This window comes from Drosophila bipectinata, chromosome 4 (genome assembly GCF_030179905.1).
Source record: "Drosophila bipectinata strain 14024-0381.07 chromosome 4, DbipHiC1v2, whole genome shotgun sequence".
Classification (NCBI taxonomy): domain Eukaryota; kingdom Metazoa; phylum Arthropoda; class Insecta; order Diptera; family Drosophilidae; genus Drosophila; species Drosophila bipectinata.
In genome coordinates this window covers 6,272,670-6,561,027 of record NC_091740.1, presented here as the reverse complement: position 1 = coordinate 6,561,027, position 288,358 = coordinate 6,272,670, and the positions used below count along the sequence as shown (strand labels likewise).

Here is a 288,358-nt window from a genome sequence, read left to right as displayed (position 1 = left end):
GGCTTGAATCACCCTGCCCTGGAGAAGCGTTTCTATCCATCATTGCTTGCATCCATTTTTGTTGCTGTTCCATAATGTCTCTTGTAAATGCTTGCTGTTGAGTAAGTATCGATTGGATCAAATCCTCATCCGCCGGCATCTTGATGAAAATCAACGACTACTCGACACGATTTACTCGATTTTACTGTTTTTATCTTTCGACTAAAAACTTCACTTTTTTCCTCGTCGCCAATATGTTGTGTTCTTGTTGAGTTATATTTCAGACTGCTTTATTGTATGTGAAGCTTACAGAGTTACCAGATTCTAAAAGTATTATATAGGTATAGGTATATTATATAGGAGTACAAAACATATGGAAGATTGACAATATATAACAATTTGTATTAATTTTTTTTTAATAATGAGTCCACATTCCCTTGTACTTTTCCAGCTCTTCTATGGGATTGGGCATACTTTGGGTATACCGATGTACCATTTCCGGTGGAACAGCATTCCATATGTCCTGTGTCCGTTCCCACAACTCCTTTACTCCACTTGGAGGGACTGAATATTTCGACAGCTCTGATTTCACAGGACTTCACATGTTTTTTATTGGAGTCACGTCGGGAAAAACAAAAAAAAAAAATTATGTAACATTTTTTCTTTCTTTTTATGTCTTCAAATAAATGTATGTAAAATTACAGCCCTGAAAAATAATTTATGTTAATTTGCCAGCCCATTGAAAATCGTCAAAATTTTAAATCGATAATGGAGGGGGGTCCCCTTAAATGAGTCGAATTAATGTCCCGTCAGTTGATAAAGGACAACGCCAATTAAAAAAATGAACAAGGATTTAGGTTAACGTCTTTATTCGATTGATCTCTGCTTAAGACTAATTTCTTGTTACATAAATCTTACTTGTGCTGCCCTTTGTTTACAAAAGTTTGGTGTGGAGCGCCAGTTCCAGGTGTGGATTGGTTTTTATGTTTCAGCGTGGGATCGCATACGCTGCATATTCTTATCTTATTATGATATTAATTCAGCTTGGGGTCGCATACGCTGCATATTCTTATATCTTGGTAAATAACTGAATATGTGAATATGTGACTTCCCTCTCCTTGAAAAGGGTTGCATGGGCTGGCATATCAGGGTGCAATGCAGAATATCATTATATAACCAATTTATTTCAATACAAAACAAGAAAGGAAAGCAAACTTAGGACGGAGCCGAAATTGATATTCTCTTGCATCTCTTGCAGTTGAAACGGCATATATATCTCAAACTTCGGCAGATAGTTGGCCAAACCTTATGGGAATATTATACTACTATATTATAAAAAACAAGAAGGGAAAGCTAACTTCGGGTGGAGCCGCAGTTAAAACCGCATATATATCGCAAACATCAACCATAGTTGGCCGATCCTCATGAGAATATGATAATATAACCCAATTTATTATAATAAAAATTTAAAACAAGTCCCCAACTTCAATCTTTAAAATACCAAAATTGGTATTTCTACCAAAAACCATTTCCGACCGTTCAATTATATGGCAGCTATAAGGTATAATCGGCGGATCGTTATGAAATTTGGTAGGTCGGATTATCTGACCAAAAATAGAATATGTATAAAGTTCCAGATTTCTATCTTCAAAAACACGAAAGTTGGGTCATTTCCGATCGTTCAGTTATATGGCAGCTATAGGATATAGTCGGCCGATCCCGGTCGTTCCGGTCGGTCCCGGAGGTGATCCTGATCAAGAACACATATACTTTATAGGATCAGAGATGTCTCCTTCACTGCGTTGCACACTTTTGACAGAAATCATAATATTCTCTGCATGGGTATAATAAGAATAATAACTATAGTTATTATATTATAGTTCGTTATTTTATTATAGCTCGGGCAGAGAAATTTCCTATGCCCCCGAGATAGGGCCGTGCCGACCTCTGCTTTAGAGGGTGTTGGTATAAAATTACAAATAGGGTTGTTAGGTGTCGATAGTCTCTGCAAGTGATGGCTAGAGAAGGCATGACGGGGCTAAAGATGGCACATCGGGGAGAATTCAGAATTTGAAAACGTGGAATACAAAATGTAAGAGTGCAGATCGGTGTAAAGAGGAAATGAGGGAAGGCCGGTGATGATCCCTTCTTGATTATAAATTTTATTCTCGCCTTCAAAATATGATTGTTGATCTGAATAGTCTATCTGATATCCATTATGGTCAGAATAAGGAATTATTCTAATGGTGTTAATGATTTTGTGGTTAATAGGGATATGTGAAATAAGTAGGAGTACGTTATTTTTGTGGTCAATCCAAGTTGATGTTTTAATTAAAAGTATATTTTGGCTGTTCGCAGTTTCACTTCAAACCTCTTTGAGGTTTGTCTTTTTGAGCTCCACTAGCACAAATACCCAAAAACACCAACAATAAACCTCAGCAAAAAAAAAATGCAAATAAGTGTATTAAACAGAATTCGGAAAAACAAAAACAAAAAAAATAACACACGTGTTCAAGTGCCGGGCGCCAGCCCAATAAAAACCAACAACAATGGATAAACCACCTGACATAGGTAATACATCCATATACCACAAACATCTAGGCGAACCAAAATATATAGTCATAAACAGAACTGAAAATAAGTCTCTCGAACATGTTTCACCCTTCATTATTAAAAAAAGCCATAGATTTTGCATGCGGAGGATAAGTGGAGTCATACAAAAATACTCGAGCGGGTTGTTTGCTGGTTAAAACTAAGAACACCTTACAGGCAAACAAGTTACTTAGACTGAAAAACATTACAGACATAGAAGTAAAAGCTACCGAACACAAAACTCTAAACTCCTTTAGGGGCGTCATATACTGTAATCAATTACGAAACATAGACGAAACAGAAATACTCAACGAATTAAAAACACAAAAAGTTACTGAAGTTCGTAAAAGTAACTTTGAAGCAATGATATGCAGTCTACAACAAAGCCTTACGGAGTTCATGTCGTTTATGCGTACAACTATGCAAGATCTAATGCGAAACCAAAATCTATTAATACAAATGCTGGTTTCACAACAATCCAAATAATGACTTCCCTACGAATATCTACATGGAACGCTAACGGCGTTTCGCAGCATAAACTCGAGTTAGCGCAATTCCTACTAGACAATCAAATCGACGTAATGGTGCTTTCAGAAACACATCTTACGAACAGATACAATTTCCAACTACGAGGATATTCATTCTATGGAACAAATCATCCAGACGGTAAAGCACACGGCGGGACTGGAATCTTAATCAGAAGCCGTATCAAGCACCATTATCATACGAAATTTGCAAAAAACTACCTACAGGCCACATCAATAAATATACACCTAAATACTGGCAAGCAATTAACTCTAGCTGCCGTATACTGCCCCCCACGCTTCACCATAGCCGAAGATGAGTTTATGCAGTTTTTCAACTCACTCGGAGACCACTTCATAGCAGCAGGAGACTACAATGCCAAGCACACACACTGGGGATCTCGTCTTGTGACCCCAAAAGGAAAGCAGCTCTATAATGCAATTATCAAAGCTAAGAACAAGCTAGACTATGCTTCTTCTGGCACACCAACATACTGGCCGGCAGACCGAAAGAAACTTCCCGATTTAATTGACTTTGCGATTACCAAAAACATTCCTAAAAATCTGATATGCGCCGAATGCCTTTCGGATCTTTCATCTGATCACTCGCCTGTCCTTTTACTCTACTCCAACACCCAGGAACATGGGATCAATCATCAAATCTGACCTCGCATAAAACCAATTGGGTTAAGTACAGGAAGTACATCAGCTCACACATTGAGCTGAGTCCTCACCTCAGCGACGAAGCCAACGTAGACAGTTTTGTTAATTCGCTGGAGTCTGTACTCGTCTCTGCAGCTCGAGTTTCAACACCTCAAATTATAAACACACAACGCAATCAAAAGAAGACAAATCTACAAATCGTCCTCGAAAAGCGACGCTTACGTCGAGAATGGCAATGTCACAGATCGCCATCTGCTAAGCAACGCTTCAAACATGCCTCACGTCAACTTGATCAAGCTCTACAGCAAGAAGAAACGTATGTCCACCACCGCTACATAGAGCAATTGTCAACTAACAGTACGAAACACTCACTATGGAGAGCTCACCCAACTCTGAGCTCACCGAAAGAAACCGTGATGCCTATTAGAAATTCCACAGGCGGGTGGGCGCGCAGCGACGCAGACAGAGCCAGTACGTTTGCCAAACACCTTAAAAATGTCTTCCAACCAAATCCTGCCACCAATGCGTTTACTTTGCCGACTCTATTAGATGATCCCCAGCCTCAACATGAGCCGATTGAGTTTCGCCCAAACGAAATCGTTAACATCATCAAACGACAACTGAATCCGAAAAAATCCCCGGGCTGCGACCTCATAACTCCCAAAATGATCATTGAGCTCCCATACTGTGCCGTTTGCACTCTCACCCAGCTATTTAATGCCATCGCAAAACTTGGCCACTTTCCAGTGAGATGGAAAAAGTCAATTATAATAATGATAGCAAAGCCGGGAAAAGACCACACTATCCCCACGTCGTATAGACCTATAAGCCTACTCTCTTGCCTATCTAAACTCTTTGAAAAATGCCTAATGACTCGGATAAACACATACCTGAGAATCCAGGAAGGAATCCCGTCACACCAATTTGGGTTTCGTGAAAAGCATGGAACAATTGAGCAGGTCAACCGGATAACATCCGAAATTCGGAACGCGTTCGAAAAACGAGAGTACTGTACTGCCATATTTTTAGATGTCTCTCAAGCATTCGATAGAGTCTGGCTGGAAGGTCTAATGTTCAAGATCAAGACAATGCTCCCCTACAGCACCCACAAGATTTTGGAGGCTTACCTTCACGACAGAAAATTTGTCGTGAGGTGCAATACCGCTATATCCGATGAGTACAATGTTGGAGCTGGAGTTCCTCAAGGCAGCGTGCTAGGGCCAATATTATATGTCCTCTACACAGCAGATATCCCGACAAGCACACGTCTAACAACATCCACGTTTGCCGATGACACAGCTATTCTTAGCCGCTCAAAATGCCCGATTCAAGCAACTGCGCAGCTAGCTCATCATATGGTCGATGTCGAAAAATGGCTGTCAGACTGGCGAATTAAAGTGAACGAACTAAAATGCAAGCATGTTACGTTCACTCTGAACAGGCAAAACTGCCCGCCGATACCACTAAACAACACTCTACTCCCACAAGCAAACGAAGTAACATACCTAGGAGTACATCTCGACAGAAGACTCACATGGCGCCGGCACATTGAAGCCAAAAGAACACACCTAAAGCTAAAAGCCAGCGGTCTTCATTGGCTTATCAACGCTCGGTCACCTCTTAGACTTGAACATAAAGTCCTGCTGTACAACTCGGTACTAAAACCTATATGGATGTACGGCTCCCAGTTATGGGGGAACGCCAGCAATAGCAACATTGACATAATTCAAAGAGTTCAGTCGAAGATCTTGAGAACAATCACCGGGGCACCGTGGTACGTTCGCAACGAAAACATACACCGCGACTTAAACATTCGACCAGTCAAAGAAGCGATCGCAGAACAGAAGGTAAAGTACTTAACCAAGCTATCGGTGCACCCTAACCACCTGGCGAGAGGTCTAACAAGGTTGAGCAACCAATCACGCCTTCGTCGCAATGACTTACCCACCCAGCGACCGACCTGAGGGACGCGCAACCAGAATGCAGTCTTAGTATACTGTTAGTTAAATTTTAATGTTAAGATTCGTCAACTTATTGTTAGTCTCAAAATTAAGAGTAGATTCAATAAATAAAAGCAAAGCTATAATAATAAAAAAAAAAAAAAAAAGTTCGTAAAATTCTAAAAAAATAAATCCAATCATTGGTAGAAACTGGGTTAATTATAATAACTTTCCAAACCCATACACTCCCAGAATCCCTAAACGTTGGATACGAAAAAGTTCATCTACGCCCATATATTCCACGTCCACTAAGATGCCAAAAATGCCTAAGATTTGGACACCCGACACCAATCTGCAAAAGCCCCACAGAGCTTTGCAAGAACTGCTCCGAGACAACCCACACAGAAGAAAACGAGTCATGCAACAACGAAAAAAACTGCATTAACTGCAAAAACCTATTCGATGCAGATTCAAAACATAGCCCACTAGACCGCAGTTGCCCCTCATTTATAAAACAAAAAGAACTAATAACAATTAAAACTATACAAAAAGTCGACCACAAAACATCACTAGAAATTAACTACTCTCGTCACAACCAACAGCTCAGCACCAGCTTTGCATCTATTGTATCCAAACCGCACACCGACAAAACAATAACAAACAAAATAACAAGAAAGGAAAGCTAACTTCGGGCGGAGCCGAAGTGTATATACCCTTGCAGTTAAAACCGAATATATATCGTAAACATCGGATATAGTTGGCCGCTCCCTATGGGAATAGAAATATATAATCCAATTTAATACAATACAAAATCTAAAAAAAGTCCCAAACTTCTATCTTCGAAAATACGAAAGTTGGGTCATTTCCGATCGTTCAGTTGTATGGCAGCTATATGATATAGTCGGCCGATCCTAATGAAATTTGGTGGTTGGATCAACTGCCCAAAAATAAAATCTGTATTAAGTTTCAGCTTTTTATCTTCAAAAACACGAAAGTTGGGTCATTTCCGATCGTTCAGTTATATGGCAGCTATAAGATATAGTCGGCCGATCCTTATGAAATTTGGCATGTCGTAATAATTTGCCAAAAATTTGATCTCGTGTCAAATTTGAACTCTCTAACTCTAAAAACACCAAAGATATACCAGTTCCGATCAATCAGTTATATGGCAGCTATAGGATATAGTCGGCCGATCCGGGCCGTTCCGACTTATACACTGCGTGCAAAGGAAAGAAGGGTGTGTGCAAAGTTTCAAGACGATAGCTTCAAAACTGAGAGACTAGTTCGCGTAGAAACGGACAGACAGACGGACAGACAGCCGGACAGACGGTCATGCTCATATCAACTCAGGAGGGAATCCTGATCAAGAATATATATACTTTATAGGGTCGGAGATGTCTCCTTCACTGCGTTGCACACTTTTGGACAAAATTATAATACCCTCTGCAAGGGTATAACAACACCCACACCCCAATACACAAACCAAAATAAAGACACGCCGACATCACAGAAACAACATCAAAGAAAACAAGAAAGGAAAGCTAACTTCGGGCGGAGCCCAAGTGTATATAACCTTGCAGTTAAAACCGGATATATATCGCAAACATCCGATATAGTTGGCCGCTCCTTATGGGAATATGAATATATAATCCAACTTATTACAATACAAAATCTAAAAAAAAGTCCCAAGCTTCCATCTTCAAACATACCAAAGTTGGTATTTCTACCAAAAACCATTTCCGATCGTTCAGCTATATGGCAGCTATAAGATATAGTCGGCCGATCGTTATGAAATTCGGTAAGTCGGATAAACTGACCAAAAATATAATCTGTACCAAGTTCCAGCTTTCTATCTTCAAAAACACGAAAGTTGGGTCATTTCCGATCGTTCAGATATATGGCAGCTATAGGATATAGTCGGCCAATACTTACGAAATTACGGCATGTCGTATTATTTTGCCAAAAATAGCGCTCATGTGAAATTTGAACTCTCTAACTCTAAAAACACCGAAGTTATACCATATCCGATCAATCAGTTATATGGCAGCTATAGGATATAGTCGGCCGATCCGACTTATATACTGCGTGCAAAAGAAAGAAGGGTGTGTGCAAATATTCAAGTCGATAGCTTTAAAACTGAGAGACTAGTTCGCGTAGAAACAGACAGACGGACAGACAGACAGACGGACAGACGGACATGCTCATATCAACTCAGGAGGTGATCCTGATCAAGAATATATATACTTTATAGGGTCGGAGATGTCTTCTTCACTGCGTTGCACACTTTTGACCAAAATTATAATACCCTCTGCAAGGGTATAACAAACATATCATGACCTCCCTAATGACCATCACACACCTACTCCAATTGCAAACATCACAACACCACTAACTTCACCCGCTCATCAAAATACTGAAATCTCCAACATGGATATCGACCTCCCCAGCACTTCAAGCACCACCAGCACCATGCGAAAGGACCCAAGACCTAAAACTACGAATTTTTCAAAAGGACAAAAGACACTAGCGACCAACCTAAGACATACCAAAACAAACCAACCAAAACGTAAAAAAAAACAAACACATTAATAACATAAGGAATTCTGAAAGCACTTAACACTTGTAGCATCAGTTATAAAAAAACAGAGTACCCATAGTAACCAACTAACTACCAACCAACTACGAAATTTGGTAGGTTAGATCAACTGACCAAAAATATAATCTGTACCAAGTTCCAGCTTTCTATCTTCAAAAACACGAAAGTTGGGTCATTTCCGATCGTTCAGTTATATGGCAGCTATAGGATATAGTCGGCCGATACTTACGGAATTTGGCTTGTCGTATTATTTTGCCAAAGATAGTGCTCATCTGAACTATCTAACTCTAAAAACACAGAAGTTATAGTATATAGTCGGCTGATTCCGGTCGTTCCGACTTATATACTGCGTGCAAAGTAAAGAAGGGTGTGTGCAAAGTTTCCAGTCGAAAGCTTTAAAACTGAGAGACTAGTTTGCGTAGAAACAGACAGACGGACAGGCGGACATGCTCATATCAACTCAGGAGGTGATCCTGATCAAGAATATATATACTTTATAGGGTCGGAGATGTCTCCTTCACTGCGTTGCACACTTTTGACCAAAATTATAATACCCTCTGCAAGGGTATAAAAATTCACTAATACCATTCCCATACCCATAAATTACACCCTTATTTCAAAAAACACCTCATCTTCCCACGGTGGCGTAGGTCTCCTAGCCCACAGGTCACTACAAGCCCGAGAGACAATCCTTAGAGACGATTTCGATGCAGTATGCATAGAACTGAGCTCCAAACTTAAATTCAGAATTATCTCAGCATACATAGCTCCTAAAAAATCTTTCTCACTGCAAAACCTTCAGGCCGTATTAGACACCTCACATATACCCACATTGATCACTGGCGACTTTAACGGTTGGCACAAAAACTGGGGCTCAAATCAAAACAACGCAAGAGGAAAAACATTAGATAAATTCATAACTCAATCAAACTACATACCACTAAACGACATGTCACCTACTCACTTTAGCACACACAACACACTAACAAACGTCGACCTAACCTTCAGCAGCCGAATTCTTCAAATCGACAGCTTTGGCACACCGAAGATAATCTTTTTGGCAGCATCACTTCCCCATAATAACCAACCTTTTCACCTCCAACACAACGAGCCTCCAAGTCACTTCACGCAAACCATCTTTTTTAACCGACAATGCAAACTGGCCAAAAATTCTGCAAGCTCACTGAAGTATACTCCACACAGAGAAAACCAAGCACAAACATAAACAAGGAAGCCACAACAATTCACACAATCATCATCTCCAGCGCTCATAAGGCTATACCCCAGACACACCCTACAAAAAAGCCCCAAAATGTACCATGGTGGAATAGCAAACTTAGCCAATTGAGAGACGACAAAATGAAGAAATGGAACGAATTAAAAAGACACATATCTACAGAAAACATTCTAAAGTACAAAAAAGCTAACGGCCTATTTAGACTAATATTAAAACAAGAAAAAACAAGAAAGGAAAGCTAACTTCGGGCGGAGCCGAAGTTTATATACCCTTGCAGTTAAAACCGGATATATATCGCAAACATCGGATATAGTTGGCCGATCCTTATGGAAATAGGAAAATATAATCCAATTTATTACAATACAAAATCTAAAAAAAGTCCCAAACTTCTATCTTCAAAAATACGAAAGTTGATATTTCTACCAAATACCATTTCCGATCGTTCAGTTATATGGCAGCTATGGGATATAGTCGGCCGATCCTAATGAAATTTGGTAGGTTGGGTCAACTGACCAAAAATAGAATCTGTATTAAATTCCAGCTTTCTATCTTCAAAAACACGAAAGTTGGGTCATTTCCGATCGTTCAGTTATATGGCAGCTATAGGATATAGTCGTCCGATCCTTATGAAATTTGGCATGTCGTAATGTTTTGCTAAAAATAGCTCTCGTGTCAAATTTGAACTCTCTAACTCTAAAAACACCAAAGTTATACCATTTCCGATCAATCAGTTATATGGCAGCTATAGGATATAGTCGACCGATCCCGGCCGTTCCGACTTATATACTGCGTGCAAAGGAAAGAAGGGTGTGTGCAAAGTTTCAAGTCGATAGCTTTAAAACTGAGAGACTAGTTCGCGTAGAAACAGACAGACAGACAGACGGACAGACGGACAGACGGACATGCTCATATCAACTCAGGAGGTGATCCTGATCAAGAATATATATACTTTATAGGGTCGGAGATGTCTCCTTCACTGCGTTGCACACTTTTGGACAAAATTATAATACCCTCTGCAAGGGTATAAAAACGAAATATAAACAATTTTACTACACAAATCTCACGCGAAACACCGCCAAAAACAATCTGGAGTAACATCCGACGCTTTTGCGGACTCAACCCACAAAAACACATACACTGCATATTTAACCCAACCACAAATCAAAACACCACCCACAAATTAGAAATCGCAGACTTATTTTGCAAACATTTTTCAGAAATTTCATCCGACTTAAACTTCAAAACATCATTTATAAACCATAAACAAACTTCAATCAGCAACTCACACAACCTATCGTACACTTCCTGCAAACTACACTTTTCTTCCCCCAAAGAAAAATAAGGCTGGCAGCCCGCCGGCAAGAAGCGAAGAATGCCTGACGGAGCTGGGCACGGAAAAAAAAGAGGCATATTTCCGCAATGCAAAGGAACCTGATAACCAGACTGAAGGACATCCACTCTATTCTGGTCGGAAGTGTTCCAGAGGAGCATGCGCGACCGGTCATCACGCCCAAGCCAGTGTGCCCCAGATGCGAGAGAGCCGGCATCGATACCGTGGAGAAGGAGCAGCAGACCCTTCCGACGGAGGTCTGGACCCAGGACCAGGCTGTGCAGACCGGCAGCATCCCTAACAGCACGGGCCCCAAGAGTGCACACCGGGACTCGGGGGCCAAAGTAGCAACGGCCAACACGACGGCTAGGCCCAAGCCAGCTGTTGCAAACCCGGCTACCGACAAAGGAAGCGACGGCGAAGCAAGCAGGAGAAGGTCTGAGTGGACGAAGGCCAAGCCTAGAAATCCCGAGAGGAGACGAGCCAGACCCGACGCCATAGTGATCCAAGCAGCAGGCATGACGTACAGTCAGATCCAAAGCATGGTAACTCGCAGGGAGGACGGGAAGCTAGACGCTCTTGGCCCTTGCGTCAAGAGAGTGAGGAAGACAGCCAAGGGCGGGCTGCTACTGGAATTGGCCAGGAAGGCCCTTAAAGGTTCCACACAGACCCTTAAAGGTTGCATCGAGGAGGTCCTAGGGAGCAAGGAAGAGGTGCGGGCGTACTCGGAGGAGACCAAGGAGTCACTCGTCGAGCTACGAAGACTCGACGCACTAGCTACTTCGGAGGACATCATCGGGGCTATCGCGCAGCAGGCAGCGGTGGACCAAGGCGCCTTGAAAGTCAAGAAGCTGAGAAGCAGTTATGGCGAGACGCAGACCGCTATCGTGGCTTTCCCCGCGAGCCTTGCCAAGGCCATCATTGCTGTGGGCAAGGTGAAGGTTGGGTGGTCAGTATGCCATATGAGGGAAAAGGAGGTCGTGGCTCGCTGCTACAGGTGTCTTGGGATGGGGCACATCGCAAGCGCTTGCAAGAGCTCGAAGGACAGGAGCGGCTGTGGCTTCCGCTGCGGAGACACGGACCACAGGGCGGTCACCTGCAAAAAGGACCCTTGATGCTTCGAAGGATGTGAGGCATCAGACTGGAAGCAGAAGTTGCCCCATGTCAGCGAAAGGAGGTGGACCTAGGACGACAGGATGTTAGTGCTTCAGCTGAACCTGAACCACTGTAGGGCGGCCCAAGATGTGCTTTCGCAGACTGCGAGGGAGACGAAGGCGGACATAGCGCTCCTATGCGAGCCCCATAGGACTGGCTCAGACAACCGCTGGACAGTCGACCTATCGGGGAAGACTGCCATCTGGAGCTGCGGCGCAACCGGCGCGACAATGCACTCTGTGTACAGAGCGGAGGGATTTGTAAGGGCTCGGATAGGTGGGGCATGGCTTTACAGCTGCTACATGGCACCAAGCCTAACCATCAATGAGTTTGAGCGCATGATGGACTGCCTAGGAAATGATATCAGAGGCCGTTCTGACGTCCTTGTAGCAGGGGACTTCAACGCATGGGCGCAGGACTGGGGCTGCCCGAGGACGAATGCGAGAGGAAGAGTGGTCAGAGAAACCTTTGCCACACTCGATCTCGTCCTGCTGAACGAAGGAAACCAGCACACCTTCAGCAGAGCCGGAGCAGGTTCCATCATAGACCTGACGTTCGCAAGCCCCTCGCTAGCGACTGGCGCTAACTGGAGGATAAGAGGCAGCTTTACGGCCAGCGACCACGAAGCAATATTTTTGCTCAATTGGTAACCCTCAAGAACGACCGAGGGATCCGAAACCAGGAGGCTACAGAGTCGGTACGCTTCAGGCGAGGAACTTCACCGAGGCAGCGCGCAACATCGGCAACGTCTTACCAAGCGGAGCCAACGAAATGGCTGATACCCTGGCTGCTAAGCTAGAGGCAGCGTGCACGGCGCGCATGCAGCGGAGAAGCCGCTACCGTAGGAACCACGCTCCCGTTTACTGGTGGAGCGACGAGATTGGCTCCATCCGAGCTGAGTGCATGAGAGCAAGGAGGCTTATGCAGCGCGCGAGAGGCACCGACGCCTTTGAGGAGCGGCACCTAGCCTTCAAGGACCGACGCCAAGCATTGAAGGTGGCCATCCGACACAGCAAAAGGAAATGCTTCCTGGAACTATGCGACTCGGCGGAGGAAAATCCATGGGGCAACGCGTACCGGATAGTGGTGAATAGGCTGCGCGCAGGAAACCAGTCCCCCACGGACCCGCAGCCGGGCAGCTTTGCGGAACTCTACAATAAATGTATCCGCGAAGGCACTTTTCCCACCCGGTGGAAGGTACAGAAGCTCCTGCTGCTCCTCAAACCAGGGAAACCAAGAGAGGAGAGGACCATAGCAGAGGTGGTCGGCATTGCTCGCAACGCAATAACGGGAACCAGGTGGAAAGGTGGCTCCAAGCAATACTGCCTGATAGTCACCCTGGACATCAGGAACGCCTTCAATACGGCGGACTGGGGCAAAACACTGGCAGCCCTAAGGGGGTTCAACGTTCCCAGTGCCATAATGAACGTCGTCAGTAGCTACTTTAGCTGCAGAGTGCTACTGGTCGACACGGACATGGGCACGGAGTCCTACGACGTTACGGCGGGTGTGCCGCAAGGATCGGTCCTAGGATCGCTGCTGTGGAACGCCATGTATGACGGAATCCTGAGGCTGCAGCTCCCAGCGGAATGCGACATCGTCGGCTTCGCAGACGACGTAGCGTTGGTGATAGTGACCAAGCACAGGGAGGAAGCGGAGAGAACGGCGAACAAGGCAATCGAGACAATGGAGATGTGGCTCCAAAATGCCGGTCTAAGCCTAGCCCCGCAAAAGACCGAAGCGGTGCTGGTCAGCAGCCGCAAGGTGCTGGAAACGGCGACAATCCGGGTTGGTGGAATGGCCATAACCTCCCAGTGGGCCATAAAATACCTGGGCGTGATGACCGACGCCCGGCTCTCCTTCCCGGCGAGCACCTTGATTATATCCAGGGCAAGGCTGCAGCCACTACCAGGAGCCTTGCCAGGATCCTTCTAAACACCAGAGTCCCCAAGCAGAACAGGAGAAGGCTCCTCGTTAGCGTTGCCTCGGCGCAAATTTTGTATGCAGCGCCCATCTGGGCTGAGGCGATGAATATGCCCAGCTACAGGAGAGGGGTAGATGCAGTTTACAGGCTGGGTGCTATAAGAGTCGCGACCGGCTTCAGGACAGTCTCCGACGACGCCATTCTGGTCATTGCGGGGATGGTCCCGCTGAAGGAGCGCGCTCGAGAGCTCAAGGAGCTTAAGGAAACCCGTGCTCGCAATGAGGGTGCCGGCGGCACCCCCAATACAGCTGCAAGGGAGGACGCCAAGGAGAGGTCGCTCACAGCCTGGCAGGATTGCTGGGACGCGTCGACGAAGGGACGATGGACACACACCCTCATTCCTAGCCTTAGAAGGTGGGTGCTGCGAAGCCACGAGCAGGTCGACTTCTACCTGACCCAGGTCTTGAGTGGACATGGCTGCTTCCGGCAATACCTGAAGCGTTTTGGCATAACATATTTATGTTAAGTATGTTAATTGTTGTCGAGATTAATAAAGCAAAGTATACAAAAAAAAAAAAAAAAACACTCCCTGTAAAAGAGCAAAAGAAATAGAAAAGCCCATAACTTCAATAGAATTTTCAGCAGCTTTAAACACACTAAAAGGAAATACACCAGGACTGGACAGAATTAACTACGCTATGATCAAAAACATAGATATTACTACAAAAAATACTACAAGCCTACAAAACACAATCCTCAACAACTATATCCCACAAACCTACAAAAATAGCCTAATAGTACCAATTTTAAAACCAAACTGAGACAAAACCAACCTAAACTCATAAAGTATTGTCCAGTCTAACTTACCTCATGCCTTTCAAAAATTCTGGACAAAATTATTGCCAAACGACTGTGGTGGTTTGTATTAAACGACAAACTCATCCAAAACAGCTAAACTGGTTTCCGAAAAGATAAGTCAGCTATGGACAGTCTACTGCCCGTAGACAATCTATTAGCAAGAGCTATCTCAAGAAGAAACCATACTTCCATCATATCCCTAGATTTCGCAAAAGCCTTCGACAGAATTGGAATCCACTCCATACTCAACCAACTTGCCATTTGGAAAACAGGACCAAAAATAACCAACTACATAAAAAATTATATGACAAATAGAAAAATAATAGTACGTATCAACTATGACCTTTCTTCCTTTCAATCCATCCAAAACGGCATACCTCAAGGCTCTCCACTTTCCGTGATCCTCTTTTTTATAGCATACATCTAACTCGCAGCAAAACTCACCCTTCATCGCAATATTAGTCTAAGCGCATATGCAGATGACTTTAACTTGATTGTAAAACTAAAAAACTGAAAAAACATAAACACAAACCTCAACCCCATTATTACTATCATACTAGATTGGACCGATTAATCAAACGCCCAGCTTTCAACCACAAAATGCAAACACTTGCACGTTTGCAGAAAACACAACTGCAACTGCACCCTATCCACTGGTAACATACAAATACAAAACGTAACATCACTTAAAATGCTCGGCGTACATTTCAATAACAAATACAGGTGGAAAACACACACAGAACAACTCTCACACAACCTCAAACAATCAATAAACATAAAAAAATGCCTCTCACGCCCAAAATTCAACTGCAACACATCCACACTTCTAAACGTCACAAAAGCAACTATCACCGCAAAAGCTGACTACGGTCTCCCAATCTACGGATATTGCCCACAAACAAACCTACGGAAGGTAAAAGCAACAATAAACTCCGCTTTCAGAACTGCTCTTGGCGCAATTCAAACTACACCTATTAACAACATCTTGTACGAAGCACGCGCAGACTCTAGAAGACAGACGTGACCTCCTAACAACAAAAATAATCAAATCCTTGATGAATGCCAAAAACTCCCCATTAATAAAAATCCTTAAATCATACCGACCCCCAAAGCGATCACAATACAAATCAAAAATAGACCGCATTATAGAAAAATCCGAAGCACATAATCTCCCACTTAAGCTGACTAGTCAACACTCACAGACCACACCACCCTGGAACACTGATATTTTAAAAATTGTCACAACATTAAGCACGTACAACAAAAAAACACAACACCACAAACTTTTCGGACACTATCACAAATTCAACTACATTTATACAGATGGATCTCGAAACAGAAGTCATAAAATTAGTCCTTTTGCCACGTTACTCCTCAGTATTCTCCGCCGAGCTTCTAGCAATAATAGAGGGAATCTAACTGCTAAAAAATAGAAGAGGAAAATTTTGCATATGCTCCGACTCCCTCTCTGCAATCGATGCAATAAAAAATCCGAACAACAGCAAACACCACAACTCACACGCACGAAACCTGCTCCAAAAATTCGAATCTAAATTCAAACTAATTTGGATACCCGGCCACGTAGGTATACCAGGTAACGAACTGGCGGACACCCTAGCCAAAAACGCAACCACGCTACCACTTCTAACGGTTGAAAATCTAAACACAAAAGACATACAAAAATATATAAAAAATACTCACAAAAAAAAAAAACTATCAAACATAACGAAGACATCAACTTGGTACCAATCAATTAACCAACTCCAACTCAACAGCTACCACATCACCAAAAACAACCACCCAGCCATCTCACGTCTTGGCCAAATAAAAATAAGAAGACTCAGACTTGGACACACCAAATTAACCCACACACACTACATCGATCCAAACCACAACAACGCTTGCCCTTTCTGCAACGATACTGTAACAATAACACACTTACTTTCCCCCTGCAACGCGCTTAACATCCAAAGACAACAAATGTTTCAAAACACCAACCCACTGGAAGCACTTTCAAACCCCACGTCGATCATATAAATAAATACTTATAAGAAATCCTAAAAATATTATGTACAACTCGAGCTGAAGGCCCAAGTTGCCATTGCTCAACATTATTGCTAGCCCATAAATTTAATCTGTTAGCCCCTTATAAATAAATAAATAAATATTTTGGCTGTTAATGCTTTCTAGCTTGTCATAATTCAGTAACTTTGGGTTAAAAAATCCAAGACGTGAAAGTTGCATGCCCATTTCTATGTCTTCAATGTACTCAATAAATTGCATGAGTTCATAGACATGTTTGTCAATGCTATTGCGGATATTGTTGTAAGTATTTTAGATACTACGCTTTTGCGTAGTAAGTAAGAGTCTTCAGGTTTTCATTTACAAACTTAATGACATAATTCAATTTATGAAGTTGGATTGAATTTTCTGCAATTTATTATATTATCTGCTATTTTTATACACTTTCAGAGGGTATTATAATTATGGTCTAAAGTGTGCAACGCAGTGAAGGAGACTTCTCCAACCATATAAAGAATATATATTCTTGATCAGGATCACCTCCTGAGTTGATATGTCTGTCCGACGGTCCGTCTGTCTGTCCGTATGTCTGTCTGTTTCTACGCAAACTAGTCTCTCAGTTTTAAAGCTATCGACTTAAAACTTTGTACACACCAATCTTTTTTTTGCACGCAGTATATAAGTCAGAACACCCGACATCAACCAACTATATCCTATAGCTGCCATATAACTCCTAATGCTATAGCTGCGGTGTTTTTAGAGTTGGAGAGTTCGCATTTTGTACGAATCCTATTTTTGACAAAATAAAAGGACGTACCAAATTTCATAGGGACCGGCCGCCTACATCCTATAGCTGCCATATAACTGAACAATCGGAAATGACCCAACTTTCATGCTTTTAAAGATAGAAAGTTGTAACTTCGTACAGATTCTATCTTTAATCAGTTGATCTGACCTACCAAATTTCTTAACGATCGACCGACTATATCTCATACGGGCAGATACGCACCGCAAGCAAATGCTTCCGAGTCGGTACTTGCGGTCATTAGAGTAAATATTGGCGAGGATCATGCCCGATAGGATGAACGATTACCAGAGGTGCAGGCGGCACTGAGGGCAGCGTCATATTGCTCGACATGGGTGTCCCCATATTTCGCAATGTTCGGGCAACATATGTTTTCGAACGGTGGAGATTACCAGCTGGCCCGAAAGCTAAAAGCGTTGAACGAGTCGGAGGTTCAGCAGCTACGAAGGTCGGAGAAACAACAAGTCCAGCGTTCCGGGATAAAGGAACGAATTCATCGCGGAGGAGGCGCGGAGGTACAACTTAAAAACCAGGGAAGTCAAGTACTTAACACGTTCTACCCGGCGCATTTTTCCTTGTTTGTATACATCGTGTGCACGAGAAACGAAATTGTTCGTTTAACGGTTTTTCTATTGCACATTAGGTTTCGATTATTATTTGGGCAATATATACCAACTAAACGTCATAAATTTGGCATAAAGCTTTATAAGCTATGTCTTACAGAAGGATATACTAATAAATTAAACATTTATTGTGGGAAAGGGCAGAAACCCAAAATACAGTCGCAAAAAAAAAAAATCCAAGACGTGAAAGTTGCATGCCCATTTCTATGTCTTCAATGTACTCAATAAATTGCATGAGTCCATAGACATGTTTGTCAATGCTATTGCGGTTATTGTAGTAAGTATTTTAGATACTACGCTTTTGCGTAGTAAGTAAGAGTCTTCAGGTTTTCATTTACAAACTTAATGACATAATTCAATTTATGAAGTTTGATTGAATTTTCTGCAATTTATTATATTATCTGCTATTTTTATACACTTTCAGAGGGTATTATAATTATGGTCAAAAGTGTGCAACGCAGTGAAGGAGACTTCTCCAACCATATAAAGAATACATATTCTTGATCAGGATCACCTCCTGAGTTGATATGTCCGTCCGACGGTCCGTCAGTCTGTCCGTATGTCTGTCTGTTTCTACGCAAACTAGTCTCTCAGTTTTAAAGCTATCGACTTAAAACTTTGCACACACCAATCTTTTTTTTGCACGCAGTATATAAGTCAGAACACCCGAGATCAACCAACTATATCCTATAGCTGCCATATAACTCCTAATGCTATAGCTGCGGTGTTTTTAGAGTTGGAGAGTTCGCATTTTGTACGAATCCTATTTTTGACAAAATAAAAGGACGTACCAAATTTCATAGGGACCGGCCGCCTACATCCTATAGCTGCTATATAACTGAACAATCGGAAATGACCCAACTTTCATGCTTTTAAAGATAGAAAGTTGTAACTTCGTACAGATTCTATCTTTAATCAGTTGATCTGACCTACCAAATTTCTTAACGATCGACCGACTATATCTCATATGGGCAGATACGCACCGCAAGCAAATGCTTCCGAGTCGGTACTTGCGGTCATTAGAGTAAATATTGGCGAGGATCATGCCCGATAGGATGAACGATTACCAGAGGTGCAGGCGGCACTGAGGGCAGCGTCATATTGCTCGACATGGGTGTCCCCATATTTCGCAATGTTCGGGCAACATATGTTTTCGAACGGTGGAGATTACCAGCTGGCCCGAAAGCTAAAAGCGTTGAACGAGTCGGAGATTCAGCAGCTACGAAGGTCGGAGAAACAACAAGTCCAGCGTTCCGGGATAAAGGAACGAATTCATCAGGCCTACGAAGAGGAGGCGCGGAGGTACAACTTAATAACCATGGAAGTCAAGTACTTAACACGTTCTACCCGGCGCATTTTTTCCTTGTTTGTATACATCGTGTGCACGAGAAACGGAATTGTTCGTTTAACGGTTTTTCTATTGCACATTAGGTTTCGATTATTATTTGGGCAATATATACCAACTAAACGTCATAAATTTGGCATAAAGCTTTATAAGCTATGTCTTACAGAAGGATATACTAATAAATTAAACATTTATTGTGGGAAAGGGCAGAAACCCAAAATACAGTCGCAAAAAAAAAATCCATGACGTGAAAGTTGCATGCCCATTTCTATGTCTTCAATGTACTCAATAAATTGCATGAGTTCATAGACATGTTTGTCAATGCTATTGCGGTTATTGTAGTAAGTATTTTAGATACTACGCTTTTGCGTAGTAAGTAAGAGTCTTCAGGTTTTCATTTACAAACTTAATGACATAATTCAATTTGAAGTTCAATGAAGTTGGATTGAATTTTCTGCAATTTATTATATTATCTGCTATTTTTATACACTTGCAGAGGGTATTATAATTATGGTCAAAAGTGTGCAACGCAGTGAAGGAGACTTCTCCAACCATATAAAGAATATATATTCTTGATCAGGATCACCTCCTGAGTTGATATGTCTGTCCGACGGTCCGTCTGTCTGTCCGTATGTCTGTCTGTTTCTACGCAAACTAGTCTCTCAGTTTTAAAGCTATCGACTTAAAACTTTGCACACACCAATCTTTTTTTTGCACGCAGTATATAAGTCAGAACACCCGAGATCGGCCAACTATATCCTATAGCTGCCATATAACTCCTAATGCTATAGCTGCGGTGTTTTTAGAGTTGGAGAGTTCGCATTTTGTACGAATCCTATTTTTGACAAAATAAAAGGACGTACCAAATTTCATAGGGACCGGCCGCCTACATCCTATAGCTGCCATATAACTGAACAATCGGAAATGACCCAACTTTCATGCTTTTAAAGATAGAAAGTTGTAACTTCGTACAGATTCTATCTTTAATCAGTTGATCTGACCACTAACCATACAGCATATAGACAACCCATTTCATACAACGAAAATGGACGCGAAAATTTCTTGCGACAGGCCCCAGCAGGCCCCAGAGCGGATTTCTTACGCTCTCTTACGCTCATCGTTCGTTCATCTTACGCTCATTCTCGCATTAAATGTTTTCTGTTTCTCAGTCTCTAAACGGAGCGCAATGAAGAAGGTTGGCCTGCGCTTCGGTTGATCTTCGTATGTATGCGTGTCACACATTCACATACATGGGTGTATGTGTGCGTGCGATTTCGTTTCGAAGCCAGCGCACAAAATTTGGATTTTTCTTACTTTTAAGGCTTGCTACCCTAACAAAATTCGGGTATTCGTATTTGATGAAATGACGAAAGAAATTATATTATTTTTTTTATTATTTCAGCATACGTTTTTAATTTATTTAGGAATAAGATTAAGTGTTAGTAGTAAAATGTTTTCTGTATATATATTTTTACGAATCATTAAAAATCAATATACTGAGAAAGTGTCAGAGTATATTTCAGTCGGAGTCACTTAAAACGCCTCTTGCAGAACAACAAAAACTTAAAAGCAACGGCGTTTTTAGTGAAAAAAATAATATAATTTCTTTCGTCATTTCATCAAATACGAATACCCGAATTTTGTTAGGGTAGCAAGCCTGAAAAGTAAGAAAAATCCAAATTTTGTGCGCTGGCTTCGAAACGAAATCGCACGCACACATACACCCATGTATGTGAATGTGTGACACGCATACATACGAAGATCAACCGAAGCGCAGGCCAACCTTCTTCATCGCGCTCCGTTTAGAGACTGAGAAACAGAAAACATTTAATGCGAGAATGAGCGTAAGATGAACGAACGATGAGCGTAAGAGAGCGTAAGAAATCCGCTCTGGGGCCTGCTGGGGCCTGTCGCAAGAAATTTTCGCGTCCATTTTCGTTGCATGAAATGGGTTGTCTATATGCTGTATGGTTAGTGATCTGACCTACCAAATTTCTTAACGATCGACCGACTATATCTCATACGGGCAGATACGCACCGCAAGCAAATGCTTCCGAGTCGGTACTTGCGGTCATTAGAGTAAATATTGGCGAGGATCATGCCCGATAGGATGAACGATTACCAGAGGTGCAGGCGGCACTGAGGGCAGCGTCATATTGCTCGACATGGGTGTCCCCATATTTCGCAATGTTCGGGCAACATATGTTTTCGAACGGTGGAGATTACCAGCTGGCCCGAAAGCTAAAAGCGTTGAACGAGTCGGAGATTCAGCAGCTACGAAGGTCGGAGAAACAACAAGTCCAGCGTTCCGGGATAAAGGAACGAATTCATCAGGCCTACGAAGAGGAGGCGCGGAGGTACAACTTAAAAACCATGGAAGTCAAGTACTTAACACGTTCTACCCGGCGCATTTTTTCCTTGTTTGTATACGTCGTGTGCACGAGAAACGAAATTGTTCGTTTAACGGTTTTTCTATTGCACATTAGGTTTCGATTATTATTTCGGCAATATATACCAACTAAACGTCATAAATTTGGCATAAAGCTTTATAAGCTATGTCTTACAGAAGGATATACTTATAAATTAAACATTTATTGTGGAAAAGGGCAGAAACCCAAAATACAGTCGCAAAAAAAAATCCAAGACGTGAAAGTTGCATGCCCATTTCTATGTCTTCAATATACTCAATAAATTGCATGAGTTCATAGACATGTTTGTCAATGCTATTGCGGTTATTGTAGTAAGTATTTTAGATACTACGCTTTTACGTAGTAAGTAAGAGTCTTCAGGTTTTCATTTACAAACTTAATGACAAAATTCAATTTGAAGTTCAATGAAGTTGGATTGAATTTTCTGCAATTTATTATATTATCTGCTATTTTTATACACTTGCAGAGGGTATTATAATTATGGTCAAAAGTGTGCAACGCAGTGAAGGAGACTTCTCCAACCATATAAAGAATATATATTCTTGATCAGGATCACCTCCTGAGTTGATATGTCCGTCCGACGGTCCGTCAGTCTGTCCGTATGTCTGTCTGTTTCTACGCAAACTAGTCTCTCAGTTTTAAAGCTATCGACTTAAAACTTTGCACACACCAATCTTTTTTTTGCACGCAGTATATAAGTCAGAACACCCGAGATCAACCAACTATATCCTATAGCTGCCATATAACTCCTAATGCTATAGCTGCGGTGTTTTTAGAGTTGGAGAGTTCGCATTTTGTACGAATCCTATTTTTGACAAAATAAAAGGACGTACCAAATTTCATAGGGACCGGCCGCCTACATCCTATAGCTGCTATATAACTGAACAATCGGAAATGACCCAACTTTCATGCTTTTAAAGATAGAAAGTTGTAACTTCGTACAGATTCTATCTTTAATCAGTTGATCTGACCTACCAAATTTCTTAACGATCGACCGACTATGTCTCATATGGGCAGATACGCACCGCAAGCAAATGCTTCCGAGTCGGTACTTGCGGTCATTAGAGTAAATATTGGCGAGGATCATGCCCGATAGGATGAACGATTACCAGAGGTGCAGGCGGCACTGAGGGCAGCGTCATATTGCTCGACATGGGTGTCCCCATATTTCGCAATGTTCGGGCAACATATGTTTTCGAACGGTGGAGATTACCAGCTGGCCCGAAAGCTAAAAGCGTTGAACGAGTCGGAGATTCAGCAGCTACGAAGGTCGGAGAAACAACAAGTCCAGCGTTCCGGGATAAAGGAACGAATTCATCAGGCCTACGAAGAGGAGGCGCGGAGGTACAACTTAAAAACCATGGAAGTCAAGTACTTAACACGTTCTACCCGGCGCATTTTTCCTTGTTTGTATACATCGTGTGCACGAGAAACGAAATTGTTCGTTTAACGGTTTTTCTATTGCACATTAGGTTTCGATTATTATTTGGGCAATATATACCAACTAAACGTCATAAATTTGGCATAAAGCTTTATAAGCTATGTCTTACAGAAGGATATACTAATAAATTAAACATTTATTGTGGGAAAGGGCAGAAACCCAAAATACAGTCGCAAAAAAAAAAAATCCAAGACGTGAAAGTTGCATGCCCATTTCTATGTCTTCAATGTACTCAATAAATTGCATGAGTCCATAGACATGTTTGTCAATGCTATTGCGGTTATTGTAGTAAGTATTTTAGATACTACGCCTTTGCGTAGTAAGTAAGAGTCTTCAGGTTTTCATTTACAAACTTAATGATATAATTCAATTTATGAAGTTGGATTGAATTTTCTGCAATTTATTATATTATCTGCTATTTTTATACACTTTCAGAGGGTATTATAATTATGGTCAAAAGTGTGCAACGCAGTGAAGGAGACTTCTCCAACCATATAAAGAATACATATTCTTGATCAGGATCACCTCCTGAGTTGATATGTCTGTCCGACGGTCCGTCAGTCTGTCCGTATGTCTGTCTGTTTCTACGCAAACTAGTCTCTCAGTTTTAAAGCTATCGACTTAAAACTTTGCACACACCAATCTTTTTTTTGCACGCAGTATATAAGTCAGAACACCCGAGATCAACCAACTATATCCTATAGCTGCCATATAACTCCTAATGCTATAGCTGCGGTGTTTTTAGAGTTGGAGAGTTCGCATTTTGTACGAATCCTATTTTTGACAAAATAAAAGGACTTACCAAATTTCATAGGGACCGGCCGCCTACATCCTATAGCTGCCATATAACTGAACAATCGGAAATGACCCAATTTTCTTGCTTTTAAAGATAGAAAGTTGTAACTTCGTACAGATTCTATCTTTAATCAGTTGATCTGACCTACCAAATTTCTTAACGATCGACCGACTATATCTCATACGGGCAGATACGCACCGCAAGCAAATGCTTCCGAGTCGGTACTTGCGGTCATTAGAGTAAATATTGGCGAGGATCATGCCCGATAGGATGAACGATTACCAGAGGTGCAGGCGGCACTGAGGGCAGCGTCATATTGCTCGACATGGGTGTCCCCATATTTCGCAATGTTCGGGCAACATATGTTTTCGAACGGTGGAGATTACCAGCTGGCCCGAAAGCTAAAAGCGTTGAACGAGTCGGAGATTCAGCAGCTACGAAGGTCGGAGAAACAACAAGTCCAGCGTTCCGGGATAAAGGAACGAATTCATCAGGCCTACGAAGAGGAGGCGCGGAGGTACAACTTAAAAACCATGGAAGTCAAGTACTTAACACGTTCTACCCGGCGCATTTTTCCTTGTTTGTATACATCGTGTGCACGAGAAACGAAATTGTTCGTTTAACGGTTTTTCTATTGCACATTAGGTTTCGATTATTATTTGGGCAATATATACCAACTAAACGTCATAAATTTGGCATAAAGCTTTATAAGCTATGTCTTACAGAAGGATATACTAATAAATTAAACATTTATTGTGGGAAAGGCAGAAACCCAAAATACAGTCGCAAAAAAAAAAAATCCAAGACGTGAAAGTTGCATGCCCATTTCTATGTCTTCAATGTACTCAATAAATTGCATGAGTTCATAGACATGTTTGTCAATGCTATTGCGGTTATTGTAGTAAGTTTTTTAGATACTACGCTTTTGCGTAGTAAGTAAGAGTCTTCAGGTTTTCATTTACAAACTTAATGATATAATTCAATTTATGAAGTTGGATTGAATTTTCTGCAATTTATTATATTATCTGCTATTTTTATACACTTTCAGAGGGTATTATAATTATGGTCAAAAGTGTGCAACGCAGTGAAGGAGACTTCTCTAACCATATAAAGAATACATATTCTTGATCAGGATCACCTCCTGAGTTGATATGTCCGTCCGACGGTCCGTCAGTCTGTCCGTATGTCTGTCTGTTTCTACGCAAACTAGTCTCTCAGTTTTAAAGCTATCGACTTAAAACTTTGCACACACCAATCTTTTTTTTGCACGCAGTATATAAGTCAGAACACCCGAGATCAACCAACTATATCCTATAGCTGCCATATAACTCCTAATGCTATAGCTGCGGTGTTTTTAGAGTTGGAGAGTTCGCATTTTGTACGAATCCTATTTTTGACAAAATAAAAGGACGTACCAAATTTCATAGGGACCGGCCGCCTACATCCTATAGCTGCCATATAACTGAACAATCGGAAATGACCCAACTTTCATGCTTTTAAAGATAGAAAGTTGTAACTTCGTACAGATTCTATCTTTAATCAGTTGATCTGACCTACCAAATTTCTTAACGATCGACCGACTAGATCTCAAATGGGCAAGCAAATGCTTCCGAGTCGGTACTTGCGGTCATTTGAGTAAATATTGGCGAGGATCATGCCCGATAGGATGAACGATTACCAGAGGTGCAGGCGGCACTGAGGGCAGCGTCATATTGCTCGACATGGGTGTCCCCATATTTCGCAATGTTCGGGCAACATATGTTTTCGAACGGTGGAGATTACCAGCTGGCCCGAAAGCTAAAAGCGTTGAACGAGTCGGAGATTCAGCAGCTACGAAGGTCGGAGAAACAACAAGTCCAGCGTTCCGGGATAAAGGAACGAATTCATCAGGCCTACGAAGAGAAGGCGCGGAGGTACAACTTAAAAACCATGGAAGTCAAGTACTTAACACGTTCTACCCGGCGCATTTTTTCCTTGTTTGTATACATCGTGTGCACGAGAAACGAAATTATTCGTTTAACGGTTTTTCTATTGCACATTAGGTTTCGATTATTATTTTGGCAATATATACCAATTAAACGTCATAAATTTGGCATAAAGCTTTATAAGCTATGTCTTACAGAAGGATATATTTATAAATTAAACATTTATTGTGGAAAAGGGCAGAAACCCAAAATACAGTCGCAAAAAAAAAAAATCCAAGACGTGAAAGTTGCATGCCCATTTCTATGTCTTCAATGTACTCAATAAATTGCATGAGTTCATAGACATGTTTGTCAATGCTATTGCGGTTATTGTAGTAAGTTTTTTAGATACTACGTAAGTTTAGATACTACTACGTTTAGATACTAGTAAGTAAGAGTCTTCAGGTTTTCATTTACAAACTTAATGACATAATTCAATTTATGAAGTTGGATTGAATTTTCTGCAATTTATTATATTATCTGCTATTTTTATACACTTGCAGAGGGTATTATAATTATGGTCAAAAGTGTGCAACGCAGTGAAGGAGACTTCTCCAACCATATAAAGAATATATATTCTTGATCAGGATCACCTCCTGAGTTGATATGTCTGTCCGACGGTCCGTCTGTCTGTCCGTATGTCTGTCTGTTTCTACGCAAACTAGTCTCTCAGTTTTAAAGCTATCGACTTAAAACTTTGCACACACCAATCTTTTTTATGCACGCAGTATATAAGTCAGAACACCCGAGATCGGCCAATTATATCCTATAGCTGCCATATAACTCCTAATGCTATAGCTGCGGTGTTTTTAGAGTTGGAGAGTTCGCATTTTGTACGAATCCTATTTTTGACAAAATTAAAGGACGTACCAAATTTCATAGGGACCGGCCGCCTACATCCTATAGCTGCCATATAACTGAACAATCGGAAATGACCCAACTTTCATGCTTTTAAAGATAGAAAGTTGTAACTTCGTACAGTTTCTATCTTTAATCAGTTGATCTGACCTACCAAATTTCTTAACGATCGACCGACTATATCTCATATGGGCAGATACGCACCGCAAGCAAATGCTTCCGAGTCGGTACTTGCGGTCATTAGAGTAAATATTGGCGAGGATCATGCCCGATAGGATGAACGATTACCAGAGGTGCAGGCGGCACTGAGGGCAGCGTCATATTGCTCGACATGGGTGTCCCCATATTTCGCAATGTTCGGGCAACATATGTTTTCGAACGGTGGAGATTACCAGCTGGCCCGAAAGCTAAAAGCGTTGAACGAGTCGGAGATTCAGCAGCTACGAAGGTCGGAGAAACAACAAGTCCAGCGTTCCGGGATAAAGGAACGAATTCATCAGGCCTACGAAGAGGAGGCGCGGAGGTACAACTTAATAACCATGGAAGTCAAGTACTTAACACGTTCTACCCGGCGCATTTTTTCCTTGTTTGTATACATCGTGTGCACGAGAAACGGAATTGTTCGTTTAACGGTTTTTCTATTGCACATTAGGTTTCGATTATTATTTGGGCAATATATACCAACTAAACGTCATAAATTTGGCATAAAGCTTTATAAGCTATGTCTTACAGAAGGATATACTTATAAATTAAACATTTATTGTGGGAAAGGCAGAAACCCAAAATACAGTCGCAAAAAAAAAAAATCCAAGACGTGAAAGTTGCATGCCCATTTCTATGTCTTCAATGTACTCAATAAATTGCATGAGTTCATAGACATGTTTGTCAATGCTATTGCGGTTATTGTAGTAAGTTTTTTTAGATACTACGCTTTTGCGTAGTAAGTAAGAGTCTTCAGGTTTTCATTTACAAACTTAATGATATAATTCAATTTATGAAGTTGGATTGAATTTTCTGCAATTTATTATATTATCTGCTATTTTTATACACTTTCAGAGGGTATTATAATTATGGTCAAAAGTGTGCAACGCAGTGAAGGAGACTTCTCCAACCATATAAAGAATACATATTCTTGATCAGGATCACCTCCTGAGTTGATATGTCCGTCCGACGGTCCGTCAGTCTGTCCGTATGTCTGTCTGTTTCTACGCAAACTAGTCTCTCAGTTGTAAAGCTATAAACTTAAAACTTTGCACACACCAATCTTTTTTTTGCACGCAGTATATAAGTCAGAACACCCGAGATTGGCCAATTATATCCTATAGCTGCCATATAACTCCTAATGCTATAGCTGCGGTGTTTTTAGAGTTGGAGAGTTCGCATTTTGTACGAATCCTATTTTTGACAAAATTAAAGGACGTACCAAATTTCATAGGGACCGGCCGCCTACATCCTATAGCTGCCATATAACTGAACAATCGGAAATGACCCAACTTTCATGCTTTTAAAGATAGAAAGTTGTAACTTCGTACAGATTCTATCTTTAATCAGTTGATCTGACCTACCAAATTTCTTAACGATCGACCGACTAGATCTCAAATGGGCAAGCAAATGCTTCCGAGTCGGTACTTGCGGTCATTTGAGTAAATATTGGCGAGGATCATGCCCGATAGGATGAACGATTACCAGAGGTGCAGGCGGCACTGAGGGCAGCGTCATATTGCTCGACATGGGTGTCCCCATATTTCGCAATGTTCGGGCAACATATGTTTTCGAACGGTGGAGATTACCAGCTGGCCCGAAAGCTAAAAGCGTTGAACGAGTCGGAGATTCAGCAGCTACGAAGGTCGGAGAAACAACAAGTCCAGCGTTCCGGGATAAAGGAACGAATTCATCAGGCCTACGAAGAGAAGGCGCGGAGGTACAACTTAAAAACCATGGAAGTCAAGTACTTAACACGTTCTACCCGGCGCATTTTTTCCTTGTTTGTATACATCGTGTGCACGAGAAACGAAATTATTCGTTTAACGGTTTTTCTATTGCACATTAGGTTTCGATTATTATTTTGGCAATATATACCAATTAAACGTCATAAATTTGGCATAAAGCTTTATAAGCTATGTCTTACAGAAGGATATACTTATAAATTAAACATTTATTGTGGAAAAGGGCAGAAACCCAAAATACAGTCGCAAAAAAAAAAAATCCAAGACGTGAAAGTTGCATGCCCATTTCTATGTCTTCAATGTACTCAATAAATTGCATGAGTTCATAGACATGTTTGTCAATGCTATTGCGGTTATTGTAGTAAGTTTTTTAGATACTACGCTTTTGCGTAGTAAGTAAGAGTCTTCAGGTTTTCATTTACAAACTTAATGACATAATTCAATTTATGAAGTTGGATTGAATTTTCTGCAATTTATTATATTATCTGCTATTTTTATACACTTGCAGAGGGTATTATAATTATGGTCAAAAGTGTGCAACGCAGTGAAGGAGACTTCTCCAACCATATAAAGAATATATATTCTTGATCAGGATCACCTCCTGAGTTGATATGTCTGTCCGACGGTCCGTCTGTCTGTCCGTATGTCTGTCTGTTTCTACGCAAACTAGTCTCTCAGTTTTAAAGCTATCGACTTAAAACTTTGCACACACCAATCTTTTTTATGCACGCAGTATATAAGTCAGAACACCCGAGATTGGCCAATTATATCCTATAGCTGCCATATAACTCCTAATGCTATAGCTGCGGTGTTTTTAGAGTTGGAGAGTTCGCATTTTGTACGAATCCTATTTTTGACAAAATTAAAGGACGTACCAAATTTCATAGGGACCGGCCGCCTACATCCTATAGCTGCCATATAACTGAACAATCGGAAATGACCCAACTTTCATGCTTTTAAAGATAGAAAGTTGTAACTTCGTACAGATTCTATCTTTAATCAGTTGATCTGACCTACCAAATTTCTTAACGATCGACCGACTATATCTCATACGGGCAGATACGCACCGCAAGCAAATGCTTCCGAGTCGGTACTTGCGGTCATTAGAGTAAATATTGGCGAGGATCATGCCCGATAGGATGAACGATTACCAGAGGTGCAGGCGGCACTGAGGGCAGCGTCATATTGCTCGACATGGGTGTCCCCATATTTCGCAATGTTCGGGCAACATATGTTTTCGAACGGTGGAGATTACCAGCTGGCCCGAAAGCTAAAAGCGTTGAACGAATCGGAGATTCAGCAGCTACGAAAGTCGGAGAAACAACAAGTCCAGCGTTCCGGGATAAAGGAACAAATTCATCAGGCCTACGAAGAGGAGGCGCGGAGGTACAACTTAAAAACCAGGGAAGTCAAGTACCTAACACGTTCTACCCCGCGCATTTTTTCCTTGTTTGTATACATCGTGTGCACGAGAAACGAAATTGTTCGTTTAACGGTTTTTCTATTGCACATTAGGTTTCTATTATTATTTCGGCAATATATACCAACTAAACGTCATAAATTTGGCATAAAGCTTTATAAGCTATGTCTTACAGAAGGATATACTTATAAATTAAACATTAATTGTGGAAAAGGGCAGAAACCCAAAATACAGTCGCAAAAAAAAAAATCCAAGACGTGAAAGTTGCATGCCCATTTCTATGTCTTCAATGTACTCAATAAATTGCATGAGTTCATAGACATGTTTGTCAATGCTATTGCGGTTATTGTAGTAAGTATTTTAGATACTACGCCTTTGCGTAGTAAGTAAGAGTCTTCAGGTTTTCATTTACAAACTTAATGACATAATTCAATTTGAAGTTCAATGAAGTTGGATTGAATTTTCTGCAATTTATTATATTATCTGCTATTTTTATACACTTGCAGAGGGTATTATAATTATGGTCAAAAGTGTGCAACGCAGTGAAGGAGACTTCTCCAACCATATAAAGAATATATATTCTTGATCAGGATCACCTCCTGAGTTGATATGTCTGTCCGACGGTCCGTCTGTCTGTCCGTATGTCTGTCTGTTTCTACGCAAACTAGTCTCTCAGTTTTAAAGCTATCGACTTAAAACTTTGCACACACCAATCTTTTTTTTGCACGCAGTATATAAGTCAGAACACCCGAGATCGGCCAACTATATCCTTTAGCTGCCATATAACTCCTAATGCTATAGCTGCGGTGTTTTTAGAGTTGGAGAGTTCGCATTTTGTACGAATCCTATTTTTGACAAAATAAAAGGACGTACCAAATTTCATAGGGACCGGCCGCCTACATCCTATAGCTGCCATATAACTGAACAATCGGAAATGACCCAACTTTCATCCTTTAAAAGATAGAAAGTTGTAACTTCGTACAGATTCTATCTTTAATCAGTTGATCTGACCTACCAAATTTCTTAACGATCGACCGACTATATCTCATACGGGCAGATACGCACCGCAAGCAAATGCTTCCGAGTCGGTACTTGCGGTCATTAGAGTAAATATTGGCGAGGATCATACCCGATAGGATGACCGATTACCAGAGGTGCAGGCGGCACTGAGGGCAGCGTCATATTGCTCGACATGGGTGTCCCCATATTTCGCAATGTTCGGGCAACATATGTTTTCGAACGGTGGAGATTACCAGCTGGCCCGAAAGCTAAAAGCGTTGAACGAGTCGGAGATTCAGCAGCTACGAAGGTCGGAGAAACAACAAGTCCAGCGTTCCGGGATAAAGGAACGAATTCATCAGGCCTACGAAGAGGAGGCGCGGAGGTACAACTTAAAAACCATGGAAGTCAAGTACTTAACACGTTCTACCCGGCGCATTTTTTCCTTGTTTGTATACATCGTGTGCACGAGAAACGAAATTGTTCGTTTAACGGATTTTCTATTGCACATTAGGTTTCGATTATTATTTCGGCAATATATACCAACTAAACGTCATAAATTTGGCATAAAGCTTTATAAGCTATGTCTTACAGAAGGATATACTTATAAATTAAACATTAATTGTGGAAAAGGGCAGAAACCCAAAATACAGTCGCAAAAAAAAAAATCCAAGACGTGAAAGTTGCATGCCCATTTCTATGTCTTCAATATACTCAATAAATTGCATGAGTTCATAGACATGTTTGTTAATGCTATTGCGGTTATTGTAGTAAGTATTTTAGATACTACGCTTTTACGTAGTAAGTAAGAGTCTTAAGGTTTTCATTTACAAACTTAATGACAAAATTCAATTTGAAGTTCAATGAAGTTGGATTGAATTTTCTGCAATTTATTATATTATCTGCTATTTTTATACACTTGCAGAGGGTATTATAATTATGGTCAAAAGTGTGCAACGCAGTGAAGGAGACTTCTCCAACCATATAAAGAATATATATTCTTGATCAGGATCACCTCCTGAGTTGATATGTCTGTCCGACGGTCCGTCTGTCTGTCCGTATGTCTGTCTGTTTCTACGCAAACTAGTCTCTCAGTTTTAAAGCTATCGACTTAAAACTTTGCACACACCAATCTTTTTTTTGCACGCAGTATATAAGTCAGAACACCCGAGATCGGCCAACTATATCCTATAGCTGCCATATAACTCCTAATGCTATAGCTGCGGTGTTTTTAGAGTTGGAGAGTTCGCATTTTGTACGAATTCTATTTTTGACAAAATAAAAGGACGTACCAAATTTCATAGGGACCGGCCGCCTACATCCTATAGCTGCCATATAACTGAACAATTGGAAATGACCCAACTTTCATGCTTTTAAAGATAGAAAGTTGTAACTTCGTACAGTTTCTATCTTTAATCAGTTGATCTGACCTACCAAATTTCTTAACGATCGACCGACTATATCTCATACGGGCAGATACGCACCGCAAGCAAATGCTTCCGAGTCGGTACTTGCGGTCATTAGAGTAAATATTGGCGAGGATCATGCCCGATAGGATGAACGATTACCAGAGGTGCAGGCGGCACTGAGGGCAGCGTCATATTGCTCGACATGGGTGTCCCCATATTTCGCAATGTTCGGGCAACATATGTTTTCGAACGGTGGAGATTACCAGCTGGCCCGAAAGCTAAAAGCGTTGAACGAGTCGGAGATTCAGCAGCTACGAAGGTCGGAGAAACAACAAGTCCAGCGTTCCGGGATAAAGGAACGAATTCATCAGGCCTACGAAGAGGAGGCGCGGAGGTACAACTTAAAAACCAGGGAAGTCAAGTACTTAACACGTTCTACCCCCCGCATTTTTTCCTTGTTTGTATACATCGTGTGCACGAGAAACGAAATTGTTCGTTTAACGGTTTTTCTATTGCACATTAGGTTTCGATTATTATTTGGGCAATATATACCAACTAAACGTCATAAATTTGGCATAAAGCTTTATAAGCTATGTCTTACAGAAGGATATACTTATAAATTAAACATTAATTGTGGAAAAGGGCAGAAACCCAAAATACAGTCGCAAAAAAAAAATCCATGACGTGAAAGTTGCATGCCCATTTCTATGTCTTCAATATACTCAATAAATTGCATGAGTTCATAGACACGTTTGTCAATGCTATTGCGGTTATTGTAGTAAGTATTTTAGATACTACGCTTTTGCGTAGTAAGTAAGAGTCTTCAGGTTTTCATTTACAAACTTAATGACAAAATTCAATTTGAAGTTCAATGAAGTTGGATTGAATTTTCTGCAATTTATTATATTATCTGCTATTTTTATACACTTGCATAGGGTATTATAATTATGGTCAAAAGTGTGCAACACAGTGAAGGAGACTTCTCCAACCATATAAAGAATATATATTCTTGATCTGGATCACCTCCTGAGTTGATATGTCTGTCCGACGGTCCGTCTGTCTGTCCGTATGTCTGTCTGTTTCTACGCAAACTAGTCTCTCAGTTTTAAAGCTATCGACTTAAAACTTTGTACACACCAATCTTTTTTTTGCACGCAGTATATAAGCCAGAACACCCGAGATCAACCAACTATATCCTATAGCTGCCATATAACTCCTAATGCTATAGCTGCGGTGTTTTTAGAGTTGGAGAGTTCGCATTTTGTACGAATTCTATTTTTGACAAAATAAAAGGACGTACCAAATTTCATAGGGACCGGCCGCCTACATCCTATAGCTGACATATAACTGAACAATCGGAAATGACCCAACTTTCATGCTTTTAAAGATAGAAAGTTGTAACTTCGTACAGATTCTATCTTTAATCAGTTGATCTGACCTACCAAATTTCTTAACGATCGACCGACTATATCTCATACGGGCAGATACGCACCGCAAGCAAATGCTTCCGAGTCGGTACTTGCGGTCATTAGAGTAAATATTGGCGAGGATCATGCTCGATAGGATGAACGATTACCAGAGGTGCAGGCGGCACTGAGGGCAGCGTCATATTGCTCGACATGGGTGTCCCCATATTTCGCAATGTTCGGGCAACATATGTTTTCGAACGGTGGAGATTACCAGCTGGCCCGAAAGCTAAAAGCGTTGAACGAGTCGGAGATTCAGCAGCTACGAAGGTCGGAGAAACAACAAGTCCAGCGTTCCGGGATAAAGGAACGAATTCATCAGGCCTACGAAGAGGAGACGCAGAGGTACAACTTAAAAACCAGCGAAGTCAAGTACTTAACACGTTCTACCCGGCGCATTTTTTCCTTGTTTGTATACATCGTGTGCACGAGAAACGAAATTGTTCGTTTAACGGTTTTTCTATTGCACATTAGGTTTCGATTATTATTTCGGCAATATATACCAACTAAACGTCATAAATTTGGCATAAAGCTTTATAAGCTATGTCTTACAGAAGGATATACTTATAAATTAAACATTTATTGTGGAAAAGGGCAGAAACCCAAAATACAGTCGCAAAAAAAAAATCCAAGACGTGAAAGTTGCATGCCCATTTCTATGTCTTTAATGTACTCAATAAATTGCATGAGTTCATAGACATGTTTGTCAATGCTATTGCGGTTATTGTAGTAAGTATTTTAGATACTACGCTTTTGCGTAGTAAGTAAGAGTCTTCAGGTTTTCATTTACAAACTTAATGACATAATTCAATTTATGAAGTTGGATTGAATTTTCTGCAATTTATTATATTATCTGCTATTTTTATACACTTGCAGAGGGTATTATAATTATGGTCAAAAGTGTGCAACGCAGTGAAGGAGACTTCTCCAACCATATAAAGAATATATATTCTTGATCAGGATCACCTCCTGAGTTGATATGTCTGTCCGACGGTCCGTCTGTCTGTCCGTATGTCTGTCTGTTTCTACGCAAACTAGTCTCTCAGTTTTAAAGCTATCGACTTAAAACTTTGCACACACCAATCTTTTTTTTGCACGCAGTATATAAGTCAGAACACCCGAGATCAACCAACTATATCCTATAGCTGCCATATAACTCCTAATGCTATAGCTGCGGTGTTTTTAGAGTTGGAGAGTTCGCATTTTGTACGAATTCTATTTTTGACAAAATATTTCATAGGGACCGGCCGCCAACATCCTATAGCTGCCATATAACTGAACAATCGGAAATGACCCAACTTTCATGCTTTTAAAGATAGAAAGTTGTAACTTCGTACAGATTCTATCTATAATCAGTTGATCTGACCTACCAAATTTCTTAACGATCGACCGACTATATCTCATACGGGCAGATACGCACCGCAAGCAAATGCTTCCGAGTCGGTACTTGCGGTCATTAGAGTAAATATTGGCGAGGATCATGCCCGATAGGATGAACGATTACCAGAGGTGCAGGCGGCACTGAGGGCAGCGTCATATTGCTCGACATGGGTGTCCCCATATTTCGCAATGTTCGGGCAACATATGTTTTCGAACGGTGGAGATTACCAGCTGGCCCGAAAGCTAAAAGCGTTGAACGAGTCGGAGATTCAGCAGCTACGAAGGTCGGAGAAACAACAAGTCCAGCGTTCCGGGATAAAGGAACGAATTCATCAGGCCTACGAAGAGGAGACGCAGAGGTACAACTTAAAAACCAGGGAAGTCAAGTACTTAACACGTTCTACCCGGCGCATTTTTTCCTTGTTTGTATACATCGTGTGCACGAGAAACGAAATTGTTCGTTTAACGGTTTTTCTATTGCACATTAGGTTTCGATTATTATTTCGGCAATATATACCAACTAAACGTCATAAATTTGGCATAAAGCTTTATAAGCTATGTCTTACAGAAGGATATACTTATAAATTAAACATTTATTGTGGAAAAGGGCAGAAACCCAAAATACAGTCGCAAAAAAAAAAATCCAAGACGTGAAAGTTGCATGCCCATTTCTATGTCTTCAATGTACTCAATAAATTGCATGAGTTCATAGACATGTTGGTCAATGCTATTGCGGTTATTGTAGTAAGTATTTTAGATACTACGCTTTTGCGTAGTAAGTAAGAGTCTTCAGGTTTTCATTTACAAACTTAATGACATGATTCAATTTATGAAGTTGGATTGAATTTTCTGCAATTTATTATATTATTTGCTGTTTTTATACACTTGCAGAGGGTATTATAATTATGGTCAAAAGTGTGCAACGCAGTGAAGGAGACTTCTCCAACCATATAAAGAATATATATTCTTGATCAGGATCACCTCCTGAGTTGATATGTCTGTCCGACGGTCCGTCTGTCTGTCCGTATGTCTGTCTGTTTCTACGCAAACTAGTCTCTCAGTTTTAAAGCTATCGACTTAAAATTTGTACACACCAATCTTATTTTTGCACGCAGTATATAAGACAGAACACCCGAGATCAACCAACTATATCCTATAGCTGCCATATAACTCCTAATGCTATAGCTGCGGTGTTTTTAGAGTTGGAGAGTTCGCATTTTGTACGAATTCTATTTTTGACAAAATAAAAGGACGTACAAAACTTCATAGGGACCGGCCGCCTACATCCTATAGCTGCCATATAACTGAACAATCGGAAATGACCCAACTTTCATGCTTTTAAAGATAGAAAGTTGTAACTTCGTACAGATTCTATCTATAATCAGCTGATCTGACCTACCAAATTTCTTAACGATCGACCGACTATATCTCATACGGGCAGATACGCACCGCAAGCAAATGCTTCCGAGTCGGTACTTGCGGTCATTAGAGTAAATATTGGCGAGGATCATGCCCGATAGGATGAAAGATTACCAGAGGTGCAGGCGGCACTGAGGGCAGCGTCATATTGCTCGACATGGGTGTCCCCATATTTCGCAATGTTCGGGCAACATATGTTTTCGAACGGTGGAGATTACCAGCTGGCCCGAAAGCTAAAAGCGTTGAACGAGTCGGAGATTCAGCAGCTACGAAGGTCGGAGAAACAACAAGTCCAGCGTTCCGGGATAAAGGAACGAATTCATCAGGCCTACGAAGAGGAGACGCAGAGGTACAACTTAAAAACCAGGGAAGTCAAGTACTTAACACGTTCTACCCGGCGCATTTTTTCCTTGTTTGTATACATCGTGTGCACGAGAAACGAAATTGTTCGTTTAACGGTTTTTCTATTGCACATTAGGTTTCGATTATTATTTCGGCAATATATACCAACTAAACGTCATAAATTTGGCATAAAGCTTTATAAGCTATGTCTTACAGAAGGATATACTTATAAATTAAACATTTATTGTGGAAAAGGGCAGAAACCCAAAATACAGTCGCAAAAAAAAAAAATCCAAGACGTGAAAGTTGCATGCCCATTTCTATGTCTTCAATGTACTCAATAAATTGCATGAGTTCATAGACATGTTTGTCAATGCTATTGCGGTTATTGTAGTAAGTATTTTAGATACTACGCTTTTGCGTAGTAAGTAAGAGTCTTCAGGTTTTCATTTACAAACTTAATGACATAATTCAATTTATGAAGTTGGATTGAATTTTCTGCAATTTATTATATTATCCGCTGTTTTTATACACTTGCAGAGGGTATTATAATTATGGTCAAAAGTGTGCAACACAATGAAGGAGACTTCTCCAACCATATAAAGAATACATATTCTTGATCAGGATCACCTCCTGAGTTGATATGTCTGTCGGACGGTCCGTCTGTCTGTCCGTATGTCTGTCTGTTTCTACGCAAACTAGTCTCTCAGTTTTAAAGCTATCGACTTAAAACTTTGTACACACCAATCTTTTTTTTGCACGCAGTATATAAGTCAGAACACCCGAGATCAACCAACTATATCCTATAGCTGCCATATAACTCCTAATGCTATAGCTGCGGTGTTTTTAGAGTTGGAGAGTTCGCATTTTGTACGAATCCTATTTTTGACAAAATAAAAGGACGTACCAAATTTCATAGGGTCCAGCCGCCTACATCCTATAGCTGCCATATAACTGAACAATCGGAAATGACCCAACTTTCATGCTTTTAAAGATAGAAAGTTGTAACTTCGTACAGATTCTATCTTTAATCAGTTGATCTGACCTACCAAATTTCTTAACGATCGACCGACTATATCTCATACGGGCAGATACGCACCGCAAGCAAATGCTTCCGAGTCGGTACTTGCGGTCATTAGAGTAAATATTGGCGAGGATCATGCCCGATAGGATGAACGATTACCAGAGGTGCAGGCGGCACTGAGGGCAGCGTCATATTGCTCGACATGGGTGTCCCCATATTTCGCAATGTTCGGGCAACATTTGTTTTCGAACGGTGGAGATTACCAGCTGGCCCGAAAGCTAAAAGCGTTGAACGAGTCGGAGATTCAGCAGCTACGAAGGTCGGAGAAACAACAAGTCCAGCGTTCCCGGATAAAGGAACGAATTCATCAGGCCTACGAAGAGGAGGCGCGGAGGTAAAACTTAAAACCAGGGAAGTCAAGTACTTAACACGTTCTACCCGGCGCATTTTTCCTTGTTTGTATACATCGTGTGCACGAGAAACGAAATTGTTCGTTTAACGGTTTTTCTATTGCACATTAGGTTTCGATTATTATTTCGGCAATATATACCAACTAAACGTCATAAATTTGGCATAAAGCTTTATAAGCTATGTCTTACAGAAGGACATACTTATAAATTAAACATTTATTGTGGAAAAGGGCAGAAACCCAAAATACAGTCGCAAAAAAAAAAATCCAAGATGTGAAAGTTGCATGCCCATTTCTATGTCTTCAATGTACTCAATAAATTGCATGAGTTCATAGACATGTTTGTCAATGCTATTGCGGTTATTGTAGTAAGTATTTTAGATACTACGCTTTTGCGTAGTAAGTAAGAGTCTTCAGGTTTTCATTTACAAACTTAATGACATAATTCAATTTATGAAGTTGTATTGAATTTTCTGCAATTTATTATATTATCTGCTGTTTTTATACACTTGCAGAGGGTATTATAGTTATGGTCAAAAGTGTGCAACGCAGTGAAGGAGACTTCTCCAACCATATAAAGAATATATATTCTTGATCAGGATCACCTCCTGAGTTGATATGTCTGTCCGACGGTCCGTCTGTCTGTCTGTTTCTACGCAAACTAGTCTCTCAGTTTTAAAGCTATCGACTTAAAACTTTGTACACACCAATCTTTTTTTTGCACGCAGTATATAAGTCAGAACACCCGAGATCAACCAACTATATCCTATAGCTGCCATATGCTGCCTAATGCTATAGCTGCGGTGTTTTTAGAGTTGGAGAGTTCGCATTTTGTACGAATCCTATTTTTGACAAAATAAAAGGACGTACCAAATTTCATAGGGACCGGCCGCCTACATCCTATAGCTGCCATATAACTGAACAATCGGAAATGACCCAACTTTCATGTTTTTAAAAATAGAACGTTGTAACTTCGTACAGTTTCTATCTTTAATCAGTTGATCTGACCTACCAAATTTCTTAACGATCGACCGACTATATCTCATACGGGCAGATACGCACAGTAAGCAAATGCTTCCGAGTCGGTACTTGCGGTCATTAGAGTAAATATTGGTGAGGATCATGCCCGATAGGATGAACGATTACCAGAGGTGCAGGCGGCACTGAGGGCAGCGTCATATTGCTCGACATGGGTGTCCCCATATTTCGCAATGTTCGGGCAACATATGTTTTCGAACGGTGGAGATTACCAGCTGGCCCGAAAGCTAAAAGCCTTGAACGAGTCGAAGATTCAGCAGCTACGAAGGTCGGAGAAACAACAAGTCCAGCGTTCCAGGATAAAGGAACGAATTCATCTGGCCTACGAAGAGGAGCCGCGGAGGTACAACTTAAAAACCAGGGAAGTCAAGTACTTAACACGTTCTACCCGGCGCATTTTTTCCTTGTTTGTATACATTGTGTGCACGAGAAACGAAATTGTTCGTTTAACGGTTTTTCTATTGCACATTAGGTTTCGATTATTATTTCGGCAATATATACCAACTAAACGTCATAAATTTGGCATTTGGAAGGATATACTTATAAATTAAACATTTATTGTGGAAAAGGGCAGAAACCCAACAGTCGCAAAAAAAAAATCCAAGACGTGAAAGTTGCATGCCCATTTCTATGTCTTCAATGTACTCAAAAAATTGCATGAGTTCATAGACATGTTTGTCAATGCTATTGCGGTTATTGTAGTAAGTATTTTAGATACTACGCTATTGCGTAGTAAGTAAGAGTCTTCAGGTTTTCATTTACAAACTTAATGACATAATTCAATTTATGAAGTTGGATTAAATTTTCTGCAATTTATTATATTATCCGCTGTTTTTATACACTTGCAGAGGGTATTATAGTTATGGTCAAAAGTGTGCAACACAATGAAGGAGACTTCTACAACCATATAAAGAATATATATTCTTGATCAGGATCACCTCCTGAGTTGATATGTCTGTCCGACGGTCCGTCTGTCTGTCCGTATGTCTGTCTGTTTCTACGCAAACTAGTCTCTCAGTTTTAAAGCTATCGACTTAAAACTTTGTACACACCAATCTTTTTTTTGCACGCAGTATATAAGTCAGAACACCCGAGATCAACCAACTATATCCTATAGCTGCCATATAACTCCTAATGCTATAGCTGCGGTGTTTTTAGAGTTGGAGAGTTCGCATTTTGTACGAATCCTATTTTTGACAAAATAAAAGGACGTACCAAATTTCATAGGGTCCGGCCGCCTACATCCTATAGATGCCATATAACTGAACAATCGGAAATGACCCAACTTTCATGCTTTTAAAGATAGAAAGTTGTAACTTCGTACAGATTCTATCTTTAATCAGTTGATCTGACCTACCAAATTTCTTAACGATCTACTATATCTCATACGGGCAGATACGCACCGCAAGCAAATGCTTCCGAGTCGGTACTTGCGGTCATTAGAGTAAATATTGGCGAGGATCATGCCCGATAGGATGAACGATTACCAGAGGTGCAGGCGGCACTGAGGGCAGCGTCATATTGCTCGACATGGGTGTCCCCATATTTCGCAATGTTCGGGCAACATATGTTTTCGAACGGTGGAGATTACCAGCTGGCCCGAAAGCTAAAAGCGTTGAACGAGTCGGAGATTCAGCAGCTACGAAGGTCGGAGAAACAACAAGTCCAGCGTTCCCGGATAAAGGAACGAATTCATCAGGCCTACGAAGAGGAGGCGCGGAGGTACAACTTAAAACCAGGGAAGTCAAGTACTTAACACGTTCTACCCGGCGCATTTTTTCCTTGTTTGTATACATCGTGAGCATGAGAAATGAAATTGTTCGTTTAACGGTTTTTCTATTGCACATTAGGTTTCGATTATTATTTCGGCAATATATACCAACTAAACGTCATAAATTTGGCATAAAGCTTTATAAGCTATGTCTAACAGAAGGACATACTTATAAATTAAACATTTATTGTGGAAAAGGGCAGAAACCCAAAATACAGTCGCAAAAAAAAAAATCCAAGATGTGAAAGTTGCATGCCCATTTCTATGTCTTCAATGTACTCAATAAATTGCATGAGTTCATAGACATGTTTGTCAATGCTATTGCGGTTATTGTAGTAAGTATTTTAGATACTACGCTTTTGCGTAGTAAGTAAGAGTCTTCAGGTTTTCATTTACAAACTTAATGACATAATTCAATTTATGAAGTTGTATTGAATTTTCTGCAATTTATTATATTATCTGCTGTTTTTATACACTTGCAGAGGGTATTATAGTTATGGTCAAAAGTGTGCAACGCAGTGAAGGAGACTTCTCCAACCATATAAAGAATATATATTCTTGATCAGGATCACCTCCTGAGTTGATATGTCTGTCCGACGGTCCGTCTGTCTGTCCGTATGTCTGTCTGTTTCTACGCAAACTAGTCTCTCAGTTTTAAAGCTATCGACTTAAAACTTTGTACACACCAATCTTTTTTTTGCACGCAGTATATAAGTCAGAACACCCGAGATCAACCAACTATATCCTATAGCTGCCATATGCTGCCTAATGCTATAGCTGCGGTGTTTTTAGAGTTGGAGAGTTCGCATTTTGTACGAATCCTATTTTTGACAAAATAAAAGGACGTACCAAATTTCATAGGGACCGGCCGCCTACATCCTATAGCTGCCATATAACTGAACAATCGGAAATGACCCAACTTTCATGCTTTTAAAAATAGAAAGTTGTAACTTCGTACAGTTTCTATCTTTAATCAGTTGATCTGACCTACCAAATTTCTTAACGATCGACCGACTATATCTCATACGGGCAGATACGCACCGCAAGCAAATGCTTCCGAGTCGGTACTTGCGGTCATTAGAGTAAATATTGGCGAGGATCATGCCCGATAGGATGAACGATTACCAGAGGTGCAGGCGGCACTGAGGGCAGCGTCATATTGCTCGACATGGGTGTCCCCATATTTCGCAATGTTCGGGCAACATATGTTTTCGAACGGTGGAGATTACCAGCTGGCCCGAAAGCTAAAAGCCTTGAACGAGTCGAAGATTCAGCAGCTACGAAGGTCGGAGAAACAACAAGTCCAGCGTTCCAGGATAAAGGAACGAATTCATCTGGCCTACGAAGAGGAGGCGCGGAGGTACAACTTAAAAACCAGGGAAGTCAAGTACTTAACACGTTCTACCCGGCGCATTTTTTCCTTGTTTGTATGCATCGTGTGCACGAGAAACGAAATTGTTCGTTTAACGGTTTTTCTATTGCACATTAGGTTTCGATTATTATTTCGGCAATATATACCAACTAAACGTCATAAATTTGGCATTTGGAAGGATATACTTATAAATTAAACATTTATTGTGGAAAAGGGCAGAAACCCAACAGTCGCAAAAAAAAATCCAAGACGTGAAAGTTGCATGCCCATTTCTATGTCTTCAATGTACTCAATAAATTGCATGAGTTCATAGACATGTTTGTCAATGCTATTGCGGTTATTGTAGTAAGTATTTTAGATACTACGCTATTGCGTAGTAAGTAAGAGTCTTCAGGTTTTCATTTACAAACTTAATGACATAATTCAATTTATGAAGTTGGATTAAATTTTCTGCAATTTATTATATTATCCGCTGTTTTTATACACTTGCAGAGGGTATTATAATTATGGTCAAAAGTGTGCAACACAATGAAGGAGACTTCTACAACCATATAAAGAATATATATTCTTGATCAGGATCACCTCCTGAGTTGATATGTCTGTCCGACGGTCCGTCTGTCTGTCCGTATGTCTGTCTGTTTCTACGCAAACTAGTCTCTCAGTTTTAAAGCTATCGACTTAAAACTTTGTACACACCAATCTTTTTTTTGCACGCAGTATATAAGTCAGAACACCCGAGATCAACCAACTATATCCTATAGCTGCCATATAACTCCTAATGCTATAGCTGCGGTGTTTTTAGAGTTGGAGAGTTCGCATTTTGTACGAATCCTATTTTTGACAAAATAAAAGGACGTACCAAATTTCATAGGGACCGGCCGCCTACATCCTATAGCTGCCATATAACTGAACAATCGGAAATGACCCAACTTTCATGCTTTTAAAGATAGAAAATTGTAACTTCGTACAGATTCTATCTTTAATCAGTTGATCTGACCTACCAAATTTCTTAACGATCGACCGACTATATCTCATACGGGCAGATACGCACCGCAAGCAAATGCTTCCGAGTCGGTACTTGCGGTCATTAGAGTAAATATTGGCGAGGATCATGCCCGATAGGATGAACGATTACCAGAGGTGCAGGCGGCACTGAGGGCAGCGTCATATTGCTCGACATGGGTGTCCCCATATTTCGCAATGTTCGGGCAACATATGTTTTCGAACGGTGGAGATTACCAGCTGGCCCGAAAGCTAAAAGCGTTGAACGAGTCGGAGATTCAGCAGCTACGAAGGTCGGAGAAACAACAAGTCCAGCGTTCCGGGACAAAGGAACGAATTCGCGCGGAGGTACAACTTAAAAACCAGGGAAGTCAAGTACTTAACACGTTTGTGTTTGTATACATCGTGTGCACGAGAAACGAAATTGTTCGTTTAACGGTTTTTCTATTGCACATTAGGTTTCGATTATTATTTCGGCAATATATACCAACTAAACGTCATAAATTTGGCATAAAGCTTCATAAGCTATGTCTTACAGAAGGATATACTTATAAATTAAACATTTATTGTGGAAAAGGGCAGAAACCCAAAATACAGTCGCAAAAAAAAAATCCAAGCCGTGAAAGTTGCATGCCCATTTCTATGTCTTCAATGTACTCAATAAATTGCATGAGTTCATAGACATGTTTGTCAATGCTATTGCGGTTATTGTAGTAAGTATTTTAGATACTACGCTTTTGCGTAGTAAGTAAGAGTCTTCAGGTTTTCATTTACAAACTTAATGACATAATTCAATTTATGAAGTTGGATTGAATTTTCTGCAATTTATTATATTATCTGCTATTTTTATACACTTGCAGAGGGCATTATAGTTATGGTCAAAAGTGTGCAACACAGTGAAGGAGACTTCTCCAACCATATAAAGAATATATATTCTTGATCAGGATCACCTCCTGAGTTGATATGTCTGTCCGACGGTCCGTCTGTCTGTCCGTATGTCTGTCTGTTTCTACGCAAACTAGTCTCTCAGTTTTAAAGCTATCGACTTAAAACTTTGTACACACCAATCTTTTTTTTGCACGCAGTATATAAGTCAGAACACCCGAGATCAACCAACTATATCCTATAGCTGCCATATAACTCCTAATGCTATAGCTGCGGTGTTTTTAGAGTTGGAGAGTTCGCATTTTGTACGAATCCTATTTTTGACAAAATAAAAAAACGTACCAAATTTCATAGGGACCGGCCGCCTACATCCTATAGCTGCCATATAACTGAACAATCGGAAATGACCCAACTTTCATGCTTTTAAAGATAGAAAATTGTAACTTCGTACAGATTCTATCTTTAATCAGTTGATCTGACCTACCAAATTTCTTAACGATCGACCGACTATATCTCATACGGGCAGATACGCACCGCAAGCAAATGCTTCCGAGTCGGTACTTGCGGTCATTAGAGTAAATATTGGCGAGGATCATGCCCGATAGGATGAACGATTACCAGAGGTGCAGGCGGCACTGACGGCAGCGTCATATTGCTCGACATGGGTGTCCTCATATTTCGCAATGTTCGGGCAACATATGTTTTCGAACGGTGGAGATTACCAGCTGGCCCGAAAGCTAAAAGCGTTGAACGAGTCGGAGATTCAGCAGCTACGAAGGTCGGAGAAACAACAAGTCCAGCGTTCCGGGACAAAGGAACGAATTCGCGCGGAGGTACAACTTAAAATCCAGGGAAGTCAAGTACTTAACACGTTCTACCCGGCGCATTTTTTCCTTGTTTGTATGCATCGTGTGCACGAGAAACTAAATTGTTCTCTTAACGGTTTTTCTATTGCACATTAGGTTTCGATTATTATTTCGGCAATATATACCAACTAAACGTCATAAATTTGGCATTTGGAAGGATATACTTATAAATTAAACATTTATTGTGGAAAAGGGCAGAAACCCAACAGTCGCAAAAAAAAATCCAAGACGTGAAAGTTGCATGCCCATTTCTATGTCTTCAATGTACTCAATAAATTGCATGAGTTCATAGACATGTTTGTCAATGCTATTGCGGTTATTGTAGTAAGTATTTTAGATACTACGCTTTTGCGTAGTAAGTAAGAGTCTTCAGGTTTTCATTTACAAACTTAATGACATAATTCAATTTATGAAGTTGTATTGAATTTTCTGCAATTTATTATATTATCTGCTGTTTTTATACACTTGCAGAGGGTATTATAATTATGGTCAAAAGTGTGCAACGCAGTGAAGGAGACTTCTCCAACCATATAAAGAATATATATTCTTGATCAGGATCACCTCCTGAGTTGATATGTCTGTCCGACGGTCCGTCTGTCTGTCTGTTTCTACGCAAACTAGTCTCTCAGTTTTAAAGCTATCGACTTAAAACTTTGTACACACCAATCTTTTTTTTGCACGCAGTATATAAGTCAGAACACCCGAGATCAACCAACTATATCCTATAGCTGCCATATGCTGCCTAATGCTATAGCTGCGGTGTTTTTAGAGTTGGAGAGTTCGCATTTTGTACGAATCCTATTTTTGACAAAATAAAAGGACGTACCAAATTTCATAGGGACCGGCCGCCTACATCCTATAGCTGCCATATAACTGAACAATCGGAAATGACCCAACTTTCATGCTTTTAAAGATAGAAAATTGTAACTTCGTACAGATTCTATCTTTAATCAGTTGATCTGACCTACCAAATTTCTTAACGATCGACCGACTATATCTCATACGGGCAGATACGCACCGCAAGCAAATGCTTCCGAGTCGGTACTTGCGGTCATTAGAGTAAATATTGGCGAGGATCATGCCCGATAGGATGAACGATTACCAGAGGTGCAGGCGGCACTGAGGGCAGCGTCATATTGCTCGACATGGGTGTCCCCATATTTCGCAATGTTCGGGCAACATATGTTTTCGAACGGTGGAGATTACCAGCTGGCCCGAAAGCTAAAAGCGTTGAACGAGTCGGAGATTCAGCAGCTACGAAGGTCGGAGAAACAACAAGTCCAGCGTTCCGGGACAAAGGAACGAATTCGCGCGGAGGTACAACTTAAAAACCAGGGAAGTCAAGTACTTAACACGTTTGTGTTTGTATACATCGTGTGCACGAGAAACGAAATTGTTCGTTTAACGGTTTTTCTATTGCACATTAGGTTTCGATTATTATTTCGGCAATATATACCAACTAAACGTCATAAATTTGGCATAAAGCTTCATAAGCTATGTCTTACAGAAGGATATACTTATAAATTAAACATTTATTGTGGAAAAGGGCAGAAACCCAAAATACAGTCGCAAAAAAAAAATCCAAGCCGTGAAAGTTGCATGCCCATTTCTATGTCTTCAATGTACTCAATAAATTGCATGAGTTCATAGACATGTTTGTCAATGCTATTGCGGTTATTGTAGTAAGTATTTTAGATACTACGCTTTTGCGTAGTAAGTAAGAGTCTTCAGGTTTTCATTTACAAACTTAATGACATAATTCAATTTATGAAGTTGGATTGAATTTTCTGCAATTTATTATATTATCTGCTATTTTTATACACTTGCAGAGGGCATTATAGTTATGGTCAAAAGTGTGCAACACAGTGAAGGAGACTTCTCCAACCATATAAAGAATATATATTCTTGATCAGGATCACCTCCTGAGTTGATATGTCTGTCCGACGGTCCGTCTGTCTGTCCGTATGTCTGTCTGTTTCTACGCAAACTAGTCTCTCAGTTTTAAAGCTATCGACTTAAAACTTTGTACACACCAATCTTTTTTTTGCACGCAGTATATAAGTCAGAACACCCGAGATTAATTAACTATATCCTATAGCTGCCATATAACTCCTAATGCTATAGCTGCGGTGTTTTTAGAGTTGGAGAGTTCGCATTTTGTACGAATTCTATTTTTGACAAAATAAAAGGACGTACCAAATTTCATAGGGACCGGCCGCCTACATCCTATAGCTGCCATATAACTGAACAATCGGAAATGACCCAACTTTCATGCTTTTAAAGATAGAAAGTTGTAACTTCGTACAGTTTCTATCTTTAATCAGTTGATCTGACCTACCAAATTTCTTAACGATCGACCGACTATATCTCATACGGGCAGATACGCACCGCAAGCAAATGCTTCCGAGTCGGTACTTGCGGTCATTAGAGTAAATATTGGCGAGGATCATGCCCGATAGGATGAACGATTACCAGAGGTGCAGGCGGCACTGAGGGCAGCGTCATATTGCTCGACATGGGTGTCCCCATATTTCGCAATGTTCGGGCAACATATGTTTTCGAACGGTGGAGATTACCAGCTGGCCCGAAAGCTAAAAGCGTTGAACGAGTCGGAGATTCAGCAGCTACGAAGGTCGGAGAAACAACAAGTCCAGCGTTCCAGGATAAAGGAACGAATTCATCTGGCCTACGAAGAGGAGGCGCGGAGGTACAACTTAAAAACCAGGGAAGTCAAGTACTTAACACGTTCTACCCGGCGCATTTTTTCCTTGTTTGTATACATCGTGTGCACGAGAAACGAAATTGTTCGTTTAACGGTTTTTGTATTGCACATTAGGTTTCGATTATTATTTCGGCAATATATACCAACTAAACGTCATAAATTTGGCATTTGGAAGGATATACTTATAAATTAAACATTTGTTGTGGAAAAGGGCAGAAACCCAACAGTCGCAAAAAAAAAATCCAAGACGTGAAAGTTGCATGCCCATTTCTATGTCTTCAATGTACTCAATAAATTGCATGAGTTCATAGACATGTTTGTCAATGCTATTGCGGTTATTGTAGTAAGTATTTTAGATACTACGCTATTGCGTAGTAAGTAAGAGTCTTCAGGTTTTCATTTACAAACTTAATGACATAATTCAATTTATGAAGTTGGATTGAATTTTCTGCAATTTATTATATTATCCGCTGTTTTTATACACTTGCAGAGGGTATTATAATTATGGTCAAAAGTGTGCAACACAATGAAGGAGACTTCTCCAACCATATAAAGAATATATATTCTTGATCAGGATCACCTCCTGAGTTGATATGTCTGTCCGACGGTCCGTCTGTCTGTCCGTATGTCTGTCTGTTTCTACGCAAACTAGTCTCTCAGTTTTAAAGCTATCGACTTAAAACTTTGTACACACCAAACTTTTTTTTGCACGCAGTATATAAGTCAGAACACCCGAGATCAACCAACTATATCCTATAGCTGCCATATAACTCCTAATGCTATAGCTGCGGTGTTTTTAGAGTTGGAGAGTTCGCATTTTGTACGAATTCTATTTTTGACAAAATAAAAGGACGTACCAAATTTCATAGGGACCGGCCGCCTACATCCTATAGCTGCCATATAACTGAACAATCGGAAATGACCCAACTTTCATGCTTTTAAAGATAGAAAGTTGTAACTTCGTACAGTTTCTATCTTTAATCAGTTGATCTGACCTACCAAATTTCTTAACGATCGACCGACTATATCTCATACGGGCAGATACGCACCGCAAGCAAATGCTTCCGAGTCGGTACTTGCGGTCATTAGAGTAAATATTGGCGAGGATCATGCCCGATAGGATGAACGATTACCAGAGGTGCAGGCGGCACTGAGGGCAGCGTCATATTGCTCGACATGGGTGTCCCCATATTTCGCAATGTTCGGGCAACATATGTTTTCGAACGGTGGAGATTACCAGCTGGCCCGAAAGCTAAAAGCGTTGAACGAGTCGGAGATTCAGCAGCTACGAAGGTCGGAGAAACAACAAGTCCAGCGTTCCAGGATAAAGGAACGAATTCATCTGGCCTACGAAGAGGAGGCGCGGAGGTACAACTTAAAAACCAGGGAAGTCAAGTACTTAACACGTTCTACCCGGCGCATTTTTTCCTTGTTTGTATACATCGTGTGCACGAGAAACGAAATTGTTCGTTTAACGGTTTTTCTATTGCACATTAGGTTTCGATTATTATTTCGGCAATATATACCAACTAAACGTCATAAATTTGGCATTTGGAAGGATATACTTATAAATTAAACATTTATTGTGGAAAAGGGCAGAAACCCAACAGTCGCAAAAAAAAAATCCAAGACGTGAAAGTTGCATGCCCATTTCTATGTCTTCAATGTACTCAATAAATTGCATGAGTTCATAGACATGTTTGTCAATGCTATTGCGGTTATTGTAGTAAGTATTTTAGATACTACGCTATTGCGTAGTAAGTAAGAGTCTTCAGGTTTTCATTTACAAACTTAATGACATAATTCAATTTATGAAGTTGGATTGAATTTTCTGCAATTTATTATATTATCCGCTGTTTTTATACACTTGCAGAGGGTATTATAATTATGGTCAAAAGTGTGCAACACAATGAAGGAGACTTCTCCAACCATATAAAGAATATATATTCTTGATCAGGATCACCTCCTGAGTTGATATGTCTGTCCGACGGTCCGTCTGTCTGTCCGTATGTCTGTCTGTTTCTACGCAAACTAGTCTCTCAGTTTTAAAGCTATCGACTTAAAACTTTGTACACACCAATCTTTTTTTTGCACGCAGTATATAAGTCAGAACACCCGAGATCAACCAACTATATCCTATAGCTGCCATATAACTCCTAATGCTATAGCTGCGGTGTTTTTAGAGTTGGAGAGTTCGCATTTTGTACGAATTCTATTTTTGACAAAATAAAAGGACGTACCAAATTTCATAGGGACCGGCCGCCTACATCCTATAGCTGCCATATAACTGAACAATCGGAAATGACCCAACTTTCATGCTTTTAAAGATAGAAAGTTGTAACTTCGTACAGTTTCTATCTTTAATCAGTTGATCTGACCTACCAAATTTCTTAACGATCGACCGACTATATCTCATACGGGCAGATACGCACCGCAAGCAAATGCTTCCGAGTCGGTACTTGCGGTCATTAGAGTAAATATTGGCGAGGATCATGCCCGATAGGATGAACGATTACCAGAGGTGCAGGCGGCACTGAGGGCAGCGTCATATTGCTCGACATGGGTGTCCCCATATTTCGCAATGTTCGGGCAACATATGTTTTCGAACGGTGGAGATTACCAGCTGGCCCGAAAGCTAAAAGCGTTGAACGAGTCGGAGATTCAGCAGCTACGAAGGTCGGAGAAACAACAAGTCCAGCGTTCCAGGATAAAGGAACGAATTCATCTGGCCTACGAAGAGGAGGCGCGGAGGTACAACTTAAAAACCATGGAAGTCAAGTACTTAACACGTTCTACCCGGCGCATTTTTTCCTTGTTTGTATACATCGTGTGCACGAGAAACGAAATTGTTCGTTTAACGGTTTTTCTATTGCACATTAGGTTTCGATTATTATTTCGGCAATATATACCAACTAAACGTCATAAATTTGGCATTTGGAAGGATATACTTATAAATTAAACATTTATTGTGGAAAAGGGCAGAAACCCAACAGTCGCAAAAAAAAAATCCAAGACGTGAAAGTTGCATGCCCATTTCTATGTCTTCAATGTACTCAATAAATTGCATGAGTTCATAGACATGTTTGTCAATGCTATTGCGGTTATTGTAGTAAGTATTTTAGATACTACGCTATTGCGTAGTAAGTAAGAGTCTTCAGGTTTTCATTTACAAACTTAATGACATAATTCAATTTATGAAGTTGGATTGAATTTTCTGCAATTTATTATATTATCTGCTATTTTTATACACTTGCAGAGGGTATTATAATTATGGTAAAAAGTGTGCAACACAGTGAAGGAGACTTCTCCAACCATTTAAAGAATATATATTCTTGATCAGGATCACCTCCTGAGTTGATATGTCTGTCCGACGGTCCGTCTGTCTGTCCGTATGTCTGTCTGTTTCTACGCAAACTAGTCTCTCAGTTTTAAAGCTATCGACTTAAAACTTTGTACACACCAATCTTTTTTTTGCACGCAGTATATAAGTCAGAACACCCGAGATCAACCAACTATACCCTATAGCTGCCATATAACTCCTAATGCTATAGCTGCGGTGTTTTTAGAGTTGGAGAGTTCGCATTTTGTACGAATCCTATTTTTGACAAAATAAAAGGACGTACCAAATTTCATAGGGACCGGCTGCCTACATCCTATAGCTGCCATATAACTGAACAATCGGAAATGACCCAACTTTCATGCTTTTAAAGATAGAAAATTGTAACTTCGTACAGATTCTATCTTTAATCAGTTGATCTGACCTACCAAATTTCTTAACGATCGACCGACTATATCTCATACGGGCAGATACGCACCTCAAGCAAATGCTTCCGAGTCGGTACTTGCGGTCATTAGAGTAAATATTGGCGAGGATCATGCCCGATAGGATGAACGATTACCAGAGGTGCAGGCGGCACTGAGGGCAGCGTCATATTGCTCGACATGGGTGTCCCCATATTTCGCAATGTTCGGGCAACATAGGTTTTCGAACGGTGGAGATTACCAGCTGGCCCGAAAGCTAAAAGCGTTGAACGAGTCGGAGATTCAGCAGCTACGAAGGTCGGAGAAACAACAAGTCCAGCGTTCCGGGATAAAGGAACGAATTCATCAGGCCTACGAAGAGGAGGCGCGGAGGTACAACTTAAAAACCAGGAAAGTCAAGTACTTAACACGTTCTACCCGGCGCATTTTTTTCTTGTTTGTACAAGTTAACTGAAGTTAACCATGCAGCGGCAATGTCCGATTATTTAAGAGCTCGCTCTGGCCAAACTGCTGACATAGCGTCTGGCCGGAAGCCCATGCATAGCGGCAAGCACTGCACAATTGCGTGGCCGCTATGAAATACTTTTTGTTAGCTTTAAGTTTCAGTTTGTGTCAGAGTCTCATACAATAAAGAGCACCATAAAACCAATCTCCGGCACTGCCATTAACTTGTAAATTCATTTGTTGAATTGGTCACCGCGCCTTAAGGGCCGTGACAACGGGGCAAGTGCTCCCATCCTAACTCCCGTCACAGAACGGATCTTCCCTCGGCAACCGCCAGGGATCTCAACCACTACCTACAAGGAGTAGCAACACCCCCCGGCAGCCGCCAGGGGTAACTATCTTACAAATATCTCCGGCGTCTGCAGCATCACCGACTGCAGCGAGGGAAAACCAGCAACATCATATATCAAACATTATTACACAAACCAATATATATTATTTGGCGCCCATCGTAAAAGAACCATGTAAGTGAGCACTTTTATTTACACAGTTTTTCTAAGTCTGCATGAATTTTTCTTTGTGTATTAAAAAATAAAAAAAAAGAAAGAAAGAAAGACAAAAATAGTAAAATATTGTGCCTTACGCTAATAAAAAACTGCAGCCCCATAAAATTAAAAAAAAAAAAAAATTTAAATAATCTTTATTACTTGGCTGACGGTTTAGCATTAACATTTTTTACCTATTATAAAATATTTAAACCATTTCATTTTGTGAACCAATTATTGTCCCAATATTGTTTGCATTTCTGTTTTTGTGAATAAATAAATGAATATTTCTATATAACACAAAAAGTGCGGAATAAAAATTCGTAACCAAAACCAAAAAATCGATGGCAGAAAATTTTAAATTTCAATCGGAAATAATTTATATAATCGCGTGAATTTAATTCAGCTTTTATATGTCTTTTTTGTAACACAAGAATTCTTGGTATTAGCCGCGCAGTTTTGGTTATTTATTTTTCTTTTGCGTTTTGTTTCCCCACTCCATTTTCAAGAACACGATACGGCCGCACATGCAGTGTGTGGGAATTTGTTGTTTTTTTAATAATAAGCGGAGGCTCAGTCCCCGCGCACCCCTCACCTTGTCTCTGCTTGGCAAGGCAACAGCGCAGTTCGACGAGCTCGCACACATAACTGAAGCGGCGGCTCAGCCCCCGCGAAACCCCCACAAGCCCAAATGTCTCTATAGACATGCAATTCGAGCATGCATTAATTCTTTTGGGTGATATTATGGGTACAGCTCCATGAGCAGCCCTTTTCACCTCTAAAGGAGTATGAGACAATTCCCCACCGACTCTGAGTCCGAGGCCGCAAATATGGCATTCAGCATGGAACAAATGACGGCCACTATACAGGCGGCCGTTAACCATGCCTTTCGGGAAGCCAATACTGAAAGCCAGCGTAGACAAAATGAGCTACGTCTAGCTATACAAAAACTGGCCGAACGGGTCGACGCAACACAAATCGCTCCCGCCCAAGCGGAAGCTCCCCAAATTAAAGCCTATAAACCTATAGAAATTAGGGACGACGTCAAATGTGACGAGCCCCTAGATGCCGTCAACTGCCTGCCCGAATTTACGGGAGCACAGGACGCATACGTCTCCTGGAGACAAGCGGCAGTAGCCGCATACTATATTTTCAGGAATTATGTAAATAGCTCGCGCCATTATCAGGCAGTTATTATTATTAGGAATAAAATAAGGGGCCCTGCCGATGCCGTACTGTCTTCGTTTGGCACTGTACTAAATTTCGACGCGATTATAAATCGACTCGACTTTACGTACAGTGATAAGCGTCAGATTCACGTTATCGAGCAAGAAATGGGTACTCTCAGGCAGGGAAATCTAACCCTCCTGCAATACTACGACGAGGTCGAGAAAAAACTCACCTTGCTCACCAACAAAGCTACCATGTCGTACGAAGCCTCGGCGGCAAAAGTTTTGTGTGACAAATTCCGGGATGACGCACTCCGAGTATTTATCTCGGGGCTTAAGCGCAGCCTCACGGATGTCCTTTTCTCGGCAAAGCCGAAAGATATGCCTTCAGCTCTCGCTTTGGCACAAGAAGTGGAATCTAACCACGAGAGGTACTCCTTCGCGGCTTCATTTGCTAAAAGCCAGGAGGACAAAGACAAAAATCCGTACTGCGCCAAACAACGCAAGGCGCAGATACACTCTGCTCCACGCAGTGCAAATACCCATGAACCCATGGACATCGACCCATGGCGGTCCAAGTTTCTTAATCCATCTCAGGGCCCGTCATACCAAAACAGGGAGCCAACCGTGTCCGATCGATCGGGCCTACACAACAAGCAGAAAGTTAACCACGTCGCGCAGAGCGCAGGCGGAACCGGGGAGAAATATACAGCCGCAGCTTCAAGCACGGCTCAGGAAATTGACGACGACGTCATTCAAGATTATGATTCGGACGTCATTAATTTTTTAAGGGAATATCCCTGTTACACGTCGGCCAACGACAAGAGGCCAGCAGACGGGGTTCAAACGGAATCGAATGACCCGCAATACGCGATACAGAATACGATTAAACACGCCCAGAATAAGTTCCGCGACAGGAGAAATGGTTCCCGGCAAAACAGGGTTTTCGAAGTTGGCGAAAAGATCCTAGTGTAGTCTAGCAGGCGACTGAGCAACAAACTGTCACCTTTGAAGCGGACATGGGGACCACAGTCCTCATTAAGGGGAGGGTGGTCTACAAAGACAACCTTAGGTAGGCCGAGCGTGACTCAACTATCGCCCGGCTAATAATTTTTCATCTTTTTTTATTGTCTTTTTCCTAGCCACTTGGCATAAGCTTTAGCTTCCATTATTATTTTAATCATGCTTTAATGGTGGGCTACCCAGTTTCAATTGAATTCACAACACATCCAAATCACAGGTTTTCAACCATAACCCTGATTTTCCTTTTGGCCGCAACATCGGCACGCGTCTTTGACTATTCCAAAGCCAAATACATTCCCATCATTGATGGTCAAATCCTGATATGGGAGGAATTTGCCTTTGTAAAGCACTCAGCAAATCTCTCGGAATATAGGCGCGTCATCGAAGAAACTAATGGGATGACCGTCATGTTCCCGCAATCCCACATGCAGAAACTCCTGGTTGTTGACGTCGCCCACCTACGCGACATGCTCGACTCTTTGAGCGTCCATCATAGGGTAGCAAGAAGTTTAGACTTCTTAGAGACTGCGCTAAAGGTGGTGGCAGGAACACCGGACGCAGAAGATTTTGAAAAAATTAAATTTAATGAATTCCAATTAGCAAATGCAAACAATAGGCAGATTAATATTAACAACAAAGTACAAATTCAAATCAATAAAATTTCCGCTACCGTCAACCAACTTCTGAGGTCAGCAAAAAAGTCCCAAATTGATACTGGGCACCTATTCGAGATGCTTTTAACTCGAAATAGGATGATAGCAATGGAGCTACAGGGTTTGATGCTAGCAGTGGCACTTGCCAAAGTTAATATTGTTAGCCCCAGCATCCTAGATCATGCAGACCTGGAAGGTGTGTGGATGGAAGAGCCCACCGAGACCGCGATTAGGGATGTTTTGTCCGTATCGTCCGTTAAGATCTTACAGTCCGATAACATATTACATTTTATTATTAAGTTTCCGAAGATAAAGTCGGCCTGCAGCAAAATTACCGTTTTCCCAGTGTCACATCACGACACCATGCTCAGGCTGGAAGATAACCTCATTGCCGAATGCAACAGTGAGATCCACACCGTGGAAAAGTGCTCCCCGACATCAGGAGCTACATTTTGCCGATTGGCTCGTAGAAGATCATGCGCCCAAGAGCTTCACGCTGGAGGCACGGCGCATTGCGAGGTCCAGCAAAGCGATTTACACCCCATCACTTATGTTGATGAAGGAATAGTAATTGTGAATGATCGCTCGGCTCACGTGTGTGTGGACAATGGCACCTGTGCCCATATAAAAGGCACATATCTCATCACGTTTGAAAAGAGTGCCATGGTCAACGAAACCCCATTGGTCAATCATGACACAGCCCAGAAGAGGGCTCCAGGAGTGGCCAGCTCACCTTCCCTGAACATCACCATGGAACGTGACGTTCTTAGCCTTCCATACCTTCACCGACTGAGTGAACGTAATCTGGAGCACATCAAAGAGTTCGGGAAGGAGATTAACCACCAGCGACTACATCAGTTGGTGTTCATAGCGGGAGCAATATGCTGCGCTTTAATTTGCATCGGCTTGACCTATCGGCGAGTCACTCAGGCCCGAAAAACCGCGGTCCAGCTGAAGGAGGTGATTGCCCAAATAGGGTCGGCCGAGGGCGGCCTCATTCTTGAGAGGGGAGTAGTTTACTGAAGTTAACCAAGCAGCGGCAATGTCCGATTATTTAAGAGCTCGCTCTGGCCAAACTGCTGACATAGCGTCTGGCCGGAAGCCCATGCATAGCGGCAAGCACTGCACAATTGCGTGGCCGCTATGAAATACTTTTTGTTAGCTTTAAGTTTCAGTTTGTGTCAGAGTCTCATACAATAAAGAGCACCATAAAACCAATCTCCGGCACTGCCATTAACATGTAAATTCATTTGTTGAATTGGTCACCGCGCCTCAAGGGCCGTGACAACGGGGCAAGTGCTCCCATCCTAACTCCCGTCACAGAACGGATCTTCCCTCGGCAACCGCCAGGGATCTCAACCACTACCTACAAGGAGTAGCAACACCCCCCGGCAGCCGCCAGGGGTAACTATCTTACAAATATCTCCGGCGTCTGCAGCATCACCGACTGCAGCGAGGGATAACCAGCAACATCATATATCAAACATTATTACACAAACCAATATATATTATTTGGCGCCCATCGTAAAAGAACCATGTAAGTGAGCACTTTTATTTACACAGTTTTTCTAAGTCTGCATGAATTTTTCTTTGTGTATTAAAAAATAAAAAAAAAGAAAGAAAGAAAGACAAAAATAGTAAAATATTGTGCCTTACGCTAATAAAAAACTGCAGCCCCATAAAATTAAAAAAAAAAAAAAATTTAAATAATCTTTATTACTTGGCTGACGGTTTAGCATTAACATTTTTTACCTATTATAAAATATTTAAACCATTTCATTTTGTGAACCAATTATTGTCCCAATATTGTTTGCATTTCTGTTTTTGTGAATAAATAAATGAATATTTCTATATAACACAAAAAGTGCGGAATAAAAATTCGTAACCAAAACCAAAAAATGGATGGCAGAAAATTTTAAATTTCAATCGGAAATAATTTTTATAATCGCGTGAATTTAATTCAGCTTTTATATGTTTTTTTTGTTACACAAGAATTCTTGGTATTAGCCGCGCAGTTTTGGTTATTTATTTTTCTTTTGCGTTTTGTTTCCCCACTCCATTTTCAAGAACACGATACGGCCGCACATGCAGTGTGTGGGAATTTGTTGTTTTTTTAATAATAAGCGGAGGCTCAGTCCCCGCGCACCCCTCACCTTGTCTCTGCTTGGCAAGGCAACAGCGCAGTTCGACGAGCTCGCACACATAACTGAAGCGGCGGCTCAGCCCCCGCGAAACCCCCACAAGCCCAAATGTCTCTATAGACATGCAATTCGAGCATGCATTAATTCTTTTGGGCGATATTATGGGTACAGCTCCACATGAGCAGCCCTTTTCACCTCTAAAGGAGTATGAGACAATTCCCCAGCGACTCTGAGTCCGAGGCCGCAAATATGGCATTCAGCATGGAACAAATGACGGCCACTATACAGGCGGCCGTTAACCATGCCTTTCGGGAAGCCAATACTAAAAGCCAGCGTAGACAAAATGAGCTACGTCTAGCTATACAAAAACTGGCCGAACGGGTCGACGCAACACAAATCGCTCCCGCCCAAGCGGAAGCTCCCCAAATTAAAGCCTATAAACCTATAGAAATTAGGGACGACGTCAAATGTGACGAGCCCCTAGATGCCGTCAACTGCCTGCCCGAATTTACGGGAGCACAGGACGCATACGTCTCCTGGAGACAAGCGGCAGTAGCCGCATACTATATTTTCAGGAATTATGTAAATAGCTCGCGCCATTATCAGGCAGTTATTATTATTAGGAATAAAATAAGGGGCCCTGCCGATGCCGTACTGTCTTCGTTTGGCACTGTACTAAATTTCGACGCGATTATAAATCGACTCGACTTTACGTACAGTGATAAGCGTCAGATTCACGTTATCGAGCAAGAAATGGGTACTCTCAGGCAGGGAAATCTAACCCTCCTGCAATACTACGACGAGGTCGAGAAAAAACTCACCTTGCTCACCAACAAAGCTACCATGTCGTACGAAGCCTCGGCGGCAAAAGTTTTGTGTGACAAATTCCGGGATGACGCACTCCGAGTATTTATCTCGGGGCTTAAGCGCAGCCTCACGGATGTCCTTTTCTCGGCAAAGCCGAAAGATATGCCTTCAGCTCTCGCTTTGGCACAAGAAGTGGAATCTAACCACGAGAGGTACTCCTTCGCGGCTTCATTTGCTAAAAGCCAGGAGGACAAAGACAAAAATCCGTACTGCGCCAAACAACGCAAGGCGCAGATACACTCTGCTCCACGCAGTGCAAATACCCATGAACCCATGGACATCGACCCATGGCGGTCCAAGATTCTTAATCCATCTCAGGCCCCGTCATACCAAAACAGGGAGCCAACCGTGTCCGATCGATCGGGCCTACACAACAAGCAGAAAGTTAACCACGTCGCGCAGAGCGCAGGCGGAACCGGGGAGAAATATACAGCCGCAGCTTCAAGCACGGCTCAGGAAATTGACGACGACGTCATTCAAGATTATGATTCGGACGTCATTAATTTTTTAAGGGAATATCCCTGTTACACGTCGGCCAACGACAAGAGGCCAGCAGACGGGGTTCAAACGGAATCGAATGACCCGCAATACGCGATACAGAATACGATTAAACACGCCCAGAATAAGTTCCGCGACAGGAGAAATGCTTCCCGGCAAAACAGGGTTTTCGAAGTTGGCGAAAAGATCCTAGTGTAGTCTAGCAGGCGACTGAGCAACAAACTGTCACCTTTGAAGCGGACATGGGGACCACAGTCCTCATTAAGGGGAGGGTGGTCCACAAAGACAACCTTAGGTAGGCCGAGCGTGACTCAACTATCGCCCGGCTAATAATTTTTCATCTTTTTTTATTGTCTTTTTCCTAGCCACTTGGCATAAGCTTTAGCTTCCATTATTATTTTAATCATGCTTTAATGGTGGGCTACCCAGTTTCAATTGAATTCACAACACATCCAAATCACAGGTTTTCAACCATAACCCTGATTTTCCTTTTGGCCGCAACATCGGCACGCGTCTTTGACTATTCCAAAGCCAAATACATTCCCATCATTGATGGTCAAATCCTGATATGGGAGGAATTTGCCTTTGTAAAGCACTCAGCAAATCTCTCGGAATATAGGCGCGTCATCGAAGAAACTAATGGGATGACCGTCATGTTCCCGCAATCCCACATGCAGAAACTCCTGGTTGTTGACGTCGCCCACCTACGCGACATGCTCGACTCTTTGAGCGTCCATCATAGGGTAGCAAGAAGTTTAGACTTCTTAGGGACTGCACTAAAGGTGGTAGCAGGAACACCGGACGCAGAAGATTTTGAAAAAATTAAATTTAATGAATTCCAATTAGCAAATGCAAACAATAGGCAGATTAATATTAACAACAAAGTACAAATTCAAATCAATAAAATTTCCGCTACCGTCAACCAACTTCTGAGGTCAGCAAAAAAGTCCCAAATTGATACTGGGCACCTATTCGAGATGCTTTTAACTCGAAATAGGATGATAGCAATGGAGCTACAGGGTTTGATGCTAGCAGTGGCACTTGCCAAAGTTAATATTGTTAGCCCCAGCATCCTAGATCATGCAGACCTGGAAGGTGTGTGGATGGAAGAGCCCACCGAGACCGCGATTAGGGATGTTTTGTCCGTATCGTCCGTTAAGATCTTACAGTCCGATAACATATTACATTTTATTATTAAGTTTCCGAAGATAAAGTCGGCCTGCAGCAAAATTACCGTTTTCCCAGTGTCACATCACGACACCATGCTCAGGCTGGAAGATAACGTCATTGCCGAATGCAACAGTGAGATCCACACCGTGGAAAAGTGCTCCCCGACATCAGGAGCTACATTTTGCCGATTGGCTCGTAGAAGATCATGCGCCCAAGAGCTTCACGCTGGAGGCACGGCGCATTGCGAGGTCCAGCAAAGCGATTTACACCCCATCTCTTATGTTGATGAAGGAATAGTAATTGTGAATGATCGCTCGGCTCACGTGTGTGTGGACAATGGCACCTGTGCCCATATAAAAGGCACATATCTCATCACGTTTGAAAAGAGTGCCATGGTCAACGAAACCCGATTGGTCAATCATGACACAGCCCAGAAGAGGGCTCCAGGAGTGGCCAGCTCACCTTCCCTGAACATCACCATGGAACGTGACGTTCTTAGCCTTCCATACCTTCACCGACTGAGTGAACGTAATCTGGAGCACATCAAAGAGTTCGGGAAGGAGATTAACCACCAGCGACTACATCAGTTGGTGTTCATAGCGGGAGCAATATGCTGCGCTTTAATTTGCATCGGCTTGACCTATCGGCGAGTCACTCAGGCCCGAAAAACCGCGGTCCAGCTGAAGGAGGTGATTGCCCAAATAGGGTCGGCCGAGGGCGGCCTCATTCTTGAGGGGGGAGTAGTTTACTGAAGTTAACCAAGCAGCGGCAATGTCCGATTATTTAAGAGCTCGCTCTGGCCAAACTGCTGACATAGCGTCTGGCCGGAAGCCCATGCATAGCGGCAAGCACTGCACAATTGCGTGGCCGCTATGAAATACTTTTTGTTAGCTTTAAGTTTCAGTTTGTGTCAGAGTCTCATACAATAAAGAGCACCATAAAACCAATCTCCGGCACTGCCATTAACATGTAAATTCATTTGTTGAATTGGTCACCGCGCCTCAAGGGCCGTGACAACGGGGCAAGTGCTCCCATCCTAACTCCCGTCACAGAACGGATCTTCCCTCGGCAACCGCCAGGGATCTCAACCACTACCTACAAGGAGTAGCAACACCCCCCGGCAGCCGCCAGGGGTAACTATCTTACAAATATCTCCGGCGTCTGCAGCATCACCGACTGCAGCGAGGGATAACCAGCAACATCATATATCAAACATTATTACACAAACCAATATATATTATTTGGCGCCCATCGTAAAAGAACCATGTAAGTGAGCACTTTTATTTACACAGTTTTTCTAAGTCTGCATGAATTTTTCTTTGTGTATTAAAAAATAAAAAAAAAAGAAAGAAAGAAAGACAAAAATAGTAAAATATTGTGCCTTACGCTAATAAAAAACTGCAGCCCCATAAAATTAAAAAAAAAAAAAAAATTTAAATAATCTTTATTACTTGGCTGACGGTTTAGCATTAACATTTTTTACCTATTATAAAATATTTAAACCATTTCATTTTGTGAACCAATTATTGTCCCAATATTGTTTGCATTTCTGTTTTTGTGAATAAATAAATGAATATTTCTATATAACACAAAAAGTGCGGAATAAAAATTCGTAACCAAAACCAAAAAATGGATGGCAGAAAATTTTAAATTTCAATCGGAAATAATTTATATAATCGCGTGAATTTAATTCAGCTTTTATATGTCTTTTTTGTTACACAAGAATTCTTGGTATTAGCCGCGCAGTTTTGGTTATTTATTTTTCTTTTGCGTTTTGTTTCCCCACTCCATTTTCAAGAACACGATACGGCCGCACATGCAGCGTGTGGGAATTTGTTGTTTTTTTAATAATAAGCGGAGGCTCAGTCCCCGCGCACCCCTCACCTTGTCTCTGCTTGGCAAGGCAACAGCGCAGTTCGACGAGCTCGCACACATAACTGAAGCGGCGGCTCAGCCCCCGCGAAACGCCCACAAGCCCAAATGTCTCTATAGACATGCAATTCGAGCATGCATTAATTCTTTTGGGCGATATTATGGGTACAGCTCCACATGAGCAGCCCTTTTCACCTCTAAAGGAGTATGAGACAATTCCCCAGCGACTCTGAGTCCGAGGCCGCAAATATGGCATTCAGCATGGAACAAATGACGGCCACTATACAGGCGGCCGTTAACCATGCCTTTCGGGAAGCCAATACTAAAAGCCAGCGTAGACAAAATGAGCTACGTCTAGCTATACAAAAACTGGCCGAACGGGTCGACGCAACACAAATCGCTCCCGCCCAAGCGGAAGCTCCCCAAATTAAAGCCTATAAACCTATAGAAATTAGGGACGACGTCAAATGTGACGAGCCCCTAGATGCCGTCAACTGCCTGCCCGAATTTACGGGAGCACAGGACGCATACGTCTCCTGGAGACAAGCGGCAGTAGCCGCATACTATATTTTCAGGAATTATGTAAATAGCTCGCGCCATTATCAGGCAGTTATTATTATTAGGAATAAAATAAGGGGCCCTGCCGATGCCGTACTGTCTTCGTTTGGCACTGTACTAAATTTCGACGCGATTATAAATCGACTCGACTTTACGTACAGTGATAAGCGTCAGATTCACGTTATCGAGCAAGAAATGGGTACTCTCAGGCAGGGAAATCTAACCCTCCTGCAATACTACGACGAGGTCGAGAAAAAACTCACCTTGCTCACCAACAAAGCTACCATGTCGTACGAAGCCTCGGCGGCAAAAGTTTTGTGTGACAAATTCCGGGATGACGCACTCCGAGCATTTATCTCGGGGCTTAAGCGCAGCCTCACGGATGTCCTTTTCTCGGCAAAGCCGAAAGATATGCCTTCAGCTCTCGCTTTGGCACAAGAAGTGGAATCTAACCACGAGAGGTACTCCTTCGCGGCTTCATTTGCTAAAAGCCAGGAGGACAAAGACAAAAATCCGTACTGCGCCAAACAACGCAAGGCGCAGATACACTCTGCTCCACGCAGTGCAAATACCCATGAACCCATGGACATCGACCCATGGCGGTCCAAGTTTCTTAATCCATCTCAGGCCCCGTCATACCAAAACAGGGAGCCAACCGTGTCCGATCGATCGGGCCTACACAACAAGCAGAAAGTTAACCACGTCGCGCAGAGCGCAGGCGGAACCGGGGAGAAATATACAGCCGCAGCTTCAAGCACGGCTCAGGAAATTGACGACGACGTCATTCAAGATTATGATTCGGACGTCATTAATTTTTTAAGGGAATATCCCTGTTACACGTCGGCCAACGACAAGAGGCCAGCAGACGGGGTTCAAACGGAATCGAATGACCCGCAATACGCGATACAGAATACGATTAAACACGCCCAGAATAAGTTCCCAGAAGTTGGCGAAAAGATCCTAGTGTAGTCTAGCAGGCGACTGAGCAACAAACTGTCACCTTTGAAGCGGACATGGGGACCACAGTCCTCATTAAGGGGAGGGTGGTCCACAAAGACAACCTTAGGTAGGCCGAGCGTGACTCAACTATCGCCCGGCTAATAATTTTTCATCTTTTTTTATTGTCTTTTTCCTAGCCACTTGGCATAAGCTTTAGCTTCCATTATTATTTTAATCATGCTTTAATGGTGGGCTACCCAGTTTCAATTGAATTCACAACACATCCAAATCACAGGTTTTCAACCATAACCCTGATTTTCCTTTTGGCCGCAACATCGGCACGCGTCTTTGACTATTCCAAAGCCAAATACATTCCCATCATTGATGGTCAAATCCTGATATGGGAGGAATTTGCCTTTGTAAAGCACTCAGCAAATCTCTCGGAATATAGGCGCGTCATCGAAGAAACTAATGGGATGACCGTCATGTTCCCGCAATCCCACATGCAGAAACTCCTGGTTGTTGACGTCGCCCACCTACGCGACATGCTCGACTCTTTGAGCGTCCATCATAGGGTAGCAAGAAGTTTAGACTTCTTAGGGACTGCACTAAAGGTGGTAGCAGGAACACCGGACGCAGAAGATTTTGAAAAAATTAAATTTAATGAATTCCAATTAGCAAATGCAAACAATAGGCAGATTAATATTAACAACAAAGTACAAATTCAAATCAATAAAATTTCCGCTACCGTCAACCAACTTCTGAGGTCAGCAAAAAAGTCCCAAATTGATACTGGGCACCTATTCGAGATGCTTTTAACTCGAAATAGGATGATAGCAATGGAGCTACAGGGTTTGATGCTAGCAGTGGCACTTGCCAAAGTTAATATTGTTAGCCCCAGCATCCTAGATCATGCAGACCTGGAAGGTGTGTGGATGGAAGAGCCCACCGAGACCGCGATTAGGGATGTTTTGTCCGTATCGTCCGTTAAGATCTTACAGTCCGATAACATATTACATTTTATTATTAAGTTTCCGAAGATAAAGTCGGCCTGCAGCAAAATTACCGTTTTCCCAGTGTCACATCACGACACCATGCTCAGGCTGGAAGATAACGTCATTGCCGAATGCAACAGTGAGATCCACACCGTGGAAAAGTGCTCCCCGACATCAGGAGCTACATTTTGCCGATTGGCTCGTAGAAGATCATGCGCCCAAGAGCTTCACGCTGGAGGCACGGCGCATTGCGAGGTCCAGCAAAGCGATTTACACCTCATCACTTATGTTGATGAAGGAATAGTAATTGTGAATGATCGCTCGGCTCACGTGTGTGTGGACAATGGCACCTGTGCCCATATAAAAGGCACATATCTCATCACGTTTGAAAAGAGTGCCATGGTCAACGAAACCCGATTGGTCAATCATGACACAGCCCAGAAGAGGGCTCCAGGAGTGGCCAGCTCACCTTCCCTGAACATCACCATGGAACGTGACGTTCTTAGCCTTCCATACCTTCACCGACTGAGTGAACGTAATCTGGAGCACATCAAAGAGTTCGGGAAGGAGATTAACCACCAGCGACTACATCAGTTGGTGTTCATAGCGGGAGCAATATGCTGCGCTATAATTTGCATCGGCTTGACCTATCGGCGAGTCACTCAGGCCCGAAAAACCGCGGCCCAGCTGAAGGAGATGATTGCCCAAATAGGGTCGGCCGAGGGCGGCCTCATTCTTGAGGGGGGAGTAGTTAACTGAAGTTAACCAAGCAGCGGCAATGTCCGATTATTTAAGAGCTCGCTCTGGCCAAACTGCTGACATAGCGTCTGGCCGGAAGCCCATGCATAGCGGCAAGCACTGCACATTTGCGTGGCCGCTATGAAATACTTTTTGTTAGCTTTAAGTTTCAGTTTGTGTCAGAGTCTCATACAATAAAGAGCACCATAAAACCAATCTCCGGCACTGCCGTTAACTTGTAAATTCATTTGTTGAATTGGTCACCGCGCCTCAAGGGCCGTGACAACGGGGCAAGTGCTCCCATCCTAACTCCCGTCACAGAACGGATCTTCCCACGGCAACCGCCAGGGATCTCAACCACTACCTACAAGGAGTAGCAACACCCCCCGGCAGCCGCCAGGGGTAACTATCTCACCGACTGCAGCGAGGGATAACCAGCAACATCATATATCAAACATTATTACACAAACCAATATATATTATTGGGCGCCCATCGTAAAAGAACCATGTAAGTGAGCACTTTTATTTACACAGTTTTTCTAAGTCTGCATGAATTTTTCTTTGTGTATTAAAAAATAAAAAAAAAGAAAGAAAGAAAGACAAAAATAGTAAAATATTGTGCCTTACGCTAATAAAAAACTGCAGCCCCATAAAATTAAAAAAAAAAAAAAATTTAAATAATCTTTATTACTTGGCTGACGGTTTAGCATTAACATTTTTTACCTATTATAAAATATTTAAACCATTTCATTTTGTGAACCAATTATTGTCCCAATATTGTTTGCATTTCTGTTTTTGTGAATAAATAAATGAATATTTCTATATAACACAAAAAGTGCGGAATAAAAATTCGTAACCAAAACCAAAAAATCGATGGCAGAAAATTTTAAATTTCAATCGGAAATAATTTATATAATCGCGTGAATTTAATTCAGCTTTTATATGTCTTTTTTGTAACACAAGAATTCTTGGTATTAGCCGCGCAGTTTTGGTTATTTATTTTTCTTTTGCGTTTTGTTTCCCCACTCCATTTTCAAGAACACGATACGGCCGCACATGCAGTGTGTGGGAATTTGTTGTTTTTTTAATAATAAGCGGAGGCTCAGTCCCCGCGCACCCCTCACCTTGTCTCTGCTTGGCAAGGCAACAGCGCAGTTCGACGAGCTCGCACACATAACTGAAGCGGCGGCTCAGCCCCCGCGAAACCCCCACAAGCCCAAATGTCTCTATAGACATGCAATTCGAGCATGCATTAATTCTTTTGGGTGATATTATGGGTACAGCTCCATGAGCAGCCCTTTTCACCTCTAAAGGAGTATGAGACAATTCCCCACCGACTCTGAGTCCGAGGCCGCAAATATGGCATTCAGCATGGAACAAATGACGGCCACTATACAGGCGGCCGTTAACCATGCCTTTCGGGAAGCCAATACTGAAAGCCAGCGTAGACAAAATGAGCTACGTCTAGCTATACAAAAACTGGCCGAACGGGTCGACGCAACACAAATCGCTCCCGCCCAAGCGGAAGCTCCCCAAATTAAAGCCTATAAACCTATAGAAATTAGGGACGACGTCAAATGTGACGAGCCCCTAGATGCCGTCAACTGCCTGCCCGAATTTACGGGAGCACAGGACGCATACGTCTCCTGGAGACAAGCGGCAGTAGCCGCATACTATATTTTCAGGAATTATGTAAATAGCTCGCGCCATTATCAGGCAGTTATTATTATTAGGAATAAAATAAGGGGCCCTGCCGATGCCGTACTGTCTTCGTTTGGCACTGTACTAAATTTCGACGCGATTATAAATCGACTCGACTTTACGTACAGTGATAAGCGTCAGATTCACGTTATCGAGCAAGAAATGGGTACTCTCAGGCAGGGAAATCTAACCCTCCTGCAATACTACGACGAGGTCGAGAAAAAACTCACCTTGCTCACCAACAAAGCTACCATGTCGTACGAAGCCTCGGCGGCAAAAGTTTTGTGTGACAAATTCCGGGATGACGCACTCCGAGTATTTATCTCGGGGCTTAAGCGCAGCCTCACGGATGTCCTTTTCTCGGCAAAGCCGAAAGATATGCCTTCAGCTCTCGCTTTGGCACAAGAAGTGGAATCTAACCACGAGAGGTACTCCTTCGCGGCTTCATTTGCTAAAAGCCAGGAGGACAAAGACAAAAATCCGTACTGCGCCAAACAACGCAAGGCGCAGATACACTCTGCTCCACGCAGTGCAAATACCCATGAACCCATGGACATCGACCCATGGCGGTCCAAGATTCTTAATCCATCTCAGGCCCCGTCATACCAAAACAGGGAGCCAACCGTGTCCGATCGATCGGGCCTACACAACAAGCAGAAAGTTAACCACGTCGCGCAGAGCGCAGGCGGAACCGGGGAGAAATATACAGCCGCAGCTTCAAGCACGGCTCAGGAAATTGACGACGACGTCATTCAAGATTATGATTCGGACGTCATTAATTTTTTAAGGGAATATCCCTGTTACACGTCGGCCAACGACAAGAGGCCAGCAGACGGGGTTCAAACGGAATCGAATGACCCGCAATACGCGATACAGAATACGATTAAACACGCCCAGAATAAGTTCCGCGACAGGAGAAATGCTTCCCGGCAAAACAGGGTTTTCGAAGTTGGCGAAAAGATCCTAGTGTAGTCTAGCAGGCGACTGAGCAACAAACTGTCACCTTTGAAGCGGACATGGGGACCACAGTCCTCATTAAGGGGAGGGTGGTCCACAAAGACAACCTTAGGTAGGCCGAGCGTGACTCAACTATCGCCCGGCTAATAATTTTTCATCTTTTTTTATTGTCTTTTTCCTAGCCACTTGGCATAAGCTTTTGCTTCCATTATTATTTTAATCATGCTTTAATGGTGGGCTACCCAGTTTCAATTGAATTCACAACACATCCAAATCACAGGTTTTCAACCATAACTCTGATTTTCCTTTTGGCCGCAACATCGGCACGCGTCTTTGACTATTCCAAAGCCAAATACATCCCCATCATTGATGGTCAAATCCTGATATGGGAGGAATTTTCCTTTGTAAAGCACTCAGCAAATCTCTCGGAATATAGGCGTGTCATCGAAGAAACTAATGGGATGACCGTCATGTTCCCGCAATCCCACATGCAGAAACTCCTGGTTGTTGACGTCGCCCACCTACGCGACATGCTCGACTCTTTGAGCGTCCATCATAGGGTAGCAAGAAGTTTAGACTTCTTAGGGACTGCACTAAAGGTGGTGGCAGGAACACCGGACGCAGAAGATTTTGAAAAAATTAAATTTAATGAATTCCAATTAGCAAATGCAAACAATAGGCAGATTAATATTAACAACAAAGTACAAATTCAAATCAATAAAATTTCCGCTACCGTCAACCAACTTCTGAGGTCAGCAAAAAAGTCCCAAATTGATACTGGGCACCTATTCGAGATGCTTTTAACTCGAAATAGGATGATAGCAATGGAGCTACAGGGTTTGATGCTAGCAGTGGCACTTGCCAAAGTTAATATTGTTAGCCCCAGCATCCTAGATCATGCAGACCTGGAAGGTGTGTGGATGGAAGAGCCCACCGAGACCGCGATTAGGGATGTTTTGTCCGTATCGTCCGTTAAGATCTTACAGTCCGATAACATATTACATTTTATTATTAAGTTTCCGAAGATAAAGTCGGCCTGCAGCAAAATTACCGTTTTCCCAGTGTCACATCACGACACCATGCTCAGGCTGGAAGATAACGTCATTGCCGAATGCAACAGTGAGATCCACACCGTGGAAAAGTGCTCCCCGACATCAGGAGCTACATTTTGCCGATTGGCTTGTAGAAGATCATGCGCCCAAGAGCTTCACGCTGGAGGCACGGCGCATTGCGAGGTCCAGCAAAGCGATTTACACCCCATCACTTATGTTGATGAAGGAATAGTAATTGTGAATGATCGCTCGGCTCACGTGTGTGTGGACAATGGCACCTGTGCCCATATAAAAGGCACATATCTCATCACGTTTGAAAAGAGTGCCATGGTCAACGAAACCCGATTGGTCAATCATGACACAGCCCAGAAGAGGGCTCCAGGAGTGGCCAGCTCACCTTCCCTGAACATCACCATGGAACGTGACGTTCTTAGCCTTCCATACCTTCACCGACTGAGTGAACGTAATCTGGAGCACATCAAAGAGTTCGGGAAGGAGATTAACCACCAGCGACTACATCAGTTGGTGTTCATAGCGGGAGCAATATGCTGCGCTTTAATTTGCATCGGCTTGACCTATCGGCGAGTCACTCAGGCCCGAAAAACCGCGGCCCAGCTGAAGGAGGTGATTGCCCAAATAGGGTCGGCCGAGGGCGGCCTCATTCTTGAGGGGGGAGTAGTTAACTGAAGTTAACCAAGCAGCGGCAATGTCCGATTATTTAAGAGCTCGCTCTGGCCAAACTGCTGACATAGCGTCTGGCCCGAAGCCCATGCATAACGGCAAGCACTGCACATTTGCGTGGCCGCTATGAAATACTTTTTGTTAGCTTTAAGTTTCAGTTTGTGTCAGAGTCTCATACAATAAAGAGCACCATAAAACCAATCTCCGGCACTGCCGTTAACTTGTAAATTCATTTGTTGAATTGGTCACCGCGCCTCAAGGGCCGTGACAACGAGGCAAGTGCTCCCATCCTAACTCCCGTCACAGAACGGATCTTCCCTCGGCAACCGCCAGGGATCTCAACCACTACCTACAAGGAGTAGCAACAACCCCCGGCAGCCGACAGGGGTAACTATCTTACAAATATCTCCGGCGTCTGCAGCATCACCGACTGCAGCGAGGGATAACCAGCAACATCATATATCAAACATTATTACACAAACCAATATGTGTGCACGAGAAACGAAATTGTTCGTTTAACGGTTTTTCTATTGCACATTAGGTTTCGATTATTATTTCGGCAATATATACCAACTAAACGTCATAAATTTGGCATTTGGAAGGATATACTTATAAATTAAACATTTATTGTGGAAAAGGGCAGAAACCCAAAGTACAGTCGCAAAAAAAAAAATCCAAGACGTGAAAGTTGCATGCCCATTTCTATGTCTTCAATGTACTCAATAAATTGCATGAGTTCATAGACATGTTTGTCAATGCTATTGCGGTTATTGTAGTAAGTTTTTAAGATTCTACGCTTTTGCGTAGTAAGTAAGAGTCTTCAGGTTTTCATTTACAAACTTAATGACATAATTCAATTTATGAAGTTGGATTGAATTTTCTGCAATTTATTATATTATCTGCTATTTTTATACACTTGCAGAGGGTATTATAATTATGGTCAAAAGTGTGCAACACAGCGAAGGAGACTTCTCCAACCATATAAAGAATATATATTCTTGATCAGGATCACCTCCTGAGTTGATATGTCTTTCCGACGGTCCGTCTGTCTGTCCGTATGTCTGTCTGTTTCTACGCAAACTAGTCTCTCAGTTTTTAAGCTATCGACTTAAAACTTTGCACACACCAATCTTTTTTTTTGCACGCAGTATATAAGTCAGAACACCCGAGATCGGCCAACTATATCCTATAGCTGCCATATAACTCCTAATGCTATAGCTGCGGTGTTTTTAGAGTTGGAGAGTTCGCATTTTGTACGAATCCTATTTTTGACAAAATAAAAGGACGTACCAAATTTCATAGGGACCGGCCGCCTACATCCTATAGCTGCCATATAACTGAACAATCGGAAATGACCCAACTTTCATGCTTTTAAAGATAGAAAGTTGTAACTTCGTACAGTTTCTATCTTTAATCAGTTGATCTGACCTACCAAATTTCTTAACGATCGACCGACTATATCTCATACGGGCAGATACGCACCGCAAGCAAATGCTTCCGAGTCGGTACTTGCGGTCATTAGAGTAAATATTGGCGAGGATCATGCCCGATAGGATGAACGATTACCAGAGGTGCAGGCGGCACTGAGGGCAGCGTCATATTGCTCGACATGGGTGTCCCCATATTTCGCAATGTTCGGGCAACATATGTTTTCGAACGGTGGAGATTACCAGCTGGCGCGAAAGCTAAAAGCGTTGAACGAGTCGGAGATTCAGCAGCTACGAAGGTCGGAGAAACAACAAGTCCAGCGTTCCAGGATAAAGGAACGAATTCATCTGGCCTACGAAGAGGAGGCGCGGAGGTACAACTTAAAAACCAGGGAAGTCAAGTACTTAACACGTTCTACCCGGCGCATTTTTTCCTTGTTTGTATACATCGTGTGCACGAGAAACGAAATTGTTCGTTTAACGGTTTTTCTATTGCACATTAGGTTTCGATTATTATTTCGGCAATATATACCAACTAAACGTCATAAATTTGGCATAAAGCTTTATAAGCTATGTCTTACAGAAGGATATACTTATAAATTAAACATTTATTGTGGAAAAGGACAGAAACCCAAAGTACAGTCGCAAAAAAAAAAATCCAAGACGTGAAAGTTGCATGCCCATTTCTATGTCTTCAATGTACTCAATAAATTGCATGAGTTCATAGACATGTTTGTCAATGCTATTGCGGTTATTGTAGTAAGTATTTTAGATACTACGCTTTTGCGTACTAAGTAAGAGTCTTCAGGTTTTCATTTACAAACTTAATGACATAATTCAATTTATGAAGTTGGATTGAATTTTCTGCAATTTATTATATTATCTGCTGTTTTATACACTTGCAGATGGTATTATAATTATGGTCAAAAGTGTGCAACACAGTGAAGGAGACTTCTCCAACCATATAAAGAATATATATTCTTGATCAGGATCACCTCCTGAGTTGATATGTCTGTCCGACGGTCCGTCTGTCTGTCCGTATGTCTGTCTGTTTCTACGCAAACTAGTCTCTCAGTTTTAAAGCTATCGACTAAAAACTTTGCACACACCAATCTTTTTTTTGCACGCAGTATATAAGTCAGAACACCCGAGATCAACCAACTATATCCTATAGCTGCCATATAACTCCTAATGCTATAGCTGCGGTGTTTTTAGAGTTGGAGAGTTCGCATTTTGTACGAATCCTATTTTTGACAAAATAAAAGGACGTACCAAATTTCATAGGGACCGGCTGCCTACATCCTATAGCTGCCATATAACTGAACAATCGGAAATGACCCAACTTTCATGCTTTTAAAGATAGAAAGTTGTAACTTCGTACAGTTTCTATCTTTAATCAGTTGATCTGACCTACCAAATTTCTTAACGATCGACCGACTATATCTCATACGGGCAGATACGCACCGCAAGCAAATGCTTCCGAGTCGCAACTTGCGGTCATTAGAGTAAATATTGGCGAGGATCATGCCCGATAGGATGAACGATTACCAGAGGTGCAGGCGGCACTGAGGGCAGCGTCATATTGCTCGACATGGGTGTCCCCATATTTCGCAATGTTCGGGCAACATATGTTTTCGAACGGTGGAGATTACCAGCTGGCCCGAAAGCTAAAAGCGTTGAACGAGTCGGAGATTCAGCAGCTACGAAGGTCGGAGAAACAACAAGTCCAGCGTTCCGGGATAAAGGAACGAATTCGCGTGGAGGTACAACTTAAAAACCAGGGAAGTCAAGTACTTAACACGTTCTACCCGGCGCATTTTTTCCTTGTTTGTATACATCGTGTGCACGAGAAACGAAATTGTTCGTTTAACGGTTTTTCTATTGCACATTAGGTTTCGATTATTATTTCGGCAATATATACCAACTAAACGTCATAAATTTGGCATAAAGCTTTATAAGCTATGTCTTACAGAAGGATATACTTATAAATTAAACATTTATTGTGGAAAAGGGCAGAAACCCAAAGTACAGTCGCAAAAAAAAAAAATCCAAGACGTGAAAGTTGCATGCCCATTTCTATGTCTTCAATGTACTCAATAAATTGCATGAGTTCATAGACATGTTTGTCAATGCTATTGCGGTTATTGTAGTAAGTATTTTAGATACTACGCTTTTGCGTAGTAAGTAAGAGTCTTCAGGTTTTCATTTACAAACTTAATGACATAATTAAATTTATGAAGTTGGATTGAATTTTCTGCAATTTATTATATTATCTGCTATTTTTATACACTTGCAGAGGGTATTATAATTATGGTCAAAAGTGTGCAACACAGTGAAGGAGACTTCTCCAACCATATAAAGAATATATATTCTTGATCAGGATCACCTCCTGAGTTGAGATGTCTGTCCGACGGTCCGTCTGTCTGTCCGTATGTCTGTCTGTTTCTACGCAAACTAGTCTCTCAGTTTTAAAGCTATCGACTTAAAACTTTGCACACACCAATCTTTTTTTTGCACGCAGTATATAAGTCAGAACACCCGAGATCGGCCAACTATATCCTATAGCTGCCATATAACTCCTAATGCTATAGCTGCGGTGTTTTTAGAGTTGGAGAGTTCGCATTTTGTACGAATCCTATTTTTGACAAAATAAAAGGACGTACCAAATTTCATAGGGACCGGCCGCCTACATCCTATAGCTGCCATATAACTGAACAATCGGAAATGACCCAACTTTCATGCTTTTAAAGATAGAAAGTTGTAACTTCGTACAGTTTCTATCTTTAATCAGTTGATCTGACCTACCAAATTTCTTAACGATCGACCGACTATATCTCATACGGGCAGATACGCACCGCAAGCAAATGCTTCCGAGTCGGTACTTGCGGTCATTAGAGTAAATATTGGCGAGGATCATGCCCGATAGGATGAACGATTACCAGAGGTGCAGGCGGCACTGAGGGCAGCGTCATATTGCTCGACATGGGTGTCCCCATATTTCGCAATGTTCGGGCAACATATGTTTTCGAACGGTGGAGATTACCAGCTGGCCCGAAAGCTAAAAGCGTTGGACGAGTCGGAGATTCAGCAGCTACGAAGGTCGGAGAAACAACAAGTCCAGCGTTCCGGGGTAAAGGAACGAATTCGCGCGGAGGTACAACTTAAAAACCAGGGAAGTCAAGTACTTAACACGTTCTACCCGGCGCATTTTTTCCTTGTTTGTATACATCGTGTGCACGAGAAACGAAATTGTTCGTTTAACGGTTTTTCTGTTGCACATTAGGTTTCGATTATTACGAAATTCGGCAATATATACCAACTAAACGTCATAAATTTGGCATAAAGCTTTATAAGCTATGTCTTACAGAAGGATATACTTATAAATTAAACATTTATTGTGGAAAAGGGCAGAAACCCAAAATACAGTCGCAAACAAAAAAATCCAAGACGTGAAAGTTGCATGCCCATCTCTATGTCTTCAATGTACTCAATAAATTGCATGAGTTCATAGACATGTTTGTCAATGCTATTGCGGTTATTGTAGTAAGTATTTTAGATACTACGCTTTTGCGTAGTAAGTAAGAGTCTTCAGGTTTTCATTTACAAACTTAATAACATAATTCAATTTATGAAGTTGGATTGAATTTTCTTCAATTTATTATATTATCTGCTATTTTTATACACTTGCAGAGGGTATTATAATTATGGTCAAAAGTGTGCAACACAGTGAAGGAGACTTCTCCAACCATATAAAGAATATATATTCTTGATCAGGATCACCTCCTGAGTTGATATGTCTGTCCGACGGTCCGTCTGTCTGTCCGTATGTCTGTCTGTTTCTACGCAAACTAGTCTCTCAGTTTTAAAGCTATCGACTTAAAACTTTGCACATTTCCAATCTTTTTTTTGCACGCAGTATATAAGTCAGAACACCCGAGATCGGCCAACTATATCCTATAGCTGCCATATAACTCCTAATGCTATAGTTGCGGTGTTTTTAGAGTTGGAGAGTTCGCATTTTGTACGAATCCTATTTTTGACAAAATAAAAGGACGTACCAAATTTCATAGGGACCGGCCGCCTACATCCTATAGCTGCCATATAACTGAACAATCGGAAATGACCCAACTTTCATGCTTTTAAAGATAGAAAGTTGTAACTTCGTACAGATTCTATCTTTAATCAGTTGATCTGACCTACCAAATTTCTTAACGATCGACCGACTATATCTCATACGGGCAGATACGCACCGCAAGCAAATGCTTCCGAGTCGGTACTTGCGGTCATTAGAGTAAATATTGGCGAGGATCATGCCCGATAGGATGAACGATTACCAGAGGTGCAGGAGGCACTGAGGGCAGCGTCATATTGCTCGACATGGGTGTCCCCATATTTCGCAATGTTCGGGCAACATATGTTTTCGAACGGTGGAGATTACCTGGTGGCCCGAAAGCTAAAAGCGTTGAACGAGTCGGAGATTCAGCAGCTCCGGAGGTCGGAGAAACAACAAGTCCAGCGTTCCGGGATAAAGGAACGAATTCATCAGGCCTACGAAGAGGAGGCGCGGAGGTACAACTTAAAAACCAGGGAAGTCAAGTACGTGTTAAGCGTTCTACCCGGCGCATTTTTTCCTTGTTTGTATACATCGTGTGCACTAGAAACGAAATTGTTCGTTTAACGGTTTTTCTATTGCACATTAGTTTTCGTAATAGTGGGATAACTGCAGAATGTGAGTTATTGCGCGAATTTTGAAGCACGTGTGCGGTTGATTGAATTGTGATGTGTAAAATAATTTAATATATAGAAAACTACGCTACACTATTTTTGGAAATTTATTCTATTACAAAATTTCTTATTATTTTCCGTTATTTTTATTTACTATCGGAATTAGTTCATAGTTCATAGTTCAGACTATGACTTTATAAGAAGAAGAAAAATTCGTGGAATATATTCATCATCGGAGTCTGAAAATGAGGATTCAGAATATCAGTCGTGTTATAACAATCGTGAGGATTCTAATTGGAGTCGTGTTATAACAGAATCTTCGCTCTTTGAAGAATATAATGAAGAACACATTGTACTTCGAGAAATAGATTATGAAAATCCGTTTTCAATCTATAAATTGTGATGATATAATTGACCTTATGGTATTAGAAACAAACAAATTTTATGAACACAGTGTGGTTCAAGCGCTATCATCAGATTCTCCTAGAAAACACAAACCGGAATGGATACCAGTAACTCAAGATGAAATGTGTTCTTAGGTATATTGTTGATAATGGTATATTAGGTATATTGTTGATACCCGAAATGCGTTTATATTGGTCAAATGATCCCATGTACTCCAATGATCGTATAAAAAGTGCTATGCAACGAGATCGGTTTTTTGACATTCTGCAATATTGGCATTTTTGTGATAATGGGGAAGTAGATTCCGGTGACCGATTATCCAAAATCAGCACACTATTACGAATGATAAACATAAATTTTCAACAAGTTGTGGAACCTGACAAAGAGCTTACAATAGACGAAAGTATGATTCCTTGGCGTAGTCGATTATTATTTCGGCAATATATACCAACTAAACGTCATAAATTTGGCATAAAGCTTTATAAGCTATGTCTTACAGAAGGATATACTTATAAATTAAACATTTATTGTGGAAAAGGGCAGAAACCCAAAATACAGTCGCATCCACACAGTGTGGTCATGGATCTTATGGATGGCCTTTTACATGAAGGAAGAATTTTGTACGCTGACAATTTTTCTACTAGTGTACGCTTAGTAAAAGAGCTCTGGCAAAATAAAACCTTTTTTTGTGGGACGCTCCGAGCAAATAGATTTTTTTTGCCACATATTGCGAAAATTAAATAAAAAAAGGCGATATAATAAGTGCACAAAAAGAAGAGATAAAATGTATGAAATGGACAGATAGGAGGCCAGTAATGATGTTGACAACTACAAGAACCATAAGTGCACTCTAATTGCTGTCACTACTAGAGGACACAAAACAGTAAAAAATCCTGATTATATTATAAGCTACAATAAAGCCAAAAAAAGTGACGATCTTTCTGACCAAATGTCATCTTATTACAGTAGCCTCAGAAAAACTCTTAAATGGTACAAAAAGATAATTATTGAATTAATCTGTGGCACAATGTTAGTAAATGCATGGTGCATCTATACTAAATTTGGTGCCCGTAAAACTTTGTGTATGCTGAAATTCCGCAAAAATGTAATTGACGCTCTTTTGAAAGTACAAAAGCCGGCAAAACCATTCGCACATATTTTGAAGCAATATGATGGACCTCAAAGACTGACAAGAAAAAGATGTAAGAACTGTTATCGGTTAATAGCTGAGAAGGAAGGAAGGCAAAATGCCATTAATAAGACTAAAAGAGTCAACACATATTGCGCAAGCTGCAATGATAAACCAAAGCTTTGTATCCCATGTTTTGAAAAAGTACATAAATGAGTTATTCTGATTATCATTCTTATTTTCATTTATTATTATTATTTTGATTTTAGACACTAAGATTGAAGAATTATTATTTTTACTTTTGAAAATAACTGAATAACTAAATTTTGTTTTGCTTCAGAAAGAACTGCAAAAATTAATTTTGTTTATGTTGAAAACGCCTACAATAAATATAAATTTATAATTTCCAATCTATTTTGTTTTATTTCCTTCCAGAATGGTTTTTCTAGTATGTATCTTTCTAGTAAAGTTTTTGAATACACGCCGCCTGATTAACGAATTGCGGGGCTAGAGATGGCACATCGGGGAGAATTCAATGGACCCGAGAAAGAAGAAGACAGAACGAACCGGGCGGGATCCAACCGCTGTGATTGCAAGGAAAACAGCGATCAAGGACACAAAAAAAAGAAAGAGAACGGCAACAGGAGGAGGAAACGTGGGAAAAATCTAATTCAAAATTCTAAATAATTTTCTACGGAGCTCTAACGTTAGTACGAAGAAAAAATTAAATCGGAAGCATAAAATTATAAAGATTCATTGATCTTCAGTATATTTCGAAGAAACAAGAATTGAAGCTCATCATCCAACTGGAGCCACCCGAAGGCAAAAATTTTTGCACGAAAGGAAATTGGTCACCCTTCCTGGGTGGCCCCCATGTTTTTTTTTGAGAATTGGTTTAAGAATTTGAAAAGTACCTGAAGTCCTGTCCTTGTCGTAATTTATATTATATATTTATTTATTTAAATTATTTATTTGTTTTTTATTTTTTGTTGTAATAAATCAGTTATCTGTATTCGGCCCAAGGTTAGATGTTAGGTTAATCCATGTTTAATATTTAAGAGTGGTATCGAACTGAAAAGATAAAAGATTCAAAAATGAAACAATAAATATAAAATTAAATTATCAATCGAAATGAAATGTTAGTGGCAAAATACAAAAGGGGGGGGAAAGAAAGCGTGGAAGACAAAATGTGAGAGTGCAGATCGGTGTAAAGAGGAAATGAGGGAAGGCTGGTGATGATCCCAAGGATCCAGTATTTGGACCAAGGAAGGGAAGCCTTCATTGGGCCCAATACTGTAGTGTTCTCTCGTCAGCTGTGTTTTTGGAATCTATTTTTTTATTTTTTTTTTTTTTTTTAATAAATGGAATTAGTGTATAGGTAATTATTTATTTTTTTGTGAGACTGCCTTTTGGTTTTTTCTGGGTGTTCCCATCCCTGGAGATGTTGTTAACGTTAACGATGTTTCTTAAATTTTTTAAACATTGATGGTTCTTGGGCCACTGTCGATTGTTTTTATTGTATCTATGCATTGAGGGCAACGTTTAAGTAAAATTGGTTAATTTTATTTTTAACTTTATTTTATTAAATTTTTTATTACATATAGTGAAATTTACATGGTATCACTTGTAATTTACATGACATGATAATAATCAATGTAATGTTATGTTTTCGTATAACCAAAAATATTTCTTTTTTTTTAGGCTCATACAAACGACACAACAGCCTTAGCAATGCTGTCTAAAAAAGTCTTATGCGTGCCAGCATCTTCCTGCTGGCACCTATGCCTCAGCAAAGCTGGACAGATTATATCTGACAGAAGATGCGCCTTAAAATCAAAAATTGTTGATCAATTAATGTTTTTAAATAAGAATCTCAATCTCTAAATAAAAATCTCTTATCTCATATAAAAAACCTTAATTTTTATATGCCATATAACTGAACAATCGGAAATGACCTAGCAAATTTCATAACGATCGACGATAACGATATCTCATAGCTGCCAAATAACTAAGGATGTCGGAAATATATCAAAATTTCAATGTATCGATATATAGTTTTTCTTAAAAAAATATTATCATCGTGATATTTTTTGGGCAGAAGTAATGTCCGTCAAATTAGCGTCGCTCAGTTAGCGTCGAAGTGGAACGGTGGAATTAGAACACAGCAACGAATATTATAGTTTTTCAATTATTTCCGTATTCAGCCACAAAATTTTATGAAATAAACACTAGAATTGTTAAGAATTGAATAAACTATTGTTTTTTCTTACTTTGAGCGGGTTCTACACTCTTTAAGTAGCTTAAAAATGGGTTTGAAAAATTGCCCCTTCACTGTATTGAGCATTATCTCAGAAATAAGAGGATGCGCCAATAAGCGCAATACACCGGCTTACAGCCCATTCTTTTGAGATTATGCCCTGAAAATTTCATTAAAATCGCTCCCTACGTTTTGGAGCAAATCGACTAAAAGCGGACCAACCCGGCTAACAGCTTTCCCGTGGTATACCGTGCATAATGGCGCATCCTCTTTAAAAAAAAGGTAAACAATAATAATGGCGGCTGGGGTGTTGGGCAGCGTCAAAACTCGGGAAAATGATTATGGCCAGTATTGGCGAATCAGGGTCAGAAAACTTCGGGACTTGATTCCTCAAAATCTGTGGGAGCGATTTTAATGGGCCAGTGTTGGTGAATCAGGGTCTGAAATTTTCGGGACTTGATTTCTTTAAATCTGTGGGAGCGATTTAAATAAAAATAGTCTGATAATGTTCTGTATAAAATAAGCTTTTCAACGGTATACCGTGCATAATGGCGCCTCCTCTGTGAAGGACTTAATAAGTCTAACAGAGGCCATATAGTATTTTTAAACTAGTTCAATGAACTTTTTCTGGACTGGTTCCGGTTCACTAGTTGGCGCTCCTCTTATTAGTTCAAATTATATGGGAAACTGTAATTCGATTTTCTCAAAATCTGTGGGAGCGATTTGTATGATTTTTGGTCCATACATTCTTGAAAAAGTCCTACATCGACTCCACTACCGTGCATATTGGCGCATCCTCTTGGAGCTTCACAATTTTAAAAATTTTTTGGAGTCATTTTTGTATGGGCTGTTAGCCGGGTTGGTCCGCTTTTAGTCGATTTGCTCCAAAACGTAGGGAGCGATTTTAATGAAATTTTCAGGGCATAATCTCAAAAGAATGGGCTGTAAGCCGGTGTATTGCGCTTATTGGCGCATCCTCTTATTTCTGAGATAATGCTCAATACAGTGAAGGGGCAATTTTTCAAACCCATTTTTAAGCTACTTAAAGAGTGTAGAACCCGCTCAAAGTAAGAAAAAACAATAGTTTATTCAATTCTTAACAATTCTAGTGTTTATTTCATAAAATTTTGTGGCTGAATACGGAAATAATTGAAAAACAAAATATTCGTTGCTGTGTTCTAATTCCACCGTTCCACTTCGACGCTAACTGAGCGACGCTAATTTGACGGACATGCAAAAGTAGTCGATATTGATATTTTTGAGTTGATATTTCTGATATTTTGTTTGATCACTCTTAAGCCAGAAAGTAGGGTTGTTGGTTTTTGAAAAAATATCGTATTGATGATATTTGCTGTGAAAAAAATATCAATCGATAATATTAAGAAATATCACCAAAAAAATCGATATATAGAGTATTTTTGATATTTTTTATGGTCAGCTAAAATTGAAAAAAGGTTATTTGTGAATTTAAAAAAAGGTTTTAATATGTGTTTTCATCCGCCATGAACTGCAAATAAGAGCTATTTGTTATTTAAAAAGTGAATTTAAAAACAAGAAATATTTATACCCACTCTCAAGCAACTTTTATTTGCGTTTATTGAAATAAAAAATAACAAAATTATTAAGGACATTGTATTCAAATTTATTTATAAAAAAACTTAATATAAAAAAAAAAGTTTTTTAAAACTTTATTAATTTATGGATTATGTACTAAATAATGCTAATTACCTAATTCACTTATTTAAAAACTCTTTCGGTTATATGCTGGTCTGTCATTCGACTACGGGAGTCACAGACAATACATTTAATGGCAGAAGCCAACCGTTCAGATGGAACCGAACTTCCAGGCGTGATAAGATAACTTAATGCCAATATCTGGCTTAAGAGTGACCAAACATAAAATATCAGAAATACCAACTCAAAAATATTATTATCGACTATTTTTTCCCAAAAAATATTCCGATAATATTTTTTTTAAGAGAAAATATATCGATATATTGATATTTTGATATATTTCCGACATCCCTAGAGAGCAGAGAACTGCAAAAATCACTACTTTCTTGATTTAATCATATGCGAACTTTTTCAATCAACTCAACTCACTGAACGAAACACAGTGATGAGTAAAAATCAACTCATTTTACCGTACGCATCATTCCAATCATCTTGTGTCCTCGGTTCAAAATTTCTCACTCAATTCAACTCACTGAACAAAAAACAGTGATGAGTGAAAATCAACTCATTTTGCCGTACGCATCATTCCGATCCAAAAAATGAGCAGGTGTATACGAAAGCATCAATGGGATCAACTTGAGTTGAGTGTGGATGACTAAAGCGACAAGACGACACAATGTGAGCGTTACGACTGCATGTACAATAACAATTTCTATGCCAGCTTCTTGTAGTTTAGCTTGTAGTTTGTAGCTTGTCCTTTTTTTTGTTTTTTTTTTTGGTCACATTCTTTGTTTTGCTTCATATTACATTTTAGTACTTCATAATTAGTTGCATTTTGTTACTTGATGGATATGGAGGGTATCATTGAAAAAATTCGCGCAAATGAATACCAATTGGCTGCCCGACATAAGGGAAGAAGTAATATTTGGAACATATTAACAGAAATTGTTAAGGAGGATGGCGTTGTTCTGGATGGTTTTTTATATTGCCGGTCTTGTCATAATCTTGTGAAATTCTCACCGAAACAGACTTCAAATTTAAGCCGACACAAATGCTGCAAGTTGCTTAAAGAGTCAAAATTGTTGACTACAGCGAAACCAGAGGACAAAAAAGATGCTATTGACGCATGTGTGGAATGGGTGACACAGGACTGCCGACCCTTTTCATCAATTAATGGCAATGGATTTAGGAACATGGCAAAGTTTCTAGTCAATATTGGTGGAAGGTATAAGGAAGGAGTTGATCTTGATGACCTGCTGCCTGATGCAACGACGGTGTCTCGAGCTACGCAAAAGTTGGCGGATGAGAAAAAAAACATGATTAAAGATGAGATATCCGAAGTTGCTAATAGTGGTGGAGCAACAGCCACAGTTGACTTGTGGACGGACAGTTACGTTCATCGCAACTTTCTTGGTGTCACCTTTCACTACCAAAAAGATTTAAAATTGGTAGATCTCATCTTAGGTGTTAAGTCAATGGACTTCGAGCGTTCAACTAGCACAAATGTTTTAAACAAGTTGAACACTTTGTTTGCTGAATTCGGCATATATAATTTGGACCAAATGAAGTTCGTTACCGATCGAGGCTCAAATATCGTCAAAGCTTTGCAGAATAATATTAGGTTAAACTTCAGCAGCCATTTGCTTGCCAACGTTTTGGAGAATTCGTTTAAGGAATCTAAAGAAGTTGATGAATTAGTAGAAATGTGCAAAAAAATTGTCAAATATTTTAAGAAAGCTAATTTACAACATCATCTACAAACATCTGTAAAAAATCAATGCCCAACAAGATGGAATTCGAATTTTACAATGTTTAAGTCTATTGTGGACAATTGGTTCAACATTAATGAAATTCTAATAGAAAAACAAGAAAGTCAGCGATTGTTGCTTATAAACATATCAACCCTAAAACAATTGGTAGACTTATGCAGCGATTTCGAAATAATTTTTAAGAAGCTTCAATTCTGCAGTTCTCCATCCCTGTGTTTTGTGATACCTTCAATTGAAAAAATGAGGCATATTTGCGCACCACAAGAGGAAGATGTACCGGCACTGGTAACATTAAAAGAAAAGATATGTAACAACGTTAATGAAATTTGGATTCCAAATATTTGTGTGTGGCATAAAGCTGCTTGTTTTTTGTTTCCACCTGCGTTACGAATGCAGCCTAACGATCAAGACGCTATACGAAAATTTTGCATTTCACAAATTAAGAACTTGGACGTTCCATCAACTAGTTCTGCTCAAATTAGCCCAAGCACACCAAACGGCGATTTCTCAGAATTTTCATTTGAAAGCTCAACTTTTTCAACAAGTACCCAAGCAGACAAGGATCAGAATGTTTCTTTTTTTTTCCCCAACCTAATTAAAAAGTCCACTCTGAATAGCTTCAAAACACCTGAAGATGAGCTGGAAAGCTTTTGTGAAGAAATAGTTGATATAGGAGATGACTTTGATGTTTTAAAATGGTGGAAGGATAAAGATCAGACATATCCCAGACTCTCAAAATTCGCACTTAAAGTCCACTCAATGCCGGCAAGTAGTGCTGCTACAGAGCGCGGATTTTCTTTGGCTGGAAACGTCATTACTGAAAAGAGGAACCGTCTTTGCCCAAAATCTGTCGACAGCATAATATTTTTAAACTCGTATTATAAAGCATTTGACCATTGATTCTGTTTTTTGATCCTTTAATATAATTTCTTAATAAATTTAAAATCAAAATTAAAACATGAAAATAAACGCTTTGTTGTAAAATCATTTTCATTGAGTTGCATTTCACCTTCTTTTTCACACATTTCATCTGTGCAAAAAAAGTTCAGTTTGCGTGAATGAGTAAAATCATATTTCCATGAGTAAAATCATTCGAGTTGATTTTTGTGAGTTGAGTGCTATTCTTGTTCAAAAAAATGATTGTTGAACCGAATGAATAGCGCCCGAAATCATTATGCTGAACACGAGCCGAACAATTTGGAGTGACACCAAAAATCGCTCGCACCTGAGTGGATTTAAAATCTATAACCAAAATGTGAGCGCATGCAAGATTGATTGGCTGATCCGAACAGTGCGATTATTCGGCTGTTGAGCGCGTATGAATTTTTTTCATTCACCCGAATCCGTTCTCTGCTAGAGAGTAGATATAAATATTAATTGTTTTTCCAATTCACTTTTTAAATAAGAAATAGTCTATTGTTTCACAAAATAACTCTTATAGTGCAAGTTCATGCCGTATAAAATCCAATATGTAAATAGTTTTTAACATTAAAATAAAAGAATATCAAAAATAATCAATACATCGATTTTTTTCGTAATAATTCTTAATATTATCGATTGATATTTTTCTCAGAAAATATCATCAATACGATATTTTTTCAAAATACAAAATAGTAAATAGATTCAAATGAAAATAGTCGTATAATATTCTGTATAAAATAAGCTTTTCAACGGTATACCGTGCAATGTGGTGCATCCTCTGTGAAGGCCTAACAGACGCCATATAGTATTTTAAAACTAATTCAATAAACTTATTTGTGGGCTGGTACCGGTTCACTAGTTGGCGCTCCTTTTATCAGTCAAAATGTATAGGGAACTGTAAGTTGATTTACTCAAAATCTGTGGGAGCAATTTGTATGAGTGTGCTCGTACATATTTCAAAAGGTCCCATGTACATCGATTTCACTACCGTGCATATAGGCGCAACCTCTGAGAGCTTCACAATTTAAAAAACAATTTTTTGGGGTAAATTTTTGTATGGGCTGTTAACCGGGCTCAAAACAGTATGGGACAATTTTTTAAACCCATTTTTAAAGCTACTTAAAGAGTGTAGAACCCTCTCAAAGTAAGAAAAAACAATAGTTGAATCAATTCTTAAGGGGGGACATCTGAGTAAAATTTAAAAAAAAATCGAATTTTTTTTTTTTAGATTTGAATCTTTTACTATAAAACCTTATTTCCTAATATTTGATTGGTTTTTTCATTTGGCCAAAAAAATATTAGAAAAACCTCTTATATTCCCCCATGTACTCAGTAGTCCCCTTTAACAATTCTAGTGTTTATTTGATTAAATTTAGTGGCTTTATACTGAAATAGTTAAAAAACAATAAGTTCGTTGGCAATAAGTAATATAAGTAATTAAGGGGTTACGCCACCCTGAAATTTTCAAAAAATTTCAATTTTTTTTTTACTTAATTTTAAAGACTATATTCTTACGCGTATTTTAAGACGTCCCCGAAGACAATATCTTGATAATTATGGAAGTTATGTTTATTTGAAGTCGGCACGGAAGGAGGGCACCTAAGACACTTCTTTTTCTTCTTTTGCGTTTTTCTCGAAACCACTTTTTTCAAGACGGTGGGCATGATAACTCAAAAACTGTTCAACCGATTGACTTGAAAATCGTAAGAAGAAACACATCTTCTTACATAGATTTTCCACAGAGTGACGTAGGATTTTTTCGATCCAATGGATAGAAATTTTTTTATGCAATTTTTAGTACGAAATTTTTGGCCAAAAAAATTGAGTCAATTTTTGAAGTGCTCTCATTTGCGTAATTTTTTTTTTTTCTTAAACGGCTACGTCACTCTGTTCCAAATTTATCACTTTTTAAAAAAAAATGTTGTTCACTTGATTGGGATGAAAATTGACACTTGAATCATGCCCACCATCAAGGAGCACTCCGGAAAAACCGATGATCGCCGATGTTCATATCTCCGCCATTTTGCATTGAAAAGAAGTTTTGGTTTTTTTCAGAATTTATAAAGCTCATTAGTTGTATTGAATAGAAATAAAAGTGGAAAAATCCTATCTCAACTAGTTTAGTCACAAGAAATTCCTGAAAAACCGTCCCGTTTCCACGCGGTCAGGGTGGCGTAACCCCTTAAACAATGCAAGCTTTCCTTCTTCTCATTTCTACTTCGTCGCTACTTTGACTTAGAATAAATAATGAAAAAAGATTTCTAGTCTTCTTTTTCACGCTTAACATAAACTGGTCGGTGCTATTTTGACCAGCACTATACATATAATGTTCAACGTATGATAATACGTTTATTGTTTCGAAAGTGGTGCCCACACAAATACATCCCATCGCATTATATAAGAAGTTATTTAAGAACAATCGTTGTTTATCGATAATTTTTTAATTATAGCTGGCGTGATTCTACAAAAAAAATTTTACAAATATTTTAATACCTATATACTTGTTTTTATACCATACGTTAAATAGAAGTCAAATTGTACTAGCAGTATGATTTTTGGGCAAAGTGGAAAATGAATCTTTAAAATACATATATGTGTAAATACCTGTGTACATGGTTTTATTTATAAATTAAACGAACATTCTGATAATTATTTCTGATAAAAATATAAAAAATAGCCATTGCTATTTAAAACTATGGATATGACCAATTCTAAAGCCAGGTAATTATTTTTTTTTTTAATTACTTTATTTCTGTGGGGCATATGTTTATTCAAACATACAACATTATATATGTATGTTGTATATAGGATTTTAAATCTGCTTAAAGATAAGATGTATACATTTAAACATACATATGTACATGTGTGAAGATTTTGAGTTGTTCATTATTTATACCAGTTATAATTTGTAAAAGGGTATTCTAATTTTGCTGAAAGGTGAATCACATTGAAGAAGACGTCTTCGGCCTTATATGTTTGTATATAAAGAACGTTTTGTATGTACATATGTGTACATACAAATATACATCCATACATACATTTATAAACGTATGTTAGAATCAACACTTAAATCGATCTAAGCATGGCTGTCTTTTCTAGACACTGATCTGTATAAATAATTGTTTTTATAGAGATAAATTTTTTTTGTTATTTGGAGATAATCTCCAAACTTTGGATGCCTTTTATGAGGAAAATGGGCTGCGATCGGTAGTTTATATTTTATAGCTGCTGTATGACAACGATCGGTAATGCTAAAACTTTTATAATCTGTTCCTTGGGCCGTTTAATTTGTTTGGAACTGCGAAGGTATATCAACTTCGGATCCGCCACGAAGTTAACTTTTCTTTTTTTGGTTTAATAAAAACTCATATATTTTATATTTAGGTACACAAGGGCCGACTTATTGGCTTTGCGTTATGACGGAAAAAGTCGCCTGAGACCTTTATGTGCAAACCAAACCGACTTACAGGCGTTAAATTTTTGGAAAGTCAATTTGAATGCAGCTACTTTGAGCGCCACAAGTGGTTATTCTGCTCAGCATAAAAATAGTGTTTCACCAGAGACAGAAACTTCAAATCTTAACAGCAGTAGTAACGGTTTTATTAGTTCTCGTCGTGCCATTAGAAACCGTGAAAGAGCAAATAACTATTACCAGCGTTTTGTACCTAGCGATTTTAATCAAAGTGCAGCCGAAGACAAAGAAACATATGCCACTCACGGAAAATCGACTTTAATTGATCACAGAAGCATATCATCGTCACATTTAATGCCAGCTTTTGCGAAGCGGCGTTTTACTGCAGTCAATGGCGGCACCAATTCAGAAAACAATGAGTCTCACCTAAATATTGGTGATGACAATGATAGTTCATCGAATTTAGAGTTAGTCGATCGTACCTGCACTCCTACTCATGATCGTACCGACAATAAACTTATTTCTACGTGCTTACCTATTCCAAATTTAGCCCAAAGTGAAAATGACCCAGGTTTGGCCTCATCTCCATCATCCACATCTCGTCAAGAAAGACGTATTGGAAGTGGTAGGCTCTTACCTAGAAATGATTGTTGGGATTATAAAGAACAAAAGGCCAAAGACTCTAGCGTTGAAAGAGAAAAGGATGTGACTTATGACGCAGGTGCTACTCATACACAGAGACAAAGGACATTTATTGCTGAGCGCTCCACTGACCAAACGGAACGCCGTTTTCAGTATGATAAAAGATCATCTGAAAGGCAAGGTCTTATTATTCGTCGCGCAGCTAACAAGGATTCAAACATCAATCATGGTCGTGGAAAGCGGTCAAACACTTTTCACTTGCATGAAAAACATGAAGAACCAGAGTGGTTTAGTGCGGGACCTACTTCGCAGCTTGAGACTATTGATTTACATGGCTTTGATGATATTGAAACTAATGACCCGATTTCTGATGCAAAAAATGAGATAAATCATTTTTCTTCAGGTAAAAGGAACTTGGAAAAACAAAAAAGGGTCAGAGAAAGTTCTTTAAGAGATGACAGTAATGCCAGCATTAATGTAACGGACGCTGTGGGTCAAAAACAAAATGATTCTCAAAATATTCTAGGAACCGATAAAACACCAGTGGAACTTACTAATCATATCGAAAATCAGACGAATCAATTGCCTGTTAAACAAAAGGTTCAAAGTGAATTCAATTTTGACGCTTTTCTTAATTTGCATCCCTTGGATCAACCTCTTATGGTAACTATAATTTACTATTCATAAAAAATAAATTAAAAGTTTTAATATTTAGTTGGATTAAATATGTTTGTTTAATATTTAGTTGCATTGAAAATTATTTCAGTTATTTCAAACTGAAAAAATTTTTACCGTCAACTTACGTTAATAATATGTTATTTTACATGTATGTCAAATCATGATCGACGTTGTTGTTATTGTCTTCCATTGCGGCGCAACGAGTTTCAGCCTTGTACACACTTCAAGTTCTGGTACGCAACTGCCTGCGTCCAATTCTCCACCTACTGTGCATACTACCGAACCTCGATCGGCGACAGCGACAAAACGCTGTCGCCTCGCTACAAAGCGACAACATCCTAGCAACGGTTGCCTGGCAACCACACACTCACAGCGCAAGAGGACTCTGGGACCCGAAAATGTGTATTCGCACACACACACCCATACATTCGCCGACACGGCCATCCTGACCCTAACACCTCGTGTAGAAAATAGCAGCATTCGAATTTTCTTTCTTTCTTTTAATTATTAGACTGAACATTAAATAGTTTCATAACAAAATCCAATTTTCTTATCTTAATTCATAACAAATTATCATATTGACAGTTTTACAAAACAGTATTCAGTTCCATAACTATAATTTTTTTTTCATCAATTCAATTTAATTTTTCTTTCTTTCTTTTCATTTCTTTGTTTTTTCTTCTTCTTTTATATAATCCATTCTTCTTCATTATTCACTCATATAGTCGCATAATCAAATACCCCACACGCCATGATCAAAACAAACAATATGTTTTGCACTTGTGCTTGCATTATATTTTATGGACTCAGTACTCTGCCATTTTCATTGGCCAGCAGTATAACTTTGTCACCCTTATTGGTGCACTTCATTTTCTTCTTCAATACTCTCAGTATTTTCATTTTCACTCTTTTCTTCAATACTCTCAATATTTTCATTTTCACTCTTTTCTGCAGCGGTTACGTTTCTTACATCTAAATTATTATAATCATCGTACACATTTAGCTCTTCGGGCACTTGCCCCTCTGGTAATTTTCTTAAGGGGTTATATACAGTTGTACCGCGCAAAAATATGGATTTTTATCGATTTTTTTTTTACACCATAGAAAATATTTATGAAAAATGTTTTACCGACGTTGTTTAGTACATGTTTCTGGGTACTTAATTAAATTTTTTCATAAAAAGATATTACATAACAAAAATGTTATAGCAGAATTCCCGAATCGTCTTTTTTCGATGGTGTCTTGCGGTGGACATGATTTCTCGAAAACGGTTCATCCGAAATCCAAAATTCAAAAAAGTTTTGATTAAAAAAAAAATGGCGACGTTTGAAACAAAAAATTTACTTTTTCAAGGTATAAGATTTTCGTTTTTTGTGCTTTAAAAAGGGAGTTTTCAAAAAAATGGAAAATCCCTCGTTCACGGACTAGCTAATATCATAATAAATATGTGGTCAAAATTTGGTGTTGATCGGATTAGTAGTTTTTTAGTAATCGTGTCCACCGCAAAGGTAATTGCCCAAAAAAAAGATTCTGAGATAATCGCGTTTAAAGTTTCAAGTTTGTTCAAGTTTTATATGCAGATAGTGTGCTATAAATAGCTACAGCTTCGGATCTAATGCTCCGATCGTTATCAATTTTTGTGGGAGTACACCCAATAGAATATACTTAAAGAATATGCAATAAAAAAAAAATCGATTTTTTCATATATCACAACTGTATATAACCCCTTAAATCCTCATGTGCATATTTATAATTTCTTTTATTAGTTAAAGACTTTAAAATGTACCTGTCACCTTCCAGAACTTTTACTATTTCAAAAGGCCCCCTAAATTTTTGACTTAGCTTAGTCTGGTGTCTTTCTTAGCTCTTAAGTAATACGAAATCTCCAATTTTGTGCCTTTTTACTTTTGCCTTATTTCTATCAAATCGTTCTTTATCATAAGCTGCACTGGCTAATACATTCTTTGCAGCTTGCGCTCTTACGTTTGGCAAATCAATAACATTTTCTATATCACTAGGTGGAAGTAATCCCAATGGGCGTGCTACCTTTCCCAATAACATTTCTAAAGGACTTGCTTTCGTAGTGCGATTGGTTGTACAATGGATTGCCAACTGCACCTCTCCCAACACATCCTGCCAAGACTGTGTTCCCGTTTCAACCGCCGTTAACATATTCTTCATCGAGCTCATAGTTCGCTCCATTTGACCATTAGCTCGACTTGCACCAGTGGCTATCAAATGCAATATCAAATGTTTATTTTTTGATCTGAACAAAATTGACTGAACTTTGCGCCTGTAAAACACCTCCCCTGGTCAGCTATTATTCGGTTTGGTACTCCAAACAATGAAACGGCAGATTGAACGGCCCTTATACAACTCTCACTGTCCAATTTAAGACTATGACTAAGATAGACATGTTTGGTAAACGCGTCTATCTGAACAATAACATACTCCTTCTGATCACTCTTGCCACTTAATTTTCCTGTGATATCGATGTGGATAGTGTGCCAAGGAATAGTGACTTTTGGTATTGGATGTAATTCCGCCTGTATTTGTCCTGAAGTGGATTTTGACATTTTACAAGTGATGCAGTTGTCGACAAATTTTTTTACGTATTTTGACATATTGTCAAACCAGTAGAAATCGTAAGTTTTATCTAATGTCTTTTCGAAACCTAAATGCATTATGGACTCATGCACTTGATTTATGACAGACCATCTGAAAGCTCGTGGCACCACTGGTAAGCAACGTGTTCTCCCATTTCTTTGTATCTTTCGATGAAGAACTTCTGCCCTTAATTCATAGGTTTTCGCAATATCTTCAGGCAGAGGCTTGAAATTTCAGCTAAATTTACTCTTTTCTCTTCGACTATTTTTGCGGTTGTAGTAGACTTTTGTGAAAGGGGATTTCTTGATAAAAAGTCAACGTGTGCCATCCTTTTCCCTTCTCTATACTGAATATCGAATGTGAATGACTGCAAATAACCCCACCAACGCTGTACTCTGGAGGTTAAATCTCGTTTATTACTCGACGCCTTAAGCGAGTTGCAGTCAGTATAAACTACAAAGATCCTGCCCAGCAAATGTCGAAAATGCTTAATGGCGTTCACGACAGCTAAGGTTTCCAACTCGTACGAGTGATATCTTGATTCTGCCGGTGAAGTAGTTTTGCTATAGTATTCTATTACCTGGGGTTTGTTATTAATTTTGTGTAATAAAATTGCACCGTAGCCACTGCAACTGGCGTCTGTGTGTAATTCGATTGGATAATAAGGGTCAAAAATAACAAGGACTGGTTTGTCGGTAAGAGTGGCAATGACCTTTTTCCGTATCTGTTCATGCTCTGTTTTCCAAATAAATTTGTTTTTATCTGCAGTTAAGAAATATAACGGTTTCATTAAATGTGAAAATCCCTTAATAAACTGTCGGAAATAGGATGCTAGCCCAATGAATTGTCTAAGTGAAGTGACTGACTGTGGAGGCGGAAGAGCAGTCAACGCTACAACTTTCTGTGGGTTTGGACGAATCTCACCCGCACTTATATTGTAACCCAAATATTGAACCGATGTTTTCATGAATGAGCACTTTGTAAGATTGAATGAAAACCCAGCCTTTGTCAAAACATCTAGAACGATCTGTAATCTTTCTAGCGCCTTGCATTTTGTTGAGGCGGCTATCATGATATCATCCATATAGACGATGACAAAGGAATTTGCTAGATCCCCTAGCGCCTGTATTACAAATCGTTGAAAAACGGGAGGTGCGTTTTTGAGCCCAAATGGCATGGACAGGAACTCGTATTGACCATCCGGAGTCACAAACGCCGTGTACTCGATAGAATCTGAATGTAAAGGAATTTGGTAATATCCGCTGGCCATGTCTAGACATGTAAAGTAATTAACTCCCCCAAGCCTATTGATTTGATCTTGTATAAGTGGTAAAGGGTATTTATCAGCGACCGTATTTGAATTCAGCTCTCTAAAGTCAAACCAAAGTCTGTCCGTACCATTTTTTTTCTTCACTTATAATATAGGGCTTGCATAAGGTGAGCAGCTTGGCCTAATTATATTGCACTTTAGCAGTTCATTAATTTTGTCCCTAACCAAATCACGCTCGCATGGACTTAAACGATATGGCCTTCTCTGTACGGTTTTTGTTGGATCAATCAACCTAATTTTCATTTCGCCAATTCTGACTTTAGTACTTGGGATCCCAGTTATAAATGAATTTGAGTACTTTGCCAATAGTGAATGTAGTTTTATTTTATCTTGTCCCTCAAGCTCAGTATCAATATCGGCTGGCTCATTGCCGGTACACAAATTAACTACTTTGGTCTTTGAGATCCTAAATTGGTTTGATGAAATGGCAATATCAAATTATATCTAATATCTTATATAAATTATTATATTAATATCAAAAATTTCGATACAATAATCATCAATTTTTACATTGCTTAATATTTGTAAAGTACTACATATTCCATTGCTGCCGATACCTCTTAACATAACAATATTATTGAATCTTTTACCAGAAAATTTGGTACTTAGCTTTTCTTTTATCAACGAGCATTCCGATCCCGAATCGAAGGTGATTTCGAAAATTTGGCTTCAATGGTTCAGGCATCCCTTTGGTACTGCAACGCTGCACTGTTCCACTCGCTTCTCCCGATTGAATGCCTTGTTCCTGTCAGCTTCCTTTTTTGTACATTGAGTGGATATGTGACCCAATTCTCCGCACTTGTAGCACGTTAAATTTGATTTTCCACGGTGATGAACATCATGCCTGCCATGTTGGGTTTTATCAGTCGCGAATTGATTTTGTTGTTTCCTGAATCTGGATTCAGACATTTTATGGCCCACCTTTCCGCAGAAATGGCACTCTATCGGTGATTGTTTTTGCCGTTTAGAATAAGTTTCAGACTGATGCTCCATAGCGCCGCTTTTCCTTTTAATAAAAGTGAATGCTTTTAATTCGGACTGTAGATCGCCTCTGGTTCGAACATTTGATGTAAAACTTAAACGCTGCAATCGGTGATCGAAGCTTGCCAGCAGCGCAAGGGTCACAGACACAGCAATCTCTTCGTTATCCATTTGACACCATTTCGTCGTTAGTTCGGTAACCATGCGACTTGCATGAACAGCCAGACTCTCGCCATCAGTCGGTCGATTTGATAGCATATTAAGAAACATAGCGGCTGGTGTTTCTATAGTGTCGAAGCGTTGTATTAACAATTCTTTAAACTCAGGCCAAGTAATTTCAGCATAGCACACTTGCGAAAGCCATTGCGAAGCACTTCCTTCTAAAGCCGAACTCAAAGCCATAACTAACGCACTGCTTCTCAATGTGTTTTCTTGTAAAATTATTTCCACCGTTGTGCACCACGATGATGCGTTGGCTCCTGGTTTGTCTGGGTTGAATTTGGGTAGTTGCACAGTTTTGTTCTGCCCTGCATCAGGTACAGTTGTTTTTATGGCTCTCACTAGTTCAATTAAATTTGTATTTTGCAATTCCATCAGGGTACGCCATGGTCCATCTAGTGTTGAAGGCTGGTGGCCAGATCCCACTTCTGATGTCAAATCATGATCGATGTTGTTGTTGTTGTCTTCCATTGCGGCGCAACGAGTTTCAGCCTTGTACACACTTCAAGTTCTGGTACGCAACTGCCTGCGTCCAATTCTCCACCTACTGTGCATACTACCGAACCTCGATCGGCGACAGCGACAAAACGCTGTCGCCTCGCTACAAAACGACAACATCCTAGCAACGGTTGCCTGGCAACCACACACTGACAGCGCAAGAGGACTCTGGGACCCGAAAATGTGTATTCATACATTCGCCGACATGTATATGTTATGTATATGTTTTTTACATGTTACATGTTATTTTACGATAATATAATATGTTATGTATATGTTATTCGACTGCGGTTGAAGCTAGCTTTTATTTCTTGGCAACTCTTGCTTGTGATATTATAACTCAAAAGTGTTATATTATATTCAAAAGTGTGCAACACGTTGAAGGAGACATCTTCGACCCTTTAAAGTACATTTGTACAGTGGCTCACAGTTTATTTGACCATCTTATTTATGTATACATACTTTGTTAATCTTAAAATTTAATTCATTTGATAATGACACAAAAAGAATTAATCAGGGCTTACGTATTTTTGTCGGTTGATTTAGTAATTTTATTCAAATATTCTTTTATTCAAAAGAAAGGAAATGTTCAGACCAGAGCTCTCGTTGCGAGCACAACCGAAAAAAGTTCATACCCTCTCGCTCTCGCTCTGAGCAAGAGACTTTTGCTGTCTTCATTTCTGTTTTCTGTTGATCCCTTTTTATTTTGGTCGTTCAATGAGCAGTGCGGAAAGAGCGGAACGAGAAACGTTCGCACAGAGAGTCAGCAAATGATCGATTGACCGAAAAACTCAACGCAAACAGTTTTCCCTTTACTTTTGTTGTTGATGCAATTAATATATTTCGTCTGCAAAACGAACGCTTGGGAATGTATACCAATACATATGTAATAAAATAATACAATTTTTTTAATAGAACAATTTAATTTTCTTATTCTTAAATTCTTAAATTTAATAATTTAATTTTACTTTCAAATATTTTTGTTAACAAGTTTCATTTAGATTCCATATTCTATTTAAAAAAATGCTATCAGAAGGAAAAAAAAAGTTCGTGAAATGAAATTTGTGTAAAGATTACCGGGCAATTTAATACCGCAAACATTACAAATTGCTTTATTCTCGTCCAAAATGAATTAAAAAATTGGTGCACATTTTTATTCATGTCTCTTCCCATTTTACAACAATTATTTCGCAACTTAACACACTCAATTCACGATCGCAATTAAACGCTTAATAGAGATGGAGAAACATCGAAGTTCACGGACATTGATGTCTTATATGTTTTTGGCGAACTGCGAGAATGCGAGAAGCCCCCAAAAGGTGCCATTACTTGGTAAAAGGCATATCCAAGCTCGATTGGAGTTTGCCAAAAGCCATTTGAACTGGTCAGTGACAAAATGGCGCAATATTCTTTGGATAGATGTGTCCAAACTGGTCTCTTTTGGTGGGACAGGCTCCAGACAGTATGTCCGACGACCCCCAAACACTAAGAACCACCCAAACCACACTTTTAAGACCGTTATGCACGGTGGCCCTAAAATATTGGTATGGGCTTGATTTTCGTACAGTGGCATGGTCCCATGGATGGGATCATGGACCAACACGTCTATGTCGACATACTCAAAAAAGTAGTGCTTTCTTATATGATATAGATATGTCCTTAAAATTGACTTTCTAGCAGGATAACGATCCAAAACATACCAGCAAATTGGCTAAGAGTTGGGTTAGTCAACCAAACATTGATGCAATGTCTTGGCTAGCACCTTCCCCGGATTTAAATCCGATTGGAAATTTATGGGGGGACATCAAGAAATGTGTGGCACAGAAATACCCGACTTCAACACCGCATCTTTGGCAATTTGTACAGAACGCGTGAGCCCAGATTCCCCTCAAGCGTTGCCAGGACTTGGTGGACTCCATGCCACGTAGCTGTTTAAGCCAATAAAGGCTTTACGACAAAATATTAGTTTATATTTATCATTTTTGTTATTTGTATTAGGTTATTTTAAAGATTTGATGAATTTTTTAGTTCTTTTTGGTAACACTTCTATTATTATGAACACCCCATTTTGTCGATATTATTTTGTTATTATCTATATTTTCGAAATAAATGGAGTAACCAGACTGAAACAAATGTTATCATAATTAAAAATAAATAAACCAATTTTGTCCCATTTTGGTGTTTGTACTACAATTATTCGATCTTAAACATTTGTGTCATGAGCACTGCTATTTTTATGAACACAGCTGTACATATTATTTACAGCTTGGTTTTTGTTCAAAAAAAGTAGCATATCGACAACGGTCGATGATAGCCACGTTCGACGCTTACTAATGAGTTGCCCGGCTTTGCTAAAAACTCGTTCCGACTCACACGAAGATGCGGGCACGCAACAGTATTTTTTTACTAGAGTTTTAAATGCGTCGCCATCTGTAGTCATCTAAAATATAATTTATAAAATAAACAAGAAAAAATATGTTATTGCATAATTTCTTACCTTCCACTACGCAAGAGGGTCGCATTTCTCGGGTTGGTTCTCTTTCTCTAAATGTTGCCTTATCTGGATAATGGCATCTGTCCAGGAATAGTGCACCTTATTTTGGTTTTTTACTTTAAGAAATGAATATCGACTGGGCTACTGTGTTGGTGGTGTTGGCGTATGTTGTGGGCTTGTAGGCAATTTAGTGACCAGTTCGTGCTGCACAGCTTTAGCAGCTTCTTCATCATTGAATGGAATCAAAAATCCATGCTTCTTGAAGCGGGGATCTAAAATGGTGGCAATTCTGGGTATTGTGCTTGTCTCATATTTGGCGGGCCTGTTGCTAAGAGCAGACTTGATGGACGTCAATATATTTCTGCCTTCTTCGGTCTTCACTTTAATTTTGCCTATTTTGTGATTCATCTCGCAAATTACAGGGATTATTATCGAAGCTTAGACTTTTGTATTTGTTGATACAGAAAGCGTAGCTTCTTAAAAGGGGGATAATAATTCGGATATATCCTTCAATATATCCACTGCGGCTGAAATCGGCAAAGGAGCGTTACGAGAAGATACCAAAGCTATTGTTATGAATTCGTTGGTCTTTAGTATGCGCTTGATCATCTCGTATGCGCTGTTCCAGCGAGCTGGCATTTCATGTAGAAGTGAATACGGATTATCCCCCTGAGCTTCCTTAAATTTGGAATAAGCGATCTGGAAGTCCGGCAATTTTAGCACATCTTGCACAATAAGGTTTATTGTGTGCGCAACACACGGCAAGTGCGTAAATTCCAGCAACTCACATGTTTTTAGCATCGTCGCGTCGTTATCTGTGACAACACAAACCACCTTATTTGTGACACTCAATCATCAATCATCAAGCACGGCCTTTAAACTTTAAAGTTTAAAGTATCCGAAATATTATTGGCGTTGTGATTGGTAGTGTCAAGGAGTTGCTTCGTTGCTAAAATCGCGGACTCCAGCCTAAAACTATTTGAGACAAAGTGGCACGTAACGGTAATGTACCCTTCATTTGCCTTCGACGTCCACAAGTCAGTTGTTATGAAATCAATATTGGTCAATATACAAGCAGCTTATTTTTAAGGCACTCATATTGAGTTGGAAGTAGGGTTGTTGGTTTTTGAAAAAATATCGTATTGATGATATTTGCTGTGAAAAAAATATCAATCGATAATATTCAGAAACATCACAAAAAAAAATCGATATATCGAGTATTTTCGATATTTTTAATAGTCAGCTAAAACTGAAAAAAGGTTATTTTTAAATTTAAAAAAAGGTTTTAATATGTGTTGTCATCCGCCATGAACTGCAAACAAGACATATTTTTTATTTAAAAAGTGAATTGAAAAAACAACAAATATTTATACCCACTCTCAAGCAACTTTTATTTAAGTTCTTTGAAATAAAAAATAACAAAATTATTAAGGACATTGTATTCAAATTTATTTATAAAAAAAACTTTATACAAAAAAAAAAAGTTTCATGGAATTTATGGAATATGTACTTAATAATGCTAATTACTTAATTCTCTTATTTAATGCTCTTAATTACAAAATAAATCTTTCTTCAATGATTTAAAAAAAACTCTTTCGGTTATATGCTGGTATGTCATTCGACTACGGGAGTCACAGACAACACATTTAATGGCAGAAGCCAACCGTTCAGATGGAACCGAACTTCCAGGCGTGATAAGAAAACTTAAAGCAACCTTCGCTAGCATCGTCATCGTTGAAATTTGTGAGTTCCAGAATTCCAACGGATTTGTCTCCCAAATACAAAATGGCATACTCAAGTAAACCTGCATTTCCTTTCTTTCGCAACTAATATCGGAGAACACCAACTCAAAAATATTATTATCGACTATTTTTGCCCAAAAAATATCACGATAATAATATTTTTTTAAGAGAAAATATATCGATATATCGATATTTTGATATATTTCCGACCATGATACAATTATATAAGGTAGTCCATTCCACTGACATATCGTTTGGGTTTGCTCACTTAATTTCAAACTGTCAAACTGAAAGGTGATTTTGTTTTCATAACTTTAACCCTTAAGTGGCCAAGCAAAAAATGACTTTTTGCTATTATTGTCGCAAGAACGTGCTAGGCGTAAAATTTGTGCATGTTCCAAAGTGCATTGAAAAAATAGCTTTGTGGGAGCAGTCTTTGGGCTGTACCTTTATTGAGAGCTCTCAAATTTGCGATACGCATTTCAGTGCTTCACAGGACTTAATTCGACTGCAGTTCCGCAAAAAGAGGCAGAGCCTGAACATTTTGTTAAATTAGGCTACGCCAATTCGAGCACGCAAACAGATTAAAAAAAAAATAAATAAAAACACTACAACTCTTGTCATAACTAAGAAAAACTTGTAGCCCCATGCTCCGTGTAAGGGTTAATCAAAGTTTCACTCGCACTATTCAACGCTTACTATGTTAAAATAAAAATAATGCAGTTAAGTCAACGAATGGACTACCTTATATAATTGTATCATGTTTCCGACATCCCTAGTTGGAAGGACTACGTCGCGCAGGTGTGACCTACTCGGTAACCTGTAGCGGGGGTCCATTTCCCTCATAAGTGCCTTAAACCCTTCGTCCTTAACGACAATAAAAGGTTGTACATCGACTGCAATCATGTTCATCACCTTATTGTCCAATACACGTTATCGTGCCGAGTCATTATTGTAAAAGGCGATCGATTGTCCGACAAACTTTTCTAAAAGTTTGTTTTTTGGCCACTTTCGACATTAAGTCGACCAGGATGAACATGTTTTAATTGGTCCATAAGGTTAGTAGTGTTTTCACTCGTCTTTATTGCCTTACCACAATAATTGCAAATTCCATGCGTTCTTTCGGCGTTTTTTTTTGAAACATCCCGCCCCCACGCTATTGAAACATCCCTCCTCTTTTGATCCTCATCGGGCTGTTCACTGGCTGCTCCTACAAAAAATAAACTGTATTAATGCCAATTCAATGCAAAAGCAAAAATGCATGCAATGTGCATGTGCATTTCAACAGAAAGTTCGGTTTTTTAATACTTACTTTTTAAAAATCTGTCGATGATTTATTTCCACCACTCACGCCAACATCACCAACAAGTATAACTAAAATAACAATATTCTGTTAGTAATTTATAATGAAATTAAAAGATGTTTGTACTTACAATGTGTCAATCTTCCTTTATGCGCCTTAGAGATTAGAGATGGAAAAACATCGATGTTTCTCCACCTCTAACGCTTAACGACTTGTTTGCCTATGCGTGTGAATGTATACCAGGCACGAAATCGCACGCACACATGCCCCTGTGTAAGTGAATGTGTGACACGCATACATAAAAAGAACAATCCAAACGCAGACCAGCCTTCTTCGTCGCGCTCCTTTCAGCGACTGAGAAAAAAAAAGCATTCAATGAGTATATGAGCGTAAGATGAACGAACGGTGAGCGTAAGAAAGAGAGTAAGATTTAGCTATGGGGCCTGCCGTATTATTTGACTTATTGAATTTATTTGACGTATTGACGTGCGTAATGAAATGTGCTCTTTATTTTTTGTGTAATAGATGATTCTCGATTATTATCAAAAAATAGATTTTTTTTTAAATTTAATTCAAACTTATAACTATTCAAAAATGTTCCTTTAAAATTTCAAGGGAAAATTTCAAAATTTCTCGAAGATATAGCCGATTTATGGTGGGAGCGTCAGGCGACGGCGAGAGCCGTCTCAAAACTTTAAACGCGTTTTTCTCGAAACAGTGTTTTTACGACTGGCCCATGAGGTTACTCAAAACATATTAATTCAATCGGTTCCAAATTTTAATACGTTATTCTATACATATGTATATAGCTCTGGTATGAACTAGGATAAATCAAATCGGTGTAGATCTTTACTATTTAACTTGATTTGTGGCTGCAAAAAATAAATTTAAAAAAAAAATTTCAAATGTCCGCCATTTTGTTAATTTTTGTGCGAAATTAATAATCCTAGTTCATACCAGAGCCAAACATGTAATCTTTCTAATCCCGTTGGAATTTTTGGTTTCCGATGTTCCAGTGAGCGGAAATCACACGCGCCGCCGAAAAGAAGGGCTTTTGTTTAATCACAAAAAACAAAAAAATTACTTAAAAATTGTTTTCTTCCTTTTTATGTCTTCTACAACTCATGTAAAAAATATTTATTAATTTTACCTTCACTTCTTACGCACTTAACACTGTTTTAAAACTGAAATTACTTTAAATTATTTAGAAATTTAAATCGCGTCCACGCTTAGTAATAGTCTGCAAAGAAATAAAAAAAAAAATGAAGAACAACGAAACCAGACACGACAAGAGCCACAACTTTACAAGAGTTCTTGTTATTGCATTTTTCAAATAAACGGCACGCGCCGCTCTATCCCTTATGGTGATTCGTATATATAGGTGAATATTCAAATATTCAATATCAAATATTCAATATAAAAATATTTACATATATGCCTATTTGTTGTTTTCAAAATTTGACCTCGAATATGCCCGCCGCCTACATCAAGAGTTGGCCATATTTCCATTTTTACGTAATTTTTACATAAACTTAAGTTCTTAATAAAAAGAAATAAAACTTTTACTAAATATGGTGCCATTAGTTATAAGATTTAATTTGAACCTCTAACAGCGTCATCTTTCCGGTTGCTCTCCTCAAAAACTTCGAGGAGCCCTGAATGAGAGAACTCATAAACACCTGCAACATGTATTATTTTTTCAAAAAAGAGGCAAAACCCATTACTAACAATTGATTTTATAGTAATAGCAAAAATGTAAGAGTCATTTTTACCATTAAAGCACTTAAAAAGGCAACTAAAAGAAAACCTTAACAGAACACATGTACTTTTGTTAGAATAACCTAGAAGAACATATTTGCGACACATTAAACGAAACAACAGAAACATATATAAATATGTATAGAAAAACGTTTCAAATTATAAATTGACATACCTTGACCTTTATTTTCTATAAAAACACTTTTAGCTTTTTATATTAGCTTTCCCGCGTTTTTAGACTTAAATAAAACGACCTTGAACAGATGGCTTTAAAAGCGCGAAGAATTTTAGGCAAATTAGAAAAAATCGTTCCAAAATTTTTTTATATCATTTCAGTATTAAATATACCAAAAATATTATTAATTATTAATATTTAAAAAAAACTATGTTGGATAATATTTTTTGGGGTAAATTAAAGATTTTAATTTCAAATATGACCTCAAGAAGTGTGTACTAATCTTAGTTTACCTGTAAATCAAACGAAGGTAAATAAGTGCCTCAAGGCACACTTGGGGCTTTAAGTCAATTTTTTCATATATGATTTTATTCTATTTTTTGATTATGGTACTCAAAGATTTAATGATAAGATAATTTTTATTTGCCGTACAGCATAAGTGAAAATTACATTTTGTGCACATAAATTGTGCTTGGGATTTCTTGCAGTTCTTGCACCATCTTTTGCAAGTGTCCCGACTCATCCAAACAGGAAAATGGTTGACTTTATAAAACCGTACATTACAAACTGGATGCTTTGACTTTTCACCAACTGTGAGCGATGGCTTTGAATATCTCGGCGTGAATGGGGATTGCATTGTTCAACCTGGTTGTGCAGTTCGCTGGGATGTTGGTGACGGAAATTTCCGATGATAATCACGGAATGTGCGACCGCGTTTACACTTGCTTTGATATGCCACTAAACCAGCAGCAATTGATTCCCGAGACACTGGAAGCTCTAAAAATTTGTCTGTATTCTTGTTTTCCTTTTTAATGCGCCTGTATAAAACATACGCATTTGTCGCTGCCATATCAACCAAATGGTAAAAAATTTTTGTCATTGCATTTGCGAGAATATGATAACCACCAATAAGTCCATCCATCAGGTCAACACCGCCCATGTGGGCATTATATTCCCGAATAATTTAAGGACAATCAACCTAAATGTATCTTTTAGATTTCTTGTCATAACGAGCTATCTTTGCTATTCCTTCATTTGAATTTAATTTCAAAAATGGCTTAAGGGGTTATATACAGTTGTGATAGATGAAAAAATCAATTTTTTTTATTGCACATTTTTTAAGTATATACTGTTGAGAATACTCTCACAAAAATTCATAACGATCGGAGCATTAGAACCGAAGTTGTAGCTATTTATAGCGCACTACCTGCACATCAAACTTTAAACTTTAAACGCGATTATCTAAGAATCTTGTTTTTTCGAAATTATCTTTGCGGTGGACACGATTACTAAAAAACTATTAATCCGATCAACATTAAATGTTGACCACTTATTTATTATGATAATAGCTACTCTGAGAACGAAGGAATTTAAATTAAAACTCCTTTTTTAGACCATAAAAATCGAAAATTTTATACATTACATGAAACAGTTCATTATACCCTTGCATAATTTATAATTTTATAATAAATTTTATAATTTTATAATTTATAATTTTGTCCAAAAGTGTGCAACGCAGTGAAGGAGACATCTCCGACCCTATAAAGTATATATATTCTTGATCAGGATCACCTCCTGAGTTGATATGAGCATGTCCGTCTGTCCGTCTGTCTGTTTCTACGCAAACTAGTCTCTCAGTTTTAAAGCTATCGTCTTGAAACTTTGCACACACCCTTCTTTCCTTTGCACGCAGTATATAAGTCGGAACGGCCGGGATCGGCCGACTATATCCTATAGCTGCCATATAACTGATTGATCGGAAATAGTATAACTTTGGTGTTTTTAGAGTTAGAGAGTTCAAATTTGACATGAGAGCTATTTTTGGCAAAATAATACGACATGCCAAATTTCATAAGGATCGGCCGACTATATCCTATAGCTGCCATATAACTCAACGATCGGAAATTACCCAACTTTCGTGTTTTTGAAGATAGAAAGCTGGAATTTAGTACAGACTCTATTTTTGGTTAGTTGATCCAACCTACCAAATTTCATTAGGATCGGCCGACTATATCCTATAGCTGCCATATAACTGAACGATCGGAAGTGACCCAACTTTTGTGTTTTTGAAGATAGAAAGCTGGAACTTGGTACAGATTATATTTTGATCCATCCTACCAAATTTCATAAGGATCGGCCAACTATATCCGATGTTTGCGATATATATCCGGTTTTAGCTGCAAGGGTATATAAACTTCGGCTCCGCCCGAAGTTAGCTTTCCTTTCTTGTTTTTTGTTAAAATCGTCACCATTTTTCTTTAATCAAAATTTTTAAAAATCGGACGGACTAGGCAACACAATGTACTAACGAAATTTTTGATTTCGGATGAACCGTTCTCGGGATATGATGTCCACAGCAAGACACCATCGAAAAAAGACGATCTTGGAATTCGGCTATAATATTTTTTTATTCAATATTTTTTTAGTAACGTCTGTAAAACATTTTTAATAAACATTTTCTATGGTGTCAAAAAAAAATTCGATAAAATTGCATTATTTTGCCCTGTACAACTGTATATAACCCCTTAATACCAACATAAGTAGATAGCAAGCAAAGGGCTTTATTGTCTTTTCATAATACATTGGTTATATTGATGCCATATGACGAACCGACATATTCATTCGATAAGCCTCTCGGCTGTTTCGTGATCGTAATGTCATTCGGAAGCTTGCAATTCGGAATGCGATTAACACGCAGTGTTCCTAGGCTATATATCCCTTTAGCACGCAGATAAACTATCAACGGTAAAGAAGTACAAAAGTTGTTAAATAAATAATGTAGGTTTCGAAACTTTCTACCGTTTTTGTCAGGCGTACAATAATGTTTGCCGAAGCTCCATGACCTGGATAAGCAGGCAAGATAACGTTGTCGCCTGCACCACTATAAATTTCAAACCGGTAGGCATAACCAAATGAGTCGCACAACACAAACAGCTAATATCCCACCTATGAGGCTTATTGGGAATATACTGCCGAAGGTGGTGCACATTAATTCATCGACACAGAGTCAAACCTCTGGTTAAGGTGATCTAAAAAATTACGCGTGCGATGCTGTGAATCGTATCTTGGCTCACCTTTCTGGATTCGCTTGCTCTTATCCCGAAGTGTTACCCAAGAGATCCTCGTCCGTTTCAACATCATTGGACAAATCCAGCAACTGTTCATGGGTCAAACCGTCTACGTATTCGACCTGCCATTTTTTCAATAAGACACCATTGAAACAGAAACAAACACAAAAATTGCACGCAGTTGTGAAATAAGCGGTGTTGGTAAAAGATCGCGTGGTGTCGCAACAGTGCATCAAGGCACTTATCACAATTTCACCGCTGCAACGAACTGTTTGTATAAAGTTGCATACATACAACTTGATTTGGATAATATAATATCTTACCTTCGAGAACAATAATTTTTATTCGGCTGTTTCGTTTTTTAGATACTACAAATTATATAATAAGTGCGTTGAGGCACTCTTGGGTATTAGAGGGTTGAGCAAAATTAAATTATTTCACAAAAAAAAATACATAATTTATGCCGAAAATTCGGGCTTTTGGACAACAGTGCACTGGGATATACCTTCAGTTTGAGAGTTATCCCAATAGAATAAATATATTATATTTGGTTAAAAAAAATGTATTTTAGGTGTATTTTTTTCCCGATGTAACCAGTCGTGGTTCGGATCTCTCCGAACTTGTTTTACATAACGTGTTCCACACTGAAGGGATTACAACCACGGCACGCCTTCAAGAGGCATATAATGCATGGGCACGGATGGTACGCCTGCCAGCGTCCCCGACTAGAAGCTATTGCTATGTACATAGCGACCAGCCTGGTACCTTTTATTTATATGCATGCCGGGCAGTATGCTCCCTCTGGATAAGAGGCGAAGTGCATCTATCACCTACCTCAATGGTACTGATTGGACACTATCCAACCCGTTGCACCGAATGTTGTGGTGACCCACCCCATTAGCTCCGAGAAGCTCGGATGGGGGGCCCTGTCTCCTCCTACGATAAGCTATAGCGAGTCCAGGATCCGCCAAAGTGCTGCAGACCGAGTCCATTGATGTCTCGCAAGTCTGCATAGAGGGGGCAGACACATAAAATGTGCTCCCAGTCCTCATTAGTGTCGCCACATGAGCATGCGGCAGTATCGCTAAGAGCTCGTCTATGCAGAATTGCATTGAACGACTCGTGCCCTGTCAACAAAAAGCTAGTGCGCATCAAGAATCCAAAATCTGGATTCTGATAGACGAAGGAAACGTCCGGGATGAATTTGTTGGTCACCTGACCGGGCGAGCCAACGGCGTCCCACCTGCTCTACCAGTCCGGCAGGAGGCATTCTTCGATACGCGCGACTCTTTGCGTCCAGTTCGGCCCGAAAGGCCTTTTTTGCTATTTTGATAGCAGCCAAGTCAAGAGGCGGGGCTTCAGCCACGTCGTAACGACATACCCCACCAAAGCACCAAATAGTGCACAGGGCACCATGAGTCCGGCATAAATGGTCCGCCTGGCGCGAGGACTGAAACCCCAGTCAACTCGCAGCTCACGCGCATTTGCTCCTACGACTCCGGTCATACGTTGACGCCGCGATGCGATATGCATGAAGAAGTTCATGCGCTCGCTGACCGTGATGCCAAGGTAGCGGCAGCTGCGTACGTATGGGTGACTCGCTCCAGCGGGTCTCACACACGGGGTACGTACGTGGGACCCCTTCAGCAGTATTATCAGTGTCTTGCTGGTTTCCCCACGTATTTTTTTCCGATTCCGTATTCCAATTTCCGTACCCCACGCTTCAACGATTGACATCAGCGGAAAGAAACTGATTGATCGGAAATGGTATAAATTTGGTGTTTTTAGAGTTAGAGAGTTACACGAGAGATATTACACAAAATAATACGACATGCCAAATTTCATAAGGATCGGCCGACTATATCCTATAGCTGCCATATAACTGAACGATCGGAAATGACCCAACATTCGTGTTTTTGAAGATAGAAAGCTGGAACTTGGTACAAATTATATTTTTGGTCAGTTAATCCGACCTACAAAATTTCATTAGGATCGGCCGACTATATCCTATAGCTGCCATATAACTGAACAATCGGAAATGACCCAACTTTCGTGTTTTTGAAGATAGAAAGCTGGAACTTGGTACAAATTATATTTTTGGTCAGTTAATCCGACGTACCAAATTTTAAAATGATCGGCTGACTATAGTTTATAGCTTCCATATAACTGAACGATAGGAAATGGTATTTGGTAGAAATACCAACTTTGGTATTTTTAAAGATAGAAGTTTGGGACTTTTTTTAGATTTTGTATTATAATAAATAGGGTTATATTGTCATATTCCCATAAGGATCGGCCAACTATATCCGATGTTGCGATATATATCCGGTTTTAACAGCAAGAGTATATCAACTTCGGCTACGCCCAAAGTTTGCTTTCCGTTCTTGTTTTATATTAAGTTACTTCGTGTAGTGGGAGTAGTGTAGTGTGAAGTTGAATTTTATTTATATAATTTGACAAGTGTTAAAAATTTAATAAAGAATATTTACAAATTTTTTTTTTTTTTAATATTCAACCTTTTTTTGTAAAACAAAAATATTTGTGTGTCCTACTTATGTACATATTTCGGTAACCTTACCCCGTAGAAAAAAATCTTGTGGTAGTATGAGTCCAAAATTGATTTTTTTTTTTGGCTGGTTGTCCTGGCAGTATGTTACACATATGTATGTAGTATAATTTCCCCCATAACATACATTCAACAACTTTTTGATCCTAATTGTTAACCTAATAACTGAGTAATGTTCGATTTATTGGGTCAAAATCATCACTGATCGTCACCAAAGAGTGGTTTACCGACAACCAAATCAAGGTTATGAAATCGCCGCCACAGTCACTTAATCTCAACCGAATTGCGATTTTATGGTGTGCTAGAACATGTTGTTCGCCAAAATGCTCGCATAAATTGAATGCATTATAATTTGTCTACGTTGGCAACAACATGCTCGCCAATGGATGGCCAATCAGCACGTTGCCACGAACATCATTTGAGAAAACATTCAGTAGCCAAAACACGTGTTTGCACAGCGCTTAAAATTTATGAAATTAATGTAAATTATTTTTTTTTTCTCTTTTTTTCTAAGCAAATAGCAATTTTTCTTTTCTTAAGGGGTTATATACCTTTTTTATTTTCAAAAAAACGAAAATTTTTTTAGTGGTTTATCTTGAAGAACAACTCCTTGAGAACATTCTCCCAAATTTTCATAGAGATTGGAGCAGTAGAAAAAAAGTTACAGCGCTCCTAATCGCACGCCTCGTTGCGGCCTTGAACTGAACTTGAAACTTTAAACGCGAATATCTCGAAATGGTGTTTCTTGAAAAATGACTTTGCGGTGACATGGATTGGCAGAAAACTACTGAACCGATTTACTTCAAATTTTTTTTAAAATGTTCGTAATGAAATTCTCTTGTGCTTGAACGATCGACTTTTCACGCGCAAACTTTTTTTTCGGCGAAATAAATTTTTTAGTGAAATTTCTAGAGACCAAAACGTTTATTTTTAGCATAAAACGCTGCCATATCCAAACAAAAACAAAAAATTTTAAAATCGATCGTTCAAGCACAAGAGATTACTCTAAACTAATGAAATATTTTTACTTTTATGGTTTAAGTTGACCTGTTTGACCTGGGGAACTGTCACCGCAAGGCTCTAAAAAAAAAGGCCTCTAAGGGAAACGGCCACCCCTTAAAAACTATTTAATATTTTTCCACCAAATTTTGCACAAACATTGTTAATAAAGTGTACTATCAAAAAATTAAAACATCAGTGTAATTAAATAATTGCTACATACCTAAAAAAAAATCCGAACTTTGCTCATTTTCTTCGACAAAAAAGGTATATAACCCCTTAACAAATTTATGTAAAGCACACATTAACCATAACACACATTTAATAATCAAATATTTTTTTATAACTATTATTTTTAAAATTTTTAAAATTATAACTGCTCTTAATTTAAAAATTTTAAATCTGCATTTGAACCCTCTAATACAAGGGTGCCCAGTCCCATTACTCTCGTTCCTCCTTGGTTGTTGGATTGCTTTTTCATATGGTAAATCCCAAGTTGCTCCCAGCATAGGCAAAGGGCAATTACAATAACAAGTTTTCGTGTTTTCCTATTCTCCTCATGACTAATCCGAATCCGACTAATTCGAACAACAAAATGTTGGATTGCCGAAAACTTTTCACTGCAAGAAATTCATTCTTGTTTTTCTTTCTGACAAAACGGTCGACTTAAAGAGTTAAATTTATTCTTCGCAGAAAATGTTTAAGTAAGAAGCTATGCATTATTTGTAATCTTATATATACAATTTTCGTGTCACAGTTTTTGTTATCATACTTATCCAAAACGGCTAAACCGATTCTCATGAAATTTTGTGAGCGTATTGAGTAGGTCCGAGAATCCGCCAACATCTATTTTTCATCGTCTTAAATCCAAAAATGTTCGACATACCAAAAATCGCATATAAAGTGAGTTACTATCTCATCACACTGGCAAACTTACGCTACTATAGCATTTTAACTCAATTTAAACTGGGGAAAAATCCCTCATCATTGGTAAAAACATTAATTCTATTCATGAGTGTTTTGTACAGTATGCCAAGAAAATACAAAGGGGGTGATTTGAGCCATGATACAATTAGATATCGAAACATACAAAATAGAAGATCCGAAATAACCGATGAACAAATCCAGCAACAAAATACTGATTCACATGTTAAATAGCGCCATTGCATCAAGAAGAGCCAGAAGATACACGAGCTGAACGCAATGAAGTCAAAAGATTAGAACAACGACAATCACGCCGTTTCACAGTCAATAGGCGCAGAACAAATGACCAACAACGACAACAGGTGCATTGAACATTTATATCTGATTCATTCCTGCGTCAAGCATTCCAGTATGAGCCTATGTTGAGTATTTTGCTCACTTAAAAGTGGCAATTGGTGCTATGGACAAGGAATGTCCGCATTGTCATGCTCTGAAATTCCAAAATGAGCCAGCTGGGACCATTTTCGTCAGGGATCGTCAGGAAAAGTGCCACTATCAGAAATTGAAACATCACCTGAACCATTGAACCGTTGCACTATAGGCCGGATGACCACTTTTTCTGGCCAAAATTAATAACTTCTAAACGAAACAAAATATTTGGGTTCTGTTTTTTGATTTAGGTTGAGTAAGCTAAGGAACATATTTTGAGAAAATAGGCGCGGCACCGCCCCCTCTGGGCGGAACTAAATTTTATGTCTTCCAAAGTTATATAAAAGTAGATAACAAAAAAAATAACATAAAAATGAACAATAATAATAATAATAATAATAATTATTATTAACAAGAAAGGAAAGCTAACTTCGGGCGGAGCCGAAGTTTATATACCCTTGCAGTTAAAACCGGATATATATCGCAAACATCGGATATAGTTGGCCGATCCTTATGGGAATAGGAATATATAATCCAATTTATTACAAAACAAAATCTAAAAAAAGTCCCAAACTTCTATCTTCAAAAATACGAAAGTTGATATTTCTACCAAATACCATTTCCGATCGTTCAGTTATATGGCAGCTATGGGATATAGTCGGCCGATCCTAATGAAATTTGGTAGGTTGGATCAACTGACCAAGAATTAAATCTGTACTAAGTTCCAGCTTTCTATCTTCAAAAACACGAAAGTTGGGTCATTTCCGATCGTTCAGTTATATGGCAGCTATAGGATATAGTCGGCCGATCCTTATGAAATTTGGCATGACGTAATGTTTTGCCAAATATAGCTCACATGTCAAATTTGAACTCTCTAACTCTAAAAACACCAAAGTTATACCATTTCCGATCAATCAGTTATATGGCAGCTATAGGATATAGTCGGCCGATCCGGGCCGTTCCGACTTATATACTGCGAGCAAAGGAAAGAAGGGTGTGTGCAAAGTTTCAAGACGATAGCTTTAAAACTGAGAGACTAGTTCGCGTAGAAACAGACAGACGGACAGACAGACGGACAGACGGACAGACGGACAGACGGACATGCTCATATCAACTCAGGAGGTGATCCTGATCAAGAATATATATACTTTATAGGGTCGGAGATGTCTCCTTCACTGCGTTGCACACTTTTGACCAAAATTATAATACCCTCTGCAAGGGTATAAAAAGGCCTGAAAGGTAAAATATAATCTAAACTGTTTCACATGCGCACCTAATCAACATCTTTTTCGGTCTCAAGTTCCATATCCCTGAACTCAAGTACATCGTCATCAATATTTTCAAACATCATCAGCGCACCTTAAGGGACTGTCGAGCAATTCTAATACTTCTTTTGGAAGAAGAAATCTGTTTTGTTGTTTGATACGGTTGGCTAGGTTAACCGATGATATTATAGGGTCTGATGTATCCAATGATCTGTGGAATACGTCCTTTAAACTGTTGCTTCGACTGCTTTTTCTCGCATGCTTTTTCTCGGCTTCAAATACAGAACCAGCTATAGAAACTTTGTACCTAGCCAATATTGCGTATTGACACATTTGATCGCATCAGATCTGCAAACATCGAACCACTCCATGTTGGCGAGCCTGAGGTTGTGATCTTAAAAAGTGAATTACGCAGAAAGAAAAGGGCACTCTATTTATTTATTTATTTATTGTACTCTGCACTCAAAAGTTGCAAACTTAAGGTACAGATGGGGATCGGCCATAGCTGCGGTGGCTTTCGGCCGGAAGGTGTTACATACATATTTGCTTATAAATTAAACTTATAAAAAATAATGATTATGGTAACAAGTTATTTACACTTAAATTATTTATAAATCTAATAACATATAAAGTTATATGAGATGCAAAAGGTTAGCTGATTTAAGGAAGTTTAGAATTAGCTGGAGGTTTGCAGGGTTAGGGTCAATTAATAGTTCCGAGAGTTTAAAATTTGGAAAATTTGTTCTATGTGTTTGTAGGGCGGGGCAGTCGTCAAGGATATGGGAGATTCATATGGAGTCCGTGGTGCAGAACTGGCATTGATAGTTTGGTATCTGTGAGAAGCGATGTTCGTGGGTGAGTCTGGTGTGGCCAAGTCGAAGCCGGGTTATTTTGGTAATCTCTCTTCTTGGGAGGTTGGAGGTCTGTGCAGTTTTACTGTAGTCGGCTATGCTTATTGCTTCAGGATTAATTTGTTGGTACCACTGCGATGATTTTTGCAAGATTATAGGTTTTTTTTTTAAAGGGACTCAGATTTTAATTGTTTGTTGATGTCTCCACGGTTAACATTTGTTGTAGAAAATAGTGGAGCGATGGTCGCTCCTTTCGCTGCTGCATCGGCATTTTCGTTGCCCTTGATTCCGACGTGGCTGGGGACCCATAGGAGTTTGATTTTATTTTTATGTTTTAACAGAAGGTCGCGGATTGACGTTACATAAAAGCTGGAATTGTTTTTGTTGGCTATTGCTTCCAATGTGGATAGGGAATCTGAGCAGATGCAGAATTTCCCTCTAATCTTGACTGCTATTTTTATGGCTTCAAGAATACCAATCGCCTCTGCCGTATAGACTGTTGAGTAGCTTGGGAGGACAGCTTGTTTACGGGTATCATCTTCTGTCGTTACCGCAAAGCCAATTATTTCCTTGTTCAAGGATCCATCTGTGAACAGAAGCGTGAAGTTCTTCCTCATTAGCTGGTGTTTCATTTCCAGAAATTGTTGGACAAATATGTCCTTGTTTGTGTCAAATTTTTTTAGTCGGCTTAGTCGGGTATCTATTAGATTGATATATAGAAACCAGGGCGGTAATATCGGTTTAGGCTTATGAGGAAGAGAGGTTGGAAGTTCTAGCTTTAGACTTAGGGAAATGCAGCGGTCGACCGTTGAGGTTCGATATTTTTTTGTGTTATTTTTGGTTATCCGTTGGATAATTTTTCTTAGAGGTGTGTCGTTTGCGTGCATGATAGTGTTAATTGTTTTTATTTGTAAGTGTTCGATTTTGATTTCTAATGGTTCGATGTTAGATTCCAGGTATAGATTGAAAGTGGGTGTAGAGCAGAAGGCTCCCAGAGATGTTCGCAAGATTGAGTTAATTAGCGTTTTAATTGGTTTTATAAGTGACTTAGAGGAGTTACCGTATATCGGTAAAGCGTAATCAATTTTGGAAATACATAGGCTTTTGAAGATTTGAACAAGGGTATTGGGGTGGCTGTTGTATTTTCCGCTGGAAAGGCATTTTATTATTTATTTATTTATTTACATTCTGTTAGCTTAAAGTTAAAACTAAAGCTACAGGGGGGGGCGTTGCAGCCATAGCTACTAAGGCTTTCGGCTGGCTCATTTATTTTATTTTTTGTTTTTCGTAGTTACATTTTTTGTTATTTACTTAAGGCATTTTATTATATTTGATGATTTCTGTAGTGATTTGTGTAATTTTTTGAAGTGGGGTTTGAATTTGTATTTTGTGTTGAAGGACAGACCTAGAATAGTTAGTTCGTTAACTGTGTTTATAATTGCGGATTGTGTAGAGACCTGGCATGAACATTGTTTTTTCCAGCAAATGTGGATGTGTTTGCATTTTGAAATTGAAAGCATTGCACCGGATTTTTGGCACCATTCATTGATTTCAGTAAACAGCATGTCGAAGTTGATTGAAATGTTTTTTTCTTTTTTCAATGGTATTAATCGATGATGTATTAGATGTTAAAATCGTCCGCATAAGCTGTGTGTTTAAGTTCCTTGTGCTTGTCGATTATATCTGAGAGACTGTTAAACGCAATGAGAAAAAGTACTACCGAAAGGGGAGATCCCTGCGGAATGCCATTATGGAGTGGGTGTGTCCTTGAGGGGTTATCATTGGCACGAACTCTTATTTTCCTTTTTGACATGAAGTTCATCACGTATTTAATAATTAATGGGCCGCAGCCCCATGATTTGTGATGGTATGCAATCCTATTTTTTCAAATCCTGTTGCGAAGTCAAGAGATATAATGGATATGTGTCTTTTTTCAGAGAGGGCTCTGCTAATTAGAGCGTCTGCAGAATCCATTGCAGATTTCCCTTTTTTAAATCCGAGTTGACGGCTGTTCAGTAGCTTGTTGGTTGTAGCAAACCACCATAGCCGTTTTGAGATTATTTTGTCAAGTGTTTTAGATAAACATGGGTTGTGGGAGTTAGGTCTATATGATTCCGTCATGGTATTGTCTGCACCTTGTTTGTGGAAAGGTATAATTGTGCTTATTTGTACGATTGAGGAATAAAAGATTTTAAAATGTTGTTGAAAAAGCGGATAATTCTCATTTTCAGTGATTCAGCGACGTGTCGTATCATGTCATAGTTAATCTTATCTTGACCTGGGGTGTGACCCTTTAAGTTATTTAGTGCCGATGAGAACTCTAGGAAGTTTATATCCTGTTCCATGAACGCTGCAGTTTTGTGTGGGGGAGATAAAAAGTTTTGGCGTATTTAGATTATTTTTTTATTCAATGTAAAGGTTGAAGAATTGGGAGTCTTCTGAACGGAGTGACCAATAGCTTGCGAAGGCTTCAGAAATATCTTCGGAGCTGGTGAGCAAATCGCTACTGCTGTTGTCCACAGAGCTTTTTTCTATTATTCCAAATTGCTTTCGGTTTGGACTGAGGATTGCCGAAGTCAATTTAAATAGGCTGTTGGCTTTACTCAATTTTAATTCCCTCCTGAATGTTGCGTTCATTTTTTTTATAATGGATGAGGTTGTCGTTGGACATATCTCTATTGAATGTTCTCCGGGCTTTAAATTTTTCCTTTTTCAGACCTTCCAGTTTTTTGTTCCACCAAGGAACATTGTGGTGGGTGTTAGGTGGTCTCGTGTGTGGAATGCTCTTGTATGCACTTTGCAAAATAATTTTCTTGATATTCCCTGCTTCCTGATTAATGTTTAGTGACATTGGTATTTTATTGTTCAGGTCTTCAGTTAGCATCTCGAATTTTTCCCAATCAGCTCTGCTAGTAACGAATCGTTGTACAAAGTTTTGACTTGCTCTCTGATTTTTCGGGAAAATTTCGATGGTGATTGGGAAGTGATCGCTTCCTTGGAGGGAGTCACTGATTTTGAAGTCGCAATATACTTTAAGTTCAGGTGAACACAATGCCAAGTCAATATGTGTAAAGGTCCTATGTGTTGAGAAATGCGTGGGTTGTCCGTTGTTAAGGATAATAAAGTTGTTATCCAGAATGAATTTTCCTAATATTCTTCCCCTCAGATTAATTGTTGGGGATCCCCAGCTGGTATTCCAGCTGTTGAAGTCTCCTGTAATTAGATTTTGGGAGTTTCCTGGTGGTAAAATTAAATGGAGATCTATTTGGTTGAATTTTTTGTTAGGAGGTATATAGGATGCTATTATATTAATTTTTTTTACAGACTGAAATTCCAATGCAATGGAATCAACTGTGCTCTAAAGAGGGATGGATTTGTGCTGTATAGATTTGTGAATTAAAATTGCCGCGCCGCCATCCGGGCTGTGCGAGGCTGTGTAGTAAATATTGTAGTTAACTGGAATAGGGATTGGTTGGGTGTACGTTATGTGGGTTTCTTGAAGTGAAATGATTTTTGGAGTAAAGCGTTTAATCAGGACTTGCAGTTCGTTGTAATTGTTCAGGTATCCATTCAGGTAAGTTTTAGGGTCATTATGATTGTTACTGTGCTGTTTTAGTTTCAATTGAGGCAAGGGATTTAAGTTTAGATATGGTGATAATTGCGCTCTGATCATTTTTAAAAAGCCTTTTGGTTCTATTTGTTGTGTTAAGCGGAAGGATTTTTGCCGGTGAGGGAAGTGCAGGGAGTTTCCGAGCTGGATGACATAGGTTCGTCTGGGTCTGGGTCGAGGTTCCTGGATGTTGGTGTTTCAAATTCATTTGGGGCATAGCTTATTGTTTTCCTTGTTGACGTTTGGTTTGAGTTGGCTAGATTGGATTTGGCTGCTGACGAGTAGAGAGATCCATCGTGGTGTCTTCTGTTGTATATGGACCAGGCTGTCCTATTGTCAACTTTATGTAGAGTCCTAATGGCCTGGACTTCCTTGTTCGACAGGAAGACAGGGCAGTCCTTGTTGCGGGCATGGTGGTCAGATGTTGGGAGTTTTTAAGGGAGCAATTTATGCAATTCGGCTTGTTTTGGCAAATTTCTGAGTTCTCATAGTTAACGTGGGCATCGAGACCACAGTTGGCGCATGTTGGTGTGTTTTTGCAGAATTTCGCGGTATGACCAAACCTAAAGCAGTTGTTGCAACGCATAGGACGCGGTATAAATGTACGCACTTCAACTCTCTCATAGCCAATATAGAGAAAGTCTGGCAGATGGGTTAGCTTAAATGAGATTTTTATTAGACCCGTTTCGTTTTGTGGAGTTTTATTGAGAACCTGGTTGGGAATATATTTATATATTTTCTCGACTCTTTCAACTTTTTGCGACTTTAGGTTGTCCAAGATGACTTTTTCATCAATTCCTCGCAAATCGTTCGAATATATTATCCCAATACTCGAGTTAAGACTTCGGTGTTCAGATATTTTAATGGGGACATCGACATATGGAGTGTTGGAAAGCATACTGACGAGTTTCTTAAGTTTTTCGGCTTGTAATAAGTTTTTAGTCTTAATCAGTAAATTGCCGTCTTTGGTTTTCTTACAACTTGAAACTTCACCTTGAATAGTATTGTCGATTGTCTTCTTAATAATGAACGGGCAGATTGCAGCCAGGGGCTGGGAATCTTCGTCCGTTCTGGTTGCAACCAAATATATACCGTCTGGAGGGTGTTTTCTACAGATATCTGGAGGGTCCAGCATTGTGGGGTCAACAAACTTTAAGTCCACTTAAATTCTGCCAAAATTGTCCGTCGCTCCAGTTGGAGTAGAGATAAGATTTCGTTTGCTTTGTGCTTGTGTTGTTGTTTTGAAGCTGCGCTACGTAGACGTCTCGCGGAAGAACACGACCGATCGGTTAGACTGTCGAAGGTGAACTATATTTTTATACCCTTGCAGAGGGTATTATAATTTTGGTCAAAAGTGTGCAACGCAGTGAAGGAGACATCTCCGACCCTATAAAGTATATATATTCTTGATCAGGATCACCTCCTGAGTTGATATGAGCATGTCCGTCTGTCCGTCTGTCTATTTCTACGCGAACTAGTCTCTCAGTTTTAAAGCTATCGTCTTGAAACTTTGCACACACCCTTCTTTCCTTTGCACGCAGTATATAAGTCGGAACGGCCCGGATCGGCCCGGATCGGCCGACTATATCCTATAGCTGCCATATGACTGAACGATCGGAAATGACCCAACTTTCGTGTTTTGAAGATAGAAAGCTGGAATTTAATACAGATTATATTTTTGGTCAGTTGATCCAACCTATCAAATTTCATTAGGATCGGCCGACTATATCCCATAGCTGCCATATAACTGAACGATCGGAAATGGTATTTGGTAGAAATATCAACTTTCGTATTTTTGAAGATAGAAGTTTGGGACTTTTTTTAGATTTTGTATTGTAATAAATTGGATTATATATTCCTATTCCCATAAGGATCGGCCAACTATATCCGATGTTTGCGATATATATCCGGTTTTAACTGCAAGGGTATATAAACTTCGGCTCTGCTGTTTTTTTTTGTCCTTGTGAAATTAAAACTTTATTTCTCTTATTAAACTTCTTATTTTATTAAATTTTATAGTTTAAAATATATAAAAATATGTTGTATATAATTAATACAGAATAATGACGGCAATGAAAAGGGAGAAACAAAAGGAACATCTCGCTTCAGCCATTGGTTTCGACACAAAGAAAATAAAAATAATAATGATGCATCTATTCAAGAGCCACATTTTCAAGATATGCTGGGTAAGTTTCATTAATAACATCTTTGCGACTTAGGCCACAAAATATGAATGAATGTTCCTTTTTATTTTAGGTATTCCAAATGTCAAAGACTTGGAAGCTCAAATGACTAAGCTTGATATGAGTACTGAGTATTCGTGTCAAATATCAACTCCTATGCCTCCAACAGAGCATGCGAAGAAATCAGGTTCAAGAGATGCAGAGGCTTTTAAAAAGTTGCTACAACAATTGGGCTCTCAAACTAACCACCAGCATCCTCAGAACGATACCTATCAAATGGTGAACCCATCAATAGCACGAGGTCAAGATGTTGAAGAAATGCAGAATGTCATCCTGCCAAATGTTTTAACAAATAGTGGTTACGTTATCACGCAAAAAAGAATGGAAAAACAAAACCTAATCCAAAGTAAGAATTTATCACCACAAATTTTACAAAATAATATGAATACAAAATGATTAATATGATTGCAAAATAATAGAATTTTTGTGCGATTTTTTCTGTTTTTTGCGTTATTTGAATTATTAGGAAGCAATCATCTTGATCAGCAATGCAGAACTGCTAGAAGTGTGGCGTAAGCAAAAGAGCTTTTTCGAGAAACTTTTGAGTCTAAATGATATTGACATGATATTAGGGAAGACGACAATATATATTGATGACAATGACGAAGTTTAAAATGAATACACAGATTAATACAAAAAAAATATTGTTTTCTTCTTCAATTACTTTATTTTCCAATCTGGACCAAATTGGCAGACACATTTGAAATAGGTCAAAAATTGCTGAACATGAAAATTGCTTTAAATATTTGTTGTTTTCCGATTTTTGTGGTGGGTTTAAACGCTCACTTTTCAAAATACTTTCCTCTAGTAATAACCATCACTGTACCATACCTTTTTAGTTTAAAAAATTATATTTTGGCCACTGAAACGTGTCAAATTCCACATAGTCCCTTGCAGAGGGTAACATAATTTTGGTCAAAAGTACGCAACGTAGTGAAGGAGACGTCTCCGACCCTATAAAGTATATATATTCTTGATCAGGATCACCTCCTGAGTTGATATGAGCATGTCCGTCTGTCCGTCTGTCCGTTTCTACGCGAACTAGTCTCTCAGTTTTGAAGCTATCGTCTTGAAACTCTGCACGCACCCTTTATTCCTTTGCACGCAGGATATAAGTCGGATCGGACGGCCCGGATTGGCCGACTATATCCTATAGCTGCCATATAACTGAACGATCGAAAATGACGCTACTTTCGTGTTTTTGAAGATAAAAAGCAGAAACCTAGTACAGATTCTAGTTTTGGTCAGTTGAGCTGATTTCTTCGCAGTGGCGCCATCTATGAAAATTTCTGGTATGCAACATTAAAAACTAATCTATTGTGAAGGATATGCAGTTAAAATTATTTAAATCATTTAACTTTCAAAAAATGTTTTTTGGCCTGAAAAAATGGTCAAATTTCATATATTGCACTGGGGCGCACACATGCCCTCGTGTATTTCAATGTGTGACACACATAAAGATCAATAAAAGCGCAGACCAACTTTCTTCATGGTGCTCCTTTCAGAGACTGAAAAACAGAAAACATTCAATGAGGATATGAGCGTAAGATGAACGAAAGATGATTTATTAGTGTATTTTTATATATGTATGTATATTTGTATGATACATACATTAGCAAATATCCATTTTTGTACAGCCTGTCTATCTATTCAGCTACTATGCCATTTTCATTTTTGCTTTCGCTGATCCCTAACACACCCACAGATTTTAATTTACATTTTATAATGTAAATAATTTATAATTTTTACATTTTTTTGATAATTGTTATTTTTATTAACATTAATTATTATTTACAATTTAGCTTGACAATTAATAGAGAATTAATATAATTAAGCGCTGTAACGCCTCTTTCCACAGACACCTGTGTTTCCGGTGTAGCCATCACGACCTGAGCCAGCAAACCCAAATGCGGTGATTTTAATTTTATATGGTCAAAAAAATACAATTCGTAGGCAAAATTCATAGTCTAGTGACGTTCGAAGATCGTCGCACATCGTGCACCACACTCAATGTCACGCATATATACGCAAAAGACACTTTCGGAGCTTGCTCTTGATAAAAGGGTCAGTAAATAACACGAGCAAAAGGTATCCGAAAAAGGTGCAGCCGAGTCGATATAGTCATGTTCACGTGTCCGTCCGAACGCGTGGATCTCAGAGACTATAACCGATAGAGGACTTTGCGTGGAGATTCCGACAATGCCCCTGCAGTTCAAGTTTGTTTTAAATTTTTTCCACGCCCCCTCCCGTCTCTTTTCTTTTTTGGAAATTGCGAATTTCTGTAGCGCCATTACAGAAAGGTTTTTTGAAAAACTTTTGATTTCTATAGCTAATATATATTTGAAAAACAAATTTCAAATCGGGCCATTTTTAGAGGAGATATATCTACATATGTATGTATTGTATGTACAATTTTCCATATATTTCGATATAGTCATGTTCACGTGTCCGTCCGAACGCGTGGATCTCAGAGACTATAACCGATAGAGGACTTTGCGTGGAGATTCCGACAATGCCCCTGCAGTTCAAGTTTGTTTTACATTTTTTCCACGCCCCCTCCCGTCTCTTTTCTTTTTTGGAAATTGCGAATTTCTGTAGCGCCATTACAGAAAGGTTTTTTGAAAAACTTTTGATTTCTATAGCTAATATATATTTGAAAAACAAATTTCAAATCGGGCCATTTTTAGAGGAGATATATCTAAATATGTATGTATTGTATGTACAATTTCCCATAAAAACGGGCTAAAATTTTGGAACCATTTTTAAATTTAGTTTTGTGTGTTTGTTGTTGTTTTGCTATTGTTGTTGTTGTTGTTTTTCCGAAAGTATGCAACAAAAATTTGTTCCTGAGAATCCATACCCTTAAGGGGAGGTTCTTTTGGATTTTTCCGAAAATTAAGCAAACTTTGAGAATGGATTGCGGGAAAATGAAAAGACATACGAACTTATGCTTTTGAACTTTAGATTCGTTGTTTATTAACGATTAAAAAAAATTTTCAATATTCAGGAAATTCAAAATGGCGGCTTCAAAATGGCGGATCTTGTAGAGCTCTATTTTTCTGCTTTGTCGAGTGTAGGGCCGCTGGTAGTGAACTTAAATTAGAAATGTATATAATTTATTAAAATTGATGGAATTTCCTATGCCTTATACCTAACAACAATTAATTTTGGTAAAAATAAACCAATTTCATGGACGTTTAAAAAAAAAATTGACATATTTTCCTTTTTTTTTTTTTTTACTTAAATCTCGTTTAAAAATTATACATAAACAATTTTGTATGCCAATTTTAGGTATAAGGCATACAAAAAAGTGTGTACTTTTAAACATTTTTTGAATGAAGCAAATCGGATCAATAGAACGAGCCCTGTGCGCGACAAGAGGTTTGAAAACATGGTTCCGAGAAAAACATATTTAAAGTTTTTAGAAACTTTGCCTTTAGATAGCTTTCTTAGATAGCTTTCTCTAGCTCAAGAAATACTCGTCGCTTCGAAATATCCCTTGGCACGTATATTCTACACAAATTTAACTTTCATTTTAATAAAAAAAAAAAAAAAAAAAAAATAAAAAAAAAAAAAAAAAAATAGATTTTTTCAAAAAAATCCAGAAGAACCTCCCCCTAAAACATAAATTTCAAAGGTTTTTTAAATTGTGGGTGAAAAAGATGAGTATCGGGTATAATATAGTCGGGAAACTTGACTATAGGCGTCATTTCTTACCAAAAGAAAGACCTTTCTTTCTGGCTGAATCTATCCTATAGCTGTTTTTAGATTGTTTTTAGAGTTTGAGAGTTCGGAGATTTTTTATAAATGCTATTTTTGGCAAAATAGCATGACGTACCAAATTTCATCATGATCGGCCGACTATATCCAAGAGCTGGCATATAACTGAACGACCGGAAATGGTTTTTGGTATTTGGTAAGGATCGGCGGTGATAAGGAGGGCGGTGTCGGCCTCTGGAGAACAGGGAGGTCGGCCGTGTAAGCATTGTACATCAACGGGCCAAGAACGCTGCCTTGGGGTACACCAGCGTGAGCTTCTCTTATACCGGAGATGGCCTCGCCACATCTAACAGCAAATTTACGGTCTTCCAAGAACGACTTTAGGAACTGGAAGTATGGTCGGGGTAGGCCAGTCTTTAATTTATATAGTAGACCGGGATGCCAGACTGGGTCGAACGCCTGCTTCACGTCCAGCATGACGGCCATGCAGTACTTCTTGGTTTCAATGGCACTTCTTTGGGGTACCGTGTTGCCGACTGAAGCCACACTGGTGGTCAGGGATCAGTCCAGCCTCGTCAAATACTGGCAGTGCTCTGCTTAAGAACACTCGTTCAAGTATTTTGGAGAGCATTGGTAACAAACTTATTGGTCGGTAGGACAAAAGGTTCGCTTCGGGTTTCGCGGGCTTAGGTATCATAGTTACCTGGGCACGTTTCCATGTGGATGGAAAGTACCCTATTTCCAAGCATCTATTATAGATCAATGTAATTAGCTAAATGCTTGGATGTGGTAACATTTTTAATGCAATTGCATTGATACCATCATCGCCCGGGGCCTTGTTGTTGCTCATGATGGTTATGAGCTCAGCTGTTTCCTCCTCAGTCGCTGGTCGTATTGGATCGGCGTCCCTGGAAGGCTCGGCTAGCAGACGGGCAGTTTCAGCACCATCCTCCGGTGAACAGCGATCGAAAGGCGTAAAGACACCTTCGAGGTGTTCGGCGAAAGCGTTAGCCCTGTCCATCTCCGATCTGCACCAGTTGCCGTCGGTTCTTTATACAGATGGGATCCTTTTCAGTGGCCGTCTGATAAATTTGGTGACTCGCCATAAGTTATGTTGAGGGTCGCCTGGTTCGAGTTGTTCGACGAACCCGCCAAAGGCCTGCTTTCTTAGTCTTTTCAGCGTGACTGAAAGACATTTGGACGCTCTATTGAAGGCGGTTTTGTCCAGCGGATTCCTCGAGAGCATCCGCACTTTCTGGAGTCGTCGCTCTTCAATTTTGAGTCCTCCGACTTCTGGGCTTCAAAAGTGGATGTCCCTGTCAGTGGCTCTTGGTCGGTTGAAGGGCCTTGGTGCTGCTTCAGAAGCTGCCGCCTGGATATGGGCGGTTAACTCTTCTACAGCGGTGTAGAAGAGTTAATTGAAACCATTATATTTATTCAAAACCACTTGTAAATGTTACTATAACATTATTTTTCAGTGCATTGACATGAAAAAAAAATGGTGCAAATGTATTGGTGATTGTTTGCACTGGTTCAAGTTTGCTCTGCCGTATGCTGAGGTTGGGCACCCCTGATATAGATATATCAGGAAAATTGAGCGGAAAAAGCGATCGTAACGAATATATTTTTGTACAAATCGACGCTTTTACAAAATACGTTTATCTATTTCACACCTTTTCCTTAGATGCTAATACTTGTATAAACGCAATGAAATCTTCGATCACCATTTTTGGCGTGCCAACACGTTTAATTGCCAATCAGGGGCAGAGCTTCACGGGCACATAGTTTGTGCAATTTTGTTCTAGCCAAAAAATACAATTACATCTAATTGGAACGGGCGCAAGTCAAGCCAATGGTCATGTTGAAAGAGTCAGGAGTACACTGAAGAATCTTCACAAAAAAATCACCAAATTTGAACTCTCTAACTCTAAAAACACCGAAGTTATACCATTTCCGATCAATCAGTTATATTGATACGGATAGACGGACATGCTCATATCAACTCAGAAGATGATCCTGATCCTGAACATGGCTGCTTAGTTTTGCCATCCCAATTTCTTTGGCGTTGACTGAGTTCAAATTGCTCACAGTGAGTATCCAGGAACTTTAATAAATTGTTGGTTGTTGGTCACTTCAGATCGCGGCTGTCCTCGATCTATTTACGGCGTGTTTCGATATCCATTTTTTGAAAAATCAACAAGATGATCCAACAATCCCGTGTTTTATTCCCAATGCCCCTTACTTAGCACCAAAGATCACATAAGGAACTGTTAACGTAGAACTGGTAACAATCAAATAGTGGTTAAATTTAAAGCCATTTTACCCCGATTAACGGCTATACTTAATGTTGCAGTTGCAGTTACATTTTATCATTCAACGTTGCTTGATATTTGGAGCGACAACAATCGCCAGCAGTTTGTTTTGCTCAATTTTGGCTCAATTAAGTGATGTCCAGCAAATCATAATAAAAAAAAAAACTCAGTGCATTCTTCGGATTCATTAACACTAATTTGCCAAAATGCATCAGAATGCTCGACCGTTTTAAAGAAAAGCATGCGCAATGACTCGATGCATGCACCTTCTACATTGGCCAAAAAATTTAAAACGGTGTCTCTAAATAAGGGATGCCCAGCCCCATTGCTCTCGTTGCTCCTTTGTTGTTGGAATTGCTCTTTCATATGGGAAATGAAATGTCTTAAACGTGTGTAGCTCTCAGCATAGGCATAGGCCTATGCTGTACAATAAAACTTTTTCGTGTTTTCCCTATTCTTCCCAATCGTCCTAAACCGAATGTTCAAAAACACTCAGAACATAGTAGTATAGTATAATGTTAACCTGTTTTTTAAAATATAGGGTCTTTTTATAATTGCTATAATAAAATGTATTTTTTATTATAATTATATGTAAATTTTTTTTGTAATAGCAGGATAACGTTTATTATAAACTGTCCTTTAAGGACAACCATTAAATGTTATAACATGACAATACATTACATTATCTTCACTTATAGACAATTTTACATATTAATATTGGAGAACTAAATTGAGCAGTAAGTAAGCTTAGCTTATGGTATTTAAAGATTATGGTTGGGATATCCCGGGGAGGTCCAGTGGGTGCGTCTTTTAGTCTTCTGGGCTGCTCGCTGTTGTCCAGCAGAGAGATGGCCAACAGGTTCGGGGGATTATGGAGCCTCTGCATGTAGCGTGCGCTGCTTCTTTGGATCTCGTCCTTGACCCAAGGAAAATTGAGAACCTCGTGGATGGTGCGATTGTCATGATAGACGTGGGCCCCAGTGGCGATTCGAAGGGCTCTATTTTCGAACATAGTTCGGACATTCGTCTTGCTCGCAGTGCTCCAGAGCTGTATGCCGTACGTCCAGATTGGGCGTTTTATGGCCTTGTAAATGAGAAGTTTTGTGGACGTTCTCAGCTTCGATCCCCCACCCATGAGCCAGTAGAAGGATCGAAAGCTTTGATCAGCCTGTTTCCTCTTCTTAATCAGATGGGGGCCTCCTGTCTAGGGTGAATCCAACGTACTTGGTATTGTCTTGCTGCGGGATCGGGGAGCCATTGAGGTTAACTGAACGGCAGTTGCCTTTGCAGAGAGAAAATGTGGTTGCAGTGGACTTCTCATTATTGACGGCAATGTTCCATCGCTTTTGCCAGTCGATGAGCAAAGCGCTATCGGCGGTGGTAAGGAAGGCGGTGTCGGCCTCTTGAGAACAGGGAGGTCGGCCGTGTAAGCGTTGTACATCAACGGTCCAAGAACGCTGCCTTGGGGGACACCAGCGTGAGTTTCTCTTAGAGCGACTTTAGGAACTGGAAGTATGGTCGGAGTAGGCCTGTCTTTAATTTGTATAGGAGACCGGGATGCCAGACTCGGTCGAACGCCTGCTTCACGTCCAGCATGACGGCCATGCAGTACTTCTTGGTTTCAAATGCGTCCAGGATGTACTGCACAACCCGATGGCACTGCTCTGGGATAACGTGTCGCCGCCTGAAGCCAAACTGGTTAGGGTTAGGGATTAGTCCAGCCTCGTCCAAAACTGGCAGTGCTCGGCTCAAAAACACTCGTTCTAGTATTTTGGAGAGCATTGGTAACAAGCTTATTGGTCGGTAGGACAAAAGGTTCGCTTCGGGTTTCGCGGGCTTAGGTATCATAGTTACCTGGGCACGTTTCCATGTGGACGGAAAGTACCCTATCTACCCTAGCTGTATGCTTGGAGGTGGTAACATTTTTAATGCAATTGCATTTATACCATCATCGCCCGGGGCCTTGTTGTTGCTTATGATGGTTATGAGCTCAGCTGTTTCCTCCTCAGTTACTGGTGGTATTGGATCGGCGTCCCTGGAAGGCTCGGCTAGCAGACGGGCAGTTTCAGCACCATCCTCCGGTGAACAGCGATCGAAAGGCGTAAAGACACCTTCGAGGGGTTCGGCGAAAGCGTTGGCCCTACCATCTCCGATCTGCACCAGCTGCCGTCGGTTCTTTATACAGATGGGATCCTTTTCAGTGGCCGTCTGATAAATTTGGTGACTTGCCATAAATTATGTTTAGGGTCGCCTGGCTCGAGTTGTTCGACGAACCCAAAGGCCTGCTTTCTTAGTCTTGCCAGCGTGACTGACAGACATTAGGACGCTCTATTGAAGGCGGTTTTGTCCAGCGGATTCCTCGAGAGCATCCGCACTTTCCGGAGGCGTCGCTCTTCAATTTTGAGTTCTTCGACTTCTGGGCTCCAAAAATGGATGTCCCTGTCAGTGGCTCTTGGGCGGTTGGAGGGCCTTGGTGCTGCTTCAGAAGCTGCCGCCTTAATATGGGCTGTTAACTCTTCTACAACGTCGTCGATGTCAAACTGGGAGTCAAGTGTCGGGCTAGGGTCGGTAACGTTGTTCAGGTAAGATTGGTACTTGTCATTGCACCCAGTCTTCGCACATGGCTGGAAGTGCCTCATACTTGATGCAGCTGCGAAAAAGGATGGCCGCGCCCCCGCGACCTCTACCGTTCGGGTGGTTAGCGGCAATGAGGTCGTATCCTCTAATAGTCAAGTATGATCTGTTGGTAAAATGCGTTTCTGATATGAGGAGCTTGGTGGTTCTTGCAATATAGCTCGACCTCTGGCCTTCTTTTTACCAGGCCGTTAGCATTCCATATGGGTATATCTAATTGCGTATGCATAAGGATTTGAAAACGGTGGCCATCATTTGGGCTATTTGGCTCAAGACCTTCTCCATCATGCGCTCAAACATAGATTCCATCCTAGCCATTAGGGCGTCCATTGGATTACTTGGAAGACTGGGATCGGGATTGACGTTGGAGTCAAACTGTGGGGCTCCGTTTTTGGCTGCGCTAGCATAGCTGATGTTAGGGTTAATTTTGCTGAATTGAGGTTGCTGGCGTCTTGGGGCAGTCTGCTGGGAGGGCAAACGTGCTCTTTGCCTTTTTGTAGGCTGGACAGCCCTTGTAAGAGGCCGCGTGTGATCCGTCGCAGTGGAAGCAGACGGCTGGTTCACTGGCGATTTTGGTGCATTCGGACGATGGGTGCCTATCTCCACACTTTACGCATCTGTACTCCAGATGGCAGTACCGTTTCGTGTGACCGAAGCCCTGGCAGCGATGGCATTGGGGCACATCGTCGAATTTTTTTGGTGGCTCAACCGTAACCACCGTGTTGCATAGCCGCTTGACTTGAAAGGCTTCTTTGTTGTTTTTGGCTGGCTCGAGGTTAATAAAGAAAATGTTTAGTGGCTTCTTTGTACCTTTTTGTGTAGGATTGTGTATGGCCTACCGGATGAGAGTTCGGAGATTATTTATAAATGCTATTTTTGGCAAAATAGCACGACGTACCAAATTTCATCATGATCGGCCGACTATATCCAAGAGCTGGCATATAACTGAACGACCGGAAATGGTTTTTGGTATTTGGTAAAAATACCTACTCTGTTTTTTTTCAAGATAGAAGTTTGGGACTTTTTTTAGATTTTGTATTGCAATAAAAAGGTTATATTATAATACTAGCAGTACCCTGCCACGTTTCGCTGTGGCATATTTTGGTTGCACGCATAAGAAATAAGTCAAACAAAAAAGAATAATTTTCACATTAATTTAATTCTGTAATACTTGTGGGTATACAATATTCTTTGTTTCGACACGGGAACACGCAACAAACAATTGTCCGCGTGAAAAACAATCTTCATCCAAATCCAAACCACAAAACTCCAGAGATTGACCTTGAGCTTTATTTATGGTCATTGCGAACGCCAAACGAATGGGAAACTGCAATCTCTTGAACTGGAACGGTGTATCAGTCGCGAACATAGGAATCCTAGGAATGAGGACATCTTCACCCTTAAAAGGACCACTTATGATCGTTGCTTCTACAACGTTGTTCATCAATTTCTTGACTGCGAGTCGCGTACCGTTGCAGAGTTTCGCCTGATTCATATTCCGGAGCATGATAATCGGCACACCTATTTTTAATTTCAATATGTGTGGTGGCATTCCAGGCAGATCAAGTGAGTTTAGAAAACCCGTAGGGTAATTAACTGCTTCCTCTGCCTCCACAACCGCCAATGTATGAGGATGGCAAAATCGTGAGCTTTCCAACGTTGGTTGTATTACGGTCATTCATCACAGCATCCCTCAAATGGATATATTCCTCGGACCGAAGTTTCGTCTGATTCAATCGGAGGAACAGCAAACGATCTGTTTAAATTTTGGCATGCATATCGACAATGTACTGATGAAACAACTGACGAAATTTCAATATATGATTGTCATCGGTCCTCAGATCCATTAATCGGTATGAGTAAAAGTTCATCGCGCTGCACTTTTTATTCGTTTCTACACCATTGACTGGATCTACCATCCTCACATTGAATCCATCACATGATATCCATCGGCACCATCCCAGAAGATGAGTGGATACTGCAAAGCATCGTAACAACGGTGAGTTTCTGCGACGTTTACCAATCGATCGTTTCGTCGATGGAGAACAATATCTCGAGGTTGGAACTGATCCCCGACTATGACAATTGCCACTTCGTCTATAGTTGGAGCATTGTATCTTCTGATATGTTCTACAGCAGGCGTTTTGTCTGCATGAATGACAATTTTATGGGTATCCGAAGGCATCATATCGATTTCTGTAGCAGCTTCTGTAGCTGCGAAATAATGGGCTTCTTCACCGAGGTATTGATTCCATAACGTGCATCGACTTCAGCTCCATCATCACCAATAAAGTACATTTGAAGAAATTTGTGTTCGCTGTCTGAGAACGGAAGCAGGGAACCGGCTTTGTGATAGATTTGTCCTTTAATTTTAAAAGTTGGCATGAATTGCGCAGTTATAATTTCCGCACCAAATGACGTCATTTGGAAGCAAGAGTTGTATTTCCTAATGTTCGACAGGAAATGCTTCGATTCCAGCTAATAGAGAGTTCACAGGCTCTGGTGGTGCCTAAAGTTGAGGCAATTTCACTTTCCCGGAAGCGCAACACAATCCTTTTGGTTCGTTGTTGAATTTGAGAGCCTGACAGTGTGTGCAGACCTGATTCATCCGGCCAATAACGACATTGCGATTCGAGCTGTAATCAACAGTTGGATTATATCGGAATGCAAGACGATTGTATTGCAGGTTTCGAGCTGTTGCAAGCTGTAAACGCGCTTCAGCTATCCTTGCCCTGTCGCGTTCATTATTTTGAGACCGAATCAAATCGATTGCTGCAGAACGGGACTGCCTAACTCTCAATCGTGTTCGCTCAAGCCTAGCTGCTCGCGTTTCTGCTGTCTCCGCGTTGTGCATCCGCATGGCTCTCAGCCGCTCAGTCTCTCGAATGGAGGCCCGCTCTTCGTCAGTCCTATTCGAAATGTTACGTCTTTTTGCTGTTGTATTGCGAGTAAGACGACCAAAATTCTTCTTGGGTGGCATGACTTCGTTTCTGACATTTTGACATTTTCATTTGACATTTTCTTCTTAGCTGTCTGCCTAAATAGAAAAGTAGGGGCACGGGGAAACGCGAAAAAAACTGATATATTCGCAAACTCAGATAAGCTATCAACATCAAAAGTAGACATAAACCGAGCTGGAACTTCAACGCATGTTGGGTAAAAATTTGGGCTTTTCTTTCTTGTTTGTTTTTAAATCCTTTGTTCATTTTTCAAATTTATGTGTGATTAAAGAGTCAATCAAATTTGTTGATTTTGAATTTCCAACCACCTGTTTTCGAACAAGTTTTTTACAACGTCTACAGAAGTCAAATTAGAAAATAGTTTTACGTGATAAGCAACAGTTTAACTAATACTTTGGCTCGCCCAACTGCGTATAACCCCTTCAAAGGTTAGTTAAATGAAAATAACTTTCATAAAGAGGGTTCTCTTTATGTTATATTGATTTCACCCCTTGCAAAACTGCCGCGTTACCGAAAACTCTCGTAAACTTAAAGCCAATAAACGAGCTGAGTATATATATTAAAAGCATCTTAAGAATCTTTAAAAATAATACCTCGTAAGGATAAAACATTAAAGATACTATATGGAGTAGTTTAATGTTGTTTTGATTTTTTTATTTTAAGATATGTTTTCTCCAAATACTTCTAATGGGATAAATCAGCAATTAAACCACAGCAATTCGCCCACCCCTCTGGCTTTTACTCCGACATCAGTTTTAAGAAAAATGACAGCTGACAAAGATACAAATTTTACACAAAGCGTATCTTGTAATCAGCAGCTTCAATTCCCAATCCATCAACAATATTCTAAACAACTGACAAATGCGACTTACATTGAGCCCCACGAAACTACATCTGTGCCGGTTCCACCTCGAATGATATTAGGTGGAGGGAATTTTACAGCAAATTCTAATGGTCAGGACATTATTGCAAACTTGCCTCAGTGTCATAACCAATCAATGATAAAATGGCCACCTATTTCTGCACATATGGTACATGGAAAAACATTTGGTAAATTCAATCAATAATTATTAAAATTTAAAAAAATGTTTTTTATACGTGTTTCAGGTCGTCCTATACTGAAAGGTGGCTTAAATTCAAGCTCGCAACCAATTCCTTCGGCTTCATTAACTTCTAACATTGACATGCACCATTCTAATCATCAGCCGCTAAGTCATCACATACATCAGAATCATCAGCCAAATTCTCCTTTTAGGTTTAAGACTTCGCAAATAACCGAATCTTTATTTAATTCTGAAAATATGCATCATAATATTACCTATCCTGATGCAAACTCCCAAATGCAGAACCATGTATTTTGGCAGCAGCAAACGCGACAACAAGGTAGGCATAGGGTTATTCATGCAGAACTGCCTCGTCAATCAAATGTCCACATATCCCAAGTACCAGGTAAAGCCTTGATATAATGGTTGTGTATATATGATTTTATTTAATGTAAATGCTTAGAATGTTTTGATGGCTTAGACTCTGGAAATATGGCAAAAAACAATAAGCTTGGAACTAACAGCAATCATAAAGATGATCGACTACCTTCGCCTACCAACAACCAATTGGCTCAGTGGTTTTCACCTGAACTTCTTGCAAGAGCATCTGCGGGAAAACTTCCCCTTTTAAATATAAACCAAGCCCTTAGCTTAGAAGAATTTGAACGTAGCATACAACATTCCTCGGCCGTTGTGCATAACTAAAAGTGTAATAAAGGTAGAACTTATACTTTATTTATTAATAAAAATCTATGTTTAAAAATTAAAAATTTTTCTTGCTGTGGACAACAAGTTTTCATCATTACTTAAAATATCTACAGTCTTTGATAAGTTAAGTTAAATATATTTTATAAAAAATATATGTACTGTAAATAAACGCAAATAATATGTAACCATTAATATAAATATGTGCGAAATAAGTATAATCATTTAAAGACAGAACTTTGAATTAACAGTTTACTGGTTGTCCATGTACTGGTACTGGTACTTAGGAAAAAACATGAAAACGAGAATAAAATCAAATATTAGTCGGAGTCGTCTTAGGAAGTTTACGAAGACCGAGGAAGTAGAGCATGTTTCTCCCAAGGCTCGACTTAAGTCAAAGGCGAGGGGCTTAAATGCTATAAACTACCTAACGCGAATATTTGTTTTTATACCCGGAACTAGCAGACTACAAGGGTACATTATAATGTATGTAACTTAGAGAAGGAATCTTCTCAGCATCAAAAGTCAAGTCGATATAGCCATGTCCGTCTGCCTGTTCGTATAAACGCGTGGATCTAAGACTATAAAAGAAAATACTCAAGCATTTTAAGTTTGTTTCCAATTTTTTCACACGGCCCCTCTCTTCCCCACAAATTTAATATTTCTGTAGCGTCAGAACACAAGGTATTTTAAATAGATTTCATGCCAAACTATATCTGTAACTAATTTATATCTGGAAAATAAAAGTTATTTAAATCGGATAAATTTTAGAGGAGTTCGAGACTTTTTATAAGAAAAATAAGTCACTCATAAAACACATGAGAACAATTTTTTTGAAACAAGAAATCAATAATTGAAACAACAAAATATAATTGCAAATTTTTTCTTATAGACATGTTTTTATAGCAGTGGTCAACACCATGATACAATTATATAATTGTACAATTATAATTGTATCATGGTCGGCACGTCCCTATTCCGAGGGCATAGGAAATTTCTCTGCTTACTCAATTGAGTAAGCATTGTCTTGCTTTCCAAAAGGTTTTCTATCGTCCTTTGTGACAGATTTTTTTGAATAGGTTATTCGATTGAAACCAATTTTGAACAACTAAACTATTGTGCTATGTTAATGCTGTGCCATGCTGATGAAAAAACGTCTGTGACAATCAATAAACTTGACTAAAACTATAAATTTTAATTTTTATACCCTTGCAGAGGGTATTATAATTTTTCCCAAAAGTGTGCAACGCAGTGAAGGAGACATCTCCGACCCTATAAAGAATATATATTCTGGATCAGGATCATCTTCTGAGTTGATATGAGCATGTCCGTCTATCCGTATCAATATAACTGATTGATCGGAAATGGTATAACTTCGGTGTTTTTAGAGTTAGAGAGTTCAAATTTGGTGATTTTTTTGTGAAGATTCTTCAGTGTACTCCTGACTCTTTCAACATGACCATTGGCTTGACTTGCGCCCGTTCCAATTAGATGTAATTGTATTTTTTGGCTAGAACAAAATTGCACAAACTATGTGCCCGTGAAGCTCTGCCCCTGATTGGCAATTAAACGTGTTGGCACGCCAAAAATGGTGATCGAAGATTTCATTGCGTTTATACAAGTATTAGCATCTAAGGAAAAGGTGTGAAATAGATAAACGTATTTTGTAAAAGCGTCGATTTGTACAAAAATATATTCGTTACGATCGCTTTTTCCGCTCAATTTTCCTGATATATCTATATCAGGGGTGCCCAACCTCAGCATACGGCAGAGCAAACTTGAACCAGTGCAAACAATCACCAATACATTTGCACCATTTTTTTTTCATGTCAATGCACTGAAAAATAATGTTATAGTAACATTTACAAGTGGTTTTGAATAAATATAATGGTTTCAATTAACTCTTCTACACCGCTGTAGAAGAGTTAACCGCCCATATCCAGGCGGCAGCTTCTGAAGCAGCACCAAGGCCCTTCAACCGACCAAGAGCCACTGACAGGGACATCCACTTTTGAAGCCCAGAAGTCGGAGGACTCAAAATTGAAGAGCGACGACTCCAGAAAGTGCGGATGCTCTCGAGGAATCCGCTGGACAAAACCGCCTTCAATAGAGCGTCCAAATGTCTTTCAGTCACGCTGAAAAGACTAAGAAAGCAGGCCTTTGGCGGGTTCGTCGAACAACTCGAACCAGGCGACCCTCAACATAACTTATGGCGAGTCACCAAATTTATCAGACGGCCACTGAAAAGGATCCCATCTGTATAAAGAACCGACGGCAACTGGTGCAGATCGGAGATGGACAGGGCTAACGCTTTCGCCGAACACCTCGAAGGTGTCTTTACGCCTTTCGATCGCTGTTCACCGGAGGATGGTGCTGAAACTGCCCGTCTGCTAGCCGAGCCTTCCAGGGACGCCGATCCAATACGACCAGCGACTGAGGAGGAAACAGCTGAGCTCATAACCATCATGAGCAACAACAAGGCCCCGGGCGATGATGGTATCAATGCAATTGCATTAAAAATGTTACCACATCCAAGCATTTAGCTAATTACATTGATCTATAATAGATGCTTGGAAATAGGGTACTTTCCATCCACATGGAAACGTGCCCAGGTAACTATGATACCTAAGCCCGCGAAACCCGAAGCGAACCTTTTGTCCTACCGACCAATAAACTTGTTACCAATGCTCTCCAAAATACTAGAACGAGTGTTTTTGAGCCGAGCACTGCCAGTTTTGGACGAGGCTGGACTAATCCCTAACCCTAACCAGTTTGGCTTCAGGCGGCGACACGTTATCCCAGAGCAGTGCCATCGGGTTGTGCAGTACATCCTGGACGCATTTGAAACCAAGAAGTACTGCATGGCCGTCATGCTGGACGTGAAGCAGGCGTTCGACCGAGTCTGGCATCCCGGTCTCCTATACAAATTAAAGACAGGCCTACTCCGACCATACTTCCAGTTCCTAAAGTCGCTCTAAGAGAAACTCACGCTGGTGTCCCCCAAGGCAGCGTTCTTGGACCGTTGATGTACAACGCTTACACGGCCGACCTCCCTGTTCTCCAGAGGCCGACACCGCCTTCCTTACCACCGCCGATAGCGCTTTGCTCATCGACTGGCAAAAGCGATGGAACATTGCCGTCAATAATGAGAAGTCCACTGCAACCACAATTTCTCTCTGCAAAGGCAACTGCCGTTCAGTTAACCTCAATGGCTCCCCGATCCCGCAGCAAGACAATACCAAGTACGTTGGATTCACCCTAGACAGGAGGCCCCCATCTGATTAAGAAGAGGAAACAGGCTGATCAAAGCTTTCGATCCTTCTACTGGCTCATGGGTGGGGGATCGAAGCTGAGAACGTCCACAAAACTTCTCATTTACAAGGCCATAAAACGCCCAATCTGGACGTACGGCATACAGCTCTGGAGCACTGCGAGCAAGACGAATGTCCGAACTATGTTCGAAAATAGAGCCCTTCGAATCGCCACTGGGGCCCACGTCTATCATGACAATCGCACCATCCACGAGGTTCTCAATTTTCCTTGGGTCAAGGACGAGATCCAAAGAAGCAGCGCACGCTACATGCAGAGGCTCCATAATCCCCCGAACCTGTTGGCCATCTCTCTGCTGGACAACAGCGAGCAGCCCAGAAGACTAAAAGACGCACCCACTGGACCTCCCCGGGATATCCCAACCATAATCTTTAAATACCATAAGCTAAGCTTACTTACTGCTCAATTTAGTTCTCCAATATTAATATGTAAAATTGTCTATAAGTGAAGATAATGTAATGTATTGTCATGTTATAACATTTAATGGTTGTCCTTAAAGGACAGTTTATAATAAACGTTATCCTGCTATTACAAAAAAAATTTACATATAATTATAATAAAAAATACATTTTATTATAGCAATTATAAAAAGACCCTATATTTTAAAAAACAGGTTAACATTATACTATACTACTATGTTCTGAGTGTTTTTGAACATTCGGTTTAGGACGATTGGGAAGAATAGGGAAAACACGAAAAAGTTTTATTGTACAGCATAGGCCTATGCCTATGCTGAGAGCTACACACGTTTAAGACATTTCATTTCCCATATGAAAGAGCAATTCCAACAACAAAGGAGCAACGAGAGCAATGGGGCTGGGCATCCCTTATTTAGAGACACCGTTTTAAATTTTTTGGCCAATGTAGAAGGTGCATGCATCGAGTCATTGCGCATGCTTTTCTTTAAAACGGTCGAGCATTCTGATGCATTTTGGCAAATTAGTGTTAATGAATCCGAAGAATGCACTGAGTTTTTTTTTTATTATGATTTGCTGGACATCACTTAATTGAGCCAAAATTGAGCAAAACAAACTGCTGGCGATTGTTGTCGCTCCAAATATCAAGCAACGTTGAATGATAAAATGTAACTGCAACTGCAACATTAAGTATAGCCGTTAATCGGGGTAAAATGGCTTTAAATTTAACCACTATTTGATTGTTACCAGTTCTACGTTAACAGTTCCTTATGTGATCTTTGGTGCTAAGTAAGGGGCATTGGGAATAAAACACGGGATTGTTGGATCATCTTGTTGATTTTTCAAAAAATGGATATCGAAACACGCCGTAAATAGATCGAGGACAGCCGCGATCTGAAGTGACCAACAACCAACAATTTATTAAAGTTCCTGGATACTCACTGTGAGCAATTTGAACTCAGTCAACGCCAAAGAAATTGGGATGGCAAAACTAAGCAGCCATGTTGGCTGTCGAGAGACATCAAGGGCAATATGTACGAGCACCAGCTAGTAGGCTCTGCGGACTTCCTGGCGCTGAGTGTCGAGCAACGGCAATCAATTGCAATGGAGAATTTGGAAATGGCTTGTGCATCAATAAGAGCATCAGCTAGCATTCCTGTTTTCATCATAAAGCTAAGAGGCCCAAACGACCAAGGGGCGCTCGAAAAACGATTTGTTAGTACATATTAAGCTATTTGAAATTTGTTAAGCTTTGTTAAGAGGAGTTAGTAAGGAAATTTAAAATTCTATATTTTAAATTTGAGGGACAGGAAAGAGATGTTATAGAGTAGAGACCATTGTAGTTCGAACATAATACCCTAAAAGAGTCATGCAGTGCATATGTTGAACTACAATGGCTGAGGAACAGAGGACTAAAGTTTCGAGTTCTTTTATTAGGAATGTCATATTTTAAACGTGCTAGTAAATGCTGGCTTTCTACATCCCCGTTAATAAGGTTATGCAGAAAACTACAGCGAGCATTGTCCTACGATTTGTTAAGCTAGGTAAGTTTATAAGTAAAAGTCTGCTACTGTAGGATGGAAGCTGAAGATTTGCATCGCAGTATAGACCTCTAAATGCAAATATTAAAAAGTTCTTTTATACGGATTCTATGCGGTCCTGATGTATTCCGTATTGGGGACTCCAGACACATGAACCGTACTCCAGTATTTTTTTTTTTTTTTTTTTTTTTTTTTTTTTTTTCGCGGTCTTTCAGAATTTGGAAATGGCTTGTGCATCAATAAGAGCATCAGCTAGCATTCCTGTATTCATCATAAAGCTTAGAGGCCCAGACGACCGAGGGGCGCTCAAGAAACGATTTGTTAGAGTATATTAAGTTATTTGTTAATTATTAAGCTAAGAGGAGTTAGTAAGGAAATTTAAAATTCTATATTTTAAATTAGAGGGACAGGAAAGAGATGTAATAGAGTAGAGACCATTGTAGTTCGAACATAATACCCTAAAAGGGTCATGCAGTGCATATGTCGAACTACAACGGCTAAGGAACAGAGGACTAAAGTTTCGAGTCCTTCTATTGGGAATGTTGAAATTTAAGCGTGTTAGTAAATGCTGGCTATCTACATCCCCGTTGATAAGGTTATGCAGAAAAACTACACCGAGCATTGTCCTACGATTTGTTAAGCTAGGTAAGTTAATAAGTAAAAGTCTGCTACTGTAGGATGGAAGCTGAAGATTTGCATCCCAGTATAGACCTCTAAGTGCAAATATTAAAAAGTTCTTTTGTACGGATTCTATGCGGTCCTTATGTACTCCATATTGGGGACTCCAGACACATGAACCGTACTCTAGTATCGGACGGACCAAAGAAATGAATAAAGTTTTGGTTATATAGGGGTCATTAAATTCTTTTGACCACCTTTTAATAAAACCAAGGACTCCTTTAGCCTTATTAACCATTAAGGAAATATGGTCGGCAAATTTAAGTTTTATGTCTAATAGGATGCCGAGATCATTAACCTGGGTTAATTTTTCTAAGGCAATCCCATTAATGGAATACGTAGCTTGCAGAGGGCAAGAACGATAAAAAGACATATGCTTGCATTTTGATCCATTAAGTATTAGATCATTAGCCAAACACCATTTTTGAAAGTTATCAAGGTCAGACTGAAGACTGCATTGGGCAGAGATGGATTTATACTGAAGACAAAGCTTTACATCATCTGCATACATAAGAACTAGAGAGTTCGTTAAAGCAGGGGGCAAGTCGTTTATAAAAAGCGTAAATAATAACGGGCCAAGATGACTTCCTTGAGGGACGCCGGATGTAGCACGGACCAGACGGGACTGTATGTTTTTAAATAAGACTCTTTGTGTCCTTCCATCTAGGTAGCTGGAGATCCACGTTAAGAGGTCTTTAGGAAAACCCAGCATATTCAGTTTACTCAACAAAAGTGAGTGATTAACTGAATCAAATGCTTTGCTGAAGTCTGTGTAAATTACATCGGTTTGATATCCCTTACAAAAGCCGTCTATGACAAAGGATGTCAACTCCAATAAGTTTGTGGTGGTGGAGCGACGCTTAATAAAGCCATGCTGACAAGGAGTGATGATCGAAGAGCAAAGGTGTTGCAAATGAGGGGTAATTAATTTTTCAAATAACTTTGGAATTGCCGACAACTTAGAGATGCCTCTGTAGTTGGCAGCCTCCGACTTTTTCCCCTTTTTATGTAGGGGAATTATAAATGATTCCTTCCACTTAAGGGGAAAAATCGAGGTTTCCAAAGATAAGTTGAAAAGTCTTAGAAGAGGTTTGCACAGAGCCCTGGCGCAGTATTTTAGCACACAGCCTGGTACTCCGTCGGGGCCTGGCGAATAAATGGGTTTTACCCTTAAAAGACTAGATAATAAGTTGTTCTCAGAAAAAGACGGACAGAAAATAAGATTTGCTGCTTGAATGTTATATGCATAAGGCTGATCAGTCAATTTAGGAGGAGAATAAGTTGTTTGAAAAAATTCTGCGAATAGATCGGCAATGGCCTGATCCGAAGTCGCAGAGGAATTTTCAAACATAAGCAGAGGTGAAAAAGATACGTGTTTACGCTTAGTGTTTACAAAATTATAAAACTGCTTTGGATCCTGAGTAAATTGAATCCGGCAGCGGTCAATATAATTCCTATAACATTCAGCGTTATGCACGGTAAAATTCGACCGAGCTAGTAGGTATCTTGAGAAATCAACACTACTGCAGGTTTTTTTATATTTAAGTAAAAGCTTATTTTTTTTATTTTTTAGGTTAGTGAGGGACCTTGTATACCAAGGAGGATTTGTTGAAGCGGACGGATGTTTCCAAGGCACACATGAGTCAAAAAATGTATTTAAAGTAAAATAAAATTTTTCTAAAGTGACATTAAGATCAGTGCACGCCAGAATATCAGACCAGTCAAATGTATCGATAAGGCTATTAAGTTTTTGAAAATCAACTTTACGGAAACAGCGAATCTTATTTACCACGCTCGGAGACATCTGATCGATACCAGGAGTGGTTTCGATTGAGACCTCCAGCGTGGGGTGATATGGATCCTCTGGGGCTGAAAGGGGAAAAGCTCTGGAGAGAGCGGTACCATCCGGATCAGATACAAAACATAAGTCTAAGAGCCGACCTAGCGAATTTCTAACATGATTGATCTGACCTAGGGACATGTCAAACATGCCCGCGGTGAAGTCATGGTAAGTTATAAGTGACAAAGATGGTGAGTTATCGACGTTGGACCACTTTAATTCTGGGATATTAAAGTCGCCCACCGCTACGAGTTGGTCACGATCCGTCATAAGATTAGAGACGTATCGAATAGCGGACAAATGCTGCCAATATGTGGGCGGTTCAGACATAGGAGGTATATATGAACATGTAATGTATAAAGCTTTCACGGACATAGTGATTTTAACGCAAATAAATTCTATGTCACCAAACTCTTGGGATTTCACCTCTTCAGAAGCAAAAGTAGAGTCTACCGAAATGAGGACTCCACCTCCTCTTCGCTGAGATCGATCCCGTCTAAAAGTGGTGTACTTACTTGGAAAAACTTCGGAGCTAAAGATCTCCGGATTTAACCAAGTTTCTGTAAATGCTATTATATGGGATGCAAAGAAAGAACTATCAGAATATAGCTTGGGGAGTTTGCTACGTAGCCCCCTAGTATTCTGATAGGTAAGAGTTAGTGAGGAAATTAGTTTTTTGGGTTAGAGGCCAAAGAAGAGGTGGAGGGTTGGTCAGTGGTTCCGATATTGGGAAGTCTCACTCCCACTGGTTTATTAACTTTTTTTTTAACGGAACTAGGCTGATGTTCTTGGACGAAAAGATTCTCTGGCCAAAAACTGGGAGAACAAATCGTCTTGAACATCAGCGCGGGCACACGAATCTTGAAAGAAGACGTGCGCCTTGTATAATTGTATTTAAATTTTTGTATGTCCTCCACCTTTATATCGGCTTTAGTTTTGGCTTTGATATAAGCCGAGATATCAATCTCTGAAGTATCAGGGGCAAGCCGAGAAACAAATATATGTTTCGATGGAGGAATCACCTGTAAGGGTTTTGGTGTCGCAGGTACAAGAACTGCAGCATCAGTCGGTGCCGGTGGTCCGGACTGTGGAATACCCTTTTGGGTGACCCTAATGGGGGTTTCGTTCCCTAGGACCTGTGGCATCACTTGAAGGGATGCCATGGCGGACATATCGGACAATTGCTCATTATCCCTGAGAAATTCTGACGAATTTTTCTCAGTTAAGGCCCTTGGGGTGGCCAGAGTTATAAGCGGCTGCATTAATGTCGGCTGAGCAGGCTGAGGCGGATCAGAAACAGCGGATTTCTTACGCTTAGGGGACTCATTTAGCAGCTGAAGGCCACTAAATTGAGTGTCAAGCGCACAGAGCTGGTCATTGATTTTACGAAAACCAGTGATCAGCTCTTTAAATCCATTTTTGGTCTGTCTCATGAACGACCTCATTTCGCCTTGCACAGCACGACAATTTTCGCAACAATAATGTATCCCAGACCTACGGGAAATGGCATCCGAAACTGATGCAGTGAAACCGGCACACTTGGCGTGCACGACGTTTTCACATAACCAGCAATGGATACTAGGCTGGGATGTGGAAATAGTCTTGTTGCAAGACTTAATGGCACAGACCAGTTTAAATTCCATTTTGTTTATTATTATTATTATTTTTTTTTTTAATTTAATAAGACAAAAATTAATATTTAAAAAGTTAAAAAACACAATACCTTGAACCACTGTGCCAAACAAGAAGCCGAAGCGGGAGCTTTGAAAGAGTGCACAAGAGAAATGCAGAAAATATAGATAAGCCGGGAAGAAGCAGAGCTGAGCTATGCTTGGAATAGAATTTAGACAAATTATTAATTCGATTCCAAATATACCAAAGCACTCGCGAAGCGATACGGTTTAGGCTTTAAGATTGTTATGATTCACAAGATTTAATTCACAAAGTATGTAAACACCGGTTTACCAATATTTATCAAAAACGCAGTGCGCACAAAAAAACACGACCGTTCGCTTGAAAGAAAGAGAGGGAAGTGAAGTATAGGACGGACAAGAGAAATGAATAATGTTTTGGTTATATAGGGGTCATTGAATTCTTTTGACCACCTTTTAATAAAACCAAGGACTTCTTTAGCCTTATTAACCATTAAGGAAATATGGTCGGCAAATTTAAGTTTTATGTCTAATAGGATGCCGAGATCATTAACCTGGGTTAATTTTTCTAAGGCAATCTCATTAATGGAATACGTAGCTTGCAGAGGGAAAGAACGATAGAAAGACATATGCTTGCATTTTGATCCATTAAGTATTAGATCATTAGCTAAACACCATTCTTGAAAGTTATCAAGGTCGGACTGAAGACTGCATTGGGCAGAGATGGATTTGTACTGAAGACAAAGCTTTACATCACCTGCATACATAAGAACTAGAGAGTTCGTTAAAGCAGGGGGCAAGACATTAATAAAAAGGGTGAATAATAGCGGGCCAAGATGACTTCCTTGAGGGACGCCAGATGTAGCACGGACAAGACGGGACTGTATGTTTTTAAATAAGACTCTTTGTGTCCTTCCATCTAGGTAGCTGGAGATCCACGTTAAGATATCTTTAGGAAAACCCAACATATTCAGTTTACTCAACAAGAGTGAGTGATTAACTGAATCAAATGCTTTGCTGAAGTCTGTGTAAATTACATCGGCTTGATATCCTTTACAAAAGCCATCTATGACAAAGGATGTCAACTCCAATAAGTTTGTGGTGGTGAAGCGACGCTTAATAAAGCCATGCTGACAAGGAGTGATAATCGAAGAGCAAAGGTGTTGCAAATGAGGGGTAATTAATTTTTCAAATAACTTTGGAATTGCCAACAACTTAGAGATGCATCTGTAGTTGGCAGCCTCGGAATTTTTCCCTTTTTTATGTAGGGGAATTATGAATGATTCCTTCCACTTCGAGGAAAAATCGAGGTTTCCAAAGATAAGTTGAAAAGTCTTAAAAGAGGTTTGCACAGAGCCCTGGCGCAGTATTTTAGCGCATAGCCTGGTACTCCGTTGGGGCCTGGCGAATAAATGGGTTTTACCCTTAAAAGACCAGATAATAAGTTGTTCTCAGAAAAAAACGGACAGAAAATAAGATTTGCTGCTTAGGCAAAATTCTCCTCAATTTAGGAGGAGAATAAGTTGTTAGAAAAAATTCTGCGAATAGATCGGCAATGGGCTGATCAGAGTTTGCAGAAGAATTTTCAAACGTAAGCAGGGGTGAAAAAGAAACGTGTTTACGCTTAGTGTTTACAAAATTATAAAACTGCTTTAGATCCTGAATAAATCGGGCAGCGGTCAATATAATTCCTATAACATTCCGTGCATAACGCACGATATCTTGAAAAATCAACACTACTGCAGGTTTTTTGTATTTAAGTAAGAGCCTATTTTTAATATTTTTTAGGTTAGTGAGGCACCTTGTATACCAAGGAGGTTTTGTTGAAGCGGACGGATATTTCCATGGCATACAGGAGTCAAAAAATTTATTTGAAGTACAGTAAAATTTTTGTATAGTGACGTTAAGATCAGTGCATGCCAGAATATCGGACCAATCGTATGTATCGTTAAGGCTATTAAGTTTCTGAAAATCAGCTTTACGGAAGCAGCGAATCTTATTTGCCATGCATAGAGACATCTGATTGATACCAGAAATAGTTTCGATAGAGACCTCCAGCGTGGGGTGATATGGATCCTCTGGGGCTGAAAGGGGAAAAGCTCTGGAGAGAGCGGTACCATCCGGATCAGATACAAAACATAAGTCTAAGAGCCGACCTAGCGAATTTCTAACATGATTGATCTGACCTAGGGACATGTCAAACATGCCCGCGGTGAAGTCATGGTAAGTTATAAGTGACAAAGATGGTGAGTTATCGACGTTGGACCACTTTAATTCTGGGATATTAAAGTCGCCCACCGCTACGAGTTGGTCACGATCCGTCATAAGATTAGAGACGTATCGAATAGCGGACAAATGCTGCCAATATGTGGGCGGTTCAGACATAGGAGGTATATATGAACATGTAATGTATAAAGCTTTCACGGACATAGTGATTTTAACGCAAATAAATTCTATGTCACCAAACTCTTGGGATTTCACCTCTTCAGAAGCAAAAGTAGAGTCTACCGAAATGAGGACTCCACCTCCTCTTCGCTGAGATCGATCCCGTCTAAAAGTGGTGTACTTACTTGGAAAAACTTCGGAGCTAAAGATCTCCGGATTTAACCAAGTTTCTGTAAATGCTATTATATGGGATGCAAAGAAAGAACTATCAGAATATAGCTTGGGGAGTTTGCTACGTAGCCCCCTAGTATTCTGATAGGTAAGAGTTAGTGAGGAAATTAGTTTTTTGGGTTAGAGGCCAAAGAAGAGGTGGAGGGTTGGTCAGTGGTTCCGATATTGGGAAGTCTCACTCCCACTGGTTTATTAACTTTTTTTTTAACGGAACTAGGCTGATGTTCTTGGACGAAAAGATTCTCTGGCCAAAAACTGGGAGAACAAATCGTCTTGAACATCAGCGCGGGCACACGAATCTTGAAAGAAGACGTGCGCCTTGTATAATTGTATTTAAATTTTTGTATGTCCTCCACCTTTATATCGGCTTTAGTTTTGGCTTTGATATAAGCCGAGATATCAATCTCTGAAGTATCAGGGGCAAGCCGAGAAACAAATATATGTTTCGATGGAGGAATCACCTGTAAGGGTTTTGGTGTCGCAGGTACAAGAACTGCAGCATCAGTCGGTGCCGGTGGTCCGGACTGTGGAATACCCTTTTGGGTGACCCTAATGGGGGTTTCGTTCCCTAGGACCTGTGGCATCACTTGAAGGGATGCCATGGCGGACATATCGGACAATTGCTCATTATCCCTGAGAAATTCTGACGAATTTTTCTCAGTTAAGGCCCTTGGGGTGGCCAGAGTTATAAGCGGCTGCATTAATGTCGGCTGAGCAGGCTGAGGCGGATCAGAAACAGCGGATTTCTTACGCTTAGGGGACTCATTTAGCAGCTGAAGGCCACTAAATTGAGTGTCAAGCGCACAGAGCTGGTCATTGATTTTACGAAAACCAGTGATCAGCTCTTTAAATCCATTTTTGGTCTGTCTCATGAACGACCTCATTTCGCCTTGCACAGCACGACAATTTTCGCAACAATAATGTATCCCAGACCTACGGGAAATGGCATCCGAAACTGATGCAGTGAAACCGGCACACTTGGCGTGCACGACGTTTTCACATAACCAGCAATGGATACTAGGCTGGGATGTGGAAATAGTCTTGTTGCAAGACTTAATGGCACAGACCAGTTTAAATTCCATTTTGTTTATTATTATTATTATTTTTTTTTTTAATTTAATAAGACAAAAATTAATATTTAAAAAGTTAAAAAACACAATACCTTGAACCACTGTGCCAAACAAGAAGCCGAAGCGGGAGCTTTGAAAGAGTGCACAAGAGAAATGCAGAAAATATAGATAAGCCGGGAAGAAGCAGAGCTGAGCTATGCTTGGAATAGAATTTAGACAAATTATTAATTCGATTCCAAATATACCAAAGCACTCGCGAAGCGATACGGTTTAGGCTTTAAGATTGTTATGATTCACAAGATTTAATTCACAAAGTATGTAAACACCGGTTTACCAATATTTATCAAAAACGCAGTGCGCACAAAAAAACACGACCGTTCGCTTGAAAGAAAGAGAGGGAAGTGAAGTATAGGACGGACAAGAGAAATGAATAATGTTTTGGTTATATAGGGGTCATTGAATTCTTTTGACCACCTTTTAATAAAACCAAGGACTTCTTTAGCCTTATTAACCATTAAGGAAATATGGTCGGCAAATTTAAGTTTTATGTCTAATAGGATGCCGAGATCATTAACCTGGGTTAATTTTTCTAAGGCAATCTCATTAATGGAATACGTAGCTTGCAGAGGGAAAGAACGATAGAAAGACATATGCTTGCATTTTGATCCATTAAGTATTAGATCATTAGCTAAACACCATTCTTGAAAGTTATCAAGGTCGGACTGAAGACTGCATTGGGCAGAGATGGATTTGTACTGAAGACAAAGCTTTACATCACCTGCATACATAAGAACTAGAGAGTTCGTTAAAGCAGGGGGCAAGACATTAATAAAAAGGGTGAATAATAGCGGGCCAAGATGACTTCCTTGAGGGACGCCAGATGTAGCACGGACAAGACGGGACTGTATGTTTTTAAATAAGACTCTTTGTGTCCTTCCATCTAGGTAGCTGGAGATCCACGTTAAGATATCTTTAGGAAAACCCAACATATTCAGTTTACTCAACAAGAGTGAGTGATTAACTGAATCAAATGCTTTGCTGAAGTCTGTGTAAATTACATCGGCTTGATATCCTTTACAAAAGCCATCTATGACAAAGGATGTCAACTCCAATAAGTTTGTGGTGGTGAAGCGACGCTTAATAAAGCCATGCTGACAAGGAGTGATAATCGAAGAGCAAAGGTGTTGCAAATGAGGGGTAATTAATTTTTCAAATAACTTTGGAATTGCCAACAACTTAGAGATGCATCTGTAGTTGGCAGCCTCGGAATTTTTCCCTTTTTTATGTAGGGGAATTATGAATGATTCCTTCCACTTCGAGGAAAAATCGAGGTTTCCAAAGATAAGTTGAAAAGTCTTAAAAGAGGTTTGCACAGAGCCCTGGCGCAGTATTTTAGCGCATAGCCTGGTACTCCGTTGGGGCCTGGCGAATAAATGGGTTTTACCCTTAAAAGACCAGATAATAAGTTGTTCTCAGAAAAAAACGGACAGAAAATAAGATTTGCTGCTTAGGCAAAATTCTCCTCAATTTAGGAGGAGAATAAGTTGTTAGAAAAAATTCTGCGAATAGATCGGCAATGGGCTGATCAGAGTTTGCAGAAGAATTTTCAAACGTAAGCAGGGGTGAAAAAGAAACGTGTTTACGCTTAGTGTTTACAAAATTATAAAACTGCTTTAGATCCTGAATAAATCGGGCAGCGGTCAATATAATTCCTATAACATTCCGTGCATAACGCACGATATCTTGAAAAATCAACACTACTGCAGGTTTTTTGTATTTAAGTAAGAGCCTATTTTTAATATTTTTTAGGTTAGTGAGGCACCTTGTATACCAAGGAGGTTTTGTTGAAGCGGACGGATATTTCCATGGCATACAGGAGTCAAAAAATTTATTTGAAGTACAGTAAAATTTTTGTATAGTGACGTTAAGATCAGTGCATGCCAGAATATCGGACCAATCGTATGTATCGTTAAGGCTATTAAGTTTCTGAAAATCAGCTTTACGGAAGCAGCGAATCTTATTTGCCATGCATAGAGACATCTGATTGATACCAGAAATAGTTTCGATAGAGACCTCCAGCGTGGGGTGATATGGATCCTCTGGGGTTGAATGGGGAAAAGCTCTGGAAAGAGCGGTACCATCAGGATCAGATACAAAACATAAGTCTAAAAGCCGACCTAGCGAATTTCTAACATGGTTAATCTGACCTAGGGACATGTCAAACATGCCCGCGGTGAAGTCATGGTGAGTGATAAATGACAAAGATGGTGAGTTATCGACGTTGAACCACATTAATTCTCCGGCTTAACCAAGTTTCTGTAAAGGCTATAATGTGGGATGCAAAGGAAGAACTATCAGAATATAGTTTAGGGAGTTTGCTACTGAGCTAGGGGGCTGTTCTGATAGGTAAGCGTTAGTGACGAAACTAGTTTTTTGGGTTAGTGGCCAAAGAAGTGGTGGAGGGTTGGTCAGTGGTTCCGATATTGGGAAGTCTCACTCCCACTGGTTTTTTTAACTTCTTTTTCACGGAACTAGGCTGATGTTCTTGGACGAAAAGATTCTCTGGCCAAAAACTGGGAGAACAAATCGTCTTGAACATCAGCGCGGGCACACGAATCTTAAAAGAAGACGTGCGCCTTGTATAATTATATTTAAATTTTTGTATGTCCTCCACCTTTATATCGGCTTTAGTTTTGGCTTTGATATAAGCCGAGATATCTATCTCTGAAGTATCAGGGGCAAGCCGAGAAACAAATATATGTTTTGATGGAGGAATCACCTGTAAGGGGTTTGGTGTCGCAGGTACGAGAACTGCAGCATCAGTCGGTGCCGGTGGTCCGGACTGTGGAATACCCTTTTAGGTGACTCTGACGGGGGTTCATTTATTACCACAGAGGATACCACAGAGGACATTTGCTCAGACAATTGCTCATTTTCCTTGAGAAATTCGGACGGCGAATTTTTCTCAGTTCTAGCCCTTGGGGTGGCCAGAGATATGAGCGGCTGCGTTATTGACGGCTGAGTAGACTGAGGCGGATCACAAACAGCGGATTTCTTACGCTTAGGAGACTCCGTTAGTAGCTGAAGGCTGCTAAACTGAGTGTGAAGCTAACAGAGTTGGTCATTGATTTTACGAAAACCAGTGATCAACTCTTTAAATCCATTTTTGGTCTGTCTCATGAACGACCTCATTTTGCCTTGGGCAGCAAAATTAATATATAAAAAGTTAAAAAACTTAATACATTGAACCACTGTGCCAAACAGGAAACCGAATCGGGAGCTTTTGACAGTGCAAAAGAAAAATGCAGAAATAGAGATAGAGATAAGCCGGGAAAGAAGCAGAGCTGACCTATGCTTGGAATTGAAATTATACAAATTATTTATTCGACTCCAAATATACCAAAGCACTCGCGAAGCGATACGGTTTAAACTTAAGATTCTTAAGATTCAAAAAAAAAAAAAAAACACGACCGTTAGCTTAAGAGGAAGAGAGGGAAGAGAAATCCGTATATTTGAACTATTTGAGACCGGGACGTTTTACAAGGCAATGTGAATCCAAATTCAACTATAGAATTTGCCACGGACGAAACCATACACTTCTATATAAACAACCGGCTGCATATGCGCAAGGCTTTGCAGTGACTACGAACACTTCGCAGGCTACGGTACAGGACGCTCCTCAAACTACATCGGTTACAGTGAGTCACATAGCACGAGCAAATGGCTCACAATCGGCTGCATACGCACAAGGCTTTGCAGAAATTGCACACAAACATGGGCGTCGTCAAAGCACGCTACCGACTGCATTGGTATATGTTCAGAACGCACATGGCTTCCGGCTACTTTTGGACGGTGGTTCTGAGTTGTCATAAACTTCGGAACGTTGCATTTACACACTTGGGCTCGCACGTGCATCATCATGGATACTGGTATCACGAATTTCTTCCATCAAGGCTGAATAGATGCCAGAAGACGAAAAGATGAAGACGATGCCAGAAGTTGGTGCATCTCATCTAGTGCTCGATTTGCTCCGACAAAGCTCCCGATTCGTAAGTACTCGAATCGTGGCCACAATTTTTATGCCGAACAGAAAGTATCGGAACTTTTTGTCAGGCTCTCAACTTTCTCCTTAATGCTTAATTTTTTTTTTTTTTTATTTTAACGTTGCTTTTATTTCTTGAATCTTCTCTTTGCGAGACTAACAAGAGGTGTATCAAATCTTATATTTTTAACTTAACTAACAGTCATATTGACTGATACGGAGTTAGACGGCCCTAAAAATCGATTGCTGGGTTGGGAGGTCGTTGCGTCTAAGGCGGGATACGCTAGAAACCCGAGTCAATCCCCGAGCGAGAAAATTTGGGTGCGAAGACAGTTTTTCTTTGTATGACTCTTTTTGCTTCTGGATTTCGTCTTTCACTGCGAGGATGCCCAGATCCCGGTGGATGTTTTCGTTGCGAACATACCAAGGTGCCCCTGTGATAGTTCTCAGGATTTTTGATTGTGCGCGCTGTATGATGTCTATGTTGCTGCTGCTCGCGTTCCCCCACAGCTGGGAGCCATACGTCCAGATTGGCTTTAGGACTGAATTGTACAGTAGTAACTTGTAGTCTAGGCACAGTGGCGATCGTGAGTTTATGATCCAGTGGAGGCTGCTGGCTTTCAGTTTTAGATGCATCTTTTTGCATTCGATGTGCTTACGCCAGGTAAGTCGTCTATCAAGGTGAACGCCAAGGTACGTTACGTCGTTAGCTTGAGGGATCTGCATACCGTTTAGTAAAAGCGGAGGGCATGTTTGTCTATTAAGAGTAAACGTTATATGTTTACACTTTTGTTCGTTTATTTTAATGCGCCAGTCGGACAGCCACCTTTCCACTATTGTGAGATGATTAGCCAGTTGGGTTGTTGCCTGCGTTGGGCATCTGGAGCGACTAAGAATAGCGGTATCATCGGCGAACGTTGACGTTGTTAGTTGTGCGCTCGTAGGAATATCCGCAGTATACAAAACATATAGACACTGCCCGGGTGCGCTTCCCTGTGGAACTCCAGCTTCGATGGTGTAGTCGCCCGAAGTAGCTGCGTTGCATCTCACTGAGAATACCCTATTGAAGAGGTATGATTCCAGTAGCTTGTGGGTGTATGTTGGCAAATACGTTTTAATTTTGTGCATGAGTCCGATGAGCCAAACTCGGTCGAAAGCTTGAGATACGTCGAGGAAAATAGCGCTGCAGTATTCTCGTTGTTCGAAGGCTAAGCGTATTTCGGATGTTAATCTGTTCACTTGTTCGATGGTTCCATGGTTTCTTCGAAAGCCAAATTGGTGTGCCGGGATGATATTGCAAGCTTCCAGATGTGGTATTATGCGAGTTAACAAGCATTTTTCAAACAGTTTAGACAAACAAGATAGAAGGCTTATTGGTCTGTATGATGACGGAATTGTGTGGTCTTTTCCAGGCTTCGGTATCATTATAATAATGGATTTCTTCCACTTTTTTGGGAAATAGCCAAGATTAATGATTCCATTAAATAGTTTGCAGACGACCTCTATAGCGCATTTTGGAAGTTCGATCAGCATCTTTGGGGTCAATAGGTCACCACCGGGAGCCTTTTTTGGTTTTAGCCCTCTTATGACTTTTTCGATTTCGTTCGGCCGGAATGGAGGTGCGGCTGGCTGAGGGGAGGACTCTGGCTGAATTACTGGCAGGAGGAATGAATTTGAGGCTGGGTTTGGCTGGAAGACACTTTGGAGATGTGTGGCGAATGTTTCAGCTCGGTCTTCGTTGCTGCGAGCCCAGCATCCCGAAGAGTTTCTTATCGGGGTGGTCGTTTCAATTGGGGCACTAAGATTTGGGTGGGCCCTCCACAGGGGGTACTTTGTGCTTGTTGGCGAGAGATTCTGGATGTACCTCAGCTGTGCATTTTCTTCCTGTTGGTGAAGAGCCTGGTCGAGTGATCGGGTTGCTTCCTTAAGGCGTTGTTTTGAAGCTGGTGATCTGCTGTTTTGCCAATCACGACGCGTGCGCCTCTTTTCTCGCACGAGCTGTTCGATTTGCTGATTAGATTTGAAGTGTTTGTTTCGGTTTACTGCTTTCCTATGAGGAGTAGAGATTTTAGCTGCCGCAACGAGTACTTCTTCCAGGGCGCTCGTAGTGTAGTCGATGTCCGATTCCATGTTAAAATCCGGGGCGAGTTCTATGTGGGCACTCACGTACTTTTTGTATTTTAGCCAGTTTGTTTTTGTCGTCGTCAGACTGAAGGGGTGTTCGGTTATTTCTGGGCTTTGAAGAAGCGTTAGAAGCACAGGCGAGTGGTCTGATGATAAGTCCGAGACTGCTTTGGCACTTATTAGATTGCGAGGTATGTTTTTTGTCACTGCAAAATCAATAAGGTCTGGGAGCTTTCGTGAGTCTGTTGGCCAGTATGTGGGACTTCCAGGGGAAACGTAGTCCAGTTTATTTTTCACATTTATAATTGCATTGTACAATTGTCTTCCTTTGGGAGTCACTAGACGTGATCCCCAGTGCGTATGTTTGGCGTTGTAGTCTCCTGCGGCTATAAATCGATCCCCAAGTGAATTGTAGAAGTCCATAAATTGTCCTTCCGAGATTGAGAAGCGAGGAGGGCAGTAAACGGCAGCAATTGAAAGGATTCCGTTGCTTGACTGAATTTGTATCGATGTGGCCTGCAAGAAGTTTGTTGCAAACCTTTTGTGAAAATGGTGTTTAATTCGTTCTCTGATTAGAACTCCAGTTCCGCCGTGGGCTTTCCCATCTGGATGATCTGTGCGGTAGATTGTGTAGCCTCTTATATGAAAGTTGTATTTGCTTGTAAGATGCGTTTCCACCAGTAGCATAACGTCAATATGGTTTTCGGTCAAGAATTGTGACAATTCTAGTTTATGCCGTGAGACACCATTGGCGTTCCACATTGATATTCGTAGCGCCTGCATAGATTATTTGGACTGTTGTGCTACGAGCAGCTGTATCACCATGTTCTGGTTTTGAACAAGCGTTTGCATGGTCGTTTTCATGAATGACATAAGCTCCATCATACTTTGTTGGAGGGTAAGCATCATAGTTTCCGTTTTGCTGTGTGGCTGTTCTGGGGCCTGTTGAGCGCTTTGAGAGTTAGGCTGAATTGGAATTTCCCTTCCAGATCGTAGAGCATCGGCATAGGAGAAGCCGTTGGTGGTGTTTAGTGGACCGAATGAGGATCTCGCAGCTTTGGCGAAGAAGACGTCTGGCGTGGTTTTTGACGAAACGTACGCATTCTGTGGATTTTGGTTGCGCGTTGCGGTCGCTTGACGCATGCGACTCTTTAACTCCTTATACACAATACATCCTCTATAGTTTGCCGTATGGCTGCCTCCGCAGTTTCCACATTTCTTCACGGTACTGTCCTTGTTTGTAGTGCAGCAAGCGGACTTGTGGGCGTCCCCGCAGACTACACAGACAGCCCGAAGTGTGCAGTAAGACCTTGTGTGTCCATACTCTTGACAATTAGTGCATTGCACTGGACCGTTACGTTTATGTGGCTCTTCAACAGTGATTTTCCGATGCAAAAGATATTGCAGGTTGTAGATTGGGTGGACTTCGTTCTTCTTCAGCGACCTGCTTTCAGGCTCGAGCTCGACCTTGAAGAGGGGTTGTGGCTTTTTATCTTTATTTAGAATGTTAATAACATTCTTGGCGGCGAAGCCCTTTTCTTTAAGGGCGGTTTTTATTTCCTCGACGGTAACATCAGGTTCTATTCCCTTTACTACCACTTGTAGGCCCTTACTGCTTTTCAGCTGGTACGTGTAATAGTTTTTCTGTACAGTGTCCAGATATTTTGACACTATTCGGAAGTGCTCTTCAGTCTTGGTTTGCACCTTTGTTTCATGGATGTTCCCTTTGATAAGCGGAACAACATGAAAGTTTTCACCGTTCCCGATCAACGACGCAATTTTGTTGACCAGGGCACTCGAGCTTTTTTCCCTAATATAGATTGGAGGGGGCTTGGGTTTTTTTGCGGTGTCTTGGGCTGGTTGGTTTTCCTCAGCCTCCGCCAGTAGGGCAAATCTGTTAGTAGTGGATCTGTCTGGTTCATTATCGTTATTCAGGACACGGTTAATTTTTGTTTTGTTGCCTGCCGGATTACTCTGCGGGCTAAGCTTGCGCTTAATTTGGATGTAGCGATCCATTCCAGTCTGTGTGGCCGTTGCCGCTTTGGCACTTTCCGAGGTTGTTGTTTTTGTACTCGCTGTAGTCGTTGACGTCGTGGTACTTTGAGTTGCAGGGGTTTTCGCTGTTGTTGCAGAAGTTGTAGCGCTGCTTGTTGTTGGTGCGAAATTTGTTTCCGATATTGGAGGGGGGGTTTTACACTGCGAACTCCATGACGCGGGAGTCGGAGTAAGCAGAGCGGGTGAGCAAGACCGTGCCCTTTGGGTTTCAGCGGTCAGTAAAGCCGGGTTGCTTTTAAGCGCCGATTTTTCCACTTCGGTATCGCGGGTTGAAAAGTAAGAGTAGAAGCCGTTTCTTTGGTTCACTGAACTTCTACGCTCGTTCTTTTGGTCGTTGCTCAATGAGCTCATTGCGTGGTACGTATTTTTTTTTTTCAACAATGCACTAGTTTTGGTTTAGCACATTACAACTGTTATAAAAAAAAAAAAGCTTGTCTGTCGCTTTTAATAAATTGTATTTCAGTGTCTTTTCGCTTATATTGGCGAAAATATAAGCGAAGTGAAGTTTTCCCGGAGCTCGGACAAAGCACGTCCGCTCAGTTCGGTAGTTCGATTACGCTTAATTGAAACTGAATCCTTAAAACCTCTAAAACAAGAGCAACATAGTGAGTCTCGCAACGCACTTTGGCGTCTAGTAACCTTGCTTCAACGTCCGCTCAGGGCGAAGTAACCGTTTCACAAATTTATATAATATTGTATGTCCTTGGCCCCACACCCTGGGCGCCATATTATTATATGAAGTGTACAATTCGTAAAAGCTCGCGCTTTACCACATTGATAAAGAAAGCCTGGTTGTCTTGACCCACAGGTATAAGAGATTTCGGGGGTTTGAATTTCTTGCGTTGCTGGATTCTAAGCTTGTCGGCAAGGTAAAGGTTCTTCCTTGTCACCTAAAAAACACCACTCTAGTTATACTTGCAGAGGGTATTATAATTTTGTCCAAAAGTGTGCAACGCAGTGAAGAAGACATCTCCGACCCTATAAAGTATATATATTCTTGATCAGGAACATCTCCTGAGTTGATATGAGCATGTCCGTCTGTCTGTCGGTCTGTCTGTTTCTACGCAAACTAGTCTCACACCCTTAAACTTTGCACACACCCTTCTTTTCTTTGCATGCAGTATATAAGTCGGAACGGCCAGGATCGGCTGACTATATCCTATAGCTGCCATATAACTGATTGATCGGAAATGGTATAACTTTAGTGTTTTTTAAGTTAGAGAGTTTTAATTTTACATGATAGCTATTTTTGGCAAAATAATGCGACGTGCCATATTTCATAAGACTATATCCTATAGCTGCCGTGTAACTGAACGATCGGAAATGACCCAACTTTCGTGTTTTTGAAGATAGAAAACTGAAGCTTAGTAGAGATTATATTTTTGGTCAGATAATGCGACCTACCAAATTTCATAAGGATCGGCCGACTATATCCTATAGCTGCCATGTAACTGAACGATCGGAAATGGGTTTTGGTAGAAATACCAACTTTCGTATTTTTGAAGATAGAAGTTTGGGACTTTTTTTTAGATTTTGTATTATAATTAATTGTGTTATGTTATCATATTTTTAAATGGATCGGCCAACTATATTCGATGTTTGCGATATATATCCAGTTTTAACTGCATGGGTATATCAACTTCGGCTCCGCCCGAAGTTAGCTTTCCCTTCTTGTCTTATAAATATTCAAGTGCACTTCACTGTTCGTTACTAAATGAATAAATAGTTCGAATCATCATTTGATCAGTTTGGCTAAGGTGTTGTTCGCTCCCCTTCGGAGGGTTACGGAGATAACTAAAAACTGCATCACAATAAGCATCAAACGCGAATAATAACCATCTATTCCATTATTATATTTGTTATCTTTTTTTTTAATTCTTTATACACTTCTTACACCTTTGCGCCATATCAGAATAACGAATTTCGTGTAATTGTGGGACAGTGGTACGACATTGGTTGATATGATAGTGGTTTACATTTGTTTTTTACATGGGTTAGCCTGTTCCAAGTTTTGCTGCCCTGTTTCCTGCTGCCTTCGCTGACTTCTTTTTTTGTTGCGTCGTAATATTATGGTTAGGTTAGCACGTGTACTTGGCAGGAGTTAACTTTTACGACTTTTTCTTTTCCTTTCTTTAATTTCAAATTACGCCGCTTCACTCCTTTCGACCGGTTGCCTTTGTATGTTGCCAGTGAAAACTTGCCACGCTCCAGTGGCCACAGTGGTCGATTTGTCCTTACTAGCGGCATTTAATTATGATTTTCAAATTCACATAAACGTTAATTAAAGTTTACCTATCGATAAAATACATCTTGATTAGATGCAAAACGATGTTTTCTAAGCTCATTAATCAGCTGACGATCAGCTGTGAACTGCCAAAGTCAATATATGTTTCAACAGTCGATGAACACAATGTGGCGCCCATTTTGCTTGTTGGTTGAATATTTGAATAAAAAGTGCAATTTACGTTTATTGTAGTGCAAGTTTAACAACTATTAAGGTATGTGCTACAAAGAAAATTTGTGCTTATGACGTGTCAGTATATGTGTTACTTATAAATAGTAGTGGATACTAAGTGTATTAACAGTGCACGGAATAGATCGCACACCAGTCTTTCGTGAAGTATAACTTAAAATATTCACCTGCTTTTACTTTGGTTGCAATTGTTTGTTAAAGAGTGAATCATTATCTGTCCAAAATGTCAAAAATGAAATAAAAGACTTTAATAAAAGTCTTTTTTTAAATATAAAAAAATAAATAAAAAAAATAACACTTTAAATTTCATTTTTGTTCACTAATGCAAAATTGGAAATTTCATCAGTCTTCATCTAGCTTTCTTTGAGTTCGGACGTCTACTTTTTCGCTCATGTCGCCTCTCGTTTGCACCGAGTGCAGTGCAGAAGTTACTGCTACCCAACTTCGTGGGTGTGAGGCCGTTCGGTGCGCGTCGATCTGCCGGCGTGCCTATCACACCGCTTGTGTTGATTTGCCCTCGGAGGCTATAAAATTACTTATTAACATTCCGAACTTAATGTGGCAATATGATAGCTGCGTCATTGGAAATGATTCGCATTCCAAAATTGATGAGCTAAATCATAAAGTTCTAGACCTGGAGTCCCGCTTCGAAAGCCTTAATGCCAAAGTTGACCTAGCCCTGGTAAATGGAGCGGCTGTGCCCGCTGGACGCGCCTCTTCGGCTGGGGTGCATGTTGTTGCTCCCCCTGCAATGCCCACCAGCACTGGGAGCATAATGGCTACTCTGGGGCAGGCCACAACGGCTTCTAAGGGGGCTGTCCCGAAGAAGAAGCGGATCAACCCTAATAGGCGCATTGTGGGACAAGCACCCAGTTGCGCTCAACTTCAAGTGCTTCCCACCTTGAAATACCTTCATGTGGGTAAATTCGCGACGTCTACCCAACCGGATGCACTGTGCAAATTTGTCGCAGATAAGCTGAACGTGGAGCCCAATGATTTAGTCTGTGCTAGGCGGATCAAAAAGGATGCTGACATCAACGCCCTCAAGTTCGTCAATTTTAAATTGGGAGTTCCGGAGCAAAATTTCCCAACAGTCTTTAATGACGATTTTTGGCCTATGTCGGTAAAAGTCAGCCGGTTTGTTCATAGAGAGCCGGCTAAGGTTATTGACCTCCCGGCGATTCTACCTTTACCGCATTTGCAATCTTCAAAAAACCCCCAGTAAGCGGCGCCGCTGTCGCCGTTACATCTTATTCTTCTCAAGCTGCGTCACCCCGATTGCTCTCTCCTGCGCTACCAACAACAATCGGCGTGGGCGTTCATGGTAACGGTTGACGCTGTCTTCAACTCCTCCAATAATTGGCTTCGTTTGCTGATCGATATTCTTCAACAACAACAACTTTTTTCAAGGCGAGTTGTTTATTTCTTATCTTCACTTGTGGATGCCCAGCAACAACAAGACGAGACGTTGGCAGCGCATCGCTTATCTTATCTCTTTTCGCTGGGCCTTTCGCTGGTGCTTTCTTTTCCCCGATGGAAGATGTTTATTTACGTTTTGGACCCGTGGGTGGATCTTTGCTGCGTTTGGATGTGCCTGACTATGAACGCTCAATGTTTTCACCTGGCACGGAATCTGCCTTGCTACTGGACTCTCGCAGGTCTACTGATGAGTCTAATGGAAATTTCTATGTGTCCTTGTCGGCTATTTTGCAAGCTATGCGTATTGGATATGCCTCCACATGCACCAGCACCAGGAGTGCACTTTAACCATCACCGCCTTGCCGTCCAATTCCCAGTTTGGACTGTAGCTACTCGTCGTCCTCGGACCCTAATAAAAGCCTAAAAGTTCTATTCCAAAATATATCGGGAATGAGAACCAAGACCCGGATGGTATTCCTCAATTCTTCTGCCTGCGATTTTGATGTAATCATCCTTGTGGAAACCTGGCTCAATGACAAATTCAGCTCCTCTGAGTTTTTCGAGCCTAACTTGTACCATGTATTTCGAAAGGACCGAGATGCATTCAGTACCCAGTGTGAGCGAGGTGGAGGTGGGATCATCGCTATCCGTCGATCTCTTCAGGCTACACCACTGCGCCTTCCGGTGGCCGACCCTATACTGGATCAGCTTGCGGTTTCAATCCAGGGCTTCCATGGCCCGTTCGTCATCATTGCATCATACATCCCTCCGAACAGCGCATTTAGTATCTATCATGCGCATATGGAAAACATCAGTAGTGTCTGTGCTAGAACGTCGGACCCTACCGCTTTGATGGTAGCTGGCGATTTCAACCTGAGCTCCATTGTCTGGTCTTGGGACCCGGAATCTCCCTGCATGCTACCTAGCAACGTTCACCAGAGTCATGAAATTGTAGTTTTAGATGATATTTTTAGTCTGGGCCTCTCCCAAGTAAATAATATTTTTAATGATTTATCCAAAATTCTTGATCTTATATTTTTAAATAATTTGATTAATAGTAAAGTAGAATTATGCAATGTACCATTAAGTCCTTGTGATATGCACCACAAGCCGTTGGTAATTAATATTGAGTTTTATAGTTTTCTGCCTTCTGCTTCTCCAATTCCATATTATCATCTGAATGATACTAACTTGTCACTTATTAACGCCTCTATTTCAGCCTTTGATTGGGTTTCCCTTTTTTCGGATGGCTCAATCGATGATTGTTATACTAAGTTCTTGGTTGCCCTTTTTAATATTATAGATACTTATGCCCCTGTGAGGGTACGAAGATCCTATAGGCTTCCCTGGTATACAAAAGGTTTAAAAAATTTAAAGAATAGAAGGGATAAGCACTATAAACGATTTATAATGACAGGTGAGACTCGAGCAGGAGAGCTGTACCGGCAATTTAAGCGGGAATTTGATTTCCTTAATAAGTTCCTCTACAATCAGTATATATCCGATGTCGAAGCTAGCCTTCGATCCAATCCTAAAGCTTTTTGGCGGTTTGATAACAGCAAAAAGTCAAAATCGGACATACCTTCATCCATATGTTATGGTAATTTAGCAGCCGACTCGGATCAGGGCGTTTCTGATCTTTTTGCAAAATACTTTGCCTCTAACTTGGAGCCGAAGGTTCCTTGGAGTGATCATGAAACTCTTCTTAGCATTGAGCCTTTTCTTAATGTGAGTAACATGGACATTTTGGACGGTGACCTAGTTGAAGCCACTGGACATTTGACCGAGTCGCTCACACCTGACGTGGACGGTATCTCCCCATTCTTTCTTAAGAGGAGTATCGCTTCTCTTTCTACTCCCCTTCAGTTGCTGTTCTCCTTTTCGCTCTCATCTGGTAGATTCCCCCACCGGTGGAAGATGACTTCTATAACGCCTATTCACAAAGGTGGCAGTAGGTGTGATGTTACCAATTATCGACCTATTGCCAAAATTTGCAATGTCGCTAAGATACTGGAGCGGATAGTAACTAAAAAATTGACTTTTCTGGCTCGCAATTTCATATCCCCCAACCAGCATGGTTTTCTGCCTGGGAGGTCCACTACCACTAATTTTGCTGTCTTTTCTAAGCACTGCTTTGAAGCTTTTGAAAACAGATTTCAGGTTGATGCCATTTACACCGACTTCTCCAAAGCCTTCGACAAAGTCGACAAATTATATAAATTAGGTATTCATTCCTGCCTATTAAGTTGGTTCGAGTCATATCTGGCTGACCGACCTTGCCACGTTACTATTGGAGACGCTATCTCAAGTCCATTTGTCACCTCCTCTGGTCTTCCACAAGGCAGCTCTCTTGGACCTCTTCTATTTATCATTTTCATTAATGACATCTCGTCATGCTTTCGTTATTCGTACTTTTTAATGTATGCGGATGACCTTAAAATCTATAAAGCGATTAGCTGCATATAGTTACTTGTTACAGGAGGATATATCCAGAGTTTACTCATGGTGCTCCCACAATCTTCTTCCATTAAACTTATCTAAGTGTATGTTTACCCGTTACAGTAGGCGGTCTCTTGAAATCTTTACGGGTTATTCCATCAATAATTATAATTTGGCAGCTAAAGAAGAGGTGTTAGACCTTGGTGTCTTATTCGACAGCAAATTTAAATTTTCGGGTCACTTAGACTATATTTTACCTAAAGCGTATGCTATGCTGGGCTTTGTTAAGAGCCACGTGAACCAGTTCAAAAGTCCATACTCGAGCCTCAGCGTCTATGCTGCATTCATTCGGTCGAGGCTGGAATACGCCTCAATCATTTGGAATCCGGAGTGTAAAGTTCGTTCCAACCGAATTGAGCGACTCCAGAAAAAATTTTTTAAATTTGCACTTCTGCCTCTAAGGTTTCAGGATCCTGTTCCTTCATACCAGAGCCGTTGCCTTCTTTTGAACGTTTGCACGTTGGAGGATCGGCGTAAACTGGCAGCGTTAACTTTTTTAAATAATTTAATTGTTGATAACATTGATTGTCCTTTTTTGTTGGGACTCGTTAATTTTAATGTTCCTCAAAGGGATCTTCGTACCTTTGCCCCCTTTCGGGTCAAGTGTCATAGGGCAAATTATCTTTTAAATGAGCCGATAGAGCGGGCTCTTTCTTATTTTAATGCTTTGCCGCCTAGGGCTCTAATAAGGGTGTTATTAGAATTGAGTGGGGCTCTAATAAGGGTGTGTTAAAACGCAAGGTAATACGGCATTTATTAAGTTTTTGTTAATTTTGTAGTTTTATCTATTAAGTGTAAGTTGTTATTATGTAGCCATGTAAGGATTTGTCCGTTGGCAAAATAAATAAATAAATAAATAAATAAAAAAAAAAAAAAAAAAAAAAAAGAAACTAAAAAACCGATAAAAGATATCTCTAAATATTTTAGATGTTATTAATAAAATGCCGCTAGCTAGGCCGAATCGAGCACTGTGCGCTGTTGCAAGTGATCCACTAAAGGTCCACTTTAACACAAATATGTCTCGCAAAACTGTTCACTATCTATTCATTATATTTGGCCGTCAGCCAACGGGTACAACAGGGGGACCTACGCGCAAGCAATTGCGTGCCGTAACTGTGTACACCGCTGGTAGTGCGACTATACTCTAAGGTCATGTCTCTGCCGAGGATGCTGGCTAATGGTAGTCGGGCGGGGAGAAGAACACACCCTTCCTTAAATCACCCCAATCCAAGGTGGAACAGCATATGCCGAAGGATGCGTGTCCAAAGGGGGCCCTGGACGCTAATAAGCGAACTCTGCAGGCAGGTCCCCCGACCTCCCAGTTTTAACCAGGCTTATCGTGACAAGCGGGCTATGTCATGATGGACGAACCCCTTTCCGACTAATTCAAACTTTCCTAATAAAAACCTAAGCGGAGAACGGAACTCCCTAAAAAAGTCCGGAAATGGGGTGAGTGACCCGTCATACTCCAAGGCCCTGAAAGCCAAGGAGTTGCTTAGGTGGAGAAGCCCACCACAGAGGGGTAACATCTGGAGGCGGGACGCGCCGGTGCGGAGGAGGTTGCCAAGGCTTCTTCTTCCAAAGCGGGGCTAGCTATGGGACCACCGAACGGCGTGGAGAGGAAGACCCCAGGGTCAGCTTCTAAACCAACCGGCGGGGCCCCTAATGCTTACCCTGGCCCGGGAGCGCCTCACTCGACGCAGCGTAAAGGCTCTTACAAGGACAGAAGAAAAGCAGCCTTCATTTTGATGAGAACGGACCAGGCCGAGATCATTAAGTGAGCAAGGGAGATCCTGCCCGACTTTAATCCGGAAAAGGCGGGAGTGAGGCTGGATCCAAATAGACGTACTGGGTCAGACCCTGCCAAGGAGACCACGCAAAGCGCGAAAAGGCAGAGGTCCACAGAGGGAGAAGCCCCCCAGGCCAAGAAGAGGAAGGCCCAGCCGCAGCCGTCCAACCGCTCGTTCGCCGAAGTAACGAAGGGAAGAACCCTAATTGGACTCCAAGGATGGGGCTCCAAGGATGGGCTCATCCCCAAGGACCTTTGGCGACGAGTGGTTAACGAGTTGCATGGGCGCTTCGTGGGGGAGATGCTGCGATGCGGATGACCCCCACCAGAATGCGAAGACGCAGGATGGTATCAGGGTAGCGTCAAGGTGATAGCCTGTCTTGACGCGCGATCGGTAGAGACCTACAAGCGGATGGTTGCATCGCTTGGAGAGGTCTACCCTGGAGCTAAGCTGGTGGTGGTTGACTGGGACGAGATCCCTAGCAAGCCGAGGACGCGAGTGTGGCTTACTGAAAAGCCAGCCGACCCTAAAACCATACTAACGATGCTTAGGATGTGCAACCCGACGCTTCCCACGGCGGACTGGAGAGTCGCCAAGGTCGAGGTACTTCAGGCAGGCTGAATTACGGATTCGAACACGTTTCGGTCCGTATTTACAAATCCGATGCGAAGGCCCAGCCAGGAGGGCCGGAGGCAGACACACAAGAGCCAGTCTTGGAGGAGCCGACCGAAGAGGGGCACCCGGAAGGAATGTCGGATGAGGAGGTGGTCATCCTGGAAGGGTACACCTCGGAGGAAAGCGACTTGGCAAGGGCACTTAGTGGAGTCGGAATCGAGGAGGACTCTCTGCTGGGCTCCGAGACGGAGGCAGAGATAACTGTGGTGGAGGTTTGTAAGGATGTCCCTGACGATCTTGCAAATAAACCTCCACCACAGTAAAGCAGCGTCAGCTGCCCTCCTTCTCCACCTCGCCGAGAGTGGAGCAGATGTGGCCCTCATCCAGGAACCCTGGATCCTAGGAGACAGGATTCTTGGGCTGGGGGCGTCGGAGTTCAGGCTCTGCAAAGCCAACACTACAGGTAAAAGGCGAGCCTGCATCCTCGCAAAAAAGAACCTTAACCTCTTTTTGCTACCCATTTTCAGCAATGAAGACCACGTAGCCGCAGCCGTAGAGAGCCCAAATGGCCCTCTAAGGATATGTTCGGCGTATATGGGCCACGACCAGGAGGCCCTTCCCCCGCACCCGCTGATCAAACAGCTGGTGGAAGACAGCAGGAAGCACAAGATCGACCTGATCATAGGTTGCGATGCTAACGCCCATCATCATCAGTGGGGCAGCACTGACACAAACGAGAGGGGTGAGTCAATTTTTGATTTTATCCTAGGATCCAATCTTTTGGTGGGTAACAGGGGTACCGAACCCACCTTCATAGTCAAGAACAGAAGAGAAGTACTTGACGTCACTCTTTACTCTGAATCACTAGCAGACAGGATTGTTAGATGGGGAGTCCTAGAGAAACACTCATTCTCAGACCACCGCTACATAGAATTAGTGGTCAACTTCGAGAACTTTAATCGACTAACGGTACGCAACTCAAGAAAAGCGAACTGGGAGTTATATAGAAAGAAGCTAGATATTTCTTTGGGAAATCCTCCAACAGGGAATGTTGATAGTAGGGCAGCCCTGGATGCCATGGTGGACACGCTCACGGCAGCGTGCGCCAGGGCATTCAATAAAGCTTGTCCCAAAATCAGATCGGGCAAAAGCAAGTCTAAGAAACCACCATGGTGGTCGCAAACACTTGAGCCCTTTAAAACCAAGGCCCGCAAGGCCTTCAATTTTGCCAGAAAAACAAACTCGGAGACAGCCTGGGAGTCGTACAAAGCGGACCTCAGGCGATATAACAAAGAGCTTCGCAAGGCAAAAAGGAATGCCTGGGCCGAGTTCTGCATGAACATTCAGCAAACATCAGAGGCCTCTCGACTCAGGAAGGTCCTTGCAACTACTGCACCAAATGTAGGATACATTAAAACCTCAGAGGGCAATTGGACATCGTCCAGCAAAGAAACCCTAGAGGCTCTCATAGAGACACATTTCCCGGGATGCTCTCGAGAAGACACAACCCTGGAAATGCAGACACAGGGGAATAGCCCACCCACCACTAATCCACTTGAATACCTATTGTATGATAGATATCTCAGCTGGGCAATAAATAGCTTCAAGCCCTTCAAATCCCCGGGCCCAGATGGCATTGTTCCGGCTAAACTAATTAAAGCCGGTCCCAACCTGAAATCTTGGGTCAAGATAGCTTTCTCAGCAATTTTCAGGATGGGCATCGTACCCCAAATGTGGTTGCGGACGAAAGTCGTATTTATACCCAAGGCGGGAAAACCATCTTACTGCACCCCCAAGGACTTCAGACCAATAAGCCTGTCGTCCTTCCTTCTCAAGACAATGGAGAGACTAATCAGCCTCCATATTAATCTTACTATAAACCCAGATGATATCTCGGGATCACAACATGCGTATAGGAAGGGCCGATCCACGGAAACGGCACTCCACGAAATCACTACTTTTGTCGAGAAGGCACTTAGTGATAAGGAATACGCACTCATTGCTTTTCTAGACATAGAAGGTGCGTTCAACAACATCCTACCAAGCTCGATAATCAATGCGCTGACGGGACTAGGAATAGACAATCAATCCGTACGCCTTATAAAGCAGATCCTGGTAAACAGGACTGTTGAGGCGTCATTAGGTGGAGAATCTATTCATAGATACGTCAGAAGAGGCACCCCTCAAGGAGGCGTACTCTCACCCCTACTCTGGAACGTGGCGGTTAATAGCCTACTGCGATCCCTAGAAGGGGGTGGTTGCAAAGTTATCGCTTACGCGGATGACGTCGCAATTGCCTTCTCTGGAAAATTTTCCCAGACTCTATGTGACCGCATGACGGACAAACTTAGGGTCCTCTCAACGTGGGCAGTTAGAAATGGACTAGGTGTAAGCCCGTCCAAAACAGATATCGTCTTCTTCACCAGGAAGTACAAAATACCAAACTTAAGGCTTCCAAAACTATTAGGAGAAACACTATCCCTTAGCGATAGCGCCAAGTACCTAGGGATTACGCTAGACAGGAAACTGGACTGAAGGTCAAACACTATGGATAGAGCTAACAAGGCTACAATCGCGCTCTACACTTGCAGAAAAGCCATTGGCTTTAAATGGGGAATGTCCCCAAAAATAGTAAGATGGCTTTATGCAGCGGTCATAAGACCCATCCTTTTCTACGGGGTGGTGGTCTGGTGGCCTGCTCTCACAAACTCCACAATTAGAGAGAAACTGAGGAAAACGCAAAGGATGGTGGAGGTTTGTATCACAGGCAGCCTACGTACCACACCGACGGGTGCTCTAGACTTCATACTCGACCTATTACCGGTAGAGATAATGGGGGTCAAGATAGCCACGCCATCGGCAATCAGGCTACGAGAGACGGGCACATGGAAATGGACTGACTTTGGACATACCAAGTTAGATCTACACCACTGCACGCCAACGGGGTCTACAGACTACTGCGTACCTGTCGATCATCGCACCTTAAAATACAAGGTCTACATTCCAACAAGGGAGGGACGGGCCACCCAAACCCCGGGACCAGCCGGTTCCCTCCATATCTACACAGACGGTTCAAAATTGAATGGCCAGGTGGGAGGCGGTTTCCATTGCGAACGGCTGTCCTTCATGAGTCCTTCAGACTCCCCGACCACTGTAGTGTTTTCCAAGCAGAAGTAATAGCTATCGGAGAAGCACTCAGATCCCCAGCACTTATTGGCAATCAAGACACAATCTGTATCTTTTCAGACAGTCAAGCGGCACTCAAAGCCCTTGACGGATTTTCATCCAACTCCAGGACAGTAAATGACTGTCGCAGATCTCTTAACGAGATGGCTGAGCAGCTTGACATCCACCTCATATGGGTACCCGGGCATAGGGACCAGGAGGGTAATTGCGCCGCCGACGAACTGGCAAGAGAAGGTACTACCAATCCACTCCTACCGGAGAAGGAACCAGTAGGTATCCCCTTAGCTACGTGTAGGATAAAATGCAGGGATCACTTTGACCACGCATCACTGAGGAAATGGAGAAATCTCCAAAACTGCAGGAACTCCCGCATGATATGGCCCATCCGATCTAGGAAGAGGTCAATGATGCTTATCGCCCTTAATAGGCAGGACTGTAGTCTGGCGGTCAAGGCCATCACGGAACATTGGTTAATAGGAGCACACGCGGCTAGACTAGCGGTGCCACATTATGACTACTGCAAGAGCTGTGGGGACGAAGAAGAGGAAGAGACAGTCGCACACCTCCTGTGTCAATGCCCTGCGCTGGGGCGCAGCAATACTCACAGACCTAACAGACCTCGCGGAGGTCGCTCCACACAGACTCCTAGCTTTCATCCGTAAATCTGGATGGGACCGCGGCCGCCGCAGGAAGGATAGAACACCCTTGGGCTAAAAAATGGCAAAAATGGGAAGGGAGAGGTCCTCTTGTAGGATCCTTGCCTGTGCGGTATCACAAGGAGCCCCAGCGGCTCAAGTCGATGGGGGTCAGACCCGGCCCCTCATCGCCGACTCATCTTAACCTAACCATTCATTATATTTACCTTTCAGCTAGATTAGTGTTCATTACTTCTGATCGCGTTTAATAAACGTTGATAACTACGGAAAGATCCACCAGCTAATTTGGCACGGGGAAACTGTTGCTGTGGACCAATACTTTTAAGCTAACATTCGTTGCTACGTAGCCGTGAAAGTCTCCAAAACTTCGGGATGAGTAACGGCACGTTTCCTGTTCTACTCTATATCTGTCTGAAAGTGCTCTCAAATTGAGTACGCGAAAAAGAGTGAGAAAGAATCGTATATCCTTGAGTCAGAGCGGGGCGACTTCCAGGTGCTGCATTCGATACCCTAATTTTTGGATAAGGCATTTCCGACTGCTCTTGGCTTATAATAATTTGCAATAACTTCTTGAAAATTCCTACCATTGGACCCCACAGACTGAAGTTTGTAGTGGACAGAAGCGAATTTTTATTGAAGACAAAGCTTAACATCGTCTGCATATAGAAATACTAGCGAGTATGTTAAAGACGGGGTCCAGTCATTAATATAAAAATTAAACTGTAACGGGCAAAGCTGATATATAAATCTGACCAAGCGGGAATCTACATTTTTAATAAAGACTTTTTTTGTTCTTCCATCTAAGTAGCTGAAGGAGGTCTATAGGAAATTCTAAAAGATCCAGTTTGCCCAACAGGAGTGAGTGATTGAGTGAATCGAAGTAATTTTTCAAATAACTTTGGAATTGCCTACAATTTAGGGATGCCTCTGTAGTTGTCAGCGTCGGAATATTCGGAATATATCGGAATTAATAAAGAATCATTCCACTTAGGGGGTTCCCTTAACCTAGGGAAAAATCTAGGTTTCCACAGATAATTTAAAAAGTCTTTGTAAAGGTTTGCATAGATTTGATAGTAAGCTATTCTCGGGGAAAGTCGGACAGAAAATAAGATATGATGATTGAATATTATATACGTAAGGATGATCTATCATTTTAGTCGAATGCACGGTAAAATTTGACCGAGCTAGACCGATTTAAAGTTTTTTTTTTTTTTTTTTTTTTTTTTTAACGTTGCTTTTATTTCTTGAATCTTCTCTTTGCGAGACTAACAAGAGGTGTATCAAATCTTATATTTTTAACTTAACTAACAGTCATATTGACTGATACGGAGTTAGACGGCCCTAAAAATCGATTGCTGGGTTGGGAGGTCGTTGCGTCTAAGGCGGGATACGCTAGAAACCCGAGTCAATCCCCGAGCGAGAAAATTTGGGTGCGAAGACAGTTTTTCTTTGTATGACTCTTTTTGCTTCTGGATTTCGTCTTTCACTGCGAGGATGCCCAGATCCCGGTGGATGTTTTCGTTGCGAACATACCAAGGTGCCCCTGTGATAGTTCTCAGGATTTTTGATTGTGCGCGCTGTATGATGTCTATGTTGCTGCTGCTCGCGTTCCCCCACAGCTGGGAGCCATACGTCCAGATTGGCTTTAGGACTGAATTGTACAGTAGTAGCTTGTAGTCCAGGCACAGTGGCGATCGTGAGTTTATGATCCAGTGGAGGCTGCTGGCTTTCAGTTTTAGATGCATCTTTTTGCATTCGATGTGCTTACGCCAGGTAAGTCGTCTATCAAGGTGAACGCCAAGGTACGTTACGTCGTTAGCTTGAGGGATCTGCATACCGTTTAGTAAAAGCGGAGGGCATGTTTGTCTATTAAGAGTAAACGTTATATGTTTACACTTTTGTTCGTTTATTTTAATGCGCCAGTCGGACAGCCACCTTTCCACTATTGTGAGATGATTAGTCAGTTTTGTTGTTGCCTGCGTTGGGCATCTGGAGCGACTAAGAATAGCGGTATCATCGGCGAACGTTGACGTTGTTAGTTGTGCGCTCGTAGGAATATCCGCAGTATACAAAACATATAGACACTGCCCGGGTGCGCTTCCCTGTGGAACTCCAGCTTCGATGGTGTAGTCGCCCGAAGTAGCTGCGTTGCATCTCACTGAGAATACCCTATTGAAGAGGTATGATTCCAGTAGCTTGTGGGTGTATGTTGGCAAATACGTTTTAATTTTGTGCATGAGTCCGATGAGCCAAACTCGGTCGAAAGCTTGAGATACGTCGAGGAAAATAGCGCTGCAGTATTCTCGTTGTTCGAAGGCTAAGCGTATTTCGGATGTTAATCTGTTCACTTGTTCGATGGTTCCATGGTTTCTTCGAAAGCCAAATTGGTGTGCCGGGATGATATTGCAAGCTTCCAGATGTGGTATTATGCGAGTTAACAAGCATTTTTCAAACAGTTTAGACAAACAAGATAGAAGGCTTATTGGTCTGTATGATGACGGAATTGTGTGGTCTTTTCCAGGCTTCGGTATCATTATAATAATGGATTTCTTCCACTTTTTTGGGAAATAGCCAAGATTAATGATTCCATTAAATAGTTTGCAGACGACCTCTATAGCGCATTTTGGAAGTTCGATCAGCATCTTTGGGGTCAATAGGTCACCACCGGGAGCCTTTTTTGGTTTTAGCCCTCTTATGACTTTTTCGATTTCGTTCGGCCGGAATGGAGGTGCGGCTGGCTGAGGGGAGGACTCTGGCTGAATTACTGGCAGGAGGAATGAATTTGAGGCTGGGTTTGGCTGGAAGACACTTTGGAGATGTGTGGCGAATGTTTCAGCTCGGTCTTCGTTGCTGCGAGCCCAGCATCCCAAAGAGTTTCTTATCGGGGTGGTCGTTTCAATTGGGGCACTAAGATTTGGGTGGGCCCTCCACAGGGGGTACTTTGTGCTTGTTGGCGAGAGATTCTGGATGTACCTCAGCTGTGCATTTTCTTCCTGTTGGTGAAGAGCCTGGTCGAGTGATCGGGTTGCTTCCTTAAGGCGTTGTTTTGAAGCTGGTGATCTGCTGTTTTGCCAATCACGACGCGTGCGCCTCTTTTCTCGCACGAGCTGTTCGATTTGCTGATTAGATTTGAAGTGTTTGTTTCGGTTTACTGCTTTCCTATGAGGAGTAGAGATTTTAGCTGCCGCAACGAGTACTTCTTCCAGGGCGCTCGTAGTGTAGTCGATGTCCGATTCCATGTTAAAATCCGGGGCGAGTTCTATGTGGGCACTCACGTACTTTTTGTATTTTAGCCAGTTTGTTTTTGTCGTCGTCAGACTGAAGGGGTGTTCGGTTATTTCTGGGCTTTGAAGAAGCGTTAGAAGCACAGGCGAGTGGTCTGATGATAAGTCCGAGACTGCTTTGGCACTTATTAGATTGCGAGGTATGTTTTTTGTCACTGCAAAATCAATAAGGTCTGGGAGCTTTCGTGAGTCTGTTGGCCAGTATGTGGGACTTCCAGGGGAAACGTAGTCCAGTTTATTTTTCACATTTATAATTGCATTGTACAATTGTCTTCCTTTGGGAGTCACTAGACGTGATCCCCAGTGCGTATGTTTGGCGTTGTAGTCTCCTGCGGCTATAAATCGATCCCCAAGTGAATTGTAGAAGTCCATAAATTGTCCTTCCGAGATTGAGAAGCGAGGAGGGCAGTAAACGGCAGCAATTGAAAGGATTCCGTTGCTTGACTGAATTTGTATCGATGTGGCCTGCAAGAAGTTTGTTGCAAACCTTTTGTGAAAATGGTGTTTAATTCGTTCTCTGATTAGAACTCCAGTTCCGCCGTGGGCTTTCCCATCTGGATGATCTGTGCGGTAGATTGTGTAGCCTCTTATATGAAAGTTGTATTTGCTTGTAAGATGCGTTTCCACCAGTAGCATAACGTCAATATGGTTTTCGGTCAAGAATTGTGACAATTCTAGTTTATGCCGTGAGACACCATTGGCGTTCCACATTGATATTCGTAGCGCCTGGATAGATTATTTGGACTGTTGTGCTACGAGCAGCTGTATCACCATGTTCTGGTTTTGAACAAGCGTTTGCATGGTCGTTTTCATGAATGACATAAGCTCCATCATACTTTGTTGGAGGGTAAGCATCATAGTTTCCAAAGCGCTGTTGAGCGCTTTGAGAGTTAGGCTGAATTGGAATTTCCCTTCCAGATCGTAGAGCATCGGCATAGGAGAAGCCGTTGGTGGTGTTTAGTGGACCGAATGAGGATCTCGCAGCTTTGGCGAAGAAGACGTCTGGCGTGGTTTTTCACGAAACGTACGCATTCTGTGGATTTTGGTTGCGCGTTGCGGTCGCTTGACGCATGCCACTCTTTAACTCCTTATACACAATACATCCTCTATAGTTTGCCGTATGGCTGCCTCCGCAGTTTCCACATTTCTTCACGGTACTGTCCTTGTTTGTAGTGCAGCAAGCGGACTTGTGGGCGTCCCCGCAGACTACACAGACAGCCCGAAGTGTGCAGTAAGACCTTGTGTGTCCATACTCTTGACAATTAGTGCATTGCACTGGACCGTTACGTTTATGTGGCTCTTCAACAGTGATTTTCCGATGCAAAAGATATTGCAGGTTGTAGATTGGGTGGACTTCGTTCTTCTTCAGCGACCTGCTTTCAGGCTCGAGCTCGACCTTGAAAAGGGGTTGTGGCTTTTTATCTTTATTTAGAATGTTAATAACATTCTTGGCGGCGAAGCCCTTTTCTTTAAGGGCGGTTTTTATTTCCTCGGCGGTAACATCGGGTTCTATTCCCTTTACTACCACTTGTAGGCCCTTACTGCTTTTCAGCTGGTACGTGTAATAGTTTTTCTGTACAGTGTCCAGATATTTTGACACTATTCGGAAGTGCTCTTCAGTCTTGGTTTGCACCTTTGTTTCATGGATGTTCCCTTTGATAAGCGGAACAACATGAAAGTTTTCACCGTTCCCGATCAACGACGCAATTTTGTTGACCAGGGCACTCGAGCTTTTTTCCCTAATATAGATTGGAGGGGGCTTGGGTTTTTTTGCGGTGTCTTGGGCTGGTTGGTTTTCCTCAGCCTCCGCCAGTAGGGCAAATCTGTTAGTAGTGGATCTGTCTGGTTCATTATCGTTATTCAGGACACGGTTAATTTTTGTTTTGTTGCCTGCCGGATTACTCTGCGGGCTAAGCTTGCGCTTAATTTGGATGTAGCGATCCATTCCAGTCTGTGTGGCCGTTGCCGCTTTGGCACTTTCCGAGGTTGTTGTTTTTGTACTCGCTGTAGTCGTTGACGTCGTGGTACTTTGAGTTGCAGGGGTTTTCGCTGTTGTTGCAGAAGTTGTAGCGCTGCTTGTTGTTGGTGCGAAATTTGTTTCCGATATTGGAGGGGGGGTTTTACACTGCGAACTCCATGACGCGGGAGTCGGAGTGAGCAGAGCGGGTGAGCAAGACCGTGCCCTTTGGGTTTCAGCGGTCAGTAAAGCCGGGTTGCTTTTAAGCGCCGATTTTTCCACTTCGGTATCGCGGGTTGAAAAGTAAGAGTAGAAGCCGTTTCTTTGGTTCACTGAACTTCTACGCTCGTTCTTTTGGTCGTTGCTCAATGAGCTCATTGCGTGGTACGTATTTTTTTTTTCAACAATGTACTAGTTTTGGTTTAGCACATTACAACTGTTACAAAAAAAAAAAAAGCTTGTCTGTCGCTTTTAATAAATTGTATTTCAGTGTCTTTTCGCTTATATTGGCGAAAATATAAGCGAAGTGAAGTTTTCCCGGAGCTCGGACAAAACACGTCCGCTCAGTTCGGTAGTTCGATTACGATTTAAAGTATGGTGAAATTTTCCTAAGGTGACATTTATATCGGTGCATACCAGAATATCAAACCAATCGAATCCATCGATAACTCTATTTAGCTTGTCAAAACAAGCCTAACGGAAATAGAAAATTTTATTTGCCCCGCGAGGAAACTTCTGATCGATACCAGAAATGGTTTCGATTAAAACCTTAAGCGTTGGGTGATAGGGATTCTCTGGGGTTGAAAGAGGCAAAGCTTTGGAAAGAGTGGTACCATCAGGATCAGTAACAAAACAAAAGTCTAATAGTTGATCTAACGAACATGGTTTTTTAACTTGGTTTATTTGAGCTTGGAATATTTCAAACATGTCAAAAAACCACGAGTTTTTCGATCTAAGTATTAGGCTTTAGTTTAAAATAGAAAAGTAATAGTTTTAAGATTTTCTAAAAAAAATAGAGAAGCAAATGAAAGCAAAAGCAAAAAAAAAGCTGGGCATTTTTGTAAAACAAAAATTTTCCTTGTGCGATTTCATATTACCAATATCTCAAGTGTTTTTTAGTGTTTTTTTTTTGTATGTGTTTTACGGCCCCTAAAAAAAATAGCTCTGTTTGGTCATTGATATTTTTTAATGACGATAAATGAAAAGTCCGAATGCAGTTAATTTGGAAACGTTATACAAATTTTTATTTGCCCGCATATGAAATTGGAAATAAACAGAGACTGCCAATTAAGGGTGCGCCCGCCTTTGATAATAGGCTGAGCGGATGCTCGCTAGCTTAACATACCAAATCAGTTGAAGCCAAGCAGTTGGGAAAGAGTCGCTTTTATACCTATATGTTACGGAAAAGGAACGGTTTTGTCAATAATAATTATGTCAATTATGTCAATAATAATTTGTCAATAAAATATTTCTTAAATATTGCCTAAAATATATTGTTCAGGGCAAAACCTTAGTGCTTAGCACCAGCCGCTTAATTCTGCTTGTCCCACATGCAAGTTCTTTCCCAAAAAATCATATTTTTGTGGCGTAGTTGAGGCTTTGATCCTTGCCTGGCAAATCATGTTCCTCTCGTGGTTTCGTTCCTTATCAGTATGGCTGGGTCATAAACTGCTGAGCAATACAAATTTTTTAATTAGCCATACATACTTTACATAATTAGCCCAATGAATACGCATAATAATGCACCAACACCATTTAATATTAGACAAATACAGTATATGAAAGCATGACGTTTCATATTCTGTGTGTATGCGGCAGAGCTGGGGCAGAGAAATTTTCTATGCCCCTGGAATAGGGTCCTGCCGACCACTGATATAATGGTAACATACAAGCCTACCATAATATGTAATGATGTATATCCTACTACACACATACATGCTTGCTTCATTTTTTATTGTAAACGGTCTTGAGTAAGCCTATGACCCAAAAGGTGTAAGACTTGGGTATACACTTAAGCCGGGATTAAAGCAAAATTACAAGATTTGAGATGAATATTTTCAAATGAACCCGCCGCACTTCGCGTGTATTACTAATTACGTCACTAAGGATCTAATGACATCATTATCTTAAGATAACAACCAGCTTCAATGTCTTATATCAGAAATGCTTATAGACTTAGCCACTATTAAGATATAAGCTGTTGCAACCTGTTAGGCTGTTATTACCCGAAAATAACACCTGGGTTGGAAACCAAATAATTGGCGTTTTTTTCTTCTCCCCACACGCCAAGACAGGTAGCCTGGGGCAAAGGAGGTTCGAATGGGTGCGAAAGCTGCCAAAGGGGGTCAAGCTCCGGTGAACAACCGGAGCATGCCCCGGAAAGTATCCCAGGTCAGTACGGCTGGTAGGGGGAAAGTGAAGACCAGGAGCCTAGCCGCGGGGCCGAATGGGTGGTGAGGGGCAAAACGCTGCCACCCCGTCGGAAGACGGAATCAACGTGGAACGTAACGGTTCCGGGAGCGGCAGTAGGACAATGGAAGGGTAGCCAAAAGGGAGGAGGAGATCAGCACGCCGCGCAGCCGAGTTTAGAAAGTGCGGTGGGGCTAGCAGCAGCGAAGGAAGTGTGTCGGGCCCTGGAAGACCGCCAGTGCACCGCATAGCAACAGCAAAGGTCTGTAACCGAGAGGCGAGGGGGCACTGACGGCAACCCGCCAACGGGAAAGTGGCGTGATGTTGGAAGCCGGATTAACGACAGGAGCAGAATTGAGGAGGATTAATGGGCACTCCAACCAGTATAAAAGGAGGCCCAGTTTGAGTTGAAGAACCGCCTTTGAAGAGTTCAACAGCCCAAAGAGAGGAGAACGTAAAGAACGAGCAAGGAAAGGATCCATTGCAGGACGATTTCTCTACAAGCCTAGAGTATCGGAGTCGAGTCGGGCCATTCCCGACCACGACAAGGAGGTGAGGAAAAACAAGTCCGTTACCGACACCTGAAATCTTAAGCAACAGGCGTAGTCCTGAAAAACAAGGATAGGCCGACTCGCGAACTAACGCCCAATCAGAGACCAATAGAAAACACCCCGGTCACCAGCACGATACTTCCAACTCCGGACTCGATAGCGCGTATGCGCGGTGTGTTCCCGGTGCAGCGAAAGCGCAATGCACGGTCATCGACGGCCTTATAAGAGTAAGATAGTAAGAAGAGTAAGATTAAGATGGAAGTCTTTAATTTGGTAGAGCAACATTTTAAAATCAAAATTTTATAAAAAATGAGCGAAGAATCTATTGATGAAGCACGTTATAAGGACAATATTGAGTACTTAAAGATAATTTTTTTTTTTTAAAAAACAGAACAAAAGCCAATGTACAGCTTACACTGAACAGCTTTGTGCACTTGACATAACACAAATTACATACAAGCATAAGAGAGTATTTATTAACCTGTCGCAATCTTACAAAATGTTTTTAAAGCCATCAAATGGTTACCGCGACTTATTTTAAATTAAAAATTATAAATTACTTGCCCAATTGGATTGCCCAACTAGATGGTGATAAACATATAACCAACTCAAAAACGCTAAGGGTGTTTTAAGTCTTATTGTAACTGTAGGAAATAAATTAAAAGGCGAATAGTGATTTTATGATTTCAAATGCATTTGAATCTTGCGATGGAATAATTTTTAATGTTTTGCGTTTCTTATTTAAATTCACCTGATAATGGTCAGAAGCAAGCAAATAAGACTCAAACAGAAAGAAAACATACAAGGGATGTGTAGCACATGAGAAACTTCATTTGCTCTTCTATCATCTTCGTCGCAAAATTTTACCACTGCTATATCCCTGCTCCGGATGTCATCAAAGTGAGAGCAATGGCAATAGCATAGAAACATTTTTATAAATCTGGCTGCTACATAGTAATTAATTGCAACCTCGGTTTCAAACAGAAAATTTATGGCTCACAATCAGGTGGAGTTCACCAATGTTAGGTTACCGACCGTTTTCTAATTTTGAGCACTTTGTCAGAAATTAACGTTTTTAATGCTAAATAGAATATGTTATACTTTCTATGTTTAATGTCTTTAAATTAAAACCAACTAAAAGGAAAATTTGTAAACAAAGACAATTTAATTCGAGTTGGATTCGAACTCAGGTAACTTAACTGGCTTTCAGCCTAACCTTACTTCTCGGTTTTCCGAAGTTTTATAGTTGAAAAATTGAATATTTGAAAATTGAATTGAAACGTTGGTTTGTAGTTGAAAACAAAAACAAAAAACCCTTTGAACTGACCGTTTATGCCTTAAAATTACCTTGGTGACCAGTGAACTTATGTCTGCTCAATAGTTCTACTTTCAGATTGCTCTTTATCCATGGCTTCTGTTTTATAGTCGTCGTCATTCTCCTTGGGGTCCGCGTGTTCACTGTGAATGACTTGTCGTCGTTGGTTTTCGTCTTTCAGGTCACCGATGCCGGCCTTTGTTTCCGTGTCTCTTGGTGTTGGACTCGGACAATGTTTGAGGATATAAATTTCATCACCCTGCATATTTAACTGCTGTTTTTGCGTTGAAAGCTTCACTGGCCTTTAAAAAGTAGCTTGGCTACACCAAGGATCCCAAATAGGGTCGCCATTCCCGTCGTCTTAGGTTCAAATGACGCCCTTGCTCTTGGGTGACCAACTGATTGAACACAAGGTCCACCAAACGAGGCGTTTGACTCGTTCTTCTGGGTTCTTTGCTGTCGCTGGCAGGTCGGGCTGAGTGATTGCGTCGATGAATGCTCCCAGTAATCTCGACTGCGCCCTGTACTAAGTAGGCTGGGCTAAGCTCAGTGCTATCCGCGACACTCGTGTTGATTGCTAACGAGAGCTCGGAAAGTGGTCTTGCGCTTTCATCGTGCATTCCGGGCGCGAAATAGTGCTAAGTGATCCGCCGCAGTGTCTTCCGGATCGACAGGTTACCCCCTGGGTATGATCGTGGCTTTCGTCTAGTACCCTATGCCGCTGGTCCTTTCCAGGGATGGACCCTCGCATATCAGTAATCTCTCCACTGCGTGTCGTTAGAGGGTAGAAGGAAGGGTAGATGATGCTGTAGATGAAATCAAATTGATACTGCTGCAGCTTCAATTTCTACCTGGCGATGCGTCCAGTGGAATTGTCGATGGAGTTCGGCGTGAGGTGATCTGTGGTCTTTTATTCGTCAAGATAACAGCATAACCCAAACAACCCAAAAAATGGCCAGCGCTTCAAAAGCCTCTGTTGCGGCTCTTCCCAAGTTCATTTGGAGGCGTGGTTTGGGGGTCGAAGCTCCTTTATTGTGGCTATTTTATTGGGGTTCGTTCGTCTTGTTATTGGTGATTTATCAAGTGTATTCAAACGTTTTTTTTTTTTTTTTTATTTTATCGTTGCTTTTATGTCTTGAATCTTCTCTTTGCGAGACTAACAAGAGGTGTATCAAATCTTATATTTTTAACTTAACTAACAGTCATATTGACTGATACGGAGTTAGACGGCCCTAAAAATCGATTGCTGGGTTGGGAGGTCGTTGCGTCTAAGGCGGGATACGCTAGAAACCCGAGTCAATCCCCGAGCGAGAAAATTTGGGTGCGAAGACAGTTTTTCTTTGTATGACTCTTTTTGCTTCTGGATTTCGTCTTTCACTGCGAGGATGCCCAGATCCCGGTGGATGTTTTCGTTGCGAACATACCAAGGTGCCCCTGTGATAGTTCTCAGGATTTTTGATTGTGCGCGCTGTATGATGTCTATGTTGCTGCTGCTCGCGTTCCCCCACAGCTGGGAGCCATACGTCCAGATTGGCTTTAGGACTGAATTGTACAGTAGTAACTTGTAGTCTAGGCACAGTGGCGATCGTGAGTTTATGATCCAGTGGAGGCTGCTGGCTTTCAGTTTTAGATGCATCTTTTTGCATTCGATGTGCTTACGCCAGGTAAGTCGTCTATCAAGGTGAACGCCAAGGTACGTTACGTCGTTAGCTTGAGGGATCTGCATACCGTTTAGTAAAAGCGGAGGGCATGTTTGTCTATTAAGAGTAAACGTTATATGTTTACACTTTTGTTCGTTTATTTTAATGCGCCAGTCGGACAGCCACCTTTCCACTATTGTGAGATGATTAGCCAGTTGGGTTGTTGCCTGCGTTGGGCATCTGGAGCGACTAAGAATAGCGGTATCATCGGCGAACGTTGACGTTGTTAGTTGTGCGCTCGTAGGAATATCCGCAGTATACAAAACATATAGACACGGCCCGAGTGCGCTTCCCTGTGGAACTCCAGCTTCGATGGTGTAGTCGCCCGAAGTAGCTGCGTTGCATCTCACTGAGAATACCCTATTGAAGAGGTATGATTCCAGTAGCTTGTGGGTGTATGTTGGCAAATACGTTTTAATTTTGTGCATGAGTCCGATGAGCCAAACTCGGTCGAAAGCTTGAGATACGTCGAGGAAAATAGCGCTGCAGTATTCTCGTTGTTCGAAGGCTAAGCGTATTTCGGATGTTAATCTGTTCACTTGTTCGATGGTTCCATGGTTTCTTCGAAAGCCAAATTGGTGTGCCGGGATGATATTGCAAGCTTCCAAATGTGGTATTATGCGAGTTAACAAGCATTTTTCAAACAGTTTAGACAAACAAGATAGAAGGCTTATTGGTCTGTATGATGACGGAATTGTGTGGTCTTTTCCAGGCTTCGGTATCATTATAATAATGGATTTCTTCCACTTTTTTGGGAAATAGCCAAGATTAATGATTCCATTAAATAGTTTGCAGACGACCTCTATAGCGCATTTTGGAAGTTCGATCAGCATCTTTGGGGTCAATAGGTCACCACCGGGAGCCTTTTTTGGTTTTAGCCCTCTTATGACTTTTTCGATTTCGTTCGGCCGGAATGGAGGTGCGGCTGGCTGAGGGGAGGACTCTGGCTGAATTACTGGCAGGAGGAATGAATTTGAGGCTGGGTTTGGCTGGAAGACACTTTGGAGATGTGTGGCGAATGTTTCAGCTCGGTCTTCGTTGCTGCGAGCCCAGCATCCCGAAGAGTTTCTTATCGGGGTGGTCGTTTCAATTGGGGCACTAAGATTTGGGTGGGCCCTCCACAGGGGGTACTTTGTGCGTGTTGGCGAGAGATTCTGGATGTACCTCAGCTGTGCATTTTCTTCCTGTTGGTGAAGAGCCTGGTCGAGTGATCGGGTTGCTTCCTTAAGGCGTTGTTTTGAAGCTGGTGATCTGCTGTTTTGCCAATCACGACGCGTGCGCCTCTTTTCTCGCACGAGCTGTTCGATTTGCTGATTAGATTTGAAGTGTTTGTTTCGGTCTACTTCTTTCCTATGAGGAGTAGAGATTTTAGCTGCCGCAACGAGTACTTCTTCCAGGGCGCTCGTAGTGTAGTCGATGTCCGATTCCATGTTGAAATCCGGGGCGAGTTCTATGTGGGCACTCACGTACTTTTTGTATTTTAGCCAGTTTGTTTTTGTCGTCGTCAGACTGAAGGGGTGTTCGGTTATTTCTGGGCTTTGAAGAAGCGTTAGAAGCACAGGCGAGTGGTCTGATGATAAGTCCGAGACTGCTTTGGCACTTATTAGATTGCGAGGTATGTTTTTTGTCACTGCAAAATCAATAAGGTCTGGGAGCTTTCGTGAGTCTGTTGGCCAGTATGTGGGACTTCCAGGGGAAACGTAGTCCAGTTTATTTTTCACATTTATAATTGCATTGTACAATTGTCTTCCTTTGGGAGTCACTAGACGTGATCCCCAGTGCGTATGTTTGGCGTTGTAGTCTCCTGCGGCTATAAATCGATCCCCAAGTGAATTGTAGAAGTCCATAAATTGTCCTTCCGAGATTGAGAAGCGAGGAGGGCAGTAAACGGCAGCAATTGAAAGGATTCCGTTGCTTGACTGAATTTGTATCGATGTGGCCTGCAAGAAGTTTGTTGCAAACCTTTTGTGAAAATGGTGTTTAATTCGTTCTCTGATTAGAACTCCAGTTCCGCCGTGGGCTTTCCCATCTGGATGATCTGTGCGGTAGATTGTGTAGCCTCTTATATGAAAGTTGTATTTGCTTGTAAGATGCGTTTCCACCAGTAGCATAACGTCAATATGGTTTTCGGTCAAGAATTGTGACAATTCTAGTTTATGCCGTGAGACACCATTGGCGTTCCACATTGATATTCGTAGCGCCTGCATAGATTATTTGGACTGTTGTGCTACGAGCAGCTGTATCACCATGTTCTGGTTTTGAACAAGCGTTTGCATGGTCGTTTTCATGAATGACATAAGCTCCATCATACTTTGTTGGAGGGTAAGCATCATAGTTTCCGTTTTGCTGTGTGGCTGTTCTGGGGCCTGTTGAGCGCTTTGAGAGTTAGGCTGAATTGGAATTTCCCTTCCAGATCGTAGAGCATCGGCATAGGAGAAGCCGTTGGTGGTGTTTAGTGGACCGAATGAGGATCTCGCAGCTTTGGCGAAGAAGACGTCTGGCGTGGTTTTTGACGAAACGTACGCATTCTGTGGATTTTGGTTGCGCGTTGCGGTAGCTTGACGCATGCGACTCTTTAACTCCTTATACACAATACATCCTCTATAGTTTGCCGTATGGCTGCCTCCGCAGTTTCCACATTTCTTCACGGTACTGTCCTTGTTTGTAGTGCAGCAAGCGGACTTGTGGGCGTCCCCGCAGACTACACAGACAGCCCGAAGTGTGCAGTAAGACCTTGTGTGTCCATACTCTTGACAATTAGTGCATTGCACTGGACCGTTACGTTTATGTGGCTCTTCAACAGTGATTTTCCGATGCAAAAGATATTGCAGGTTGTAGATTGGGTGGACTTCGTTCTTCTTCAGCGACCTGCTTTCAGGCTCGAGCTCGACCTTGAAGAGGGGTTGTGGCTTTTTATCTTTATTTAGAATGTTAATAACATTCTTGGCGGCGAAGCCCTTTTCTTTAAGGGCGGTTTTTATTTCCTCGGCGGTAACATCAGGTTCTATTCCCTTTACTACCACTTGTAGGCCCTTACTGCTTTTCAGCTGGTACGTGTAATAGTTTTTCTGTACAGTGTCCAGATATTTTGACACTATTCGGAAGTGCTCTTCAGTCTTGGTTTGCACCTTTGTTTCATGGATGTTCCCTTTGATAAGCGGAACAACATGAAAGTTTTCACCGTTCCCGATCAACGACGCAATTTTGTTGACCAGGGCACTCGAGCTTTTTTCCCTAATACAGATTGGAGGGGGCTTGGGTTTTTTTGCGGTGTCTTGGGCTGGTTGGTTTTCCTCAGCCTCCGCCAGTAGGGCAAATCTGTTAGTAGTGGATCTGTCTGGTTCATTATCGTTATTCAGGACACGGTTAATTTTTGTTTTGTTGCCTGCCGGATTACTCTGCGGGCTAAGCTTGCGCTTAATTTGGATGTAGCGATCCATTCCAGTCTGTGTGGCCGTTGCCGCTTTGGCACTTTCCGAGGTTGTTGTTTTTGTACTCGCTGTAGTCGTGGTACTTTGAGTTGCAGGGGTTTTCGCTGTTGTTGCAGAAGTTGTAGCGCTGCTTGTTGTTGGTGCGAAATTTGTTTCCGATATTGGAGGGGGGGTTTTACACTGCGAACTCCATGACGCGGGAGTCGGAGTCAGCAGAGCGGGTGAGCAAGACCGTGCCCTTTGGGTTTCAGCGGTCAGTAAAGCCGGGTTGCTTTTAAGCGCCGATTTTTCCACTTCGGTATCGCGGGTTGAAAAGTAAGAGTAGAAGCCGTTTCTTTGGTTCACTGAACTTCTACGCTCGTTCTTTTGGTCGTTGCTCAATGAGCTCATTGCGTGGTACGAATGTTTTTTTTTTTTAACAATGCACTAGTTTTGGTTTAGCACATTACAACTGTTATAAAAAAAAAAAAAGCTTGTCTGTCGCTTTTAATAAATTGTATTTCAGTGTCTGTTCGCTTATATTGGCGAAAATATAAGCGAAGTGAAGTTTTCCCGGAGCTCGGACAAAGCACGTCCGCTCAGTTCGGTAGTTCGATTGCAATCAAACGTTAAACCCAAGGTTTTCGGGAAGTTCCTTCACTGTAGGACTGCAATTGTCCTACCTATCTTCACGTTAGCATTTCTCAAGTCAGCTATAGGTGATTCCACAGTATTTTCTTTTCACAAACACTGGGCCCCGAAAATTGCTGGTGATCCACTAATCTCCACGAGGCGATCTACTGTTGAAGCTTTAAGCTTTTAACCGGTTTGTGTTTGAGCTAAGCAACAGCGACACACTAGCGGACATTCATCCTGCATAAATCTAGGCTCGTAGGACCGGCTTAGGATTTGTCTGCTTCCACTAGCACACTATCATGCAACCCCACCCCTGGCTGGCAGCAAGTCACAGCAAAGCCAATCAAAAGTGGAGCTAAGAAGAGAGTAGGTACCGCTCTCTCTCCCAAGGTTAGCCAAAATAAGACAAGCTATACCGCCAAATCTGGAAACCGCTTCATAACCCTAAGCAAACCGCGCCACAACGAAGTGCGACGCAACTTTGCTGACGGCAAAATCGAATAATTCAGGACAAGCCCAAACAGCAGCACCGCAAGCAGCTCGATCTCCCAAGGTCCCAAGGATTATGGTTCCTGGTGTGGTTAGCTACTCTGCCTTCTGAGAGAGCTAGATGCTCTTATTGGAGACTCTTACTGCATCAATGCGCTGAACTCAGGTGACTGTGCCATTCAGTGCAACTCCTCCGACGCCTACAGGCTTGTTGCCAGACACTTCCGCGAAAAAGGATCTGTTTTCCACCACCACCAGCTGCCAGAAGACCGACCCTTTCGCATTTTAACATGAGGTTTCTTAAGAACATCTCTGCTGTTTGCAGACATATAGTGACCTGGGAGAAGCCACGGAAGCAATCCGGTCCCGTACAATGCCATAAATGTCAGGAATACGGACATAGAAAAGCATACTGCGCACGGCATTACATCTGCAGAGAATGCGAAGAAAACCATCCTACCCTGAAGTGCAAGCTTGGGAAAGACGACCCTAGGTGCTGCTTTCACTGCAACAGCTCTCACGCGGCCAACTTTAGAGGATGCCGCAAATATCTGCAAGTCACATTTAAGCAAAATACTCAATCAAGGCTCACAGCAGCCACAGAATCGAACACGTTTCCTTCAACCAATCTCTCACCCAACGTTGGTAAGAAATCATTTGCAAGTGTAGCCAGAAGAAACCTACCAATCCCTCACAAAAAAATGGAAAATACTCCCCCTCCAACACATTCCACCGAAACGCCGCTCTGAATGCCAAACTGGAACAGCTTTTCATGAGGCTCGACAGGATGATGTCCCTAGTATAGACTCTAGTGCAAGCAATCCTGCAGACGCGTCCACCCTCCTCTACCCTCCGCAATGGGAGCGCTTAAAACAGCCTGCTAGAACCCCAATGGGATAAGCTCGAAACCAATCGAGATCATTGCTTTCATAGAGCTTTACGAAATTGACATCCTTTTGTTGTCAGAAGTCCGTCTCTGTTCGCGGTCCACCCTCAGGATCCCTGGTTTCACTCTGCACAAAGCCGATCATCCGGATGACCGGCGACATGGGGGCGCAGCGATCTTCGTCAAGTCAGCCATAGCCCATCAACTCTCTTTCACTCTTTCGGAAGAGCACATTCAAGCCGTCTCCATCGAGATATCTACAAAAAGAGGGAGGTTTAACGTTGCTTCGGTGTGCTGCCCCCCTGCTGTCAGGTGGACGGAAGCAGCCTTTACGACTTTCCTCTCCAATCTGGAGATAAGTTTCTTGCTGCAGGTGACTGGAATGCCAAACACAGATGGTGGGGCAACTACAGGATGTGTGCCAGAGGCCGGACCCTCAGCTCTGTTTTGGCCAATGTCAATGTCGACATTGTAGCAACTGGAGAAGCCACATGCTACCCCTATCGTGCAAACGCCACCCCCAGTGCAATTGACTTTGGCATCTCAAAAGGCTTCAGACAACAGCAGGTCTCTGTCAGAGCACTCACGGAGCTATCTTTCGACCACCTCCCGTTGCTCTTCATAATAAACGAAGAAGCTCGATTCCATAAAGGAGTGCCCAAAATGCTACCTGCGCATGCAAACGTTGCCACTTTTAAGTCCTACATCGATGCTCACACCGTGCTCAACACACAATAGCAACCTGCAGCGATCTGGATGCATACGTAGATAGCTTCACCTCTACAATTACTGAAGCCGCCCAGAGAGCTACGCCACCTCAGCGCCAATTCGGTCACCACAACTTTAAAGGGCACCCTGATCTAAAAGGGCAAGGGCACTCCTGGATCTAAAAAGGCACCTCAGAAGGCAACTCATTGTGCCAGGTGATCCTGCAACTAAGCAGCATCTATCTAGCATTACTAATAGACTGCGCAGGTTGCTAGCGAAAACCCGGCAAAAGAACATCGATACCCTGCTGGAGGGAGCTTGCCCGGACAACTGCAGCGATTTTTCGATTTGGAAGCTAACGAGCGGAAATAAAAGACAGCCGCTTGTACAATCTAGCCACCTTCACTCCTTTTGAACTTCCAGACGCTTCACACCGCAATGAAGTTGCAAACTTCTTACGCGCTCCCTCTCAGCCAGCGCGCCCCATCAAACACACCACGCCGCAAGAAGTCACGCTGAAGCTAAAGGCGCTTAATTTAAAAAAGACTCCTGGACCCGATGGCATCGACAATCGAGCGGCCAAGGCTCTTCCACCCAAAGGAGTGCTAGCGCTGGTGAAAATTTTGGAACATTTTCCAAGACAGTAGATGCAATCCCGGATCATCATGATCCCAAAGCCAAGCAAGCCACTATCTCACATCGACTCCTACCGCCCAATCAGCCTGTTATCCACTTTCTCGAAAGTGTTCGAGCGGATTCTACTCAGCCGACTGTTGGAGCTACCACAAGTAGAAGGCCATATTCCTCAACATCAGTTCGGCTTCAGAAAATCCCACGGCTGCCCAGAACAAGTCCATCGCCTGGTCAACCACATCACCCATGGACTCGAGCATAAACTGCACACTGTAGGCGTCTTTCTCGACGTAAAGCAAGCCTTTGACAAGGTGTGGCACGAGGGCCTTCTTTACAAAATCAAGGAACTTCTCCCTACGCCCTATTTCGCCATCCTGAGGTCCTTCATTGCCGACCGAACCTTCGTTGTAGCAGTAAGGGTCTCACGATCCAGCTTGCCACACATTCACGCAGGAGTGCCCCAAGGAAGTGTACTTGGTCCGTTCCTATACACCATGTACACGAGTGATATGCCAGTTCCGTCGCCCACCACAGACGCCCGTATGCTTCTGGCTACTTACGCCGACGACACGGCCCTGCTTGCATCCCACACGTCTCAGCTGTCAGCCTCGGCTGCTGTTCAGGACTGGCTGAATGCAATGGAGCGCTGGACGAAGCAATGGAACAATGCCATAAATTGCAGCATGTTGGCATGTGCACTTTTTCCCTAAGACTTGTGATCGACATCGTACATACCTTCAATGGTGACACTATTAAAAACGCCACCTCTCAGTAGTAGTCCTGACCTAACAACAACTTTATCGCTTCGCGTGTGCTTTTGTTTGCTTCTGGCTACTTACGCCGACGACACGGCCCTGCTTGCATCCCACTCGTCTCAGCTGTCAGCCTTGGCTGCTGTTCAGGACTGGCTGAATGCGATGGAGCGCTGGACGAAGCAATGGAACATTGCCATAAATTGCAGCAAGTTGGCATGCGTCACTTTTTCCCTAAGACTTGTGATCGACATCGTCCCTATACTTTTTTCTGCATTTTCCTTTGTCCACACCAATCTCTCTCTTCAAAGCTCCCGCTTTCGCTATATTTGGGACAGTGGGTCAAGGTACATTGATTGAATAGAGAAACAAAAAAGTGTCACCTTAATATTTATACTGTGTTATAGAGTATTCTCTTTTAAATGCACTTTTGTGCAATTCTTTTTTTTCTGAGGCGACCTCTAGTTTTACAGGATAGAAAAACATTTGCTTCACATTTGCTAGCTCCGAATCCGCAGCAAGACCAAAATCACAGCTTAGCTATTTAAGCTGCAATGATATTTTAATATTTATATTGAACACCTATTGTGAGGGGATTTAGTCTCCCCACACGGCAAGACAGTGTAATATAATAACCCAGCAACGGTGCCGCGATCCAACGATCGAAATGTCTCAGTTCTTTTACAATATTTTTTAAGTCTAAGTATGGTTAAGTCTCGTAGGTGCGCTGCTCCAAGCGGCAGAGAGACTGCTATGTACTTATGTATTAAGGAATATACTAATATACGTTGTTATGCACTCTCAAGTGGTGGCGCGAGGGGTATGCATATGCTGACCATTTGTTACAATTATGCCGACACTAGCACTTTCTGTGTGCGGGCTAAGCCATAGCGATCGGTTCATATTTCGGCCACTTAGGGTTTATGACCGGGACTTTGAAATATGTAAACACTGCAACAAAGTGTTACAGTGCGCACCCTTTAATTACTTTCGGTACAGTGGGTGGTATTCAATATATGTGCAAGTTATCCAACCCCTAAATACAGGCCACTTATGGCTTTTATAAACAATATTTTCAATCTCTGGATTTGCCTTTGGCTTGATCTTTGGCTCAATTATCCAACCCATAAATCCAGGCCACTATGGCTTTCCACTTATGAATTTTATAAACAATATTTTTAAACTCTGCATTTGCATTCGGCTTTGTCTTTGGCTCTGAGGTCCGATCTCGGTTCCCCATAAACAAATCAAAATCAAAAGTAAACATCAGCTTCCCTCCGAATCCCAATCAATTACGCCTTTTCAAGTACCCACCAAATTGCATCGATCAGCGTAATCGAATTTCACAATAAGATGCGACAGTTTCATCTTAAGCCCCTAATCTAAACACAACTGATGGCCGAGGTTCTTTGGATCAGATTTAGAATAAAGAAGTCAGTCCTATTTTGACCGAGACCGCGAACGGTTGATAAAAATATTTAAGAAAAATCAAAAGTGTCTTGTAATTTTTGCGTTTAATAAATAAAGGTTTAACACCAAGTTGTGAAACTAAAAAATAAAATTTACATTTTTTTAATTCACCGAACTACAAACAATTTAACTGGCGCCCAACTCAAGGGGCCGCGTCACATAAAGCTCCAAAAAATAGTTTAATGAAAAATAAGTTAAACATAAACGGAACTCGCGCGGTCAACAACTCAACATTTTTAGTGGAAAAATTAAAACATCCACCAAACGACACTACCAAGTGACAGTGATCGTTAACAATAAAGTAAATGGAAATTAATTAATGAAATAATCCATAAAGAGTGAATTAAAACAAAGGTGGACCGAAATTTTAAACCAAACAATTACAAGAACACAAAAACTAAAAAAAATCAACGCACAAAAAAACAAACAAGAACAACAAAAACAAAAAAAACGACAACTCCAACAAGAAAAACCAGGAAAGGAAGGCAGGACATTCTCAAATAAAAACGACAACTCGCTCCAACAAAAAAACCCAAGGAAGGAAGACAGGACATTCTCTATCAACCACCAACCACACAGAAGGAAGACCCCAACGGGACAATATCGTGAGGAATTAATTTAAAATAATAAAAAAATTAAAGACTAAAATTTAAGATCTGTACATTTGAGAAAAATAATATAAGATTTATATATTACAAAAAGTAAGATTCGCGATTTAACAAAAAAATATAAAGAATAATTCTGGAAGATTTGATAAATAGCTTTTGTGAACTAAATCTAACAATGGCAACCGGAGGTTCAGCACCAAATTTTTCTGCAGGCAGTGTAGCCACAGCCGGCAGTTTAACAGTAGAATTGATAAACAGATTAATAAACGCTCAATTGAATGAAGTTAGCAGGAAAGTAGAATGTTTAGAAGGAAGGTTAGCCACAGATGCAAACACTGTGGAAGATTATAAAGTACAAACAATTGACCCAGCTATAAAATGCGATACAACACTTGAAGTGGTAAAATCCTTACCAAATTTCACAGGGGAAACAACACAATATGTAGGTTGGAGGGAAGCTGCAGAAACTGCAATGAGTCTCTATTAAATTGAAAGTGAACAATATTTTATCGCCCTAACAATTTTACGAAATAAAATTATGGGAGCTGCCCATGATGCTCTTACCAATCATGGCACAGTTTTAAACTTCTCTATTAAATTGAAAGTGAACAATATTTTATCGCCCTAACAATTTTACGAAATAAAATTATGGGAGCTGCCCATGATGCTCTTACCAATCATGGCACAGTTTTAAACTTTAAAGCAATCTTGTCCCGATTGGACTTTATATATAGTGACAAACGACCAATACATGTTCTCGAGTCAGAACTAAGTATCCTCAGGCAATGACGAATGACAGTTACTGAGTACTATAACGAAGTCAATAAAAAAACAAGAAAGGAAAGCTAACTTCGGGCGGAGCCGAAGTTGATATACCCTTGCAGTTAAAACCGGAATATAGAATAAAATCTGTACCAAGTTCCAGCTTTCTATCTTCAAAAACACGAAAGTTGGGTAATTTCCGATCGTTGAGTTATATGGCAGCTATAGGATATAGTCGGCCGATCCTTATGAAATTTGGCATGTCGTAATGTTTGCCAAAAATAGCACTCATGTCAAATTTGAACTCTCTAACTCTAAAAACACCAAAGTTATACCATTTCCGATCAATCAGTTATATGGCAGCTATAGGATATAGTCGGCCGATCCCGGTCGTTCCGACTTATATACTGCGTGCAAAGGAAAGAAGGGTGTGTGCAAAGTTTCAAGTCGATAGCTTTAAAACTGAGAGACTAGTTCGCGTAGAAACAGACAGACAGACAGACGGACAGACGGACATGCTCATATCAACTCAGGAGGTGATCCTGATCAAGAATATATATACTTTATAGGGTCGGAGATGTCTCCTTCACTGCGTTGCACACTTTTGGACAAAATTATAATACCCTCTGCAAGGGTATAAAAAGGGAATCAGATGGAACAGAAAGTCAGCCAGCTAATAAAGTAACCAGATTACATAATATTAATGAAGACCATTTTTTAGACCAGACCCCTACAGAGGAATGCCTTATTTAAATAGGATAGATCGAAAAACCAAGAAGCAGCTAAAAGTTTTAATAGATACAGGAGCCACTGCTTGTTACATAAAAAGGGGAATTTTTGAAAATGAAAAACGAGCTACCAATATACAAAAAGGTAACAACAGTTCATGGCTACTCAATTATTAGGTATTACCATATTATAAATATATTTGAAACAAAACAATTATTTTATGAAATCGAAGGTTTAGAATCTGATATTATAATTGGATTCAATTTATTAAGAAAAATTGGAGCTATAATAAATATAGAAAAGGGAATCTTGGAATATAATGGGAAACAGGAGAAGTTAAAATATTATGATAATGAGGAGAAAAACGAAATACGTTTAATTGAAGAAAATAATATTCTTCCGTTAAAAGAATTTATTATAAAAAGTATTTTGATGATAATGGTAGCGAAAAGACAGATTCATTATTTGTTGAAAATAGTGAGAAAAGCTTGGGAGTTAAAAATCCTGAGAACGCCGACGTAGAAATATGCGTCAACAAAAATACAAATATCTTGGGAACAAAAAATCCCGAGAACGCCGACGTAGAAATATCCGTCAACAAAAATACAAATATCTTGGGAACAAAAAATCCTGAGAGCGCCGACGTAGAAATATCCGTTAATAAAAATAAAAATATCTTGAGAATTAAAAATCCTGAGAACGCCGACGTAGAAATATCCGTCAATAAAAATAAAAATATCTTGGGAATTAAAAATCCTGAGAGTGCCGACGAAGTAAATACCGTCAAAAATCAAATAAATAATATAGGTACTGACCGATTAGGCGGATTGAGGGAAAAGATAGTTCACTATATTGAAAAGGAGCATTCAAAGATAAATATTCATATTCCTTTTAGAACAGACATAAAGAGGGAAAGGATAAATCTTATCCACGATAGGCCAATATACGGGAAGCAGTATCCGTATGCTCTGTCTGTCAACGACTTCGTGAATAGCGAAATCAAAAGAATGTTATCAGAAAAAATAATAAGGCCTAGCAGAAGCCCTTACAATTCACCACTTCTGGTAGTCCCAAAGAAGGGAGAGAATCAAGACGGAAGCCGTAAATTAAGACTCGTCATTGATTATAAAAAATTAATTGAAAGTACTATACCTGACAGGTACCCAATGCAAGACATATCAGTAATTCTATCAAATTTGGGAAAAGCAAGATATTTTTCAACAATAGATTTAGAGTCAGGATTTCATCAGATACTAATGAAAGAATCTGATGTCAAAAAAAACAGCCTTTTCAATAAATAATGGAAAATACGAATTTTTAAGAATGCCATTCGGATTAACAAATGCGCCAAGAATCTTTCAGAGAGCAATGGACGATATTCTAAGAGAACAAATAGGGAAAACGTGTCATGTCTATATGGACGACATTATAATATTCTCAAACTCAATTGAACAACACTATAGAAAAATCTAAGTTTTTCAAACGCGAAACCCGTTTTCTAGGATACATGGTATCCTATAACGTCATCAAGACAGACCCAGAAAAAATTGAAACCATTAGAAAATATCCGCTTCCAGAAAATATTCGGGAACTAAGAAGTTTCCTAGGTTTTACGGGCTATTATAGAAAATTTGTTTCAAACTACGCCTACATAGCCAAACCTCTAACAAAATATCTTGGAGGTCATAATGGCAAAATCTCAAAAAGAATAAACAAATATATTGATTCAGCTGGATGAACAAGCAATTAAAGCTTTTAACGAGCTGAAAGAAAATCTCATTGCTCAAGTAGAATTTCTTATCTCGAATTCAGATAAATAATATTACTGACAGCGATATAGAACAAACAGACCAGTCAGACTCAGATCAGAACACACAGCATTCAGCTGAAAGTAGTTTTGAAAATGTAATACAAGAGACCCGTAAACCGTTAAATCAATTTAAACAACAACTGTTAATAACAACGGGGAGGTATACAATACATGAGTCACTGAAAATTTTTGACAGGACACGACATTTACACGACGATATAGGATATAGTCGGCCGATCCTTATGAAATTTGGCATGTCGTAATGTTTGCCAAAAATAGCACTCATGTCAAATTTGAACTCTCTAACTCTAAAAACACCAAAGTTATACCATTTCCGATCAATCAGTTATATGGCAGCTATAGGATATAGTCGGCCGAACCCGGTCGTTCCGACTTATATACTGCGTGCAAAGGAAAGAAGGGTGTGTGCAAAGTTTCAAGTCGATAGCTCTAAAACTGAGAGACTAGTTCGCGTAGAAACAGACAGACAGACAGACGGACAGACGGACATGCTCAAATCAACTCAGGAGGTGATCCTGATCAAGAATAAATATACTTTATAGGGTCGGAGATGTCTCCTTCACTGCGTTGCACACTTTTGGACAAAATTATAATACCCTCTGCATATCCGGACTTAATGGATCTGTTTCAAAAACTCTTTTCTCATTAAATCCACCAGATTTGCCCAATGCTTTGGCAAAGGTCCAAGAATTAGAATCAAACAACTTCCGTGCTCAATTCGCAAATAGGTTTAATGGATTTAAAAATGAAAGTAAATATCGGGGAAATAATTTACGATTTGATCAAATACGGCAAAATAATAATACCACTAAAATGGGAAATAATTTTAATCATAACCAAAATTACAATTGGCCACAAAAGGGAAATTTTTTGAAAAATAATAATCAAAATAATAATCATAAGCAACAAGCTATCGAGCCAATGGATGTTGATCCACCGATTCAACTCCAGAATAAATCTAATAACAATCGGCAGCCGAGCCAAAATTGGCAGTCAAATAGTAATCAGGGAAGATATAATAATTGGCAGGCAAACAATAATCAAGGTAGATATAATAATAATTATCATCAAAATAAAAATCGTTCAAATTTTTATAACACAAATCAAAATAGAGAGCAAACTCAAGCTCAAAAAAGGGAATCAGATGGAACAGAAAGTCAGCCAGCTAATAAAGTAACCAGATTAAATAATATTAATGAAGACCATTTTTTAGACCAGACCCCTACAGAGGAATGCCTTATTTAAATAGGATAGATCGAAAAACCAAGAAGCAGCTAAAAGTTTTAACAGATACAGGAGCCACTGCTTGTTACATAAAAAGGGGAATTTTTGAAAATGAAAAACGAGCTACCAATATACAAAAAGGTAACAACAGTTCATGGCTACTCAATTATTAGGTATTACCATATTATAAATATATTTGAAACAAAACAATTATTTTATGAAATCGAAGGTTTAGAATCTGATATTCTAATTGGATTCAATTTATTAAGACAAATTGGAGCTATAATAAATATAGAAAAGGGAATCTTGGAATATAATGGGAAACAGGAGAAGTTAAAATATTATGATAATGAGGAGAAAAACGAAATACGTTTAATTGAAGAAAATAATATTCTTCCGTTAAAAGAATTTATTATAAAAAGTATTTTGATGATAATGGTAGCGAAAAGACAGATTCATTATTTGTTGAAAATAGTGAGAAAAGCTTGGGAGTTAAAAATCCTGAGAACGCCGACGTAGAAATATGCGTCAACAAAAATACAAATATCTTGGGAACAAAAAATCCCGAGAACGCCGACGTAGAAATATCCGTCAACAAAAATACAAATATCTTGGGAACAAAAAATCCTGAGAGCGCCGACGTAGAAATATCCGTTAATAAAAATAAAAATATCTTGAGAATTAAAAATCCTGAGAACGCCGACGTAGAAATATCCGTCAATAAAAATAAAAATATCTTGGGAATTAAAAATCCTGAGAGTGCCGACGAAGTAAATACCGTCAAAAATCAAATAAATAATATAGGTACTGACCGATTAGGCGGATTGAGGGAAAAGATAGTTCACTATATTGAAAAGGAGCATTCAAAGATAAATATTCATATTCCTTTTAGAACAGACATAAAGAGGGAAAGGATAAATCTTATCCACGATAGGCCAATATACGGGAAGCAGTATCCGTATGCTCTGTCTGTCAACGACTTCGTGAATAGCGAAATCAAAAGAATGTTATCAGAAAAAATAATAAGGCCTAGCAGAAGCCCTTACAATTCACCACTTCTGGTAGTCCCAAAGAAGGGAGAGAATCAAGACGGAAGCCGTAAATTAAGACTCGTCATTGATTATAAAAAATTAAATGAAAGTACTATACCTGACAGGTACCCAATGCAAGACATATCAGTAATTCTATCAAATTTGGGAAAAGCAAGATATTTTTCAACAATAGATTTAGAGTCAGGATTTCATCAGATACTAATGAAAGAATCTGATGTCAAAAAAAACAGCCTTTTCAATAAATAATGGAAAATACGAATTTTTAAGAATGCCATTCGGATTAACAAATGCGCCAAGAATCTTTCAGAGAGCAATGGACGATATTCTAAGAGAACAAATAGGGAAAACGTGTCATGTCTATATGGACGACATTATAATATTCTCAAACTCAATTGAACAACACTATAGAAAAATCTAAGTTTTTCAAACGCGAAACCCGTTTTCTAGGATACATGGTATCCTATAACGTCATCAAGACAGACCCAGAAAAAATTGAAACCATTAGAAAATATCCGCTTCCAGAAAATATTCGGGAACTAAGAAGTTTCCTAGGTTTTACGGGCTATTATAGAAAATTTGTTTCAAACTACGCCTACATAGCCAAACCTCTAACAAAATATCTTGGAGGTCATAATGGCAAAATCTCAAAAAGAATGTCAACAAATATATTGATTCAGCTGGATGAACCAGCAATTAAAGCTTTTAACGAGCTGAAAGAAAATCTCATTGCTCAAGTAGAATTTCTTATCTCGAATTCAGATAAATAATATTACTGACAGCGATATAGAACAAACAGACCAGTCAGACTCAGTCTTCAATATTAATGAAGACCATTTTTTAGACCAGACCCCTACAGAGGAATGCCTTATTTAAATAGGATAGATCGAAAAACCAAGAAGCAGCTAAAAGTTTTAATAGATACAGGAGCCACTGCTTGTTACATAAAAAGGGGAATTTTTGAAAATGAAAAACGAGCTACCAATATACAAAAAGGTAACAACAGTTCATGGCTACTCAATTATTAGGTATTACCATATTATAAATATATTTGAAACAAAACAATTATTTTATGAAATCGAAGGTTTAGAATCTGATATTATAATTGGATTCAATTTATTAAGAAAAATTGGAGCTATAATAAATATAGAAAAGGGAATCTTGGAATATAATGGGAAACAGGAGAAGTTAAAATATTATGATAATGAGGAGAAAAACGAAATACGTTTAATTGAAGAAAATAATATTCTTCCGTTAAAAGAATTTATTATAAAAAGTATTTTGATGATAATGGTAGCGAAAAGACAGATTCATTATTTGTTGAAAATAGTGAGAAAAGCTTGGGAGTTAAAAATCCTGAGAACGCCGACGTAGAAATATGCGTCAACAAAAATACAAATATCTTGGGAACAAAAAATCCCGAGAACGCCGACGTAGAAATATCCGTCAACAAAAATACAAATATCTTGGGAACAAAAAATCCTGAGAGCGCCGACGTAGAAATATCCGTTAATAAAAATAAAAATATCTTGAGAATTAAAAATCCTGAGAACGCCGACGTAGAAATATCCGTCAATAAAAATAAAAATATCTTGGGAATTAAAAATCCTGAGAGTGCCGACGAAGTAAATACCGTCAAAAATCAAATAAATAATATAGGTACTGACCGATTAGGCGGATTGAGGGAAAAGATAGTTCACTATATTGAAAAGGAGCATTCAAAGATAAATATTCATATTCCTTTTAGAACAGACATAAAGAGGGAAAGGATAAATCTTATCCACGATAGGCCAATATACGGGAAGCAGTATCCGTATGCTCTGTCTGTCAACGACTTCGTGAATAGCGAAATCAAAAGAATGTTATCAGAAAAAATAATAAGGCCTAGCAGAAGCCCTTACAATTCACCACTTCTGGTAGTCCCAAAGAAGGGAGAGAATCAAGACGGAAGCCGTAAATTAAGACTCGTCATTGATTATAAAAAATTAAATGAAAGTACTATACCTGACAGGTACCCAATGCAAGACATATCAGTAATTCTATCAAATTTGGGAAAAGCAAGATATTTTTCAACAATAGATTTAGAGTCAGGATTTCATCAGATACTAATGAAAGAATCTGATGTCAAAAAAAACAGCCTTTTCAATAAATAATGGAAAATACGAATTTTTAAGAATGCCATTCGGATTAACAAATGCGCCAAGAATCTTTCAGAGAGCAATGGACGATATTCTAAGAGAACAAATAGGGAAAACGTGTCATGTCTATATGGACGACATTATAATATTCTCAAACTCAATTGAACAACACTATAGAAAAATCTAAGTTTTTCAAACGCGAAACCCGTTTTCTAGGATACATGGTATCCTATAACGTCATCAAGACAGACCCAGAAAAAATTGAAACCATTAGAAAATATCCGCTTCCAGAAAATATTCGGGAACTAAGAAGTTTCCTAGGTTTTACGGGCTATTATAGAAAATTTGTTTCAAACTACGCCTACATAGCCAAACCTCTAACAAAATATCTTGGAGGTCATAATGGCAAAATCTCAAAAAGAATAAACAAATATATTGATTCAGCTGGATGAACAAGCAATTAAAGCTTTTAACGAGCTGAAAGAAAATCTCATTGCTCAAGTAGAATTTCTTATCTCGAATTCAGATAAATAATATTACTGACAGCGATATAGAACAAACAGACCAGTCAGACTCAGATCAGAACACACAGCATTCAGCTGAAAGTAGTTTTGAAAATGTAATACAAGAGACCCGTAAACCGTTAAATCAATTTAAACAACAACTGTTAATAACAACGGGGAGGTATACAATACATGAGTCACTGAAAATTTTTGACAGGACACGACATTTACACGACGATATAGGATATAGTCGGCCGATCCTTATGAAATTTGGCATGTCGTAATGTTTGCCAAAAATAGCACTCATGTCAAATTTGAACTCTCTAACTCTAAAAACACCAAAGTTATACCATTTCCGATCAATCAGTTATATGGCAGCTATAGGATATAGTCGGCCGAACCCGGTCGTTCCGACTTATATACTGCGTGCAAAGGAAAGAAGGGTGTGTGCAAAGTTTCAAGTCGATAGCTCTAAAACTGAGAGACTAGTTCGCGTAGAAACAGACAGACAGACAGACGGACAGACGGACATGCTCAAATCAACTCAGGAGGTGATCCTGATCAAGAATAAATATACTTTATAGGGTCGGAGATGTCTCCTTCACTGCGTTGCACACTTTTGGACAAAATTATAATACCCTCTGCATATCCGGACTTAATGGATCTGTTTCAAAAACTCTTTTCTCATTAAATCCACCAGATTTGCCCAATGCTTTGGCAAAGGTCCAAGAATTAGAATCAAACAACTTCCGTGCTCAATTCGCAAATAGGTTTAATGGATTTAAAAATGAAAGTAAATATCGGGGAAATAATTTACGATTTGATCAAATACGGCAAAATAATAATACCACTAAAATGGGAAATAATTTTAATCATAACCAAAATTACAATTGGCCACAAAAGGGAAATTTTTTGAAAAATAATAATCAAAATAATAATCATAAGCAACAAGCTATCGAGCCAATGGATGTTGATCCACCGATTCAACTCCAGAATAAATCTAATAACAATCGGCAGCCGAGCCAAAATTGGCAGTCAAATAGTAATCAGGGAAGATATAATAATTGGCAGGCAAACAATAATCAAGGTAGATATAATAATAATTATCATCAAAATAAAAATCGTTCAAATTTTTATAACACAAATCAAAATAGAGAGCAAACTCAAGCTCAAAAAAGGGAATCAGATGGAACAGAAAGTCAGCCAGCTAATAAAGTAACCAGATTAAATAATATTAATGAAGACCATTTTTTAGACCAGACCCCTACAGAGGAATGCCTTATTTAAATAGGATAGATCGAAAAACCAAGAAGCAGCTAAAAGTTTTAACAGATACAGGAGCCACTGCTTGTTACATAAAAAGGGGAATTTTTGAAAATGAAAAACGAGCTACCAATATACAAAAAGGTAACAACAGTTCATGGCTACTCAATTATTAGGTATTACCATATTATAAATATATTTGAAACAAAACAATTATTTTATGAAATCGAAGGTTTAGAATCTGATATTCTAATTGGATTCAATTTATTAAGACAAATTGGAGCTATAATAAATATAGAAAAGGGAATCTTGGAATATAATGGGAAACAGGAGAAGTTAAAATATTATGATAATGAGGAGAAAAACGAAATACGTTTAATTGAAGAAAATAATATTCTTCCGTTAAAAGAATTTATTATAAAAAGTATTTTGATGATAATGGTAGCGAAAAGACAGATTCATTATTTGTTGAAAATAGTGAGAAAAGCTTGGGAGTTAAAAATCCTGAGAACGCCGACGTAGAAATATGCGTCAACAAAAATACAAATATCTTGGGAACAAAAAATCCCGAGAACGCCGACGTAGAAATATCCGTCAACAAAAATACAAATATCTTGGGAACAAAAAATCCTGAGAGCGCCGACGTAGAAATATCCGTTAATAAAAATAAAAATATCTTGAGAATTAAAAATCCTGAGAACGCCGACGTAGAAATATCCGTCAATAAAAATAAAAATATCTTGGGAATTAAAAATCCTGAGAGTGCCGACGAAGTAAATACCGTCAAAAATCAAATAAATAATATAGGTACTGACCGATTAGGCGGATTGAGGGAAAAGATAGTTCACTATATTGAAAAGGAGCATTCAAAGATAAATATTCATATTCCTTTTAGAACAGACATAAAGAGGGAAAGGATAAATCTTATCCACGATAGGCCAATATACGGGAAGCAGTATCCGTATGCTCTGTCTGTCAACGACTTCGTGAATAGCGAAATCAAAAGAATGTTATCAGAAAAAATAATAAGGCCTAGCAGAAGCCCTTACAATTCACCACTTCTGGTAGTCCCAAAGAAGGGAGAGAATCAAGACGGAAGCCGTAAATTAAGACTCGTCATTGATTATAAAAAATTAAATGAAAGTACTATACCTGACAGGTACCCAATGCAAGACATATCAGTAATTCTATCAAATTTGGGAAAAGCAAGATATTTTTCAACAATAGATTTAGAGTCAGGATTTCATCAGATACTAATGAAAGAATCTGATGTCAAAAAAAACAGCCTTTTCAATAAATAATGGAAAATACGAATTTTTAAGAATGCCATTCGGATTAACAAATGCGCCAAGAATCTTTCAGAGAGCAATGGACGATATTCTAAGAGAACAAATAGGGAAAACGTGTCATGTCTATATGGACGACATTATAATATTCTCAAACTCAATTGAACAACACTATAGAAAAATCTAAGTTTTTCAAACGCGAAACCCGTTTTCTAGGATACATGGTATCCTATAACGTCATCAAGACAGACCCAGAAAAAATTGAAACCATTAGAAAATATCCGCTTCCAGAAAATATTCGGGAACTAAGAAGTTTCCTAGGTTTTACGGGCTATTATAGAAAATTTGTTTCAAACTACGCCTACATAGCCAAACCTCTAACAAAATATCTTGGAGGTCATAATGGCAAAATCTCAAAAAGAATAAACAAATATATTGATTCAGCTGGATGAACAAGCAATTAAAGCTTTTAACGAGCTGAAAGAAAATCTCATTGCTCAAGTAGAATTTCTTATCTCGAATTCAGATAAATAATATTACTGACAGCGATATAGAACAAACAGACCAGTCAGACTCAGTCTTCAATATTAATGAAGACCATTTTTTAGACCAGACCCCTACAGAGGAATGCCTTATTTAAATAGGATAGATCGAAAAACCAAGAAGCAGCTAAAAGTTTTAATAGATACAGGAGCCACTGCTTGTTACATAAAAAGGGGAATTTTTGAAAATGAAAAACGAGCTACCAATATACAAAAAGGTAACAACAGTTCATGGCTACTCAATTATTAGGTATTACCATATTATAAATATATTTGAAACAAAACAATTATTTTATGAAATCGAAGGTTTAGAATCTGATATTATAATTGGATTCAATTTATTAAGAAAAATTGGAGCTATAATAAATATAGAAAAGGGAATCTTGGAATATAATGGGAAACAGGAGAAGTTAAAATATTATGATAATGAGGAGAAAAACGAAATACGTTTAATTGAAGAAAATAATATTCTTCCGTTAAAAGAATTTATTATAAAAAGTATTTTGATGATAATGGTAGCGAAAAGACAGATTCATTATTTGTTGAAAATAGTGAGAAAAGCTTGGGAGTTAAAAATCCTGAGAACGCCGACGTAGAAATATGCGTCAACAAAAATACAAATATCTTGGGAACAAAAAATCCCGAGAACGCCGACGTAGAAATATCCGTCAACAAAAATACAAATATCTTGGGAACAAAAAATCCTGAGAGCGCCGACGTAGAAATATCCGTTAATAAAAATAAAAATATCTTGAGAATTAAAAATCCTGAGAACGCCGACGTAGAAATATCCGTCAATAAAAATAAAAATATCTTGGGAATTAAAAATCCTGAGAGTGCCGACGAAGTAAATACCGTCAAAAATCAAATAAATAATATAGGTACTGACCGATTAGGCGGATTGAGGGAAAAGATAGTTCACTATATTGAAAAGGAGCATTCAAAGATAAATATTCATATTCCTTTTAGAACAGACATAAAGAGGGAAAGGATAAATCTTATCCACGATAGGCCAATATACGGGAAGCAGTATCCGTATGCTCTGTCTGTCAACGACTTCGTGAATAGCGAAATCAAAAGAATGTTATCAGAAAAAATAATAAGGCCTAGCAGAAGCCCTTACAATTCACCACTTCTGGTAGTCCCAAAGAAGGGAGAGAATCAAGACGGAAGCCGTAAATTAAGACTCGTCATTGATTATAAAAAATTAAATGAAAGTACTATACCTGACAGGTACCCAATGCAAGACATATCAGTAATTCTATCAAATTTGGGAAAAGCAAGATATTTTTCAACAATAGATTTAGAGTCAGGATTTCATCAGATACTAATGAAAGAATCTGATGTCAAAAAAAACAGCCTTTTCAATAAATAATGGAAAATACGAATTTTTAAGAATGCCATTCGGATTAACAAATGCGCCAAGAATCTTTCAGAGAGCAATGGACGATATTCTAAGAGAACAAATAGGGAAAACGTGTCATGTCTATATGGACGACATTATAATATTCTCAAACTCAATTGAACAACACTATAGAAAAATCTAAGTTTTTCAAACGCGAAACCCGTTTTCTAGGATACATGGTATCCTATAACGTCATCAAGACAGACCCAGAAAAAATTGAAACCATTAGAAAATATCCGCTTCCAGAAAATATTCGGGAACTAAGAAGTTTCCTAGGTTTTACGGGCTATTATAGAAAATTTGTTTCAAACTACGCCTACATAGCCAAACCTCTAACAAAATATCTTGGAGGTCATAATGGCAAAATCTCAAAAAGAATGTCAACAAATATATTGATTCAGCTGGATGAACCAGCAATTAAAGCTTTTAACGAGCTGAAAGAAAATCTCATTGCTCAAGTAGAATTTCTTATCTCGAATTCAGATAAATAATATTACTGACAGCGATATAGAACAAACAGACCAGTCAGACTCAGATCAGAACACACAGCATTCAGCTGAAAGTAGTTTTGAAAATGTAATACAAGAGACCCGTAAACCGTTAAATCAATTTAAACAACAACTGTTAATAACAACGGGGAGGTATACAATACATGAGTCACTGAAAATTTTTGACAGGTCACGACATTTAATTGAATATGACACACCAGAAAATTTAATAACTATATTAAGAGAGTATCTTCCACCTAACATTACGGTAGGAATTCATTGTACCTTAGAGGACTTATTTCAAATTCAATTACCTTTAAAAAATAATTTCACAAACACATTCCTTTTTACAAGAATCTTTCTACAAGACGTGGAAAACGAGGAAGATAAAGCTATAATAATAGAAGAAACGCACAGCCGTGCTCATAGGGGGCTAGAAGAGAATTACAAACCGATCAGTAAATTATATTATTGGCCAAACTGTTTTAAAAAATTAAAAGAATATATTAAAAATTGCGTGATTTGTAACGAAAATAAATATAACAGGCACCCAATAAAAATTCCAATTGGGGAAGCCCCAATTCCAAGTAAAGAAGGAGAAAATTTACACATTGATATATATTACGCGCAAGGTCTTACTTTCATAACTTGTATTGACGCTTACTCAAAATTTCTAGTAGTAAAAGAAATCCAAAATAAATTAAATACCGAAAATAAAGTAATGGAACTTCTTCAGCATTTTCCACAAGCAAAAGTAATAATGACCGATAATGCACCGAGCTTTACCTCGGCCCAATTTAAATCTTTCGCACAAAGGTGCAATTTAACTTTACATTACGCAGACCCGAGGCACAGCACGTCAAACGGACAGGTTGAAAGGGCACATTCTACATTAACAGAATTAGCTCGATGCATTAAAGAAGAATTTAGTTTAACTGACTTTTCCGAAATAATAATAAGAGCTGCTAAAGAATATAATCAGAGCCTTCATTCTACAACAAATTAAAAACCTTTTGACGTATTATATAATAAAAGAGAGCACGATAACATTCCTGAACTTTTGAAAAATACTCAAGAGAAAATGTTGGAAACACATAATGAAAACAAAAAAGAAAAAGAATATCATGTAGGACAGGTAGTCTATGAAAAGAAACACGGGGAAAGAAATAAACTTAAAACCAGATATAAAAAACAAATAGTTAAGGAAAATTTACCCAACAAAATAATAATCAACAATAGAAATATAACTATTTACAAAGATAATATAAAATTCTAAGTATTTATATATTATCCTTTTTTTCTTTCCTTTCCCAGAAAATGTTTTATCAGGTGCTCATACCTCAGTAAAATTGGTATATGTGCAAGTTTTGTTTTCTATATTTCTCCCATTTTATTAGCTCTAGAAGTGTTTTGAGTACACACGATTTTTCTCCGATGTCCCTCAATTACACATCATTTATTAGTTTCTTATCTGTCCCCATCCTATTGCACCGTTATCCCAAAGAATAACGAAAGGAGGGGAATTTAATAGAAAGTTGATATATGTGCAAAAAGCTTCATTCACGTTTGGAGTGGGTTCCGGCAAGGTCCTAGTAAAACAAAGATAACAAATTTGACTGTTTACATTTTAAAATTTAATTAAAAATTATCTTGAGCTATAAAAAATAGGCTTGCGTTAAATAAATTGTATTAAATATCAAAAATGCCACGAGCAACCGAATTATCTAAAGAAGAGCAGATCCAAATAAGAACTATGGCTGACTGTGGCGTCAAAGTTGGTGCTATTGGTAAAACAATAAATGGGCTTCGAAACACTGTAGGAAACTTTTTAAAGTCACCCCAAAAATATGCCGAAAACAATCGCAAAGGTGCATTTCCAAAGATTGATAACCGCACTAAGCGGCATATTAGAGCTTTGGCATCTGCCAAAAATTTGAGCTGTGCCAAAATTAAGGCACAATTGAAGTTACCAATATGTATGCAACGGGTGTAACAAATTTGCCGAAAAGACTTGCATCTCACATACGAAGCAAAGGTCCCGAAACCTAAGCTATTGCGGCGGCATAAAATGGCTCGACTAGCCTATTAGGAGAAATTTAAATTTTGGACCACCGAATTCCAAAATGTCATCTTCGTGATGAAAAAAAATTTAATTTAGATGGCCAAGATGGAAATCAAAAGTATTGGCGAGACCCCAGGCATCCCAGACAAACTTGCAACAGACGCAACCATGGTGGTGGTTCCCTTATGGTATAGGCTGCCTTTAGTTACTTCGAGAAATCGCCTATATGCTTTGTGCCATGTCGCATGAACGCGGAAACGTATACTAATCTCTTGGAAAGTGAGCTAGTACCATTTTCCGAAGAGTTTCATCCCGGAAATTTTTTCTTTCAACAGGACAACGCTCCTATACACGTAGCGCGGTGTACGAAGACGTTTCTGGAAAGTAAATCTATCGATTTGATGCAGTGGCCAGCTTTAAGTCCGGACTTAAATCCGATCGAGGATCTTTGGGGCATCCTGTCAGTAAAAGTTTTCGGAGGTGGAACGAAATTTAAGACCCTTAAGGAATTAAAGGCGGCCATTGTTAATGAATGGGCATCCATTGATATAGCTGTCCTCCAAAACTTGGCAAATTCAATGCCGAAGCGATTGAAATTATTAGATTAGCAAAAAGGAGACACGATACTATATTAATTAAAAAGTTAACTTATATTACAAATTTATATAATATTTTTTTTGTCACTTAAATAGTTTTGCACATATATCAATTTTCTATGAATAATAGTTTTAAGTTCCTATATAAATATCAAACAATGATCTATCAAATATATGTTAAGTTCATTCAATTTGTACATTTACTACCTACATATATAAAATGAATAAAAAAAATCTAACATGAAGGAGTTAGAAAAAAATCAAGAAAAACACGTTGCACATTTATCAATTTTACTGAGGTACTACACCTTATTTTATTAACAAAATCAGAAATAATTGACTATACAAGTCACGAATATCTTCTATTTAAGGACAATAAAGACGTATTGACGTACGATTCATACGCAGATTTATTCCATGTAACTAACTTAAGCTTTTATAAAGAAATAATACATTTGGAATCAGATAATATTAAAAGGGATACTAATAAAAGGTCACAATGGGAAATTAAATATGACATAAAAGTAATCGAACTAACTTTATCGCCATTAATATCAACTAGATCAAAAAGAGGGATAAATGAGTTAGGCACCGTGTGGAAATGGTTAGCTGGAACTCCGGACCATGATGATTTTATTACAGTTCAGAATAAAATTAATGAATTAATTGAAAACAATAATAAGCAGTCTATTATCAATTCCGGATTATTCAAAGAAATGGAATCTCTTTCCGATGATTTTAAAAAAGTATTTATTGATCAAGATCTACCACTTCGAAAACATCGCTTGCGATTATTAACATTTGATCTGCAAAATTTAATTGACACAATGAAATATTAAAACATGAACAAAAACCAATAATTATAGCTGATTTAATGGACACCTCTTCTTTTAAAATCGCATTGCATAAAGAACTTTTAATAATTTATATAAAATACCCAATAATAAAAAACAGATGTGAAATATATCACGCTAGAGCGATTTCCCAAATCGATGGAAAACTAGTATTCAGCAATCAAGTCGCAAAATTCGAAAATGTTTTTTACGAAATGTCTCATTTTAAGAACGAACTTTTTAATAATTATTGCACTCTAAGTAACAAAAAAATTAGTTCTACCCGATTATTAAATGGTGAGAAATCAACTCGTAAAAAAATAAGAGAAAAAAAAATAGACATCATACAAGATGGTGCCATTCTTATAAATGGGAACAATATTGTTAGCAACTCCTATTTAAACGGTTCGTTTTTAATAACATTTAATGGTACAACTAAAATTAATAATATCTCATATACCAATTTGGAAAATAAAATTCTTGAATACGTAACTACGAACCACTTCAAAAATTATGAAATATCCGATATCATATTATCCAATCACTCTGATCTTTCTTTAGATAATGTAAACATTTTAAACCCTTTCGTTAAAATTCGTTAAAATTAAGAATACTAAAATATCACTTACTTTTATATTATTAATTTTTATCATTATATATTTGATTCTTTCACTTATTATACCCTTGCAGAGGGTATTATAATTTTGGCCAAAAGTGTGCAACGCAGTGAAGGAGACATCTCCGACCCTATAAAGTATATATATTCTTGATCAGGATCACCTCCTGAGTTGATATGAGCATGTCTGTCTGTCCGTCTGTCTGTCCGTCTGTCTGTTTCTACGCAAACTAGTCTCTCAGTTTTAAAGCTTGTAACGGTTTGGCACATGTCCTGAAGGTACTTCGATCTACTAACAGGCTCCAGCCGTGCTCAGGGAAAGTGGGAGTGGTTCTTGTACCTTCAGTAGGGACATGGTCGTCACGCGAATCGTCGTAGATCGAATCGTAGCAAAAGGGACTGGGAGAAGGATACCCAAATAGCATTGGGAGGGGGATAACAAAAAAAGATTCCTTGGCAGAGATTTGTTAAGAGGTGGCTAAATGTTGTGGCTACATAGGTGGCGAGATTCTTCCGGTGCCCAAACAAAAGATCTATTACAAATTCATTTTAGTCAACGTTATAATTCAGGAAAATTTCTTATAAAAATAATTAACATAATGTGGTTTTCATTAACCATAAGAACAAAAAAGATAACTTTGATGACAATTAATATTAATATTAATATGGCCGTAATTTTAAGAATTCAGTAGTACAGATAATAATAATTAAAGATAATTAAAGATAGTAATTCAGTTTGGGTGCTTACAAAAAAATAATATTTCAATTGGATTGCTTAAAGATAATAATTCAAATTTGGTGCTTAAGTATAAGAATAATAATCCCTTAAAAATAATAATTTAGGAGGTATTAAAATTACATTTTTAAATGATATTAAATGACAGTATTAAATGATTCAAGAATTGATAATTTTAATTTTAATTGAATTTGCTTAGAAATAATAATTCAGAAATTATAAAAAAAAATAATATATATAAAAATTGATAATTATGGATTTTTAGGTTTTTTTTTCTTTTTCATTTGGTAAACTTTACGTTATGGTATTTGAATTTCATGGTTTCTTTGTCCCTTCGCTGGGAATAGTTAAGAATGTATTTACGTGGTTTTGTATTTTTTTTTTTATATAAAAAAAATACATAAAAAAATCCAAGACTCCACAGGCAGGGGGGAGGGGGTTGATGCTACCGGCGGGATTTTAGCGACGGGTCGTAAAAATATGATCCCTGATGCTTGGGGAGATCTCCTGTAGAAAAGCCTACCGTGGCACTGTGGTGCTCACGTTGGATGGATGCCGGGGTTAGGTCAGGTGGTACCTCCAAATCCACTGGCATCGATGGTCATCCAACAGCAAAAAATCCGCTAAACGGGAAAATAAACACTAAGCCAATGCAGGGAATGGCGTGGAGCTTAATATTTTCTCACCTCTATTTAAAAAAAACACACACTAATAAATTTTTTTTTTTTCCACTAGGTTGGGTCACTGGTCTTATTATTTTTCTTCACGGATTTCAGATTTCTGGTCTTATTATTTTTCTTCACGGGCAGATTTTTCAGTGATCTGCCCGCAGCGAGATTTAGAGGAAAAGTGAACTCAGGTGGCAGACAGGAAATGCCACTTTATGGTTGTCACCTTTTGACAGGTGCATACGCGGGTGGGTGAATTCCAAAAAGGGGAGCAGCTGAGGGGAGGGGGTGAATGTCAGTTGGGGTCAGCTGAGCCTATCGATATCTATTATCAGCTGCATTGGGGTCTAATAGGTAAACAAGACCATATGTTTTTGTTTTTGTTTACTATTTAAAAAAAATTTTTATTAATATTTTATTTAATTTAATTCAATTCCTCGGTCCAACGAGCGACCCCCACATCACAGGTTTTATTTTGGTATTCATGCCTAAATAAAAACTTAAAAATGGTCGGCGAGTTGGAATTAGGCCTTCCAAATATCCTTAGCATGAAAATTGCCTAGATCCTTCCCCTTAAGATCTTCCAATCTATAAATGGCAGAGCCAACTTTTTGTTTTATCCTAGCTTTGATGCCGATTGGCCCTAATTTAGCGTTAAAATTCGATGCCAAATTACTAAGCTGAAAATTTCGTTTAATAACCTCTTCCCCTATTTCAAACGATTTTGGTCTTGCTCTCAGATCGTAAGTCCTTCTATTTTTCGAGAATGCCCTTTCTAAGTATTTCCCGATATCAGCACGAATTTTTGTAAATTCGTCTTCTCTATCTATATGTCCTGCTCCACTATTTAACAAATCTAACTTCCTAAGCAACGTCTAATCCTTTCCATGCGTTATCATGTACTGACCAAATACAATACGATAAGGATCAGCTCCGACTGATTGATGTATGGAGTTTCTCAACGCGCAGTTTATACTGGGCAGGATGATATCCCACTCTCTTTGATTATGACGTACATAGGTTCGGAGCGCTGCGTTAATGGAGCGATTAACCCGTTCGGCGGCATTAGCTTGAGGGGCGTACGCCGCAGTGCAGATATGCTTAATACCATACTTAGTAAGAAATGCTGCGAACTCATGACTTTTAAATTGCGATCCATTATCACTTACAATGGATTCGGGAACTCCAAAACACGCAAAGATGTCATCCCTTAAGAAGTCGATAATAATCTGGGACGAAAACTTCCTAACTGGCTTGAGAAAAGTAAACTTGGAGAAGTGATCAAGAATGATGAAAATACCTATATTGCCTTTTTTTGATCGTGGAAAAGGCCCTATAAAATCTATATAAAATCTTTGAAAAGGTCGTTCACTGATGATTTGGCTTCCCATAGGTGGTCTTTGGCTATGATTTGGATACTTTGACGTCCTACACAATTCACATTTTGCAATATATTGCCTAACGTCTGAAGCCATTCCTGGCCAAAAGAAATTTCGTCGGATACGTTCCAAACATTTGGCTACGCCCCCATGTGCCGAAGAAGGCTGATCATGACTAGAGCGGATAACATCCTCTCGCAGGGCGGTTGGAACGTACAATTTCCAAACCTCATCTTTATTTCCAGTTGTGGAACAGCAATTTCGATGGTAAAGGAAATTGTCGATAACCTGGAAATCGGGTAATCCGGCTTCGATAAACTTTTCTTTTAGTGCCGTGTATTCTTCGGATTGAAAGGCACTTGACGTTAAATCAATTGTTGGTGAAAGCTCTAACTCAATTGCATTTACCACATCCTCTTCTTCGAAAGAACGAGAAAGGGCATCGGGAACTATATTCTGCGATCCCTTTCGATGTTCAATTTGAAAGGTGTATCGTTGTAATTTGAGTGCCCATCGAGCCAATCTACCACTAAGATCGGTCTGGTTCATTAACCACCGTAAACTGGCATGATCCGTAACAATTTTGAAAGGATGCCCTTCGATGTACATTCGAAACTTCAAAACTGCCAAAACAACAGCCAAACACTCTATTTCGGTTACGGTATAATTACGCTGAGCCTTGTTTAATTTCTTCGACATATAGGCTATTGGTCTTTCTATGTTGTTCTCATCTGTCTGAGCGAGTACAGCTCCCACTCCATGAAAAGATGCGTCACATTGGACAATGAAAGGCTTTTCATAATTGGGATGCATTAATAGAGGTGCTGAACATAGTCTCTTTTTTATTTCTTCAAATGCGGATTGAGCTTGCTCATTCCATTTGAAAGCCTTCTTTCCTAAGAGCTCCGTTAGTGGAAATATTACGGTGGAGTATTGGGCTAAGAACCGCTGGTACCAACCAGTCATTCCCAAAAACCGCCTTAGCTGTTTCTGAGTACTGGGAACCGGAAATTCGGCTACTGCTCTAACCTTCTCAGAGTTGGTTTGCCACGCTCCTTCTCCTACTATAAAACCCAAGTACTGTACTTGTTTCAAGCCAAATGGACTTTTCGCGACATTTATAGTCAACCCCGCCTTTCGAAGTTGGACAGCTACTTCGGCCAAGTGTTTCAGATGATCCTCAAATGTTGAAGATAGAACTAGTAAGTCATCAAGATAAACTAGAACATGGGATTTCATACTATATGGAATCACCATATCCATTAGTCGACAAAGAGTCTGTGGTGCATTGGACAATCCAAATGGCATACGCTTGAATTGATACAACGGTCGATTGGGGACTGTGAACGCTGTTTTCGCCCTTGACTGAGAATCTAACTCGATTTGCCAAAAGGCATCTTTGAGATCAATTTTCGAAATACAGTGCACGGGTGGCAATCGACTCAACAAACCTTCTAATATAGGCATCGGATATGCATCTTTAATGGTGACTGAATTTAGTTTCCTTGCGTCTAGACAGAATCGAACCTTGTTTGGTTTTACTAGCAGCGTTACTGGTGATGACCACGCTGATGAAGGTGCTTCTTCAATTACATCTTGTGCGATCATTCTATCAATTTCTTCACATAAAAGTTTTTCCCTGGCAGGAGATAACGGATAAAATCTCTGTTTAATAGGTTTGGCCTCCCCTGTATCGATAGAATGTTCTACTAGAGAAGTTTTCCCTAATCCGTCTACCTCAAAAGACGGAAAAGAATTTATTACCGATTCTAAACGACGTTTCTCCGAAAGAGAGAGGTGAATTTTGTCTTTTGCTTTTTCCCCTTCCGTTTGGTTTATCTCACTTATATGTCCCACTAAAGATAATGAAATTCCGAATTTCTTCCAGAAATCCATTCCGCGAATAACATCCTGATTTATTGACGGTACTATTAGAAACTCTATGTTGTCATGCCTGGTGTTAAACGTCAATGATACGGTGATCACTCGAGCGATATTCTGTATTTGCCCATCGGCGGTTTTAACCATCCCCTTTCGGGACTTAAAATTATTTTTCTCCGCCAGTATGCGTTTTGCTAAAGCACCACCTATTACACTTTTGTTGGTTCCGGTATCCAGCAGAGCTAAATATGGTTGACCTAATATCTGTATTTGTGAAAAGGGACGAATGTCGTTATGCTTGTGTAAGAGTGATGAAATTACGACTTTCTTTAGCTCCCGAATGCTTCTAAAATAATTTTGAATGCGCTCAGCGCTACGACTTTTAACTCTTGAGGCTGTTAAACTGTCCTTACTTTCGCCGTCAGTTAGCAGCTTGTCTAAACGTATATGATAGGGAGTAAATTTGATAGGGTTTACGCTAAGTTCGTCTTCATCAAGTTCTGATTTGATTGGTTCCGAGACTTAAAGAGGATATTCGCTTAATGGTTTTGGCGAATATCCCGAGATCGGTTTTCCGACTCGGGATGACATTTCGAACAATTGGGCTTATAAGTGTTAATCGACCCACACCCATAACAAAATATGCGACGTGTTTTAAGACAATCTTGATAGCGATGTCCTAATTCGTCACAGTTCCAACATTTGATTTTGTCCATCGAACGAATGGCACAAACTTCATTTGATTCCGGGTCGCCTTCAAAATCCTCCTCCGTCTGGTTAATGAATTGAATTTCGTTAAGAGAAGGTCGAGTATTTGTTCGTGGGACGACTCTATTACGAAATCCTTTGAAAAACTCTTCATGTCTGCGGCATTCAGTACGTAACGCTGCCAAAGTTGGTGTTGGAACATGCAACAACTCGTGTTTCAATTCCGCCCTAAGATTATGTCGGACCTCTTCCGTTATCTCGGAGTCAGACAACGGATCCCTTAACGCGTCCGCAATCCCTAACATCGAATCTAGGAAGTCATCAAAGGTTTCTGTATTTCCCTGCTTCCGACGTCGTAGAGATTTGGTGAGATCGGGAGACCGATGTACTCGCCAATAAAACTTCAATGCCGGACCCGTAAATAATAAGTTTGCAAATTGAAACAACAAATCATAATTTCCATCTAGACACTGATTGGTTAAAATATTCACTCGATATATAAAATCCTCGATAGGGATTTCCCCATTTGAACCGCTAAATTTGAGGTTCCAGTTTGAAATTACGCTAGATACCCTATCTGGTCTGTCTGCTGAGTGATTGCTTAAACGATTTCTTGACGGAACGTTTTCTCGGAAATTATCGCGAGGTGGGTTACTCCTAGACACAAAACTGGGTACTTCATTATCCCATTCGAGTGGAATTTTACCCCGTGATCCTCTACGACTTGGACCCAAATTTAAATTTGCCATTGTGGCACTAATTTGATTAGATATCGACGCTGCCAAGCTCGACATCTGATTTTCTAAGGCCCCTGCTATTATTTGGTGTACCCGCTCTTCTGAGACGCCGTTGCCAGCCGAAGAACTTCGCGTATGATTAGCCCTTTCGGGATTCTGCATGGTATTCCGATTTACCCTGGGAATGGTGGTGGCAACTCGATTATTACGAGTGCCCTGCCTGGTCTGAGGACGGGTACGCGGAACGGTGCCTGTACGCGGACTATTGCCAGTCGATGGCACTACATCGATCAACTGTCGGGCCTTACCTGCTTCAGGATTCCCTAACTCGCTTCTGCTACATGCTCTTCTGCAGAGTGGACAAGTGGCGTTGGTTTCAAGCCAAGTTGTGAGACACCTCAAATGGAATTGATGCCTACATGTGGTTATAGTCCATTCTGCTTCCTCATTAGCTTCATTGCAAATGGTGCAAGTAAGAGATTCCCTGGGCTGTGACAATGCGGGGATATTTTCAAGACTTCGTCTAACCGCCATTATATTGAACGAATATTATAATTGTTACTTTAAGTTTGCCTGATAATTTTAGTGGGGTAATGGATGTTTTGTTACGTAATTAAATTATATATTAGGGTTCTTGGTTTTTGAAAAAATATCGTATTGATGATATTTGCTGTGAAAAAAATATCAATCGATAATATTCAGAAATATCACAAAAAAAAAATCGATATATCGAGTATTTTCGATATTTTTTATAGTCAGCTAAATTTGAAAAAAGGTTATTTTTAAATTTAAAAAAAGGTTTTAATATGTGTTTTCATCCGCCATGAACTGCAAATAAGACATATTTTTTTATTTAAAAAGTGAATTGAAAAAACAACAAATATTTATACCCACTCTCAAGCAACTTTTATTTAAGTTCTTTGAAATAAAAAATAACAAAATTATTAAGGACATTGTATTCAAATTTATTTATAAAAAAAACTTAATACAAAAAAAAAAAGTTTCATGGAATTCATGGAATATGTACTTAATAATGCTAATTACTTAATTCTCTTATTTAATGCTCTTAATTACTCTTAATTACAAAATAAATCTTTCTTCAATGATTTAAAAAAAACTCTTTCGGTTATATGCTGGACCACTTTAATTCTGGGATATTAAAATCACCCACAGCTACGAGCTGGTCACGATCAGTCATAAGATTGAAAACGGATTGAATAGCGGACAAATGCTGACAATATGTGGGTGGTTCAGGGGAAGGCGGTATATTTGAACATGTAATGTATAAAGATTTTATAAATGTATAAAGAAAACTTCGGAGCTAAAGATCTCCGGCTTTAACCAAGTTTCTGTAAAGGCTATAATATGGGATGCGATAGGTAGGTGCTACGACAGGTTAGTAAGTGTTAGTGACGATACTAGTTTTTTGGGTTAGTGGACGAAGAAGAGGTGGAGGGTTGGTCAGTGGTTCTAATGTGGGAGAGTTTCACTCATATTGGTTTTAAAACTTTTTTTCACGGAACTAGGCTGATGTTTTTGGACGCAAATATTCGCTGGCCAAATCAAATGAACAAATTGTCTTCAACATTAGCACAGGCACACGAATCTTGAAAGAAGACGTGCGCCTTACATAATTAAATTTAAATTTCGCTATGTCCTCCACCTTTATATAGGCTTAAGTTTTGGCTTTGAAGCCGAGATATCAATCTCTGAAGTATATTTAAATATATGTTACGAGAACTGCAGCATCAGTCGGTGCCGGTGGTCCGGACTGTGGAATACCCTGTTGGGTGACTTTAACTGGGGTTTTATTTACTAAAACCTGTGGTATCACTTGAAGGGATGCCACGGAGGACATGTCGGACTGACAAATTCGAACGGCGAATTATTCCCAGTTCTATGCTATGCTTGGAATTAAATTTAAACAAATTATCAATTCGCCTCCAAACACACGCGAAGGTATACGGTTTAAGTTAAAACTGAAGTTTCTCAAAAAGAAGGGCCAAGGGAGATGTTCCTTGAAATTCAGATCATAAGCGACGGTAAAAGAGCTACTGATGTTTAGGAGGCACAACTTGCAAGACTGTAGAACGGTAAAAACCAGGTTTCCAGGAAACTTGCGAAACATACGAGTGCACATTGGAGGTTCCAGAGATGTATCAATCAATAATTGGCAGATTGACGTGGCTTGGGCTGGTATCGAGATATCTTTTTTTCAGTTGTAAAACGTGTTGAACATGAAGTTGAGCTATTAAAAGGGACAAGGCTTTACAGGATTTGCCGATGCTGACTGAGCTGGAGACGTTGGAACTTGTAAGTCATACAGCGGTTTTTTATTTTTATTCGCAGGAGAACCGATTTCCTGGAACTCTGAGCCTGGCTGAGACATTGGCGACCAAAGTAGCATTGCACGAGATAGCAGTTGGATCCGAAAGTACTCCAATAGTTTTGTACGGGAACAATCAAAGCGCGCAGGATTTGGCCAAGAACCCTGACTTTAGACACTTGACTTTAAACACATAGACATTAGACACAATTTCTTTCGGGAAATTGTGGAGAGAGGCGAAGTGGTATTGTAATATTTCGCAACAAACGATTTGATAGTGGATATCTTTACTAAGCATTTGGCAAAGCAAAAACATTGTTATTTTGACAAGTTAATGAACTTTTTATAAATAAAAACAAATTGTAAGCAGCTGACATTGAGAAGGGTATGAGAAATACAATGTTAACATGTTTGTTACGATAGTTTATATCAGAGTTGCCCATTGCTCTCGGTCCTCCGAAATTCATTCCTGAGTATTTTCTGCAAAAATGGTCGAATTGAAGCGATGAATTTCTTCTTCGCGAATATTTTTTAAGTACGAAAATATGGATTATTTGTTATAGTATAATAATAGGCTGTTGTAAAAATTCAAGGACATTTATTTTAAACTCCTTTTGAATGTAACCATAATATTCTTTTTCTGTGTACAGATATGAATTGCAAAAAAAATATTCTCACATTGGTATGGAAGTTGGCTCTGCCGTATGCAGCGCTTGGATACCCCTATAATGTTAATGCTGTAATGTTACTGGGACACCGTTAAAGCACTATCTGTTAGAAAAAGACAGACGCCTGAAGAAAACACAATTACAACTAAGTTTTTCGTTACTTTTACAATTAACTTTGTCTATTTTGCTTCTGCTCCTGATTTTCTGATTTCTGCTCCTGCGTCACCTGCAACCTGCTTAACCGCCGTTGACTGAATTTCATCAAAAGAGATTGTCAAGAATATAAATATAAATCCGTTCAAAAATACATTTCCTTTCTTTTTATACCCTTGCATAGGGTATTATAATTTTGTCCAAAAGTGTGCAACGCAGTGAAGGAGACATCTCCAACCCTAAAAAGTATATATATTCTTGATCAGGATCACCTCCTGAGTTAATATGAGCATGTCCGTCTGTCCGTCTGTCTGTCTGTCCGTTTCTACGCGAACTAGTCTCTCAGTTTTGAAGCTATCGTCTTGAAACACCCTTCTTTCCTTTGCACGCAGTATATAAGTCGGAACGGCCGGGATCGGCCGACTATATCCTATAGCTGCCATATAACTGATTGATCGGAAATGGTATAACTTTGGTGTTTTTAGAGTTAGAGACTTCAAATTTGACATGAGAGCTATTTTTGGCAACAATTACGACAATTACGACATGCCTAATTTTATAAGGATCGGCCGACTATATCTTATAGCTGCCATATAACTGAACGATCGGAAATGACCCAACTTTTGTGTTTTTGAAGATAGATGAAGATGGAATTTGGTACAGATTATATTTTTGGTCAGTTAATCCGACCTAGGAAAGCCTAGACCTAGAAAGAAAGGAAAGCTAACTTCGGGCGGAGCCGAAGTTGATATACCCTTGCAGTTTAAACCGGATTTATCCCAAAAATCGGATAAAGTTGGACGATCCTTATAAGAATATCACAATAAATCCAATTAAGTACAATAAAATATTAAAACAAAAAGTCCCAAGCTTTTATCATTAAAAATACCACAGTTGTTCCAAAATCAGATCGGGCAAAAGCAAGTCTAAGAAACCACCATGGTGGTCGCAAACACTTGAGCCCTTTAAAACCAAGGCCCGCAAGGCCTTCAATTTTGCCAGAAAAACAAACTCGGAGATAGCCTGGGAGTCGTACAAAGCGGACCTCAGGCGATATAACAAAGAGCTTCGCAAGGCAAAAAGGAATGCCTGGGCCGAGTTCTGCACGAACATTCAGCAAACATCAGAGGCCTCTCGACTCAGGAAGGTCCTTGCAACTACTGCACCAAATGTAGGATATATTAAAACCTCAGAGGGCAATTGGACATCGTCCAGCAAAGAAACCTTAGAGGCTCTCATAGAGACACATTTCCCGGGATGCTCTCGAGAAGGCACAACCCTGGAAATGCAGACACAGGGGAATAGCCCACCCACCACTAATCCACTTGAATACCTATTGAATGATAGATATCTCAGCTGGGCAATAAATAGCTTCAAGCCCTTCAAATCCCCGGGCCCAGATGGCATTGTTCCGGCTCAACTAATCAAAGCCGGTCCCAACCTGAAATCTTGGGTCAAGATAGCTTTCTCAGCAATCTTCAGGATGGGCATCGTACCCCAAATGTGGTTGCGGACGAAAGTCGTATTTATACCCAAGGCGGGAAAACCATCTCACTGCACCCCCAAGGACTTCAGACCAATAAGCCTGTCGTCCTTCCTTCTCAAGACAATGGAGAGACTAATCAGCCTCCATATTAATCTTACTATAAACCCAGATGATATCTCGGGATCACAACATGCGTATAGGAAGGGCCGATCCACAGAAACGGCACTCCACGAAATCACTACTTTTGTCGAGAAGGCACTTAGTGATAAGGAATACGCACTCATTGCTTTTCTAGACATAGAAGGTGCGTTCAACAACATCCTACCAAGCTCGATAACCAATGCACTGACAGGACTAGGAATAGATAATCAATCCGTACGCCTTATAAAGCAGATCCTGGTAAACAGGACTGTTGAGGCGTCACTAGGAGGAGAATCTATTCATAGATACGTCAGAAGAGGCACCCCGCAAGGAGGCGTACTCTCACCCCTACTCTGGAACGTGGCGGTTAATAGCCTACTGCGATCCCTAGAAGGGGGTGGTTGCAAAGTTATCGCTTACGCGGATGATGTCGCAATTGCCTTCTCAGGAAAATTTCCCCAGACTCTATGTGACCGCATGACGGACAAACTTAGGGTCCTCTCAACGTGGGCAGCTAGAAATGGACTAGGTGTGAACCCATCCAAAACAGAGCTCGTCCTCTTCACCAGGAAGTACAAAATACCAAACTTAAGGCTTCCAAAACTATTAGGAGAAACACTATCTCTTAGCGATAGCGCCAAGTACCTAGGGATTACGCTAGACAGGAAACTGGACTGGAAATCAAACACTATGGATAGAGCCAACAAAGCTACAATCGCGCTCTATACTTGCAGAAAAGCCATTGGTCTTAAATGGGGAATGTCACCAAAAATAGTAAGATGGCTTTATACAGCGGTCATAAGACCCATCCTCTTCTACGGGGTGGTGGTATGGTGGCCTGCTCTCACCAACTCCACAATCAGGGAGAAGCTTAGAAAAACGCAAAGGATGGCGGAGGTCTGTATCACGGGCAGCCTCCGTACCACTCCTACGGACGCACTAGACTTCATACTCGACCTATTACCGGTAGAGATAGTGGGAGTCAAGATGGCTACGCTATCGGCAATCAGGCTACGAGAGACGGGCGCATGGAAAAGGACTGACTACGGACATACCAACGGGGTCTACGGACTACTGCGTACCTGTCGATAATCCCACCTTAAAATACAAGGTCTACATTCCAACAAGGGAGGAATGGGACACACAAATCCCGGGACCAGCCGGTTCCCTCCATATTTACACAGACGGCTCAAAATTGAATGGCCAGGTGGGAGGAGGTTTCCATTGCGAACAGCTGTGTTTAAATGAGTCCTTCAGACTCCCAGACCACTGTAGTGTTTTCCAAGCAGAAGTAATTGCTATCGGAGAAGCACTCAGATCCCCAGCACTTATTGGTAATCAGGACACGATCTGTATCTTTTCAGACAGTCAAGCGGCACTCAAGGCTCTTGACGGTCTTTCATCCAACTCCAGGACAGTGAATGACTGTCGCAGATCTCTTAACGAGATGGCAGAGCAGCATGACATACACCTCATATGGGTACCCGGGCATAGGGACCACGAGGGTAATTGCGCCGCCGACGAACTAGCAAGAGCAGGTACTACCAATCCTCTCCTACCGGAGAAGGAACCAGTAGGTATCCCCTTAGCTACGTGTAGGCTAAAATGCAGGGATCACTTTGACCGCGCATCACTGCGGAAATGGAGAAATCTCCAAAACTGCAGGAACTCCCGCATGATATGGCCCATTCGATCTAGGAAGAGGTCAATGATGCTTATCGCCCTGAATAGGCAGGACTGTAGTCTGGCGATCAAGGCCATTACGGGACATTGGTTAATAGGAGCACACGCGGCTAGACTAGCGGTGCCACATTATGACTACTGCAGAAGCTGTGGAGACGAAGAAGAGGAAGAGACAGTCGCACACCTCCTGTGTCAATGCCCTGCGCTGGGGCGCATCCGACTCAAATTCTTGGGCGCAGCAATACTTACAGACCTTACAGACCTCGCGGAGGTCGCTCCACACAGACTCGTAGCCTTCATCCGTAAATCTGGATGGGACCACGAGCCGCTTCAAGAAGGATAGAGCACCCTTGGGCACATAAGTAGTGGGAAGGGAGAGGTCCTTTTGTAGGATCCTTGCCTGTGCGGTATCACAAGGAGCCCCAGCGGCTCAAGTGGATGGGGGTCAGTACCGGCCCTCATCGCCGCCTCAACCTAACCTAACCATGCTGGTCTGTCATTCGACTACGGGAGTCACAGACAATACATTTAATGGCAGAAGCCAACCGTTCAGATGGAACCGAACTTCCAGGCGTGATAAGAAAACTTAAAGCAACCTTCGCTAGAATCGGCATCGTTGAAATTTGTGAGTTCCAGAATTCCAACGGATTTGTCTCCCAACTACAAAATGGCATACTCAAGTAAACCTGCACTTCCTTTCTTTCGCAACTAATATCGGAGAACACCAACTCAAAAATATTATTATCGACTATTTTTGCCAAAAAAAATATCACGATAATAATATTTTTTTAAGAGAAAATATATCGATATATCGATATTTTGATATATTTCCGACATCCCTATTATATATATGTATGTATCGGTATTGTTGATCGATAAAGGTCAATTATCAATTTTCGTTATAAAATTATTATTTATAAGTTTTTATTGGGACTTATCCTTCAGAACTCTCGCCATTAGTTAAAAGCCTATTTATTATATTTTATTTTTCCTAGCCAAGGAACTAAAATTATTTAATTAATTTCAAATGTCTTATTTGGAGAGGGCAAAGCTCCGTTCGCCTAAAGCTGTACCATCTCAATCCAAAAAAGACCCAAAAGATTCTAATAAAATTTAAATTAAGTTCTTCCTTGAAGAGTAATCCGTTTCCAGCTTACGAAAACAAAAAAAAATCTCAATTCAAGTAGAAATATAAATATAAAACCGGAATAAAAAATTACTTCTGGAGTTTCGCTTGTTTTTGAAGAGGAACAGACTCCATACTTGCGAAGCCTGAGCAATCTCAATTCAAAAAAAAACAAAATACCAAAAACAAATACTATAGAAGTTTGTTTGATAACCTTCCTTGAAGAGGGACACACTCCCAGCTTAGGAGCATGAACAATCTCAATTCAAAAAAAGACTAATCAAAAAAAAATTATAAAAAATTGACTTTGAACGAAAGAAAAGAAAATACTATTTGGGGTAAGAAAAGGTTAAAGGAAATCGGGCATTGCAACTTTATATTTTTTTCGAATATCCTTAAAGGATAATTAAAGCCGCGTCAAGCCCCACGTTGGGCGCCATAATTCTGTAACGGTTTGGCACATGTCCTGAAGGTACTTCGATCTACTAACAGGCTCCAGCCGTGCTCAGGGAAAGTGGGAGTGGTTCTTGTACCTTCAGTAGGGACATGGTCGTCACGCGAATCGTCGTAGATCGAATCGTAGCAAAAGGGACTGGGAGAAGGATACCCAAATAGCATTGGGAGGGGGATAACAAAAAAAGATTCCTTGGCAGAGATTTGTTAAGAGGTGGCTAAATGTTGTGGCTACATAGGTGGCGAGATTCTTCCGGTGCCCAAACAAAAGATCTATTACAAATTCATTTTAGTCAACGTTATAATTCAGGAAAATTTCTTATAAAAATAATTAACATAATGTGGTTTTCATTAACCATAAGAACAAAAAAGATAACTTTGATGACAATTAATATTAATATTAATATGGCCGTAATTTTAAGAATTCAGTAGTACAGATAATAATAATTAAAGATAATTAAAGATAGTAATTCAGTTTGGGTGCTTACAAAAAAATAATATTTCAATTGGATTGCTTAAAGATAATAATTCAAATTTGGTGCTTAAGTATAAGAATAATAATGGCTTAAAAATAATAATTTAGGAGGTATTAAAATTACATTTTTAAATGATATTAATTGAATTTGCTTAGAAATAATAATTCAGAAATTATAAAAAAAAAATAATATATATAAAAATTGATAATTATGGAATTTTAGGTTTTTTTTTCTTTTTCATTTGGTAAACTTTACGTTATGGTATTTGAATTTCATGGTTTCTTTGTCCCTTCGCTGGGAATAGTTAAGAATGTATTTACGTGGTTTTGTATTTTTTTTTTTATATAAAAAAAATACATAAAACAAGAAAGGAAAGCTAACTTCGGGCGGAGCCGAAGTTTATATACCCTTGCAGCTAAAACCGGATATATATCGCAAACATCGGATATAGTTGGCCGATCCTTATGAGAATATGATAATATAACCCAATTTATTATAATACAAAAACCAAACCTAAAAATGTCCCAAACTTCTATCTTCAAAAACACAAAAGTTGGGTCATTTCCGATCGTTCAGTTATATGGCAGCTATAGGATATAGTCGGCCGATCCTTTTGAAATTTGGTAGGTTGGATCAACTGGCCAAAGATATAATCTGTATTAAGTTTCAGCTTTCTATCTTCAAAAACACGAAAGTTGGGTCATTTCCGATCGTTCAGTTATATGGCAGCTATAGGATATAGTCAGCCGATCCTTATGAAATTTGGCATGTCGTAATGGTTTGCCAAAAATAGCTCTCATGTCAAATTTGAACTCTCTAACTCTAAAAACACCATAGTTATACCATTTCCGATCAATCAGTTATATGGCAGCTATAGGATATAGTCGGCCGATCCCGGCCGTTCCGACTTATATACTGCGTGCAAAGGAAAGAAGGGTGTGTGCAAAGTTTCAAGACGATAGCTTCAAAACTGAGAGACTAGTTCCCGTAGAAACGGACAGACAGACAGACGGACAGACAGACGGACAGACAGACGGACAGACGGACATGCTCATATCAACTCAGGAGGTGATCCTGATCAAGAATATATATACTTTATAGGGTCGGAGATGTCTCCTTCACTGCGTTGCACACTTTTGGACAAAATTATAATACCCTCTGCAAGGGTATAAAAATCCAAGACTCCACAGGCATGGGGGAGGGGGCTGATGCTACCAGCGGGATTTTAGCGACGGGTCGTAAAAATATGATCCCTGATGCTTGGGGAGATCTCCTGTAGAAAAGCCTACCGTGGCACTGTGGTGCTCACGTTGGATGGATGCCGGGGTTAGGTCAGGTGGTACCTCCAAATCCACTGGCATCGATGGTCATCCAACAGCAAAAAATCCGCTAAACGGGAAAATAAACACTAAGCCAATGCAGGGAATGGCGTGGAGCTTAATATTTTCTCACCTCTATTTAAAAAAAACACACACTAATAAATATTTTTTTTTTTCCACTAGGTTGGGTCACTGGTCTTATTATTTTTCTTCACGAATTTAGTGATCTGCCCGCAGCGAGATTTAGAGGAAAAGTGAACTCAGGTGGCAGACAGGAAATGCCACTTTATGGTTGTCACCTTTTGACAGGTGCATACGCGGGTGGGTGAATTCCTTTTGATCGTGGAAAAGGCCCTATAAAATCTATATAAAATCTTTGAAAAGGTCGTTCACTGATGATTTGGCTTCCCATAGGTGGTCTTTGGCTATGATTTGGATACTTTGACGTCCTACACAATTCACATTTTGCAATATATTGCCTAACGTCTGAAGCCATTCCTGGCCAAAAGAAATTTCGTCGGATACGTTCCAAACATTTGGCTACGCCCCCATGTGCCGAAGAAGGCTGATCATGACTAGAGCGGATAACATCCTCTCGCAGGGCGGTTGGAACGTACAATTTCCAAACCTCATCTTTATTTCCAGTTGTGGAACAGCAATTTCGATGGTAAAGGAAATTGTCGATAACCTGGAAATCGGGTAATCCGGCTTCGATAAACTTTTCTTTTAGTGCCGTGTATTCTTCGGATTGAAAGGCACTTGACGTTAAATCAATTGTTGGTGAAAGCTCTAACTCAATTGCATTTACCACATCCTCTTCTTCGAAAGAACGAGAAAGGGCATCGGGAACTATATTCTGCGATCCCTTTCGATGTTCAATTTGAAAGGTGTATCGTTGTAATTTGAGTGCCCATCGAGCCAATCTACCACTAAGATCGGTCTGGTTCATTAACCACCGTAAACTGGCATGATCCGTAACAATTTTGAAAGGATGCCCTTCGATGTACATTCGAAACTTCAAAACTGCCAAAACAACAGCCAAACACTCTATTTCGGTTACGGTATAATTACGCTGAGCCTTGTTTAATTTCTTCGACATATAGGCAATTGGTCTTTCTATGTTGTTCTCATCTGTCTGAGCGAGTACAGCTCCCACTCCATGAAAAGATGCGTCACATTGGACAATGAAAGGCTTTTCATAATTGGGATGCATTAATAGAGGTGCTGAACATAGTCTCTTTTTTATTTCTTCAAATGCGGATTGAGCTTGCTCATTCCATTTGAAAGCCTTCTTTCCTAAGAGCTCCGTTAGTGGAAATATTACGGTGGAGTATTGGGCTAAGAACCGCTGGTACCAACCAGTCATTCCCAAAAACCGCCTTAGCTGTTTCTGAGTACTGGGAACCGGAAATTCGGCTACTGCTCTAACCTTCTCAGAGTTGGTTTGCAACGCTCCTTCTCCTACTATAAAACCCAAGTACTGTACTTGTTTCAAGCCAAATGGACTTTTCGCGACATTTATAGTCAACCCCGCCTTTCGAAGTTGGACAGCTACTTCGGCCAAGTGTTTCAGATGATCCTCAAATGTTGAAGATAGAACTAGTAAGTCATCAAGATAAACTAGAACATGGGATTTCATACTATATGGAATCACCATATCCATTAGTCGACAAAGAGTCTGTGGTGCATTGGACAATCCAAATGGCATACGTTTGAATTGATACAACGGTCGATTGGGGACTGTGAACGCTGTTTTCGCCCTTGACTGAGAATCTAACTCGATTTGCCAAAAGGCATCTTTGAGATCAATTTTCGAAATACAGTGCACGGGTGGCAATCGACTCAACAAACCTTCTAATATAGGCATCGGATATGCATCTTTAATGGTGACTGAATTTAGTTTCCTTGCGTCTAGACAGAATCGAACCTTGTTTGGTTTTACTAGCAGCGTTACTGGTGATGACCACGCTGATGAAGGTGCTTCTTCAATTACATCTTGTGCGATCATTCTATCAATTTCTTCACATAAAAGTTTTTCCCTGGCAGGAGATAACGGATAAAATCTCTGTTTAATAGGTTTGGCCTCCCCTGTATCGATAGAATGTTCTACTAGAGAAGTTTTCCCTAATCCGTCTACCTCAAAAGACGGAAAAGAATTTATTACCGATTCTAAACGACGTTTCTCCGAAAGAGAGAGGTGAATTTTGTCTTTTGCTTTTTCCCCTTCCGTTTGGTTTATCTCACTTATATTTCCCACTAAAGATAATGAAATTCCGAATTTCTTCCAGAAATCCATTCCGCGAATAACATCCTGATTTATTGACGGTACTATTAGAAACTCTATGTTGTCATGCCTGGTGTTAAACGTCAATGATACGGTGATCACTCGAGCGATATTCTGCATTTGCCCATCGGCGGTTTTAACCATCCCCTTTCGGGACTTAAAATTATTTTTCTCCGCCAGTATGCGTTTTGCTAAAGCACCACCTATTACACTTTTGTTGGTTCCGGTATCCAGCAGAGCTAAATATGGTTGACCTAATATCTGTATTTGTGAAAAGGGACGAATGTCGTTATGCTTGTGTAAGAGTGATGAAATTACGACTTTCTTTAGCTCCCGAATGCTTCTAAAATAATTTTGAATGCGCTCAGCGCTACGACTTTTAACTCTTGAGGCTGTTAAACTGTCCTTACTTTCGCCGTCAGTTAGCAGCTTGTCTAAACGTATATGATAGGGAGTAAATTTGATAGGGTTTACGCTAAGTTCGTCTTCATCAAGTTCTGATTTGATTGGTTCCGAGACTTAAAGAGGATATTCGCTTAATGGTTTTGGCGAATATCCCGAGATCGGTTTTCCGACTCGGGATGACATTTCGAACAATTGGGCTTATAAGTGTTAATCGACCCACACCCATAACAAAATATGCGACGTGTTTTAAGACAATCTTGATAGCGATGTCCTAATTCGTCACAGTTCCAACATTTGATTTTGTCCATCGAACGAATGGCACAAACTTCATTTGATTCCGGGTCGCCTTCAAAATCCTCCTCCGTCTGGTTAATGAATTGAATTTCGTTAAGAGAAGGTCGAGTATTTGTTCGTGGGACGACTCTATTACAAAATCCTTTGAAAAACTTTTCATGTCTGCGGCATTCAGTACGTAACGCTGCCAAAGTTGGTGTTGGAACATGCAACAACTCGTGTTTCAATTCCGCCCTAAGATTATGTCGGACCTCTTCCGTTATCTCGGAGTCAGACAACGGATCCCTTAACGCGTCCGCAATCCCTAACATCGAATCTAGGAAGTCATCAAAGGTTTCTGTATTTCCCTGCTTCCGACGTCGTAGAGATTCTTTGATATCGCGGTCTGATCGTTGATCTTGATATCTTTCCTTTAGTCGGTCACACAAACAAAACCAGTTGGTGAGATCGGGAGACCGATGTACTCGCCAATAAAACTTCAATGCCGGACCCGTAAATAATAAGTTTGCAAATTGAAACAACAAATCATAATTTCCATCTAGACACTGATTGGTTAAAATATTCACTCGATATATAAAATCCTCGATAGGGATTTCCCCATTTGAACCGCTAAATTTGAGGTTCCAGTTTGAAATTACGCTAGATACCCTATCTGGTCTGTCTGCTGAGTGATTGCTTAAACGATTTCTTGACGGAACGTTTTCTCGGAAATTATCGCGAGGTGGGTTACTCCTAGACACAAAACTGGGTACTTCATTATCCCATTCGAGTGGAATTTTACCCCGTGATCCTCTACGACTTGGACCCAAATTTAAATTTGCCATTGTGGCACTAATTTGATTAGATATCGACGCTGCCAAGCTCGACATCTGATTTTCTAAGGCCCCTGCTATTATTTGGTGTACCCGCTCTTCTGAGACGCCGTTGCCAGCCGAAGAACTTCGCGTATGATTAGCCCTTTCGGGATTCTGCATGGTATTCCGATTTACCCTGGGAATGGTGGTGGCAACTCGATTATTACGAGTGCCCTGCCTGGTCTGAGGACGGGTACGCGGAACGGTGCCTGTACGCGGACTATTGCCAGTCGATGGCACTACATCGATCAACTGTCGGGCCTCACCTGCTTCAGGATTCCCTAACTCGCTTCTGCTACATGCTCTTCTGCAGAGTGGACAAGTGGCGTTGGTTTCAAGCCAAGTTGTGAGACACCTCAAATGGAATTGATGCCTACATGTGGTTATAGTCCATTCTGCTTCCTCATTAGCTTCATTGCAAATGGTGCAAGTAAGAGATTCCCTGGGCTGTGACAATGCGGGGATATTTTCAAGACTTCGTCTAACCGCCATTATATTGAACGAATATTATAATTGTTACTTTAAGTTTGCCTGATAATTTTAGTGGGGTAATGGATGTTTTGTTACGTAATTAAATTATATATATGTATGTATCGGTATTGTTGATCGATAAAGGTCAATTATCAATTTTCGTTATAAAATTATTATTTATAAGTTTTTATTGGGACTTATCCTTCAGAACTCTCGCCATTAGTTAAAAGCCTATTTATTATATTTTATTTTTCCTAGCCAAGGAACTAAAATTATTTAATTAATTTCAAATGTCTTATTTGGAGAGGGCAAAGCTCCGTTCGCCTAAAGCTGTACCATCTCAATCCAAAAATGACCCAAAAGATTCTAATAAAATTTAAATTAAGTTCTTCCTTGAAGAGTAATCCGTTTCCAGCTTACGAAAAAAAAAAAAAAATCCCAATTCAAGTAGAAAAATAAATATAAAACCGGAATGAAAAATTACTTCTGGAGTTTCGCTTGTTTTTGTAGAGGAACAGACTCCATACTTGCGAAGCCTGAGCAATCTCAATTCAAAAAAAACAAAATACCAAAAACAAATACTATAGAAGTTTGTTTGATAACCTTCCTTGAAGAGGGACACACTCCCAGCTTAGGAGCATGAACAATCTCAATTCAAAAAAAGACTAATCAAAAAAAATTATAAAAAATTGACTTTGAATGAAAGAAAAGAAAATACTATTTGGGGTAAGAAAAGGTTAAAGGAAATCGGGCATTGCAACTTTATATTTTTTTCGAATATCCTTAAAGGATAATTAAAGCCGCGTCAAGCCCCACGTTGGGCGCCATAATTCTGTAACGGTTTGGCACATGTCCTGAAGGTACTTCGATCTACTAACAGGCTCCAGCCGTGCTCAGGGAAAGTGGGAGTGGTTCTTGTACCTTCAGTAGGGACATGGTCGTCACGCGAATCGTCGTAGATCGAATCGTAGCAAAAGGGACTGGGAGAAGGATACCCAAATAGCATTGGGAGGGGGATAACGAAAAAAGATTCCTTGGCAGAGATTTGTTAAGAGGTGGCTAAATGTTGTGGCTACATAGGTGGCGAGATTCTTCCGGTGCCCAAACAAAAGATCTATTACAAATTCATTTTAGTCAACGTTATAATTCAGGAAAATTTCTTATAAAAATAATTAACATAATGTGGTTTTCATTAACCATAAGAACAAAAAAGATAACTTTGATGACAATTAATATTAATATTAATATGGCCGTAATTTTAAGAATTCAGTAGTAAAGATAATAATAATGAAAGATAATTAAAGATAGTAATTCAGTTTGGGTGCTTACAAAAAAATAATATTTCAATTGGATTGCTTAGAGATAATAATTCAAATTTGGTGCTTAAGTATAAGAATAATAATCGCTTAAAAATAATAATTTAGGAGGTATTAAAATTACATTTTTAAATGATATTAAATGACAGTATTAAATGATTCAAGAATTGATAATTTTAATTTTAATTGAATTTGCTTAGAAATAATAATTCAGAAATTATAAAAAACAAGAAAGGAAAGCTAACTTCGGGCGGAGCCGAAGTTTATATACCCTTGCAGTTAATACCGGATATATATCGCAAACATCGGATATAGTTGGCCGATCCTTATCTGAATAGGAATATATAATCCAATTTATTACAATACAAAATCTAAAAAAAGTCCCAAACTTCTATCTTCGAAAATACGAAAGTTGATATTTCTACCAAATACCATTTCCGATCGTTCAGTTATATGGCAGCTATGAGATATAGTCGGCCGATCCTAATGAAATTTGGTAGGTTGGATTAACTGACCAAAAATAGAATCTGTATTAAATTCCAGCTTTCTATCTTCAAACACGAAAGTTGGGTCATTTCCGATCGTTCAGTTATATGGCAGCTATAGGATATAGTCGGCCGATCCTTATGAAATTTGACATAACGTAATGTTTTGCCAAAAATAGCTCTCATGTCAAATTTGAACTCTCTAACTCTAAAAACACAAAAGTTATACCATTTCCGATCAATCAGTTATATGGCAGCTATAGGATATAGTCGGCCGATCCGGGCCGTTCCGACTTATATACTGCGTGCAAAGGAAAGAAGGGTGTGTGCAAAGTTTCAAGACGATAGCTTTAAAACTGAGAGACTAGTTCGCGTAGAAACAGACAGACGGACAGACAGACGGACAGACGGACAGACGGACAGACGGACATGCTCATATCAACTCAGGAGGTGATCCTGATCAAGAATATATATACTTTATAGGGTCGGAGATGTCTCCTTCACTGCGTTGCACACTTTTGACCAAAATTATAATACCCTCTGCAAGGGTATAAAAATAATATATATAAAAATTGATAATTATGGATTTTTAGGTTTTTTTTTCTTTTTCATTTGGTAAACTTTACGTTAGGGTATTTGAATTTCATGGTTTCTTTGTCCCTTCGCTGGGAATAGTTAAGAATGTATTTACGTGGTTTTGTATTTTTTTTTTTTATATAAAAAAAATACATAAAAAAATCCAAGACTCCACAGGCAGGGGGGAGGGGGCTGATGCTACCGGCGGGATTTTAGCGACGGGTCGTAAAAATATGATCCCTGATGCTTGGGGAGATCTCCTGTAGAAAAGCCTACCGTGGCACTGTGGTGCTCACGTTGGATGGATGCCGGGGTTAGGTCAGGTGGTACCTCCAAATCCACTGGCATCGATGGTCATCCAACAGCAAAAAATCCGCTAAACGGGAAAATAAACACTAAGCAAATGCAGGGAATGGCGTGGAGCTTAATATTTTCTCACCTCTATTTAAAAAAAACACACACTAATAAATATTTTTTTTTTCCACTAGGTTGGGTCACTGGTCTTATTATTTTTCTTCACGAATTTAGTGATCTGCCCGCAGCGAGATTTAGAGGAAAAGTGAACTCAGGTGGCAGACAGGAAATGCCACTTTATGGTTGTCACCTTTTGACAGGTGCATACGCGGGTGGGTGAATTCCAAAAAGGGGAGCAGCTGAGGGGAGGGGGTGAATGTCAGTTGGGGTCAGCTGAGCCTATCGATATCTATTATCAGCTGCATTGGGGTCTAATAGGTAAACAAGACCATATGTTTTTGTTTTTGTTTACTATTTTAAAAAAATTTTTATTAATCTTTTATTTAATTTAATTCAATTCCTCGGTCCAACGAGCGACCCCCACAAGCTATCAACTTGAAACTTTGCACACCCCCTTCTTGCCAAATGCCAAATTTCATTAGGATCGGCCGACTATATCCTATAGCTGCCATATAACTGATTGATCGGAAATGACCCAACTTTCGTGTTTTTGAAGATAGAAAGCTGGAACTTAGTATTGATTATATTTTTGGGGAGGTATACAATACATGAGTCACTGAAAATCTTTGACAGGACACGACATTTAATTGAATTTGACACACCAGAAAATTTAATAACTATATTGAGAGAGTATCTTCCACCTAACATTACGGTAGGAATTTATTGTACCTTAGAGGACTTATTTAAAATTCAATTACCATTAAAAAATAATTTCACAAACACATTCCTTTTTACAAGAATCTTTCTACAATACGTGGAAAACGAGGAAGATAAAGCTATAATAATTGAAGACACACAGCCGTGCTGTTTTAAAAAATTTAAAGAATATATTAAAAATTGTGTGATTTGTAACGAAAATAAATATAACAGGCACCCAATAAAAATTCCAATTGAGGAAACCACGCTTACTCAAAATTTCTAGTAGTAAAAGAAATCCAAAATAAATTAAATATCGAAAATAAAGTAATGGAACTTCTTCAACATTTTCCACAAGCAAAAGTAATAATGACCGATAATGAACCGAGCTTTACCTCGGCCCAATTTAAATCTTTCGCACAAAGGTGCAATTTAACTTTACATTACGTAGACCCGAGGCACAGCACGTCAAACGGACAGGTTGAAAGGGCACATTCTACATTAACAGAATTAGCTCGATGCATTAAAGAAGAATTTAGTTTAACTGACTTTTCCGAAAAAATAATAAGAGCCGCTCAAGAATATAATCAGAGCCTTCATTCTACAACGAACCAAAAACCTTTTGACGTATTATATAATAAAATAGAGCACGATAACATTCCTGAACTTTTGAAAAATACTCAAGAGAAAATGTTGGAAACACATAATGAAAACAGAAAAGAAAAAGAATTTCATGTAGGACAGGTAGTCTATGAAAAGAAACACGGGGAAAGAAATAAACTTAAAACCAGATATAAAAAACAAATAGTTAAGGAAAATTTACCCAACAAAATAATAATCAACAATAGAAATAGAACTATTTACAAAGATAATATAAAATTCGAAGTATTTATATATAATCCTTTTTTTCTTTCCTTTCCCAGAAAATGTTTTATCAGGTGCTCATACTACACCTTATTATACCCTTGCAGAGGGTATTATAATTTTGTCCAAAAGTGTGCAACGCAGTGAAGGAGACATCTCCGACCCTATAAAGTATATATATTCTTGATCAGGATCACCTCCTGAGTTGATATGAGCATGTCCGTCTGTCCGTCTGTCTGTTTCTACGCAAACTAGTCTCTCAGTTTTAAAGCTATCGTCTTGAAACTTTGCACACACCCTTCTTTCCTTTGCACGCAGTATATAAGTCGGAACGGCCGGGATCGGTCGACTATATCCTATAGCTGCCATATAACTGATTGATCGGAAATGGTATAACTTTGGTGTTTTTAGAGTGGAATTTTACCCCGTGATCCTCTACGACTTGGACCCAAATTTAAATTTGCCATTGTGGCACTAATTTGATTAGATATCGACGCTGCCAAGCTCGACATCTGATTTTCTAAGGCCCCTGCTATTATTTGGTGTACCCGCTCTTCTGAGACGCCGTTGCCAGCCGAAGAACTTCGCGTATGATTAGCCCTTTCGGGATTCTGCATGGTATTCCGATTTACCCTGGGAATGGTGGTGGCAACTCGATTATTACGAGTGCCCTGCCTGGTCTGAGGACGGGTACGCGGAACGGTGCCTGTACGCGGACTATTGCCAGTCGATGGCACTACATCGATCAACTGTCGGGCCTCACCTGCTTCAGGATTCCCTAACTCGCTTCTGCTACATGCTCTTCTGCAGAGTGGACAAGTGGCGTTGGTTTCAAGCCAAGTTGTGAGACACCTCAAATGGAATTGATGCCTACATGTGGTTATAGTCCATTCTGCTTCCTCATTAGCTTCATTGCAAATGGTGCAAGTAAGAGATTCCCTGGGCTGTGACAATGCGGGGATATTTTCAAGACTTCGTCTAACCGCCATTATATTGAACGAATATTATAATTGTTACTTTAAGTTTGCCTGATAATTTTAGTGGGGTAATGGATGTTTTGTTACGTAATTAAATTATATATATGTATGTATCGGTATTGTTGATCGATAAAGGTCAATTATCAATTTTCGTTATAAAATTATTATTTATAAGTTTTTATTGGGACTTATCCTTCAGAACTCTCGCCATTAGTTAAAAGCCTATTTATTATATTTTATTTTTCCTAGCCAAGGAACTAAAATTATTTAATTAATTTCAAATGTCTTATTTGGAGAGGGCAAAGCTCCGTTCGCCTAAAGCTGTACCATCTCAATCCAAAAATGACCCAAAAGATTCTAATAAAATTTAAATTAAGTTCTTCCTTGAAGAGTAATCCGTTTCCAGCTTACGAAAAAAAAAAAAAATCCCAATTCAAGTAGAAAAATAAATATAAAACCGGAATGAAAAATTACTTCTGGAGTTTCGCTTGTTTTTGTAGAGGAACAGACTCCATACTTGCGAAGCCTGAGCAATCTCAATTCAAAAAAAAACAAAATACCAAAAACAAATACTATAGAAGTTTGTTTGATAACCTTCCTTGAAGAGGGACACACTCCCAGCTTAGGAGCATGAACAATCTCAATTCAAAAAAAGACTAATCAAAAAAAATTATAAAAAATTGACTTTGAATGAAAGAAAAGAAAATACTATTTGGGGTAAGAAAAGGTTAAAGGAAATCGGGCATTGCAACTTTATATTTTTTTCGAATATCCTTAAAGGATAATTAAAGCCGCGTCAAGCCCCACGTTGGGCGCCATAATTCTGTAACGGTTTGGCACATGTCCTGAAGGTACTTCGATCTACTAACAGGCTCCAGCCGTGCTCAGGGAAAGTGGGAGTGGTTCTTGTACCTTCAGTAGGGACATGGTCGTCACGCGAATCGTCGTAGATCGAATCGTAGCAAAAGGGACTGGGAGAAGGATACCCAAATAGCATTGGGAGGGGGATAACGAAAAAAGATTCCTTGGCAGAGATTTGTTAAGAGGTGGCTAAATGTTGTGGCTACATAGGTGGCGAGATTCTTCCGGTGCCCAAACAAAAGATCTATTACAAATTCATTTTAGTCAACGTTATAATTCAGGAAAATTTCTTATAAAAATAATTAACATAATGTGGTTTTCATTAACCATAAGAACAAAAAAGATAACTTTGATGACAATTAATATTAATATTAATATGGCCGTAATTTTAAGAATTCAGTAGTAAAGATAATAATAATGAAAGATAATTAAAGATAGTAATTCAGTTTGGGTGCTTACAAAAAAATAATATTTCAATTGGATTGCTTAGAGATAATAATTCAAATTTGGTGCTTAAGTATAAGAATAATAATCGCTTAAAAATAATAATTTAGGAGGTATTAAAATTACATTTTTAAATGATATTAAATGACAGTATTAAATGATTCAAGAATTGATAATTTTAATTTTAATTGAATTTGCTTAGAAATAATAATTCAGAAATTATAAAAAACAAGAAAGGAAAGCTAAATTCGGGCGGAGCCGAAGTTTATATACCCTTGCAGTTAATACCGGATATATATCGCAAACATCGGATATAGTTGGCCGATCCTTATCTGAATAGGAATATATAATCCAATTTATTACAATACAAAATCTAAAAAAAGTCCCAAACTTCTATCTTCGAAAATACGAAAGTTGATATTTCTACCAAATACCATTTCCGATCGTTCAGTTATATGGCAGCTATGAGATATAGTCGGCCGATCCTAATGAAATTTGGTAGGTTGGATTAACTGACCAAAAATAGAATCTGTATTAAATTCCAGCTTTCTATCTTCAAACACGAAAGTTGGGTCATTTCCGATCGTTCAGTTATATGGCAGCTATAGGATATAGTCGGCCGATCCTTATGAAATTTGGCATAACGTAATGTTTTGCCAAAAATAGCTCTCATGTCAAATTTGAACTCTCTAACTCTAAAAACACAAAAGTTATACCATTTCCGATCAATCAGTTATATGGCAGCTATAGGATATAGTCGGCCGATCCGGGCCGTTCCGACTTATATACTGCGTGCAAAGGAAAGAAGGGTGTGTGCAAAGTTTCAAGACGATAGCTTTAAAACTGAGAGACTAGTTCGCGTAGAAACAGACAGACGGACAGACAGACGGACAGACGGACAGACGGACAGACGGACATGCTCATATCAACTCAGGAGGTGATCCTGATCAAGAATATATATACTTTATAGGGTCGGAGATGTCTCCTTCACTGCGTTGCACACTTTTGACCAAAATTATAATACCCTCTGCAAGGGTATAAAAATAATATATATAAAAATTGATAATTATGGATTTTTAGGTTTTTTTTTCTTTTTCATTTGGTAAACTTTACGTTAGGGTATTTGAATTTCATGGTTTCTTTGTCCCTTCGCTGGGAATAGTTAAGAATGTATTTACGTGGTTTTGTATTTTTTTTTTTATATAAAAAAATACATAAAAAAATCCAAGACTCCACAGGCAGGGGGGAGGGGGCTGATGCTACCGGCGGGATTTTAGCGACGGGTCGTAAAAATATGATCCCTGATGCTTGGGGAGATCTCCTGTAGAAAAGCCTACCGTGGCACTGTGGTGCTCACGTTGGATGGATGCCGGGGTTAGGTCAGGTGGTACCTCCAAATCCACTGGCATCGATGGTCATCCAACAGCAAAAAATCCGCTAAACGGGAAAATAAACACTAAGCAAATGCAGGGAATGGCGTGGAGCTTAATATTTTCTCACCTCTATTTAAAAAAAACACACACTAATAAATATTTTTTTTTTCCACTAGGTTGGGTCACTGGTCTTATTATTTTTCTTCACGAATTTAGTGATCTGCCCGCAGCGAGATTTAGAGGAAAAGTGAACTCAGGTGGCTGACAGGAAATGCCACTTTATGGTTGTCACCTTTTGACAGGTGCATACGCGGGTGGGTGAATTCCAAAAAGGGGAGCAGCTGAGGGGAGGGGGTGAATGTCAGTTGGGGTCAGCTGAGCCTATCGATATCTATTATCAGCTGCATTGGGGTCTAATAGGTAAACAAGACCATATGTTTTTGTTTTTGTTTACTATTTTAAAAAAATTTTTATTAATCTTTTATTTAATTTAATTCAATTCCTCGGTCCAACGAGCGACCCCCACAAGCTATCAACTTGAAACTTTGCACACCCCCTTCTTGCCAAATGCCAAATTTCATTAGGATCGGCCGACTATATCCTATAGCTGCCATATAACTGATTGATCGGAAATGACCCAACTTTCGTGTTTTTGAAGATAGAAAGCTGGAACTTAGTATTGATTATATTTTTGGGGAGGTATACAATACATGAGTCACTGAAAATCTTTGACAGGACACGACATTTAATTGAATTTGACACACCAGAAAATTTAATAACTATATTGAGAGAGTATCTTCCACCTAACATTACGGTAGGAATTTATTGTACCTTAGAGGACTTATTTAAAATTCAATTACCATTAAAAAATAATTTCACAAACACATTCCTTTTTACAAGAATCTTTCTACAATACGTGGAAAACGAGGAAGATAAAGCTATAATAATTGAAGACACACAGCCGTGCTGTTTTAAAAAATTTAAAGAATATATTAAAAATTGTGTGATTTGTAACGAAAATAAATATAACAGGCACCCAATAAAAATTCCAATTGAGGAAACCACGCTTACTCAAAATTTCTAGTAGTAAAAGAAATCCAAAATAAATTAAATATCGAAAATAAAGTAATGGAACTTCTTCAACATTTTCCACAAGCAAAAGTAATAATGACCGATAATGAACCGAGCTTTACCTCGGCCCAATTTAAATCTTTCGCACAAAGGTGCAATTTAACTTTACATTACGTAGACCCGAGGCACAGCACGTCAAACGGACAGGTTGAAAGGGCACATTCTACATTAACAGAATTAGCTCGATGCATTAAAGAAGAATTTAGTTTAACTGACTTTTCCGAAAAAATAATAAGAGCCGCTCAAGAATATAATCAGAGCCTTCATTCTACAACGAACCAAAAACCTTTTGACGTATTATATAATAAAATAGAGCACGATAACATTCCTGAACTTTTGAAAAATACTCAAGAGAAAATGTTGGAAACACATAATGAAAACAGAAAAGAAAAAGAATTTCATGTAGGACAGGTAGTCTATGAAAAGAAACACGGGGAAAGAAATAAACTTAAAACCAGATATAAAAAACAAATAGTTAAGGAAAATTTACCCAACAAAATAATAATCAACAATAGAAATAGAACTATTTACAAAGATAATATAAAATTCGAAGTATTTATATATAATCCTTTTTTTCTTTCCTTTCCCAGAAAATGTTTTATCAGGTGCTCATACTACACCTTATTATACCCTTGCAGAGGGTATTATAATTTTGTCCAAAAGTGTGCAACGCAGTGAAGGAGACATCTCCGACCCTATAAAGTATATATATTCTTGATCAGGATCACCTCCTGAGTTGATATGAGCATGTCCGTCTGTCCGTCTGTCTGTTTCTACGCAAACTAGTCTCTCAGTTTTAAAGCTATCGTCTTGAAACTTTGCACACACCCTTCTTTCCTTTGCACGCAGTATATAAGTCGGAACGGCCGGGATCGGTCGACTATATCCTATAGCTGCCATATAACTGATTGATCGGAAATGGTATAACTTTGGTGTTTTTAGAGTTAGAGAGTTCAAATTTGACATGAGAGCTATTTTTGGCAAAATACGACATGCCAAATTTCATAAGGATCGGCCGACTATATCCTATAGCTGCCATATAACTCAACGATCGGAAATGACCCAACTTTCGTGTTTTTGAAGATAGAAAGCTGGAATTTAGTACAGACTCTATTTTTGGTTAGTTGATCCAACCTACCAAATTTCATTAGGATCGGCCGACTATATCCTATAGCTGCCATATAACTGAACGATCGTAAATGGTACTTGGTAGAAATATCAACTTTCGTATTTTTGAAGATAGAAGCTTGGGACTTTTTTTAGATTTTGTATTGTAATAAATTGGAGTATATATTCCTATTCCCATAAGGATCAGCCAGAAAATGTTTTATCAGGTGCTCATACTACACCTTATTATACCCTTGCAGAGGGTATTATAATTTTGTCCAAAAGTGTGCAACGCAGTGAAGGAGACATCTCCGACCCTATAAAGTATATATATTCTTGATCAGGATCACCTCCTGAGTTGATATGAGCATGTCCGTCTGTCCGTCTGTCCGTCTGTCTGTTTCTACGCAAACTAGTCTCTCAGTTTTAAAGCTATCGTCTTGAAACTTTGCACACACCCTTCTTTCCTTTGCACGCAGTATATAAGTCGGAACGGCCGGGATCGGTCGACTATATCCTATAGCTGCCATATAACTGATTGATCGGAAATGGTATAACTTTGGTGTTTTTAGAGTTAGAGAGTTCAAATTTGACATGAGAGCTATTTTTGGCAAAATACGACATGCCAAATTTCATAAGGATCGGCCGACTATATCCTATAGCTGCCATATAACTCAACGATCGGAAATGACCCAACTTTCGTGTTTTTGAAGATAGAAAGCTGGAATTTAGTACAGACTCTATTTTTGGTTAGTTGATCCAACCTACCAAATTTCATTAGGATCGGCCGACTATATCCTATAGCTGCCATATAACTGAACGATCGGAAATGACCCAACTTTTGTGTTTTTGAAGATAGAAAGCTGGAACTTGGTACAGATTATATTTTGATCCATCCTACCAAATTTCATAAGGATCGGCCAACTATATCCGACGTTTGCGATATATATCCGGTTTTAGCTGCAAGGGTATATAAACTTCGGCTCCGCCCGAAGTTAGCTTTCCTTTCTTGTTTTATTAACAAAATCAGAAATAATTGACTATACAAGTCACGAATATCTTCTATTTAAGGACAATAAAGACGTATTGACGTACGATTCATACGCAGATTTATTCCACGTAACTAACTTAAGCTTTTATAAAAAAATAATAAATTTACATTCAGAAATTAATAAAAGGGATACTAAAACAAGAAAGCAAAGCTAACTTCGGGCGGAGCCGAAGTTGATATACCCTTGCAGTTAAAACCGGATATATATCGCAAACATCGGATATAATTGGCTGATCCTTATGGGAATAGGAATATATACTCCAATTTATTACAATACAAAATCTAAAAAAAGTCCCAAGCTTCTATCTTCAAAAATACGAAAGTTGATATTTCTACCAAGTACCATTTACGATCGTTCAGTTATATGGCAGCTATAAGATATAGTCGGCCGATCCTTTTGAAATTTGGCATGTCGTAATGTTTTGCCAAAAAGTGTCTAGTGTCAAATTTAAACTCTCTAACTCTAAAAACACCAAAGTTATACCATTTCCGATCAATCAGTTATATGGCAGCTATAGGATATAGTCGGCCGATCCGGACCGTTCCGACTTATATACTGCGTGCAAAGGGAAGAAGGGTGTGTGCAAAGTTTCAAGTCGATAGCTTCAAAACTGAGAGACTAGTTTGCGTAGAAACAGACAGACGTACAGACGGACAGACGGACAGACGGTCAGACGGTCAGACGGACAGCGGACATGCTCATATCAACTCAGGAGGTGATCCTGATCAGGAATATATATACTATATTCTTTTATTATAATTTTATAATAATATTATTATAATTTTATATTATAGGACAAAATTATAATACCCTCTGCAAGGGTATAAAAAGGTCACAATGGGAAATTAAATATGACATAAAAGTAGTAGAACTAATTTTATCACAATTAATATTGTTTATCACAATTAATATATTACAACTAGATCAAAAAGAGGGATAAATGAGTTAGGCACCGTGTGGTATAGTTAGATGGAACTCCGGACCATGATGATTTTATTACAGTTCAGAATAAAATTAATGAATTAATTGAAAACAATAATAAGCAGTCTATTATCAATTCCCGATTATTCAAAGAAATGAAATCTCTTTCCGATGATTTTAAAAAAGTATTTATTGATCAAGATCTACCACTTCGAAAATATCGCTTGCGATTATTAACATTTGATCTGCAAAATTTAATTGACACAATCACTCTAGCAAAAATAGACGTTTTTAATAACAAAATTTTAAACAATGATGACATCTTGGAAATATTAAAACATGAACAAAAACCAATAATTATAGCTGATTTAATGGACACCTCTTCTTTTAAAATCGCATTGCATAAAGAACTTTTAATAATTTATATAAAATACCCAATAATAAAAAACAGATGTGAAATATATCACGCTAGAGCGATTTCCCAAATCGATGGAAAACTAGTATTAAGGGGAGGGTAAGGTCAAGTCATGCGAAAAAAGCCATGTTTTTGTGATTTTTTTCCTGACGACACAGTTAAAATTTATTTATTCAACCAACGGTATATTAAAGTATGACATTAGAAGAATGTTTAATAAAATTTTTACAAAAAAATATTTAAAAATATGGCAATGGTAACAGTTGTCCGGACGTGTCGCCAAAAAAAGTTGAATTGCGGTGCCCCTCATAACTCGGTGCTGGATCATTTGTAATCAAAAAATGAAAATTCATTCGTTAGATAATAGTTCGCCCCAGGTAACGCTGTAAAGGTTTTTTGAAAATTGCAATTTTTTAATTTTTTCGAAGACTTTGAAGTGTAAAACTCAATTTTTTGGGAAAAAATCGGTTAATTTATCATTGCGAAATCAAAGTTATGAACAAAAAAAAAAAAAAACTCGACAGCGTTACCTCGTAAAATATGTACAGAAATAGTGTTTAAAATTTCAAAAGGATCGGTGCAGTAGTTTTGAAGTTATGAGGGGCACCGACTTTGAAAACGTGAGTTGTGGGAAAAACGCTTTAAAGTTTTAAACAAAACAAAATCCAGTGTAAAACGTTTGCAAGCAACTTCGTCAATAACTAATAACTTCGTCAATTTTGCTTTAATTGACTTGAAATTTGGACACAATATTCTTCAGATATTATGCATTCAATTTAAAAAATAAAAAAAAAATGGAAAAAAAAAAATTTAATACCTTACCCTCCCCTTAAGCAATCAAGTCGCAAAATGCGAAAATATTTGTTACGAAATGTCTAATTTTAAGAACGAACTTTTTAATAATTATTGCACTCTAAGTAACAAAAAAATTAGTTCTACCCGATTATTAAATGGTGAGAAATCAACTCGTAAAAAAATAAGAGAAAAAAATAGACATCATACAAGATGGTGCCATTCTTATAAATGGGAACTATATTGTTAACAACTCCTATTTAAACGGTTCGTTTTTAATAACATTTAATGGTACAACTAAAATTAATAATATCTCATATACCAATTTGACAAATAAAATTCTTGAATACGTAACTACGAACCACTTTAAAAATTATGAAATATCCGATTACATATTATCAAATAACTCTGATCTTTCTTTAGATAATATAAACATTTTAAACCCATTCGTTAAAATTAAGAATACTAAAATATCACTTACCTTTATATTATTAATTTTAATCATTATATATTTGATTGTTTCACTTATTATAAAATACAAAAATGCTATATTATTTGTAACCAAAAAACATCGGCCTGAACCAGAAAAATCTATTAACCAAGAAATTTTTTTAACAGAATTAAGAGATCATTTAAACGAATTTCATATTGAATCGGGACGATCCATTTTAGAAGGGGGAGAGTTATCCAACCCCTAAATACAGGCCACTTATGGCTTTTATAAACAATATTTTCAATCTCTGCATTTGCCTTTGGCTTGATCTTTGGCTCAATTATCCAACCCATAAATCCAGGCCACTATGGCTTTCCACTTATGAATTTTATAAACAATATTTTCAAACTCTGCATTTGCCTTCGGCTTTGTCTTTGGCTCTGAGGTCCGATCTCGGTTCCCCATAAACAAATCAAAATCAAAAGTAAACATCAGCTTCCCTTCGAAGCCCAATCAATTACGCCTTAAGGTTTAACACCAAGTTGTGAAACTAAAAAATAAAATTTACATTTTTTTAATTCACCGAACTACAAACAATTTAACTTGCATACTACATCTCCCTCCTTTTGAACGTTATACAATGAAGTTATTTGTATAATTAAAATTTCTAAATAATACCACCTTTTTTTTTATTTTTTTGTTTTTGAATTATGTTATTAAAATCAAAGAAAAAGAAATTATTAAAAGAATATGTGTATTTATTTATCTATGCATGTGTGTCTTTGTATGGCCATACTAAGTGCAATTTATGAAATAAAGATTTTTAATCTATCCTTATGAACTGTTTGTTTCTTATGTTTATTATTTGTTATTACTATGTTATCTCTATCTCCTATTTCCGTTTCTATATCTGGACCAGTATATTTAGGATCTAACTTATGACCTGTCTCGTTTTTTAATAAAACTTTGTCACCTACTGATATATCTATATCCCTTACTTTATGATCGTATAGTAGTTTATTTCTATTCTTATTTGCTTCTAACATAACTCTAGCTCTTTTAAAGGCTACTTCTAATCTACACTTACTCTCCTTAGCATAGGCATCTATATTATATAGTGCTTCTACACTATCTATGCTATTAAAATGTTTTGGAAAATTACTTACTTTACCGAATACTAGCTCATATGGGCAATTAGTGTGTGCCATAAAGGGGGTCGTGTTGACACAGAAGACAAAATATTGAAGCCATACTTCCCAATCAGTTTTATCAACCGATATGTAAGATCGTATGTACTCATTGAAAGTTCTATGACGTCTTTCTATTGTTTCAACTGTCTGGTGGTGGTGTACTGTGGATGTTATATTTGCAATATTTAAATATTTGCACAAAGCGTCTATAATTGAATTCTTATATTCTGTTCCCTTAAGGAACGTCTTCATTGGACCGTACTTCAGGATAAAAGATTTTTATTAATGACTTGCCCCCTGCTTTAACGAACTCTCTAGTTCTTATGTATGCAGATGATGTAAAGCTTTGTCTTCAGTACAAATCCATCTCTGCCCAATGCAGTCTTCAGTCTGACCTTGATAGCTTTCAAGAATGTAATACTTAATGGATCAAAATGCAAGCATATGTATTTTTATCGTTCTTGCCCTCTGCAAGCTATTTATTCTATTAATGGGATTGCCTTAGAAAAATTAACCCAGGTTAATGATCTCGGCATCGTATTAGACATAAAACTTAAATTTGCCGACCATATTTCCTTAATGGTTAATAAGGCTAAAGGAGTCCTTGGTTTTATAAAAAGGTGGTCAAAAGAATTTAATGACCCCTATATAACCAAAACATTATTCATTTCTTTGGTCCGTCCTATACTGGAGTACGGTTCATGTGTCTGGAGTCCCCAATATGGAGTACATCAGGACCGCATAGAATCCGTACAAAAGAATTTCCTAACTTTTTCACTTAGAGGTCTAAACTGGGATGCAAATATTGACCTTCCATCTTATAATAGTAGACTCTTACTCATAAACTTACCTAGCTTAACAAATCGTAGGACAATGCTCGGTGTAGTCTTTCTGCATAACCTTATTAATGGGGATGTAGATAGCCAGCATTTACTGAAACGCTTAAAATTTAACATTCCTAATAGAAGGACTCGAAACTTTAGTCCTCTGTTCCTTAGCCGTTGTAGTTCAACATATGCACTGCATGACCCTTTTAGGGTATTATGTTCGAACTACAATGGTCTCTACTCTATAACATCTCTTTCCTGTCCCTCAAATTTAAAATATAGAATTTTAAATTTCCTTACTAACTCCTCCTAGCTTAATAATTGACAAATAGCTTAATATATTCTGACAAATCGTTTCTTGAGCGCCCCTCGGTCGTCTGGGCCTCTAAGCCTTATGATGAATACAGGAATGCTAGCTGATGCTCTTATTGATGCACAAGCCATTTCCAAATTCTGAAAGACCGGTAAAAGAATAAAAAAATATTGCTTTAGCGACAGTATTAGCATTTTTATTCAAGTCAGGTATGGCAACTAAATACTTAGTTATATCACATATTAAAGTGACTCCATTTTCTGATTTTGGCAGTGGACCAATAGTGTCCACTATCACTCTGTCGAAAGCATTTATTGGTGTGTCTGTAATTGTTAATGGAGGTTTGTGTGTTTAGTTATTTTGGCTTTCTGGCATTTTTGACATTTTCTTTCGCACTCATTCTTTAGAAATGTTTTTCCAGTAATAGTGTCTTTTTACTTCAGTCTTTTACTTTATTTTTTACTTTAGTGTTTAAATGTAGACAAAATTGCTTTTTTATACCCTTGCAGAGGGTATTTTAATTTTGTCCAAAAGTGTGCAACGCAGTGAAGGAGACATCTCCGACCCTATAAAGTATATATATTCTTGATCAGGATCACCTCCTGAGTTGATATGAGCATCTCCGTCTGTCCGTCAGTCCGTCTGTCCGTCTGTCTGTCTGTTTCTACGCGAACTAGTCTCTCAGTTTTAAAGCTATCGACTTGAAACTTTGCACATACCCTTCTTTCCTTTGCACGCAGTATATAAGTCGGAACGACCGGGATCGGCCGACTATATCCTATAGCTGCCATATAACTGATTGATCGGAAATGGTATTACTTTGGTGTTTTTAGAGTAAGAGAGTTCAAATTGACACGGAAGCTGTTTTTGACAAACCATTACGACATGCCAAATTTCATAAGGATCGGCCGACTATATCTTATAGCTGCCATATAACTGAACGATCGGAAGTGACCCATCTTTCGTGTTTTTGAAGATAGAAAGCTGAAACTTAATACAGATTCTGTTTTTGGCCAGTTGATCCATCCTACCGAATTTTATTAGGATCGGCCGACTATAGCCTATAGCTGCCATATAACTGAACGATCGGAAGTGGTATTTGGTAGAAATATCAACTTTCGTATTTTTGAAGATAGAAGCTTGCAACTTTTTTTTAGATTTTTTATTTTAGTTAATTGGTTTTATTATGATGTAATCATAAGGATTGGCCAACTATATCCGATGTTTGCGATATATATCCGGTTTTAACTTCAAGGGTATATCAACTTCGGCTCCACCCGAAGATAGCTTTCCTTTCTTGTTTTCTTTTAAATTTGTTATTTGGGTCACCGGATTGAGTAGCGCTGCTCTTAATGTTTTCAATATTTTATTGCCCATTAATTTGAAATTATCTATTGAAGTATATTCAAAGATATTATCCCACTTTGAGTTGGCTGATTTGATGTATACCGGCTTGCATTTCAAGCCTTTGGAAAAATTGATCTAAATCAATAACTCCATTAGTATATAAATCGCTAACATCATATCTTGCAGTAATTTTTCTGCCTTGTTTAAATAAACATAACGTATTTTTTATCTGCAAGGTGACTTTACGTACTTCATCATTATTTATGACGTCGTATACGTTGGGCTTAGAAGCTTTATTTAAAGATTGCATTGGCAATTCTTGTTCTTGATTTTCCGCGCGGAATTTTTGTCTACTTTGATATCTAGTAGTGACTTTTAATATATTTCTAGTTATATTTTGTAGATCTTTGATGGTTATCCTTGATAACGCATCAGCTATATGATTATCTTTTCCCTTTAAATATTCGACTGTAAAGTCATATTCTTCTAGTTCGAGCCTCGTACGTTTCAGATTAGAACTGGGTTTGGTCATTGAGAAAAGGTATATTAAAGGTCTATGAACTGTTCTTATCAAGAAATGTGTTCCATATATATATGGTCTGAAATTTAATATAGCCCAGTGAATTCCAGCTAATTCCTGCTCAGTAGTATATTTGTTACTTTCACCTTTTGTAAATGCTCTTGATGCGTATGCAATGGGAAGTTGGAGACCATTATGGTTTTGAGTTAAAACCGCTCCACATGCTTGCTTACTTGCATCTGTTATTATACAGAATTCTTTAGTGAAATCTGGATATTGTAGCAATGTAGGTTCCATTAGTTGTGTTTTTAAGTATTGGAATGCATTTTCACACTCATTCGTCCATTTAAAAGGAACATTCTTTTTACATAGTCTTGTTATGTGCCGTGAATAGTCGGCGTCTATAATAATAAAACGTCTTTTATAAAACGTCTATAATAGTTACAGAATGCTACGAAACGTCTAGCACTGTCCGCGTCGTGCGGAACTGGGTAGTTCATAATGACATCGTATTTCTTTTCATCTGGAAGTGTTCCTTTATCAGTGCATTTATGACCTAGAAAAGTCACTTCATGCATAAAAAATGAACATTTTTCTGGATGTAGCTTTAGGTTGTATTTCCTACATTTCTCAAAAACATCTGTTAAGTTAAGCTTAAGAAAGCATATTATTCCTTGGTTATTGCTATTGTGGCCTCGGTTTGAGTTACCACTGCCTCTATAATTTCCTCTATATGGGCCTCGCCCTCTATTGTTATTCTGATAATTATTGTTATTCTGATAATTGTTGTTATAATTACCGTTGTTGTAGTTATTGTGATTGTAGTTATTGTGATTACCACGAAAACTACCTCTATAACTGCCACGTCCGCGATTTGAACCGCGCTGTGGATAATTCTTATAATATAGGACAGTGTTTGACTGCCCAGTTGCTTCAGTGCAACTATTAACAAATTTGGAAACGGCTTCGATTGTGCAGTTTTTAGTCATTGCTTTGACTGCATGCTGCATGGAATAATTCCTGGCTAGCTCTAAAGATAAACCATCTGATATATATGCACCTTCTAAGGCTTTCGTCATCTGCTCAATTTCTTGTGTGTATTGGTTAGCAGTTTTATTGCGCTGCTGTAGATTCATCAGCTTCGCTGATAATACCTCAACAGTTTCGCCTTTGACGTTGCTTCTTAGTCTAGCAATCACCTCAGTAATTGTTGTTTCATTACCGATTAGATTCCTGGCGACACCTTTTAGCTTTGTTTTAATGATGGAAATAGCTAATTCTTCGTGCTCGCCTTTTATTGATTGTATTATTTGTAAAGCATCAATGAAACTTGTTAAATTTTCAGCCTTACCATCAAAAACTGGTATAAGCTTAGATGCTGTGTTAATAAAATCAATATTTGATTGTGCCATTGTGATGGATTTATCTATCTTGTATTCTATGACACTCGAAGTATCTGAATCTGTAGAGTTATCCAGATCAGTGTATACCGCCGGAATAGTAAGATTATTTAAATCTGTATCTTCTATTTTGGGGTTTACTTTGGGAAGCTCTTCTGACTCAGATTCTTTCGTTTCTGTTGATTCCGAGTCAGGTGCAGTGTCAACTGCTATTGGAGTGTTTAGAACGGTTGGTAATGATATTTCTAAACTGAACTTTTGTTTAATAAATATTAAATTAGATCGTAGTCGTATCAAAAGTTTCGATACCTGTGACCAATGATCTTGATTTAATCTTTCCCTATGATCATGTATTAGCATACGCGCTTCATTAAAGCACTCTACTAATATTTCAACGTGCTTCCTAACCGTATTCTTTTGAATGGGTCTCTTCTGAGTTAGGGACTTGTACGATTTGTCAAAATTTGTTTTAATTATTGATAACTCCTCGTACAATTTGTTCCAATCCATGCCTTTAGTTTAGCCATACTTTTGTAGAGATAATTACGTAATATATTTTAATATTTATTTTCTGTTATTTCATTTTCTTAGATTGTAGGTGTTTTACATTTGTGTATAATAATTTTTGTTTTTTTTTCTGGGTTTTTAATTTAGATTTTGTCCATGTCATTTGCTTGACTCTGGAATTTGTTCTTTAAACATTTGTTGTGTAATTTATATAATTTAAGCAAAACGCTTGCTAACATTATAATGACGATTATCATTAACAATATTGTAATTGTTTGAAGATCGATTTTTCCGGGTTCAATTTTATTAACGACATTTGCCGAGGAATCTACAACTTTCGTGTCTACTAAACCCATTTTAGATATTGTATATGTTTTTGTTTTTCCAATTTCTATTATATTTTTCTCTGAGTCATATTTTGTAATGTAACTTAATTTTTCTGGGAAGTAATAGTCAGAATCATTTATTTGATCTGTTTTACTATTACTTCTCATTTCATAAATTTTAGGAATTTATGCTATTTTTGAATTTATTTTTTTTTTTTCTTCATTAGAAAAGAATTAAAATTTTACATAAATTTTAGGAATTTATGGTATTTTTCCCTTTAAATTAAAAAAAAAAATTTTTATAAATCTGAGTTTTTATCTAACATTTTTTCCTACCTATTATTTGTACAGCTATACGGGCCATACTTTCAAATTGGGCAAAAGAGGTTCCGCTCAATTTTTCAAAAAATATTGATCCGTCCGTCTGCATGTCCGTCTGTCCGTCTGTCTGTCTGTTTCTACGCGAACTAGTCTCTCAGTTTTAAAGCTATCGTCTTGAAACTTTGCACATACCCTTCTTTCCCTTGCACGCAGTATATAAGTCGGAACGGATTTTTGGCCCGGATCGGCCGAATATATCCTATAGCTGCCATATAACTGATTGATCGGTAATGGTATAACTTTGGTGTTTTTAGAGTTAGAGAGTTCAAATTTGACACAAGAGCTATTTTTGGCAAAACATTACGATAAAACATCATAAGGATCGGTCGACTTTATCTTATAGCTGTTATATAACTGAACGATCGAAAACGACTTTCGTGTTTTTGAAGATAGAAAGCTGAAACTTGAGTACAGATTTTTTTTTTTGGTTAGTTGATCCAACCTACCAAAATTTCATTAGGATCGGCCGACTATATCCTATAGCTGCCATATAACTGGACGATCGGAAATAATATTTGGTAGATATATCAACTTTCGCATATTTGAAGATAGAAGCTTGGGACTTTTTTTAGATTTTTAGAAAGCTAAAACTTAGTACAGATTTTTTGTTTGGTCAGTTGATCCAACCTACCAAATTTCATTAGGATCGGCCGACTATATCCTATAGCTGCCATATAACTGAACGATCGGAAATTTTTGGTAGAAATTTGGTATTAATAGTATTAGTATTTGGTAGAAATATCAACTTTCGCATATTTGAAGATAGAAGCTTGGGACATTTTTTAGATTTATTTATTTTAGTCAATTGGTTTTATTATAATCTTATTATATGTATCGGCCAACTGTATCCGATGTTTGCGATATATATCCGGTTTTAACTGCAAGGGTATATCAGCTTTGGCTCCGCCCGAAGTTAGATTTTCTTTCTTGTTAGAAATTAAAGTACTTTGTGACCCATTGTCAATCAAAGGTCTGCATTTTTTAAATTCACCATCTTGACCTTTTATTTGAACATAAGCGGTGGCAAATAACACTTGTTCAAAAGTCATGCAAGTTAAATTGTTTGTAGTTCGGTGAATTAAAAAAATGTTTTTTTTTTTTTTGTTATCAATCAATCAATAGTTATATTTAAAATCTGTCCGAAGTTATGGACAATAATTAAATTGTATAATGGGACCTTAACTTAATGAAACATTGAGTAGTACAATGTTTGCTTATCCTAGGAAACTAATTTTAACAGTAGACCTTAGCGATAGAATTCAAGTTAATTATTGTCGGGCCCTTTAGTGGGCCTTGTTAGTTTTTCAACTGCAGCTCAGTCCCGTTCGCCCGAGTGGCAGAGGTCCAGTGGGTGGGTCCGTTTCAGCCTCCTTGTGGTGTAGCTGTTGTCCAGAAGATTGATGGCCTCAGACAGATTGGCTTTACAATGGCCTTATATATAAGGAGCTTGATTCTTGGCTTCAGCCTTGACCTCCTTCCAATGAGCTAGTTGAGCTGACGCAGCTTGATCCCGATTTGCGTCCGTTTGCGCTGCAGGTGGGTTCTCCAGGTGAGCCTTCTATCCAGGGTCATACCCAGATATTTGGGTGTAGGGCTGGCTGGAATTGGGGTGCCTCCGAGACTGACTCCAGGACAGTCGCCTCTCCTCATTGTAAACGTCGTTTGGCCTGACTTCTCATGGTTGACGGCGATGTTCCACCTTCGAAGCCACGGTCAAGGATGTCCAGCTGGCGTTGGAGTCGTGCAGAAGCCTCCTCTGGCAAGATTGAAGAGGCCAAAAATGCCGTGTCGTCGGCATATGTAGCCACTAGAAGGCCCTCCTCTTCAGCGACAGGCATGTCGGCTGTGTACATGGTGTACAGGATAGGACCAAGTACACTGCCCTGCGGAACACCAGCTTCAATGGGCCAGTACTCCGATGTCGCATTTCCGCTTCTGACCCTGAACTTCCTTTCGGTCAAGTACGAGTTAAGGAAATCGTAATACTGTTGTGGCAGCTTCCTCTTGAGCTTCGCTTTTAGACCAGGGTGCCAGACCCTGTCAAACGCCTGCTTGACATCCAGAAAAACAGCACAGCAATAATGTTTTCTTTCGAGGCTGTCCAGGATTTTTGCCACGATCCTGTGGCATTGCTCGGGGGTGGAGTGGGAGCGCCTGAAACCAAACTGGTGATCTGGGATCAAACCAGCCTCGTCCAGTACTGTCTGCAATCTGCGAAATAATCACAGTTAGCCAAACCAAAAACCTGGAGTAAGCCAATACAAACGCAAAGACTTAACCATAATCTATTAAAATAAATATACAAGCTTTATATAACAGTAGTGATGTGTTAAAACAAAAACTAGTGTAATTTAAATTTGTTGTTAGATGGTGAATTAAAAAAATGTAAATTTTATTTTTTGATTATACAACTTGGTGTTAAACCTTTATTTATTAAACTTCATTATTACAAGACACTTTTGATTTTTCTTAAATATTTTTTGTCAACCGTTTGCGGTCTTGGTCAAAAAGGGACTGACTTCTTAATTCTAAATCTGATCCAAAGAACCTCAGCCATCAATTGTGTTTAGATTAGAGGCTTAAGATGAAAATGTCGCATCTTATTGTGAAATTCGATTAAGCTGATCGATGCAATTTGGTGGGTACTTGAAACGCAAAAGGCGTAATTGATTGGGCTTCGAAGGGAAGCTGATTTTTACTTTTGATTTTGCTTTGTTTATGGGAACCGAGGTCGGACCTCAGAGCCAAAGACAAAGTGGAAAGCAAATGCAGAGTTTCAAAATATTGTTTATAAAATTCAAAAGTGGAAAGCCATAAGTGGCCTGGATTTATGGGTTGGATAATTGAGCCAAAGACAAAGCCAAAGGCAAATGCAGAGATTGAAAATATTGTTTATAAAAGCCATAAGTGGCCTGTATTTACGTGTTGGATAACTCTCCCCCTTCTAAAATGGATCGTCCCGATTCAATATGAAATTCGTTTAAATGATCTCTTAATTCTGTTAAAAAATTTTCTTGGTTAATAGATTTTTCTGGTTCAGGCCGATGTTTTTTGGTTACAAATAATATAGCATTTTTGTATTTTATAACAAGAAAGGAAAGCTAACTTCGGGCGGAGCCGAAGTTGATATACCCTTGCAGTAAAAACCGTATATATCGCAAACATCGGATATAGTTGGCCGATGCTTATGAGAATATAATAATATAAGCCAATTTATTATAAAATAAAATCTAAAAAAAACTTCTATCTTCGAAAATTCCAAAGTTGGTATTTCTACCAAAAAACATTTCTACCAAAATACCAAAGTTGGTACTTCGTTCAGTTATACGGCAGCTGTAAGATATAGTCAGCCGATCATTATAAAACTTTGTAGGTCGGATTAACTGACCAAAAATATAATCAATACTTAGTTCCAGCTTTCTATCTTCAAAAACACGAAAGTTGGGTCATTTCCGATCAATCAGTTATATGGCAGCTATAGGATATAGTCGGCCGATCCTTATGAAATTTGGCATTTGGCAAGAAGGGGGTGTGCAAAGTTTCAAGTTGATAGCTTTAAAACTGAGAGACTAGTTTGCGTAGAAACAGACAGACGGACAGACAGACATGCTCATATCAACTCAGGAGGTGATCCTGATCAAGAATATATATACTTTATAGGGTCGGAGATGTCTCCTTCACTGCGTTGCACACTTTTGGCCAAAATTATAATACCCTCTGCAAGGGTATAATAAGTGAAAGAATCAAATATATAATGATTAAAATTAATAATATAAAAGTAAGTGATATTTTAGTATTCTTAATTTTAACGAATTTTAACGAAAGGGCTTAAAATGTTTACATTATCTAAAGAAAGATCAGAGTTATTGGATAATATGATATCGGATATTTCATAATTTTTGAAGTGGTTCGTAGTTACGTATTCAAGAATTTTATTTTCCAAATTGGTATATGAGATATTATAAATTTTAGTTGTAATTAAAAACTAAAATAAATGGGAGTTGTTAACAACATTGTTCCCATTTATAAGAATGGCACCATCTTGTATGATGTCTATTTTTTTCTCTTATTTTTTTACGAGTTGATTTCTCACCATTTAATAATCGGGTAAAACTAATTTTTTATTTACCTAAAGTGCAATAATTATTAAAAAGTTCGTTCTTAAAATTAGACATTTCGTAAAAAACATTTTCGCATTTTGCGACTTGATTGCTTAATACTAGTTTTCCATCGATTTGGGAAATCGCTCTAGCGTGATATATTTCACATCTGTTTTTTATTATTGGGTATTTTATATAAATTATTAAAAGTTCTTTATGCAATGCGATTTTAAAAGAAGAGGTGTCCATTAAATCAGCTATAATTATTGGTTTTTGTTCATGTTTTAATATTTCCAAGATGTCATCATTGTTTAAAATTTTGTTATTAAAAACGTCTATTTTTATACCCTTGCAGAGGGTATTATAATTTTGTCCAAAAGTGTGCAACGCAGTGAAGGAGACATCTCCGACCCTATAAAGTATATATATTCTTGATCAGGATCACCTCCTGAGTTGATATGAGCATGTCCGTCTGTCCGTCTGTCCGTCTGTCCGTCTGTCCGTCTGTCTGTCCGTCTGTCTGTCTGTCCGTTTCTACGCGAACTAGTCTCTCAGTTTTGAAGCTATCGTCTTGAAACTTTGCACACACCCTTCTTTCCTTTGCACGCAGTATATAAGTCGGAATGGCCGGGATCGGCCGACTATATCCTATAGCTGCCATATAACTGATTGATCGGAAATGGTATAACTTTGGTGTTTGTAAATTTAGAGACTTTAAATTTAACATGAGAGCTATTTTTGGCGACAAATTACGACATGCCAAATTTCATAAGGATCGGCCGACTATATCTTATAGCTGCCATATAACTGAACGATCGGAAATGACCCAACTTTCGTGTTTTTGAAGATAGAAAGCTGGAATTTGCTACAGATTATATTTTTGTTCAGTTAATCCGACCTACGAAATTTCATTAGGATCGGCCGACTATATCCTATAGCTGCCATATAACTGAACGATCGGAAATGGTATTTGGTAGAAATATCAACTTTCGTATTTTTGAAGATAGAAGCTTGGGACTTTTTTTTAGATTTTTTATTGTAATTAATTGGTTTTATTATGATGTAATCATAAGGATCGGCCAACTATATCCGATGTTTGCGATATATATCCAGTTTTAACTGCAAGGGTATATAAACTTCGGCTCCGCCCGAAGTTAGCTTTCCTTTCTTGTTGCTAGAGTGATTGTGTCAATTAAATTTTGCAGATCAAATGTTAATAATCGCAAGCGATGTTTTCGAAGTGGTAGACTTGATCTTTTTTAAAATCATCGGAAAGAGATATCATTTCTTTGAATAATCGGGAATTGATAATAGACTGCTTATTATTGTTTTCAATTAATTCATTAATTTTATTCTGATCTGTAATAAAATCATCATGGTCCGGAGTTCCATCTCACTATTCCACACGGTGCCTATCTCATTTATCCCTCTTTTTGATCTAGTTGTAATATATTAATTGTGATAAACAATATTAATTGTGATAAAATTAGTTCTACTACTTTTATGTCATATTTAATTTCCCATTGTGACCTTTTATTAGAATCCCTTTTAATAATTTCTGAATGTAAATTTATTTTTTCTTTATAAAAGCTTAAGTTAGTTACGTGGAATAAATCTGCGTATGAATCGTACGTCAATACGTCTTTATTGTCCTTCAATAGAAGATATTCGTGACTTATATAGTCAATTATTTCTGATTTTGTTAATAAAATAAGGTGTAGTATGAGCACCTGATAAAACATTTTCTGGGAAAGGAAAAAAAGAGGATGATATATAAATTCTTAGAATTTTATATTATCTTTGTGAATAATTATATTTCTATTGTTGATTATTATTTTTTTGGGTAAATTTTCTTTAACTAATTGTTTTTTATATCTGGTTTTCTGGTTTCTGGATTTTCTCTTGAGTATTTTTTAAAAGTTGAGGAATGTTATCGTGCTCTATTTTAATATATAGTACGTCATTATATAGTACGTTTGGTTAGTTGTAGAATGAATGCTCTGATTATATTCTTGAGCGGCTCTTATTATTATTTCGGAATAGTCAGTTAAATTAAATTCTTCTTTAATGCATCGAGCTAATTCTGTTAATGTAGAATGTGCCCTTTCAACCTGTCCGTTTGACGTGCTGTGCCTCGGGTCTGCGTAATGTAAAGTTAAATTGCACTGTTAAGAGGAGCCCCAAAATAAAGGTCGTACTCCAATGAGTTCCGTTTCAAAACTGATTTTATTCTGTAAGGTTCTCTTTTAAGTAGGATACATGAGAATCTTAAATCTATTTAAAACTACGAAACTGCACGTACTGCTCGCTTAACTGCTATGCGACCCTTTCTCAAGTGCGATAAGCGCACAACCTAAGTACATATTTGTGTAGGCTGCAGGGGATCGGTTTTAGACCATGCTGTTTATCTCATATTTCCATGGGTCCGATCCCTTGAAACTCTATCTTTGGAATTTGTATATAAAATAGTGTTCAATGCTTGAACATTCTGGAAAGGGCCACAAAAGGTGTGTGTTGTTTTAGATTAACATTTTATTTATGTATGTATATGTGTATTTTTGTTTTCGTATTACATTCATTTATTCTATTTCTTTAGTATTAGAAAATTATTATAATTGTTCGATAACAAAGAGTAGTGGACTGTATATTATATTTTTTACAGATATATTTTCTTTTTGAATTTTAATATCTTAAATATTTAAAATTGTTTAAGTTTTTATTTGTTATGTTCGACCTAATGTCTGAACATCATCCTGCAAGAAGCCACAAAAGAGCCTTAGTGTATATTTTTCTTATCATTTTAGATGTACAAATAAAAATTTTTTTTTTTTCATTTTTTGCTATAAGATTAATTCTAAACAAATTTTTATTATTTTTTATACATTTGACATTGGAGTTGGCAGTGCTATAGCCAACAATTGTCTTCTAGATTTTAATTTTTTATAATATGATATAATTAGTACAGCAATGATTATTATTACTAAAATTAAGGAGCTATGACCTGACACATGATGAAAATCGACATTTTTTAACTCTGCATTTTGTTTTTTCAAATCTTCAATTTGTTTGGCCAGGTGAGCTATTTCTGCCGTATGATTTATAACAGGAGGCTTTAGAGCAGGGGTGCTCAAATTCGTCTTATGGCAGTGCGTTTACTAACACAGACACAAGAAAACGTGTACATACGTGTATGTAGCGGCGCTTTAGTGTTGGGGCGCAACTGTGCAATGAGAGAAAAAAAAACAGTTTTAAATATTTATTTATTTTTTTTTTTTATTTGGCTTAAAAAAGATTCAATATTTATATTAATTTTAGTGGTTGATAATTTTAATTGAGCTTCCAGATTATTATTATTTAGTCCCACGAAATAAATCAAAAGCCAAAGCAGACAGAAGAATAAGTTCCAGTGCATGTGCTCGAGGAAAAAACAAAAACAAAATACACTGCGTTCAGCGAAGCGTGACGACGGATAGAGATGTAATGAAGAAACAAGCAAAATTGTTTTTGTTTTGCATGGTAATCTAAGCCCATATGCACGGTGCTTATGGGCGCACTAGCCATAAGCACAGAGCATCTACAAAAACAAAAGTGCACTCAGTGTATAGGCGTTGAGCACCCCTGCTTTAGAGGGTCCCAAACAATTCTAGGAATTTCTCCTATTTCTCCTATATAAGCCGAAGCTAATCCCTCTTGACTTTCCGTTTCAATAATGTGCTGAGCAATTAAAATTGTATCATCGGTCCGGGCTGTACATTCTGAACTGATTGTTAATATGCCTTGCTCTGGCAAATCAATAATTTGGATTTTGGATTGTCCACATTGGAGCCTCAACTTAGTGTTTTCCTCAACTTTAAACAACCAGCTACTTCTTTTTTCTAGCTCTACCCAAAAAGAATTTGATGAAAGGACAGATTTGTAAAAGCAATTGGAAGGTCTGTTAGGTTTAAGTGGTCCTAGCTGGCAACTATTATCGTTGCCATTGCTCCATGGCCAGCTGCCGTCACAAACTCTTTTGTTTGTTTGCCACTTTTGACATTTACTAATTGTAGACTCCGTCATTAGGTGGTATGAATCTATTTCAAAGTTGTACACTAAATATTCCGACTCAATTTGAGCTAGAATAGTGTGGTTTTCTGTTCTGACTGGAACAGGAATAACCCTATACAGTTTAGATGCATGTCGCCCAAACAGAGGAATTTTCGCATTGATGATTAGTTTTTTATCAACGAATAACCCTCTTGCGGTAAGTAATCCTTTAATTCCGTACCTGATCTTTTCCCTGGAAGAATTAAATTTTCGGATAGGACATCCTTAATTTTAGCAATTTCAGTTTTAAGCTGACTTGGACGCAAAATGTTGGTGTTAAGCCTTCCATGGTTAATGTCAATTAACAGGCTTATGATGCCTGCTTGTATTTTTTCACATTCATCGATCAGACTACTTAATTCCTTCATGACCATAAAGAATTTGATAGATTCTTTGTATACATAATATGACTCTTGCAATATTAAAGTCATATTTTCTATCCTTTTGTTCATACTTATGAAGTTTGCATTGACTTCTTCCGTTGTTTTCTTTAAAATATTAGTAGTGGTAAATATTAGTAGTTAGTAGTAACCCTATACAGTTTAGATGCATGTCGCCCAAACAGAGGAATTTTCGCATTGATGATTAGTTTTTTATCAACGAATAACCCTCTTGCGGTAAGTAATCCTTTAATTCCGTACCTGATCTTTTCCCTGGAAGAATTAAATTTTCGGATAGGACATCCTTAATTTTAGCAATTTCAGTTTTAAGCTGACTTGGACGCAAAATGTTGGTGTTAAGCCTTCCATGGTTAATGTCAATTAACAGGCTTATGATGCCTGCTTGTATTTTTTCACATTCATCGATCAGACTACTTAATTCCTTCATGACCATAAAGAATTTGATAGATTCTTTGTATACATAATATGACTCTTGCAATATTAAAGTCATATTTTCTATCCTTTTGTTCATACTTATGAAGTTTGCATTGACTTCTTCCGTTGTTTTCTTTAAAATATTAGTAGTGGATTCGACTAATGAAGTTTGTTTTTTGCTTTATTCTTTTAAATTTTGTTGGTTGCCCAATAAATTTTTCATGTTTTCTTCCATTTGAACCCGATCATCTTCATCCATTACTCCAAACAGAATATGGTATAAAGATCCTATAAATTCAAACGGTGCCCGCCTTTGCCTCGATTTATTATGAGTCATGAAGAGTTTATTATTCTCCTCCAACTCTAAAATCTGTTTAAGTGTATTGCCCAAAATAAGGTAGCACTGATCCTCAAACCCATGAAGTTTTTCACAAACTACTCTCATTTTGGTGATTATGCTCTTTCCTTTATGGATCATCTCGAAATATGCTTCCATATCGTAGAATATCACCAAATTCCATGATGATGAGACAACTTCTATGTCTCCCATCGGATCTAAATATATGGACGAGGCTTTAGAAATTTGTTCAATACGGTATTTTGGATCTTTTATCTCTGGTGCTGCGTTTGTAAACTGACAGCATAATGAGAGAATCATTAAGGCCATCATCATTCCTAATTTAGACAATCAAGCACTGCTTCTTGTTCTGGGCGAATTCGATCTATTTTGATGTGCTTCTGCATCATCTTGATCATCTTGGTGTAAATCCAGCTAGGGGGCAAATTTTATATACTTAAAAATTTAAAAAATACTTAATTCAAATTTGAAATTAATCCATCTAGGGACCCTTATTTGCCCTAATTCCTCTAACCCAGAGTTATAATCTTCCCATTCCTTACGATCTTCCATACCTAGCTCTTCATCCCAATTGATTCCTGTTGTCCACAATTTATAAAGATTTTTCCCACAATTGTTACCGGTGCCAACCAACCTAATGGATCGAATATTTTTGCTAATGTGGACAAGATGAATCTTTTAGTTAGTTTTTTAGGTTCAGTACAACATACTGTAAATTTAAACTCGTCTTTGCTAGGGTCCCATTGTAGCCCTAAGGTTTTTATAAACTCATCTTCCTTGATGCTAACTATTTTATTATCTCCTGAGTTTTCTACCATTTCTAATATTTTTGGGTCATTCGAAACCCACTTTCTCAAATTAAACCCAGAGCTCGATAGTTCCTTAGAAATTAATTGAACTATGGTTCTGGCATCCTCTATTGAATTTGCACCTGTCATAAGGTCGTCCATATAAAAATAATTTTTTATTATTTCCCCGATCATTTTGTTTTGGCAATTTTCACCTACATCTGCCAATACTCTGGTTGCTAAATATGGGTACCATAAGTTACAGTCGTTAATTTGTAGGTTTTTATTTTTGTTTTTGGGTCATCCCTCCACAATATATATTGAAATTTTTGATCCCCATGTTTTATTTTGATTTGTCGGTACATTTTCTCAATGTCCGATGACACTACATATTCCCATTTACGCCAATTTATCATTATATCGAAAATATCTTTTTGAACTTTTGGTCCAACCCACATAATGTCGTTTAGGCTTTTGCTATTGCTGATTTTGGCTGAGGCATCAAAAACTACTCTTAATTTTGTTGTAAGACTCGATTCCCTTATAACAGCTTGGTGAGGAAGGTAGTATTTGCCTTCATCATTTACTTCTACCATATGTCCTAAAAAGTCTAAATATTCTTTAATAAATTTTGAATATTCCATTCGAAGTTTTTCATTTTTTAGTAATTTTTTTTCTATATTCATGAAACGAGCCATTGCTTGATTCTTTGAGTCTCCTAATGTTATATTTTCTTTAAAGGGAATAGCTACAATGTATTTTCCATTGGAATCTTTTTTAGTATATTTTTTAAAATTATTTTCACAAATTTCTGTCTCTAAGTCATTGCTATCCTCTTCTTCTACCTCCCAATATCGATCCATATGTTTTAGTTCTATACTGGTTGCTACAATCGATTTACTTCCTCTGGATTTTGTGCACCCTGACACTGTCCATCCAAAGACCTTTTTTTGCCCAAGAAGCCTACCTTTTTTGGTTATCTCCGGCAGTAAGATTAGTGGATATAAATCCGCACCAATTACAAGGTCAATTCGACCAGGTTGGTCGAAATTGGGATCCGCTAAAAAGAATTCTCCCCAATCCGACTTGTTTATAGAAATTTCATTAGTGGGTAGACATTTCATTAATTTGGGTAAAATAATAGCATTTGTGTAAAATTCTTTAGAAAATTTACTGTTATTTTTAATGATTAATTTTAGCTTGTGGTTTGACACACACGCACCTGTGGGTGATACTCCACTTATTTCAGTGTGCGCTTTTATTTTAGGCAACTTAAGTTTTTGTGCCGCTTCTTCAGAAATCAAAGTGCTTTGTGAGCCATTGTCAATCAATGCTCTGAACTTTCCGAATTCACCATCATGACCTTTAATCTGAACATACGCTGTGGCCAACAACGCTGGTTCAGAGGTCATGCATGTATTTACATTCTCCCTTTTACAATGCAACATGCTATGATGTGGTTTTTGACAATATGAGCATACTAGCTCGCTTGTGCATCTGATGTTTGGACTGTGCTTTAAACATCGGTAGCACAAATTCACTTTTTTAGCCACGTCCATTCTGGCCTGAGGACTTAAAGCTTTGAATTTAAAACAATAAACAATTGGATGCCCGGGCAATTGGCACATCGGGCATCTTTGGTCATTTGTATTATTTTTTATAATTTTCTTTGTGGGTAACTCATTTCCCACTGATGTCAACGAACTAAGCCGTTGGTCTAAAAAGTCTGTGACATCCTTTAAGGATGTAGTCTCATGTGTGAGGTTGAAAAAATCGATTTTTTTTTTCACACATTTCGATAGTATTGTTTATTAAGAATGTACTGTTAAAGCTTCAAATAAAAATATCAAATAATGACAGAGATACAGCCTATAATCGAGAGCGCGCCTACACCGAAAAGTATGAGTTTCTCGGTAGCGTCTAAACTTTAAACGCGTTTTTCTCGGAACGACATTTTTGTGTGCGGCGCAGGTGATTCACAAAATTTTATGGTACCGATCTAGCTGAAATTTGGATATGTTGTTCTAAAAAGTAACACCTCTGTCCCGTACTAGAATCATTTATTTTTAATGATTAGTTTTTTTTTTATCATTAATTTAAGATGAATTTTTTAAATTTTTTTAAATTTTTTTTTTTGTGAGTTCGCCATTTTGTTGTTTATTGTTGAAAATATTTCATTCTAGTACGGGACAGAGCCATAAGCTTACAAAACAATAATCTATTCTAATTTTTTGTTTCGGATGACTCTAGCAGTCGAAATCACCTGCGCCAGGGACCTACCTTTTTTTTTATATGCATACTTTGGCATGCTATAAAGTGTATTAAACTACACAAGAATAAATTAAACAAAATATTTTCAAATAGTTTATGATGCCTATAAAAACATATGTGAAAATTGGACCGATCGCATTATTTTTTATTCCAAAAAAAATTTTTTTAAATAACCTCTAAAAAGTAGGCCGGAACATGAGACTACATCCTTAAATTTTGGATTTCACTCGATTTTTTCACTTGGCCCTCATACTGCTGTAGAGCCTCAATACTTAATTTTTTTTAAATAATATGCGCAAAAATGCAATCTGATTCTTCTGTCAGATTTGCTTTTAGGCGCATCATATAAATTGATTCATTGATTGAATCAATTGTATTTTTAAGGTGCCTATATGAGTCCAAATTTATTTTTGGAAGCTCAATGAGGCGATTAAGCTGTTCTGAGAATATTTTCCTATTATTCTCATATCGCTTAATCAGTAATTCCCAGGCAGCATCGTAATTGTTGCCTGAGCCAAGCAATAAATGGGAAACCACATTTCGTGCTTCCCCTTTTAGAGCACTTTTAAGGTAGCTTAGCTTCAAGGATGGACTTAAATCCATCCTTGAATGAACTAGCTCCTTAAACAACTCATAAAAATGGTCCCAATCTTTGGAATTTCCAGAAAAATTGGGAACCTCAATTTTTGATAGGCTAGATAGTTCGTCCATTCTAGGGCAACCACCTTCTACTTTGCTAGGAGTTTTCTCTTGGATTTTATTTTCCATCAGCTCGATGTGTATTTCAACATCCTCTTTGAGCTCTATAATTTTGCTCATATACTTATTATTGAGCCCTTCAATATTTATTAAATCGGACACTGTATCAATTTTACTAAGAAACATTCTTAATTTTTTAATTCTTATAGGAAAGGTTTCATTTTTCCTTTTCTGAATCTCCACATAAGTTATCTCGAGGTAATCCTCGAGGTTCTTTATAGCCCCCTCAAGCCACAAAGAAAGCTCATCCTGGCCAATATATTTTTTAATTTTGTTGCTGGCGGACTTAATATTTGATAGCATGCTTTCGAAGTGATTTTTTCGGAAATAGTCATGCTCTACAGGACCGAGTTGAACCAAATGATTATGGTTCGTAAAGACTTTTTGCTCCAAATTTTTTAATGCCTCCCTATCCTCTTCTGTATATGAATTTTTTGCGAGAAGCGCATCTATTTGCCGGGTGAGGCGCACCTGGTCTTCGATAATTGGAATTTTATCCTTAGTCGACATTATATGTTATTTTAAATTAAATTAAGTTCAAAAACTAAATTCAAGTGTTTTATATAAAATATAAAAATAAAAACGAAACTTGCCGAGGACTACTTTCTAATTATTGCTGCTGATGTTGTTGCTGTTGCCGCTGCTGCTTGTGATGTTGTTGCTGTTGCCGCTGTTGCTCCTGATGTTGTTGCTGTTGCCGCTGCTGCTCGTGATGTTGTTGCTGTTGGCGCTGTTGCTCCTGATGTTGTTGCTGTTGCCGCTGCTGCTCCTGATGTTGGGTTGCCTTTCTCGATGTCGCCGTTACTATTGTTGTGTTACTATTGTTTTTGTATGTTTTTTGTGGACGTTTTTTAGTTTCATTTTTGTGGATATTTTTTTTTTTTTTTAACTTTTTAACTTTAACGGTTGTTGGTGTAGGTTTGTTTATTTTTGGTGTATGTTTGTTTTTATTATTTTTGGCGGATGTTGCTTGGGGTTTTGTTTTTTGGGGTTTTATTTTATTTAATTATTTTTTGTCGCTGACAATCACTTTTTTTTTTTTTTTTTTTTTAACTTTTAACTTTTCCGATGTAGGGCCTCGGATACGCCAACACATATATATATTTTTTAACTTTTCCGATGTAGAGCCTCGGTTACGCTAATACACAAATACTTATTCGGTTATTTGCATATGATTTTTTTATTCCGGATTTGTTCCCGGAAAAAAACATTATTTATGTTTTTTTAAAACATAAAACACATTATTTAACAAAATTTTTTCTTTATGCTCATTGGCATTTATATTATTTTATACCCTGTGTTCCTTACCTCTTGGGGGGAAACAACAGGGGACTACGGTTTTTAAACTGGGTTCTTTTTTACCCAGGTCGCAGCCTTATTTTTTAGCTACCTTGGGCTGAGAATTTTTATTTTTCTTCAGCCACTTATAGGTGCCAGTTTTAAACCTGAGTCTTTTACCACAGGGGGGAAAACGTCAGGCTGTCTCAAAGGACCAAATGTTAAGAGGAGCCCCAAAATAAAGGTCGTACTCCAATGAGTTCCGTTTCAATACTGATTTTATTCTGTAAGGTTCTCTTTTAAGTAGGATACATGAGAATCTTAAATCTATTTAAAACTACGAAACTGCACGTACTGCTCGCTTAACTGCTATGCGACCCTTTCTCAAGTGCGATAAGCGCACAACCTAAGTACATATTTGTGTAGGCTGCAGGGGATCGGTTTTAGACCATGCTGTTTATCTCATATTTCCATGGGTCCGATCCCTTGAAACTCTATCTTTGGAATTTGTATATAAAAAAGTGTTCAATGCTTGAACATGCACCTTTGTGCGAAAGATTTAAATTGGGCCGAGGTAAAGCTCGGTTCATTATCGGTCATTATTACTTTTGCTTGTGGAAAATGTTGAAGAAGTTCCATTACTTTATTTTCGATATTTAATTTATTTTGGATTTCTTTTACTACTAGAAATTTTGAGTAAGCGTGGTTTCATCAATTGGAATTTTTATTGGGTGCCTGTTATATTTATTTTCGTTACAAATCACACAATTTTTAATATATTCTTTAAATTTTTTAAAACAGCACGGCTGTGTGTCTTCAATTATTATAGCTTTATCTTCCTCGTTTTCCACGAATTGTAGAAAGATTCTTGTAAAAAGGAATGTGTTTGTGAAATTATTTTTTAATGGTAATTGAATTTGAAATAAGTCCTCTAAGGTACAATAAATTCCTACCGTAATGTTAGGTGGAAGATACTCTCTCAATATAGTTATTAAATTTTCTGGTGTGTCAAATTCAATTAAATGTCGTGTCCTGTCAAAGATTTTCAGTGACTCATGTATTGTATACCTCCCCGTTGTTAATAACAGTTGTTGCTTAAATTGATTTAACGGTTTACGGGTCTCTTGTATTACATTTTCAAAACTACTTTCAGCTGAATGCTGTGTGTTCTGATCTGAGTCTGGCTGGTCTGTTTGTTCTATATCGCTGTTAGTAATATTATTTATCTGAATTCGAGATAATGCGTCTGCAACTCCATTTGTTGTACCGGGCTTATATGTTATTTTCGGTGTTGTTAAGAGAAGCCATAAATAAATAGGTCTTACTCCAATGAGCTCCTTATGGAAACTGATTTTATTTGGTAAAGTTCTCTTATAAGTACGATACATAAGAATCTTAAATCTGTTAAAACTACTTGTCAACGCACTGCACGTTGACGTGCTATGCGACCCTTTCTCAAGTACGACAAGCGGATGCGCTTATGTTTGTGTTATTTATGATGCTTATGCTTGTTTTATTTATGTTAGGCTGCAGGGGATCGGTTTTAGACCATGCTGTTTATCTCATATTTCCATGGGTCCGATCCCTTGAAACTCTAACCTAAGAATTTCTATAAAAAATAGTGTTACATTGCTTGAACATTCTGGATAGGGCCACAAAAATAGGCGTAAATTTAATGTTTTTGATTAATATTTTTTGGATAAATTTGATGTTACTTTAACCTTTTCTTCGATTATAATTTTTAGTGGACTGTATAAATGTTTGTTTTTGTTCTTTTATTTTGTTAATAAATTTGTTTCTTTTAATATTTAAATTATTTTAAAATTGTTTAAGTTTTTATTTGTCATGTTCAACCTAATGTTTGAACATTCTGCAAGAGGCCAAAAAAGTGCCTTATATATATGTATATATATTTTTTTCATTTAGATTTACTTTGAAAATTTTATTTTTTCTTCGATTTTTTAGTGGACTGTAATTTAAAAAATTCTTGTTTTACTGAGGGCTAATTTTTTTTATACCCTTGCAGAGGGTATTATAATTTTGTCCAAAAGTGTGCAACGCAGTAAAGGAGACATCTCTGAAGGAGACAAAGTATATAAAGTAGCGGACAATGAAATCCGGACACCTAAGTACTTTTACTAAATGTGAACTTTGCATTAGTGTGGTAGGAGTGCGTGTTATTATATCGAGTTAAAATTTTTTCTTTACATCCGGAAGGGGTTTAGCTTTCATGATCTGAAAAAATTTTTTAGATTACTAAGCTTCTTGTGTTAATTTTTATACCCTTGCAGAGGGTATTATAATTTTGTCCAAAAGTGTGCAACGCAGTGAAGGAGACATCTCCGACCCTATAAAGTATATATATTCTTGATCAGGATCACCTCCTGAGTTGATTTGAGCATGTCCGTCTGTCCGTCTGTCTGAATGTCCGTTTCTACGCGAACTAGTCTCTCAGTTTTGAAGCTATCGTCTTGAAACTTTGCACACACCCTTCTTTCCTTTGCACGCAGTATATAAGTCGAAACGGCCCGGATCGGCCGACTATATCCTATAGCTGCCATATAACTGATTGATCGGAAAAAGTATTACTTTGGTGTTTTTAGAGTTAGAGAGTTCAAAGAGCTATTTTTGGCAAAATATTGCGACATGCCAATTTTCATAAGGATCGGCCGCTTATGTCTTATAGCTGCCATATAACTGAACGATCGGAAATGATCCAACTTTCGTGTTTTTGAAGATAGAAGTTTGGGACATTTTTAGGTTTTGTATTATAATAAATTGGGTTATATTATCATATTCTTATAAGGATCGGCCAACTATATCCGATGTTTGCGATATATATCCGGTTTTAACTGCAAGGGTATATAAACTTCGGCTCCGCCCGAAGTTAGCTTTCCTTTCTTGTTTTTTATACCCTTGCAGAGGGTATTATAATTTTGGTCAAAAGTGTGCAACGCAGTGAAGGAGACATCTCCGACCCTATAAAGTATATATATTCTTAATCAGGATCACCTCCTGAGTTGATATGAGCATGTCCGTCTGTCCGTCTGTCTGTCTGTCTGTTTCTACGCGAACTAGTCTCTCAGTTTTAAAGCTATCGTCTTGAAACTTTGCACACACCCTTCTTTCCTTTGCACGCAGTATATAAGTCGGAACGGCCGGGATCGGCCGACTATATCCTATAGCTGCCATATAACTGATTGATCAGAAATGGTATAACTTCGGTGTTTTTAGAGTTAGAGAGTTAAATTTTACACGAGCGCTATTTTTGGCAAAATAATACGACATGCCAAATTTCGTAAGGATCGGCCCACTATATCCTATAGCTGTCATATAACTGAACGATCGGAAATGACCCAACTTTTGTGTTTTTAAAGATAGAAAGCTGGAACTTGGTACAGATTATATTCTTGGTCAGTTCGGCCGACTATATCTTATAGCTGCCATATAACTGAACGATCGGAAATGGTTTTTGGTAGAAATACCACTTTTGGTATTTTTGAAGATAGAAGCTTGAGACTTTTTTTAGATTTTGTATTGTAATAAATTGGATTATATATTCATATTTCCATAAGGATCGGCCAACTATATCCGATGTTTGCGATATATATCCGGTTTAAACTGCAAGGGTATATAAACTTCGGCTCCGCCCGAAGTTAGCTTTCCTTTCTTGTTTTTTTTTTTTTTTAAATTTTAATTTTTTTTGTATAAAATTTAATTGATAATTTATATCATTTTTACCAATTTTTTTTTTTAATCATTATTTTTTAAAATGTAAATATTTATTTTTTTAAATTTTACCATACCATACAGTTTTTTAAAATTTCTATATTGATGCGTGTTCCTCCTGAAGATTATGCAAAAGGATCCGCACTGTATGCTGCTGATGGTGTAGCGGGTTGTTTTTTCTGCCGCTGATGGTCGGTGGTCCTGCCGCAGACGTTGGAGCCGCCGAATAAAATGCCAAAGACTTTGGCTGTCGTTGTTCCCAGGAACCCGACTTTTTCTTTTTGCTCGATATTTGGCCTCGAACACGCCGTAAATTATTTTCAATATTTATGAATTTCCGGTGTTGTTCCGGAAAAACTTACTTTTTTTTTTTTACACAAGTTGCGTTTTTAACTCCTTGCGCCGTATCGCTTTCCTCTTCCTCTTCCTCTTCAGGAGATCCGATGGCTGAATTCCAGCCCAAAAATTTTTCATAAATATTCCGACTAAGGCCTCGGATAGCCCTGCGCTAAACAAAAAACGCACTTATTGCTCGATGGCAATTCTCAATCTCTGTGTCCCTTACCACTTGGGGGGAAACGACAGAGGACTACGATTTTACACTGAGCTCTTTTATGCACAGTTCGCAGCCATCTAAGCTACCTTTGACTGACTGTGTCAATGCACATCTAGCCACTATTTAGGTGCCAATTTTAATAGGAGCCCCAAAATACGGTTGAGAATACTCCTTGAGCCTTTTTTTTTTTTGAATCTTTTTTTTTTTATTTTATGCTCATTGGCATTTATATAACTTTATTCTCTGTGTCCCTTACCTCTTGGGGGGAAACAACAGAGGACTACGGTTTTTAAACTGGGCTCTTTTTTACCCAGATCGCAGCCTTATTTTTTAGCTACCTTGGGCTGAGAAATTTCATTTTTCTACAGCCACTTATAGGTGCCAGTTTAAAACCTGAGTCTCTTACCACAGGGGGAAAACGTCAGGGTGCCTCGATGGACCAAATGTTAAGAGGAGCCCTAAATAATAAGGTCGTACTCCAATGAATTCCGTTTAGAAACTCTTGTTCTGTGTCCCTTACCACTTGGGGGCAAACAACAGAGGATCCGGCTCGAAGGACCAAATGTTAAGAGGAGCCCTAAATAAGTAGGACTTACTCCAATGAGCTCCTTATGGAAACTGATTTTATTTGGTAAAGTTCTCTTATAAGTACGATACATGAGAATTTTAAATCTGTTAAAGCTACTTGTCAACGCACTGCACGTTGACGTGCTATGCGACCCTTTCTCAAGTACGACAAGCGGATGCGCTTATGTTTGTGTTATTTATGATGCTTATGTTTGTGTTATTTATGTTAGGCTGCAGGGGATCGGTTTTAGACCATGCTGTTTATCTCATATTTCCATGGGTCCGATCCCTTGAAACTCTAACTTAAGAATTTCTATAAAAAATAGTGTTCAATGCTTGAACAGGTGTAAAACTTTGTATGAAAGAATACCATCCTTTCATATCTACATTGGGATTTTTATCCGAAATTGTGTAAGATAAAGATTGATGGTCGGTTTGAATTTCAATTCCAATAACTCCGTATAAGTTATTTCTTAGATTCTTAAGAGCCCATACTATCGCTAAAAGTTCCTTCTTATTAGTAGCATAAGCTTGATCTGTTTTAGACAAGGTTTTTGAAATAAAAGTAACTGGTTTTCCTTCTTGAGATAAAACTGCACCAATTGCGACATCTGAAGCGTCGGTGGTCAAGGTAAATTTTTTATTATAGTCCGGTTGAACTAGTTCTACTTGAGCAATGAGATTTTCTTTCAGCTCGTTAAAAGCTTTAATTGCTGGTTCATCCAGCTGAATCAATATTTTTGTTGACATTCTTTTTGAGATTTTTCCATTATGACCTCCAAGATATTTTGTTAGAGGTTTGGCTATGTAGGCGTAGTTTGAAACAAATTTTCTATAATAGCCCGTAAAACCTAGGAAACTTCTTAGTTCCCGAATATTTTCTGGAAGCGGATATTTACTAATGGTTTCAATTTTCTCTGGGTCTGTCTTGATGACGTTATAGGATACCATGTATCCTAGAAAACGGGTTTCGCGTTTGAAAAACTTAGATTTTTCTAAAGAGATTTTCATGTTTGCCCTCAATAATATATTTATAATTTTGTTTAGATCTGTATAGTGTTGTTCAATTGTGTTTGAGATAATTATAATGTCGTCCATATAGACACGACATGTTTTCCCTATTTGTTCTCTTAGAATATCGTCCATTGCTCTCTGAAAGATTCTTGGTGCATTTGTTAATCCGAATGGCATTCTTAAAATTCGTATTTTCCATTATTTATTGATGTGTAGGGGGGCGTTGGCTCCGCAAAAAGATTCCAGAATGGGGGTTGAAAATTATAAGTCGGGGGCGTCGTCAGTTTGAGTACAAAAAACGCGTTCAGCTTTATTGGCTGCGTACATCGAATTAATTGCTTAAAAACTAGTGCAAAAAAGAGATCGCCGACAACCAACGAGCGAGAAGAGAGGGCACAGAGGGGCGAGTGTGGACGCGCTCTTCAGCGCGGGTGCGCTCTTTAGCGTGGGTGCGCTCTTTAGCGCGGGTGCGCTCTTCAGCGCGGATGCGCTCTTCAGGTGAGTGGCACCACGGCCCCTCACCTAAACATTCCGCCCCCTTGCAATCGCTCGGGTTGCAATAGCTCCCTCGGTGTTATGGCTGATGGCAGGCTCCGGACACGACCCATCCAAACACGGTGCTCTGGGCCACTGGCAGTCCGTCCTGGATCTTCAGGAAGCCCGGTTGAATAATCCGTGGGTACATATCTGGGCCCAGGACGACGGAAATTGTCGCTGGCAGATGGAATCGCTCATCCGCCAGGGTCACGCCTCGGAAGTGGGCACGCACCGCCTCGCCCAGCTCCCGGGACGGCGTACGAACTCGCACGTGAGGCTCGATCTTAAACATGACCTCCAGCCGAACGCTATCATCGGTCGTTGACCCCACGGTGGCGGAACACACCTGTTCGTCCCCCACGCTGGTAGTGGGCAGCCGGAAACACGCAGCGAGCGAGGCATCGATGCAGCTCGAGGGCGTGCATGGGTCGATGAGGGCCCCCTTGTCGAAGCTCCGGGTCCCGGTGTCGATCCGCACTAGTGCAGTTGGCAGCACGTTGACGCTGTTCCGTTGCAGCAGCGATGAGAGGGTGGGCGCAGCAACCGCGTCCAGCGGGGGCCCTCGACGAGAGGCGGAACTTTGCCTAGGTGCGGATGACGCGGGCGGATGAGCGGTGGTTGGCAATCGAGGAGTGGCGGAAGAAGGCCGAGGATGTCGTCACCCCGACGACAGGATCCGTCGGAGTGCTCGTGGGCCAGGCAGCTCGAGCAATACCGGTTCACAAGAACCGCTCGGAGCCGCTTCTCGGCGCTAAGGCGTAGGAAGCGCCGACACTTCTTTAAGGCGTGGATTCCATTGCAGACTCGGCAACGGTAGGATTGAATACCGCGAGAACATCTGCTCTCCAGCGATGCGTGGGTGTTGCGTGGACGTGGCGACATCGTGTTGGCTATGGCTGACGGAAATATGATAAAGGAACAAATAATATGATCAGAATCGGTGTAAATGAAGGTTCGAAACTACGGGCAGAGCTACGGGACAGCACAATGGACACGAACATTGGAGCGGAAGAAATGTTGATTACTGTGGGTAGGCGGACGCGTCCAACGGAAAAAGCACGACCTTAACAACGGGCCGCTTTACGAGCCCTCGCGCGGTGCGGATGTCGATCACGCGGACATGGCCATCAGAGCCGGGATACACCGCGTCAACCCTGCCAAAACGCCACTCATTGGACGGAAGGTTGTCTTCCTTGATGACGACCATATCCCCAACGCGGAGGTCCCTCGTAGGGGCTCGCCAATTGTTTCTCTTATGGAGCTCCTTGAGGTACTCCTCCTTCCACCGGAGCTGAAATTGCTGCTGAAGCGCCTTGAGGTATTGCCAACGATTGATGATGGAATTGGTGTCCCCCTTTATCTCGGGCTCGACCGTGGCGAGAAGTGGTCCTCCCACAAGAAAGTGCCCGGGTGTAAGAGCTAGCAGGTCAGGCACGCCTCGATCTTCGCCAGGAGAGTAGCCAGCTCCTCAAAGGTGTATTTTCGCGTGGCGGCTCTTGACCAGCTCTTGACCCCTGCTTCCCAAAGGCCCCCCATGTGGGGAGCTCCCGGAGGAATGAAATGCCAGAGAAGCTGCTGGTGACTATAGGCACCGGTCACAGCCCCCTTTAGGCTCTCGAGAAAATCGCGGGATAGTAGAGCAGCTGCTCCCACAAAGGTCTTCCCGTTGTCGGACTGCACTTGACGGGGGCATCCTCTCCGGGACACGAACCGTGCGAAAGCGTGCGAAAATTTCTCGGTCGTAAGGTCCGACGTAAGCTCTAAATGGATGGCCTTAGTGGAGAAACACGCAAACACCAACACATAACCCTTTGTGATGAGACAGGCCCTCCCCGTATAGTTTTTTATCTCGAAGGGACCGGCATGGTCCACACCGGTGTGCGTGAACGGGCGCAAGAAGGACGTCCGTTCCTTGGGTAGCTCTCCCATGAGTTGCGTCTGCAACTTCTTCTTGTGGATGACACATACCTTACAAGAATGGACAACGGACTTGACCAAATTCTTCACCCTTGGAATCCAGAACTTGGCCCGGATCAGACGGATCATCAGCTGACTGCCACCGTGCAGCGGGATGCGATGGGTAAAATGAACCAGGAGTCGAGACAGCTGACAGTCGTACGGAAGGATAATAGGGTGCCGTTCGTCATATTGGAGAAGCTCAGAGGACGTGACCCGGCCGCAGGCTCTCATAAGGCCTTGCGAATCCACGAAGGGGTTCAGATTTTGAATCGGACTGGATGCCGATATTGAACGCTTTTCGCTTAAGCAGCCCATCTCAGAGACGAAGTGTCTGCGCTGAGTGACGGAAACTAGAAGACGTTCAGCCGACGTACCCTCATTAGCGGTCAGGTGCTCTTCAAACGAGGGTCGAATCTTCCGCGCGCGCTGGATGAAGCGATTAACATAGGCAAGGACTCGTAATGCCTTGTCGAATGTGGAAAAACGCTCAAGGAGATCTTCGGGGGGTACTTTCGCGACATGGACCTTGACTGCTCGCTTCTCGAGTTCAGTCACGGGGGCATCATAGCCTTGAGTGGGCCAGTCGCTGCGAGGCCTCTGCAGCCAGTTAGGACCGTGCCACCACAACTGGTTATCTGCAAGATCTTGGAGAGCTACGCCCCGGCTAGCGAGATCCGCAGGGTTATGCTCGGAGCGCACAAGTGCCCATTTCTGCACGTCGGTGAACTGGGTGATCTTGGTCACCCGGTTGGCCACGAACGTTGTCCACTGGCACGCTGGCTTATGCAGCCACGCGAGGACAATAGTCGAGTCGGTCCAACAGTATAGGGCAGACGCGGCCCCTGGCATTTGTGGCAGAACGGCGGTGGCCATCTCGGACAACAACAAGGCACCGCACAGTTCTAGTCGAGGGAGCGACACCGTCTTAACTGGGGCCACTCGAGTCTTTGCAGTCAGCAGGGTCACTATTACCGTGGACCCGATTTCGACACGAACGTAAATTGCTGCGCCGTACGCCTTCTGTGAAGCGTCGCAGAACCCGTAACAAGGATTGCCTTGTTATTCGACGTCCATTTCCTAAGTGGGAACCCTGCTGACTCTAGGGCTTCTTTCAGCTCCCGAATCGAAGCTTGGGCTTCAGTTTTGGAGTCTGCCTCCGCGAGAACGTCATCAACGTACATAAACTGCCGGATAATTTGCCTTGCCTGCGGATACTTCGACTCTTCGTCGTCAGCGAGCTGTCGCAGCACACGGATCGCCAGGAACGGGGCACAATTGACACCGAAGGTGACCGTTTTCAACTCGTAGTCGCGGATATCCCCATCGGGATTGCGAAACAAAATACGTTGGAGCGGAGTATGCTTGGGGTCTACCCAAATTTGCCGATACATCTTCTCGATGTCGGCGTTGAAGACAAACCTAAAGTACCGCCATTTTAGGATTTGAATCGTCAGGTCGGATTGTAAGACCGGGCCCGCGTAAAGAATGTCGTTCAGACTGGTCCCGTTTGCGGACGGGCTCGAAGCATTGAAGACCACTCCCACCTTGGTGGTCGTGCTTTCGGGCTTGAAGACGGCATGATGTGGAAGATAGTAGGTAGCGGAATTGCTCGCGGGAGAGACCTCGGTCATGTGGCCTAAGTCGATGTACTCCTGAATTACCGAGTCATAGCGGGCCTTAAGGGGCGGGTCCCTCTTCAGGCGCTGCTCGTTACGCAGAAACTGAGCAAGGGCAAAGGACCGTGAAGCCGCTAGCTCGGAACCCTTCTGCCCGGGGTCGCGTAAGGGGAGCGTCACAACGTACTTGCCCCACTCGTCTCTTTTCGTCGTCTGGACAAAATTGTGCTCGCAAACTGAATCCGATTCCGAACTTATCGGTGTGGGTACATCTTCCACCTCCCAGAATTTGGTGAGGAGCTGATCCAGTGAGTCACCGAGGCTGGGGGCCACTCGTGTGGAAAAAACGGACACGCTGCGGGGACTGGCTGGAGATAATGGGCCTGTCAGCACCCATTCAAAAATGGTCTCCTGACCGAGAAGCGACCCGCATATGTTAGCCTTGGCATTACCGAGGAGAATGGACGGAAGAATGTCAGCTCCTAAAAACACATCGACTTGGGAGCTCTCAAAGAAGTTGGGGTCCACCAGGGGAATGTCGGGCAGCCCCTTGAGACGATCTCGCGGAATCGGGTATGATGGCAGATTTCCTGCCAACTGCGGCAGAACGTAGGCCGCAGGTATGGGCGCTCGTGCAGTCTCGTTGCTGGTGCCCTCGGGCAAAACAGTTCAAACATAGCTGCTTCCTTTTAATGTAGTCCGAGCGCCCATTTACGTCCATTTCCAAGAACCGCGGACATAAGCGAATAGGGTGGTTCTCCCTCGAACAAAGATCGCAACCCTTGGGGCCCGAAACCACTCGAATCTCGTATGAATGGAGCCTTCGAGCAGGGGCAGTAGGAGTTCCCGACCTTGGCGGAAGTTGCCCGGAGCCACTATGTCTGACGTCGTCGATCGCTTCCAGAGTGCGATGGCGCTCTGTCAGGAAGTTGTCTAATTCCTTCCATGTTGGAATTTCGGCCTTGTTATGAACGGATTGCTCCCACATGGAAAGTGTGACTTTGGGGAGCTTTGACGAAATCATAAACACCAGGAGGCAGTCCCGAGCCTCAACATTGATGGCGGACATTGCTAGGGCTGTCAGACAACTCTGAATGGTGGCTTGGAGCTCCTTCAGCGCGACCCCGGACTCTTGAGAAATAGCCTGGAGGTTGAAAAGCATTTTCAACTGGCTATTGATCAGTAGCCGCCGGTTCTCAAAGCGGTCTGTGAGGCTTTGCCAAGCGACGACAAACCCCTCATGGGTAAGCGGAGCCTTAGAAACAATGGCGTGGGCGTCTCCACTTGTTTTGGACAGTAAGTGGAACAACCTCTCTGCCGGGGTGAGCCGCGAGTTTTGGATGTAAATGGCCGTAAACAAGTCTCTGAAGGTGGGCCACCGAAGATAATCACCCGCGAAGACCTCGGTATCCACCGGAGGTAACCGGCAGCCTGTAGGCGCGGGCGTGTGGACATTGACGGAAGCCTGAGTGGATTGGGAAGCAATTTTCTCCCGAAGCTGGGCAATACATCTCGAATAGACGGAGTAGCAGTAGTTGTACTTCGATTCCAGCACGGTCGAGGTGGCCACATTGTCATCTGACTCGGCTAGTAAATCGGAGCAGCTCTCATAGCTTTTCTCCACCTTCTCCCACATTGCCCAAATTTGGTCCCGATGGACTTCGCACATGTATTGGGAGCCTACTTCCGTTTCTCTGGCGCCCGGAATATTTATGTTAGCCTCAAATTGGCTAATTCGATCTGTTGTGGCGATGAACTTTTTAAGCGCCACGTCGACCGCACTTTGAGCCATTTTTGCAACGGAACGAGTCTGCCTCTGTGAAGGACCGGGGATTGTATTGACGGATTCGTCACTCTTTGCCCTTGGAATGGCACTGTACGCCTTAGGCTTTAAAAGAGGCGTCCGCGGAGAAGCGGATTGAGATCTGTCCAGACGGATGGTTGGGATCGGACGTGGCTTTTGGTCGTCTCCCGTGGGCATTCTCAGACACCAATTCGCTGGTCAGAACTTGTCGACTGAAGCGCGCAATGGGTGCCTCGTACCACTAACCATACAGCATATAGACAACCCATTTCATACAACGAAAATGGACGCGAAAATTTCTTGCGACAGGCCCCAGAGCGGATTTCTTACGCTCTCTTACGCTCATCGTTCGTTCATCTTACGCTCATTCTCGCATTAAATGTTTTCTGTTTCTCAGTCTCTAAACGGAGCGCGATGAAGAAGGTTGGCCTGCGCTTCGGTTGATCTTTGTATGTATGCGTGTCACACATTCACATACACGGGTGTATGTGTGCGTGCGATTTCGTTTCGAAGCCAGCGCACAAAATTTGGATTTTTCTTACTTTTCAGGCTTGCTACCCTAACCAAATTCGGGTATTCGTTATTTGATGAAATGACGAAAGAAATTATATTATTTTTTATATTATATTTTTTATTATTTCAGCATACGTTTTTAATTTATTTAGGAATAAGATTAAGTGTTAGTAGTAAAATGTTTTCTGTATATATATTTTTACGAATCATTAAAAATCAATATACTGAGAATATGTCAGAGTATATTTCGGTCGGAGTCACTTAAACAAATTCGAGCGGCGACTTTTTAAAGTTCCAAAATATATAAGGAAATTATTAAATTAACGACAATAATTTAATTAAATCTCACAATAACCCAAATTAATAACAAGTGCCTGAAAAATTTTAAACAAAAAAGGTAAACAATTCCATCAGCTGTTTTAGCTGATCGTTAGAGTAGGCATGCACAAGCCTCTTGCAGAACAACAAAAACTTAAAAGCAATCGGCGTCTTAAGTGACTCCGACTGAAATATACTCTGACACTTTCTCAGTATATTGATTTTTAATGATTCGTAAAAATATATATACAGAAAACATTTTACTACTAACACTTAATCTTATTCCTAAATAAATTAAAAACGTATGCTGAAATAATAAAAAATATAATATAAAAAATAATATAATTTCTTTCGTCATTTCATCAAATAACGAATACCCGAATTTGGTTAGGGTAGCAAGCCTGAAAAGTAAGAAAAATCCAAATTTTGTGCGCTGGCTTCGAAACGAAATCGCACGCACACATACACCCGTGTATGTGAATGTGTGACACGCATACATACAAAGATCAACCGAAGCGCAGGCCAACCTTCTTCATCGCGCTCCGTTTAGAGACTGAGAAACAGAAAACATTTAATGCGAGAATGAGCGTAAGATGAACGAACGATAAGCGTAAGAGAGCGTAAGAAATCCGCTCTGAGGCCTGCTGGGGCCTGTCGCAAGAAATTTTCGCGTCCATTTTCGTTGTATGAAATGGGTTGTCTATATGCTGTATGGTTAGTGCTCGTACGAAGCGGTAGCCGGTCACTAATGTGATGAGACCGGTGAGATCGCGGACGAATTGCGATTGCAAGGCCAAGTGGGAATTAGAAGCGCCGATGTCGAGAGGAACGTCGGATGCGGCACAATTCGGATGTGGGAGAAGCTTCAGGAAGCCAAAAATACCCAGAAGGGCCAAGGTTTGTTGAGATTCTAGGCGGATGTTGCCAGATGCGGAGTAGAAGCAGCGTTAGGAAAATGACGGAACGGAAAATGGACAAGGCCCGGATAATTCGTGATCGTTCGGAAAAATAATTGATGACTGTCTATATATGTATGTATATTTCGACCAGTATGGCTCGTACGTAAATATTCAATTCCTGACTATTTTCGAATTTGCGGAGCCGGAAAGGTGGACTTGACCTTGGCTTGGATTGAACACAGAGAAAAAAATAAATAATCAATTTTTGCCTAATTGGCGGATTTAATTATTATAGAAACAGACGGGTGGAGTTGAAAATTTCAATTCTTAATCAATGGAGGTTAAGTAACCCGAAGCTGGAACGGTGGATTGAAACCGCGGCTAAGTTCAGAAAGAAGATCGACAATTAAATTATTTAATTATAATTTCTTTTTCGATAATACAATTTTCGATTTAATTATTGAGTGGCCGGAAAGGTGAATTAAAACCCTGACCCTTTGCTCGGACGGAAAATACGAATTAAATAAATTTTTGTAGTTGTAAATATAAATAAATAAATTTATAATTAATTGATTTTTTTTTTTTAATTTGTTTTTTTTATATATTTCCTAAAATTGGAGGCAGAAAATATTGAGAAATATATGGGCATACATGCAAGTAGGGCAAGGGCATGTGGGGCATATGATGGCACAGTGGAACGTCGATAAGTGGACTGTATAGGTTAAATCGGTTTATCGGTTATATATTTTCTGAAATCGGAGGCAGAAAATATTTGGAGATATGTGGACATGCATGCAGGTACGGATATATGTAAGGGGATGTGGGCATATGTTGGCACAGTGGAGCGTCGATAATATGTAACTGCGGAAACGGAAAAGTTATGTGGTGTAAAAAATTGGGGATGAAAAACCAATATTACGACAGCGGCGGTGAACTTGGAGATTCCCGGAACCACTTCACACCGGCTGGCCAATATTAATTATGCCCTTTTATTTTTATATTTTTTTTTTTTCACCACACACTTTCACTGTTCACTTGCCGATTTTTTTTTTTTTTTTGCGGATTATTTGCACCAAACACAAAGTGTGTCTGTATGCATGTACATATGCCTCGACCGTTGGCGAGCGAACGGATAACGGAAAGGCCAAAAACGGCGAGGAATATGGCAAGGCACACACAACGGAGATGGATGGAAAATTTTGTAATTTTTTGTCTTAGAAAAGTCTCAAGCTGCCGTGGTGTCGGAAAACTCGGACTTGGAGTTGACACGGAGGGAAAAACAATCTTGCAGCAGTGTGAACGAAATTTTATGTTCGGACCACTGCTGAAGACCGGCAGAGAGACGGAAAAAATTTCGTACTTATCTTTTGGGCGTAACAATGCCTGGACTGCTGGTGGACGATATCCTAGCATCCAAAATATGCTGAATATCCTGGGATCCGGCTCGAAGGACCAAAATGTGTAGGGGGGCGTTGGTTCCGCAAAAAGATTCCAGAATGGGGGTTGAAAATTATAAGTCGGGGGCGTCTTCAGTTTGAGTACAAAAAACGCGTTCAGCTTTATTGGCTGCGTACATCGAATTTATTGCTTAAAAACTAGTGCAAAAAAGAGATCGCCGACAAACAACGAGCGAGAAGAGAGGGCACAGAGGGGCGAGTGTGGACGCGCTCTTCAGCGCGGGTGCGCTCTTTAGCGTGGGTGCGCTCTTTAGCGCGGGTGCGCTCTTCAGCGCGGATGCGCTCTTCAGGTGAGTGGCACCACGGCCCCTCACCTAATCAATTGAAAAAGCTGTTTTTTCGACATCAGATTTTTTTATTAGTATCTAATGAAATCCTGACTCTAAATCTATTGATGAAAAATATCTTGCTTTTCCCAAATTTGATAGAATTACTGATGGGTCTTGCATTGGGTACCTGTCATATTTTTATTTTTATTGACGGATATTTCTACATCGGCGTTCTCAGGATTTTTAGTTCCCAAGATATTTGTATTTTTGTTGACGGATATTTCTACGTCGGCGTTCTCAGGATTTTTAATTCCCAAGCTTTTCTCACTATATTCAACAAATAATGAATCTGTGTTTTCGCTACCATTATCATCAAAATACTTTTTTATAATAAATTCTTTTAACGGAAGAATATTATTTTCTTCAATTAAACGTATTTAATTTTTCTCTTCATTATCATAATATTTTAACTTCTCCTGTTTCCCATTATATTCCAAGATTCTTTTATCTATATTTATTATAGCTCCAATTTTCCTTAATAAATTGAATCCAATTAGAATATCAGATTCTAAACCTTCGATTTCATAAAATAATTGTTTTGTTTCAAATATATTTATAATATGGTAATACCTAATAATTGAGTAGCCATGAACTGTTGTTACCTTTTTGTATATTGATAGCTCGTTTTTATTTTCAAAAATTCCCGTTTTTATGTAACAAGCAGTGGCTCCTGTATTTATTAAAACTTTTAGCTGCTTCTTGGTCGGTTTTCGATAAGGCATTTCTTGGTTTTCGATAAGGCATTCCTCTGTAGGGGTCTGGTCTAAAAAATGGTCTTCATTGATATTATTTAATCTGGTTACTTTATTGGCTGGATGATTTCAGTTCCATCTGATTCCCTTTTTTGAGCTTGAGTTTGCTCTCTATTTTGATTTGTGCTATAGAAATTCGAACGATTTTTATTTTGATAATAATTATAATTATATCTACCTTGATTATCGTTTGCCTGCCAATTATTATATCTTCCTTGGTTACTATGTGCCTGCCAATTTTGGCTCGGCTGCCGATTGTTATTAGATTTATTCTGGAGTTGAATCGGTGGATCAACATCCATTGGCTCGATAGCTTGTTGCTTTTGATTATTATTTTGCCAAAAATTTCCCTTTTGTGGCCAATTGTAATTTTGGTTATGATTAAAACTATTTCCCATTTTAGTGGTATTATTATTTTGTCGTATTTGATCAAATCGTAAGTTGTTCCCCCGATATTTACTTTCATTTTTAAATCCATTAAACCTATTTGCAAATTGAGCACGGAAGTTGTTTGATTCTATTTCATGGACATTTGCCAAAGCATTGGGTAAATCTGGTGGATTTCATGTGAAAAGAGTTTCTGAAATTGATCCATTAAGTCCGGATATGAATACTCGTAAAGCATTTCTCCTTATTGAAATTGTTTGTTTCTTTGGTAATTACACTGTCCTTTCCGTATGTCATTATGGTTTTGTTTATTAGTAAGGTCATTATACCCTTGCAGAGGGTATTATAATTTTGGTCAAAAGTGTGCAACGCAGTGAAGGAGACATCTCCGACCCTATAAAGTATATATATTCTTGATCAGGATCACCTCCTGAGTTGATATGAGCATGTCCGTCTGTCTGTCTGTTTCTACGCGAACTAGTCTCTCAGTTTTAAAGCTATCGTCTTGAAACTTTGCACACACCCTTCTTTCCTTTGCACGCAGTATATAAGTCGGAACGGAGTATATAAGCCCGGATCGGCCGACTATATCCTATAGCTGCCATATAACTGATTGATCGGAAATGGTATAACTTTGGTGTTTTTAGAGTTAGAGAGTTCAAATTTGACACAAGAGCTATTTTTGGCAAAATATTACGACGTGCCAAATTTCATAAGGATCGGTCGACTATATACTATAGCTGCCATATAACTGAACGATCGAAAATGACCCAACTTTCGTGTTTTTGAAGATCGAACTTAGTACAGATTCTATTTTTGATCAGTTGATCCAACCTACCAAATTTCATTAGGATCGGCCGACTATATCCTATAGCTGCCATATAACCGAACGATCGGAAATAGTTTTTGGTAGAAATACCAACTTTGGTATTGTTAAAGATAGAAGTTTGGGACTTGTTTTAAATGTTGTATTATAATAAATTGGGTTATATTACCATATTCTCATAAGGATCGGCCAACTATATCCGATGTTTGCGATATATATCCGGTTTTAACTGCAAGGGTATATCAACTTCAGCTCCGCCCGAAGTTAGCTTTCCTTTCTTGTTTTTTTATTGACTTCGTTATAGTACTAAGTAATTGTCATTCGTCCTTGCCTGAGGATACTTAGTTCTGACTCGAGAACATGTATTGGTCGTTTGTCACTATATATAAAGTCCAATCGGGATAAGATTGCTTTAAAGTTTAAAACTGTGCCATGATTGGTAAGAGCATCATGGGCAGCTCCCATAATTTTATTTCGTAAAATTGTTAAGGCGATAAAATATTGTTTACTTTCAATTTTATAGAGACTCATTACAGTTTCTGCAGCTTCCCTTTAACCTGCATATTGTGTTGGTTCTCCTGTGAAATTTGGTAAGGATTTTACCACTTCAAGTGTTGTATCGCATTTTATAGCTGGGTCAATTGTTTGTGTTTTATAAAACACAAATTATAATCTTCCACAGTTTTTGCATCTGTGGCTAGCTTTCCTTCTAAACATTCTACTTTCCTGCTAACTTCATTCAATTGATTGCCATTGTTAAATTGAATTCACCAAAGCTATTTATCAAATCTTCCAGATTTATTCTTTATATTATTTGTTAAATCGCGAATCTTACTTTTTGCAATATATAAATCTTATATTATTTTTCTCAAATTCACTGATCTTAAATTATAATCTTTAATTTTTTTATTATTTTAGTTTTGTGTTCTTGTAATTGTTGGGTTTAAAATTTCGGTCCACCTTTGTTTTAATTCACTCTTTATGGATTATTTCAATAATTCATTTCCATTTACTTTGTTGTTAACGATCACTGTCACTTGGTAGTGTCGTTTGGTAGATGATTTAATTTTTACACTAAAAATGTTGAGTTGTTGACTGCGGTAGTTCTCTTAATTCTAAATCTAATCCAAAGAACCTCGGCCATCAGTTGTGTTTAGATTAGAGGCTTAAGATGAAAATGTCGCATCTTATTGTGAAATTCGATTAAGCTGATCAATGCAATTTGGTAGGTACTTGAAACGCAAAAGGCGTAATTGATTGGGCTTCGGAGGGAAGCTGATGTTTACTTTTGATTTTGATTTGTTTATGGGGAACCGAGATCGGACCTCAGAGCCAAAGACAAATCCGAAAGCAAATGCATAGTTTGAAAATATTGTTTATAAAATTCATAAGTGGAAAGACATAAGTGGCCTGGATTAATGGGTTGGATAATTGAGCCAAAGACAAAGCCAAAGGCAAATGCAGTGATTGAAAATATTGTTTATAAAAGCCATAAGTGGTCTGTATTTACGGGTTGGATAACTTGCACGTATTTACTATTGCCTTTTTTATGTGAATCATGCTATGGTGATTATTTCTATGGCAAAACGAGCATTTAACCAGCTATTGCACTTAGCATCAAACTGTGCTTCAAACATAAGTCGCACCAGTTCCGTTTTTTAAAAACTTCCATTCTTTCCTGTGGACTTAATGCTTTAAATTTATAGCTATAAACTAATTGATTCCCGGACATTTGGCACTTCGGGCATGTTTGCTTATTTGTTTTATTTTTTATAATTTTCTTTGTACGTAACTCATTTGTTACTGATGTCAACGAACTGGTTGCAATGATCAACGGCAACGAAGCCGTTGATTTAAGAATTCTGTGACATCCTTTAAATTTTGGATTTTATTTGATTTTTTAAATTGGCCCTCATACTGTTGTAGAGCAATTGGTAACAATTCGTAAAAATGGTCCCAATCTTTGGAGTTTTCAAAAAAATTGGGGACCTCAATTTTTGGTAGGCTTCTGTGAATTCTGTGAAGAATTCTGTGAAGAATCCTTTAAATTTTGGATTTCACTCGATTGTTTAACTTGGCCCTCATACTGTTGTAGAGCAATTCGTAGCAATTCTTAAAAATGGTCCAAATCTTTGGAGTTTTCAAAAAAATTGGGGACCTCAATTTTTGGTAGGCCTCGAACCTTTTCAACTATATTTTCTTGGATTTTGGTATCCATAAGCTCAATGTGTATTTCATCAACATCTTTGAGCTCCATAATTTTGCTCATATATTTATTATTAAGCCCTTCAATATTTATCAGATCGGACTTTGTTTCTATTTTGTTGAGCAGCATTTTTAATTTTTTGATTCTTATTGGAAAGGTTTTTATTTTTCCTTTCCTGAATTTCTCGAGGTAATCGAAAAAAGTACATCCTGGCCAATCATTTTTTTTATTTTGTCGTTTCCGGAATTAAATTTTGATAGCACGCTATCGTAATGATTTTTTTTTGAATAATCATGATCTACAGGACCGAGATGAACTAAATAATTATGGTTCGTAAAGGCTTTTAGCTCCAAATTGTTTAATGTTTCCCTATCCTCTTCGAAATAAGAATTTTTTGCGAGAAGGCGCACCTGGTCTCCAATAATCGAAGTTTTATCCTTAGTCGACATATTAATATATTTTTTTAAATTTAAATTAAATTAAGTTCTAAAACTAAATCCAAGTATATAAAAAAAAGACAAACGAAACTTGCCGAGGACTATAAGCTCGAATTTTTGCTGCTCCTGATGTTGCTGTCGCTGCCGTTGCTGCTTCTGATGTTGTTGTCGCTGCCGTTGCTGCTCCTGATGTTGATGTCGCTGTGGTTGGCTACTGGTGATCTTGATGTACAGTTGCCTTCGCTGTTGATGCCTTTCTCGATGTCGCTGTTACTATTGTTGTATTACTATTGTTATACCCTTGCAGAGGGTGTTACTATTGTTGTGTTACTATTGTTATACCCTTGCAGAGGGTATAATAATTTTGTTTAAAAGTGCAGTTGCCTTCGCTGTTGATGCCTTTCTCGATGTCGCTGTTACTATTGTTGTGTTACTATTGTTATACCCTTGCAGAGGGTGTTACTATTGTTGTGTTACTATTGTTATACCCTTGCAGAGGGTATAATAATTTTGTTTAAAAGTGTGCAACGCAGTGAAGGAGACATCTCCGACCCTAGGTTAGGTTAGGTTGAGGCGGCGATGAGGGCCGGTTCTGACCCCCATCCACTTGAGCCGCTGGGGCTCCTTGTGATACCGCACAGGCAAGGATCCTACAAAAGGACCTCTCCCTTCCCACTACTTATGTGCCCAAGGGTGCTCTATCCTTCTTGAAGCGGCTCGCGGTCCCATCCAGATTTACGGATGAAGGCTACGAGTCTGTGTGGAGCGACCTCCGCGAGGTCTGTAAGTATTGCTGCGCCCAAGAATTTTAGTCGGATGCGCCCCAGCGCAGGGCATTGACACAGGAGGTGTGCGACTGTCTCTTCCTCTTCTTCGTCTCCACAGCTCCTGCAGTAGTCATAATGTGGCAACGCTAGTCTAGCCGCGTGTGCTCCTATTAACCAATTTCCCGTAATGGCCTTGATCGCCAGACTACAGTCCTGCCTATTCAGGGCGATAAGCATCATTGACCTCTTCCTAGATCGGATTGGCCATATCATGCGGGAGTTCCTGCAGTTTTGGAGGTTTCTCCATTTCCGCAGTGATGCGCGGTCAAAGTGATCCCTGCATTTTAGCCTACACGTAGCTAAGGGGATACCTACTGGTTCCTTCTCCGGTAGGAGAGGATTGGTAGTACCTGCTCTTGCTAGTTCATCGGCGGCGCAGTTACCCTCGTGGTCCCTATGCCCGGGCACCCATATGAGGTGTATGTCATGCTGCTCTGCCATCTCGTTAAGAGATCTGCGACAGTCATTCACTGTCCTGGAGTTGGATGAAAGACCGTCAAGGGCTTTGAGTGCCGCTTGACTGTCTGAAAAGATACAGATCGTGTCCTGATTACCAATAAGTGCTGGGGATCTGAGTGCTTCTCCGATAGCAATTACTTCTGCTTGGAAAACACTACAGTGGTCTGGGAGTCTGAAGGACTCATTTAAACACAGCTGTTCGCAATGGAAACCGCCTCCCACCTGGCCATTCAATTTTGAGCCGTCTGTGTAAATATGGAGGGAACCGGCTGGTCCCGGGATTTGTGTGTCCCATTCCTCCCTTGTTGGAATGTAGACCTTGTATTTTAAGGTGGGATTATCGACAGGTACGCAGTAGTCTGTAGACCCCGTTGGCGTGCAGTGGTGCAGATCTAACTTGGTATGTCCGTAGTCAGTCCTTTTCCATGCGCCCGTCTCTCGTAGCCTGATTGCCGATAGCCATCTTGACTCCCACTATCTCTACCGGTAATAGGTCGAGTATGAAGTCTAGTGCGTCCGTAGGAGTGGTACGTAGGCTGCCCGTGATACAGACCTCCGCCATCCTTTGCGTTTTTCTGAGCTTCTCCCTGATTGTGGAGTTGGTGAGAGCAGGCCACCATACCACCACCCCGTAGAAGAGGATGGGTCTTATGACCGCTGTATAAAGCCATCTTACTATTTTTGGTGACATTCCCCATTTAAGACCAATGGCTTTTCTGCAAGTATAGAGCGCGATTGTAGCTTTGTTGGCTCTATCCATAGTGTTTGATTTCCAGTCCAGTTTCCTGTCTAGCGTAATCCCTAGGTACTTGGCGCTATCGCTAAGAGATAGTGTTTCTCCTAATAGTTTTGGAAGCCTTAAGTTTGGTATTTTGTACTTCCTGGTGAAGAGGACGAGCTCTGTTTTGGATGGGTTCACACCTAGTCCATTTCTAGCTGCCCACGTTGAGAGGACCCTAAGTTTGTCCGTCATGCGGTCACATAGAGTCTGGGGAAATTTTCCTGAGAAGGCAATTGCGACATCATCCGCGTAAGCGATAACTTTGCAATCACCCCCTTCTAGGGATCGCAGTAGGCTTTAACCGCCACGTTCCAGAGTAGGCGTTCCTCCTTGCGGGGTGCCTCTTCTGACGTATCTATGAATAGATTCTCCTCCTAGTGACGCCTCAACAGTCCTGTTTACCAGGATCTGCTTTATAAGGCGTACGGATTGATTATCTATTCCTAGTCCTGTCAGCGCATTGGTTATCGAGCTTGGTAGGATGTTGTTGAACGCACCTTCTATGTCTAGAAAAGCAATGAGTGCGTATTCCTTATCACTAAGTGCCTTCTCGACAAAAGTAGTGATTTCGTGGAGTGCCGTTTCTGTGGATCGGCCCTTCCTATACGCATGTTGTGATCCCGAGATATCATCTGGGTTTATAGTAAGATTAATATGGAGGCTGATTAGTCTCTCCATTGTCTTGAGAAGGAAGGACGACAGGCTTATTGGTCTGAAGTCCTTGGGGGTGCAGTGAGATGGTTTTCCCGCCTTGGGTATAAATACGACTTTCGTCCGCAACCACATTTGGGGTACGATGCCCATCCTGAAAATTGCTGAGAAAGCTATCTTGACCCAAGATTTCAGGTTGGGACCGGCTTTAATTAGTTTAGCCGGAACAATGCCATCTGGGCCCGGGGATTTGAAGGGCTTGAAGCTATTTATTGCCCAGCTGAGATATCTATCATACAATAGGTATTCAAGTGGATTAGTGGTGGGTGGGCTATTCCCCTGTGTCTGCATTTCCAGGGTTGTGTCTTCTCGAGAGCATCCCGGGAAATGTGTCTCTATGAGAGCCTCTAGGGTTTCTTTGCTGGACGATGTCCAATTGCCCTCTGAGGTTTTAATGTATCCTACATTTGGTGCAGTAGTTGCAAGGACCTTCCTGAGTCGAGAGGCCTCTGATGTTTGCTGAATGTTCGTGCAGAACTCGGCCCAGGCATTCCTTTTTGCCTTGCGAAGCTCTTTGTTATATCGCCTGAGGTCCGCTTTGTACGACTCCCAGGCTGTCCCCGAGTTTGTTTTTCTGGCAAAATTGAAGGCCTTGCGGGCCTTGGTTTTAAAGGGCTCAAGTGTTTGCGACCACCATGGTGGTTTCTTAGACTTGCTTTTGCCCGATCTGATTTTGGGACAAGCTTTATTGAATGCCCTGGCGCACGCTGCCGTGAGCGTGTCCACCATGGCATCCAGGGCTGCCCTACTATCAACATTCCCTGTTGGAGGATTTCCCAAGGAACTATCTAGCTTCTTTCTATATAACTCCCAGTTCGCTTTTCTTGAGTTGCGTACCGTTAGTCGATTAAAGTTCTCGAAGTTGACCACTAATTCTATGTAGCGGTGGTCTGAGAATGAGTGTTTCTCTAGGACTCCCCATCTAACAATCCTGTCTGCTAGTGATTCAGAGTAAAGAGTGACGTCAAGTACTTCTCTTCTGTTCTTGACTATGAAGGTGGGTTCGGTACCCCTGTTACCCACCAAAAGATTGGATCCTAGGATAAAATCAAAAATTGACTCACCCCTCTCGTTTGTGTCAGTGCTGCCCCACTGATGATGATGGGCGTTAGCATCGCAACCTATGATCAGGTCGATCTTGTGCTTCCTGCTGTCTTCCACCAGCTGTTTGATCAGCGGGTGCGGGGGAAGGGCCTCCTGGTCGTGGCCCATATACGCCGAACATATCCTTAGAGGGCCATTTGGGCTCTCTACGGCTGCGGCTACGTGGTCTTCATTGCTGAAAATGGGTAGCAAAAAGAGGTTAAGGTTCTTTTTTGCGAGGATGCAGGCTCGCCTTTTACCTGTAGTGTTGGCTTTGCAGAGCCTGAACTCCGACGCCCCCAGCCCAAGAATCCTGTCTCCTAGGATCCAGGGTTCCTTTTACCTGTAGTGTTGGCTTTGCAGAGCCTGAACTCCGACGCCCCCAGCCCAAGAATCCTGTCTCCTAGGATCCAGGGTTCCTGGATGAGGGCCACATCTGCTCCACTCTCGGCGAGGTGGAGAAGGAGGGCAGCTGACGCTGCTTTACTGTGGTGGAGGTTTATTTGCAAGATCGTCAGGGACATCCTTACAAACCTCCACCACAGTTATCTCTGCCTCCGTCTCGGAGCCCAGCAGAGAGTCCTCCTCCATTCCGACACCACCAAGCGCCCTTGCCAAGTCGCTTTCCTCCGAGGTGTACCCTTCTAGAATGTCCTCCTCCTCATCCGACATTCCCTCCGGGTGCTCCTCTTCGGTCGGCTCCTTCAAGTCTGGCTCTTGTGTGTCTGCCTCCAGAGCTATACCTCCTGGCTTGGCCTTCGCATCAGATTTATAGATACGGAACGAGACATGCTCGAATCCGTACTTTAGCCGGTGCTCCGTCCTCTCCAGGGCTTTTACGGTCTCCTCATTTAGTGTGAGGACGACCTGCCTCCGCAGTCCCACCGCCTCCTCGACCTTGGCGACTCTCCAGTCCGCCGTGGGGAGCGTCGTCAGGATGGTCTTAGGGTCGGCTGGCTTTTCTGTGAGCCACACTCGCGCCCTCGGTTTGCTGGGGATCTCGTCCCAGTCAACCGCCACCAGCTTAGCTCCAGGGTAGACCTCTCCAAGCGATGCAACCATCCGCTTGTAAGTCTCTACCGATCGCGCGTCTTGGCAAGCAATCACCTTGACGCTACCCTGGTACCGTCTTCGCATTCTGGTGGGGGTCCTCCACTTCGCAGCATCTCCTCCACGAAGCGCCCATGCAACTCGTTTACCACTCGTCGCCAGAGTTCCTTGGGGATGAGCCCATCCTTGGAGCCCTTGTCCAGGACTCCAATTAGGGTTCTTCCCTTCGTCACCGTTGGGCGGCTGCGGCTGGGCCTTCCTCTTCTTGGCCTGGGGGGCTTCTCCCTCTGTGGACCTCTGCCTCTTCGCGCTTTGCGCGGCCTCCTTGGCAGGGTCTGACCCAGTGCGTCTCTTCGGATCCAGCCTTTCTCCCGCCTTTTCCGGATTGAAGTCGGGTAGGATCTCCCTTGCCCACTTAATAATCTCGGCCTGGTCCGGGTTGGCTTCGGCCGATGGGTCCGCCCTCATCAGAATGAAGGCTGCTCTTCTTCTGTCCTTGTAGGATCCTTTACGCTGCGTCGAGTGAGACGCTTCCGGACCAGGGTTCGCCTTAGGGGCACCGCCGGTTGGTTTAGAGGTTGACCCTGGGGTCTTCCTCTCCACACCGTTCGGTGGTCCCATAGCTAGCCCCGCTTTGGAAGAAGTTGCCTTGGCAACCTCCGCCGCACCGGCGCGTCCCGCCTCCAGATGTTGTCCCTCTGTGGGGGACTTCTCCATCTCAGCAACTCCTTGGCTTTTGAGGGCCTTGGAGTTTGACGGGCCGTTGGCCCCATTTCCGGTCTTTTTTAGGGAGTTACGCTCTCCGCTTTGGTTTTTATTAGGTAAAGTATTGTTCATGTTTTGGTCCCTCGAGTAGGCGGGAAGGGGTTCGTCCATCATGACATAGCCTGCTTGTCACGATAAGCCTGGTTAAAACTGGGAGGTCGGCCTGTCCCCCAGAGTTCGCATATTAGCAGCCGAGCCCCCCCTCGGACACGCATCCTTCGGCATATGCTGTTCCACCTTGGATTGGGGTAATTTAAGGAAGGGAGTGTTCTTCTCCCCGCCCGACTACCATTAGCCAGCATCCTCGGCAGAGACATGACCTTACCGGGACCTGTTACCAGCCGCCCTCACGTGGAGAGTATAGTCGCACTACCAGCGGTGTACACAGTTACGGCACGCAATTGCTTGCGCGTAGGTCCCCCTGTTGTACCCGTTGGCTGACGGCCATCTCCGACCCTATAAAGTATATATATTCTTGATCAGGATCACCTCCTGAGTTGATATGAGCATGTCCGTCTGTCCGTCTGTCTGTCTGACCGTTTCTACGCAAACTAGTCTCTTAGTTTTAAAGCTATCGTCTTAAAACTTTGCACACTCCCTTCTTTCCTTTGCACGCAGTATATAATTCGGAACGGACCGGATCGGCCGACTATATCCTATAGCTGCCATATAACTGATTGATCGAAAATGGTATAACTTTGGTGTTTTTAAAGTTAGAGAGTTCAAATTTTAGGTGAGAGCTATTTTTTGCAAAATATTACAACATGTCGAATTTCATAAGGATCAGACGACTATATCCTATTCTATCCAGATTCTATCCTATTCTATCCTATCCAGATTCTTTTTTTGGTCAGATAATCCGACCTACCAAATATCATAACGATCCGCCGACTATATCTTATAGCTGACATATAACTGAACGATCATTTTAACTCAAACGAGCATTTAACCAGTTATTGCACTTAGCATCAAACTGTGCTTCAAACATAAGTCGCACCAGTTCCGTTTTTTAAAAACTTCCATTCTTTCCTGTGGACTTAATGCTTTAAATTTATAGCTATAAACTAATTGATTCCCGGACATTTGGCACTTCGGGCATGTTTGCTTATTTGTTTTATTTTTTATAATTTTCTTTGTACGTAACTCATTTGTTACTGATGTCAACGAACTGGTTGCAATGATCAACGGCAACGAAGCCGTTGATTTAAGAATTCTGTGACATCCTTTAAATTTTGGATTTTATTTGATTTTTTAACTTGGCCCTCATACTGTTGTAGAGCAATTGGTAACAATTCGTAAAAATGGTCCCAATCTTTGGAGTTTTCAAAAAAATTGGACACCTCAATTTTTGGTAGGCTTCTGTGAATTCTGTGAAGAATTCTGTGACATCCTTTAAATTTTGGATTTTACTCGATTTTTTAACTTGGCCCTCATACTGTTGTAGAGCAATTCGTAACAATTCTTAAAAATGGTTTAAATCTTTGGAGTTTTCAAAAAAATTGGGGACCTCAATTTTTGGTAGGCCTCGAACCTTTTCAACTATATTTTCTTGGATTTTGGTATCCATAAGCTCAATGTGTATTTCATCAACATCTTTGAGCTCCATAATTTTGCTCATATATTTATTATTAAGCCCTTCAATATTTATCAGATCGGACTCTGTTTCTATTTTGTTGAGCAGCATTTTAAATTTTGTGATTCTTATTGGAAAGGTTTTTATTTTTCCTTTCCTGAATTTCTCGAGGTAATCGAAAAAAGTACATCCTGGCCAACCATTTTTTTTATTTTGTCGTTTCCTGAATTAAATTTTGATAGCACGCTATCGTAATGATTTTTTTTGAATAATCATGATCTACAGGACCGAGATGAACCAAATAATTATGATTCATAAAGGCTTTTAGCTCCAAATTGTTTAATGTTTCCCTATCCTCTTCTAAATAAGAATTTTTTGCGAGAAGGCGCACCTGGTCTTCAATAATCGAAGTTCTATCCTTAGTCGACATATTAATATATTTTTTTAAATTTAAATTAAATTAAGTTCTAAAACTAAATCCAAGTATATAAAAAAAAGACAAACGAAACTTGCCGAGGACTAAAAGTTCGAATTTTTGCTGCTCCTGATGTTGCTGTCGCTGCCGTTGCTGCTTCTGATGTTGTTGTCGCTGCCGTTGCTGCTCCTGATGTTGATGTCGCTGTGGTTGGCTACTGGTGATCTTGATGTACAGTTGCCTTCGCTGTTGATGCCTTTCTCGATGTCGCTGTTACTATTGTTGTATTACTATTGTTATACCCTTGCAGAGGGTGTTACTATTGTTGTGTTACTATTGTTATACCCTTGCAGAGGGTATAATAATTTTGTTAAAAAGTGTGCAACGCAGTGAAGGAGACATCTCCGACCCTATAAAGTATATATATTCTTGATCAGGATCACCTCCTGAGTTGATATGAGCATGTCCGTCTGTCCGTCTGTCTGTCTGACCGTTTCTACGCAAACTAGTCTCTTAGTTTTAAAGCTATCGTCTTAAAACTTTGCACACTCCCTTCGTTCCTTTGCACGCAGTATATAATTCGGAACGGACCGGATCGGCCGACTATATCCTATAGCTGCCATATAACTGATTGATCGAAAATGGTATAACTTTGGTGTTTTTAAAGTTAGAGAGTTCAAATTTTAGGTGAAAGCTATTTTTTGCAAAATATTACAACATGTCGAATTTCATAAGGATCAGACGACTATATCCTATTCTATCCAGATTGTATCCTATTCTAACCTATCCAGATTCTATTTTTGGTCAGATAATCCGACCTACCAAATATCATAACGATCGGCCGACTATATCTTATAGCTGCCATATAACCGAACGATCGGAAATAGTTTTTGGTAGAAATACCAACTTTGGTATTGTTAAAGATAGAAGTTTGGGACTTGTTTTAAATGTTGTATTATAATAAATTGGGTTATATTACCATATTCTCATAAGGATCGGCCAACTATATCCGATGCTTGCGATATATATCCGGTTTTAACTGCAAGGGTATATAAACTTTGGCTCCGACCGAAGTTAGCTTTCCTTTCTTGTTTTGGATGTTTTTTTGTTTGTTTACCTTTTTAACTTTAACTTTTGTTTATGTTGGTTGGATTATTTTTGGTGTATGTTTTTTTTTTATTTTAATGGATGTTGTTTATGAGTTTGTTGCGGTTTTATTTTTTTGTTTTTTTTTTTTTTATTTTAACGTTGCTTTTATTTCTTGAATCTTCTCTTTGCGAGACTAACAAGAGGTGTATCAAATCTTATATTTTTAACTTAACTAACAGTCATATTGACTGATACGGAGTTAGACGGCCCTAAAAATCGATTGCTGGGTTGGGAGGTCGTTGCGTCTAAGGCGGGATACGCTAGAAACCCGAGTCAATCCCCGAGCGAGAAAATTTGGGTGCGAAGACAGTTTTTCTTTGTATGACTCTTTTTGCTTCTG

At 39.8% G+C, this 288,358-nt stretch overlaps 1 protein-coding gene and 1 long non-coding RNA gene across 5 annotated transcripts; one reads left to right on the top strand and one right to left on the bottom strand.

Annotated features, from left to right (window-relative positions):
- Window positions 1-86,923: 86,923 nt before the first annotated feature.
- 4E-T (eIF4E-Transporter) lies at window positions 86,924-131,992 on the top strand. Of its 4 annotated transcripts, none has more exons than XM_043213608.2 (7): window positions 86,924-87,344; window positions 88,008-89,340; window positions 118,234-118,360; window positions 118,431-118,763; window positions 130,707-131,093; window positions 131,151-131,492; window positions 131,550-131,992. In XM_043213608.2, exons 1-7 carry the CDS (start codon window positions 87,319-87,321, stop codon window positions 131,789-131,791), a joined length of 2,790 nt encoding a protein of 929 aa, XP_043069543.1. In that variant the 5' UTR covers window positions 86,924-87,318; the 3' UTR covers window positions 131,792-131,992. The 4 variants fall into 4 exon arrangements, with proteins under 4 accessions (XP_043069543.1, XP_070138553.1, XP_070138554.1 ...); XM_070282452.1 differs by lacking the exon at window positions 86,924-87,344 and adding an exon at window positions 87,841-87,929; XM_070282453.1 differs by lacking the exons at window positions 86,924-87,344; window positions 130,707-131,093 and adding an exon at window positions 87,841-87,929.
- LOC108120250 (uncharacterized) lies at window positions 97,045-259,576 on the bottom strand. The gene is made up of 6 exons (XR_001773064.3): window positions 258,615-259,576; window positions 100,660-100,883; window positions 100,539-100,600; window positions 100,320-100,436; window positions 97,488-97,756; window positions 97,045-97,430 (listed from the first exon to the last, which is right to left on the bottom strand). It is a non-coding gene; the product is annotated as an uncharacterized lncRNA (long non-coding RNA).
- Between the last annotated feature and the right edge of the window lie 28,782 nt (window positions 259,577-288,358).

Excerpts from the sequence above, each read along its gene's own strand:
- 4E-T (XM_070282452.1), top strand. The coding sequence starts at position 87,856 with ATGACAACGATCGGTAATGCTAAAACTTTTATAATCTGTTCCTTGGGC. Across the intron at positions 89,341-118,233 it reads CCTTGGATCAACCTCTTATG|AATAATGACGGCAATGAAAA; the intron begins GTAACTATAATT and ends TAATTAATACAG. Across the intron at positions 118,361-118,430 it reads ACATTTTCAAGATATGCTGG|GTATTCCAAATGTCAAAGAC; the intron begins GTAAGTTTCATT and ends TTTTTATTTTAG.